We start from the raw sequence: 288,358 nt of genomic DNA on the forward strand, positions 1-288,358 counted from the left end.
TACACGCTGGTTTTGATTACTTTACAAAGCAGAACCATGGAGAGTTGGTACAAACATTACTGTAGAGGGATGCAGGCCTCAGCTGGATTCAAAATTAATTTAGGGCTCATATTCCCTGTATTCTCCCGTAACACCTGGAGATCCTTACTTTGGCTTTGTTAGCAAGGTCTGATGCAGGAGGACCTCAAAGCAGTGACAAGGTTCACCATAAAGTGCAGCCCATGTCATCCCTCATACTGCATGTGGGCACCAGCACCTTTAGCTCTCCATTATTGGGGAACATGGTGGTCACTGTTGTTAATATGTCCCTGGAAAGTACACTTCCAAACCAGACCGGCTAATTTTCAACATGCAGTTATGTGCACTCATCATTCACAACAGAAACCTTCCCTGGTAAGACTGAATGGATTGAAACCATTTGAGCTTCACAGCCACAGCATCAGGGAGAGCAGGGACCTCCAACTAGGTCTCTCCAAGCCTGGAGCAGATGCTCATTCTCCAGCCATGTTGCCTAATAGTAATATCTCTCATGGGCTGTGGTGTCCCCATAAAATCCACTCAAATTGTTTTTTTCCCATAACAGCTCATTTAATGCGATGCTAGATAATACCAGAGATGCAGCCTGAGCATTTGTCCACACTGTGCCTGCCATTGTGCCAACCATTTATCCTGAGCAGAGACAGCCTCCCTGGTTCTCCCGTTGCCCATGCAGAGTTTCCAGCACAGCAGCACAGTGGGTTTTATGGACAACAGCAAATATAAGGAACAAAACCAAGAGGAAGGGCAATGCCTGAAGCCAGCATAAAAGCTGAGCACATGGCAGGTGGGCAGCAGGATGCATTGCTATGGGATGAGCTTGTGAAAATCAGTAGTCACCAGCTAAGCAAGAGAGGGCAGGGAAGTGGTTTTACCTCTGGGACTCACTGGGAATGGTTCCCTCATTTTCTGTCACGATGGTTGTAACTGGCACTCTTATCTCCCCTTTTCCCACGAGCAAATGTTCCTTAAAACAAGACATGATTCTCTGTGGAATTACTGAAAACACAGGTGCCAGAAAATGAGAGCTTTTCATTAGCATTCAGTGTAGCCCTCATGCAAAAAACTACTTTCCTAGTTATTTTACTCCATGTAATTAGACAGCAAAGCCCCATTTAACATCTCACTACATAACAGCAACTTTTTATTTCAAAACAGATTAATGTAAGAGTCACCCAGCCATTTTAAGAGATAATAGTTGTAATTAAGGTGTTTCTCGTGATGGGTTCCTATTATGATGTGGCAGATGATTCTCTGATAGGCTTGTTGGCTGCATTAGTCACAATTGTTTTCATTAATATTGACACTATTCTCTTGCCACACAAACAGAAAAGGAGATTAACCAAAATACTGTGCTAGTTTCCTATGCTCCGAGCCTTCTTTTGGACTGATGCTCAATTCTTCTCTTTCAGTAAGAATAAAGAGCAGGTTTTGTAAGATGCACAGACAACTTCACCCATGTTATTTAAAGCAATATTGTAAGAACAGTGGGGGTGAATTATTTTATTGAAAATATGAAAATAAATCAGTAATGAAACTTATATATGTTATGACTTCTAAACATCTCATGCCATTCCAGTTTGGGTGTCAGTGATGTGAGATTGCTCAAGTGTGTCCAGACTAAGGAATGAGGTGAACATGTGTATGTGCGTTCATTATTCTGAGGAAAAAATTGCACAGGCCAAGGGAAGACCGGCACGTGAGCAATTTGGGATTGTGAGGCTGACTCAGGAAAATTGGGGGTCTCCAGTGGCAGATCTCCATGGCGATGGCTTGGGATGGCCAAGCAGCTTCTTGAGTTTCAAAATGATGGGACAAAAGAGTGTATTTCTGTACAATTATTTCCAGTGAAACCAATGAAGTTAAAGTGGATTTGAGTTAAAAACCCCTATAAATGTTTATTTTCAATGGGTAGCAGTTCTACACCACCAGCTGCAGCTGTCAGAGGCAGCTTCTCCTGAGCAAAGTTGTCACGGCAAGTCATCCAGAAAAATCTGTCAAGTGCCAAAAATGAGAAGGGCTGAGGCAAACAGGGAGCATGATCTCATACAACTCACAGCAAAAAGGGGGGCAAAGGAACAGCTTTGCTCTGAGGAAATTCACACGCTGATTTCCAGATCCAGCAGTTTGCCAATTAAACAAGCAGGGGAAGAAAACCAGCCATAAAACAACACATTTGAGAGCACTGTACATACTGACCACTATGCCTGTGGTAGCTAAATGCCTGTTGGAAATATACCTGTTAAATAAGATGAATCAGTTAAAATTGATTTCTGTAGATTTGCATACCATGAAGAAATAGGAAACTGAATGCTTCAATCCCAGTTTTCTAGAGGAAAACCGAAAATACCAAGGGAAAAAAATCTTAGCAAACATTTTCATTCACTTTCTGCATTCAAATTCTAGTTACTAAGATGCAGGCTCCTAAATAATGTGATATTCACAGAATTTTGTTGACAGAAGATGCACAGATTGAACAGCTCCAAACCTTCCTTGCATATCATCAGTATATTTACAGCACAGAAGGCATCACGGTGTGTAAATGTTTTTGGTTTTGTAGGCAAGATGTTTTCATATAATTAAGACATATTTCTGTCTAACCATTCAAACGTGAAATAGTATCTTGTGTTTTGGTACATAAAGGAATACGTACTGCACACTAGAGTACCCTTAGAGTCTGTAAAATGTATTGCTAAGCTGTGTATCTATAGCAGCTTAAAGGGATGAAATCACCAGAGCCTGAGACCAAAGGGCCTTATAAATCATTCATTACTGAAGTGAAAATAATAATTAACAAAAATAATCTCAAAGTAAAAAACATGCCTTCTCCATGGGAGGTCTCAAATGCCTACCTCCTGCCATAACATTGACTTTTAGACGCTAGAAGGTTGTAAGACCATGGCTCACTATTAATTGCCTCTCTGACCTTTGTAACATGGGCTCAAATCTTGCTGCATCTCCTGATATTTTGTTTTGTTTCTAGGGGCCTGCAGGTCACTGAGACTTTAGTCCCACTGGGATATGTTTAGGGACCATAGGGACCTATGGTCCCTCCGAACAAGACAGTGTGCATGCCTGTTTTCCTGCTATCTAGTCTCTGCTCTGGGCAAAAAGAATATCCTGATGGGAATGCAAAACTCAATCGATTTACATTACAAAACCAAACCAAAACTCCTCTTCCAAGTTCTATATATAACTTTTTAATCCACGATCCCCAAATTACTTTTTGCTAATGTTTTGTAAAATGCTCCTGTAAACTCCATTACTGAAGGCTATGCACTCATATATGTAAGACTAATGAAAGCGGTTGCATGAATTGCAGAGATGAAGACTTCAGCACAATCAGTACTAAAAAAAAAAACCAACCAAACCCAGATTTGTACAAAAGCAGCAGAATACATTGTGACACTGACGTTCCAAATTCATTCCTGCTCAGTGTCTGCTGAACAAAACTATTGGCTGTAGAAGATGTGAAAAGCATAAGGTTTCAATAAAGAGGAAGTGTTGTATAATTCTTTAAATGAGAGCTGTGATTGTACACAGTTTTTAGAAAATAATTGTCATTTTAGGTTAAAAGTTGCTGTATTTTTGGTGGATCAGGGCAGGATACTCTTGAATTTCTACTTTAATATATGAGAAAGTTCTACTGCTACCAATAGGATTAAACAGAGGTAAATCAGAATGGACCTTCCATCACTGAAAAATACAAATAGCGTAAAGATCATACATCTCTGTGGAAATATATTGTAGGGGATGGTACAGAAATTGTTCCTATGTCCAAAGTAATAGAAACAGCAACAATGATATAAAGACTTAGAGAAGAGAAAGAAACAGAAGAATACACTTACATGCTAGTAAGTCACATTCTATTTGAGGTACGATGAAACAGTGGCTAGTGATGTGCCTCACTGAATTTCTTACACATTGCTCAGGGCAGTGATAAAGCATGTCTGATCAACAGCAGTGTGTGGGATTTCTCTGTTGGCTTCCTTTCTGTTGTCCTCAGAGGCACCTGAGCATCCCTGAGTAAAGCTGCATCCCTGATGGCCTGGGGAGCTGCTGCTAAGGCCTGATCCTTGTTTTTCTGAACCACTGCAAAGCTCTGTAGTTGTGGTTGTGATTTGTGTTGCTTCCAGGGTAATAAAAAGCAATTTGGGAGTTTAAAGCCCTGGTTCTGTACTAGGGTTAAACACGCACTTAGCACTTGTTCAGGTTGTGAGATTATCATCAATGAAAATAGAAAACAAACATATCCCTAAAGTTGTGTATGTTCTTAAGCACTGTACTGAATCTTTGCCTCCATTTCTATTCATGTTGACTGAAGGTAATTTGTGATTAATTTTCATAAACCCAAATATAAAGGGAGTGTTTCATTGTACTGCCTTGTGCAAAGAACATCACCAGCAAGATGCTTGTAGTGTCAAATCGGGATCTGTCATCAGTAGGGGACAGAAATGCTGAAATGTGCAGGCTTTTTGCCAACAACCCTTCCTCCAGAGTTTCCTCTTTGGAAATGAAGAAAGGATTATTTGGGCACAATAGCGTAGGTGTGGCACTTTCTGAATATTCAGTCAAAGCCTTTTTAATATGGCAAAACATGGCATAAATGATGCTGCTGCCAGTAGGCTCCAGGATTGCACTCATGGCCTGGAAGTGATGGGAAGCTTTAAGTTCATTAAAGGTTTCAAGTATTTACTAACTCTTACATATCTAAAAACTAAGCATGTATAGAAGCTTTGCTCTCATCAGGCTTCTGTCCTTCCAGTTTTCCAGTTTATGGAAACCTTGTGTATTATTTCAAGTCAGAAGACAGGTTTCCTCCAGAAGTGATGCTACTCTGTGGCTTCATCCTGGAGGTGACATTATTTCCTGGGATGTGTGGTTTCCCCATGGGAAGGATCTACCATGTTTCATTGCCTGACAGATTAAAACCCCACACCCGATAGGCATCACGAAACCTATATGTGGCCATATGATGTATTTTACATAAAGTGGCTACTGCATATGGTCTGCCAGCCTGTGGCAGATGGCTTTCTGTACGTGACACATGAACTCCAATCTTACGGAATTTCTACAACTGCCATTTTTTATTTCTGCACAAATACACTGTAATCCACCCATTATTTTAAATGAACAAAGCACAGCATTCACCAAAATAATGACTTCACACATATAAGGCAACCGTCGGAAACACCTAGTACCTGCACTCTGCGAGCACTGACCGGATGTTAGTAAGGAGATGCTTGTCCCTAGTCTAGGGAATGGTAGGGCAGTGTTTCATAGGGACAGGAGAAGAACAGCACTCACTCTTCTGAGCAGCTGCTGTGCTTATGGGCACAAACACTGCTAACAGGACCCACAAGAAGCGGCATCGAGTGAACGCCACAAAGGGACTGGTGGAGCATGGAGGTCATCCATGCAGACCCCACTCTCCAGCTCCCCTCCTCACACAGCAGCACAGACACACTTCTATGAGGAGCAGCAGGCAAATCTCACAAGGAAAACACAACCACGAGCACAACCCTGGCTATGGGGTCATTTTCAGCCCGAGACACAAAGCCAGTTCGGATTTCTGAATTTTGCCATCCTTGTTCACGTCGCAGTGGTTGAGCAGGATCTGGCGGAACTTGTCCAGATCCACCCCGCTAATGCTGGGCTGCAGTTAAAAGATAAAGACAGTGCTGAGAGAGAAAATGGCTTTGGATTTCCTCAGTCTTGTAAAGCAGCAAGCTGTGCAGCAGCTGGAAAATCCACCTGAGGAAGGGTGATCAAATCGCCTGACCCCACATCAGCTCACACACAGTGGGGAAGCACACAGAGAATGAGGAAAGGACACCCTGCAAAACCAGAAGGCTTATAGGACTGTGCGTAACTGAGCAACATGATTTTTGTGTCTGTTAGTCAAGGCCATCTGTATCTGATCCGAATCAAACAAAAGTCTGCAGAAAGGTGTGCAATACAAATCACTGCACTCCTCTACCTGTGCTTTCATTAGGTTTCCTCTCTCAAACCTGCTACATGAGGAGTGATGTGGCATTTCTGTCAGCAGGCTGATATTTTACAGGCTAGTCAGCAACTTGAAAATACCTTTAGTGGATCATATGAATGCTAAAGACACATGTTACAGGCTACACTGTCTCTGTATGTTCTTAATGCTGTACCGCTTCCTCTGCTTCTACACACTGGGCACGGTATTCTTGATTAGAGATAAACCTCAAGTAACTTTCAAGTGTAGCCCTGTGATGAACTAATGAACCATGAGGTCATTCTGGTGAGGGCTACATCCACAGTGAAGAAAGAACTTCTGATGACTGATCCATGCCAAAACAATTTGTGATGCTAACACATACCATCTCGCCTAATTCAGAGTATGAGCTAGAATGGATCTTCCTTAAATAGCATTGCGGAGTGAAGTTGTAGTAATTCATCAGGCAGAATTTCTGTGATATGATTAAATGCTCTGCAGTGTATATGCTGAGATTGACTTTTATTTCTGCTGATGATTACAGTAAAATTTGACCCTATGGTCTCACTAGCCCCTCTATTTACATAACTTTTCCCAAACAAGCACCCTCCTCTCAGAAACATAGGATATTAATGAATAGAAAGAGCCATGAAGCTACCTGGACCAGTTCCATCATGTCTTTGACAAACCCGTCCACTTCTGGGCCTTCTAGTGCTCCTGTTTTACTCTGAAAGATGAAATAAACTCAAAACGTTCCAATGAGTCAAAACCACTACAATGTTTACTGGTCAGTAGGTTCACATAGTCACTGAAATTTATAGCATAAAGATCGTAGAATCATAGAAAGGTTTGGGTTGGAAGGCACCTTAAAGATCACCTGGTTCCACAGGCAGGGACACCTTCCACTAGACCAGGTTGCTCAAAGCCCCATCCAGCCTGGCCTTGAACACCGCCAGGGCAGGCACAGTTTCTCTCGGCGACCTGTGCCAGTGCCTCACCACTGTCACAACAAAAAATTCTTCCTAATATCTAATATTCTTTCCTTTTTCCCAAACCATCTTCTCCCCTCAAACAGGAGCAACATCTCCCATCACTTTTTGTGGCTTGCTGTTCACCACACTGAGGGAGCTGTGTAACTGTCAGAGAGGCACTGAATTGCTGGTTTCTTACAAGCAGTTTGCTGGTTATGTCTATCCTGGGTCAGACTCCCTAAATAACCCACGGGTCAATACTGGAAGGGGTTTTAATTTCAAGGTGGTGGTGATGCAGGTCCCAAACTGCCAGGGACTGCAAGTGCTAAAATCATCGCCTCCTCTATGTCTCTTGAGTCTTCTGAAGTGAAATACTGCTAATGCAGCAGCACTGGCTGTGACGATGGAGAAAGTCAGAATGGGTCCTTTGCCACCAGGTATGGTGGCATCACTTCCCTCTGTCCCCACCTTACTTCTGGCACTGAACCCCTCTGGCCCATGGACTCAGGCACAACTGCATCTCCTGAATGATCCCCACAGCACCCAGCAGGAGGAGTAAGCCTGAGCATGCTAAGTCTGTGTGATTTAAAGACTGCAATGGAATTGCCTCTGGGACTCACAACGTCATAGTGTGCAAAGATCTTCTCAAAATCTCTCCTCCTCTCTTCCGTGCTGCAAGCCTGCATGAGAAGGGCACAAGCAGATGAAAAATACATTTAGAAAAGAATCAAGTTTGGGCCCAGGTTATCTCAGCTGAGAGAAATGGGATTGATGCATCAACAAGTAGCACTACTTACATCCATTTTAAATTGAAGGAGGAAATTTTCCTGGAGAGCCAGAATCCTGAATGGAGAGATTTAAATTATGATCTTTGCACTTTATCATCTGCACACAAACTTCTAGGTCATAAAGCAAAGGGGTTTAGATTATGGGCTTTTAAAAAAGAAAATTGCCTGTAAGGTTATTTACAGAGGGCTGTTACGGGAGCACGTGCCCCCCTTCCTGCCTGATGGGGAATGGTGGGTGCCCTTTGTCTCACTACAAACGAGTTTCTTAGCACCATTGCTTCTCCCAGAGCGTTTCTGGTAGTCCTGCACAATGGAGGTTGACAGCTTTGGAAGCAAAAGCTACCAGACAGTCATTCCTTGTAACTGGACTGCTGTGCTGTATTAAAGGAAAGAGTAATTTATCACTCTCTTTTGGAGGGAGAATTGGTGGTTGTAAAAGACAAAGTACTACTGGCCTGTGCACCGAGACTGGCCAAATTCCTCTCCTTTCCCCTTCCAAAGACCCTCAGAGCACTGATAAAACCTTTTCTCTCTGGCTGCTCTGCTAACCCTGAGGTTTTCAGAGCCTGTGACACTGGGCATGCTGAGCCATGCCTGCACACAGGAGGACTGGGGCTGGGATGTGAGAAATGTGCTCACACCGGAGGGGAGCCTCAGCTGGCCTGGGGTAAGGCACCAGCAGGGAACTGCAATGAAGAGGAAAATGCAACAGCAACTCCCTTTAGATATTCTCCATTCTGCTTCTTTCTCTTAATGTGGCCAAAGGGAACTGCTATATGCACTGCAGTTATTTGTGCTGGCATGCATCATGATCCCAAGCAGAAAGTAACAGTGGCAAAACAGTACCTCTCTCCTCTCATCCACCAACCTGGTGTTCTAAAGACTGTACTTGCATGCTTGAAGTTTCCTGCAGTCACTGCACATAAATTTGCAGACAGAGGCATACTCTCTATCTGCATGCAGTGAAAATCATATAAAAACCCTCTAAGTACAGAAAAGAGACTGTGGTCCATGACTGAGTCCCCAGCCTCATTCACAAGTGTCTTCACCTTGTCTTTCCAAATCCTTTCTTACTGCCATTGGCAAGATGCTTTGTGGTGGCACTTCTATTCCTCAAACAAGAAACAAAAATCCTCTGCAATCTCTGCTGTGCACAATGATGTGAAATACACACACATCTATGACCCTGCTGAAAGGATTGCCATCCTTTTTTGAAGAAGTAGTGCCACTGACTGCTTTGTCACCTCCCGAGGAGCATTGGAGAGATAGCACAGATCATGCCAGAGCATGTCAATAATGCACAAACAGGTCCTGGCACTGCTCACTGTCACAGACTCTGGATTCTCAGACTACTGCAATGGGGACCATATGTTAGAGACCTGTGATACCTACATCAGAGTCCCTGGTTTAACTTGAAAGGAGGTAGGGCTCTAATGCATGTGTCCAGAGGGAGATCATAACCTTGCCTGGATGTGCCACTGAGAGCTGAAAACCCCCATCAATATTACTCATGCATACCTTGCCAGGTCATTCAGATCCAGTCGTCCATCTTTGTTTTTGTCAAAGATTTTCATCTAAAAATCAAGAAAACAGAGATAAAATAGGGAGGCCATGAGGAGAACACACATACAGAAAGAGTCAGTACATATTTTACTCTATCCTGTGCTCTCTCTCTGCTTGCTTGGGGTGCTTGCCCAAGCCCCAGGCAGGATGTCCTCTGCTAGCACCAAGTGCAAGGGTGGCACAGTTTTCTGAGCTGCTGGTTTTCAAATCTGTTCATTTCTGAACCCCTCACAACACTCCAGCAGTGGCACAGACCCCATTAAAGCACACTCAGCTGCAGAGACAATACTTCCCTTATTGGAACCTTAGTGAAAACTAACAGCCCCAAGAAACAAATAAAATTTATTTCGTTTGCACCCTATCTTTGACCTTAACATTTAACATAGTAGTTGACCGTGTCTATTTACAGCTAACCAGCTCCTCTCGCTGACCTCCTTCACTCAACTCTGCTGCTGCAATATCAAGACAGGATCTTTGTGATTTCAAATTGTTTGGCTTTTTTTCTGCAACAAGTATCCTGAATAAATTTTTCAGACGTATGCCATATTTTGATTGTCCATGCCAGTCAACAGAGATAAAATAAATATCTGTCTGGAAGACGTAAGCCAAGCTAATTCTTGTCCTGTGACTTCCACGTGAAAGATGAAAAACATGTAGGGAAGATGGACTAGTGTTTACTGAATTAGTTCAGGTACCACAGCTAATAAGATAGACCTAATCCTATTATCTGGAAAACTCGAGCTCATGCATGCCCACTGCATGGCAATCTTGGGCTGTGTTACTTGAGAAAAGCCCTGGAAAAATTACTGGGAGATCTTGGGAAGTTTATTAATTAAACTTTCAATTTTCAAGCATGTGTTTGATCTGATCTGCCAATTGTGTACGTACTACACAAAGAACAACAGAGGGTACCTACCCAATGTCATGAAGCATACATCATGGGAGAAGCAGATACTTGAAATCATTCTGAGATTGTTTCTAGTTTACGCTTTTACCTTTACACACCGTCTTGATACATTAAACTGGGTGTATTTTCAGTTGACACTCCTGAAAGGTGTATTTATGCTGCCAGGCTGATATGAAACATCTCAATGTGGTTAAGGATAAGGTCTGGCATGTTTAAATAGCACTCCATTTCAGTAAAAGCTTTGTTGCATCTAGTCGTGTGCTTTATAAAATGATGCATTTATTTTACTGTCAAGCTGCCCCATGTTTTAAAGCATTTGCACAAATTAATTCACTGACATTTTAATACCAGTGCACCAAGGAAGTCTTAGGTCTATTTGCTTGAATGTAGTCCATGCATTCAGAGGCAGACAGAGCATAAGTAAGAGCTGGGTTTGCAAAATAAGAGTTGTTACATCTCATGGTTTTAAGTGCAAAATTGAAACTGCCATTGGCTTTGAATACAGCAAAGGAAATATCTCTGCTTTCCCAGTCCAGTGTTATCAAGAAGGCCACTGAAACACCACAATATGACAGGCATGTGTGCTTTGAAGAGCAATGTAAGATTATAATTGTGAAATATTTTCCATGACAGAGATAAGGAAAGAAGTAAACAACTAAAATAAATAGTTCTGGGATCAGTGGACTCACTAAAGCCTGCTTTTAAATCTTCTCTGGTTCTGGTTGTCTGTGTGCAATAAAGTGCTTTATCCTCCAGCTGGAACACAGAACACAGGCTCTTGCCTGATCTCCTGTTCTCACAAATACATACACTGAGGGCATCTATAACTGACAGCTGTAACTAAAGTTGGCCAGTGAGTTCAAAAGTTATTGAGGGTGCATGAAGACAGGCATGTATTAGGGCCGTAGGCCTGCCTGTGTCTTCTTTCCTTAGGGAAGGAAGGGGAGGGGGAAACAAAGGCTTTTGCAGAGCAACAGGAGGGCCCTGTTGCCCTCAGATCAAAAAGCTCAGTGCTCTTCCTGACCAGATTGCCTGTGTAATCTAGAGAAGTCATTTAGTGCAGGATTTCTGAGAGTGTTTTGGTCCCTAAAAGACCAAGGCGTTATCTGCTGAGGCTTTCAAAAGCCTGCAGGCTCCTGAGTTCTGTTGGTTTTGATCTTCAGAAATGAAGTTTAAGCTTAAATGGGATTTTCTGCTTCCCCTGGCTTATGCCACAGCAAGTGTGATGCAAAACCAGAGGTGACAGCACCACTGTGATTAAGTCTAGAAGGGAAAAGGGAGGCAGATTTCCCTCCATTGTGTTCATCAGCTGTGTAGGTCCTCTCTTTATCCCACACAGCAAAGCAACAAGAGGAATCACACCCACCCAGAGCCAGGAGGAAGCTCTTCAGAAATGGGGTGGCTCCTACAGTGGTGGCTGGGGTTAGGAGATGTGATGGTTGCAGTGCAGTGCATCACTTGCAGTCTTTTGGAGGTCACAGCATCCTTATGGAGCCACCTGGGTGGGAGGCCATTATGAACCATTACCAGGAGAAGGGATGTACAAAGACTTCTCCTCCAGGCAACCAGTCTTCTAGGCTATACTCCACTCCTACTCTATTTCTAGAGCTTTGGGAGGTTTGCTCGGTGTGTTAATAAGCATAATAAACTTTTCTTAGGCTTTTGTCAGTACAATAAATATTTGCCTTTCCATTATTGCACCATTACTTTGGTGGTCATAAGAGACTCCATTAACACAGATAAGCTGACTTGGCCCATAAGGTGTTAAGGGGCTAAATGACCTGTGATTTCTGTGCTGTGACTTATTTCCTACATAAATACACTGGCATTGGGACTGAGCACAGACGGACAGACAGGCTTTCACAGCTAAAGAAATGACCACACTGAGCCTCTACCATTGTCCTCACAGAGGGGACAGACAGCAGCCGCAAAAGCACCAGAAATCCCTGCAATGTACAGTAAAGATAACTCACCATGCATACTTATGGGCATAGACCATCTTCAGGGAGAAGTCATCCTGTTCCCCTCTGCACTGAGAAGATGAGGAGCCCTCAGCTAGTCAGCTGCAGGCTGGCATGATTGGGGTACATAGCTCAGTCCCCAGGAGAAACTTTGCAGCTGAGCACAGCAAAACCCTGGCGTCATTGCAGCTGGGAGGATTTCTATATTGCCTTCTCTGGGGCTCATATTTCATCCTCTGCCATCTCCTTCCGCAGACTCGCAAATGCTGCAGTTCATGACCCTTGTTTGTTGAGTTATTATCACTGCACTTACATTATTGCCTCTCTAGAATTTATCTTGTGATGAGCAAAGATGGTATGCTGGCTTGGGAGGGTTTATCCTTTACGTTTTGCTCAAATATAAAAATGCTCAAACTAAAGCACTTTTTCATGCTCAGTTTGACGTTATCAACATAAGGCAATGCAAAAAGCGAATGTCAGTGTTGCATTTGTGACTGCTTCAGCAGTATATATAACTTAATTTGCTGAAGTTTGCCTCAGTAATGAGCTTGCCCTGCATGTGGCTTGTAGATGCTAGGATTACCAACCAGAAGTAGCATGCTGCTATCTGTGAAGCTATGGACTATCAGTGTTTCTATGAAAAAGCTAGTAACATATGCCAAGATACAAAAACTGAGTGAGAATTTTGTTCTTAGAGAGGAAAAAGGATGAATACTTCATTTCATCAGAAATTGTGTCTTAATTCATCAGAAATGATGTCTTAAATCTTGTTCGTATTCCAGCCTTTACAATATATGGTACATTTACAATATACAAGTACACAGCTGTATGCGTGCACATGCATGGAAGGTGTCACTCATAACAAAATATTGTCAAATGCATGTGTGAGCTGGGTATTCATGGGCTGAAACTTCACCAGGACCCAGAAGCCTAATCATACCTTGATTCTGGGGGCTGAAGGGAGGTGGGAAAGGAGTGGGAAAGGCTGGTAGTACTGCTGTTATCCTCCACATAAGGGGGAGCATAATCAGGAAACAATAAGAGAGGAAATTTTAATTTCTCCAGCTTGTTATTTCAGGAAGGCAGAATACTCTCACCGTGCTCTTAAACCCCTCCATTCTCAGCTATGCTCCTACTGTCTCCTGAAACAGGACCCCTGGTGTGTCTTCTCATGGCCTGGAGGGTCTCAGAGCAATAGAAGGCTTTGCTTCAGCCTCCAAGTACCAGCTCCGTGCTGACAGCTATTGGTTTGTGCCCATGGGAAGGCAACAAACCTACTGTTTTCAAGGATTCAGAGCTACACTCATGGAAGTGGGTGCCGATAAATAAACATCAATACACACTTAATGACTATTAATACAAACATACATATATGCAGGTACAACAACTAACAAGAACTATGCCTGCAAAGGGGCTTCCTCAGCACAGGGCTGCTACTTTAACTCCCCCATGGAGAGTCCTGAGAATTAAAATGTTTTTCTTTTGTGGCTTTCCCCGGTGGCTTTCGTGTTCCTTAAGATTTGATTTAGCAGACTCCTGGGGCTTGTGCAATGCCAATGCCTTCACTACCTGTTTTCTTTCCAGGGGTTCATTACTTGTTCATCAAATCCCTGATCTCTATCAGTGCTCTCTGAAGAGAGGATTTCAAGGTCACAAGGAAACAGAATAGCATTTTAAGAAATGGCTTCGAAGCAACCTGATAAAATGATGTTTCTTTCTGGAGACAACAAATCTCTTCCAAAAGAAATACTTTCTCTCTCTTTCCAGCTTTTTTTTTTAATGTGGTTTAAGGTCATTCATAGAAACATAAGTGACAAGTATTTAGCATAGCCTGGTTGAGATGATATCTGCTCACACCTCTCACAAGCTAAAGCTGCAAATACTCAGCACAGAATCACAAACTGCCTTTTTTCTTTCTTTATCTTTTTTTCCTTCATGCGTGGGTGAACTTCTTTAAAATCACAGTTTCTGTCTTTTCCCCTTTATCCCTGTCTCCAGAAGGCTGTACAGTCCACTCAGTGTATCAGTAGCTTCTTAGGATGTATGCAGCTGGCTGTGAATATACAGAAAAGAGGGCAGAGATCTGTAAATTTCTGTAGAGACGGATGGGCTTACAGCTTCTTGGGGCATAGCTTATTTCAAGTAATGTTATTACCAGTGGCACTTGAAAGCCCTGAGTTGGAGAGATAGGCCACCCTGAGAGACCACGTAGCCATGTGCAGCAGAAACAGGTCCTTGTCCCAAAGACCTTTTGCTCTAAACAGATAAAAGGGTGAGAGCAAAGTAATAGGGGAGAGAAATATTTCCATTCTGCAGTAAATTAATTGGTGCAGCTGGTTACTAAAGATATATCAGGAAGTCTGTGAAAGCCTCAAGAGTGGAATATAAGGGCCACTGTCCCCCTGTTTTCCCAGACAGTACTGATGGTGGCAGAGTTCCATCACAGTTCTGCATTTCAGCAGCTCCAACTCCATATGGAAAGCAGAGAGGGAAAGCGAAGAGCTTTCGTTGCCCTGGCCTTGACATCATACCTTTGCTCTTGGCTCCTTGAGTCACTTCTGCCTTTTTAATCCAGCACTGCAAATGTAAGACTGAATCTTTCCTTCCTTCTTTGTAATTTTGCCCTCCCACTTCAGGTAAGTTCCCATGCGATCACTTTGTGCAGTGTATCTGCTACTATGCAGATGGTGTCCATGGGGATACTTTGCCGTGATGTACAGAATTCATATCCTCTCTTTTACTACAGGATATCACAGGGTATGATTGCGCATGTTGTAATGTCATACCCTGCCTTAGCTCTTGGGATCAGGTGTGTTGGTAAATATCCTTGATCGCCAGTTTATAGCAAGGAATTGCAAGGGGAAAAAAAATCATCTGCCATACCCTTATTTTCTAGTAGCCATTAGCATCCCTGATTCTTTTGGCATTGCAGCTTTGCGAAGTTTTTGTCCTCATGAGCCAGATCTGCATTTTGGATCACAGATTTCCCCAGATATACAATGCATCCCTTTTCCCAGATCAAAACTTACCCTGTAACACAGGAACCAAACTGCCTCTCCAAAGATACAAAGCCAATGTATAAAAACCCATGTGAACAGAAAGCAGGCCTCCTGGCTGTCAGCCCCAGGCTGCACTGACATCTAGCTGCATTGAGGCAGCGGCAATGGCAGATCTTTCTTGGGAAATTATGGAAAAGGGAAAGGAGTTGGAGGAAATGAGCCTCCCAGTGTCTACAGGCTTGAGATTGCCTATTCCCCAGCACCTGATCACAAATAAGCCATTGGGGATGGAAACCTGAATGGAGCAGCGTAAAAGCTATTTGCTACTTGCAAACAGTACCAGAAAGTTTTTTGCTCTAGCTGTAGCTTCTGGCATCTATTGTTTCCAAGCCCTGCCAGTTGGGAAGGAATTTCTGTAGCTTGCATTCCTCTCCCTTCATTAAACTATAAATATGAAAAAAATCCACAATCTTCAATAATGTTATGGACCCTTTGCTCTAAAGGGTCTCACTTCAGGCACAGATGCATCATGCACTCATAACTCAGAATCACAAAATATGCTGGCAGCAACTTTTTTGCTTGCATACCAAGCTGGTTTTCAGGCACAAGCACAGATTTTGTGCCAAGAATCATGACAGTCTCATCTGAAACTCATTTAGAAAATTGCAATGGTAGATGCCTGCTAGTGGAACTCAAATGATACCCTTGTGAGTGACATAAGAAATGAGCTTTTTGCTTTCCTTTCCTTTTCTTGTTTTTAGATGGTTAGATGTGATAAGATGCTCTGAAATCCAGGTGACTGATGCTAAACTTACACCAAATATTATGTTGCTGATTGCAGTATAAAAGCTGTATTGTGATAAGGCAGGGGGAGAGTTGAAGCTTTCAACATCCCAGTCTTTCAGAGAAGCAGCAGGGAGCCAGCAAGGCTTGCCAGGCTTCACAGAGCAGAAGAGACAGATACCTGCATGTCTTGGGAGCAAAATGATTTGCTAGGAGGAAGGGAGGAAGCGAAGGAGCTGCAGATCTAGCTGAAGCTGAACACACCATGAAGAAGGATGCAGCTCACCTCTTTTTTGAAGGGGCATAGAGCCTGGTTTGCTTTAGCATAAAATCAAGCTCTTTTCTCATAGAAAACAGCTCAACTCACAGCAAAAATACTTGAAATGCTCTTCACAGCTGACATCTGGTGCAGTGCAAAGAAACAGCAGCCGCATGTGCAAAGTTCCCAGAGAGATCTCTTGGAGATGATACACCTTTTAAGAGGGCACTTACAGCCCTACAGATATTGACCCTGAAGGAGATTTTTAGGCAGTACTATAATCTAAGCAATATTGACGCCATCTTCTCTTACCATGGTATCAGTATATTCTTCCAGCTTCACTTCAGTTACCATCTTGTCATGCTGCAAAAAGAGATCTCGCAGGAAATCCTGTAGGAAGGAAAGAGTAAATCTGGAGTAAATTCAAGAAATAACAGTAAGAAATTAAATCCAAATTCATCAGGGTTACACGAATCTATTCCACATTCCTGACTAGTTCTGGTGTCTTCAGTTTCACATAAAGTTCACTTTTTTTTTAAATTGAAACCTAAATAAATACATTAGAAAATAATCACATTTCCCCAGAGCAGGCACACTGGAATGAATCATAATTAACTCACAAAATAAGGAGAAGATAACGTAAGCCCTGCAATATTTGCTAACTGATCTCAAATCAAAGTATCTGCCATTCAGCAAAAACTTAAGCATCCTTTTATGTCCTTGTTAGGGCACAGGCTGGAGCCACATTCTGAGATGTCAGCACAGGGTCTGTAGCCCAGGGATGGACCCCTGTGCCCAGCTGGTTCAAAGTGTTTGAGTTGAACAGGCTTCAGCCTCGATAGCATGAGCTTTAAAAAGAAATCAGTGCTCAGGAAATCTGCAGGCTCAGGAAGAGACTGAAGAAATCCCATTAATAAAACACAACAGCTTTGGCTCTGTTTAGCTGGGAGAGGCACATGTGCAACGCTAAGGTGAGTGCTGCCTCACCTTGGGTGCTTGGGGGTCTGTGAGACAAATGGGGTCATGTGATGAGGCAAGGAGAAAGCAGGACAGCAAGGGAAACAGCAGAGCATACTCCATCCCAGCAGGGTCCCTGCAGCCACGCTAGAAGGCTGGAGGGTCCCCAGTCCTTAAACTCGACGTGGACAACCTCAAAAAGCCATTTGTCAACCACACAGAAAGGCAGTAAATTGGCAAAGCCAGTGAAAAGGCTCCCACTGACATCAGTGAGCTGCAGATCAAGCCCACAGAGACTTATTAGAATAACTTACTTTGAGCTCGCCAGCTGAAATAAATCCACTGCTGTCAGCGTCGTAGCTGCGCCAGATCTGAATGGGGATAGATTGATATGACCACATAAATATTGCAGTTCATCATCTGCTTGGGTGATAGATTGTAAAGATTCAGATCAGGGCTTCCCTAATGAGCAAGCTGTGCATTATCCAATACTTAATTAATTGTAGATGACATAAAATAAACTTTCCGCACAATAGCTTTTATTCTCACTTGGATGCTGCACATGTGACATGCTGCTATCACATATTTAATACAGACACACTGTCTATAAAAGGAAGAAAAGACTAAGAAACTGCTCCGAATTTCTTACCTAATTTGTACATGCAGCTTCTTTTATTGCTCTGAGTAAAAGTCAAGGCTATACAGAACTGGCCATTGATCTGTGGAAGCCTCCTTTTTGATGTGAAATCAAAGTAACTTCAAGTAGTCTTGGAAAAAAATGTGGTGCTGGGATACTTAGGGGCAGAGACATTGGGCAAGGCTAAGGAAAACTGATGGGATTTTGCTCCTCAGTTGACCCATGTTACGCAGATTTCCACTCTACACCCTACTGGGCTAATGCTTCAGGATAAAATGGCACTTAAAACATGCCTAGTCTGCCCTCTTGGTCTGTGCTGTGCTGCAGGAGAGGAAGCTGTGGCTGTAGCTCCCAACAAGGCTGAATTCACCAGTGGGTTAGCACTACCATAAAGTTTTGTCTCTGGCAGCATTACTGATAGGTGGCTGAGACTGTTTGCAAAGTTTAATGAACTCTTTGGGTGCCCTCAGTCCACTCCAAGCTACCACATCTCTATTTTGCTGGTATAAATAATTTACAGCCTTCTCTACGTGAACAGGTCAGAACACATTTTACTTCCACAATACCCATGTATTTCCCATGTTATGTACTACAGAGACTGGCAGCATACACATTGAAGAAGCTGTTGGTGTTGCAAGGGGAAGAGGCAATGTGGAGGTACAGACCCGCATGAATTCCACACTGTTGTCCAAGGGAGTTTCCCGTCGGAAAAGCAGCAGAAAGTTCTCATCATCCGACAAGATTATCTTTGCAAGCTTGGGGAAAAAAAAACCAAAACCAAAACAAAAGCAAAAAGTAGCCAACAACAAAACTTATGAACACCCCCAAAAAACAAACCCAAATCATGAAAGTAAAGAAAAGAGAAAAACTTGGGCTGCTGCTGACCCAGCATGAGAAATATACACTGGGTACGTTGTTGCCTTGGAAATAAAACCCCATACCAAGAGACCTGGCTAATGTAGTACTTCACAACTCACGTCCTCCCCACCCAGCCTCTATCTTCCGTGTCTGCTGTAGGCCAATTTCATAGATTCATAGAGTGGTCTGGGTTGAAAGGGACCTTTAAAGTTCATATATTCCAGTTCCCCTGCAATGGGCAGGGACCTCTTCAACTACATCAGGCTGCTCAACGCCCCATCCAACCCGACCCTGAACACATCTACCACCTCTCCAGGCAACCTGCTCCACTGTTTCACCACTCCCCTCGTAAAAAATTTCTTCTTTTCATCTGGTCTGAACCTACTCTCCTGTAATACAGAATTATTGCTCCATGTCCTATCCTGACAGGCCCTTTCTGTCCTAACTCTTCAACCTTCTATAAAGGAAATCCTGGGCTGGGGCTGAGGAGGGATACCTCTTGGATTTGCAAGCGTCCATCTGCGGTGACATCGTAGGCAGACATAAATTGCTCCTTCATCCTTTGAACTTTGTCTTCTGTGATGGTGTTCTGCCATGGGGAAACAACATGCACATGAAAATTGCTGGGGGCACTAGAAGAGTCTCCTGGAGGAAATCTTGTCTCACTGGTAACCATCAGGACCATTGTATCCTTACATCCTTCTAAAAGCCCACAGACACATCACCACAGATGACCTTCTGGAAACAAGTCTTACGCGTATCTCTGTAGCAACTAAGCTTTCAGTTGGAAGACCAGTGTTTGGAGACCCCAAAATATTTCAGTGACACCTGCTTCCTTATCCAACTGTTCCCACTGTATCACTGGGATTTGGTTTTGCTTGAGTGTGTGTTCCAGCGGTTTCCATGCAACTCATTTTCAACTCATGCTTTTCACGAAGTTGCCCTTATCCTTGAGCTACATCCCTGTAGTTCATTAGATCATCAGCCCTGAAAGTTGTCAGTGGGGCTTGTTATTGCCTGTCAACTGGTTCAAGACCTGGCATGAAACCCTGTCAGTGTTTCTGGGTTAATAGCATGAAATTTCAAGCAATTCACATTCCCTTTGCATCAACCCCATAATCAATTTATACATAGTGAGGAGTTTTCAGGACTTGTCAGGCTGTACATTTTGTCAGGCATCACTGTGACAGGTAAAATACAATGCTTCAGTTTATCAGGCATGATTTCTTTCTCTTAGCAGTAACCATTAGAGTATCTGGCCTGACTAGGCTACACAAAGCACAGTTTCCCTACCCTGGGGAAAGGTTTCTGGTCAGACAAGCTTTGTGGCTGGGTTGGGAAGCTCACCTACTCAATCTTGTCCAAGCAGTTAATGAAGCCCAACATTACCCTCCTCATCTGCATTGAGCAGGCCCTGGCTCCTCTCCCAGTCCTATGGGATGTGGCCCTCTCTGGGACAATATACACTAGGATGTCACAGATGGGGTAAGCAAAAAGAAAATGAGATATCTTAGGTTTAGGTTCATTTAAGCTGAGGTGTACATTTGCACCCACTTTGTCATTACCTTTCCCCATGTGTTTAGATGTGACTGGTATTTCTCAAAAGCCTTAATTTGCTGCTAGCAATAACAGAAAAGAAAGATATCTATAAGTAGATGGGTAGGCAGATAGTATGAGTGATCATCCATGATATAATTTAATTTGCCTTCATCTCATTTCAGAGCAGACTCAGAGCACACGAGCACTTATTTGCACAAAGTCATTATGGGTTTATAGAAAACCTTTACTGTCAGTGCAGAGGATCATACACTGAAATCAGGGGAGAAAGAGTTAATTGGCTTTCATTTATCAATGTCAAGTCAAAACAACCTGAGGGAGTTCTGCTTAGAACAAGTGAAGCTCTTCAATCTCTCCACTATCTACGGTACCACAGGACTAGGATGTGTCAGACGATGGAAAGTTTGGGAATCTGGGAGTGGGAATAGGAGGATAGAGGTACCTACATGGGTCTTTGTAGGGCCGGTGGAGTGCAGCCTCTGGAGCACATCCTTGGGGTACAATGCTAAGTGCTGGCAGCTCCTAGTTAGGGGACGAAACACCCAGCAGCGATCCCACAGGGATGTGCCCGAGATGGCAATCCCCTTCCTGAAGCCCGCCATTGGTCATGAGCAGATCCCAGGGCACAGTTACAGGATACTCCATGCCCATGGTGGTGTTCAGCAAGCCCTGCAAGCCATATGGCTGGGAGCCACTGCGGACACAGCACACCACTGAACATGCACATACAGTTTTCTTTTCCCTTAGCATTATAACTGGCCATCAGGCTATTTAAGTTGCCTTCTGATGGCACTTTGATGCTTCGAGACAGCTTCCAGGAGCTAGGCAAGCCTATCAGTTGCTGACTTCAATAGGCTTGCAAAGTACTCTGAAATTATCCTGCTCTGTGCCCAGCAGGATAAGTTATTTCTGAAACCATAATCATAGTTGGTATTTGAAAAGTGTGTTGTGGAGTTCAGACTAGTCACTTGTTAGGAAAGCTTATTGCTCAGCTTCGTGTCAGCTATTAACCGCCACCTCATTGAGCATTCTGTGGAAGGAACACTGTTATCTACACAATAGGACTGCCTCCTTTTCTGTTGTTTATTTTTAACTGATTTAAACTATAGATTACATCAATTAAATGCCTGAAATAGTGACAATATTTACATAGCTCCAGCAGCTTTTAGTCCAAGGGGTTACACTACAGTGGATTTTTCATACAATCCATCTCTGTCCATAAATATAAAAACTTATTAAACACAAGTGGTAATGGATCTACTAAAACTCACCCTTTACTCTCAATAGATAAAAGATATTGCACAAACTGGCTTTCCCAAGATGCTTGTTCAAGGCAAAAATATTTGTGGAGTATGAAGTTTTACACTGAGAGCGGTACACCTTGGGTTATGACCATTAGGTTTTAAAGATGACCTTTACGTTTACCAAAAATCCCAGTCCTAGAGGATAAATGAATAAATAAACGAATCAAGTAAGCCATGCCACTTCCACTGGGGGATACAAGGGTGCCCTGGCTGCCTTGGCCACCTTGGGTTGAGGTTGATGTGGGGAGGCCAAGGTGGTAGCTTGGTCAAGAGGCCTGATCTTTTATTCTCTGCCTTTGGGCATCTACAAGTATTTTCTTGCCTCCCAGATCAGGGCAAGGCCTGTGATCATAGAATCATAGAATAGTTAGGGTGGGAAAGGACCTTAAGATCATCAAGTTCCAACCCCCCTGCCATGGGCAGGGACACCCCACACTAAACCATGTCACCCAAGGCCTCATCCAACCTGGCCTTGAACACCGCCAAGGATGGAGCATTCACAACCTCCCTGGACAACCCATTCCAGTGCCTCACCACCCTCTCAGTAAAGAATTTCTTCCTTAGATCCAATCTAAACTTCCCCTGTGATAAAGGGAGAAAGATCAGGATGAGGAGAGCAAGAAGGGGAGACTTCCAGGCAAGTGAACACAAGGACGTAATGGTATTTACATGGTCACACAGGTGCTGCGCTGAGTGCTGTGGCCACCGGCTTCCCCAGGAAGTTTGTTTTTCCTTCCTTCCCTTTAATTATTAACTCACCGTTCAACTACAGATTGCATGAGCAGGAAAGCCTAGAAACCAAACACGTTCTGCTTTCAAACATCTCATTTAAGTCCTGCTGGTCAGGACAGGTTTGCCATAAATTGATTTTTTTCTTTTCCTTCTTGCCATGATTTTTGGAAGCAAGCCACTAGATTGATAAGGGTATAAAAAGCAAGAAGAAACTAAATGCAAGTGACTATTATAGCTGTTTCTTTATCTGAAAATGCTGGCTTGAGTACATGTTTCTCCTAATGTTTCAGCCAAATTTGATAGAAGAGCAAAGCGTCCCAGAGATATCAAGTTCCTACAAGATCTATGAAAATAAATTACATCTGCCAAGAAACCTAGTTGGAAAACAAATTCAACAACTATTACCATGCCAAAAGCCACACAGTACAGAAAGGATGCCAGAAAATACCAGATGAGACATCATTAACGTACACTTTGACGTTCGAAGAACCACTTTTTTTTAGGCCAAAGATTTCTTCTTTAAATCCTGTAGCTTAAAGGAAATGAATCACATGAATGACTTCACTTCATCCATGCAGTTGTACATTGGATTGCCTGTATTAGTGTGGGATTTCACCATGCAGCTCCTGAGATGTCTCATTTGGGCCAATCTTGCTTACTTAACTGCAGTGCTATCGCTTGAGAATTTGGGCCTGCATTTTAGTTAGGATTTACTGTAATCCTGCATGCTACAATAGATGAATGCTTATCCTGTCATCCCACATTGCATTTTTAGCTCTCATCAGCACATACGTGGGAAATATTTTTTCACATAGAAGACACCACCGTACAACAAAGGCTATTACAGTCTTCCCTGTGCCAGCACGGTTTTGTAGTTAGGCTTTGGACAGGTTCTTTGTTCTGTCCTTTCCGCTAGGCTGGAAGTTTTTTGACATGCCTTTGGGCACTGAAAGCGTATCATGTCTGTTTTTTCTCATGGGCATGTTGAGTTTGCATTTAGAGACACTTCCAGGCACTTGCAGCGCCCTACCTTAATGTGCAGGAAGAGGAATAATAAGGCTATGGTAAGGCTAATCAATGCTGTCAAAAGCCACACCTAAAGAAATAACTACTGCATCAGAATCAAAGAATAGTTTGGGTTGGGAGGGACCTTAAGGATCATCTAGTTACATAGGCAGGGACACCTTCCACTGGATCAGGTTGCTCAAAGCCCCATCCAACCTGGCTTTGAACACTGCCAGGGATGGGGCAGCCACAGCTTCTCTGGGCACCCTGTGCCAGTGCCTCACCACCCTCACAGTAAAGAACTTCTTTCTAATGTCTAAATAATCAGGATCGAAACAGGGTTTAGATTTCTGAATTAGTCTGGAGGAGGGTGAAACATGAATGCTTCCTGTTAGATGTGTTGTTGCTGTTAACCTAATGGTCACAAGAGACCTAGTCTATCACCCTGGGTCTCTTGGATTCATAACATATAGGGGAAGTCTGCTTGGATGGCTTTGAGACTGGCTGATATTTTGGCCATTGAAGGATGATTTGGCAAGGATGGAGTACAAGAGCAACTGGAGGCTGCTGATCTTCTTTGGAAGTAAAAAGCAAAGGCAAATCCTTTATGACTGTTCCAGTCCTAACTATCTACGTGGCTTGGGCAGGGGGATTGGAACGAAGCTAATACCTGTATTGCCTGATCAAATTTACACATCAAAAATATTTACACGTGGTCTCTTACACACTTACAGTTAGGTGAGGGCAACCAACTTTTATCGGAGACTCTTCTGTCTAACTGTAGTATAATAGAAGCAAAGTGAAATGTCTGTCCATGAAAGCCCACAGAGCATAATGGCAATGTGCCCTCTATATCTGCCCAGACATCACTGGTTTTATGGAGACTTTCAGTAACCCAAACCCCAAATTTGTAGCCATTCATCTATAAAATGCTCCTTGTCTAATCATTATGAGAATATACACAAAGCTGCATTGAAACTACAGCAAAGAGCAAGCAAGGAAAAACTTAAATGATCTCTATACAGAAAGAAATATGTACAGCAATGTAAGAGAGAATGGCAGAGGCTGTAGTTTCTGTTCCAACAAAATTACTCCTTCAGTGGTGAAAGAAACTCTCTTTATTCACTGAATTATCTCCTTAGTATAAAAACCTCTAGAAAATGCATGGTAGCCAAAATGTGCAATGAGGAGCTTTATGAGTGAGCAGAAAAGAGCACAGGCAGCTCACAGCAGCCATGAAGCAGCAGTTGGAATCTGGAGGCTCAAATGCTTAGAGAGAAGTCAAAGGAGTAATAACAACAGCAGATGGATAATGCCAGCAGTTCAAAAAGCTCTGCTAGTGAGTGGCTGCATTATCCTCTATTCTGCCTCATATCCCCCAAACAAATCAAACTGGAGAAGCCCCTCCAGCTGATGGAGAATTTATATAAACTTCAGTGTCATAAAACACTGAAGTCTTATGGATACGTAACGCACACCTGGAAATCAAAGGCATTTTCTTAGGAACAAACCAGAACAGAACAGAATAGAACTGAACAGACTATTTTATTTGGAAGAGACCCACAGTGATTATCTAGTCCAACTGCCTGACCACTTCAGGGCTGACCAGAAGTTAAAGCATGTTGTGAAGGGTGTTTTCCAAATGCTAGAGGAGGAGAAACAGGAAGCAGCATCTGGGATTTGGATCAGTTTAATGTAGGCCTACCTTCGTTGCAAAGTTTCCCCTTCCCCCCCCAAGCCCCCCAAATCTTAATGGTTCAACAAAAGATGATGAGTTAGCCTCCCTTGCTGGGTGATATTTCAAGCTTTCTTCCTTGCTGGGCGCCGTCAGGAATTGCTGTGCCTCTCACCTTCCCGACAGGCTCCCTTTTGCATTGTTTTCCCAGCTGCTCCCATCCCCCTGGCATTTAGTGTCAGCTGGGGATGCTACAGGGAAGAAAAACAGAGCTGAAGGACTACAGTGGTCATTAAGAAAAATAACAGCTTAGAGAGTGCAGGCTGAAAAAATATAATTATGAAGCCATTCGCTATTCAAGTGAGACAACTTTAAGTGCTGATAACATTATTTATCACTTGCATGGCACTTCAGGCACGGTCACTAATTAATCCCTGTGACACATCTGGAAGTTATGCCAGTGTGTTACTGTCTCCTCCTTTTATTGTGCAAGGAAACAGAGGCATTAAGAGCCAAAAGAAGAAGGAAAGGTCAAAAGGAGCACTGAAGCACGGAGATGCTCAATGCCACCTCACTGCTTGCATCAAGGATGCTTCCCTTCTGTAGGATGGTGAACACCAGTGCAAAGGGGATCCTTTACCCCTCCCACTATAACCACAAGGCCGTACAACATAAATCATGTGAAAAAGGCAAAAGTGGCTCAATGCTGTTAAATAACATTGTACAAAAGTAGCAGAGACTTTTGTTTCCTGCAGCACTACAGGCAACCTGCACATCTAGGGGAGCGGGGCAGAGGGCTGCCCTCCAGGGACAAAGCTCCCCCTGGGTTTTCTGCCACCGAGGCAGACTGTTCTGCCTGCTGCTGATCATTTTGTCCCTACATAACCATGAGAACCAAAACCGGGCTGCTGGCAAAGGAGAAGAAAGCAACACCTCATCTTACCTGGAGTGGAGATGCTGCCAAAAAGTAGGCAAGAAAAGCAGGGGAGAAAACCAAAACTACCTATGAGCATGTTTGAGCACCCTGGCAGCTAGTGGGCACTGTTGTCCAGAATTAGCCTATTCATTCTCTTTAACATGGAGAGAGGGAGATGGTTCTTCCTTCAGTCAATTTGTGTTAAGCTTTTTCTTTTAATGGCAAAACCTAGGCAGGGGAAGCAAAGGAGATGCAAGCGACATGAGGGTGCTGGTTTAAGCTGGAGTCATCTGAGCAGTGACTCTTGGCAATCAGTGAAACTGTTCCTGATTTCTTGAAGCAGAACAGTTCATTGCTAACACACCCTTACTTTGTGCTGAATATAACAGAGTTCATGTTGATATCAGCAAGACCACAAACACTGCTGTGGCACACTGCGTTTGCAACCCACCTGGTGTGACGCTGTCTCCAAAAGCTCACGTGAGGGATGTGTAAGGGCAATTATGGGCTAGAGTGGGGCTGGAACTTTCCTCTTGACCTCTCACCATTACGAACCTGTCTGCAGTGTGAGATCCCTGGTCAAGCTTCACTTTAGCTAACACTGGAGAGCCCCACTCAGAGGTCATTTCTTCAGTGACCCACTACAGTGTTGATCTCTGTGGCCTCATTTTAAGCCTCTCCTCCAACATCTCACATTTGCTGTCACTGGGTTCATTTGAACGTGTCCTGCGCTGGTGTTTCAATACCCCAAGAGTGGCAGCTCCAAATTTCATCTTTTGTTGCTGGGTAAACAATCATGAGCTTTTCAATTTCTCTTCAAATCAGTTTTTCTGCTTTTTAATTTCTCTTCAAACCAGTTTTTCTGTGTCCTTAATGATTCTTATCACTTATCGGTGAATCTTTTCCGATTTGCTTTAAAGTCTTTTTAGGTGCCTATCTGTTCATCTAATCTTCCATTCTCTAGAAAAACATTTCTACAGAAACCGACAGTATTTCAACCCAAATTTACTTGCAAATTAAACATAAACAAGCTTGAAAAACTATTCACGCTGCTGTCTTTTTATTATAACCCCAAAGATCCAAGACTCCTAATTGGCTTGTAAATATAATTTTGATTTTACACTTGATACTCATGAATTTATGCCTATTATCAGCTACCTTTTCCCTTCTCGTTAATTACTTTTTGCTTAAAGGAATTGTTTGATCTCTGTTTTTTGGCACAGCATCCCCTTCCATTTGAAAGTTTCTTATTCCTTATTTGTTCTGATTCACTTCCTAGTTGGACATACACTGTGTAGCGAGAATATTAAGCCTGCTATCAGAATATATTCTTTACATATTTATGAAAAGCTGGCCTGAGTGCCAGGATTTCTCCTTCACCAATGGTGACAGTCAAAGGCAACGTATGACCTAGAGCTGGGGAAACCAGCTCCCGTAAATTGTTGTGCAACTTCTGATAGAACAGTGATTTTAAGAGTGAGGGAGGGGAAGAAAGGAAAGGAAACCAGGGGAGAAACCCAGAAACACTTGAGAGCCAGGTCTTGACATTACGAGCAACAGAATTTACTCCTGTTTGGCTTCTAGCCATTTGCAGCATTACAGATGCACATCTTCTTCCTAAGTACCATTTAAAATTAATGACAGCACAGTCGTTAAAGATTGACCTTGTAAAAACTATATCATATTAACAAAACTAACCAGCACCTGCTTGAATAAATCACCACTCTTGCCCTCCCATTGCCCTACCAGACAATTTGCCAGTGCTTTTCCAGTTGTTTCTATTCAAGTGCAATAAATTACTTTCTCTCCATCCTTCCAACCATCCTTTTCAGCCAATGCTGATGGCAGGCTTACCCTGACAGCAACTCTTGCACTGAGAACAACGGATCAGCTTCTCAGGTGATTGCAGTCATGGTCACACCTTGTTGCCAAGAGAAAAGCTCTTTACCTTGGGGGTTACTGTGGAAGCTAGCAACCAGGGAACAACAAGTACGAATCATCTCTCAGTCTAATGACCTTTTTGCTTGGACTTAACACACAATTACCAGGGCACAGTACTTACTTCTGGTCCCACTTTCTCCAGGAGATGATGGAAAAAGTTGTCAAGCTCCTTCCCTTCAATGTAACCATTGTCTAAATAGAAGTCAAACATATCAATGGTCAGGTGGCACTGCCTGAGGTCTGGGATCATGTTGTGGGCTGCCTGCAGAAAGGTCAGCCTCCTGCTGCTCATGGCTGGGGTCCTACTCCATTTGACCAGTTCCCATCTATCAGACACTGGGCACAGTGCTGCCAAGCTTCCCAAGGAGTTTCCTTACAGGAAACCTTTCAGGGAAAGATAAAAATCACAAGCTATGCCCACACGAGGGAAAAGCTAAAGAAACGGGGAGGTGATGAACAGGCAAAAACTTGGGAGTGGGAAGGGAGATTTTCAGCCCTGATACTGGGCATGAGGAGGAGGAGGAAGAGGGGGACGGGGTTCACATGTCGCACCCCAGCACCCGCCTGCAGCCACCCCGGCGAGGTCCCCCCCTTCCTCTCCCCGCCGGCCCCACTTGCCGTCGGCGTCGAAGCGTCGCCAGGCTCCGAGGAAGGCGGCGGCGTCGAGGCGTCCCCCCGCGCCGCTCTCCATGGTGCTGCTGCCACCGGCGCCCGCACCGAGCAGACCCCGCGCAGCCCCGCAGGCTCTGCCCGCCGCCCGCCCCGGCTTTGAGTGCGGCGGCCCCGCCTCGGAGGGAGGGAACGGCCTCCCGTCCCACCGCGCCCACGCCCGGAGCCGCTCGGATCCCTTCCACCCGCTGCGGGGCCTGTGGCGGGCACGGAGCAAGGCCCGTAAGTAAACGGGATGCGCCCCGGCACAAGTGTGGCAGGACGGACCTCGGGGTCCTCAGGATGGGGAACAGCCGCCCCGCAGCCACTGCTCTGGGGAGCCATGCACTGCTTGCAAGCAACCTTCACAGCTTCACAACTACCCGAAGGGGGCAGAGGTGCTTGAGGGAAATGTAAGACTTCAGAGGACATGTGGTGTTTAGGGGAAGAAAGCCCCAACTAAATCTTGTACCTCCTCCTCAGTTTATGAATCTCACCTTCTCATCCCTTCCAGCGATCAGGAAGGTTTCCCTCACAGGGATGAAGAGCCACGGAATGAAGACAGATGGAAATCCCAACTCTCTTCCTCCTGCAGTGCTAAGCAAAAGAAAGGAACATTGAGGTTAGAGGTCTCCGTGCTGACAGCAAATCGCTAGTATTTACGTTCCTGAAGGTCCTTCTTGGAACTGCACGTTTTGGGTGTCACTCTTATATTCACCTTTCAAGTGAAAGCTGTGATTTCAAGTACCTGGGACTGCACTCTGTCTCTTTGTGGTGCTCCCAGAATCAGTTTTAACAGCTTATTACCTCCCTTGAAGTCCCTTACAGGCAGTTTTTCCCTGGTTGCTTTTGATTTGATATATATATTTCAATTTTGTGCAAATACGGATTTCTTTAGAGGGGTTTTCAGAGCACAACAGCCTTTAAAAGCTATTTGTTTGCCCTGAGCAGGCTCCTATTTGATCCAAGGGAGAAAAAACCCAAACCAAAACCCCAAACCTGAGGAACTGAAAGTTGTGATTTACTCAGGAAACCCCAGGTCTGCAAATTACATTCTTTGAGGGACACCACAACACAACAGCTGGACATGTCCAGCTTTTCCAGCATGCAAAGGAACAGGAGATGCCATGGAGCTGATGCCTTTAAGCAGCAGTGCATGAGCAGCTTGGTACAGGGTTTCTCTGGGATTCCCTAACTGGCAGCCCAGGACAGGAAGAGATAGGAACATCCTGGTCAGGGTTTTTTGGCAAAGAGCTGCACATCAGTTTCTGGCAAGGCTTGTAATCTGGCCTTGGAAAGCATCACCATGGCTGATACCAACAAGGGTCCTTGGTAGTATGATCATGATAGCTGGTTTCTTGCTCAGAATATCCTTAACTGAGAATAAAGAAGTAGGCAGCATTTAAAAAAGTAGAGAATGCTTTTGATTAAGGACTTCTGTGGCTCCGGCTTTGCACTGTGCAGTAACACTCGAGGTAAAAGATCTCAATTCAGCGTCTCAAAAAGCTGAAAATGAAAAAGCCAATGGAATTCTTTTGCTTCAGAGCATTACGGATGTTTAAAGATGCATCTTTTGAAAACCACACCACTGCCCCAGTGTATTTTTCTTAAGTTCAGAAATGGCTTTAATGCGATAATACTTGACAGGATGATTTTCTCCATGGAGGCTTTGGGGTGGCAGATCATTAGTTCAGCTGTTTCTGTTATTGGTTTATTTCCAGATTATGGCAATTGGACATCAAGGAATAAAAAATGTCCCCCTTTTTTTTTTTTTTTTTTTAATATGAATCTGGGTGTGCAAAATAGCTTTGAAAATGTATAAAAATAGCAATTTATTCTAGAAAACCTGTTTTCCCTGTGATCTTCAAGGCTCCTGAAAAACACAACCAAAGATTTGGGATTTGGATAAGACTCACTAGGAAGCAGAAATGAACAGCTTACTCCCAGTAACTCTTACCTCCTTTCAGCTCAGGCAGTCTTGTGTTGGTGGGCATCAACCCTCACTCAGGGAGCCTCCAACCTGGCTTCTGCACCTTCCTGGGCTCCCTGAGAGGTGCTTCTCTTCCATAGCACCCCTCACCCTTCCCAAAACCCTGCCCCACACCTGCAAAGAGGAGGAAATACCCCGAATACACCCTGACTTTGGAGGCATTTGGCTCTTAATGAATGCACTTCAGTAGGCGCCTCAATGCTGGAAGCATTTGCAAGGCCATGATGCAGCCCTGCTGTGGGCTGGGGAGCCCTCCAGCTGGAGGACACCAGCAGTGCTGTATCATTTAGCTGATGCTGATGATAAATAAAAGAAAGTGCAGTTTTTCCAAAGTAAGGATCAAAATAGGGAGCGTGTGGCCGAGCCCCAGGATGGGCCAGCTCTGGAGGAAGGCATAATCAAGCAACTGTAAATGGAAAAACATGCATAAAAGTGCACATTGCTGATGTGGAAATAATAAAAAAGAGCAGCTGACAAATGCCTTGTTCTTTGGGTTGGATTCAAACACACATTTGGGTTTCCATGACCAGAATAGGGAACAAAAAAAAATCGTCTTCTGGATTTGTGGCACAGCTTTGTCCCTCACCGTGTCAGAAAGTAATTCCCAATAGATGCAAACATGGGCTTACAAATGGAAATAATTTTCCTCATCATGTGGCTATTGTTATTGCACTTCCTGGAGATGCTGAGGAAGCCACCTCTGGCCCCCATCAATGTTTCCTCCTGCACTAGATGTGTGCTTTGCAGGTAGTTTGGGTCCTGCACGGGTCCTGCAGGAATCCCAAGCCTGGATCCTCAGTGCCACCCATGCTCCTCAGTGCCTGATTTACACCGGGGCGGTGGGATGCGAGTGCCAGATGAGCTGCTGCGTGCAGCTGGGTCTGCAGAGGGAGGGGATGATGTGCTGCCACCCGGCAAGGGGTCTGTGAGCACCCCAGCGAGGGGAAACGCTGGAGGAGCAGATGAAAGACAAACAGAAGGGGAAACAAAGTGGAAATAACAGAGTCAGTGAGTTCCCTGCCATCTGCCTGCAAACCGAGTCAGAGATAAAGCTGTCTGGGCAGAAAAGGAGTAGACTTCTCTACTCCACCCTCTAATGGGTACAAGCTGCTTATTAGTGCAGACCCTACTCCCACCTTCCAAGGCAGATGCCCTCCTCCTTCCCTCTGCTCGCTTCCTCCTCCTGCCCAGCAAATCCCACATCCCTGTCCTGGGCTGGAAGGTCCATGCCTTCTGGCTCAGCTGACAGAGAGCGTGTGGGTGCAGAGGTGCATGGAGGTGCACAGACAGTTCAGGTTGTGGTACTGACGGGTGTGATGTGATGCAAGGACAGCCATCACACAGATGTTCCCATTCGCAAATTCCCACCAAGGCCAGATTTCTTCATCCTTTCCCATGCAGCCCCCCAAACTGAGAGGCATTAGTCCTCTTTCTTTGGACCGACAATGAGGATCCCTTGAGTATCAGAGTGGAGTGGCCGACACCTTCCCACTAGGATGCTGCTTGAAAGGGACTCAGGCTATCAGATGGGGCATAAGAAGAGATTTCCCAAAAAGAAAACCCAACGTTTCCCCTAGCCACATGCTGCTCAATGCCCCTCAACCAGGGGCTGCAGCCTCAGTTACAGTTCATGACTTTCATTATTTCAGTCTTTGACTAGAATTTAACGTTGTCTGAATAAAGTGGGGGCTCTATAGCCCCCATGCTGCTCTCCTGTACCTACTTGCATCTGTGATGCTGAGCAGAGATCACAGAATTAACTTTACTCCTCCGTTCAGTGAAACCAAATTGGATTTGAAGCCCCTCTCCTGCCTTCTCTGCCTGGCACCAATGTAATTAAAATCTCATTCTCTCATGCAGCTTTTCTTCTCCTCAATTCAACTGACTGAAAAAGCAGAAGAAAACAGGCTCTGAAGGGCCAGGGCTGGAGTCAGCTGGCAGAGCTCATCACGAATTGCCAGAGCAGCATCAGCACAGTGCTCCAGCATTAGCACTGTGCTCCAGCACAGTGGCATTGGAGCAAGGACTGGGCCACCAGGCTGAGAACACCCGTGACAACACCTCTGCTTTCCACACAGGCTTCTCAAACACAGGCACTTGAAACCTGCATCTAACAAAGCCCCAGGACAGCTGGTGTAGGGGTGGTCAAAGGCAGAGTGGCTTTCATGTTGGGAGGAGACTTCTCATATTGGCAGGAGCCTCTTCAGTTTGCTGCTGGATACAGCATAAGGAATAGTTTTGTGACAGCACAGCCCTTGCAAAGGTAACTCTAACAAATGCATTTCCCCCTCATCTGATGTGCAGACTCACACTTCGCTCCCCTCTTTTTGAAAACACAGGGTCACACTGTTCAGCTCCTCGGTGCTGATGAGCATCTTTGCTCTCACAGCAATTTCTCTGTGGTACTTGGCACCAGGGCAATTTGGATCCCCAGGGCAGAGGCAGCACCTCTGTGATGCAGGAGGAGTGACCATGGGCGGGATGTCTCAGGAGGGGTGACCTGGCCGCCCAGGTATGGTGACAGGGCTTGCCCCCCATGCAGGGCAAGGATGGCAGTTCCAGTTGCAGCCCAGGCAAGTGCCTCATCCCAAGGATCAGTGTGTCCCTGGCTGTGTGCTGGTGGAGAACCAACTGCTCTGTCCCAGACCCAGGGGAAAACTTAGTTGCTTGTTTTTAAGAGATTTCATTTCAGCTGGCAGAGATAGAGAAGCCTCTTTTCTCCTCCATACCTCCCACAAGAGGCAGGAGCTCTGCACTTGCTCTGCACCGGCCTCTTTTGACCTCCCTTCACCATGTGAGACCCCAGAGGCTCTGGGATGTGTCACACCCTCAAGGGATACTTGGATGTTGCCCCCTTAGGCTGCTTTATAGGGACTTGCCATCAGCTTTTACACCACTCAACCTTGTTTCACTGCCCTGCAGGCTCACCAAGGGACTTCAAGTTTGCATTTCTTCACCTCGTTCAGATGTCTATTCCCAGGTCCCTGAACACGCAAACCCTGCTGGGGAGCTCCCCATGGCACGTTAAACGTGGTTGCGTGTCCTTTGCCAGGTACCTCTGGGTTTCAGCACAGGAGCCCCTGCTGAGCTGGCAATGCTCAGCTCCCCATCTCAGAGCCCCCAAAAGACATCCCAAGAGTTGGGAAGAGGCAGGAAGGGCTGCAGGGTGATGAGGAGGAAAGCTGGGAAGGTGCCTGGCAAATCTTCCTATGCTTATATTCAGGATAAGGAGATGGAGGCTAACCCCATGCAGCACTTGTCTTGCTTAGCAGGACAGAAGTTAATGTTTATGCGACAGACTGGAGGCATTTTCATTATCCAGTGAGCAGGCTGTAACCTTTGAGAGACTCCCCGGCAATGCTGTTGGGCATCCAAGGACTAGGAGGGTTTCGGCTGGGCACCAGCTCACCAGCTGCCTGCCTGGGGCTACGGATATGGCTCACAGGGAGGAGGTGAGGGCTGACAGTGCTGGGAGGGAATGATTCAGGCAATGGGGTTTTGTCATCTCCTGTATTTGAAGGAAAGAGAAGGTCATCACCGTGTGTTTGTGTAGCAGTTTTCATCCTCCCCATTTACAGACTCCCAGGATGGGGAAAGACTGCTCTGCTTTCAGGCCTGGTCAGCAAGATTCTGGCATTAAATGATAATCTCTGGTACTCACCTGTGCTGTGTTTGTTAGAGACGCTCTGGACCACAGCTCCCGGAGAAGGAAAGGACAGTGTCGCTACCTGAAACCTCCAGCCAACTTCAGCACAAGCAGAGGATAATCTCCAGAGGTGGGATTCGGGCACAGCCCACCCAGCATTAACACCCCTGGGCACGGGGAAAGCAGCACAGTGCTCTCATGACCACAGGAAAGCAACATTTGGAACATGAGCAGAGCTTTCTTTCCTAGATAATGTATCTCAGTGGCTTTTTTCCTGTGCAACAGGAAAGAGAAGTCATCTCCACATTAATCCATTAATAAGCAGCAGCAGCAGCAGCGAGAGCTCGTGCCCAAGGCAGCTCTCAGCTAAGCGCAGTGGATCGTGCAGAGTTTTGACTAATGGGCCACATTAATTCCCAAATCATCTCAGCCCGGCTGGATGGCTGTGGTGGAAGGGAAGGATTTAAGACAATTGCTGTGCCCGTCCTTCAGAAGCAGCTATTTACTGTTGTTACTGCACACCAGGGAATACTTTAAAATGCTCAAAATCTGGGAAGCAGATTTTAACTTCCTTTAGTAGGGAGCGGTGCTCGAATGCACGGAGGGATGGAGAGGACCTCGCTGTCACCTCTAAACACGGTGAACGCAACACATAGCATCTGTCTTGCCTGAGACCAAACCATTGTGTCAGACGTAACCCCAGGTGGACCCTGTGAGCCCTTTCTGAGCGGCCAGTCCACACAGCACAGTGCTGGGGACATGCCCTCAGCTGCAAGAGGAAGGCTGGCAGCGTGCTCTGCAGCAAACCTCCTCTCCTGTGCCAACCTCTGCTCCCACGGCCACTGGCACAGCTTGAGATACTCAAAGCAGTGCCCAGTGTGGGGCTGGGAGCAAGGCAGAGCACTGGTAGTACTCAGAGATGTTATGGATGCCATGGGAGAACAAGCAGCAGCACTTCTCTTCAGCAGTACAACCAGCTGATTTTTCTGCTCAGCTTCCCAGGCACTCCAGGGATCTCTACCATCGGTATCCCACCAAAGGACCTAACTTGTGTTCTTTGCCCTCCCAAGTGCAGCGCACGGCCTGAGAAAGGCAGGGACAGGGTGCAGCGGTTGTTACTTCCCTGAAACACAGTGGGCACTTACCTGAGGCCTCTATGAGCTCAAGATACTTACATGAAAGTCACTGTTTCTTAAATGTGTGAGAGGTTGTCGTGGTTTAAGCCCAGGCCGTAAATCAGAACCACGAAGTCCACTTCCCCCCCCCCTTTCTTCCCTCCGCTCCTGGAGGGACGGGGAGGAGAATCGAAAGAATGCAACTCCCACAGGTTGAGATAAGAACAGTTTAATAACTAAGGTATAACACAAATCACTACTGCTACCACTAATAGTAATAATGATAAAGGAAATAACAAGGGAAGAGAATACAACCGCTCACCAGCCGGTACCTCACCCCCACCCTGCAGTGATCCAGCCCTTCCGGGCACTCTCCGTTCTACATCCTGGGCATGACGTGCTGTGGTATGGAATACCTCTTTGGCTAGTTTGGGTCAGGTGTCTTGTCTCTGCTTCCTCCTGGCTTCCCCTCCTCCCTGGCAAAGCATGAGACTCACAAAGTCCTTGGTCAGGGTAAACATCCTGACCAGCAACTGAAAACATCGGTTTTATCAGTATTACCCCAGGCTGAAAGTCAAAACCACAGCGCTGCACCAGCTACTAAGAAGGAGAAAAAATGACTGCTGCTGCTGAACCCAGGACAGAGGTACAACGCTGGTGCTCTGGATGCAACCTGAATTCTTTGCAATGGGGCCAACAGTGCTGGGCTCACCAGGCAGAAAGACAGTAAAGAAATGAAAACTATTGCTCCACCCCACACCCAAAACACCACACAGGCACACAAAAACCAACCCCAGGTCTCCAAGAGCTCACACCAGCACTCCTCTAAAGTCATTTCTCCACCACTCAGCCTGCCCACAAAACACTGATGGCTGGAATAAAGACTGGAAAGGCTTTCCATAACTAATGTGGAAGAACACTGGTGTCTAATGAAATCGTTACACTCCAGCAGATAACTATTACAGCACTGGAGCTTTTCGTCTTCTGAACAGCACAAATGTATTTTCTGTACAGCGTTTCAGACGTCCCTATCTGGTTTGCTGATGCCAGGCACACACTGTTGCCGTGATTTCTCACAGCGGGAGCAGTACAGTGTCTCGGGTGACTGGTAAGAAGGCCATCAAGCACAAGTAAGAGAAATGTTCAGCAGTTGGAAGTTAAGAGTCTGCTCTTCTTTTTTTTTACTTAACACCACAAACCTTGCTGTTAATTTTCTTAAGTTCACAAAGCCAACTAATCAGGCAACTGTGTTTGCATACTTACATTTCTCAGACAGTTATCTTTTCCATATCCAGTGGTAATAAAACTGCAGTTTATTTATGACTGGATTATTTTTCCTTTTTAATACAGGAGCTTAAAGCTTTCCTTTGCCGTTTGTCTTGTGTTCTCACTGATGCCCCTTAAATCAAGAATACATGTGAAAATCAAGAACTTTCTCTTAATGATTTTAGATGAGAGCAGAATTCCACAATACTACAAATACATATTCTAGTATGAGGCATCCCTGCCCATGGCAGGGGGGTTGGAACTAGATGATCTTAAGGTCCTTTCCAGCCCTAACTATTCTATGAGTCTATGAGTGCAATCCCCCTGGGTATGAACTCCCATCCTTCAGGACCTTTTTCCCACAACCTTGTAGCCTACTTTCAAGATGTTAACCTCTATGAAGTGCCTCTAAGATGTTCTGGTATAAAAGGATACTGTTTTGCCTTAGGAGCCCTTTATACTGCAGTAGGAGGAGTCGTAATAACAGGTATGTGCACAGGGATCAGACAGAATGTCATTTGACAGACAGGAAACTGAGCATTTCCACCCAAGCAAGAGGCAGGCAAATTGCTCTTGAGGGAGAGTTACCAAAATGATTTTGTTCTATCCTCCTATGGCACTGAAATAGAGAATTAGGATGGCAGGTATTTCTGGCTCACGTGAAGGCTGCTTTGCTGAAGATGCCAAGGGAGGAGATTAGCAAAGGGATCTCCTTTCACCAGTTTCACAGAGGTGATGTGGCATTTCTCCCTTTCAGCAGGAACAGGCATCTTACTAGAAGCAGAAAAAGATTATATGGGTTTTGTTCTAACTATGCTTTGTCTATCTGACACAAAAGCATCATTCAGCAAGCAGAGACTATCAGACCACAAATAGTGCTGTAAAAACACAGACGAGCATTTCAGTTGTAAAATCATTTTTTTTATTGTTACAAATATACATATGAATAAAATCCCTTCAACCTGTAATGTAAGTGGGTAGCTGTGAAATCTGCACCCCCTCCCTCAAAAGCTGAAATGTTTTTACAGATGTCAAACTATTTTTCTTGTAGAATTACACATGGAAAGGAAGCTAATATGCAGACAGAACTGAGGAAGGCCTCTAGAAAACACCAATATTAATAAAATTTCAATTGCCCTCATTCCAACCAACTATATACATTAATATACGAATGTGGAAGCATACCATGATTATACGTCATCCGAATCCTTCTCTGTTGTGCTTTTTGACGGTACACAAATGTAAGCGTTGGAGCTTTATGTACAGTACGAGAACAGGAAGAAAAAAGCTCCCTATGGGAGAATGTAAAAACCATACCCAAGCATTTAATATATATAATCTATACAAATTATTTTATTAGTGTGCTCTTTTAATATAATTACAATGTGCAATTGCATACCGCAAGAATATATTTATAGGTAAGTCACGTGCAGATTTGACACATTTACATTCAGCAGTACAACACATTACCTGCTGTACAGTGTATTAGTGTAAGACAATGTCCAGTTAATTTGCTTTGCTTTCTAAATGCCCTAATGCAGGGCACTCTTGGTAGCTGCTTCAGAGAAATTCAAGTAGAATACATGAAAGAGTCGCTGGCTTTAGCAAAGGCATGGAAAGGAATGTCTGCATCTTACAGAACAGAAATTAAGGACCAAATCAATGCCAAGTGAGTGCACTGTAAATCACGATTGGAAGATCAGGTTTTCTGCATGGAAATGTACCTGTGGTGAAAGAGCAGCTGGATAGAAGGGCTGTTGATTGCTGTACCCTGATGGTTATAAAAAGCTCTTGCACTATGAAGCACTTGTACTGATTGCTAAACAAAAATAAAATCTTTATCTGCTTCTTCTCCAGAGTCACTGGACTTGCTTCCCTGATGGCCGTCTTTACTTAAGGATCTCTGGAACTCATTAGGCTGCTGCCCAGGGCTTCTTTTCGCAGCTGTATAAAGCAGAAATAGGTCTTACTAATGATTGCAGAAGAGAGAAGACAGCAAATAATAAATAGTCATTCATGCTCACAGGACCTGCTCCTGCTCCCACTCAATTCATTTGCACTAGTGGGACTAGTGTTAGGTCTATTAATCTTCAACCCAGAAAAAGGTGACAAAGAAGAGAGAGTGAGCAAACTTTATTCCAGTGTTGGCTGGCAAGCAGGGAAACTTGAAATATGAAACTCAGTACTTCACTGTGACATGGATAAACATTACAGTTAGAAACAGCCTGGAGACATTCCTCTCATCACACTACTTCAAGTCCAGAACAGCATTCTTTTTTCCCACTGGGCTGGATCTCAGGCAATGTACTCCTGACTTCTAAGGTGGACATCCTCACTGGCCACCCCTCAGATGTGCAGCGCATTCCCAGGCAGGCCTGTCTTCCTAGCAGGACTCATCTACATATTCTGAGTCCCTTTTGACTCAGCAACCTTCATCAGGACAGACATTCACCTTGGCATCCACATTTCTTGAAGGGCTGTTACCTGCCTACTCTGTTCTGATGGGGAAAGGAAAACACCCATGGCTCTGAGCCCAACCTGCACCTCTTCCAGCTGAGACCACGGGCTCTGCACCTTGCTGCGCTTGGCAGTGGGGTAAGCAGGACATACCCACTTCCCATGATCTAAATGCAAACACCTGTTTTGTTCTCCCAGCACTCTATTATCTCTGTAAGGCCAGGGTTTTCCCCAAACCTATAGGCTTTGAAATAAATTACAAAGAAGGTTGTGGAACCTTGTTAAGATTTCTAATTGAATCAGTGATCCACAATTGCTGTGCTAACAAGAGAGTTATTACGCACATCAATGAGGGTGATCATACACAAGGACTGATAGCTTTAGAAATCTCATTCTTTCTATTAAAATGAACCTTTAAACACACTTAAATGTGTTAAATGTGACTTCACTGCAAGTCATCTCTCTTCATATCCACAAAAATAAATGTTAAAATTACAAGACCACCTTTGCTCCACCATTTCAGATAAGGATGTCTGGCTTTGGTTCACACTGATCCTTGTGCCTGTTCCCATTTGTGCACACCTTGCTTAACAAGGCATCACCAGCAGTCACAGTGGCCAAGAAGCGCCACCTCTCCTTCCCATGTACTGCTTACCTATAGCTTCACCACTGCAAGAGACAGCCTGCCTGTCACCACCGTGCAGCTCCAGCCACAGCAGGGGCAGGGAAGCAGCAGGCTGTCACTGATGCATCTCCATGACCCATTCCAAATTGTGCCAGGTTGTGTTAGGGTCTGTCAGGAATACAGAAGATGCAAAGAGGAATCCCAAGGGAACCAATGCTGCTGCGACAGCCTCAGCAGGGATGCTCCCTGTACCTATAGAGGGCCAGCACAAGTGCCCAGGCAGCGCTGCTGCATGCCAACATGCTGTGAAACAGGAGACAAAAAGCTCTGGACCATTTCTGCTTGGCACAGACATTGTCCGGTCCTGGATCTCTGCTGTGATGAAAGCAGAACAGACACATCCAGCACGTCTTGCGGAGACCCACCTCTGCACACATGGCACAATTGTTACCCAAATAGCTCTCCTGAGCCAAAAATACCTGTTTCCTTACTTGCACTACCAAAAATATAGGAGGAAATGAGAGCCAGCAGCTACGCACTTGCTGCATTCTTACCCTGGCTTTGCAAGTTGGGAAAGAGAAGAAAGGATTTTTAAAAATAGCATTTAAAGCTATTTAATAGAATTGGAGAGGATTAAGATACCTAAAAAGTCCTTAAAAAACCCCACCATTTAGGCATTTCCACCTTCCCAAACACCACTGCTTTTCAAAGAAATAGGTGCCTGGAAATTTTTGAGCCATTTTTGATATTTGTACCTCCTAATAATTACACGGCCTTCGTTTGGCTTCCATTCACTCTTCAAACAAAACCCAGAACACATCCTGCAGCAGCCATTTTAGTTTATGACCTGATAAATTAAGACAGGTAGTTTGCCCCTGAATTACCTGAAAAATGTATCATCAAGCATTGAAGTTCACATACTGCAAAGAAGGCTTCTGCCACAAGAGCTTACCCTTGCCCCAGTGAAACCATACACAGGTGACATGCATAGATCTGTGGCAGCATCTCAGCTTTTGAAAGTTACTCTATCAGAGAGAGATCTTAGAACAAACTAAAATGTAATAATTTGCTTATGACAGGGAGGAGAGATTCCAAGTCTGGGTGGGCTAAGTTTGATTCTACAGTATGAAAAGGGATGTTCATACATTTTGGGCTAAGGCTGTATAAAAGGGATGCATGATGTCTTCTTATAAATAGAAAAAACTGAGGGGTAAATGCAATTGCATGAGATGTTCAAATCCCTCATTAAAATACTTCATAAAAAAGTAATTTTGAATCATTGTTTAGACAAACCAGTTAAGAGGTAAAAAAAAAAACCCATGTAAACACACACCATTTGAGAACAGGAGCTCCTATGTTTTAAAAACACACAGATCGACCATTTTATAGCCTACTAAATGAATTCACTGTAAGTCAAAGCTGCTCCTCAGGAAGTAATGGTTTAAGCTTGCAGCACAGTGCTGGGTTTGGGTTCTTTTGGTGTTTTTTGTTTGTTTATGAAGCTGGAAATCAAAGTACTCTGTCAAAATAACCTGATTTACCCAGTTCTCAAATGGTTTTGTGAGTGATGTACTGAAACTGGCACTAACAATATTCAGGCTGAAATGTATTTTGAAATACTTCAGTGCACACATCTTCAAAAGGAAAGGTAGAGAAGCACACAAAGCATGCTTACACGTCAGCATCACTGCAATAAGCAAACACAGTTTGTAATAAGCCCTCTTCTGTAAAAGGGCTGCAAGTCCTACATGGTACTGGTCATTGATGTTGTCATGAAAGAAAAATAATAGAATCACAGAATGGTTTGGGCTGGAAGGTATCTTAAAGACCATGTAGTTCCAACTCCTCTGCCACAGACAGGGACACTTTCCACTAGACCAGGTTGCTCAAAGCTCTCTACAATCTGGACATTCACACGCATTTCTTCTCTGGAAATTTGTTCATGCCAGGTAGTCCCCATGGGAACAGAAAGATGATTAGCATCCCATGAGATTTCTACCTTTCTCATAATTCAATGACAAACCCACACCCTTCTGTGGCTTCTTTGCTATTACAATTGTTAGTGCCAGTTATCAAGCACTGTCTTGATGAAAAATGAAAACTTCTAACCAGAAGTTGGCTGTGCCTTCCTCTGCCCAAGCACATTAGCTTCCTCTTCTGCACTGGTAGAACACTGCCCCGAAGTGGTTTTCACGCTGCCAGACGGCTTGGCACAGTCAGGAACTGTATCTCTTTTTTGACAATCTCCTGTTTGCTCTAGCAGGGAAAAGGATTCATATCCCTAAGCTGTTCCATAGGCCCACATACAGAAAGTAACATAAATAATTTCATTTATCCATCCCATTTAATCAGTTGTTCAGAGTAGTAATCAATATGCTAGACGCTTGCTTAAATGTAGTCCAGATATTTATATATGTTAGTAACTGCAGCCTGATCTTACAGGTATGCTGTGTAAAGAGGTGCATTCCAAGACTGTCCTAAAGTGATTTTATAATCAAGTATCATCTAATTTGCAGCTCTCTTTTGCAGGAGATATAATTTTGCTTACTTATTAGGCAGATTTGCAGTGATTTACCAGTTGCAGAAATAAATGGAGCATGCTAGCCTGAAAGATGGCAGAAAGCAAGGACAGAGGAATGACTGAGTGAGGAAGTAGAACAGCAATAAAGGAAAACCTCAAAAAGAATTAAAAAACCTAAAAGAATTTACTCTTTCCAGACCTATAGTTGTGTAGTACCAAGTTTGCTCTTGCAGTCTGATGAAAAGCTGATGAGAAAACAAGGACTCTAGCAAATGCAGTTATCAGACAGCAGCTTAGAGAGTTTGCTGTAACAAGAGCCTTTGACTGCAACAGCTCTCAACACGATGGCACTAGTGGAGCAAGTCTGATGCCTAAGCTGCAGCCCAGTTCACCTGTCTCAACACAGGCTCTGATGTGACTAAATGCAGGAGAATAAACAGGTTCTGTTCTGTCTTGCAGCCCTCATAATGCCACAGGCACTGGAAGGCACTTCAGACACCCTGCTGTCTTTTCCAGACCTTGAGCCACAGGCCGCAGGACCATGGACCATCTGAACCCTCAGCACTTTCCAGACACAGTAGAAGTCCTTGGGTGTGTTGTGTCCTGCTAGTTTTAGGTAATTCAGTATGACTGTGGTGGTGCTGCTGGGCTACCATTAGGGCACAAGAGCAGCCCAATGACATCATATAGGTGGCTGAAGTGAGAGCCAAAACCTGCAAATACCCCACACGTGCTGACATGCAGATCACAGCCACACAGCAGCAGTTTTCAAAGCAGAGCAACACCCAGACTGTGAGGTAAGCTGTCTCATAAAGGCCATGGTAGTTTCAGGACAGAAAGGGAGAAGCTTGTCAAAATATACCTCTTGACCATCCTGCTTTGGAGATGGCTTTGCCCCTCCTCTTGTCTAGGGAGTAACCGTGGGCTCTGTGGGCAGCACAACTGCTTGGTCTCCACAACCTAGTGTTAGGTATCTGCCTTGACTCATCTGCCATGATGCCATACCATGAAAAACTGCTGGCAGAGTGTGAAAGGGCACCCCTCTGTCTCACAGCTTAAGTGATGGGAATTGCTTTGTATTCATGAGGAGAGTCCCAGGAAGGAAGAGGTGTTACCCCCAGATTTCAAATGTCATCTTTTGTGCCAGATAACACCACACTGAGCAACATTTCTGCGATGACTTCTCCATGCATCCTATGCTATGAAAGGAAGCCTTAGCAATTCTAAGAGGCCACTGTGGGCAAGGAAATGCACCAGCAAAAGCAGCAGTTCAGTGCACACATGAAAATCAGCAAAGACAAGGCAGCAGTCTACTGTTGTGTGTAAAAGGTACCAAGCCCTGCCCTGGCACATAGAGTATCATGGTCTGAGGAGGTGAATTCAGTCACATGCAACGACCCTGCAGAAAGGAAGAGTACAAACAAAGCAAGAGACTGGCTGCAAGGAACAACGTTGTGGCTGCTCCCCTGGAAATGTGCTGAACCACAGAGCTGCATTCCACATTACTGTGTGTGACCAACACGAATCAGCATCTCAATTCAGACCAAACTAAACCATAATATACACAAGAGTCCCTTAACTGCTCAGCTACATTATTAATATCAAAGGATTCATCTTTCATTTGGTTTGATCAAAGGAAGAAAATACAGAGCACCAACCCATGGGTAGAGGTGAGGAACAGATAATTAGATACACTTTCTTTCTCTTTCTTCCTCCAAATTAATAACCCTCTTCCAATCCAAGTGAAAACAAATCAATGGACATATCGAGTTCTAGTAGCTGCTGCAACAGTTATAGCAACACACCTACCTTCTTGAGAAAATGATCTGACAGAGGGGCTGCTCTGACCATCCTTTTCTTTATCAGAAGGAACTTTCTTCAGCACCGGTGGAATCAGGGCAACTTTTGGGGAACTGGGGCCGGAGGGAGACTCTGGAGCATCCTCTGTGGAGTACCATGAACAAAACGGTGAGAAGTTACATTTGCGCTGTAGCTCACAGAAATGGTGCTGTTATGAGGGGCCAAACCTCAATACAATACAAAACCAAGGAACAGCTAAAAGCTGTGTCAGAAAAAGGAGGATTCTACATTAGGAGGAATCTAGGAGGAATGTACATTATGTCAAGAGAGCATATAATGGCCCTCAGTCCAGAACCTTAATAGCCAAAACCAAGATCTCAATTTCAGCATTTTTAATGTGTACTGCTGTTGCAGCACAAATGGAAATCCAATGGGACCAACGGAATTTCCTGCAAGACATAAGTATGCAAATTGTAAGGGACAGCTGAAAATTATTTTGGATGGATTTTTGGAAATATTTATTCTATTTATATTTTCATTGTACTGAAACATAATGAACTGATCAATTTAAAAGTACTGTTTCACAGTTATAAGGCATAAAATTGAATCAGGGAAACAAGTCTCATCAACAGCCTACAGAGCTCTCTACTTCCATGAATAAATTGCCGGTACATAACATGATCACATCAGATCTGCAAAGACTTTCTAAATAGAAAAAATAGTTTGCCTTCTAGACTGTGAGGAAACATGGAACTTAAGTTCCCATCCATAGTTTAAACCATCTGGATATCTTGTTTCTCTAAAAGGCTGGATATGCATTATGTATGGTAAGTTGACTACCATCTTTACAGTCCTTACAGGAAGAGCTTTTCAGTCTTAGACACCCATCACTTGGACAGCAGGGAAGTGCAGTTACAATGGATTACTTAAACTGCTTGTATGTTTGCCTCCCAAGGAGGAAACAGTGACATATGTACACAACAGAGGGACTAAGAAGATAACATTAGTGCTGACAGAAGGAAAAAGGAACTCAGAGTATCACCTGTATCCCATATTTGTACAATGAATTAATTCAGTTGCATACTGGAAAATAATAGGAATTAATCTCACTGTGGAGGAGCCACCACAGAGGATACAATCTTTTTACTTTCAGCATAGGAAAGTGATGAACTTCCAAATGCAACTCGAGCAGAACAGATACACCAATTCTTGGACCTGCTCCATGCTTTTGATGTGTGAGGCCAGTTGCTTTGGGAAACTCGGTATCAACATACGGATGAGCTCAGCGCTTGGCAAACACAGCCATGTATTTCTGAACAAAAGCTGTAATGTACTTTATTGAGGAACCACTTTCAGTCTCTGATAATTTGTGGACCTCTGCTCTGTGTTCCTCGGCCCTCAGATGACATAGCAAGGATTTGCTACCATAGTTTGGCCACACCATTGGGAACAACAGCAGAAGCAAGAGCGTAACTAGAATTATTGCTTGGCTTCTTCATCACATCACCTGGGCGTGCTTAACCAGCAGGTTGTTACAGGTACAGGAATAGAAGTTAGACTGCAACAGAGATGGTGCTGCTTTTTCTGCCACCTGAGGAGCTGGCCTATTACAAGTAAATATTAATTACTCTGTGTTATACCCACAGTATGCTCCCTCTGCAGGAAACAGGAGCTGGCAGAAACAGATAGCTTAGGTCTTTCTGATATCTGAGATTTTGAGATAACACACTGCCTATTTTACAGATTAAGCATCACAATATAAGCCCTGCTTTCCTATTGTATTAATCTTTGTGAGCATCTTACCCAACACCTCTCACTTTTATGGCCATTTCTAAAATGACCAATAAAGCAAATATAAAGCCATCTAAAACCTGAAGGTGATTCTGTGTTTGAACAACATTCTACCCCCTGAAACACAGAGACTAAGTAATGCTCAGGTTACACATGAAGTGCAGGGAGGAGGCTGTAATATCCCTCTGCCCCCTCATCCTCACCAGAAATGACATCTTTCCAAGGTCAACAGTGAGTATGGAAAAAGTCTAGAAGTCTACAAGCTCTTACAGATGGCTATGCTCAAATTTTTCAGTCATTAGCAATTAATAAGCTGTATTTGCCATAGCTAATGTGAGAGTCAGTAACTAGCACTTAATTCCCCGCAACTGCAGTGGATGTACTTTGGGACGAGGGGGTTGTGACGCTGGCCTATTAAAGCAGCAGACAGACAAATGTATGGGAGATGTGCTGAGGTATTTCTCACTATTGGAAACCTGGAGATAATAACCAGGCAGAAAGTTAGGGCAGAACAGAAGTTAACAGTCATTCAACTGGCAGTCTTGCAGGGTTATAAAATCACAATTATTTCCAGTCAAAAAGCAATAAGAAACAAAGGCAAAACAAGTTATAAGAGTGAGAGACAGTTGTTTTGTTCAAGTTATTAAGAACAACAGGCATTTACTTGAGGATCTAGGAGAAGCCTGCCAGGAAACCCCAAGGACTTCAGTACTTAGAGCAAAGTGTTCGTGAAAATGTAGTTACTTTTGTCAGTGCTACTACATCAGAGCTTTGATGCTGAAGTAGCTTTCTGTGATCACCTCTTCCATGAAAGCGGGCCAACTCAAAACAGCTCTGCCATTGCTGCTATTGCTTCTCCTCAGGCTTTACTATTACAGATTACAGATTGAACCATTTTAGTAAGTTTATCTGAATTAGGGCAAAGGCAGGTGGAAAAGAAGGATGCAAGTCAAGAGCAAGTGACTGAAGAACCTGCCCCTCTACATTTAACTTCTGTTAAGCATGTGGCCATTGGTGTCTCCTCCACAGCCCACACAAACACCCCTTAGAAGTACCCAGCTGGGGACAGCAAACACCCAGAAGAGCTCCTCACCAGTACGAGAGGCAGAGCGTGGTTTCTGTGGCACCGTGGGTCGTGCTGCCAGGCTGGGCTTCGTTGCCTGCAGTGGGGGTTTTGGGCTGGTCGGTGTATTGGAAGAACTTCTTGCCTTTGCACCAGCTTCTGCCTTTGGTTCAGCTTTTGAATTTTTTTCGGATGATGCTGAGATGGAGTCACCTTTATTCGAGGCAAATCGGCTCTCCGGAAGGGTCTGCTGGAGTTTAGGCACTAAAATAGACAGACACATAACATAGAATCTCCTGCAACACAGAAGGCTCCGTACAGAGATCTGCTTGTGTGGAAAATACCATCCATTACCTCACAAATCACTGCTGCACTGCTGGGTGAGTAAGAGGACCCCTAACAGTTCATTCAAAATCACTGCAGAAAAAGCTTCTAAAACTCCTAGTTCTTACATGTGCTAAGCTTCATAATGATGGCATCTCCCCCTTTTTAACGTTCTTGGGGCAATGGCTGGCTGGACCTTATTCTTCCTTCACCTTTCTGAGAGCAGATGGTACAGCCTACCTGCTGAGAAAGCATGATCAGTGGAAAAGGCAGTCTTTGGCTGTTTTGTGCCTCTGTAGACAAAAGGCTGGGTATCCAAGATCAACAGAGAAATCCTGGCCCAGAAAATAAATCCCAAATGTGTGATCAGCAGGCTACATCTTTTTATTTGTTGCTTTTAGCAAGCTCTGGAGGAGGTTTTGAAACTTAGCTGAGATCAAAGTATTCACTGTATAACATTTTGATTCATCTAGTAACACTGTATATGGATTATGGTTTCCACACATTAGCAAATTTATTAACTTATTTTTTACCCCAACCAAAGGCCAAGGTATTTACAGGTAAAGCTACACTGACTTGCAGGCAATAAATCAGTCCTATCTAGCTGTGCAACTTGGTAGAAAGCCTGCTGGACTCTAAGTTGCAAACAAGCAAAATGCCTGCCCTACTTTCCTACGCTGCAGCTCTAGGAAGGTTGAAGGCTTGTATGTAGAAGGTACAATGATTATCTTGGCACTTGTATGTTAGCTTGGGACTTTAAACAATTGTCACATCTTTATTCTCAGAAGAGAATTACAACCTGAAATGCAGACTGGTAGCCTTGGTACTTGGCAAAGATGATGACTTGACCTACCTACCTGCTATTGCCATTCAGGAATCCTACTTGTTACAAAAGTGCTGAGCACAGACATTTTAAGGGCAGTGGGAGGGAAGGGAGTGTTGATACAGCTTGTTGCAAGCCAATCCCCAATACCGTCTTCCAGTTTATATAGCTGTTTTTCAGTTCAGCTGGAGTTAAACTCTGGCAAACTATAGAGAGTTGGGTGGCACATACATATTTTTGTGAGTCTTCATGCACGCAATAGACTTTCATGCTGCAAGCAAAACAGCAGGACACCTTCTCCACTTGAGGGTGTGCGTGTGCATACAAAAAAGCAGGCAACATCCAGACATGAAGCAAGGAATAAAAACCCCCATATTCTCCTTCTGCATCACCAGCTTCGGTTTTCCTGTAGCAACATCCAGCAATTCTCCATTAACTGTCTCTCTTGCCTTCCTAACCTCAGGCCTGCTAATATCATTAGAACCCAGTAAGTTAAAAATACATTAACCCAAACCAAAGACAAACTGTAGTCGCAACAGCGAAGAGCAGCCCCAGGGAGCTCTTAAGCAAGAGTTTACTTTTTTAAGGTATAAAAGAACTGACAGTTGGAGGCCAAATGGAAGGGATATGCACAGTGCAGTGAGGTGGGGGTGAAATGTGTCATATACAGAGACAAGGACCAGAGAAAAATTGGGGTCAGACACTCCCACCTATTTTAATGCCCCAAGCACAGATTTTCTGGCTCCTCTGGCTTCAGTTTGATAGTATTAGGGAGCACACACAGTACACAAGGTCCTCCTCAAAAGATAATCAGGCTTTAAAAGTGCTGATGTAGAGTTTAGCATGCTCTGAATATGCCCCATTTGGATTTTGATTCCAGCCTGTTTTTTTCAGCCTTGCTTGCAGGATACCTACCACTAGGAAATCAGACCTGGATTTCCTAGTCCAGCTTCCTCCGTTCAGTCCAGTCAATGCCGTACGCACAAACCACCAGATCTGAATCCCTTCTGAAGGCTTCGGTGGCCAGTCAGTTCCAGAAGCATGCACAGAGACCAGAATTTCATCTTGTCCTGATATGGCTGCATCGCAGGCACTGCCATGTCAGGGTCCAGCACTACATGCAGAGGGAACTGGTGCTTTAAGCACTGCAAGGCTAGACTCCACTTTGTACATAATAGAGAGTCATTTTGTGCATGTGTGCAATGTCCAGAGGCTTCCACAGCATTGCAGACAACCCTGGCTTTGGTCAAGCCAGGTAAACCCTTGAAAGAGCCAGCTGCCACTGCCTACGAGATGTCTAGTCTAGCAGCTGAAAGCTGGCATGTTCACAGACTACAATAAATCTTGCAAATTGGTCGTATTTAGGTCATCAGATAGATTGAGTTTCACTTCCTGCACAGACATTTTTGCTGATTCCTGGTTTCATCTTCAGCTTTGCTGATCCCATCACAAGTTGGCATCCTTTTGAAGGTACCTCAGGCATATGCACCAAGTACTTTCCTTCCTGTGCAATGTGGAACACGAGTAAAAGCTAAGCTGTCAACTCAGCCCTAGAGCTGCCTTCACAAGAAGTGCTGCCCAACACAGTACAAAAAAGTGAGCTTGTTTCTAATCCTTTTCACATAGTGTAAGCTCGTATTTCACTTAAGCAATTGTAGGCACACAATCTGGAGAGGGAAGTGAGATTTTTGAGGTTAGGCATTTTGCATTTTCAGAAAGAAGCTTATACCAGGACATTCAAACTGTACCTGTACCACTTCCATCCAGCCGCTCTGAGCTCATCGCGGTGTCAAAAGATTCTCTGGGAGTTGTGTCATTCCCAAGTTTCTGAAAGAGTGAGAAAATCTCTCATATTAATAATGTATCTGTAATTAATACAACTCAGTCGTTCTGTTAGGGGAAAAAAAGCTCTAATTTGGAAGCCACAATGCAGAGAAAGCAGCGATAGTAATAAATGGCAGATTCTCCTTGTTTCTATTGCAGGTCTTGGAGATCTAAGCAGGAAGAAAACTGCTACTACAGCAGTAGCAGTACTTACATATTTACAGAACAGACCTTACTTACTGAAAGGTGTTTAAAGCTACCTATCACAAGCACTGCTGAATGCTCAGCACCTCTAAAGAAAGGGGTCTTCTTGTTCATGTGCTGGTATACTGGCTAAATCTTATATTCTCAAAAGAGCTTTTCTAACATCCTGGCCTCAAAACAAAAGGTGCAAAGACTAGCTCTAGCCTAAGTGAGCTTGAAACCTGCGTGCTCACCAGAAGAAGCTTAGATAGGCAGCTGATGGGCTTGTAAAAGAACCAGCCTTCTATTAGTGTCTTACCTGCAGGAACATGATGCTTTGTACCACTGAGTGAAAACTCAGGTTTTATTAAAATTTCTTGGCTGTCATTGATATTTTGGCTAAATTCTCACCTTTCCACCTCCAGCTAAAGTAAAATGTTTCTTTGTAAAATGGTCTTGACTATGTATTTTTGAAGTGAATAGCACCCTCTTATTACTGTTTTTTCTCCCATACTTTGGTAAAAAAGCTTTTGGGAGCTGAATTTGCAACAGTTTCTTCATGCCTGTCACCAAAATACTTATTTTTCTATGTAAATATTGAAGATACATGCATAACACTTAGCTACGGTAAATTACTTACGACAGCGGTATGATAGTATAAAAACTAACTTCACTGTAACTCCTGCCTCCATTCCTAGTTCACAGTATGTTCACAGTATGTTAGAGATTGGAAGGGACCTCAAAAGATCATCTAGTCCAATCCCCCTGCCAGAGCAGGAACACCTAGATAAGGTTACATAGGAATGTGTCCAGGCAGGTTTTGAATGTCTCCAGAGAAGGAGACTCCACAACCTCCCTGGGCAGCCTGTTCCAGTGTTCCGTCACCCTCACTGAGAAGAAGTTTCTTCTCAAATTTAAGTGGAAACTCTTGTGTTCCAGTTTGCACCCATTACCCCTTGTCCTATCATTGTTTGCCACTGAGAAGAGCCTGGCTCCATCCTCATGACACTCCCCCTTTATATATTTATATACACTAATAAGGTCACCCCTCAGTCTCCTCTTCTCCAAACTATAGAGACCCAGCTCCCTCAGCCTTTCCTCATAAGGGAGATGCTCCACTCCCTTAATCATCTTAGTTGCCCTGCGAGGGTTAGTTATGAGACTACTGGGGAAATCAGACCATGTACAGAGACAAGTACAATAGCCAGTGCTGGCACCTGTTATTGGAGTACTTAAAAATCTAATTAGGATGCTACCATGTTTGGTTACCTACAATACACATTACAAACTGCTTATAGTTCCAAGACGACACTTAAAACTAGCTACAAAACTTCAGTCTGAGAAGCTGTCAGTCATGTCAGATAAATGCAGGTGAATTTATTATGTAGATAAATAACGAGCAGGCCCTACTTCTAATAGGAATTCTTGCAAGGTTGGGAAATCCTGCAAAGTTGGGTACCATCGAGAGTGAATAAACAGGTTACGAACGACAGTCTGCTTCTAGGTCTTGCTTGAGGTACTTAAAAATTCAGTCTGCAAACACTAGATGGAGCTAAAAGATAGTTTTATGCATGCCCAGAGGCATCGCTAATTTGCAAAGACTCCTCTCTACCGTTAATGCCAATTCACACATTGTATTCTAAGCAAAATAAAACAAAAAAGCATCTACCATCTTTCCATCTACTGTGCACCTGCTTGTATCTGTAACAAGACTGCGGTAGGGTACAAATGAAATCGTAAATTCCTTCTGGCTTTGTTTGCATGTAAAATAGCTCAGAATATAAGCAGCCATCTGTACCTTAAAGGAAAATACCATTTTCCATCATACTAGAATTCTGATAAATTTGAAGATGGTAGGGAAGTTGATGTCATACCCATCCTAAACAATGTAAGAGCAGTGGGATGCTGTCTTCTGTAGCTCAACCATCCAGATACTGTATGATTTTCACCTTTGTGAATATCATGAATAAAAGTACAAACCTAAATTATGCGATATTGTGATCCAGGATGAAGTCTGTGAAAAATTCTTTTGAACAGCAGTTCAATTTTGTGTGGTCTTGGCAACATTAAGAATGGATAAGTCAGTACCCTGCTGTGTACAGATTCCTATTTCAATTCTGTTCTCTTGTCACTCTTTAAATAGTAGTACAAAACCCCCTCTATTTTTATATTCCATAAATATGCTAAAACCAAAAATCTAACAAAAAAAATCTATAATACAGTTCCTTGAAAATTAAACCTGAAAGAAAAAGAAGGCAACCTTTCTGACCAGTAAAAAAGCAAAGGGTGGAAAAAACTGGGAAGAGGCAACTTTTCTTTTTGATAAATGAAACTCAAGTTTTCAATCAATGCTACAAAGCTGCTCATCAATCACAGAGCACTTTTACTCTCCCCACTTCAGAAAAAAATTACATATGCTAATATTATACCTCAGTCACATTATTCCAGATCTGACTAACTTTAGATGACAAGTGTTAAGAACTTGAAAAGCACCAAGCATACACTGTTTGCAGCTGTAAAAATATCCATAATCTGGAGTAGCATGGTAAGTTTAAAGTTACAGGCAGAGCATAACACTCCTACTTAAAATCATACAGCATTTTCCTTAAAAACTTGGTGGTTTAGAAACCAATGGGATTATTCACAGGCAATACTCAGCACCAATGAGAATGGTAGAAATTGGTCATTTCTTCAAAAAAAAGGAATCAGTTTTATGCTGAGGATCCCTTTAACAAGCCATAGACAACTGTGTTAATTTGAATCTGCTTATTACAAGACTCCAGTGTTTGCATGAATGGTTCAGACATCATGGCAAGTACTTTAAACTACAAAGAAAGACTGTTCTGCAACATATTAAAAGAAGGAAAACACAGCAAAGCTTGCAGACGAGCTCTGTCATAAGGTAACAGCTTCCAAATGACAGGGGATAAATGGTGGCGAATGGAGAGCATCCAAGTTCCCTGCATGCTGAAGAGAAAGAGAGGACTGAAAAAAGGCTGATCGTTTGGTAATTTAAGAATATGCCAACTGCAGCTGGGATGATAATGGGGAAGTTCAATGGGAAATGGTCATGAGGCAAAATAGTTCGGCCTAAAATGCTTCAGAGTAACACTAGGATATTCCACTCCACACGTTTGCAAAGTGAAGCAAGGTTCCTGCCCAGCATCAGCACTTTACAGAGGAGAAAATTAGAGGGGAGTGAAGGGAATGCAGACAGGTAATTGGGAATAAAGAGTGTATTTCCTGATGTGCCTCCACATTTGCAGCCTAGCCCTTAGCCAGCGTATTCAGGTTTAACCAACACAGCAGAGAGCAAACCTCTTGCAGAACACCATAACCCCTGGTGGAAAGCAGGACTGATGTGCCAAACCCCAGGCACCAACCCTTGTAGACCCAGTCCACCTCCCCTGAAGACACCTGGCTCTTACTCATTTTTTCAACTCAAGAGAAATCAAATTGCCTTCACCTTCTGAGCAGATGCTGCTCTCTTCTCCTGCTTGGCTTTCATTTCTGCGAGAAGTCCACTGCCCATCACCTGCACGCCATACCTCCGGCCTCCTTGTGGGCTTCCTTTGCTGTCACCCCTCTCGGCTTTTGCTGATTCATCTGTCTGTGCCTCCTCCAGCGAGTCTGGTGTCTTTAACTCCTCAGATCGCTCTGTACCACCGTTCTGCTCTGCAGGCTTTACCTCCTTCTTGTTTGTGTCCACAGCTGGACTTTTTGCAGCAACCTTGGGTGAGGAGGGCTCCTCTGCCACCATCACAGTCTGGGGACGTTCAGATTTGGAGCCTCTTGATTTGATTAAGTTAAGGAAGCCACTCTTCCTTGAGTCCCTTTTCTTCTTCTCATCGCCTGCTTCACTGGGTTCACTGCTCTCTGAACTTTTAGTTGATGGTCTCCTATTAAGACATAGACATTTTAAATAATTCTCTACACTCCCCTCCTCCCTCTCCTTTAAACAGTACCAAATTACTTCCGCTGGGCAAACCAATCTTTTGTATGATCCATACGTTGCTCTAGGCCCAGTCATTAGCCAGTGTGTCTAAATTAAAAACTGGACAATTAACATTGATCATACTGTCTTGAGGATTCTTGTCCTGGCCTTGTGCATGGTACATTGAAGAGAGGCAACTATGTCATCGGCACTGGGAACTCAGCTGTTTCCAACATCGATCAGCTCTACCCAACCTGTCTATGCACATCTGTACTGGGTTCACATGACATTATTTTGGTAGTTTGTGGGGGAGGGGATCTAAAGGAGTGACTTCTGTGAGAAGAAGCTGTTAGAAGTTTCTCCTGTGCCTGATAGAGCCAATGCCAGCATGTATGTTACGAGCAGAATATTGAAGGGAAAGCTGGGTGAATAACATGTCTGCATAAGAATACCCTAACTGGAGAGAGAGTCATCAGTGCAGCAAACCAGAGCAGCAAACAGGCATGTCCAGGGATAGGCACACAAGGACAGTGCAAGTTCATAGCAATAGCTGAAAACGAGTGGCTGGCAGGCACCCAAGGGAAGCACAGGAGGATGCAGTAGTCTGTGACCACCCTGAACCCAACCTGGCTAATCCATTTTTCAAAGCTGCCATCATTTAACCACTACACATAGTGTATCACACATGGCTTCACATGTCACTATTGATATTTATAACTCACACTGACTTTAAAACATTTGCTTTTCCTGCCACAGCTAGCTACCCACTATCACCTACCATTCCTTAATGGATGTCACATACAGCACAGAAGGGGTCATTCCAAGTTGTCTGGAAATCAGCCTCAGTTTCTCATTTATTTATGCAAGTATTTGTGTCTGTTTGTCTCTGTATGTATACACACAAACATGCAGGAATACAAGAACATCTAGATGTGTGCTTCTGTAAATACACAACCAGCTACAAAGCAACTGTATAAGCTGTATAATCCTTCTACAAAGCTGAAGGAGACATATCTTTCAGACGAATGAATTACCTAAATCCGGGATACTAAATCTTGATCAAACATGTCTTTAACGTATTTCTAAATCAGCTTAAATCTACTAAATCATCTACTATTTCAATCACCTATCAAAACACTGCCCAACAGCAGTCCTTACTAGACAGAGACACTCATGTGTACTACTAGCACTGCAGAGGAGATCCTCTCCGTAGAAAGCCCTGCTCCAGCCCTAATGAGCTCCGCTGAAGAATAAAATGAAGGCAGCTGAATTACAGAAATACACCTGAGTCAGTAACTCCCATCACACAGTATATTAAAGCAATTTATTACAAAGTAGCAGTTTTAAGGGAGGGTAATTGAATTCACAATGTATTGACTATTGAGATATTTTCTGCCTTTGACAACAGCAACACTGGATATTGGGAACAGAAGTCAAACACAACATAGAAGTGCTACGTGCCCGTCTACCAGGATGGTTTTTGCTTGTTTGGTTGTGGGTTGTTTTTTCTTATTTTCTTTTTTAAATTAAATATAAACTTTAAAAAAATAAATTTGAACTTACTTTGAATCCATTTTTGTCACTTTCTTAGTGAAAAATTCATCCACGCCTTCATCCACTCTCCCCATGAGGCCATTCTGATCACCTTCTGGAGGCATTCCAGCAGATACCTGAAGGAAGAGAACACTCTCTCTGGAATATAGTAATCTAAGCATACTTGTTTCAGAGATAATAACTGCGAGTTAAGACATCATAAAAGCTGTGTGAGCCGACCAAACCTCAGTGTGGACAATGGAATTCCCTTTCCCTTCAGTGAGGCCAGGTGATGCATTACATCAAATGTGAAGCAATCCAGAACACCAGTGACAAATTGTATACTGCAATGCATGAGACCAGGCATTGAATGCCTTGGGCTTATGAGAATAGATCAGTAGTTCAGCTAGGAAAGAAAAAAGGGAGTTAAGTCATCCTGACTGTGTGGTGACCTGAGGAGAACATATTTTCAGCAGCTAGCTGTTCCCCTGTTCAGAGAAAAAACATATGTTCCGGATTTTAGATTCAGAGATCCAGAAACAAAGTTCCAGCAGGCTAACAAAGAGCTTTTTATAGTCCATTCAGTCCAGCACTACCAGAAGCAGAGACTCTAAATACAGAATGGGGTGTTTCACTTTAGGAACTGAACACAGACATTTGCTGAGTGTCTGAAAATGGCGCACCCACTCCCCCTCTTTGTTTTCAGTGCCCACATTCCGAATGTGGGTGATAGAAGCATCTAAACCAGGCTGACTTAGTAATACCTGCTGATCACAAAGGCCCTGTGAAGATTAGCTGGTGACTCTCTAGCCTCCTGAAGATGAAACATGCTGTCTGCTGGGAGGATTTCTCATGTGGTCTGGCTCCTCTATGTGGCTTTGATGTGGAAAACTTCTAGTACCAGTAGAGAGAGTTCCTTCAATTTAAATGCTGCATAGAAACCTTTTAGGTGACTATAAAGGGCTCCACAAGACCCAACCCAGTTGTATTCTTGGTAGTACTAACAACCAGATATCCATCTGCCACAAAATAGCAGGGTTTGTAACAAAACAATTTAAATCAAGGAATCCCCTGGTTGCCACAATAACTCAGAATAATCCCAGCTTCTCTTTTCAGCTGGAATACACACTTTTTTCTACACCTCTAATAAGAAAAATGAATACTCTTAACAGCTGCAGTTAACATCAAACCGAGACTCATTAAGCCAGGACAACGGATGTGCTTTGACACATGCATGAAACTTCTTACTTTTCACTGCTGAACCTCATTAGAAATCAAGTATTTACTTTGTTATCAAACAACAGTTAATATTTTATTAATGCCTGCTGCAGCAATGTAATACTGATCTGAAAAGAGTCCTCCTGGAATGACTCCCTTGTTGCCAGTTAAACTGTGTATTTTCTATTTAAAACCAGTTTATTCTAAGAAGCACAATGACTTCTCAGACTTCCAACTCTGCTACCTTTGGGGTTTTCTGCAGAGAGCTTGTTTACCTGGAACATCTGACACTAAGCAGCAATGCATATGCTAACATCTGGGTTGGTCACACCAGTGTTGCTTGTCTCAATGCAAATATTTACCTCCTCAGTCAAAACCAGTTGACACTGAGGTTTCAACCAAAACACGTCAACCAACAGTGGCTGACGCATTTCAACAGAATGAGACACCATTTAATATTGATACTGGAGCCCTCCAGATAGTAGGAACAAACATGGAAGTATCAAAGGCAAATGTGTCTCCTGAAGGAGAAGTAATACAAGAATCCAATGATCTGCAGCAAATGAGAAGGTCTATTTCAAAACAGAAACTAGCTTATACATGAAAAGCAGCAAGTTCCTAAATATGTCCTAAAGACATACACAAATGTTGAGAGCCTAATAAGGTCCTCAAAGCAGAGGATTTTCTTATAGATATTTAATGTAATGCCCTTTAGCGATCAGCATTAATGTAAAGGACTGAGCTCTGGTTTGTATTTTACATTCCTAATGCTAAAACAAACCAGAAGAAGTTAAGTCTTCATTTGTCAATTCTATTATTTTTCTTAGCCTAAGTTTAAAGGTGAGCCTTGTCTGTTTCTTTATTAAGGAAAAAAACTGTCTTGGAAGCAGAACTAAATAAAATCAATCACAATCTCTTGCATACTTTAGAGATTCACCTCTTTGCTGTACTAAATCTTCACATGATAGAGGAACTCATGAGGTTAAGATCCCACAAAAATCTGAATGATAAACAACTGCTTCATCGTATTGCTTCAGAACTACCTGGGAGTGAGTGGTACTAATGTTCCCCCTTTCTTTAATTCCCTCTGAACACTCATTTCAGTAAAAACTGTGACAAAACTATAAATCTTTATTCTGCCCACCCATCCCATGTTAAGAGTTTTCATTTCCCCCTTTTTTTTTGTTTCCCCCTTTTTTTTTTCTCCTTACATTTTTCAGCAAAACCAGAGAAGTACAGCTCTGATCATCAGAGACCCCTTAAATCACAAAATGGAAATAACAGGAACAGCAAACAACCCTACAGATCTGCTTTAAGCATTAGAAAAGGTCAAGATTTTGCCTTGCTCATTTCAAGTGCTTTTCCTAACCACTGCTTTCTGTAGTCTCAAAGTGACAAAACCAGAAGCAAATCAATTCTGCAAACAATGCCTCATGATATTTTGTGCATTTCCTGTGAAAGCTCCAGAACAATGCCACAGTCCACTCATTACTCTGGCCTTCAAAATTGGGCTGTTTCATTTTTGGAAGCATCAAAGCAAACACCTTAAGTCTTTCAAAAAGTTGTTTAGACTTGTTATGGGGTCAGAAATAGTAAGGAATTAAATGGTCCATAAAAACAGGGACATAAAAACATAGGGACAAGTAAGTTTAAATGAAAAAAGTTTCTTTCAATTTCTGCAACTAAACAAACACCTGATTTCCTAAGTAATTCAATGTGGATGAGCATTCCCACCAGACTGCACTATCATGGGAAGTAACACTTCTCCTCTATGAGAAGTAAGCTTTTTGTTTCTGTTGAGCAAGGTATTGTATGTCCTCGTTTTGTGCCTGGTAGTGAAGCACTTGCCTTCTTCCATGCCCCCACTCCTTCCAAACCCCTGTGCATGGGATGCATTGAGTAGTTTGGAAGAGAAGCAAGTTTAGCAACTGGGAAAACACGTGTGTTCTGCAGAACTGGAACTGGAAGAAGTAAACACAGACGTGTTTTCACTACAACGTGGAGAACAGTCCATTCTTCTGCTACCTCTACCCTTTCCCATATAGCAAAAGGGAACGGAAAGTTGGCTTGAATATCCCATCTGCTTGAAGGTTTCTGCATTTCCAAGTGGTGCAAAAACCACTCTATCACCTGATATGATCTTTCCAGCATTAGGGAAATTTTCAATGGTCTTCTCTGTTGACAATCCTCAGGGAGCAGGAGAGGCCACAGACATTCATTACTAGGCAGCATAACTAAGAGAAGCAACGGCTGCCCCTTGATAAGGGTTACTTATCATATCAGCTGTGCTCTGTTGCCATGAGATAGCTCTGTAACTCCTCCAGATCTGTCCTTACATACCCTGAGGACATACCACCACAGAAATAAATCTTTATTGATGTGGTATGCCAAGGAAATGGAACTGTGGGAACTCCTCACACATATTCCTGGGTTCACACCAATGCCTTTTGTAGACACAGTGCTCTTCTGTTTTGCTTTTCTAAGGCAGGCTCCAGCATGAAAAGCAGATCTGTGACTATGTAGATTTGCTGGCCCAAACACCATCTTTAGTTAAGGAGCTGTGGGAAGCTGGGTGTCACAGAGTAGCTCCTCTGAGAGCTTACAGAAATAAGAATTCATGCCAAGTTACCACATCTTAATGCAGGCAGAAGAAAGGATTAAGACTTAACAAAACCTTGCAGTATAATTGAAAAGTCTTATGATATTTTGTGCATTTCCTGTGAAAGCTCCAACTACCTCCAGAAACTGCTTCCATGTAAAAACAAAAACAAATGGAGAAAGGATAAAACATATCCTGGTTTTAGGCTGTGTCAAACAAGACAAAAAACTTGTAATAGGGATTGCTCACTGAAAGACATGAATACCAGAAGAAAAATTAAGTAGTTGCTTATGGCTTTTAAAACTTTAACAGGGGACTTAAAAAACTTTAACTCATTACACTGCAAGACCTGACTCATGGCAAAAAGCAATCAACAGATGACATCGCCAGCAATATTTTAATGTGGACTCACTGCTGCTTGGCTCGGCTGTTGCTTTTTATTCCTTTTGGGCCTTAATTTTGTAAAGTGTTCTAGTTTTCTCCCTTCTTCTGAGGGTAACTCTGAAATGAATCCGGAAGTCCGTTTGTCCGGCCTGCTGGAAGGAAATGGTGGGTCTTCTATATGGATAGGTACTTCTTCCAGTGCTTTATCTAGGTCAAACTCCATTTCTAAGAGAAATCAAAAATTTCTAATTAGATTTAGCATGCTATTTAAAACAAAAGACAATGCCATTCCTCCCTTTTATGGTAAATAGTTATAAACACATTTAAAGAACTCATGTTTGTGAGCAGACAGAGCACTGTGAGCAAGTATTTGCTACCAAGTACACTAGCAGAGTCACAAACCAAAGCAATCAGTGTGGGCCTCAAATGCAATTCAGAGAGAGGGAGAGTCACCTGTGCTTTTCAGTCAAGAGCTACCCAGAAGGATCTCAGGTAAGCAAGGAAGGAAAAAGGTTTTAAGAAATTCTCACTTACCAAAAGCTCTGGACACTGGACGGAGCATTCTACTGTGGATGCTTTTCCTTTTTGATTTAGGAGTCATCTATCAACATAAAACAAAACAGAAATTAACTCTAGCAGACAGAAGAAGTGACAAAACACCTTTTCTTTTTTATCCAACAAATCAGTTCTTCAAGCATGCATGTAATTTCAAGATCAGGTTAGGTTTAACACCAGGGGGGAATGTTTTTTTTTCCCCTCCCCTTCTCCAACATGCAGAACTTTTTTCTAAATTACCATTTTGTTCAACTCATTTTGAACAGAATCAGGGAGATAAGTTTATTCTTCCCATTAAAACCACAGGCTGTACACAGGATGGTTATTTGACTTGTCCAAGCATTAACTCATTGATTCCCAACTGTAAAATGAGGGAACTATTAAAACCTCACCTCTGCATTTGAGATCATGAGGCACAGAAAACTGAATTACTTTGTCCAGTACCGCACAGTTAATAACAGTAGCAGAGTCAGTTTCCTCCTTGTTCTGGCTTTTAATTTTTGATACAAAATACACTTCCTCAGTTCATTTGTTAGTGACAAGTGATTAAAATTCAGCTGTGGACACCACACAACTCACTAAACTTTTCTAGCAAAATGCAGTCTTGGATCACACAGAACTTCTTCAAAAAGCAAAAAATACTGTGTCAGTGTTAGCAATATCTCTAGCAAACACATGACTTCCCTGGACTTTAGATATGCTGAGAATAGGTGGAAAGTTACCTCAACACATAGCCAATGCAGTTTTATGTGCTATTATTCTTCTTATGTTCACATTCCCAGAAGAAAAGAAGTATTTTGCCTTAATAGCACAAATACCCAAGACTTAAGACCTGAGTTTGTTAGTTTTGGGAAAAAAATTGCCCTTATTTTCTTGCCTGCACTCTTCTGAAGGTTTGCATGGCAAGAAAGACAGGTTTGCTACATGTGTCACCAATTCCAAACCTCCTAACCTCAGCAGTGTAAGGCTTCCAACCAAAAAGTTGATTTCAGGGTTTCTAAAGAGTTATTTTAAAATGACTCAGCTCTGCAAAGATGGGCTCCTTTTGTGGTACATGCTGGCTTTAGTGACAATGGATATACTTGCTAGACTGAAAGCCTCGTGGCTTCAAACCTGGACTGTCTGTCAGGAAGCTGTTATAGCTCAAAACTCATTAACAGAATTGTTAATTAAGTTTAGTAGTATCAATTGTATATAAGCCAGAAAAGATATAGTTGGCATTGACATTTCAGACAAACCATGAACTGTTAAGATAAACATTTGTTAGTTTTCATGTATGGAAAGTTCAGTGTGCACAGACTTACATGTACTGAATTCATATTCCCATCCAAAGTAGTCAGGAGGATTATTATGCCACTATTCACATGCTCAGGATTATGACAGATTTTCATAGCAGGAAAGTTATTACCCATCTTCTGAAGACCAGAAAAGGACTTGAAGACTAGAGAGTGAATAGTGATAACATTGTCTGCACAACAGAGCTCTGTTTTTATTGCCATGCATACCGCTTGGGTAAAAAGAGACAGGTTTCCACTTCCACATTTGACAAGCATCAGCAAACAATACAATTTCAAGACCAACCAGGAAACAGCTTGCCACCTGAGCTGACTTACCCTGAAACTAATGAGCAAGGAAAGTGTTACTGGTTAGACATTACTTTCAGGGTTACCAATAAATTAAATGCAGTGGATCGGATGGCAAGTGGCTGGAGAGGTGCTGAACTTTTTCAGCCAAAATTGCAGTGGGTTGTGCAACCGATAGGCAGCTGGACAACATCTGACCTGCACACCTCAACAGCTGCCAATCTATCACTCAAACCTGAAACAACCACAGGCATCCGCACCTCGTGTAAGGAAATGTTGAAGCCGTTCAGTGTTTGGGGAACAGCGATTAGGAGTCACCATCAGTAGTCCCTGGTTTTATTTCCAGCCACAGCCCATTTCTCTTGTTAATGTTTACTTGCATGCATTTTGGTCTGCTGGCCACTTTTTTGGGTGGTGCAACTGAAGATTACATCTAGTAGGATAATGAAGCAACTCATGCGCTAGAGAAGGTCAGAAAGTAGGGCAGAAAACAAGGCTGATGGGAGGCCTCAAATCACTCAGTAACGTCACAGCCAGTATTCAGAGTGCTTCTGGATGAAGACAGACAAGCTGAGAGCTGCATCAGCCCAAGGCAGCAATGCAAAACAACACAGGGCAAATTCTGAGGTTCCTGTGTAGGGATTTAAGCACTCCAAGACACCCCTAAACAGCCAGGAACACAATGATTTCATCTTCCTTCCCAAACAAGAAAATGCCCCTAGATGACCCTGCAAAGCTTGTGCTGATGCCCGTAAGCTGGTTGTTGGACCATTGCTGTAACTTACTGTCAGCTTGGCATGATCCATCAGCAGCTTGGTTGCTGGGGATAAAGGCAGAAGGATAGAGATGCCTCCCACTTGCTTTAACAGCACAAATAACAGCTATGCATACACTTTTACTTGAAAAACTTCTGTTTTCTAGCCTGTTTAGAAAGTGCACAGATGAAAGGCTTCTTGCCAAGTGAACTTTGTAGATCACACACAGAGCAAAATGGGTCAAAGCATTAATTTAAATAGGCCAGTGTGCTCTTTTTACAAAATATTAGGCTTAATCTCAGCTTAATATTTCCGCACAGTATGCTACAGCAGCACAGCACGTCATTACTAGAGGGGATAACTGAACTCTTAGGAAGAGATCCCTACTTCTCCCTAGCCTTAGACTCATTTCCCACAGTTCATGGAAGCAGTTCAGGTTTGGCAGATGCACACCTTCTGCCTTCCCACCACCTCCGGCCACACAAGTACAATGTGTCTCTCCTGCCTTATATTTCACTCATGGCCTTTACTGTTAGTATCAACCTCCCCCTCCTTCACTTCTTCCACATCTTTCATGGGCTTTCCATTTTAGCATAACACCTTCTGAACTTCTTCCTTGCACTTCTGTGAGCATACTGTAGGCTGCCTGGCAGAACAGATAAAGAGATTAACTGCATCTCTGAGTCTTGGGAGGCGCTCTTTGAAGTCTGTGCCACTGAGATCTCTGTAGGTGGCTTCACAAAGGAACCCTTCTGCAGGAGATGGGAGCCAGAGGATCTCCATCATGCTCCCAAATAACGGCTTACTTAGAGTTAGACACTCTCACATGTCCCATCCAACTTTAAACTCCCAGGATCTCTCGCCATGATCGGTGTCTCAGGTTCCTCTCTGCTGACTCCCTTACTCACAAAACTATCTGGGCTCTCTTGAGGTTTTTCTTTTAAATTATATTATCAACTGTGGAAGAACACTAGTATCTTGGGAATTAAAAACAACAAATAAAACCACTCTTGAGTGCTAGAAAGCAATGTGCTTTTAGCAGCAAGTTCTCCGATACTCTACGTTCTCTTATTATACTGATGATTGAAATTACTCTCGGTGCTAAGGGATATGATCATTTCCACGTTTTTCTCCTCCTCATCCAAAGTAATTTATATTCAATTCTATTAGATACAGGGATGCTCTGGGACCCTCCTGTCACTTCCCTTTCAAAAGATTTCAAGCAAGCTAATGCTCAGTTTTCCCCTCCATCTTGAAATTCAGCTCCCTTCAACTCTCCTTCCTGCAGAAACACTAACGGCTAAGGGCGACAGCACCAAAAGGTGAGAACAGGAGTCAAAAGCTCAAAGCGATTCAACTAGACAAAGAAAACACAATTGACCAAACTGAGATAACCCCTGACATCTCTTCCAAACTAATGCCAAAAAAGCCATAGTTTATGCCGATTTTAAGCCATTCTTTCATTAAGCTGGATGATGCTTATCAACAGATTTTCTTTCTGAGCAGCAATATTTGTGCTTATGTATCCAACATCAGCACTCTGCTTTGGTTTGGTCTTAAAGCCAAGGGATGCTTTAAATTCAGATGGTACGCTAGGCTGAACCTTTTTGTAAAATCCAGTCTCATCCCTGAACTGCTGCCTATTTCATTTGTAGGTGCAGATGGATGGCACTACAGTCTCCCAGGAGATTTACAAGGCAGTACAGAGGCAAATGGAGCACAAAAACGTAAACCAGTAGGCCAGAAACAGCAGAGCTAAAAAAATACTTACACTTGTACAGCAGAGAGTCTCCATGCAGCAAAAAAGAAAGGAAAAAGAATATGAATGGGGAAGACAAAGCAATAGCAGTTCTCAGGAAAGGAGGCAAAACCAGAGTCACCAAAATAAAGAAAATCGAAGCCGAAACACTTAGAAGTCTTAGCAGGAAAGGTGACATGCAAGAATGAGGCAAAAATCCTTGCATTTGGAAGGCTACACACTTCATTTTTTCATGTTTTACCTATACTGGGACAAATTCAGGTTTTCAGATGCTTGTTTCCAATACATGGCACTCACCGATGGTGCCAACCTGCCACCTACTGTCTCAGTGCACTGTGTTCTTTATTTTCCTGGCATCAGGAGTGAGAAACAACTTGAAATTCTGTTATTTCCTAGTCTGAAGAAAGCTTCTGATTTAAAAATCTGCAGGTTTTTATGGAAAGCAGGAAAGGGGAAAACAAAACAAAGCTTCTCTCGAAACAATAAAAAGGGATGCAAGTGTGTTCTCTTGAGGTTTACATAAACTTAATCCAAAGCAACAGTATTTCTCTTTCTTATAGGGAGGCTTAGAGGTGCACGCTTTCAGGCACTTTTGGCATATTATACGAAAGTTAGTCCATCAATAGAGCACTACCTTTCCTCTCCTCTTTCAAAAATTAAAAGAAAAGGAAGCAGCACAGCCATCATATGAAAGGAAACAATGCCACATCCCATCTCTTGTGTGGCACATAACCAGTCATGCCCTTCCTTAACTTCGAGTAATAAAACCCAATTATTATAAATGCGGTTTTGTCTTCCAAGTTGAATGGGAACTACTGCTGTAACAACACTGCTGGTATTAGCAGTGTGCTTGTGGCAGAAGTCAACAGCCACAGTGTGGATTAAACTTCAAAGCAAGGAAGTGCTGCATTTTCAAATGGATATTGCACTGGCATTTAATTATCAGCAGAGAAAACAGACTGTGCATAACATGACATGAAGTTCAGAATGTAATTGTTGAGGGGATATTAAGGTCTGTTTTTCAATGCTTTGACATTTTCAACAATAATGATCCACTCGTCCCAGTTCATACACCTAAGGTTAACTGTAGCTAACATTTTTAAGATATGATGGGCTATCTTTGAATAGCAAGAACAGTGTTCTTGCACACAGCTCCACTTCCTCTATTTTCCTACTGTCCTCAGGGGTTTGGTTTGATTGTTTTTTGTTTGTTTGGGGTATTTTTTGTTTGTTTTTTTAATTTTATTTTCTTTTACCTTCAGAAACTTTGGTTTTACGCAGCTGTTCTCAGCTAACAACCATTCAGGCAAACCTCCTCATTACTATCATTTTTGTATGCTGTCCACACACACATACACTCTTAGGCCGATTCCCTGCCAGAACTCATGTTCTCTCTTCTCTTGCCTGTCTTCTGTACTATCATTCACTAGGGCTGCCCTGAGGTTGCTGGAGAGACTGCAGAATCCACTGAGAAACATCTTAAAAATAAGTTTCCAGCACATTTCAAAAATAATCTGCACCATGGTTTCTCTCTCAGAGAGCATCCCATGTGTTCTGTGTATTTAATTCAGGGGTAGGAAAAGTACTTACATTATACAAGCAGCTGGAAAGGTGATTAGGACCAAAGCGCAAAGTGATACATATGTAACAGGAAGCAATCCCAGGATCTGGGGGGAGTTTACAGTCTATGGTCCTGATCCATTGAGGGCTTATAGATACTCCTACTTTCTACACTTCAGTGATCTCACCTAAGTGAGTGTGACTATGAGTTGATTAAACCTTAAAAGGTGCTAAACAGCTTGTGGGCGGGGGTAAGGAGGGAGAAGGAGGAGAGGGAGGCACACAGCAGGCAACAGGTTAGACAAAGAAGCACCATCAAGCAAAGCAAAGCCTAAGGGACTTGCCTGAAGTCACCAAGGAATCTGGCTGCTCTGCAGATGCCAGTCTTCAGATCCTTGAGGTACCACAGACCACGAGGCCACCCAACCCTTTCCTTCACTTGCACTAAGCATAACTGCAAAATAAAGTGGTCTGCCTCCCAGTGTACACAGGCCCTTGCTAAAGACAAAACACCAATCCACAACCAGAAATCCCAATCAAATTCACCCGAGCAGAATCAAATCAGGGAATCATAGCAATGTGCCGATGTGCAAAACGGGAATGAGCTGTCAGAAAAAAATATTTGGAAGGATTCTTCCAGGACATTTTAAACCAGTGCTAAATTGTTTCAGCTATATACGTTTTATGGGGTAAGAAAGAGGAATAAGAAAACATGGCATTTTATCACAAGTGCTGCTGTTTTGTTTTGCTGTAAGGAGTCCTGACTTGTAAAACTGCCATGACACCATTTCAGTCAGTCAAACTTCTTCTAGTCTCCTAACTACCTTTGACAGATGTTACACATCTGTTGTCTCATTAAAATAAATAATAATAAAATTATTAATAATAAATCAACTTCAGGTATTCTTTATAAATCAGAGCAGTAAATTGACCAACCTTGCCTTTTTGCATATTAATCTTTGGACACACAGGTGTCTCATCATCTGTATAGAAACCCTCAGAAACAAGATAGCTGCTATTGCTTACTTCAACTGCTGAAGATTTTATAATGTGATTTCCAGGCTAAAACCCCCAACATGGCTTGCAGAAATTTACCTATGTACTTCCCACTAGCAGCGGTGGTAACCTGAATCACCATCCGTAGAGTCCCCCTCAAGTGCCACTGTCCTTGGAAAGTTAAATGCAATGCTAAAATCCATGACAGCTAATGGAGTATTTTACAGGGGACAGGAGAGCAAAGCCACTGATACCCTTTAGAAGTGAAGGCTGAGCTGCAACAGACTGCTATGTGTTGATGCAGCTGTCCTGAATGTAGCAGGTATGCATTTTTGCAGCAGTGGAGGATCTGCTCCTGACCTTCTATTTCAGAGTTCTGTCCTCTGTATGGAAATAGTATATATAGATACTGTAAATAAATATGGCACACCAATAATCCATACTTGAATTTAAGGGGTATGCTTGTTTATTTCCTTCTCTTTCCTCAAGAGAATGAGCTGTGGTTCAGAATTAATTCAATTAGTCTCATCTAAAGCAGCCTGACCTTTAGAATACTTTGTACAGCAACATTTTCTGAGAGAAAAGGAGTAGCACTGCAGTAAAATAAGCTCAACAGATTTGCCCTTAAGCTCATTTCATTTTACTAGCCAAGAAACCTTCGCTTTTCTGCTTGCTGAGATGTGGCTCATATAATCTGCAATATTTCACCAAGTATTACAATATATTATTTTATTAAATAATTCTGCTCTTGCATCTTTCAAGTCATGTAAAATTCCTGTTAATAAATATCCCTGCATATAAATATTCCTGCATATAAATATCCAAAGCTTTTATTATGAAGAGTAAAAAATTAGATGCATGAATTAAACTGAGCAGTTCCTAAAACTATTAAACTGAATAATTTATTTCATGTTCTGAATTAGTATCCTGCAAGGAAGTCTGCCTGCAACTACCACATGCAAGAGAAAAAGCAATTCTCCATATCATCAGTTCTGTTTTCTACTTGCTCATGAAGAGGCTAGCAGCATCTTCTACAAGCAGCTGGGCTTTAAGATGAGCAAAAAAGGATGCTTCCAACTAATTTATTTTAGTTAAAAACTAAGTGTAGACTAAGTGTAAACTAGCTGCAGGTCAGGTGGCACAAACTATCTCTTTAAGCCACCACAACCTTCTTGCTTGTGGTTGTTCACTACCTTCAGCTGGCAAATGCTGGTGCAAAAAATTACTTTGTTCATGAGTCAAACTTCCATATAGTAAGAAGAAAATGTTCTTAAACTCAGAAAATACAGAGGGGTGCACAACTGTCTCAGATATTCTTTGGCAATTCTTTAAAGACGGCCACCATATGTATCTGGTACCCCAGGGCAATAACATCATTAAAGCAAGTTTGAGGCAAGGTAGTCATGAATGAAAGTGTTCAGTCACATGGGATAGGGCTTTAAGCAATCTGATTTAGTGAAAGATGTCCCTGCCCAAAGCAGGGGGTAAACCAGATGATCTTTAAAGGTCCCTTTCAACTTAAACCCTTCTATGATTTTATGAATGGGGACTGTGGTATCTGCCTGCCCTAGAGCTTCCCAGGACTGAGAACCAACTGCATGTCTGCTTCCTTCCAACAACCAGGAGTGAACAGCTACCAGAAGGATAAGTAGAAATCCAGCAAAGAAAAAAAAATTAGTCATCTTCCCACCATCATTAGACTTTTTGGGGGCAGATGATGGATCGCTTGCACTGAAGCAGTGACATTTCAAAGGAGAAATGCTACAGGGAGATGCATCACAGTCAGTCAGATACAGTTTACCCTGGATGGAGAAAACCCAGTACTTGAGCTGCTGCTCTTCTGTTCTTTTCTCATTTAAGTTTATTTCAGCCATCTTTCCAGCATGCACAGCAAATCTTTATACCCATAAGACTTTGTGAACATCAAAAAAACCCCAACCTGCAACCTTCTGAACTTTAAGTCCTGTCAGGAACTACTATATCAAGATATTTCCCTATTAAAACCAGAAAATATCTTGATAGGCAGCAAGAAAATATTCTAAGACCCTGCATGGAAAACAGAAATACCTGAGTAGAGTATTTAAGTTTCGTCTCTAAAACAACCTAATAGAAGAGGTTAATCATAATTACTCAAGAGAGGATAGCAAAAGTCAAAGGTTGGTCTATGGAGTGCCAGCACCTAAGTGTGATACATGATTTAAATAATGCTGCTTGGCCAGACAGGCATGAGGCAGCACATGAGTCTAGAAAGGACAGCAACATCATGAAAGAAAAGGACGATGCCTACTCTGCAAAGCAGGATTGCTTGCCCACAAGTGTGTAATCAAGTGCTGGCTGGTAACAAGGCACTGGATTCTGCCATTTCTCAGAGGGTATGGACACAAACTTCCCCTGGGGCATCTAAATACCATGGTATTGGTCATCAGATCTCACCCCTGGTATAAGATTTACAAGATGAAAAAGAGGTTCTGATCAGCCTTGACTGAAACTACCTTGACACTTCAATCACTCTGTCTATCTTGCTTATTCCTTTTCTTTTTCTTCAACATGTGCTCATTGAAGATTTTTTTTCACTAGTTCAAGGGCTTTTGGTTTCAGATCAGTACTCCAATCCTGTCACTACTGACCTCAAAAATTCACAGTAATTTGATCTTTACTCACATGAAGTAAGATCTTACTGCAGAGATACACCCACCACTTTGCAATGAGTCTTCAGCTGACCTGAATACATAGAAGAATCTATCTACCTCTAACCTGAGAGAGATGTTTTGAGAGGAACCTTGATAGATTTGTGAATCGGATTGGGTGATGTAGTTGTCAGTGATAGCAGGGATAAGATTTGATGACTCAGAAGCTGTCTTCTACATTTTTGGCACTATGTATTCTTAATTTTATGTATTTACTTAGAATTCCTATTCAAGTAGCCCAGCTCATCCTAACCTCTTTTTCCTTGACAAAACATAGCAAAATTTAATGGTAATCTTCATCCACTTGCCCTAACACAGACTTCCACTCCCCTCTTCCTATGAACACTATGCTTTATCCCTGAAATATGAGGTATTGATTTTGCAGAGCAAAAAATTACAAGCCTCCTATTCTTCTGGGTGAACTGAGAACCATAAAGTGCACTTAGTGCACAAGACAGACTCGTGCATGTGCTATTTTCAGCAGGCTCTCCACATTTCAGAGTAAACAAGACCCCCCCATACAGTACAGATAAGTAACTTGTGCCAAATTATTCATTTGAGACACTGCAAGAACCAAAAAGCAGTATAAAGGACCATGCAACCTACATAGAAAACTCCTCAAGCACTTGAGATAGTAAACTTGCCAGACATTAATTGAATCAAGAAGCATTATAGCTTCAGACAGATGTGTGTTACAGAAACAGCACTATTTCAGGTTATTCTCCTGCTGTTTGTGGTTGTCCTCCTGTCAAAGATTACAGAGTCTAGATCTTGGAACAGCTCCTCCAAAGGAGCTCTTGCTAATTTGACGTGGGAATTTGTGAGTAGGTCCTTACAAACAGAGGCTGTTGAAAGACGAATTCTGTATCCATTTCTTCTGAACATCAACTGACTCCACAGCTCTGTTGGCAAAGGGGATGACAAAATGCCCCCTGATCCAGACTGTGTAAAGGGTCTTTGTCCTCAAAACCTGCTAGCTTTACCTGAAGTAGGTAAGTGATCATTGCTGCTGGCTTTGTGGATGAGTGCTGACTGGCAGTGAACCAGGTAGGGATAGTCACCTCTCTCATCTGGGTGTCCAGCTACAGCCTGCAACAGCTTGCTGGTGTCTGATGGGGTGACTCTACCTGCAGCCTAGGTATTCAAATACTTACTAACAGTGGTGAATGGTGGGACTGAGCAGTCAGGGCTCGCACTAACTGTACACTGCATAGCTACATGTTCAAGACCTTTCTGTTCACCACAGACAAACATCATAGTAGTAAACTCCCTCTTAAAACCACTGCAGGGAAGTTAAACTAGCAAGATCAGTGTTTCAGTGAGTGCTTTGTAACTGAGCTCTCCTTTCAGTGTGGCTTTTTCATAACATGTGAAATAAAATGATAGAAAATCAGTAAGGCAACTACTGCCACACAGAATGTAACTACTTTAGTCTAGCTATAGATATTGCTGACTGAGAAAACTGAATGGTGCTCTATGTATACTGACTCATGGATGGTGACAAATGCTGTGTAGGGGTGGTTGCAGCAATGGAAGCAGAGCAACTGGCTGTGCAGAGGTAAACCCATCTGGACTACTGCATTGTGGCAAGAGTGCAGAACGTGGTGGTGAAGGTATGCCATGTAGATGCTCATGTACATTTTAGAGGGATGGCCCATTGACTAAGATATCTGTGTAGATATCAAGACAGGAAACATGGTTGTGATTAATTGGAAGGTATTGGAAAGTGTAGGATCTGGGCATGACATTGATGGTATAGAATAAGGGATGGATATTATCCTGGTTTTGGCTGGGATAGAATTAATTTTCTTCTTAGTAGCTGGTACAGTGCTCGGCTACAGTGGTTTGGATTTAGGATGAGAATAATGTTGATAACACACTGACATTTCAGTTGTTGCTGAGCAGCGCTTACACCAAGTCAAGGACTTTTCTGCTCTTCATACCACCTCACCAGCGAGTGGGCTGGGGATCACAAGAAGCTAGGAGGGGATACAGCCAGGACAGCTGACCCCAACTGACCAAAGAGATATTCCACACCATACAGCGTTGTGCTGAACAATAAAACTGGGGGGAGCTGGCTGGGGGATGGCAACCCACTTCTCAGGGACTGGCTGGGCATTGGTCAGCGGGTAGTGAGCAACTGCATTGTGCATCACATGTCTTATACATTCTTCTATCATTATTTCCCCTTCCTTTTCTATCCTATTAAACTGTCTCCCTCTCAACCCAGAGTTCTACCTTTTTTTGTGATTCTCTCCCCCATCTGATTGTGGGGGATCAAGAGAATGGCAGCGTGCTCCTGATACAGAAATGCCACCATGCAAACAGAATACTCAGCAGCTGTATTTCACAATTCTTGCTCTAACCTAAGCAGAAAACAGTCTCCTATTTTACACTACTTTTTTTTCTTAAGATAGCATGTAGTGCTTAAGGTAGCATGTAGTGCTTTAAGTAGAAGCAGTTTATTACAGTCTTTCCTTCATATTGTGCAAATAATGTACCCTAGATTTTCAGAGACAGCTTTGAACTCTAAGAAATCTCAGTTGGTTTAAGCAAAACATACTATATATCAATTATCCATCACCTCCTTACACTCAGAGACCAAGACAAAGACATTGAAAGCCAGATTTCTCTTAAAGTGTTTCAGCTGGGAATATGTAACCCTCATAAACCTGAAAGCAACTGCACTTTGTAGTCTATACATGTAACAGGCATTGAACACACACAGATAAGGACCTCCAAGGGCAGTGAGGATGCTGCAAAACTATATACAGGAATCCAGGAATAGATAGGTAACATATATTCACAATTAAAATTGCTATAATACTGATGGTGAGGCTAACATATAAACACACAACTTACAAATAAACAAGGTATTTGCAGGTTAGGCAAAACTGTCACACTGGCTCTCTTTATCTCTTACTTTTCTCAGCTGTAGCTCTGCATGCATAGGGAAGGGCTTAGGGAGCACACTGGCACTGTGCTGTGCCCCTCCTGGTGATACTTTCATGAACTGCCCTGGTTTGGGGTGAGTCAGAAATATTACTGGGCTCCCACTGAAGTACATTTGTTCATATGCCTGCGATGGAGCCTTTTCAGAAGCCAAGAATACTCTTGCATACCATAATGCCAATTCCTAGCTTCCCACAGGGCGCTGTATTTACTACACATCAAAGGCCCATTTCTGCTAATGCATACAAGAGAGAAACTCAAGTGTCACAATCAATTTAATCCAGCATTCACCCGGGCTGCTGCCTTTGCCTTCATCCCTGCCTGCTTGTTCTTGCCGCTCAGGATTTGTTTTGTGAACTCAACCAGGGGACTAGTCTGGCTGTAAACTAACCTGGGAAAGAAATCCTCCACAAAAAGCTTAATTTTCAGCTGAACCAATTCCCACACTCAGTTAACAGTGAGGCTGTGACAACACCAGTACAGGTGTGAGGGTATAGGCAAGAAAGAGTGAACTGTGTACAGGGGAGAGTGGAAATGCTCTTTTCAGCAAGAACAATGATTTTTGCTGGATTAAGCCAGTCACAGAGCTAGATCTTTATTTATAGCACAAGAGAACATAGTGAATCCAACAGGAACTAGGGTTTTACTGCAGTAGGTGTTTAGTCTTTCATCCAACAAGCTGACTATCTGTGCCTGAGACAATTCTCCTGCAGCTAAATAGCAACAAGAATCAGATGTGGAAGCACTTCAGGGCATACCAGAGAATATCTGCTTTATTTTCACTTCCTAGAGTATCAGCGCACATGTAAATGAGTGTGTACCATGATTTTCTCCTTCCTCCAGTGAAAACAACTGAAGGGGTTTCTGTTGTTTTAATTCTATTTTGTTTTGAATGAGGGAGTGGGGAGAGAAAGCTTTCAGGTGGTACTTTATGAGTTTTATTTAAAATATAAAATAAATTCAATTCTGGTGTGGTGAGGGAAATGTCTCCCTTTTCACTGAGGTTCACACACTCCTTGTCTTTCAGAACCCATGGGTTCTTAAGTTTTCACCTCAGTACTGGACTAATCTGCTAAATCTTTGACAATGGCTAGTTAGAACATACGCAGGAAAAAAACATACACCACCAATCTACAAGCGTTCTGCTGCTTCTGCAAATTTTCTTCTCCACTGTACAAGTGAAATCTGTTGTTCAATAAAGACTAAAACATTAATATATTGCTCATAGCCTATTAAAAAAAAAAACACCACCAAACAAAACTAACTACTTTCCTGCACTGAAGTGAACCATTTCTATGGCTAAAATTAGAAATAGATGAGAAATGGCCAAGATTCAGCATTCATCACAGGCAGGCATTTTCTACTAGCTACAAGCATTTTTGCAAACACATAATTTACCATCCAAGCATTTCAATCTGACACTGAAAGGCCTTAAAGAAGATTTATACGCAGACTGGTGTATTACAACCTACAATTCCTTTATGTGTTTCAAACAATTTCCTACCATACCTCTTCATAATGCAAATAACTTCTGCTTTGCTCTAAAAATGATACTTGCGGCAGCTGTATGCTTGTTCCTACCTACAGTGATGAAATTATACTGCTGAAATGGATATTTGAAAGATGATGAGTACATGGATTTCTAGTAAAAACCTATTTATCTTAGAACTTTCATTTAAATAGCGACTCTACTCTTGTGATCTCCTGTTAGCACTCTGAAAGCCAAACAAACATTCCAACAGCTAATTAAAAAAAAAAAAAAGCCTTAGAACATAATTGTTAAACACAGTCTAACAAAGATGCTCCATTACCTTTCGGTGGGAAATTGAGCACTATTTAATATCTCTCTCTTACTCGTGCAAAGAACTAACGGCTGTGACAGGATAAAGTACAACTTTACACAAAATTAAATCAATTAGTATCTACCTAATCAATTACACATACCAAGATACATGATAGTCAGTCTCAGTAAAAAAGATGCTTTATTCAAAGTTAGTTTTAAAATGTATGTATTAATTTAAAATTTGTCACACTTGCCATAAAAAATTTAGAGAAACCATTCTATTTGATGAAGTTAATTCACGATTGAGTCTAAGCTCTGAAAATCAGGACATGACTCTTCAATCTGAGAACAGTACGTAATCTTCTGCATAAAGATTTTTCTTTCAATCTTACTTGCACACAACTTTCATCTAATGACTTATTACCATCAATGAAGCCCTAATTAAACGTAGCCAACTAAGCTGTAGATTAGGGAAGCATCAATGTGTTGTACGGCAGCTCAGGGAGGTGTCAACTCTCGGGTTCATAATGTTCCAGCTATTGTGTCCTACACTGGACCACTCAATTGCTCCCAACGTTCTTCAGAGCTCATTTAACAGACTAGCAAATTCTGGTATGACTGACAAACCTTTCATATTATGGGCTCTTAGGCCACCGTTAAAGGCTGGATGAGAATCATATCTGTAGTTAAAGCTAATAAGCTTTAACTGCACACTTGGTGTGTAGTTAAGTCCTAATTCCCACAACAAAAAAAATACTAGAAATAACATTTTAAAGTCTCTTTTTTTTTTTCACGGCTGCATTTAATGGGCCCATTTATGATAGTTCATTCTGTTTCATCTGTGTTGTTTATACATATCACACTATGAAGTGGATGGATGGCAACTCTCTACTCTGACTCGGAAATCCTCCAAGCCACAGCTACTCTGCACCCAGCTTCAGAATAGGTGGGCAAGCTGTGGAACGCATAAATGCCTGTTTGTTTGCTCTATCACCAGCACCAGATTCAGATCCCCGTGTTGCCAGTCCAAGTTTTATAAACAAACCTTTCTGCCTTCCCCTTTCAATCTGCGTATAAGACCAAATAGCTCATAAGCATTTTATTACAAATACATCTACCTCATTCATAGTCATTCACCTAGCTATAATGCTGTATAATCTACCTGTACCCACAGAATCAAAACTGAACTGGGATCCATTTTTCCCCACATTGTTCAAATACACCTTCAAGGGAGGTTGGTAAATAACAACATGCTGTCGTATACCTTGCCTCAGCTAGAACACTAGTCCTTGATCACTTGCTGAAGAAAACAAGAACGAAGAGAACCAGCTTGCTGAAGATAATGGGTTTGAAAAATGAATCCAATTTTGCAAATGGAAAAAAAATAGCTACTCCAAAATGATGGTCCAAGCTCAGTGCCTCTCCTGTAAGACAAAAATCTCTTCTTCCCCAGACAACTTGACAACTAGCTGGAGCAAATCGATAGCCAAGGTTTAGAATAGGCAAGTTTTTCCTGGCATCCTAGCAACCTGATCAGCCCCATCCCACGTTCCATATTTTTTTGGCAGTTAAGAGATAGATTCCCAAACACGCACACCACCAAGGTTTCATGTTTGAGGTTTGCAGAAAAGAACAGTCAGCCAGGTGCATCATCTACTCACAAGACTAAGATTTGTTTTATCATCACACTTTGTAATGCTTAGGAATTTCCAAAGGCCAAACAAGGCAGTGTTCTGGACTAAAGCCATTTTGGAAGTGGGATCTACATAGCTGTATCTCATCTAAGATTAAAAATAATTATAGTTCATAAAACCATATGCTTCTCTTTCTAGTAAAATCTTTCAGCAACATATCTGTTTCCTGCACTAAGCAGCTCACAGAGCATTCATTGATGCCCCTTTCAGAAGGATCCTTATTTCCATGCAAATATCTGTATGACACTTACATCTGCCACAAATCCTCTTAATTTTTCCAAGACAGTATCTGAAATCCATAGGATTTTCCCATAGCAAAAATACGTCACTTGGAAAATGCTGTCTTTGAATTTCTAACTCCACCCTAAAGACACATGAAATCCATTCTTAAGATGCTTTTAGTTGCAAAAAACTCAGAGAACACTAGCTCAGTAAAAATCCCTGGATTACTCTGCCTCTTGGGGCTATCCATATATTTTTTTACAACAGCAACCAATATCACTTTCAGCCAGGATGCAAAAAGCAGCTCTTAAAAATGGATCACAGTTCTTAATGAATGGATTCTTTAGCACTAAGATTACTGCCTTGTATTTATTTTATGCTTCATTCTCTTCAGAAATTATATACTGATGAGAATCTGTGTCACAAAGGTATTTGAATCTCTGCGCAAGATGAGGGTGAAAGAACTGAATGAAGACAGATATAAACCTTTCTGAAGATAAGCACCGTTAGCATCTAATGCATCTTTTACAGAGTGTAAGCATCACCACATTTCCATTATTTTAATATAACCAAAGTGAAAGATAACAGCACAGAGATAGGATCCTTTCATATATCCATGGTGACACAAGATAAAGACATTCTCAAAGAATTATTATTCTTAACAGACTGCAAAAATAATTTCAAGGGGGAGAGTGGGGTGTCAAAGTGAGCAGTTAGCTTATTTTTCTATAAATGAAGCCAGCATGTAAAAACAAACTTAGAGGTGCAGGGTTCAGATGCCACACATTTTACTGGGAAGTCTCTCTCCTATATGACTTAAGGCTAAAAATGACTACTGAACACTGGCTACAGAACGCTTCTGGAACTTCATAGTACCAGTGATGAGCCTGATGATGCCATCAGCAATACACACCTCAAAGTGATTTGTGATGTTCGGACAAATACTTCGCCAAATCAAATCTTGGTGAAGAAGGAGATTTGGAAGGGAGAGAGAACGATATTTAATCTGGTATTTCCAATGAACGTGTGCTTTTGTTTTATACGGTTACGCAAGAACAAAAGATAGCTGCTGCAGAAAGGAGCAGCCCTGCTGTTTCTTCTCTCGAGCTGTACTTGTCTGACTTTACAGTAAGTCTACTCAGGGAATTGAATCAATAAAGCTTCTACAAAAAGAGATAACCCATTTTTATGCCAGTTTAGCTTCCTGGGAGAGGTAAGAAGGCAGAAGAGAAAGCCCATCCCTTGCAGCAGACACCAGCTATTACACTGACTAATTTGTAATAGAGACGTGCCTCCTGAAGTTCCTGTCTGCAGTAGAGTTCCTCAACAGAGTGAGCTGGGTGGAGGAGGATTTGAGGTTGGAAACAGTTAGAAACTCATTAATTTGTAATTCTGTGGATTTACATCTCAAAGAATCATTATATGGCACAGAGTAATCTTTCTAATAAAAGTTTTTTAAATTTTTAAGAATGTTATAAGATACTTCAGTGATTTATGTTCAGCATATTTACTGAATCTCACACTCTTAAATCTATTACTTTTGAAAAGCTTGCCTTCCAGGACCACTTGCAGCCCAGTCTCAAGGTTTTAAGACTTCTTCCATACATACAAAAGCCACTTTTAAAGAAGCCAACTTCTGTTCAAGGCTGGTATTATAACCTCCAGGCAGAAGCATTTTTTGTCATGGCTCAGAGAAATCCACGTCAAGCAGAATGAAGACATGGATTCGCGTTGTCAAAGGACAGCATGGTCCAATTTATTCCTGCAACTGAAACCTCTATGAAACTGTGGCCAGTGAGAGAGGTTTTAGTGTATTAAGCTTGATTGCAGCAATGTAGACAAGGGAAAGGCCCTTGAATAGGTATCAGAAAAGGAGAAATGAAGGGAAAAGCTTTTCCTTTGCTGAACAGCAACATGCAACTCAATGTTCACAAGCTAACATTTATTTTTTCTATAAGCCAATTCCTAACTTCAGTTTCCTGATATCATGAAATTGCCAAATAACATGTTGAAAAGCATTTTTTTCCAATATTTGCATGCTTAACTGAATGGGCAGAGGAATGTGTCTTACCATACAGGTGTCCAGGTCCTCCAAACGTTCTATCTCTGTTAATTCTTCAACTGTGATGACAGAGCGTTTAGTTGGTTTTTCTTCAGCTAACTCAATTTCCAGTGATTCCTGCTGTGGAAGTGGTTTGCCACGTCTGGTCAAATGGTCAGCCTGAAGGCAAGGATAAAGACAGGAGCACATCAATCAAGCTATTAAAAAAGGCAAACCAAACCCAACCAGAAAGCTTACAGAACTTGAGTATTCACAGATCCTAAAAGGCCAATTACAAAAGCAAAGCTCAGTTGTGTGTGTGAACCTTCACACAGGGTTCGTTTTGGTTTCTGTTTTTTTTTGGATGGAACCCCTTCCATCACGCATTCTAAGAGGGAAGGGGGAACATTTTACTAGGAAAACGAAAAAGATCAGATAAAAAGACCTCCCACTTTTGACTTATAATAGTATTATGGGACATCCTCAGCATTTATTCTGTCTTTATTACAAAGAAAACAAAGGCCTGGAAGAGAAGCTTTGTCCAGGACAATTTTGTCTGTTTGTTTGTTGAGGGTTTTTTTTATTTGTGGTTTGTTTTGTTGTGGGTTTGTTGTTTTTTTTTTTTTTTTTTAATTAAATAACACAAAGACCGGTACAATTTCAGCAAATACAATTTTCATAATTGTTAGGTGGCCAAACTGTTCTCATCTGCTATTCAAAACACAGGAGAGCTTTGTTAAATACCTCACTTCTGTTTCCCTGAAGAGTTAGGTGAGGGCTACCATAAAAAAGCAAAAAAAAAGTTTACTGATAGATCTAAGGGATAAGTTTTTTTTTTTTTTTTTTTAAGTATCAGAGAGGAAATACTCTAACAATAATGAAATCCATTCTTAGAGCTGCATAGCAAGAACTGTTACTAAGAGCACAGAGAATGCTATATAAACCACGTCAGGAAAATGATGAACTATTTCCTAGTTCTGTTGCTAACAAAAGAAAACATTAAATAACATCAGTTAAAAGCAAGTATTTGAAGATCAGCTGGCCCAAATCAGTTGATCACAGAAACTTTCAGAGGCAGCTAGGGAGAGCTGTAGTCCACTGCTTAACACTAGCACAACTCTGGACAACCAGTGGATTGCAGTTTGTTAACCAGCAAAAAGAGTAAACAGATGACCTGAGACAATTATAGCTCACTTAGACTAATGTCTACTCTACAGGAAAAACAACTGGAGAGCTCTTATGGATTTATCTTTAATCACAATAAAAGGGCTCAAATAATAATTAATGCTAATCATCATCATTAGCAAACTCGGGTACTGCTGAATATGGTTTACTTTTCAAATTCACATCAAACACTGCTGTGCCAATGCAACATACACAGATAATTGTACGTGGCTGAAGTATTAGTATATGACACTTCACTTTCAGGAGCTGGCACAGAACTCCATCAGTGCATTTACTCTTTCTTGCATTAAGAACTAGCTGCCAGCTCTCACAGCTGTCAGTTGAAGATTAACACTGACAATTTAGATAGGAGTTCCTCTACCAGCATCTTTTGAGAATCCTACTCTTCAGTGTTTTCAATAGTACTATACTATCTGAAATAATCTGCAGCTAACAGAAACACAGGACAGTTAAACAGTGAAGAGGACATGTTACTAACGCAGGCCAAAATGGATCACAAAGTAAATCAACTCAAATAAAACATACAGACAATCATTCCTTAGGAACTAAGAGCACTGGCAACTAGCTATGGACACAATCCTGAAAAGCAGCAAGTGTCAAGCATCCAGTAAACCATTACTGGGAGGGAGCAAACCCTAGTTTTGAAAATGAGGTACCACTGAAACACTGACAAAAGGAAGGCACTCTTACCTTCTTGGCTATGTAAATATGAAGAGTAAAGAGTATCAGGAGAAAAAAGAGTTTCATTTCTATATATAGTGTTGGTTAAAATATTGGAATAGTCTGTCTGGTTCTGGGACCATAGCTTTAAAAGAGGCTTTTACACAGCTGGAGAAAGTGCAGTGGATTCTTACTGAAGTGACTCAAAGTCTGGAGAAAATGACTTACTGTGCAAGAGTCGGGGCATGACCACATTGTGCAATAACACTGGACAGAGACAGCCCACTGCTCATGCCAGCTGAGCCTGCTCCAGGACTAACTGCAGCTCATTAACGTGGCCACTCAGAGAGCAGGCTGCTGCTGCTGCATAGCTCCTGAGACCAGAGGTGGTATCTTTACACAATGCTGCTCTGTATCACGAAGACACACCCGCAAATAACCCAGTCCTTTAATTTTTTTAATTTTTAAGAGGGGGGAGGGGAGAAAGAGTGATTTGTTTTCTGTGTATGAGGATTTCCACAGAGAAGAAATAAAGAGAAATATATATGGTTCCCTTATGCTGTGGTGAAAAGCATCTGAAAAAATCCACGACTGCAAGCTGAAGCCAGACAAGTTTCAATTAGAAATGAAGAGCAATTTCAACCAGGAGGATGACCACCATTACCACCCGATGGCTTCTTTAAAAAAAAACACTGGATATTCCTTACAAAGGCCCTTTAATGTAATTTACTTACATTAGAAGTAGAAATGTTTTTCTGTAGGTACACAGCTGTTTATTTCTTCCTACTTTTGGTGAAGCAACCACCTTTATAATAAACAATTGTGCCTTCAGACTGCTAAGCACCTTCAAATAACAAAACAGTGTTTCCTTTGCTATGTTTCTACTCTTTTCTCTTCCAACTTTATACCTATTTTTCTGAGGTAGCCTCAAGAAGTACTTGTTCAGAGAACACAATCTCAGCAGTCCCTTCTCTAAAGAATGAAATTTTACCTCTCATTTCATGAGCAACCAACTCTTATCATCTCACCAGGACAAGTACTGGCACTGTGTGTAACTAATGACTCAATGATGCATCCTGATGGCATTTCTAGTTTTAGATCTGACAATAGTGCAAAAGATAATAGGACAAATATATAATGCAGCCTTTCCCAAGGCTATATGTTCCTTAAAGCAAGGAGGCAAGAGCCCCACAATCATATTTCAAATTATGTCAGTGATGCCAATGAAAATAAGACCAATTTCAAAATAGAGCTGTGCTGGGGGAAACTGAACAAGTTATAAATGTCAATGGCATTGTTAAAATACCCAGCATATTCAGCTATCAACCATGCAAATACTCACCAGTTTGTGATGGCAATGGGAAAGTGCATCCAGGATTTCATCTACCACTCGGTCAGACAGGAAAGAAGCCACTGTTAGCTTTACTTCACTGTGTGAGGATTAAAATGAGACAGAGAAAATTTTAATTCACGCAGGAGAATTTTGTCTCTATTACATGTTCAACAGTGCGATGATTACCCACAGGGCTGTCACTTTATTTGAAGTAAAACATTACAGGGTGTCAGGATACATGACTGCAGGTTTCAGAAATAAACTCACGAATCACATAATAAACAGAAGAGCCTCTGTACCATATTTAACCTGCTTCTCACATTTTTCTAAAAGCTGAAACGAAAACATCTGGGTAAGAGAGCTGAATTAAAACCACATGTGAAACGCAGTACAGAACACTCCAGCTCCGGAGTCAGAGAAACATGAACCTCAGGTGAATGGGATTAGAACAGTGCTGCCTGTTTAACACTACTACAATCCAGCCATTTTCTCAATTTCTTTTTGTGTTTGTCTGCCAGTTGAACGACAACTGTACAATGCTGCTTCTCCAGTCTTTACCATCATAACTGGCTTCCTCTTTTTGCTCTAGGTAACCACTTTGTCTCAAGATCTTAATGTCTGCCATTCTCATTACATAGATGTATGTGGAACACCCACACACCCCATAACTGAATTGAGGTTTCACCGGTAACCTCCTATCAGGGAAATGTGTACCTTGAATTGTTTCCTTGGAGTCCCATCTTTGGCCACAGTACAAAAGGCTCAGGCTGTGAAGGGCAGCTGATCTGCAGCTGACAAGCACGTATGCCTGAAGGTCCATCACTCCTGCCTCTACAGTGCCAAGGGCAACTGTTTCAACTGACACTTACCAGTAAGTAACATTATTTTGCTTTAAGGTTTTTATGTGTAGACTGAGTTACACTGGATTAACAAAGCTATTTCTATCTGGAGCTAGCACTATTGCTGCACAAAGCCCAGGGAAAAAGATAATGAACTCCTTGGAAAAGCAATGCAATTCATAGGGAGGTAGAATGGTGGCTAAGCCATGACAGAAAGAGAACAAGAGTGAAGGGATTTCCCTTCAGTTACTTACATAATAATTTCAAATAATATAAGGCAGGAAGGGTGACAGTGTGGCACCCACTGATAGTTGCAGCTTCTATAGGTGGAACCGGAACTATTACTCTCTCGGGGTCAAGACTTCTTTGGTAGGACTGAAGTGAAGATAAGTCACTCCCTGAAGAATTTTAAACACTCTGAAGGCATAGCTAAAGTTCTTAACACCTTTTCCTGCCAACTTTGCTGCACTCTGCAAAAGTAATTTCTAAGTCTTACTGTTTTCCTTCTTCTGCAAAGGTATCAGCATCACAATGCAAAATGACACGCTTTTCCACCAAGCAGAAAGGATTCCTAAGACAAATGATAGCAACTGCAAAGGTTCAAGTACAGGTCAACCACCTTATACTGCATTAAACTGATATCTGCTTAATATGAAGAAAAGATGCAGCAGAAGGTCAGGTAAAAGACTTTCTTTTCCTTTTTAAAGAGCAAACTAAGAGTTGTTTGGGTAACTGTTTCTGCTCCAGGTTTGTGGTTTGAATATCCAAGTTTCCATTTTTTAAGTATGTCTAACTGATGTGCACAACTCCCACACAAAGTTTTAAAGTGATTGCTACAGCTACAGGACAAGGCTAAGTGCAGCAACAGACAAAGCACTGTTAACATAAAAAGCAAGTAAGTGCAATTTTCATCTATTCCAGTAGTTCAGTATTACCTGAGAACATAAATAGGTTAAAAAAAATACATCAGTCATGAATATATTATTTGTGTACCATAAGCCCAAACTCTTACTAAATAAAACAGAAGCACATGCATTAATGATCAAGTCAACATCCCTGGAGATTCCAAATATTTGAATGTCTTGAACTAAGTTCACCAGACCTGTTGACAATTTCCTGCTCTTTGAATGCCTTAATATAGTTTCTTGTGAGCCACCAAAGCATTCAAAAAATCTTCTACTACACACACACATACACGCAACTCAAGATCCAAATTCTATAATTAATTTTGTTCAGTTATTCTTTTAAAGTACCTAATTTTATTGAGGATATCAATTCCAGACTGCTCCAAGAGGACATTTTTCACAAAAGTGCGCGGGATGGAAATCTTCTCAGTGCTAGCCTCAATCAGGTCTTCACGGATGCGAGCTTTCTTCATTACATTTGGGCAAAGGTTTTCTGCCGCATCCACCATAGACTCAAGGAGCGTCTACAACACAGTAAGCAAAAGCTAACATCAGCTATTGAGGTATTCATCAGCTGGAAGATCACAGCATTATTCTGGTGCGTAGGACTAGGACACTTTTCAGACTTGTAATTTTTACAAATTCTCTTCCTAATTTCCAATCCATTTTACAAAATAAAGACAAGAAAGAACAACATACTTGTTTTGAAAAAGACCGACAAATGTACTTGTTTGCCTTTTTAAATATGAAACATTTACATATCTGTGTGTTTGCCAGAATCTCCCTTGTACACCCACCACTGCTGCCTGTGCATGCTGTACAAGCAGTAGATGCTCTGCTGCAGCTGCCTTTGGTCTAAGCTGTGCCCTGAATTGGCAATTTTCATTGACCCACCAATTTGTAAGAGCCATGAGTATATGAAGGAGACTCATAAGAACTTGCCATGCTGTACAGAGCTGGAATATACTAGCCAAGTATTAAGAAGTAGGTACAAGTATGATTTGAGTGGGCATACAAACCTTTCATATATGGATCTCATTTATATACCTGGAAGTCCACCGTGAACCTTAGGTGCAGTCAACAACTTCTCTTCTTTTTTAATGATTGATCAAAATCACAAACCAGGACATTCCATATACAAATCCATACACACTCCAGAAACAGGACTGGGTAACTCCCAACCTCTTCAATTTTCTTCATCTTAAAATAAGGTCTCCCCTGCCAATGGTATAAAGCTAACTTCTTCCTTCTTAGACTTCCTCTTAGAAAAATCTTCCATATATACTGCAATGCTATGATGTTATGCTATGAAGACCCTTTCAGTCCCGTTAGATTTATCTCCTATCTGTGTCTGTGAGAAAAGGTAATCCTAGTTTAAATCCTGTTTTATCTGGTTTCTTTTCCAAATCCCAGCTCTGACTAGAAGGCTATAGAGCCCTCACTACAGGCACAGGTGAGGGCTCAGTCCCTCACAATCGCCCATGTATGAATCTGTGCCACAAAAAGTGCGGGAAAGCTCTAATGTACACACATAGGGATCAGGATGAGACACAGAAACACTACTAGTGCCCTATGTCACTGAAACATCTTTCCTTTAATTGCTTTCAGTTTCGGATCTAAAAAGCTTAGGCAGGACCACAGAAAGTATGATGCAACCATCTGGCCACTTGGAAAACTAAATTTTAAATTCATACTGATTTACCCACACGCTGACATATACCTGTGTACAGTAAAACAGATTCACACTAAGCAGTATTTTCTGGTAAGACTAGCAATTGTTCAAATTCTCTCCTACATCCGTCTCACTTCATCTCCAGTCCCAGAAACTCAGCAAATCTATTTTAAGGTATATTTGGAGGTTGTTTGACCATCAATTAATTTTCCATCAAATAACTTATTTCAGAGATTGCAAGAGGTCAAGGCTCATCAGCATAGGATTTGAAAACAAACTCTCCACGTCCATGCCCAGCATGAAGTGCTACTTAGAAGAGATCAGTAAGCAGATGGTTCTCTCTGGCAGCTGGTCCCTTTGCATGCTGAAGCTGTCATCCTGCTGCACTCCAGTGACCGTGGGGTCTCCTCAGGCTACAGTGCTTCCAAAGTGGCAGAGACCACCTTGGTTCATGACAATAAAGACACCATCCTTGGTTCATGCAAGACTCATTTCCCCCATCTCTGAATCCTCTACATAAGTGGGACAAGCAGCATCTATTAGAAGACATCAGATTTTTCAACATATGCCATGTTGCATGCAGCTTTTGAGCCATTTTTTTAAATTCAAAGGAAGGTGGAAAGAAGAGAGGAACAGGACAGAGCCCACTTTACTGAAATGGGCCAAGTCATCTCCAGTAAGACTGAAGGTTGATAACCAAACAGAAAAGGTATTTACAAATGAAAAAAGGAACAAAATCATAGTTTCATTGAAATGGTATCCTAGGTAAGCCTATCTCTAACTTGGGTGCTTTTAAATTGTGCAAAAATATCAAACTGTACCCCACAAAAACTCTACAGATTTCCTTTTTCTTCTCAATCTCACTCCATGGGTCAGTGACTTCAGGCTGAACTCCATCTTACCAGGACAGTTTTCTACTTGCGTAGCCCTAACTGGCAACTTTCATATGCAGATACTGAGGTAAGAAATAAAACTACCATTACTGCACAATAATCTTAATGATTCAAAGCAGCAGTCTGTACCTTTTAATTGACTAAGTGTAGATCTACAAGGACAACACACACAGCAGCATGAGCTAGCCACAGAGTATAGGAAAGTCTGATCTTTACAACATTTGATTTACAAGTATAAGGGACAACTGCCATTAATAGCTAATAAGGAGCTTGTTTCTGGGTTCCCAAATTCTCTGCACTTTAAGGACTCGTCCTGCACTCCCTCCTTCAATCCCCAAGCAGATTCTGGTGTCATAACACTAATAAAAGAGCCTTTCAAATCCCTGCAGCATTTTCCATTTGGAAGATGACGAACTTCAATGGCAGACAAAACTGAGCCAGGCAAACTACTAATGAGAACTTCTGACACATCCATGTTTTCCCATATGTCCATGTATTCACTGGTGCAACTGTGCATTCTACCTGGAAAAACCACATTCAGCCTCCCAACAGCTACCAATGGATCATAGTCATAAAAGTTACAAAGACAAAATACTGCATGAAGGTGTCAGTAGTAGGAGGAAAGACTAAAGACCTTACTTGAAAATTTCAACAGGAACATGATCTTCTCTTGCCTAAGCACCATTTGTCTTGCGTATGATTTTCCCTTGGGCCTTTTTAACTGAATAAAGCATCTCTGGGTTCTGTGTGTCCACAGTGACACCAGCAGGAGAAAAGAAATGCAATGGCCTTGCTATAATCTCTTCTTTGACCAACTCAACTCACTTTAAGATGTTACTTTTCCTTATTCTAACTTCTTCCTCCCCCCGTCCTTTCTTTGAGGTTAAAAGGAAAAAAACAAAAGAAAAAAAATCTCTTACTTGTCTGAAAAGCATTCACTGACTTTACTCAATTTCCAAACAAACACTTCTATCTAAAATCAGGCTCTGGTTGCTATGGAAGCTAAAAATCAAAACTCCACTTACAGCACCTAGGATATTTCCCCCCAATAATTACAAAAAGAACTGTACTTATGTGAACTCTCTTATCTATCTTCACAAGCAATAAACTGCACATAATGTTTTAAAATTGACCTAAAAGACTGGGAACAAAAATCCTAATCCATGTTCAACATTTTCTCTCCCATGCCAAGAATGGCACCATAGAATCTAAAGGAAAACCTTTCAGCCTTGAGTGTAAAATTAGTAAGAATGAGTGTTACAATATACAAAGAGCATTACGACTTCATAGTTTCTTGTGAGGCACTTAAACTTTAACGCTACACAAATCAGAAGTAAATGTAAAAGTTAGAATGGTTGAGCTAAAGTGTCTTGCTGTAAACGTGTGAAAGTGTAAATGGAAGACCCATTAACTCAATCTTACGCCAGGAACTATAAATAACATTCCAAATGCTGAAGAGGCTTTCCTCCCTGCCTCCCCCTTCTCCAAGACTCTCCAAAATGCACAGGACTTATATAAGTGTATGAGCCCTGCACAAACGGCTGACATGACTATTCCCATCCCAGTAATATCCTAGAAGCTCTACTGAGAACAATCTGGTGGAGAAATCGCTTTCATGTCTGCAGAAATTAAAGAAAGTGATAAGGAAACTTCACCTCATTTCATATAATGGGAAATGGGAAAATACTAGAAATTCAGCACGATGTTCCTCCTCATTAACTTTTTAATTTCCAAAAAGTAATTAGTAATATGGTATTATTATTGCTCATTATATTCCCACCGACTGAAACGTTTTCATGTTGTTTCAACTGAAAGTTCAACCTTCACTTTCCGATCCTTTGATAAATTTTAATAAAGAGTAACACAAGAAAGATAGCTTAATCATAAATTTAAGTTGATCTGAATTGCCTCAGAACCATATTCTTAAATTCATCAGCTTCCATACAGATCCCAACGGTTGCTAAAGTTTCCCCACCTTGACTTCTTCCTGGACTAATACCTTTGCATGTGCTGTATGGATATCTATTTCGTGTTTATCATACAATAAGATCTAACATAATTGAAGGTAGAATATTCTGAACAAGAGTTGGCTGAACTCGGGTGAGAATATTTACAGATCAATGATGTCTGTTTCCAGAACTGTTGTCTGACAGGCAACTTGTGAAAAGATTTCCTGTAAAGCTGCCTGTAGCAATTCTTGGGGCACTCTCAATACATAAAAGTTATCCAAACCAAAGAGGTAAAGTGGAAATTCTGCACCAGGTTCAAAATAGTCACTTGGAAAAGAATTCTGCAATGGCATCTACAGAAAAGCAGCTTTCACTCCAGTGAGATACCTTAACTAGTGAGTACTTTTATGCAGGGCATGAGACTTTTTAGGGTGATTGAGAGATGCCTTTATTAAGGGTCTAAGGAGCAACTGGTAATTCTTCCCCTTCTACAAGACAAAATAACATGATAGCAAACAGTTTTTGCTCCTACTGCCCTTTGCAAACACTAAAGCAATTTTTTTCATTCCAAACAGGCAAATACCCAGATAATAAGTCCCAAAGTTATAAGGAGCTAATAATGAAAAGATAGCTTATGTACAAATACACTGAGAAGTTAATTAAACAAACAAGTGTGGCACATTTGCATTTAGCAACAGAAAACCTCAGATTTAGTTATTCCTGCATGTAAGAGATGGTAACACATCTGTCCACAGACCTTAAGTTGTTCATCCACAACCCTTGTGACTTCTCCAGCCATGGATTCAAGTGTCTCTTGGATTGGATTGGAGAGTGAACCATTCGCTCCTGCCCAAGAAGCTCCACCGAGGTGATACAGATTTGGTAGGAGCTGTAAGACAGAAAGAATATCTTTGGAAAGTAGGCTCATTGCTACCTGTCTTCAAGCCTGGACAAATAGGAAATCTCTCTGCTAAATCAAAGCCTTTATCAATTAGAATTATTTTGTCACTTTCAATACCACCTGTAAGTGATCATGTGAAGAAAACATACTTTTCTGACAGATTGTTATTTCAACTCCCCAAAAAGAGAAAAGCTGCAACCACACACTGAACTGCTCTCAGTATTACCAGTATGCGACAAAAGGCTTACTGTTTTGGAGTTCTTAGCATCCCGCATAAGCCGTTCTGCAGATTTGACATCTTCCTGTACAGCATCCACACCACAGTTTCTTAAAGAGTTGAGATGATCTTGCACTTTAACACATATTCTGTCAATCATCTACTTGAACAAAAGACACAGAAAAGATAAAATGTCAAAATATTGGTCAAATGCAAATTGAATTCAGTCCAGGTAGAAAATCAATAGTAACACGATGAGATTTGTAGAGACAATATAATAATCTGGAAACACATGATCGGAGCTTAGAGGTATATCAATGTCACCAAAGAAAAGCATTGTATCTCACAAAGACACACCTAAGCACTGGAAAAATAAATAAAACTTTAATATTAAAGAAAACCCACAGAAATGCTTTCTTGTTTCTCCCTCTACCTCCCACTTACCTCCACGATAATTGCAAATAACCAACAAGTTACCCATTTCAAGTGTTGTTCTGTTTTTTTGAGCAAGTTTAATGCTAAAAATGTTGCCAATTCTAACACTTAGCTCTGAAGGCCTCTGAATTGTTAAGAATTTCAGACAGTAAAAGAAAGCCCTGTCAAAAAAGCCAAGAGATTTTTCCTGCCTAAGCAAAAGGCAACTGCACAGGCTTATGGGCCATTCTTTCAAATGTAAATATTCCTTGTTGTAAGGAAATTACAACTACCAAAGTAGAAGTTTCCATCAGACCTTTTGCAGTAGCATAAATTTGAACTTAAATCTGTAACTGCAATAGAATTCATTCAACATGCTGAAAATACAGGACAGTGTATTTGTACCCTTACATGACAAACCAATACGAATGCCTGACATACAGTCAGTTTTGATTAAGATATATGAGGCAAGGAGACATAATAGTTAAAAGTCTTCATCAGCCCATGGAGCATTCATTAGAACTGGCTATTTGACACTTTGAAGCAACATCTGAGCGCACGTGTCATCATCATGAAAAGTCGGGAGTTCTAGCACATGATATCATTAGCAACAAGAACTGAAATAATTTCACAGCATGCTCCTTTTCTGCTCCACATGACTCTCCCTCTTCAAAGGGTTTTGGATGGGGTTTATTTGTATAAGTACAAAAAGCTAATTAATTATTAGACAGTGGAAAGTCCCATTGGGACATCTGGACTGAGAAAAAAAAGAAAACACAACCCCCCCAACACTCTGGGAATAGTCATGCAATTCCACCATCCTAACTAAAAAAATCTTTTCCAGCTCTCTATTAAAACTGGTTTTGAAATCCATCCTCACTGTACACAATTTAATTTAGAAATGAGTAATTTTACTTTTAAAGTAACAATAAACTACAATTACTGAAACTTGATGCATGTGTGGTTGTTGGAGAAAAGCACAACTAAAACCACTAAACTATGAGAAGATCTAAACTTAATTCAGATGAACTTGGGAAAAATAGGTGGCTTTGGAACAGATAAATTACTAAAACAAAATAAAGTGATACTGTTCTTCCAGTTTTTAGTACCAGCATGTCTCCATATACCATTTTCTCTGTTGAGAGGTTAAAGTATAATTTCAGGTTCTAGTAATAAAATTCTGCCCCATTAAATTTTAATAACACAGGTAAAAGGAAGCCACTTTGAATTAAGATTCACAAAAAAAACCCCATAAATGCAGAGAACAAAGAAATTTTATTGACTCAGCTGAAAAGCAAAACAGATATTCCTCTCTTGCTTGCTGGAGTGTCCCATTTGCATGGCAACACAACTGGTGCAAACAAACATGGAAGTAAATCTAAAACAAAGGCAGTGATAAGTTTTATTTTCCGTAAACCACCTTTCTTCAGTGGTGTACTGGAGCTGAAAACAGCCCTGACAGGTACTGACAAGAAATGCACTAGAACAGAGAGAATGGTAAGCTACCAGAGAAAACACTTGTAGATCTCTCAAGAGAAAGGACAAAGAAAGAAAACAACATGCGGCATTTAGGAAACCTGGTAGTGGCTGACAGAACACAGAAGCTTCCCAGATTCAAGCAATATTTTTGGCTGTGTTAGACAGGAAGGCTTTTCAGCTGTCTGGAGTATAAGAAGCACAGAAAACTTCCACTTTCCTTTGCTCCCTTTCTCTGAGTAGACCTTCCCATGATACCCGCAGTTCTGAATGTGCAAGGTAGACAATGACTTACTCTCTAAGGCTATTTAGTCTGCTGGCACTTAAGGGCATGTTTACACGGTTACTCAGTGCTACACAGAGACACTAGAACTGACTCAGACTCCAAAATTGGCACAGCATTATGATGATGCTTGTCACACTGATGAGAGCCTGCTGAAAAGTCAAGACTCCTCAGCACGAATGAACTAAACTGTTCCTGCTTCCAACAGTAGCTCATCCAGAAATAGCTTGGGTCTTTCTCTACACATTGCTACTATACTCAATGTCTCCCTCTAACAAAAGCTTTTCTTTTCCTTCAACAAAATATTATCATTAATAATGATTATTTCTTGGGAAACTAAGCTTCACCCTCAAGCCATATCTAGCTTTAAGCTACTCTGACAGAATGAGAGAGGACTTTGCCTCCAGGCTGATTTTAGACACTGAGAAGTACCAGTAAGGAACAAGTTCTCACCTGCTGAGTGGTACTAGTGACAATGCCTTGCTGCAGCCGGTATGCTTGCTCTTGCAGGTACTTTCTGGTCTCGTGATTACGAAGCAAGTAGTTTTCTATCTAAAAAACAAAGCCAGATTAGGAAAACGATTCAATTTTCCACATTGTAATCTGCTTTCATTTTTGCTGCCATCTGAAAAATGAGGAATGACAGGAAAAACTGCCTGAGTACGTTTTGTTATCTGCAAACTTTATGTGTCTCAGTGCTTAATAATTACATTGGCAAATATTAATTCACTCATGGACTAGTGAAACATCATTAAACACTGTGCTTTTACCAGTTTTTTCTGAATTAGTCTTCTATTTTGAACAATTTCGTAAGTTATGCTGACAAAGGAGTCGATCCAGGTTTGAGAAATATTAGAAGAGACTCTATCCATAAAGTGTTGTTGTAAAGACCATGATGACACAAGATAGTAGATTCATTTCTTTTAGATGCATTTGGCCCGCTGCAAAGACACAGATATAAATAGCAGTATGGTCTGGAGAGAAGATAAAATATCTGAAAGTGCCTACCTGCTACAGGAGCCACAGTTCAAACGTTACTTAAGGCCAAGCAGTACTTATATGCTTTTAAAAGACAAGTGATTCCTACTCACAGCTACTGGTCACAGCCTACCACAGCTGTCACCAGTAGTAAACCTACCTTCAGCCAGCGTAATGGCACATAGAGTTAACACCCTAACCTGGCTCCATCAAACTTGGTCAAGTAAAAAACCCCTACTAGCAAACATTTAAGGTTCATCAAAGGTGATGGATCTGGTCTGAAAAGAAGAGAGGGGAAAATGATGGGTGGAGAGGCCACAGGTTGTGAGGCAAAGACTAATAGGGGTGGTCACCTCTAAATCTGCACCAGCAGCAAGAATTGGAAGAGTCTGACCATGCCCGGCAGTAACGCAGTTTACCCAGTTTGGCCACACTAAGTGTGCTGCAGAGATACTGGAGCTCAAGGAGTTTGCTACCATGCCCATCTGGTGCTGGACCAGGGCCAGGAGCACTCTCATTGTACTCAAGCTGTGGTGTGCTGAAGCTTATAGGCCCTCCTGAGACGTTAGTCAGTTGAGGTGCCCCCACACTGGGCATGACAGCTCAGTTTGTGCAGGCAGGCATTTCTGCGTGCATGGAATTAGCTGTGCTCACAGCACTGCTCCTGGGACCTTTTCTTTGGAAAGACCTTCCTTGTGTTGCATAAAGAAAGCCTGCATCACACAGGTTAAAACAAACTCAGGGCCTAACAGTTTAAGCAACTTTGACATGAATAAAACAAAATGCTCTTTTATACGTAATGCCTAATTAACGTGAATTTAAATCCCCATGGCCAGAAGCTTCATATTTTTGTCAGAGATGTATCTATCATTCTAGATATGAACCTACCTACAATTATATTAAATGAGATGTAAGAAATACATCCATCCCCCACAATTCTTTTTTTTTTTTAAAGCAGAATTTAATCATTTTATGCATCAAAGAAAAAGGCACTAACTACCAGCACTTTTCCCTGTGAGAATCACTTTACTGAAAATCTCTTTACTAATAAGGATCATAGACATTTGCTTTTTAACCACAGTTATCTGTAAGAACTATTTATCAGGTTTTTATGACCTTATCCTGGCTGAAGGAAAACTGCTCATTAAAGAGATGTGAACTGTATGCTTTCTGACTGAGCAGGAGGCTCATTTGGAGCTTGCAAGATTTACTATATAGAACTCCCAGCTGTGTTTTAATAACTCATGCAAGTGGAACAGCTACATATACTGTCAACACCTCCTCATCCAAAAGAACATGTTGGTGCAATTGTTTATTTAGGGCAACATACTGCATAGATTTTATATGTACAAAATAAAACACAGGCAATAAACATTTTCATTCTCCCCCCAAATTAAAGAACATCCTTTGTCTTATACAGCACTGACTGCACTTTTTATGACAAAATGAAAACCACATACCAATAATTTTATGCACATGGAAAGATACACAAGCACATATGTAACAAACATGCCAGTTTCTAATTCTCCCTTTCATAGTTAGGCATACAGCAATACAAGGTCTAGTTTGTACTTATGACTTTTTGATACTACACCATTACATTCCATCAGCTTTCACTCCAACCACTCTGTAGAATAAAAAGCCTTACATACTCTTGCAGCACTTGATTACCACATATATGTCCACACAAATCAAACAATCAATGAACCTAGCCTAGAAGTTTTACTCATGCAAGCCTGAAATCACAGCCACTTAACATTATTACTGTATTTTTAGTGGTTTTATTTCTGTAAAGTTGGATGTATATGCAATACCTTTTGCAGTGCCTCTTCTGTTTTCTCAGGGTTTGTTTTGAGTGCTTGGGAAGCATCATTCATTGGTATAGGCATGAATCTCAAAGTATAATTCCTAAAGAAATATAAAAGATTTTTTAAATAGTAAAAGTTAACCTAATTAATGTGCCTCTTTATGAAGAATGAACAAGAACGGAGAAATAAGATGCATCTAGCTTGTCCATGGAAGGTACTAAGAATGTATTTTTCACATTTGTAAGTGGACTAACTGGAGGCATGCATGCTCCTTTTTGCTCCTACTTCTTTGCCACTAGATAGAGGTGGAGATTTTGAAAAGCAAAAAAATGCAGTCAACTGACCAATGCCCAGTGGCTGTCAATTAAAACGCCAAGCTGTCCTCTGTACCTTTGTGCACAAGGTTGAATTACTTTTTCCTATTTCAAAACAGAACAGGCAGTGTCAGTGCCTGCTGGGAATTCTATCAGATCTAAGCCTAAATGGAAATATTCAGTAACAGACAGATAGTGACTAAGAAACTGAGTTTTGAAAATTTACTATTTAATAACTTCTTATGTTTACAAGGATTTGAAGACACTTGCTGAATTTTTAATAAAAGCTGACAAAACATGCATAGCATCTCTACAGCACTTTATGCAAACAATTGCTCCCTGCATTTTACTTATTGCTTGCAAAATATTTTCATAGCTTTGTCCATCTGCTGCGATATGAGAATAAAGACAAGGTTTTGGTCTTGGGTGAAAATTGCATTTAACCTGAGAACATAAATTGGCTAGCATGACACAGTTAAACCTAAAATGTTACACGCAGTGTTGTGCCCACACACCTGCAGATTTGAAAAAGTGAAAACAAAACAGCAGGAAATTCTTAAAACCTGGAAAGGAATTTTTAATTCCTATTTTCAATAGCCTTAATTTCCTCCAAACATCTCTTCCTCCTCCAGCTGTCTGCGAACGTCCCACCGTCTGCTCCCATTCCATACAGAAATACACAAATATGGTTGGAAACCTGTATTTTTGAGCACTTTAAAGTTGACAATTTCAACTGAGTCAACTCCATTGACTTCAATGGACCCATCCTCACTAAACACGCAAAATCCAACAGCAGACACCTTAGCTACTGTGAAACTCCAAGGTTCTTTCAATTCTTTTCCCACCAGTTGCTTAGCTACATGAAACACCACCCTCTGAAGGGCAGCAGTGTTTTGAAGTGCCAGACACACCAATGTCTCATATATACGACCTAACATTTTACCTTAAATTATAATTAAAAACTTCTATATTTCTTCCCTAATGTTAATGTGAGGGTGGTGAGGCACTAGCACACGTTGCCCAGAGAAGTTGTCCATCCCTGGAAGGCTGGACGAGGCTTTCAGCAACCTGGTCTAGTGGAAGGTGTCCCTGCCTGTGGCAGGTGTGCTGGAACTGGATGATCTTTAAGGTCTCATTCAACCCAAACCGTCCTGTGATTACAGAATGTATATATAGCTGTCAGTGCTAGGCAGTTGCTCACATGGAGTCAGCAAGGTCCCTGTCCTTTCACACTGGTCAACTGCCTACTGCATCACAGCCAGAAAAAATAACTTTTCTTTCTTGTTGTCTTGTCCTTCGAGAGAATTGTGCAAACAATGCAGACCCTGTTATGTGTCCTCATGTAATACTAAACAGCAAATAACTGGCTGCCCACCAGCATGGGGAAAATTTTTAAATGCCAAAGATACCAAGCTCAGACAGTAATTACAGAACATGCTGATTACCTGCTACCTGCCAGGTGGTGTATTTATTTAGCTAAACAGAGAGGTAGAATTCCAAGGAATTCTGCAGTTGTTTGACATTTAACATAACTCATTCATTGAAATCTGTAATTGTCAGCTCTCGTGCTAGTAATTATATGCTAAATTCCATTCAGTCAAAGGCTTAGTGCACCATCCCTCACACAGACACACAGAAGAGTGGGGAAAAGAAAGGCAAAGAGATTTCATGGACACACAGCCACAGGGGCCAGATTTTAGAAGACCACTATCTAAGTAAGGCTCTGTACTTGCTTTCCTTCCAGACAGACAGCATGGTATTGGAACGCTACTTTATTTTTGTCTAAGAATTAACCAGCTCTTAGGGGCAAAAAAAAAAAAAAAAAAAAATCAAGACTTTAACTCTTGCTTTTCAACTTTGATCATCAGAGCAATATTTATCTTCATGCTTCATTTTTCTCTGTTTCCTTTGAAGTCTAAAATACTCCTCCATTCTTCTTTCTATTAGCACTCCACTTGTCTCTTGTAACCGAGTGTATTTCTCTACCAACTAGAAAATCCAGTGATTTCATAATGAATAATACTGTCAGCAACATAACTATATTTAAAGGATGTCAAATTTCAGAGGGTGCTAAGAGACTGGAAAGGATGTCTCAAACCCATCCCATCTCTCCCTCTACATACAGCATGTGTGACAACAGTCCTACATTTGGTCACGTTATTTCCCTTGTAGGAGCTTCTGCCCCTGATGATGATTTTGCTACCTCTTTGTTTTTCTTTTTAATGGGAATAAGATCATCTGTTTTGCAGGCTTGTGCATGTGAATTTCATGTTACTGCTAAGGGAAAAATTTGTGGCCCTTCTAACAAACCCCAGCATTTACCATGACATTTTCGAACCTGAGCTATTTATTCAATCAGTCCATACCGAAAAAGTATCATTTAGAAATCAATGTGGGGCAACGCTGGACACTTTGATGACAAAGTGGGCTCTAGGCTGCAAAGAACACAAGCACATTCTTATTTTCATATTAAAATTACAGAGATACAAGTCCCTGTTTAACGGCCAGGCTGAATAGGATGCCCACTATTCTCACATGCTCTCCTGAACTGAACCCTGAACTCTACAGAAGATCCTCTCAGCATCTCACATCAGCTGGCTGGGACACCCTTGGGGCAACTCTGCCAACAGTCATGCTCCTGGAATTCCCTTGCAGCAATACAACTATAAACAGATGAAAAAAAGCTGGAAGGAGGGGAAAAACCAATCTTTAGATTACTTCAGCCTGTTTTAAAGTCTGTTACTATCCCTCCCAATTCTCCTCAGCCTCCCCATAATACTACGAAAGCCTAGCTTGCTTCTTTTTAGTGGTTTAGTATATGATTATCTTTCTAAAGAACAAAATGAAAAGACCACACACAACATGTATACCCCTAAGCATTTTCAGTATATTTTGACCCATTTTGAGCAACAATTCTTTCCTACAGAGTACTGATGGTTTCATGGTTTTTTTAGGCAACGTATAGTGGAACATGGTCTCAATATGTTTTTGAGATGGATTGTTTGAAGGCTAATAGTTTTCAGTCAGTATTGACAGCTCCTCTCCTGCAGGTTTAAACCTTTGCTGCTTGTGGCTTAGTTTGTAATATTACCAATGGTTTTAATAATTTTAAAGTGTTAGAGGAGACATAAAATGACCACAGCTTCCGAGGTAAATAAATCAGATGTCACCTCAGCAAAGCAGAGTGCCACACAGTTATCTGCAGCATTTCTTTTTTTTGTTTTGCTTAGATGATTTGCTTTTGTCTTAGAATTCCCCCTCCTTTCTATTTACTTATCCAAGCACTTCAAAACAGAAAACTTGATGCTCCCCAGAAAATAGGCATATTTTCTTTTCTACCCCGTCTTATAAATACACATTCTATTGCCCTCTAAAAGAGAAATGTCTGCAAGCTGAAAAGTAACCTTTGCAAATTATTATTCAATACTATCAACGGAATCACTCCAAGATGATTTGCTTAATTATACATCATTTATATAATTTTCCCCATCAGTGCAACTGAATTCATTTTGAAAACAAGTATATAAACTACAACAGTTTCATAAAACAAGTAACTTTATAAGCTCTAGCCTCACGACCCCTCCAAGGGTTAAGATACTCCCCTAAATAGTTACACTGTTTTGAAAGACATTTTATCTAGTAACTAGCAATTGTACCTTACCTTCACCTTCTGCAGACACCCTTTGTTCCTGAGGGATTTAACAATGTGACACAACTGCAACTGCTGCTTAATTTAAATCTGTAATTTTTCCCTCTTAAAAAAAAGTAGTAACAATGTATAAAGAAATGTGATGGAGATGGAGATAGATGGAAGTCGTTTAGCATCTATCACTGGTAATGGCTGCAACTATAAGTAAGCTCAGGGAAGCAAAATGACCTAAACTACAGTGATTACAATGAAAAATAGCAGTTCGTGAGATCACAATTAGTTTCAACTTGCTGGAGGAAAGGAAAAAATAAAAGCCAGCCCAAAAGGCATGCTTCAGTAATTTTCTGTTATTACATACAGCTTCATTCACTGACTAGAACAGAATTTCTACATGCTAGCCACACAAAAGAATAAAGAAAACGGAAAATATTCTCAAATTCAGAATTTTAATGCTAACAGTAGAACTCAATGGCCTTAATGTTGATAGCAGAGTACGGATTAAAGAGCTTTAGAGCCTTTTCCCATCCTTTTGAAGGATGTGAAGTCATACATTTCCCTTTAGATTGAGCATCCTGATGCTTAAAATTGAGAGCGCTCAGCATCTTCAGATCATACTGACTGTGGTGAGAACTGCAGCTGCTCAGATCATTCAGGATCTAAATCTTTGGCTTCTTCATCAGTCATTCAGTTGCTTGAGAACTTACTTTTCCAGTGCCACAGCTATGTCCTGGAAGCCCTGTGCAGTGATGTTATTCTTGTCCCATATCACAGTTCTGAGAGGTGGGGGTGAAGAAAAAAGGAAAAAAAAAGGGTTCAACAAAAAGCACTGAATAAATCTATACTGAAACTTTGCATATTGAAATAACCCACTGCTGTATGTTAAAAGTTGTATAGTGGAAGGCAACATTTTAAAAACCTGCCTTTAGTTATACATAAAACCTTGAAATGTCAGAAGTTCGGGACAAAGATACTACAAAATTCAGTCTCTCTTTTTCTAAAGGAGACTCTGTACTGTATTTTCTACCACCAGCATAAAATTGTAACTTTCCTAAAATACAGTTAATAGAAGGATTTGGAGATAAAATGCCAGCTTTTTCCAGGAACAGAATCAAAAATAAAGTTCAAATGTTTGCTTTTGCAAACTGAAAACTAAGAAAATTGCAGCAAGTGATCAGTCCCTGTTCTATATAGGCTATATGGCTAGTTATAGAAAAACATATTTAAAGAATTCATACTGAGTGGCAGTCAAAATTTGCAGGCTATTGTATATTCAATCCTGTACTAGCTCATCACACAGTTCCTATGATTCTGCATGCAACATAACTAGCTGCCAGTATAAGCCACTATGTTAGGTGCAAAAATTGTAGCTCTTCTGAATACCCAACAGTGACATGAGTGATCAAGCCACCCTCCCTCCCTCAATTTAGGCCACTCAAGCAGACTGCCTGGCAATTTGTGAACACATGTTCAAAGTTCTCATTAGTAGTCAGAAGAGACAGTCAAGCAGATAAATCTTGCCTGTGCAAGAGCACTAGTTGTAGCTGTGATTAAAAAACAGAGGCACCACCCCCACCCCCCCCAGATTTGTGGCAAAAAAGAGAAAAGATAGATGGCAAGGTTTCACAGGTATTGACACCCTTCTGCTGTTGCAGAATTATCCTTTTGTTTTTTAAATGGAAAGATGGAGATCAGAAAGAGAGGAACACCCACTCTGCAAAGACCAGACATACTTCAGGTCAAATCTTGACTATTTTGGTCACTGAGAAGTGTGTTTATATTTCTACCCGGACGTGATGTTATAACATTTTAAGCAGAGCCAGTTATGACTGCATTATACAGTTTGTAATCACACCACAGACTGTGGTGACATTATGTCAACTGTGACATTCAGTGTACTGTGAAACATTTCAGTCTCCCATCTTGAAAGCTGTCAAGGTTTTATTTCATCAGGCACAGTGGTCATTTCAGGTTAATACATTCAATAAGTCTAAGTCACCTCTCCAGTGCTTTCTTGACATTTCAATATTTAGTTTGGGCACAGGAACACAAAGACCAGAATCCCTGCTTCTGAACAAAATAACCAGGACTGTTCTAGGGAATTTCTTATCCTACAGGGAACACATGCTTGGAGACCAAGCATAAAGTGGTCTCTTCACACAGACAATACACTAAGGAAGGTTCATCTGCACAGTCTGACAAGAGGAGGAGTGAGGATTAGCTTTACAGATAATGGTGACATATTTAGAGGTCCCCATCCAGATTCATACTGATTGAAGGTTTTACATGCTGGATAGGAAAAAAGTGATACTCTCAAGCCATCAGTGCCAGACATGTGCTAAAAAGCAGTGAAGTTGTCAGGTGGATGAAATTGCAGAGAAGAGATGCCAAGGTCCATCAGCACTGTAGTAGGGAAGGGAAAGGAGGGACCATGCTTCTAGCTCTCCTAAGAAACTGATACTCTGGAAGACAAAGAATGATTTAGCTTAGTTGCCCATCAAATATTAAATTTTCTCTGCTGGGAAGGCCTCCAGTAGAAAAGATTGAGCAGAACAGAAGAGAATGGCTAAGCATTGGAACAGGGTTTCCAGAAACTCTGTGGAGTACTTGGAGATCCTCAAAACCTGTCTGGACAAGACCCTGAGCAACCCCTTGTAGCTTTAAAGTCAGCCCTCCTTTGAGAAGGACATTGGATTACCCAACATTCAGAGCTCTATTAACAAAGATGCCTGGATTTTTTTTATGATTCTAGGAAATTCAGAGTCCTATTATTCCAACAAGAGGTCTTTCATTTAAATTTAGAGAATGCAATTTTCTCCAGTTTCAGTTATGGAAATGTTTTTGCAAAGACAATCTGCTTCTCCTGGCTTTGTTATTTTGTTGAAGAAAAAAGGATGAGAATCTTTCCAAATGGAGACACTATAAAAGTGGCTATACACAGAAGGGTTCTGAGGAGAAACAGCTTAAGAAAAAGTCATCAACTTCAGTATTATTAAGCTATTCTATCTTTTACTGCAAATACATTTCCCTTACCTGAGTTTGGTGTTTATCTGTAAGGCTTTTGCCAGCATCTTTGCTCCCATGTCTCCCATGGCATTTCCACTAATATCCACTTTTGTAAGAGAAGTATTGCTCCCCAAGGCATTAATAATGATGGTGACCTCAGTCTTCAGCTTGGAATCTGCGAGGGACAATGACTGCAGAGGCTGTGGAGCACAGAAAGGGCACTGAGAACAGCAACTGATAACGCACTCATTTCTCAGATATCAACCAAAAGTTACAAGTTCCCCAAACTCTTGGAGACAGCAATAACCATCCAAGAGTTATTTCTGTGTCTGCTGCAGATCCTACAACATGTGATAAATTGGGAGTCAACAACTTACAGCTGAGGTGTCAAACACATATACACACATAGAATAAGTTGCAACACCCTGTGCTGACAGTGCCTTCAATTTCCTGTGTTCTATTAAGTAAAGAATACTGCATGAACCCAAAAAGAGGCAACAACCAGCTTTGCAAGACAATCTCTATTGTCCAGTAGGTTTTACTTAACCAGCTTGCTTCCATGTCAGTGACAAATAAAAATGTCTAGCACTTCCCTCCTCTCCCTCAGACTGAGAGATTTATCCAAGGGCAAATTAGGAGCTGAGACATTGCTGAAACAAAACCAATTCCTTTAAACTGTTTTATTATTATTTAACAGGTGAAGTTCCCGACGACTGGAAAAAGGGAAATATAACCCCCATTTTTAAGAAGGGGAAAATGGAAAAATGGATGACCCGGGGAATTACAGACCAGTCAGTCTCACCTCTGTGCCTGGCAAAATCATGGAGCACATTCTCCTGGAAGGCATGATAAGGCACATGAAAAACAAGGAGGTGGTTGGTGACAGCCAGCATGGCTTCACTAAGGGGAAATCCTGCCTGACCAATTCGGTGGCCTTCTATGATGGGGCTACGGAACTGATGGACAGGGGCAGAGCAGTTGACGTCATCTACCTGGACTTGTGCAAAGTGTTTGACACTGTTCCACATGACATCCTTGTCTCTAAATTGGAGAGACATCAATTTGATGGGTGGACCACTCGGTGGACAAAGAACTGGCTGGATGGCCGCACGCAAAGAGTTGTGGTCAATGGCTCGATGTCCGGCTGGAGACCGGTAACGAGTGGTGTCCCTCAGGGATCGGTGTTGGGACCGGTCTTGTTCAACATCTTTGTCAGTGACATGGACAGTGGGATTGAGTGCGCCCTCAGCAAGTTTGCCGATGACACCAAGCTGTGTGGTTCGGTTGATACGCCGGAGGGAAGGGATGCCATCCAGAGGGACCTCGACACGCTTGTGAGGTGGGCTGATGCCAACCTCATGAAGTTTAACCATGCCAAGCGCAAGGTCCTACACCTGGGTTGGAGCAATCCCAGGCACAGCTACAGGTTGGGCAGAGAAGAGATTCAGAGCAGCCCTGCAGAGAAGGACTTGGGGGTGTTGGTCGATGAAAAAATGAACATGAGCCAGCTTCAGTGTGCGCTCGCAGCCCAGAAAGCCAACCGTATCCTGGGCTGCATCAACAGGAGTGTGACCAGCAGGTCAAAGGAGGTGATCCTGCCCCTCTACTCTGCTCTTGTGAGACCTCACTTGGAGTATTGTGTGCAGTTCTGGTGTCCTCAACATAAAAAGGACATGGAACTGTTGGAAGAAGTCCAGAGGAGGGCCACGAGGATGATCAGGGGACTGGAGCACCTCCCGTATGGAGACAGGCTGAGGAAGTTGGGGCTGTTCAGCCTGGAGAAGAGAAGGCTGAGTGGAGAACTCATAGCAGCCTTCCAGTATCTGAAGTAGGCCTACAAGGATGCTGGGGAGGGACTCTTCATTAGGGACTGTAGTGACAGGACAAGGGGTAACGGGTTCAAACTTAAACAGGGGAAGTTTAGATTGGATATAAGGAAGAAATTCTTTACTGTGAGGGTGGTGAGGCACTGGAACGGGTTGCCCAGGGAGGTTGTGAATGCTCCATCCTTGGCGGTGTTCAAGGCCAGGCTGGATGAGGCCTTGGGTGGCATGGTTTAGTGTGAGGTGTCGCCGCCCATGGCAGGGGGGTTGGAACTAGATGATCTCAAGGTCCTTTCCAACCCTAACTATTCTATGATTCTATGATTCTATGAACTCCAGAAGCGATTGTGTTTATCTGTTCCTTCAACTAAGGGCATGGGCATTTGGGAAGAAAGAGACGGAAAGCTGTGGCAGGTCTGAAATTAAAAACAGTAAGAAAGCATCTATTTAAATGTGTAAGTCAATGAATATTACTCGCAGTGGTGTTCTGACACCTCTGGCTGCAGTATCTTCAGGTAACTTTATACGTACATACATACATACATACAGATAGATAGATAGATAAACACACACACACTATGTTATGCTGAAACTACTTTATTGGGCTCTAGCAAGGCAAACTCTAAGCCTTAAGAAGACCTTTTTTTAAAAATGTCTGTATTCTCTCAGTGTCCCAACACTCGACAGCAGGAGTTCAAGAACTACAGTTTAAACATCACCATGCCTTGCAGATGTATTACAGCTGCTAAGGAGTAGAGGAGTTTGCTGTCACTATACACCCACTTAGGCATGCACTGGAGGACGAATTTTAGAAGTTAAAATGTCCAAATTACATGTCCAAATGTCCAAACTAAAACGTCCAAACTGCCAGAACGGGAAAATCAGTATCAGGATGAACCCACATTAGGTGCATAAAGCTTAGATTAATATAAATAAATAACAGAACTGTGCACACCTTCTGGAGTCCAAGATGTTTGCATGGTACCTTTTATACAACGGGACCCCAGCCTCCAGACATGACTGGATTACAGTGATAACTAAAAAGCTTGCAACAATAGGAAATACACTTATAAATGAGGAAATGCATAAGAATTTGGAGGCACAGCAGGTTTATAATTAAAAAGGCTAACAGTAACACAAGCCACATGCTGGTTTTATTTTAAATGGAAGTTATTAAATTACTATGTTAATGACCTTAATCTGTCTATGTTTCCCCATTTTATTACATTATGTACCCTAAAGAATATTAGCATCATGTTAGAATGGCACTTAGAGCTCTTGGCACAAGTTTGAGGAGACCTCCTGTGACAGATTTCACAGAAAAGCAGCACCACTCCGAAAGAAATCGCCAATAAGCTTATGAAAGTCAAGGTTTTTCTGCTTCTTATGTGCCACTTCAGAAAGGTGCATTTGAGTAACTTAGCTGGAGGTGCTCCCTCCCACATGCCAATTTGTCTAAACCTCGTATGTCCTCGCAGCAGAGGATTTTTCACCTCTCACATTCAAATACTCTGAAAAAACAATACATTATTGAAAACACTTCTGCAGTGTGCTCTGCAAGGGTTACGCCTATATATCATTACTACCACATAGAAAACATGCATACAGCCCAGTAAAGTACCTGATATATTAGCAGTGTCTTTGAAGGAGATGAACTGCTATTTTTCTCGCACAGCTACCCTTATCATTTACTCAGTGAACAACGAACAAAAAGCTCTGGACTCATTTGGTGCCCTGACTGCAAACTACAATCAGAACTTAACTCGGTATAATTAAACATACAGGCTAAATAGTCATTACATCCATTATCTGACCATTACATTAAAAAACCCAACAACAAAAAAGCCATGAAAACCAAATCCCGCAAAATAGGGGCAATACTCTATATATCCTACAAATACTAACTCCTTGTAACAACTTAGTAGCTTAAGATGGATATTTAGAAGAAAAAAAAAAAAAAAAGAAAAAGAAGTCTGACAAGCACTTCAGTGTCCCTGCTGCAGAAAACAAGATACTTTGCCAATACAGTGAAGATGCCTTAACGCCATCTTCTCATGGAAGAGGAATTTGTAAAGAATAGAATTAGAAATTGTATGATTGTATCCCATTGATTTTGTCATATTCGTGCTGGAAAACATTTAAGAATTAAATCAAGCTAAATTTGTTCTCCTAAAAAAAAAAAAAATTCTGCAAAAAACATTAACTAAAACCTAAAAATACTCAGCACTGTAGTAATTCTTTGCACCTATGCAGGAGTAACTGCCACTCTGAGTAATGACACTTGGCATTGTAACATCAATTTTTGCAACAGGAAATGGTACAGTAAGAATACATTATTATTGCCTGCACAGTATAGCATCTACATAAATAGAAAGAATCTGAAAAGAAACCCCCCAAATAAATCTAAGTATTACATTCTTGTTTATATTAAACACCCGGTAAATTTTGCTGTGTCAGTTACTACTACTGCTTTCAAATTGTGTAGAATTGTATTTGTGTCTAACTCTATTTTTAGAGTCATAACTGAGCTACTGATTGTTTAAATCATTTTACTCATGACTCACATTAACACAGCAACAGATCTATTTAAAGCTTGTATAAATACATGAAGAAGCATTTGGCAGATGACTGTTTCAGATTAAAGCCTCTTGCTTCAGCTCTCCATGAAGACAATGCACAGTCCCTAAACTGTACTAGCTTGCAGGCAATACTGATAAAGCAGTATGCTCTGAGCATCATCATACCCTGCTCTTCCCAGTTCGATCTTCATTTTAATGTTCTGTGGCAGTAAATACAGTAATGGTATAGCAACATGTAATGGTATAACAAGGACCACCCCATTTAACACTCAAATCCAACTCAAAATACCTAGAAATGTAAAATAATATTTTAAGCATCAAGGTACAGTGAGGACAATCCTACACAGCTATCTGCAACACATGGTTTCCCACAGCACTACAGCTCATCCGCAACTCTGCAGCTGCTAGGAGATGCTTCAGACTGATTTTAGCAACTGATGAGACAGAAAGAAACAAGATTCCTTCACCGAAGAGGATTAACAGGAGAAAAGAACATGGGGAGAGAAGAGACAGAGTAATACTGACAGGTTCATACACTGTATCTCAGAGGTTAATGCATAACATATAGGAGAGACAGTTATTAAGTACCTAAATAAAGTAACTTTTTTGTGGATTATTTCATGGTAACACTGTTTGAAAGCACGATGAGACTCCAGAGCGCCTGAGCTGCTAGCTCAGGAAAGACAGAGTGAGTAAGAATTACAGGAGCACGTCTGACCACCAGATTGTGGAAAAGGCAGAAAGTGGAGCAATGGCTGATATCACCCATGAGCTGAAAAGAAAAGGAGCACAAGAAGTTGAAGCTGATGATGCAAGGGATGAAGAGCTGTGAGAATGATACATCCAAAAATTTAGCAGCTACTTTTTCTTTGACCTGGGAGCTTCCAAAGCAGAAGCCAAGAAAGATAAACAGAAGGTTGTAACACTTAATAGAGACAATAGGGTGAAAGTTGGAATTTTTATCCTTACGAACAAATAATATGAACAGGATAGTCATACAAAAAGGAAAAAAAAACCAAAACAAGAGAAGGTTTGCATACTGAACGGACATGGAGTGTGTTAAAGAGGTGTTTTAGGCTATGGCCTGAGTGGGAAGAAATGTTCACCTGCAACAGAGCAAAGGGATGAAGGAAACTGAGAAAAAACATACTAAATTACGTTTGCTTATGAGTAATCTGTTTTGATATAACAGTCTTCAGGATAGCTGTGAAAGATTAAACATGAGATATAGGGCAGGAGACAAATGTTCAAACAGAAGAAGCAGGTGCTATCTGATTAAATTATACCCTTCAGCATGCTATCAACAAGAAAAGGAGAGAAGGGGAAATCAGCCTTGCAGCATTCCCTTTATAAACAAATTTATTTAGTTTGGCACAAGAATTAATACAGAGATCTACTGATACTTCTTAACACAATCCATCTGACTTGAGTAAACAAGGACTTACAGCTTTCATTACAGGTGCTAACTCCATTAGAATCAGCTCTGGTATTCACACACAGCACTTCACTGCATTACACTGACAACCAATGATTTAAAGTCATGAGGCAGGCAAAGAATCAAGAAGAAACAGTACCACTAATCCCAACTAAGAGGACACAGAGAGAAGAGAGAGAGTTTAACAAATCATTTCAAATACTACCAAGCATTAAGAAAGGATGAACACAGAACATGGAATCCAATACCTCTTCCTTGCATGGAAGGAGATATTGGAAACCCTGGTAAAAAAATGCTCCTCTGAGTTGCAGGGTACAGATACAGATGAGAAGAGAAAATAAGAAAGCAGTTAGTGTGGAGACCATGAACTTGTAGGTGAGACAATAAGGACAACAGGAATAGCAGGTGTTTATAGACAACTGAATTCTGCAGTCAGCTATGTCTGGAGTATGAGGAAAGCAGGGCTTGCTTGCTACTTGCACAGGAAATGAAGGAGAAAGAAAGGACTACAAATAGATGAATAAAGATTGACAAGCATGAGAGCAACAGAGCATCTTAAGATTCCCTTCTAACCAAAACTAGGATGCCAAGTAAGGTAAGAACACAAACCCAACCACAAAAGTCTTTCAGAATCAAGAAAGAAGGTGGAAATGAAGAAAGTGGGCAAGGACCCAGCAAGGCACTCTGACAGGGTTTTATGAAATTGTTCCTGTGATTAATGTACTAGAAGTAAAGAACAGCACAGTGAACAGGTTTTCTGCATTTTTTGAAGGAGAAAGGAGTTCTGGGAGATCACTGCAGTAACTCTGCATTTTGTCAAGCAAAAAAATGCTGATACCCAAGAACAGCTATTAGGAAATAGTGCATTCTATTAATTAAAAGTATGGCCACCCAGAGAACACTACCACTGAAATCCATCAGGGCACAAAAGTTTTGAACACTTGTGCCTGCAGGGCTGTATAACTTAAACCTCAAGCAACTAGGTCACATACATCCAACTATTTAGAATGACTGTTTTTCAACAAGCATAGATCCTAAGACTCATTCACTAAGAAACATTCACCTACATGCTACACATAATCCAAATTACTATTTGAAAAAAAAAAAAAAAAAGCCCAAATAACTAAAATGTTGGACACATTCGTGCAGGATCATGATCAAGTCTTATGCAGCAAATTAACACAGTGAAAAAAAATTAACAGAAATAGGTTGTGAGAGTACAAATACACATGATGATAGTAGGTAGAAAGATACTCACTGAGTCCTCGTCTTGAATCATCTGAACTAAATTATCAAGTACTGGAGTGAGATTTCTGAGGAAATAAAAGTTAGGGTGACAATGAAAGCAGCAGCTTCTCCTCATCCATTCTCTGGTTATTTAAAAGAAAGAAAAGCCTTACTTGGATTTCATGTTGTTAAAATTTTTGCCTAACGCCAAGTGCCTTATCGATCGGTTTTTACTAAGCCAGACTACAAGGGTTGAGAGGTCAGATTCTAGGCCTGTAAAGAATCAGATAAGATTAAGAATTAAAACACATTTTCACAAGAAAGACCCAGGCCGGGTCTTTACTAATGCTATATTAATTCAAGTAACTATATCAATGGACTAATTTCTCAGAGCTCTAGAAAAATTTCCATTTTTCTGTTTTTAAGTCTTTTTCTCTTTTTTTCCCCCTCTGCTTTTCTATGAGAATAAATGCTTTCTCTAAAACAAGCCCTTTAAAACTTCATCCTAATCAGCCATTGAAGGCACCTCTCAGAAACTCATCAGAGAAACATAGCCCCTTGTCTGTAGTCAACCACCCAAGGGCAGTTCCTTGCATTGTCAGGCGGAGTTTAAAGTTCCTTTGAGAATTCTGATACCACACTAATCACTATTTAATCTTAGCAGAGCTGTGTACCAACAAGGTCTCAAAGCCCTCAAGAACAAAAAAGCCAACAATAACAGGCTATGAACAAAATGACCTGAAAAACAAGCCAAATTTTATTCTACTCCTAAGTAAGAAAAATAACATGCTGTAGTACTGTATTCCCAAACTAGTGGTGCATTTGAAGAGTCTACTAATTAGATTACAGTGACCTAGGATCCAGATCCACAGGATAATTTAGGTATTTAATATCTCTATTTATAATAATAAACCTGTTTACATAATTGGGCTGAGTCAGCAGCACCCAAAACTTTCTACTTGCCAGGCCATCCCATCTTTTTTGGGCATTCATCTGTACTGGAAATCTGTTTCTGAAATACTTCAGCATTTGGCTGTTAGAGAGGCAAACACAGCAGGTGAATTCTTCCAGTTCATTTACACTTTAAGTCTGCAAGATGAGAAGTCAGCTGCTATTCCCAGCTAGGAAGCACAGAGCCCAAAATGTAGGAATAGTTCAAGGCTCCAAAGACTCCAACAGGTTTTCTCTGACCTTAAGCTGCTTGACTGTTTGCTCCAAACTTCCCTCCCTCATTTCAGTGTCATGGCTTCATTCTCTACCTGGCCTTTCCCAGTCTTTAACTATGCTTTCAATTCTCATTTAGCTTCTCATCCACTTGTACTTAAACCCACTTCCTCCTAGATCTACTATCACGCTTGCTGCCATCAATTTCTTTTGCTGTGTTACATTATCTCAAACAACAAACTTCCAAGTACAGTTAGTCTATTAACATTTCTTATACATTTTATAGCAATGGGAGTTCTTGGTCTGAGACGTTTCCATAACCAATATGGTCAATAATCGTAAAGCAAGAATGACCATCCTTGATTACACTGTGAGCTGAAAGAAAAAGAGTTTCTCAGATTCTTGACTTGCATGATCCTCCATTCCTTTCTGTGTACTTACCATTGTCTGAAATATCTAGGCTCGTGATATTGTGTATTTCTGCTATGCATCCTTCCAAGACTTGTGCACCTCCAGATCTTAACTAGAGACAAAACATCATCCATTTTTTCAAACTAGTTACGGTTTCAAGATCACACAGAAAACAGCAGGAGGAGCTTTGTGGATACAGAAAGCACTACTAGCAGCAAAAGCAACAGCAACACAAGAAGTTATAGACATAAAAATGACAGCCTATGCACACATTCCTACTATTTTCATCCTTTAAACTCAGTATACGCATATAAATGAGAAAAAGGACTCTCATTTCTCTTAAAACTATTGTTCAACAGTTAACATTGGTAAAAGATGTAAATGTTGGAAACACAATGAATCCTTTAGCATTTGTGCTAGGCAGTGACTGCAGGATTTTGGTGCTGGTTCTCTACATGAAAAGGCCAGGATATTTCCAATGCCCAGTGAGAAAAAAATAAATGGAGCCCAGCCTACAAGCATGCGACACTGTCACTCTTGGATCCCACTACATTCAAATCTTACAGCGAGCATCCTCTTTCAGCTCTCAGGACAATGCTAGGGTGCCCCAATCAAAGATGAGTAGGAAATAATAAAAAATAAAAATAAATTAAACAAAAAACACCAAACAACAACAAAGGTAATGAAATACAGGCAATGAAATAGTTACGTTTCCCAAAGAAAATTGCTTTTTTTTCCACTGAAAATTTAAATAATCCAACTGCAAAATGGCCACAAAAGACCATAAACAAGAAAATCAGTAATTTTCATTATTCTTAATTTTAAAACATAAAAAAGAAAGACAGCAATGATAACAAAAATGCCTAGCTGGAAAGTATTGTTTATGATATAATTAATCTGAAATATTACATGAATAGAAAAGAAATATCAGGATTTAATGAAAAAAACCCAATTAAATGGCCTAGGGGAAAACATCAACATTAAGACTCACAGTTGTGAAAATTACACACTTATTTACTAATGCTACTGAATTAATGCAATGTGGTGGGCTTTTTTTCCCCTCAAAGAAGCAAATGCATTTTCTTATTTCCTGCAGCTACGCAAACTACTTAAAGAGCACTTCACTTTACGAACATCTCCCAGAAAAAAATTTAATCAAAAGAGTGGAAAAATTCGACTAAAATCTGCTTTCACATTTTCTGTTTTCTCTTTCATTGCTTAAAAAAAAAAAATAAAAAAAAATCTGAAAGCTTTATCAAACAGCCTTTTCACCTCCTGTGCATAAAAAATTAGTGATATTTTACTTAGATGACTTATTGAGCTAAGTGTCCTGAGTCAATCTGCTGATATTTCTGCAAATAGACTCTTTTATCCATGCTATAACTAAGGAAGCATATATGCCTTCTAGAAGTATTTTTCAGTAAATACACAATTTGGCACTTCCTATAAAGTCTGAGATATGTGACTGGTTAACAAGCAGCTCAATAACTTGCCCTGAGCATTTAAAGAACAACGGTGGTCAAAGACAACATCTAAATCATAAGTCACATCTGGAAGTGTAAGAGATACAGAATGTAAGGCACCTTTCCTCTTCAGCATAAAACAAAGCCTACCTATCCTTCACCCTATCCTCTCAAGAAGTGGTCAGACTAAAGTCTGTATTTGGGGCAGAAGTGGTGCAATTTTAACTCAACTTATTTTTCTGAGAGCATTTGTAGCATTTGCTGTATACCAAAACCATTCAGCTTTGCTCTGTACTGCTCTCTTAGTGTGGTGCACCAGAAAACAACCATTTTAAAACACAGAATGTCAAAGCTATTATTGCAGGATCTATGGAACTGGTAAATTATATATATGTGCATGTGTAGATACATATATATATACACACACCAGTTTGCATTGGTTGTTGCTACTATGCTTAGTGCCACGCACTTAAATTATACTCACAATAGAATCCAAATGCTTATGCTTTATATACTTTGAGGGTTGAAGTGGACAATTTTTCAGGAGCAGCTTTCAATCTTGTACTGATAACTCTATTCAAAAAACTTAAATACACAAGTATTTCATAGGTGCATATGGCGATATTTGTTTGATCTGAGGGCAATGATAATTTGATTTTTAGGATCAAAATTTACTGCAACTGTATTAAAGTGTGTGTATGTGTATATATATACACATACACACAGAGATAAATTGAATGGCTATTTATCAACATGGACTGTGATACTGAAAAAAAAAGAAAAACCCTCTGCAACATCTCCTATATGACATTCTTCTGAGACTACGAATACAAGCTCTTATTCAGAGAAAATGAAGAACCACCCTTCAACAATTCTAAATGCCAAGCGTGTTCAAAGCTTTGAGGTACCAATATAGGAAGGGCAAACAAAGCTGCTTACTGATTTAACAATTAAGGTAAAGCATGGAAGGTACTTACACAGTGACCAAGCTAGGGAAAGCAGAAGGGAAGAGAGTGCAATACATCAGTGCTGAGCAGGTAGAAATAAAAATGTAATTTTCATAGTAAAAATAATTAAAACCAAACAAATAAGCAATATAAAATGATTAAGCTTAGAGTTAATATATCAGAAAATTATGGGAGCAAATGAAAAGTGGTGGGAGAGGGAAGGAACATAGATTTATCCTTCCATAATTAAGTACAAGCTTGCCCGATGTAGGAAAGAGGAGAGCAAAGCTGAAGCATCAGCTCTCTAGCCTCCTAACAGCATGTGTTTGCAGGAGCCAGGTGCAGTGCAGGTCAGAGCTTCCCACAGCTTTGTTTCTGGGTGCAGATTACCCTGCCCAGCTCACAGAGGGCCAGGAAGAGGTGGAACAGGACCCTGCAGTGCTGGGCTCACTGAGAGTACTCCCAGCTCCCAGCACATCAAGACTCCTGATGGTGGAAGCATAACTTCTTTCCAAAGCACATGAGAATGGATAAAGCTCAAGGATGTAAAAAAATATGAAGGGAAGGATCTAAGGAAGTGCTGTCAGTTTGGACAGACCAGCTATGGGAACGCAACACCATGAGCTGGGCACAGTTCCTTCCTTTCTGTCATCAGAGACAGACATGATCATATGCGCTTTGATGTCCAGTAAAGCTAATCGCCCCTCAAAGGACTCCTGCACATCCCACCCTGGAGGTTACATAATGAAAGAATAATGGTTTTACTCCTGTCAGCCCTTGATAATTTACATGTTAATTTATACCCTCATTATTTACATTTGTGTTTTATTGATTCAGTCTTTTAAGGTTATGATTATAGGATTTTATTTTTGTTACTTAATTACTCCTCCCTTTTCCTTCTTCTCTCTGAAAGAAAAATTATCATCCCTCTGATCTCTCCACTCAGAAGTCAGAAGCAAGTGTACTTGACCTGAAAGCTTTTCTACTTGGAATTTACATGTAGTGCTCTTCAAAGTAATACAATTCTTAAAAAAGTATAAAGTATCAAAACAAGCTATGAAATGCATTCACAATGACTTGTTTTTTCTTCATAAGGAACTCTGTGCACATTCCAAAAGCAATCCACTACAAACCTAAGGCAAGGATTACTGCACCACAACATGTTCATCAAACTACATGTTTTCTACTTACAGGGAAAACACTGTATTTGAAAGGCACCTCCAGAACAGTTAATACTCAGGTGATGGACTTGGAAAGATCTGCCTAATAAGTGAGAGGCTTTCTTTGCAGCTTAAAAAGGAAAAGTTGGCTGCTCAGCCAGGGGGCCTGAGACTAAGCTGGTTCATGTTGGTTTTGGCAAAAATCCACACAGTTCTCTACGTAACTTTGCCTCACTGACTCCCCAGGGTCATGGCTGATCTTTTGTCTTAAGCTGCAGCCCCACAAGCATCGTCCTGCAAAAGTATGGACAATCCTGAGAAATAAAGTGCACAGCAAAGCACAGTGAAGCAAGAGGAAACAAGATAAAGTAAATCAAGTTGCAACAATTGTTTTTCGTTATTCTTCAAATATTTAAAGCCATTTGCACAGTGCCTCTTGTGTTAATGGAATATTTCAATCAACTTTTACCAAAGCTCCCTATTCGCCTGAATTGATTAATTGATTAGAAAAGCAGAGGTTCTCTCAGGGTTAAAAACCAAACCCGCAAAAGATGAAGCATGTCTCTGGTTTTGAAGGAAAACAAGCGTACCACAGACATGGCTTCAGGGCTTCCTGTGAGCCATTCAAATTTGGCCACATTGGAAAGTCCTGCAGCAGGGTCCTGTGTCATCACAGCACCAAGAGCAGAAGCCGCCAAGTAGCAAACAGCACACTGGCTCAGTATCTAGAGCAGCTACACCGCAAGAAGGGTTTTGCCAATCTGGTGCTGCGGGTGCTTTGAACCTCTGGGCTCATTATTTAGGATGCTGTAACACAGAGCAGCTGATTTTTACCATAACTGGTTCTCTGAGTTCTGCCTTCCCCACAACTTTTGACTGCAGAGGATTTCATTCTAATTCCACATTATTCCATCTTTTGAACACATCCTGATAAATATTCCTTACCTCACAGCTACTGAGATCTAAAGACACTTCCTTCAGATTGTGATTGCAAGCCAGGCCTAACAAAAGCGCTCTGAAAAAGATCAATTTTAGAACCATTTAAAAGAAAAAAAGAAAAGCAGCTTTACATCATCATCCAAGAGGTCACAGGTTAATATAACTATAATGCAAAGAACCATTTTAAGACAAAATCACAATAGCTGACCAATTAAATGACAATGGCAGCACAAATCTGCCATACTTTGAACATTCCAGCAGCTTCACAAACTGCGGGGATGCAAGGCTAATAAGGAAACTGTACAGCTAATGCTGCATCAACATTTAATAACATTCATCAGAGATGAGTTTGCTTCAACATTTGCTATCAAAGAGCATCAAGTGATTACAAAAGGAGCGTTCCATTGTACAACCACACTAGCCCTCTGATTTTACAAAAATTAAGGGGAAGATGGCATTTTTAATATATGCAAGATGCTGTGCAGACTGCCATTTCATCCAGGCACAGTGCCTGTAACACTCAAACACTGGATCGTATTCAAGTATCACACAATTCTCTCACTTCCGCAACCCAATAAATATTTACAGATTTCAGAATGATACACCCAGACAATGATATCCTTTGTCTTTAGGCATAATGGCAGACAAGTGTAGCAACAACTGATCATGATTTTCATGAATCCACCCTTAAAGCCTTACAGAAGCTTATTTCCACATATAAAAGTTAGTGTTAATATCACATTTGTATTAACGCTGTCAAATCAGAAAGACCAACAGTATGTGTCTTAGAAGGAGCAAACACAATCTGCGTACACCTAGTATCTTTAGAATAGATGCTGCTTTGAATTAATAATTGAACAAAAGAAACAGAAGGACTTCTTTCCCAAACTTCATTTCAGCCAGAACCAATCTAACAGAATCCAAACTATCGATGCATGGAATAAAAAACAATCCACTTCGCTGAGCCATTCGTCTACACGCTTGCTATGCAAGTAGTGTGTAAAAGCCACATTTAAAATGTTTGTGCCCCAAGAAGATTTTTCACTTAAACCTATTTATATCTGCCCTGCAGGTATGAATATTAATCAGACCTTCACTGTTAACAAAGGCAAGTATCTTGTGTTTATTTACTTCTTAAGCTACCAACGTGCAGACTTTGAAACAGACGTGAAAGCTCTGCAACAGCTTTTACAAATTTTTAGCTGATTTTTATATAATACAAATATTTATTTTTAATAACAATATTTTATATAATACAAATTTAGCTGATCCTGGCTTGTATTTCCTTCCCAAACATGTTTTCATTCAAAGTTAGTCTGGCTGATGATAACTTTGCAGAGAGCTTCCTAAACATTTTGAGGTAACATAAAAAATATACTGCAATCATAAAAAAAAAGGCAGATTAAAAGAGAGACCCAGCGCTGCTTCAAATGTACTCTCTTCACAGGAAGAGGGCTATTTTAAATTCCTAACCTCCTCTTTCCTACAAACTCATCCTAAGAAAATCTCATGATTTCTCAACCCTTTGTCATGAAAAATCACCAGCATTCAAAGGCACTGAAGGCAGACATAATTACACTTAGCCACTATGTTTAAATTGCACAAAGCAATAAATACATGGAAAGGTCTTGTCAACTGTGCTAGATGCAGAATCCAAAAATTGGCCTTGTAATTAGCATTTGCATGAGAAGCATATCAGAAACTTGCCTTGTTATAGCACTGACAGTAACTTTCGGCAATGTCTGTAAATGAACTAGAACATCAAAATACACTTAAACAAGGAAAAAAGTAGAAATTGCTTCACTCAGTTAAAAAAAAGGTGGGGAAAAAAAAAAGAGCAAGCTGTGATGGAACATTAACTATATTAACTATGTGCAAGAACCAGAAGCACCCTTTTCCCATCCACTATGTGGCTTCCTCACAGTACAGCTTTATTAGCAAATCTCCTCCCTGAAAGGCTTGACTTATATTAACAGGATCATCACTATACAAGTAAGTTTGTCTCCTTTGCTGACTGCACTGATTAACCAGTATTTTTAAACTCATAATAGCATATGCAATTAAACATGCCACAACTGTTGATCTAAAGGAAGTTGGTAAGAAAGGAGTCAACTAACAATCAGGTGAATTTGGAAATCAGGGACAGGTATCTGCATTTTATCTGTTTCTTTTCTGTAGGCAGGTTTGATCTTGAATCACGAATGTAACTCAGTGACCTCTGGTTCACAGACATAAAACCAGAAACTTCTTTGTGACAGGACAGTTCCAAGGGCCAATGTTGTCTAAAGAATTTTGACATGCACTGATGAAAGATAGCAGAGAAGAACTATCATCATACACTATGTCATTTTTATTTTTCTTTCTAGGAGATCATCTCTCATGTGCTATTACAATCTTGGCAATGACAAATAAGTCTGTCTGAAAAAAGGTGTTTCCATTTTCTTGTCTTCAACAAATCCTACAATCTTGATTGTTCTGTAGAAGTTTTGTAATTTTTTACAGTTAAGACCAAAAGGCTAAACAGCTACCCCAGGATATAGCACATCATCAGTCGTTTTAACATCAGATTAACTTCCACAGGATGCTTTTGAAGTGTATTAGTCAAGCCACACAGGGTGTGAGAAGGAAAGCAAGATACACTGTCGATCACAATTCTCTCTGCTGTTGTGAAATATACTCAGCTCAGACTGAAGAAAAAACTCAGGTTAGAGAAAGCACATCAAGGAAACTAACAGAAAATATTAAGAGCTCTGACCTATCTCCTAGGCAGACGGGAACACTGCCATCATAACAAAACAAAAGCAGCCCATGACAGAATGCCAGCCAGCTGAGAGTGGCATGGACACTGCAACCCTCTGTGTCCAGCTGGACTTTGGACACTCCTCACACCCCAGGAGATACTCAACATGCCAAGAAGAAGAGCTAAATATAAACCTTAGTGTTTGGGGCTTCTCACCTTTCCTAATCTGCATAGATATAGTCAGTATCTCACAGCATTCTTTTTCTCCTGTAGCACTGGTAAGACTGTCTTGCTTATATTGTGTATATTCTCCATTCTTCTGCTTCATTAAACATAGCTCCCTGCTGCCCTTCACCACAGAATCAATAGGCCTAAAATAATCAGATTCAACCAACATGTTTCTCAATAATCACCTTCTGTTTGAAAAGACTTCTGTTTGAAGTACCACACCTTCCTAATCCTAGTAAAGCAAGACAGCAACCAAGAGCATCAAACAGATCAGTGAAAGGTCAGAGGTAAAGTGATAGGCTCCTGCAGCTGAATATTGATTTCAATCCAGTCCATCTTACTTAAGCATCATATTGTACTATCCTCTCCAATGTCAAACTGCATTAAATTAAAATATTCCAAAACAATGTACACTACTCTTTTCTGTGTGGCACTTGCCACTTTTCTCTCCCTTAGCTTCCCCCAGATTGTATCAACAACTTTTCATCCAGTGCTTCCTAACTGTTCTTTATATCCTGCATCTCTAATTTTGCCATCAACAACCTTGCTGAGCTACTGCCCACTTCCCTTCCCTGTTCTCTCTTAGGAGGCAGACTCTCAACCATGCAAATATACATACATACACAAATATATCTGTATCTGTGTCCAGATTAGTATTTTGGAGGTGTATTCCCTGAAATGATTAATGAACATGTCTAGATGTCTACTATGAATAGAATTACGAATGTTTTAATGCCTATTAGTTAGCAAGCTGACACAGTGGAAAGAGCTTTCTTTAATTTAGCCCAATAAACACAAAGATTCTGTCAGACTCATTGAATGACATATCTAGATTAGACCTATCTATCTAGACCTACCTTGACTTTAAAACATACCTTTGCATTTCATGTCTAGAAAGTTCAACCCAGTTCAAAACTGCACATGTCCCAGGAAGGGTGACACAGTGCTTCACAATTTCCCTTAGCCTGCATGAGGCTGTAAGAAGACTTTCTCTCAAGTACCCAACCCACATCACCAGAACATTCTAGCTACAGCATGCATGACATACAGCAAAGAGACGCATTGCACTTAGCACTCCTAGAAGCTGCTGCCGTTGTCTCTCCCTGAAAAAAGGAGGGCAGAGCTCTGTGCAATAGGTCTCTCCTCCCAAGCACTGCAACAGTTTCAATTTCCTAATGGCTGTTGCAATACTGCAGCCTCAAAGGAACGGCACTTGTGCAAGTACATAATCCCATTTTCCATGAAGCAAACAGTTCTGTTTGTAAGCCACAAAGTAAGAAATATATCACAAAAAAAATGTTGATGGAAGCTAAACTGCTGTGACATTCCCACAGAATGAAATATGATTAATACTCTCAACTGTGAGATGGAAACAACATTTTCTGAATGCATCATCATTATGAAACTCAGGCAATGTATCAATAATGTACAATGGAAGAAAAAAAAGGCAAAATCCTCTCCCTTTCACTTTTAATATAATGCACTCACATAAGAACAATGAAAACTAGGTTTTAAGCAACAGGAGAAAATGAAATTCTTACTTTAGAGGCTCAGGAGGGAGTTTAGTTCCCGAAAGATTAATCTGCATCAAAGCAAGTGAGCTACTGAAAAACTGTTTGAAGGAGGGAGGGACTTCTTTTCCTTTTCTGTAAGTAAACAAATTCATTAAGACATAGCATCTAGACACTCATTCCAATAAACAGTGAATGCAGACCGCCAGAATTATAATGATCTTTTACGTGTTTAATTTGCTCTACCTTAAACAGCTCTGTAATCAGGGGCTCTCAATTAGCTTAGAATTATAATGTCATCAAAATGTTGATTCAACAAACAAACCTTAGCATTGCATTGCTGCACTAGAAGACCTAGCTTCTGTTTGATGAACTACAAATAAAAAATGATCATTTAGGTCTGGTTAATAGTGGAAATACTTGTATCTTATGAGCAGAAGATCGAGCAGGACATGACAAAGACCCTGAAATTGCCTGTTCACCACAAGAAATGATTATTCAGTGCTGGTGTAGCTTACCCCCAATTACGTATCATTGCTGATACAGACCCAAGACACTGATTTGAAGAAAATGGAAGCTAATGTTGTTAATTTCCTACAATGCAAGTACTCTAAAGTCAGTGTTAAGTCTCAAAGACTTTCAAAGGGACTTCCTCCCAGAAGAGGACAAAAAAGGAAAAATGCATTTGTAACCATCATCAAATCCTGAAAAACACAAACTTCAAAAAAAAAACCAACCCAAATTCAAAGAGGAATCAACTCAGTCAGACTTCAAAGCCTGATGTTAATGCCTCTTAGAGACAAAAGATACATACAGACTTTCCACTGCATCAATATTACAAAAAACATATTAGGCAAGGTAATGCTGACGAAGAGCAGGAAGGGAAAGAAAGTATTTTGCTTGGAAAAAATAATACCTATTTCATAGAGCGCTAGGACTTCTAAGACTTTTATAAAGTCCTAGGTTTCTTCTTAGAAAGAAAAGTGCAAGATGAGAGCAAGAAATGATAAAACAAAATATTGCAGGAGTTGAGAGTAAGATATTTAAACTGTACCTGTGAGAAAAGAGAGTTCTAGAGAGGCTAAGGACAGCTAGATGCTGAAGACATCCCCGAAGGAGGGCTCCACACACCTGGTTTAAAACAAAGAAGGCTGATTTTGCTTCATATTAACTGAAAAAGTGCCTGGGGATAGAAGGTGGGGAGTGTTTCCTTGGTATTTGAATCTCCAAGAAAAAATGTCTTTACCATATCTAGCGCACACTCCGTGTTGGATAAATCCAGATGAACAAGGGCATTTGGCTGGGCCAAAAAATTGTACAGGCTCTGTAATTAATAGACGAAAAAAAAAAAATCCATGTTAATTTTGATATGATGACACCAATTACTGGATCCCTACTTCTCATTAGGTTTTAAGCTTTTATTATAAAATTAGGCTACAAGAGTTGTCTCTGAAACTTCTTTTCACCTAATCAGCAAAACACATTTTACTTTTGAAGGCTATTATTTTTTAAAATAACAGGGGAAATATTGGTGCTCAGACTACATTTATCAAACATTGCTCTTACTTCAGAAGTCTTGAGTTACCTTGCAATTCACTTTCGCAGCGAATGATAATTAATTCAGTTAGAAATACCTTGCAATGTCACTCAGATTGCTATTATACTTCAGAAAGGCTAACTGGTTTGTAAGTTTAAGCCAGCCCCTTGAAGCATGAAGGAAGCAACTAATTTGCATCTGAAGCCCATGGTTATTTCTTAGTATCAGCAGTGCATTAAAGGTTTAAGGGAGAATACAGTACAGGTAATAAGATGTTAATATAATGGTTTCAGTACTGCATAAGGTATGTCAAGTAAATGTTAGTGTATTTAAAACTTCTTACTATAGCTTTATTTTGGGCTTTTTTCAGTTTCAGAGAACAACACAGAAAGATAAAAGTATGACCCAATTCACAGAAGCGAGAAATGCTCAACTCCACATGAAAACCAGCCAAACAGAGCACGTTCAACGTTTCTAAAATAGATCCATCTTTCTAAAAACTAGGTCATTTAGCCCCTATACCTACAGTGCAACAAAGGTCCTTGCTTTAAAAATCCCTGTGCTTTGCTAGGGTTTATTTTAACTGCTAAATAACAGGATTTCCTTACTTCAGTTGGAAAACTGTTCCACAGATTAAGAGATCTCAGTATTAAAAATCCTTTCCTTTGAACCATATCTCTCTCTCAAAGAGGCTAAGAAAAGCCTCACTTTTCGTATTTATGTCCCTTAGAATACTGTAGGTAGATATCAGGTTTCTTTAAGCATTGCCTATCAAAATTGTAACTTTTACTTTACTTTTTAGTTTTACATTATTTGCTAAGCTAGTCTCTCAAAGAGTATTCACTGTGTGTCTTTACATACATTTAACTATTTGTTTGCTACCTTTTAAATCCTCTTGTCCCACTGAAGTTCTCATGTCTTAAAAGACTAATTCTTTGAATATACTGATGAATCTGAAACCTGTAAGATTTGTGAAAAAGTGAGTCATGTCTGAGTACACTTTAAATGGTAAGATTGGGTGACTAGTGTTGCATATTTTAGATGCTCAATACTTAAAGAATTCAAAGCCTGACCCACACACACAGCTTCTGATGTGAGAGAGAAATATGGATGTAACAGTCAAAAAGTGAATACATACAAATTGAGAACTAAGTGGATTCTGTTATGGAGAAAATAGAGCAGCACCTCTATGGCAACTGACAAACTGAACAAAGGAATTAAGAAAATAGTTACATTCTTCAAAGAATCATAAGCTTCAACAGCAAGTGTCAAGCGGGTGCACAGATTTATTTATACAAACAAAAACATTGAAAACAGGAAATTATTTCAAAGTCCAAAGAAATAATTTGTTTCCAACCTTCCAATGAAAATTTTTTAATACATTTATCACTAAAAAGAAGATGAGCTTTTTTTTTCTTTGCTCGCTTTCAAACAGAACCTGGGGAGCATGGTACATCCACTGAAACAAGTGACACACTTGCAGCTTCCTCATTTATCAGAGAAGCCAAGGATTAAAAACATGAACTACAATTAGGTGGATTTGTTTAGCTGCGTGGGACAATTGAATTCTCTGACTCTATAGTGAGGAGTAGAGATCAAAATGTTATTTTCTATCCCTACTAGAACTGTACTGACATTAAGGCAAAAAAGGAGCTAAACTAAATGGCTATGCCTTTCTCTTAACAATTAAAACATCCATTTACTAACTTCCAAATGAGAAGAACATGCTTACTGAGAGATCATCACCACGGAGCGCGTTCCCTGAGAGATCAAGATAGACAAGCGTGCTTGCAATCAGCGAGTTGGCACTCAGTGACTGGGAAAGGCTGTTCACCCCTGCCAAAAAAGAAAAGCCTGTCAGTACTCAACTTAGTTGCCCAGACCCTGCAAGTGCAGTTTCAGTGAACACAGGCACACATAAATGTTTAATGACCTCCTGTTACCATCAGTGTACTGCAGCAGGGGAATACAGATCACCAGGCAGATATGAGACTCTTCCCTGCTACAACATGTGCAGCTTTGAATGGACGCTGCTCCACCAGCTGCCCTGATGAAGCCACAGTGTGTTACAGGTCCCAGATCCAGAGAAGAAACCTTTTTGCCAAGCCTACAGTGGCTTTAACAATGTGATCCCATTTTGAAACAGATTTTTAAAACAGAGTTTACTCCCTAATGTTCAGTGTCTTCCTGCAAACAATACTATGTAGATAAAAGTAGCTGTTGCAGTAGATGAAAGTATCTGTGAAAGACATTAACAATTCTAATTGCGAAAACTTCAAAAGCAACTGACAAGACCTAGAAATTGAAATATTTCAGCTAATGTATTTGCCTGTAATTTCAGAAAAACAGTTAATTAAAATATCAAGAGATGCATAAAGACTCTCAGCTGCTGATCAAAACAAATACATGTTTCTTACATTAAAATTAAAAGCTCACATTGAGAACAAACCTGAGAAGCATTCTTTCTCTGAAATTCTTCAGCTTTTCGACATACAAGTTAGGACGCGGCTATTTCTAACTCCTTCAAATCTAGCTTACGTAATGTCCCGTTAACAATTCAGAATGTCCTATCAAGAATCAATTATGGGAATTCAGGAGCAATGTCTGAGTCTGGGGGAGAAGAAGAGCTATCAAACAATCCATAACGTTGCTGCTTGTTTCATGTTCAAAAAGGGCCAACTGCTCAAAATCAGGCACATCAGTGAAGGTAAACAAGGTGAATGAAGGATTTTTTTAATTAGCCTTTGGCTTGGGCTCAGAAAAGCAAGCCCTATCTGCGAATGAGTATACTAGAATTTTCCATTTAACCACAATCTTCAAATCAATAAATTTCTGTTTGAACTTCACCTCCCTCATGCTATACTCTAACAGTAATCTCACTTTCATTTGCAGACAATCTTTTATGCTCTTTCACTGCTCTCAGGAGGCTCAAAGTGTTAACAGCCCTCAGAAACTTTGAGATACAATATTTGAAGAAAGATCAGGTGGGAAGTTACCACCTGAACTTCACTTCTCAACCTTAGAGACTTATCTCAAAGAGAAAGTTCTCTTAACCTTCAAAACATTGAAAAGTAGTGAGGGATTGTACAGAATTTCTGAAACTGCAAAGCTCAAAATAAAAAAACAATAAAATATATTAAAAGGGAAAAAGGAAAGTCTGAGGAAAAAAATTAATCCATGCACCTTGGAGTCTACTGAATCCAATATCCAAGGTCTCCTTCAGACTTTCCCCATAGGAAGTATTACAAATTCAAAACAGCCTCACAAGTTAAAACCAATTCAGTGCTGTCTTCTTAAGTTAAAGGAAAACTGGCTAAGATAGACAGTTTTGCAGACAAACGAAGAAGTGAAGCTGAGTTTTTTCAGGAGAAGGTGGTTATGGAGAATAGGGAATAAGAATTCCAATTGTAAGACATTGCATATACTTTTCTAAGGAATACTTAGGAGCTGCCATGGGATAATATTCAAGGTGACGTTATTCTCTGGAGAATAGACAGTTATTGCAATGTAGTCTGGTCTAGGATTCACATGAGGTATTAGACATATTGGGAAATATTTTCAGCTTTTGTTTCAAGATTGTCTTTTAAAAGTCTGTTAAAAACCTTCCAAATTCTTTTCATAATCTCAGAATTCATTTTTTACTGACAAGAGTTTTGTGGATAAACTTCACCAAGCTGGCAATTTACAAAGACAGAAGTGTAGCTAGAGTGTTCTTTGACTCAACAATCTCAAGGCACTTGCTAAAATCATTCAGATCACATGAAGAACAGGATGAATGAACACAGCAGAACTGCATGACTTTCTGTCAAATTCATGAATATCTAACGTCGAGAGTACATGTAAGGTTAGCCAAGATTTTTAATCAACTGCTTGTCACTAAAAATGAAGTTAACAGTGGAGAAAACCAATCCCAGAGTTTAATAGTCTTTTTAATGGCAATCATGATTGCACAGTTTCTGTTTATAGTTTACCATTTACTTCAGCATAACAAGAGCTACAAACACTCATTAAAAAAACCCCACCAAAAAACCTCTCTCTCCCAGGTCAGCCCTTAAAGCTTAGGTGAACAGAGAATGTGCACTTCACAGAGCACTAACTGAAAGGATAAAAGAGCATGGCTACTATCTGTTACCAACTAATGTCCTTCATAGACCTTAATTCATATTTTCCAGGTCATCAACATCTGCAAAAAAGCTGCAACAATGTCAGTGCACTTTTTTCTATTTTTAACACTCACGTTCTATACAGGAGACCCTGGGTTTACGCAGCCTGCTTGAGAGGTGGCTGCATCTATTATTTGTGAAACAGCAACGCAAAAAATTGTGAAAGCTTCTGACTTGTGTTTCAGGACTGTTACTGCTTTTAAAATATACATTGCAATTACGGTATCAAGTCAGAAATTTGCAAGTTACAAAACAAAGAAATCTTTACTCAGAAACAAACCACTTAGCAGCCACTGTCACAACACATGGTTTCATCAAATAATTGCATGCAAAACATTTGGAAAACTCCCTACACATTTCTGCTTTCAGACATCTTTTTGAAGCATATATGAAACATACCATTTACGCCAAGTCTAAATTCAATCTTTCTTGAACAATACAGGTTCAACCCAAAGCTTGCAGAAGGGAGTAAGAAGGGGACATAGAACTCAGCCCACAGTTCAGCAACCCAGGACTGCAAAAAAAGCATCAGTGCAGTTGGGAATACTGTAAATCATTTACAGATTCAATTACTTTATAATCTGGTAACATGAGGTATTATTACATTGGAAGCCTGAAACCTTTAGAACAGAATGAAGAAGCACACTTATAAAAAATACCTTTAGGTGACAAGGAGGTTTTAGATAAATTTAAATGCTTCAGTCCCTTTGGAAGTTTGGCGAACTGGATGCTCAAAGATGACACACCTGTTGGGGGAGCAAGGAGAAATGGACATTTTTAGGTCAACTGTGATTTCAGGTTTTCACAGTAATCACACCAGGGCAAATGGCACTGGTGGAACTACAGAACTGCACTCATTGGGGGTGGAAAGAAGCAAAATGACCCTGTATTTTACGACCATAAATCTTTGAAATGATTGATGCAGTCAAGATAAGTTCTTTGCTAAACACTGAACAGATAGGAAATTTTGCTGTTAATGACCAGTGAGTAACCTTAATTAATTTAATGACTATATAATACACACGTACTTTGGAAAAGGAGTCAAAGGGCAGATACTACATATGTCAAGCAGTCAGCACTTAGAAAATCTGGAAGCTTTTTATGATTTAGCAAAAAAAACCCTCAACATAAAAAACCCAACAACAAAATAAAATCTAACAACAGTACTTTGCACAAAACTTCAAACCTTATTATCTTTCAAAATGAAGGGCTGTCAAGGCAAGAGAGACACCCACATTAGCCAACACCACCCTCTTTTTCTAAGGTAAACCCTGAGAACCTGAAATGTCCATTGAACCATAATGGCCACTTAATTCCCCTACAATAGCCTGCAGGTTACCAGCCAGGACACAGGCTTGAAAACGCGTGTGATCGCAAGCAGTAAAAACCCATTGAGATGCAGACACAGACTGGGCTACCTTGGTACAAATCCAACAAAAGAAAAAAAAAACCACAGCCCAACACTTTTCACCAAAGCCATTTCTCATAGTATCCAAGTTCCACACTCCATAAATTTAATTCTTCCATTTAAGCAGAAGATTGAAATTTGATTAAGAGGGCACCTCCTAAATAACAATGGAACTAAGCTTGAAATATTCATTAGAGGAATAAATCAATACAGAAACTCCAGGCTTAACCTGAGGTGTGAAATACAGTTCTCTACAGCAACTCGGACAGAAAAGAGAAGCGAGAAAGAGGGTAAAGATTCAATACACAGTAAATGCAAAAGCTGGTACCCTCTTCCACATATGCAGACATGAAACAGTCCACTAGTATATCATACACATATGTTTACTCTGCTTACATCATTTTTTAACTATCATTGATAATGAAAGAGTACCGTGCAGATATTTTTGAGGGGGATGGTGGTGTTTAATGCTCTCTGTAAAAACATGCCGTGTATGCTGGTGATAGGTACAACATCCATGCAGCTCAAGATAACATACTGTATTTTATTTATATTGCCAAAATATGAGACCCATGAATGTGTTGGCATCATTTACTGAAAAGCACAATGGTAACCAGATGTCTTCAGCAACTTTAAGCAAGAACAAATCAAGTCATATTAACAGATTTTCTTTCATAGCTCTACTATTAAAATAAAATCTGTTTAGTTCCTCACAAAATAGAAGGCTCAATCTATGTTAAAGTGGTCTCAGAGTTTATAATCTGTTGTGGACTGTCCACATTTCTTAAGATGAATTAGTCACAATGTATGCTTTCAAAATCAATGTAGAGTTATGCTGGCAAAAGAGGAGAAAAAGGAGTACAATCAGGATCACTAACAATATTTTTTGTTGTGAAGGCTTCTGAGTAAGACATGCAGCAAATAATTTTACCTCTCCATCTTAGTATTCTTATTTAGCTAACAATTTGCATACCACTTACCACTCCAGCCAAACAGAACAATTTTAACATCTTACCAGCACTGGGGGTTAAGGATCCACCCAGTTCTAAGATGCAGGAATCAGGCGCATAAAAGAAGTACTTTTGGTCACTCAGGCCCCTTAAGCCACTCATTTTTGCTACCCTCATAATACAGATGAGACCTTTAATGCCAGAAGTAGAGTTAACTGCATCAGGGTGCACACAGTTCTGAATATGAGTATTTCTAGGCTTCAGAATGTTTGTTTTGCATTAGTTTTAACAAAATATGAGATTAAATTCTGATCCTAGTAGAGCCAAAAGCAGAACTCCCATTGCTTTAGCATGGCTAAATTTTAAAGCCAAGACTGATAAACTTTCCAAGTGTCAGTCTCACAAATATTGACAGTACCATAAAGGGAAGCCAAACACATATTAAGAGACTAGTCCCAGTGTAAATCACTTCATATAAACACTGCTTTGTATCTGAACTGAAGCCAGATCTTATGCCTTATGCATTTCCCATGTTATTGGAATACTGACAGTTGCATTAATGTAATAATATAAAGTCTTTACTTATATGCACTCAATAATATACAATACCTTAGGGTGGTTTTTTGTTCAAACAAGGCACAAAGATATATTTTTCTCCATAATTCACACAACTGTGTTATTTCCCTTATAACTGAAAATAATACAGTAGAACTTCCAGTTCCTGCAGGTGATTTTTCAAGAGAGATTTTAGGAAATACTAATGTTTACATGAATCTCCATTATGCCAGCTTTTACTTATGAAATGCTTGCTCCCCTTCAAATCCAATAAAGTCCTGGGCTGCATCAAAAGGAGCATGACCAGCAGGTCGAAGGAGGTGATCCTGCCCCTCTACTCTGCTCTCGTGAGACCTCACTTGGAGTATTGTGTGCAGTTCTGGTGTCCTCAACATAAAAAGGACATGGAACTGTTGGAACAAGTCCAGAGGAGGGCCACGAGGATGATCAGGGGACTGGAGCACCTCCCATATGAAGATAGGCTGAGAAAGTTGGGGCTGTTCAGCCTGGAGAAGAGAAGGCTGAGTGGAGAACTCATAGCAGTCTTCCCATATCTGAAGGGGGCCTATAAGGATGCTGGGGAGGGACTATTCATCAGGGACTGTAGTGATAGGACAAGGGGTAACGGGTTCAAACTTAAACAGGGGAAGTTTAGATTGGATCTAAGGAAGAAATTCTTTACCGTGAGGGTGGTGAGGCACTGGAACAGGTTGCCCAGGGAGGTTGTGAATGCTCCATCCTTGGCGGTGTTCAAGGCCAGGCTGGATGAGGCCTTGGGTGACATGGTTTAGTGTGAGGTGTCCCTGCCCATGGCAGGGGGGTTGGAACTAGATGATCTTAAGGTCCTTTCCAACCCTAACTATTCTATGATTCTATGATAATATCAGATCACAGGACACATAAATCTTTCTTAAACTGAAAAGATGAAATATTTGCACGTCGCAATTATAGTTAATTTCTTTTTAAGTACTCATATAATTTACCTAATTCCCCAGAGAAAAGGTCAAATCTTAATTGCATATGCGATGAGAGACTGAGATAATGAAAAAAACCCCACACTACTAATTTCTCCAAGTTGTATTTGCTGCACTTCATTGTACGTATGTCGTATGTTGATACTACAGAACAGTTTGAATCTATTGAATCTATAAGTTTGCTGCAAAGTAAGTACCCACACTGATATGTTTAAAAAAAAAATCCTCTGCACTATACAATGTCTGTCAAATGTTTGGTTATTTGTTTTGCTTTCAGGATAAAGATGAGTTCCTTCTAGAAAAACCTTTCCAATAACACAATCTAAATTCTGCTTTTGAAGAGGTGCACCAACAACATAACAGCCTTTTTTCATTTTACAACAGAAATTCTTGTACAATGCATTTAGGCCTACGGCACACTGTAATAATGATGTTCGTCAGCAAACCATTTGCTTTCATGGAGTACAGATTCTTAAGGAGGACAAGAGGTAATCAGCAGGCAAGCGGTGATCAGAAGAGTTAAAGCAAACCATGTGAACAACTGTAAATAAAAGACTACTCTGAATAGGTAAAAAGAAAACAGCTAAAAATATTTTCATACTTGTTTCCAGTTCAAGAAGAAAAGAGATACAAAAGAGGAAAGGAAAAAAAAATCCCTTTCCATCTTTTCTTGCTGGTTCAGTGAGGAAAAAAGGAGAGACACACAACCCTGTGTTGACAACATTCTGAGTTACTCAGGTTGCAATCAAAATGAGCAGGTTTTCTATTTTGACTCATGACAGCAAAATGACTGGAAAATTTCCTCAAACCAAATAAATGAAGAAAAGGTTCACTGTATAAAATTTTTGCCTTCTGGCCCAACAGGAGCACAAGAAAGTCTGATCCCAGAACACTGTGTCCCTGGAATGCATTAAGTGAAGCAAATGGGAGTCTCACATGGGCAGCGCTGAAGAGTCAACTCCAGACTGAAAGAATGTAACCTTGTGCCTCTTGGGTGAAAAGAGAGTAGACAAGGGAGGCGAATGATTTGATTTCAGTAGGTATCATGCCTAGTGGTGCCCCATCTGAGAAGAGCTGTGCTGTTCACCTTGATTTTATATCTTGTGGAGTCAATGGCACTTTGCTCCATGAGCACACCAGCTACACCAGTATTACTGAGCACCACAAACTGCCAACACAGTGTGCAACTCAAAGCTGAAAAAAGGAATAGTTTTAATACTGAAAATAAATATGGAATCATGGCTGAAATAAAAAAAAAAAAAAAAAAAAAACACAAAACCATTAGGAAAATATAATTCAAGCAACAAGGTTGCCTCATGCTTTATCTTTCAGCTGATTACATTGCCTTTTAAAATGCACACCACTTTAATCCTAAATAGTTACTGTGTTTTATCTTCCTTTAAAAGAAAACTCTCTGAAAATGTAATGAAATCTAATGAAATCCATGGTTGGCTTAAGACATTTAAATATTTCTCAACAAGCTAATGGATATGTATAAACCAAAGAAGAACAGTGATTCTCAGTCATTTGTGAACAACAGATATTTACAATAGCATTACACACAGAACAATAACCTATTATCCAAGCAAAGCTGAATAGAGCAGCAGTAATCCTCCTATTACATTTGTAGAAAGAGGAAAAAAGAAAGGTTACAGTTACAATACCTCTATCTTCAAGTGGATTGCTAGCAAGGTTGATCGTATGGAGTCCTGAGTTGGGATTATGGGCTAGGGCACTGGCTAGTTTCTGTGCAAAATCTCTGCAAGAAAATAGAGAAAGAATCTTGTTATCTCCTCTATCAACAGCACATTCAGAGGCATAAAAGCATCAAGGGATTACTAGCCAGAAGTGGCCTATCCTACTGCAGAGCAGTAACTGATTCTTCACAGTTCTAAACAATGCTTATCTGGCTAATTTGTTATCTTTCAAAGTGTGTTGTATTATTTATTTATTCAGTGACCTAAGAGACTGAGGGCACTCAATCAAAGCTCAATCTGCTTTTGATAGAGATCTGAAGATATGAAATAGGAATTACACAGAAAAACTGAAAACTCCTGCACATCTTTCATCTCCTCGATGCAGTGACTCACGCATGAGTGAGATACATACATCAACTTGCACACTACCTGCTTTCACTTACAAGCCAACTCCCTCACTTGCAGCAGCTCTCTATCAGGTCACCCAGGCAGGCTTTGCAACATCTCCAGAAGGTCAACAGACCAGGAGTATTTATGACCTTGTAAAACAGCAGGAGTAGCTCTCTCAAAGAACAGCAGCACACAGATGAATTGGTTATTTGCTTGCTTCTTTTTACGGTGAGAGGCATCCAAGTATATAACCGGCCAACCACAGCCCTAGTAATGGGTCCCGGGAGACTATGGTATGTCAGTTCTATATGTTCACAACAGCCACACCAGGTAGCACAAATAGCTTTGAATTAACTTGAACTAACTATGGTAGGCAGCTGTAGTAACATGACCTATATCTGCTCAAAATCCACTTGAGAGGCAAGGGAACACTGCCTTGTCTGAGAGTGTTTTGCTGCAGCTGGACTACCCCTATCCACAGCACTAAGTTCAAGGCTAGTTTGTGTTTTCTTACACAACCACACTGTCAGACTCTGGTGGAGACGTGTTCCTTGCATTTAGTCAGAAGGCTGTTGGCTGTTAGGAGCTCCAAGACAAATCTTCAAACCTGTCCTTGTTACCTACAGAGAAGCTTTCATGTATTAAAGGACTAGCTTTACTGTGGTTTTTCATTAAAATGAGACTATATTTCCAATGTTCTTGCTTCACCTAAATTAGACATGGCAGAAGAAATCAAAAATATGCCTTGAGCTTTCTTCTCTCTGCCTTAAAGTGCATTATCTTACCTCCTGTAGCCTAGTAGGGGAGAGCTACTGGCTACGTTGCTAGGAGAGTAATAATTCAACACCACCCTCTTTCCTCAGGACAGATCCTGCCTACCATAAAATTAGTAGATTAGTCTGGGTGCTGAGAACTGCAATGGAGGTAGCATTCTCTTCCAGTATCTGGGAAAGAGCAGAGACTGGACAGCAATAGCCTAAATAACTTTCAGTTATCTGTTGTTGCAAGATGCACTTGTGTACAGAGATGTTCCAGGCAAGTTTAATTTCCCTTTGAAACCCCATGTCCTTAAACAGACTCCTGGGGCTAGAACAGGTTCCAGTGCTGCAAACGCATGACGGTCTGCCTTTAGGAAAAGTGTATTCTTTTCCTAAAATATAAGCAGCATGTGAATACAAACACTCGACAAAAAGAAATTCTGGGCTTGAATCTCTGCTACCTCACAGGCCTCAGGGTGTCCTGCTTTGCTACCAGCTGCTGCCACAGAAGACTGCGTATCTCCCGTAGGTTCTCGGATACACGTGCCAACACTCTGTGGATACCCTACAGCATTTCAAATGGCACTAGATGCCTGTGCTTAGGCAACTGAACTAAGCTCCATATGTCCAGCCAGGAAAAATGAGGTTTTGAGTTAAAAAAAAAAAAAAAAAACAAAAAAAAAAAAAACCACCCAAAAATCCTGCTCTTCATGAGAAGTTTCCACCTCTTCCTTTGTCCCTAACAGATTCTTGTCATTACAGTATCCTGCCTACACCTCCAGACTTGTTTACAAACTGTTCCAGTTTCTGCCAACAATATAAGCAGAAAGACCCAGAACGTTTTGGACAACTGAGGTGGAATTCACTCTGTATGCATTGCACAGCCATGCTTGCCTAGACTAAGGACATTCAGGCTTGGAGATGAAGTTCAAAACAGACTCAATTAAACTGTACTTATGGCAGGTAAGGATATTTCACCAGGCATAAGAACACCACAGACTCATAAATCTCAGAAAAATAAAAGTAGTTCTCAAAATCTGTCTAGATAATATCCCTGTAATGCAAAAAAAGAGGACGTGTGGAAGGAACTAACACTGTTAGGTCTAAGGACATTCCGAGCCCATCCAGCAGGGGAAGATGAGATACAATATCACTGTCAAAGGCTTTCTGGGTACCAGCAGCAGGCACCTCTGCTTTTTTCCTCTCTGTTGGAGTTGGCCACTCCCTTTAGAACAGGGATGCAGAGAACAGTGCAGAAGGTGGTAGAGACATCCTGCCTGCCAGCTTTCAGAGAGTATGTTAAGCACAGCAAAGAGATCATTTTCACCAGCTTCTGCAAACAGGCCTTTGCAGATTGAAGAGTCTGTCTTGCAGTTTCATGGAAATCAATATTGATTATCACATATTGTCCCATCCCTATAAAACACCTCAGGGATGTAACTCTCAGGCTCATCTGTTCTAGTCATCCTGAATGATTTTCCTTTCCCTGAAAGAGTTATCATCTACCTCAGTTAACATACTTAACCAAAACATTAGTGTTTGCTACATACATTAAAGCCATCCAACATAATCTCAACTGCACCCTTTACATCTGATAAAGAAACAGCAATGGAGTCAGAATTTTCAAGAACATCTAAACTGTCACAAATTTTATCAGACAGGAGGGTTCCTTTGACAATTTCCCCCTACCGCAAGTCCACACTTCCCTAGTCCTGCATCCTTACAACTGCTACCGCACAATAGTTTTCTGTCTCATCAGCTGGGAGGATGACAAGTGTTTATGAGGCCATGGCCCAAACCAAATCACAGAAATGAGAGGCTGGAGGTAGGAGAGAATGGAATCATCTGAAACTGACTCTACTGCAGGAAGAAATATGCTCTTGCATCTGCTCAGGTTATTTCTCAAAACATTCTCTGGGTAGCTCTTTCTTAACCCTGGTTTGGCATTCTGTCACAGCTCATTAAAAATGACTGGTCTGTAAACTGTGCAAAGGAAGATGCCCAGTAACAACAGTTTTTCCTCTTAGCAAGCAGATATGATAAATGCCAAAACTGACAAATACATCCTTGACAAAAACAGGCAGACAATGCTGATCAGAGCAGATACACACCAAGGCAAAATGCCAAACACTGTGCATGTAGACAGAGACACAAAAACCAAAGTCACAGGTTGATTATCTGTCAAGTCCTGTTGAAACTGAAACCAGTTAATCCAACTCTGACAAATTAAGGTAGGCAATGTGTAAAGGTAGTCAATGTATATTTTAATATTAATGATTATCACTCAATTTCATGGCACGTACTGCAAGAAAAACAGGATTAAAATTAGGTAGGTTTGAATGACAGCTATTAAAGGCAGTGCTCTAGTGATCAGAAAGCTTGGGTGTAATTCCAAACTTGACCTCAAGTTTCTTGTGTTATTTAGGCAATTTTCTGTTAAAGGTATTTTAATGCAAAAACCCATCTTAAAAAGGAAAAGAAGATTGAAACAGTAGAAGAGGAGACAATGTAAAGCACACCAAATATTTTCCCTGCACTTGTTTTCCTTCCTCACTTGTAATTCAGTATACGTTCTGCTTTGCCCATCTTTCTTCTGCTTTTTTAACATAAAAAATCAATTAGTGCTACAGTTTTTCTTGTGTACATGGTCTTGGAGGATACTCTCAACACTAAACCAGGATAAAAATACTTCCAGCTGGGCTAGTCTGTAACTTGAAATTTGCTTCTATTTCATGTGAAGGGAAAAAAAAGCAAGCACCTAGTAACTACAACTTGCTGTTATTTAAAACACATGCAAGGTTTAAATTCTATGGCTTACTTATATGTATCTTTCTTTTAAGGCCCTGGCAAAACATTAAAACTTATTTATATACTTTCTTGCTTCTTTAAAAAACTTGCTCATGTAGAAGTCCTGTTACATTTGAGCAGACTGCAATCCAGGGTAAGGTAAGAACAGCTCTCTTGGTAACAAAACAATTTGTTGCAAGATGCAATAATGCACTTTCTTAACACTGTTTTAAATGATAAATGATAAAAAGGTGTTCCTACTTCTCCTGGCAACCTTATTTGGAGAGGAACAGTGTGAGTTGATTGAGGGTTAATGCTCTTATCCAATCCATTTTGCTCCGCTTAACTCAACTCTCCAGGCAGAATCTTAAAAAACATCAGTTTAAGGGGATTTCTCAGACATAGGAACCTCTGGAAAACCTGATAAAAAGCTTTGTGACTACAGGCTTCTCAGAACAAGGTAGACATCAAGCACAAGCTTTTTTAATGCTTATTCTAGCTAACACACATCACACATCCCTTTTACTGGGAGTAAGCAGCAACTAATGCAACATTTCAAAGGAATTACTTACGTTCTAAGCCCGGCATTCTCTAATACCAGTTCTTCCAATCGATTGGACCTACTCACCACTCGCAGTATCTGCTCACAGACATCAGTGGACTGCCACAGAAAAGACAGAACAGCGTTAAAGAACACAAACATGGAACAGGCGGCTATTGAGTTATAAGCTGTACATCATAGTGGGATCCAGGACATGGCCATCATCTTACACTACATAAATAGTAAGCAAATATGCCAGAAACATCCAAAAGAGAGTCAGGTAGCAACAGAGGACTTCTGTAAAAGACTCAGAGAAGCAAGAAGCAGACTAAAAGCAAGGCATTTACGAATCAGGCCACCTAAACATAGGGGCAAGACTTTTTTAATGATAGCAAAAAAACCAAGCCTTGTGATTCAGAAAAAAGCACTCAATTCTTAAAGAAATCTTGTTCATATACATGATAATTCTACAGAAAAAAGTGGCGACTAGTGCAAAGAATAATAAAGCCTAACCAGGAATGATAACTAAACACAGTCCTCTCCCCAAAAAACTTCAAAAGCAAAAGCAGTGTAGCTGCAGGTCCTCCAAAGACTGCTATGGACTACTGCTTAAGGGCCAGTGTATTTCAGTTTGAATTCTCCCAGCCTACAGAGGAGTAAATTCTCATGATCTTACTGTTGTTGGATTCTAGAATTTGCATGGACATTTGCAAGAACCATTAACCAAACACAATAACAAAACTGTTAGCTGTGCTCATTCAAACAGATAAAACTTTAATGATCCAAAAGCCATACAGTGAATTCTACACCTCAGTATCTTTAATTATAATGATTTATTTCACTTCTGGATTTGACTGTTTTTTCCCACAGCACACATCAGCCAACATAAATATGATGTCCAAAGCTGAATTACAGTCATGATCATGAAGTGCTGAAACTATTCTGTCATCTGCCTTTAAAAACAACAACGTGAAAATCATACTTGGGACATCTATGTCTCTAATGAGTTGAATTTTCTAGTTTGGTGGTTTTGGTAATTTGGGGTTTTTTTTGGTTTGGGTCTTTTTTAATTGTTGTTGCTTGGGTTTGTTTGGTTTGGGCTTTTTTTATACTTCTAAGCTAATTGAATCTCCTAAAAAGAAAAAAAATCCCTGCTCTCCCACACACATAAAATCTTATTTGTCTTTTACACAGTAAAGGTGACAATTTTTTCCTGAAGACTGTCCACTTACTCATCTTCCCAATTCTATCTTTGACTTCCATAGTTTAACAATTCAGCATATTATCACAATGCTTCTAGAGCAGTGTGATTGCTAGTGGAAAGTTTCATGCATGTACTATAAAAACATTATACTATAAAAAGATGGGTGTCATCTATCAAACACAACGTCAGAGCAGGACTCATGAAACACAATGCATTAAATAGCCTCTAGATACGTCTGACCTTATATTGACTCTCAGCACTGTTCCGATAGCACAGATTTACTGTCCAACAATTCATGTTTTCCTGTTGGTTTTGACTGAAACTGGAATGTGTGGGAGATCTTTTTTTAAAGGAACTGATGCATTTTCAAGATTGACAAAGTTATTTGTTTTCCACAGAAAAGTTGCTAAGAATGCAAAAAGACTTTCCCTCAAAAGTATCTCAGACAGATGTGGTCAGTTCTTGTTCTAAGCAAACTACACTAGCCACTCTTCTAACTAACCAAACTGTCTCATTTTATTGAAGCAGAACTGATTAATTGCCTCATACTTTTTAACAATGCCGATTTTAACAGTGAGCTACAATATTAAAAATAACCCGTTTCATTCTGTGCGTAACTTTGAGTAAGATGTCCTAGCAAGAAAGTTTATTGCTTTCTTCTGCCAAGAATCACATAAGCTAGTTTCTGCTGAATTTCCATGGAAAATGATAGCTTAGGAATGCAATAAGAGCACTTTCAGATCAATAAAACTGCATCAATTTAAACATGAAACTCAACCTCCATTATTAAGGAGAAAAGCTTCTGGATGCAAGTGTGAAAGCAACTTCTCAAACCACTGAGCTTACCTGTGACTATAAACTTGCAAGTTTAGAAGAAATAGTGTATTTTGAAATATTTAAAATGTCAAATAATTACTGAGTTTCTTGGCCTTTTCTTCAGTTGTCCAACTTGTTTAGATTTTCTTTCAGAAAGAAAACTGATGTGGAAGAATGTCAATGTCACATATCACTACATACTTGTTACTACACAGTGTTAGCTTCAGACAATGGGGAGAAAAAAATCACCAGGTTGCAATGAAAATTACGAGGAAAACCTTGCTTTCCATGCAAAGAAAAAAAACCCAGAATCCTGACACTTTATTTCCATCTCCAAAAAGTAGCAGATGTTTTGTTGCTTTGAAGGCAGTTTCCTATTTAGTCACCCAATACTGTTTGGGGAAGCTAGCAACACCTAATGAAGTAGTTGTATGGGCTACTGTTACTGCCCAAGGAGGTTTTCAAACTTTATTCACTTGAAGTTTTGACAAGACCTGCCTCTCAACAGTGTTTCTATAGTATGAATTAACTATCTAACCATTTATATTTTCCTGCTATGATTAAGGGAGAAAACAAAACTTCAAGAGATTACCCAGTTTACCTGCCTAAAAAAGTTCACTTTGAAAAATGCAACAGCATCCTCTAAAACACAGCATAGCTTGGTAGGAGCAAGTATACTGTTTCAATTTGTTACTTACTAATTTCAGATCCTTGGAGGACAGCTTTGTAAACCACTGATTGTATTCCAGAGCAGCAACTATAGGTATTAAGTCTCTAGAAAAAGAAAAACACTTTTACACACATTTCAGATAACTGTCTTTGCTCATTTGAAACAATCTCTTAAGTGTTCTTCCGTATCTAATTCCCCATGCTTTTGCAATGCAAAGTACCATCCCCATTACAGAAAGCTCAGCATTTTAAAAATCAAGCATCACCAGCAGCTGTGTGTCTTTTTGGTATTTTAATACAAATTTTTGACTGTCCAACTGACATCCATTCTAGCATGAATTTTTAAATCAGGAATTTGTCTGGGCTGCCATTCCTACTCATAGCATTACTTTTTCTTCAGCCTGTGACATATTTTAGCTTCTTAATCACCTCTAATTATAATTTAGCATGACGCTAAAAAGCTTTTTGGCAGTCTGATGATTTAATACAATCCCATGACTAAATGCTTCTAGAGAACACCTCCTTGTCTCATTACTATAGTTAAATTCCCCCAGGAAGCAGGAGACCTGCAAAGGGATAATGCGACTTTCAGCTCTCCTTAATTGTAAAAGGGATTTCACAAATGAAATTCTAAATTATTCCCGTTTTCTTCATTCCAAGCCTCTTAATGCGATCTGCTCTCCCTCTGTTAAGTTTCTGCAATAACAGACGTTGACAAATGTCATATCTGTACACTACCCCCCAGCTGAATCATTCATCAGGCACTAGCACACCATTTAGCAGCACAGCACTTGGATCATTTTGATGCAATATTAAATACATATATACACCTACACTGGGACTTAACAGCTACTTAGAAAGCCCTTGTCTTTATAATGAAACAAAGAGCTGTAATATACATGAACTTATCAGACCAGCAAACAGTGTCAATCCAAGCCTGAGTTTTTACAGGGAGAAATTTAAAAGTATTGGCTTTTATAAGCCAGTCCTACGCCCCCCTCCCCGCCAGCTTCTCATTCAGGATATAGGCAAGGCAGGCAGAGATCTGCAGTAAACATGCAGCATCCTTCTTCCATCTTCTTTTCCTTCTTCCTCTCCTTCAATTTTTCTCTACAAACCCTCAGACACTTCAGGGTGGCTGTTAAACATGTAGGAAAGCCAGGAGACAAGGCAACATCATATGGACAAGCCTTCAGCAGGCTATATTGGGAAATGCGGTTGCTAGATTTGGAAGTGCAAGCCCATCACTAAGGTAACGGTACGAAGGTGCAGCATTTTGCAGCAAGACTGTAGCCCACCGACTGCGAAGCTCATGCAAATAGACTGTTTTCGCACTCCTGCAGAGGAACTAGTGTGCGGTGCCCTTCAAGGATTAAGACTGTTTCCCATCCTGTTCACAGCACACATCAAGTGTCATGGTGAATTCATTTCCACTGGCACAGCAGAGTCTTAGCAGCTTCATGAAGTGTATAGATTTATTTCTGTCCACCATGTTGGTTTTGTTCCTACACACATACACTTCATTTCCATGTAAAGCAGTTACTGACTAGTGAAATGTCAGGAGGGAAAAATAACAACCACAGAAGCATTTTCCCAGCATTTTCCTTGGGCAGATAGGAAACTTGCTATGGAGTACAGAATGTCCACACACAGAGGTTTGTCTTCCTTTGCCTTCCGCTGGCACGAGCAGTAAGAAGATCATGAATTAGCACCTTTGATGTCACTCTTGCCAGTGCCCTTGGCTTGAAAGTGGAATGAACATAAGGTGTAAGGCTTTCAGGTGTAATTTTGGTTTATCCACACAGTGGTAACCAGCCAGCCACAGCTAGCAGTAAATGCTGCAGGGCAAACATTGGACAGGCTGATGGTACCACTTTCACACTGGTGGAGCAGAGCTGTTAATGCTGTGGACCACCAACCCCAAAAGAGGCAAAAGGCACCACCAGCTGTATTTCAGGCATCAGCAGCAGTCTAGTTCCTCCAAAGGAACAGAAGGACATGGATAGGGGAACACTGGCTCCAATGTTTACACTATCAGGGAGCTGATAAGCCAGCTAGGAGGGCTGTCAAGAGCTCAGTAACTTCTAGGCAGGAGAGTGGCTGCAGGCACAACTTGCCTGAAGTGTTCCTTTCTCCTCTCTTCTCCCCAGGCCTGGGAGGGAAATGCTAAAGGGCAGGGGGTTCTCAGGCTTAGTTGGAAAACCATCATGCTTTCAGGAAGTTAAAGAAACATCACTGCCGCAGGACAGGAATATTTTAAAACAAATCAACGCAGCTGATTTGCAAATTCTCATTTTTAAATAGTTTAGTCTTCTGCAGTATTCAAGGCTTGTCTGTTCAAACACTAGACAAGCACAGATACTGGCACCCTTCAGCAACACCAACTGCTAGCTTCCCCCCGTTGCCTCCTTCCCCACATGCCTGAAGATAGAGAAACCCCTGACCATTTCTGCAAAAGCCTTACTGTCTAGAAACTCTGCTTTATCAGACTCTACCATCTGATACGTAGTTTAGTTTTTTTTCCCATTTTGTTCAATTTTCTGAAGGTGCTTCTGGCCAGTGAGTATTCATTAGGAATTTACCTCTGCTTCTCTTCCTTCGAGCTTGTCTAACTTCAGTGCACTTCTTATTGAGTTTTCAAAATTATATTCTGCTTTATTCACTTTGTTAAATTCTAGATGCAGTGTTAATAATGATCTTAATTTTTTGCAACACAGTATGAAAGAACACTAACAACCATTTCCAAAAGCAGGGCCTTCTCATAACTTCACTCACTGAGTTGCTTATATTCATTAGTTTGTTTACTAAATTACCATCCAGAATAAAGAAAAATTTACAAAATGTAAATCTGTGCCATCTTAAACTGAGAACAGATTCTCTTCTTCTGGAATGCAGAAAATCTCTCCAAGCTCCCACAACATTCAAGCTTATCTAATGCCTTCATGTTTTTTCAGTATCTCTGTCCCCCTGTGTATTTAAAATGGCAAGAAAGTTAAAACACTGCAAAGAAGCCTAACCAATCACGCTTTTCTGACAATCTTTTTGAATGTCCAAGTATGCTAAAACATATGCTACACAGATGAAAATCATGCCACTGAGTTAAGTAAGCCCTGTTCACTCTGAGCCTTTTTTCCTGTTTGTTAAACAGTTATATGGTTCGTAGCATGATATAACTTCACATAAAACCTCTGAAGTCATGTTCCCATGTGGCAATCCATGCTATGCACTCAGTCAGATGCTCTGGGAACTTAAATTCATCTATAATCCACGACATCTTATGCTGACCTCTAACAGAAATGCCTTACTAGGAAAACCACAAATAGTTTATTTTTGCAATGCACAGCCTGGTGCACCCATCCTATTTCGCTTCAGAGCTACTACGCAACATGAAATAGTTACAGCAATGCCCAAAATTATGTGGACAACAGTCTCTCAAAATGCAACTGATGATGGTGTATTGTTAATTTATAGCACTCTTACTTTCTAAATGTATCACAAAACACTCGCATACATTCTTGAATTGACTGGGATCTCATATCCTAATTTGTACATGAATAACGTAAGACTTTGTCTTCCTGAAATATCTATTTTTCTTGAAGTTTTAATCCAAAACATTTTCCTCAGTTCAGTCCTCAACATGTAGAAACTCTCATCACAGGACAGATTCCATGGCATGTAAACAGCTCCAAAATTGTTATGAATCTTTGCACTTAACACAATCGTGAGACATTTAATAAAGATTTTTGTTAACCACGCCAATATATTTCCTCAGAGATGTCAATTATGTCAAGTATACTTCAATGAAAAGCTTTTGTGAAGCAACAAGCCCATTATTCTGCTTTCCAAAAGCCAGCTCATTTGAACCAGCTGAGATATTCTAAATATTAAAACAGTTCTTCTATCTACTCTTTCATAATAAGTAGCGGTTTTCACTACCCATAAATTGTTCAATCATTTTAATTTCTATTAAACCTGGGTATCTGTAAGCCACCTTCTGAAGAATGCCCCATGGTGTTCTCAGCACTTCCACTTTGCAGTATGTTTAAAGCATTCTTATGTTGTCTCGTATTTGCTTGTGCTGAATAGTACTCCTTCTCTTACCTTCTCTCAGCAAGGCTTAACAAACAGTTTTTGACTGTATCTGTCATGCACTAGTTGCAGCCCTTGTCTTGTCTGAGTTACCGCTGAATTAGTCAACATGGGAACTGCTTAGTAACTTTGGCATGGGATTCGGTGCAGACTGTGAAAACCCATCACAGAAGCTGCATAAAGTATTTGAGTGGGGTTTTTTTGTGAGTTTACAGACCAGATAACTTAAAGTTGCAAAGAATGCTGTGGAAAACACTCCTACTTACCTTCCTCCAAGTTCAGCCTTCCTGTTATAATATTTTAACATTGTACTTTTGACGGATTCTTAATTCCTCCACTGGACTTTCCCAAAGAAACAAGTGCTTTCTCTGTCTTATTTACAATTTCTTGCATTTGTCACTTTCCTTGTATAATGACGCATTTTAGTTAAGACTCCCTCCCATTTCCTCCTACCTAAATATCTTCAGATTCAACTTTCTTAGAATCCAATTGCCTCAGCCAGCTAAATTCAGTAAACTAAATACACCACTTAGCTATATCTCCACATTTCACAGTAAAATTACCCTCAATTAGGCCCTTTCTGGAAGCACACATTTTTGATAGCATCTATTGTAAGTGAAGAAACTACTGGCTGAGATTCAGTTGAGCAACTCAAACCTTCCACTGACTTGCTGACAAAAATAATTCTCTTTACTGTGTACACCATGAGAAAAAGATTCTGCCTAAGTAAAGACTGCATAATTTTCTTTTTTGCTTTGCCCACCAGATGTAGTTATATGTTTTCTCTGATGAATTTGAGCTCCTGCATCCGCCATCACAGGAAAAGTATCTATCTGCTAACTTCTTGGAGTGCTTCCAAGAGCAAAATATATTTCTTTTCTCAGGATCCTCAATGAAATGTGGTCTCCATGGGCTTTTGTGCAAAACCAGCAGCTTTGTGCTGAAAAGCAAAAATGCTACAGACAGTCACATCAGAGATCTACAAATTCAAGTAGCAGCTACGGGACCATCCCACTTTTGCAAGGGCAGGCAAACGCTATTGGGAGGGAGAATGAGGAAAGTTTGCAAAATATTACCATGATTACTGCACATTGCTTACCTGTGATCAAGGTGGCTGAAGTCTTGCAAATTCAGCTCTCTGGTATCTTGTGTCAGATAAATTGTATCAACATCCTGTTAAAAATATATAACCGAACACATCTTTACAGAACTGTTGGTTTGGGGTTTTTTTTTCAAGTTCTATGATTTACCTGTTCTTTCATCTTTTGTACAATTAGCTGAAAAGAGCTCCAGAACAAGACAGGTACTTACCCACTGTACTTCTTCTCTGTAGGGAAACCCAAGCCAGTCACAAACGCAGGCATACATCTGGGAAAAGCCCCCTAAAAACAACCCAAGAGAGTAGTTAACATAATAGTAACAGCAGCAAACAAACAAACATCTAAAAGGATACTTCAATACTTAAAGACTCAGTCTTTAAAAACTCACTCTTTTTTTCTCTCAGAACAGTGTCCATTGTCCTGCTGAAAGAAACTGAGACTATCCTATCTTTGCCCCGAAGGTTGCATGAAAGCTTAATATAGTGCCTTCACCTACCAATCAGAAGTCTGCTCCATCCTAATTACACCTTAAAACTAATTACACCTTTACAAGCTTCTGCCAGAAATAGAATTAAACTTCCTGACTTTTCAATTCCAGCCTTTTTATATTTGAGCCTTTAAATTCATACCACAAGGTCCAAGCTCTGCCACTGTCTGACTGTCCCACAGGGCCTGGAGATTAGCCAGTCTTTCTGAAGGCTCCATAGTTACTTTCTTGAGAATCCTCCTAGATACGAAGGGAGGGGGGGGGGGGGAAAAAACACATTAATGACTTTGAAAGTATTTTTAAACTCATAAATCTTCTTTACTTCAAGCATGATTTTAAATGAGTGTATGGGAAGAATTAGCAACTTTAATACAACTCAATTCTCTACCTAAAAGCCACACACATTGTGATGCAGTCCAACAGGAGTAACGTTTATTTGTCTCTTCTTTCTTTCCAGTGATTAACCCTGTGACTACTGGATCAACTAAATACTTTTTCATGACAGGATCACTGAAGCTAAGGACATTTATGGCCCTCATCTAACACGCACTATAGGGCAAATAGACATAGAGCACGCCCAGTAGCTACGTGGCCTATAGGCTGCACTCTAGATACTCAGCTCTGATCTTTCTAATTGGATAATGTTCTTCTTCCCCAAGACAGAAATATAATCCCTCCTGCCTTATAAAAACTGAATTATCTGTTCTTCTATATGACAAGACTGCCTCATAAACTGCAGAATTCCATAAAACAGGGTGAAGGGAAGAATTAATAAGAGATATTAATGGGAAAATCCTCCATTCCCCTTCTTGCCTGTTCTGATCTTGCATCATCTGCACAACTCTCAGTGTCTTCATTTTGGAAAGTTGTGCCATCTGACAGGAAAGCAAGAACTTTGATTTCTTTTCTGGGAAGCAAGCACTCCATACAGCTACCCCAAAATACTCTACCCATGTTCTCAAGAAAGGTAAGAGAAAACATGCATATTGCTCAAACACACACAGTCTTGCAACCCTCTTTGCTCTACTTTTTACCTGTATTTCTTGCATCATTACTGAGGTTTTATGGCAAACCTGCTCACAAATATTTACTTGTATGCAATGTTTTTTGAAGGTAGAGCTCAATCTCCATTAGGGCAGTTAATAATACTGCCACAGAAGAACACTGGAAGTCAAAACCAGAAACTGCCAGCCAGAGATTGTGAACTTATTTCCTACTCCACCTACAGGAAAGGTGAATAATAAAGACATGCACCCAAAATAAAAAAATTTAGCTTGACCATTCACATCTAATGTCTGTTACAAAAGTTCACTTATAAAAATCAGCACGTCCAGGAAAACTCTGCTGCACAGTCCATTTTCTCTCATACTGTTGTAAACTAGAAGCTCAAGAAAGTAACAGTAGAACTGCATGATCTGGTAGGCAGTGATGAAGATAAGGCAAGGACAGACAAAAGAAAGAAAATGAAGCAGAGAAAAAGTACTGAAAATTGCTGCAAGGTACAAAATTCAGAGGCACAGATACAAAAGAAAACCAGAGGCAAGAGCACTGCAGAAAGAAGCAGAACAAAGAAATGATAGAAAAGGAGTCATATGATCCAAGGAGCCAGCTGAACCATGGAAAGTATGGAACAAGACTGCCCAGGGCTCAGTTCTGAAGAACAAGTCTCCCAATCATGTGCATCATTTCACAGACACTGAAAGTAAACAGAACTTTTCCCTCCTCTCCCAACTCAGATTTTACTTCAGGGGGGAACCCACACAAAACCCAAAAGAAGTAAATTACAGCAAAGCCCCAGAACCTAAGCTATACCTGAGGCTGGAGAGGCAACAAGGTAAAATGAAAACTCAAGACACCAAACACCTGCATCCCCCTCTTCAAAGCAAAGGCTCTTGTGACACATAGCCTCCCAGTGCTCTGCACTGCCTCCTGGTTTTGCCATACACCTGGACAAAAGCTCAGCACTTGTCTCCAGGTGTTTCTCATATCCTCAGTGCATTTCTGAGGTCAGGGTGGGGAGACCAATGAACAAAAAGTGGTAGCTTGTCACTGCTGCTGCACAATCTGTTCCCACTAGAGGTGCCCTAAAAGACACTTACACTGGTGAGAGTCCAGGGAATATCTTCCTGAGGCAGGTCCCGATGTGCGCCAGCACCTCGTTCACATCTTCTGAGGACGCCATCTTCATGGAGATGCTGCATTTCTCAGTTTCCATAATCAACTACAAATAAGAGGGCATGAAGGCAAGAACTGGGTATCATGTAACTCGTGTCCATTTAAAACAGAGAGCATTCTGAATGCCAGCTAAATGATCTGTGTGCTGGTAGGAACCTGTTACTCTTTAAGACATGACACAGCAATGCTCCAGGTAAAGTTTCTGAAAGTTCTTCTTGAATGTACAATGTACTCAAACTTTGTTTTTCCTAACAGTACCCTGCTTCCCATGGGAAGTAAATCTTCAAAGGACCTTGACCTCAGCTGGCACTTGGAAAACCAAAAGCTTTTCACATCCTTGTCCTCTTTTGAAACACATCCCAGAACACCAGGAGAAGCAAGTGCAGCCTGACAGGAAACTATTGAACAAGCAGGGCCCGCTTCCTCCAGCAAAAAGTAGAAGTCTTTAATGGCTGTGATCCTCTGGAAAAGCACTAATGTTTGATCTAAGCAGTTTAAGAAAATGTTACGGTAATATATTGTCTTGGTTTGGATGAAGCAGTAACTCAGCCAACATTGGTGACGGAACACTGGAACAGGCTGCCCAGGGAGGTTGTGGAGTCTCCTTCTCTGGAGACATTCAAAACCCGCCTGGACACATGCCTGTGTGACCTTATCTAGGTGTTCCTGCTCTGGCAGGTGGATTGGACTAGATGATCTTTTGAGGTCCCTTCCAATCTCTAACATACTGTGATAACTGTCCCGCTGTCTGGGGAATAGCTGCTTCAGTGAAGGGGAAAAGTAAAGCCTTTTGCAACTCATCTCCATCTCCATTATATATGCAACATTCAGAATTAAATCAGATTACAGTATGACTGACACATCGGGTCTGCTGCACCACAGGAAGCAATGTAATGTTTGTCTTCTCCAATGTGACTATTTAGCACATATTTAGTCTTTTAGATATGGAGCTGTGAACTCACAGTAAGAAGCTAACATTAGGAACAAACAAGAAATATAGATAGACAGTACAAGAGGGCACAATATGCTATAGAAGATGGGGTTTTATTGAAACTGGTTCCCAGGATCATCACGAAGATAATCCTTGAAGAGGCTGCATTACCCCAAAAGCACACCAAGAATCTTCACACCTTTTCCCACCAATTCAACTCCTTTCTGAACCTGTTGCTATCGCTCCTTGAAGATGAGTGGGCAAGTTACTACTGGTTTTCATTGTCACCAAATATTAACACATTTCCCTGTATCACTCTTTCCATTTGTTCCCTATTCTTATAGAGGGAAGCGTTTCATGGCTTTCTGCAAAATGCCTAGCACAAGACTACATTCTTCAGGTATCATGGATATATCACACTGTTTGCAGGAAAACTGCAGCAGTATGATTTGCCCCGCAAGCATTAGTCTAGGATTCTGCCTGCCTTCAGCTGTAAGCTTACACATTTAAAACACAAATAAATGTAAACATGCGAAACCTTAAAAAATATTTTAGGAAAATGGTATGTAAGTGAGGCTGCTGAAAATCCCTTGTAAACCCTGCTACAACAGTGACTGCCTATGCCTCCAGGAATAATTAGCATTAGCTACCATGGCATTTTAGTACCTTAAATAAAGCAAGCTACAGAAACATATATAGAATTTACTAAATGTCTATAATAGTAAATACCCAGACCTTTTCTTCTGTAAGGAAAGCTCCAAAAGCCAGGCTAGAAAGATGACATGCTAAACACAATAAGAGCTTTTCAGAGTTCAAATAGTGGCAGACGCTCCTATTTTTAAAAAGCTTTTTAAAAGCCAAACACACATGAAACACATTAAGACTTTTGATACAATTGAACTGTCAAATATTGCCAATATGTTCATCTTATGAATTAAAAATGTGTTGAAGGCATTCTTCTTTTCAGCACCTTCTCTTTGACATTCACTTTTTTTGGCACACAACTTGCTGTCAAATATATTTTGTGTGGTATACAGTAATGGCACCGCGAGTAGTTGGAAGGGAACCATTTCTGCCTGCAATGTAAATAGTAGCTTCAGTAGCTTTTGACTTCACTGTAAAGGTATACACCACAGAAGCCATTCAAGTTTGGGTGGCGATGACTGTGTACCAGCTGCCATTGTTTCATCATCTCTGAGAAACATATTCATTTATGAGACAAATGAAAACTGGCACCATATTGAACTAGGAGGAAATAAGATATTTCTTATCGTCATCCCATCTGCACAACACATTCCTAAAACTGACTTTTTAAATTTTTACCGTTACTGTTAAGACTTTAAAGCAGTATGAATTTAAGAATGCAAAAATACAGTTACTCACTGGATAGGGAGACCTGCATGTTAGAGCATTACCTCCTTTAGTGGAACAGATTTAGCAACGAGTGAACAAGTATCTTATCTAGAATACACTCACCTGACCTGGTTTACTGGAAGTTACTCCTTGGATTTCCAAGTAGCTGAAAGTTAGTTCCAACTGTAGTTAAAAAAGAAAATGCCACATTAGTGCAAACATCACATTATTTTAAAGGGCACTTATGCTTTTCAACAAAATTAAAAATCCTTAAGCAAGGCTACTGCTACTTAATATCAATTTCTAGAACTGACACTAAGTATTTGTTAATGTCTCATGTAATTTTTCTCTAAAAGAACACATGTTTGTTACAAGTTCAAATGGTTATTAGAGGTTATAGGCATACAACCTTTTACTGCAAGTGCTTGTTAAGCACATGAGCTTCTAATAAAATTTATGACAAAATTTTACTATAAAAAACAGTTTATACAATACCCTGCTGACGTGTATGTACCCTTGTAACTAAATAAGCACTAATTACAATACTTACAGCATCACAATTACTCCTTCATTAGTTATACTGATCATAGATGTGAAAAATAGAATCATAGAATAGTTTGGGTTGGAAGGGACCTTCAAAGGCCATCTAGTCCAACCCCCCTGCAATAAGCAGGGATACCTTAAACTAGATTAGATTGCCCAGAACCACATCGAGCCTGGCCTTGAATGTCTCCATGGATGGTGCATCCACCACCACTATGGGCAATCTGTACCAGTATTTTACCACCCTCATTGTAAAAAATTTTTCCCTTGCATCCAGCTGGAATCTTCCCTGGTTTAGTTTAAAACCATTACCCTATGTCCTCTTACAACACACCTTGCTGAAAAGTCTAACCCCAAAAAAGAAGAAAAAGCTTCAGCAAAAGAAGCTGAAGGGACATGGATGCACAATTTTTAATATGTACATATAGAAATAAAAATACCATACATAAATAGATACAGGCAGACAGATGCTCGAGACTGCTTCAGTAGAGGAAATAATACGTTAGCTTTGCCTGAGTGGCTTATCTGGATGACAGTCAGGGCAGGCAGGGAAGAAGGGTGAACAAATTGAATCCAAATGGAAACTCCGAAGAAGACAGGAAAGTCTTCTTCTCCAAGGACAAATCTAGGGTTACAGGGAGTGTGCTAAGATATGAATTCACAACTACGTAGACAAACAACTTAATAGCTGAGATATGCACAAAGAAACAAACCCCTTGGAGTGAATCATAACTACAGGGCAAGACATTATTATGGACATTTCCTTTTATTTATTATTAAAACCATTGTAACTGAGCAGTCTGTCTGAGCTGCACTAAGTTTCCTGGCCTTTATCTTATCCTAGGTTCACAGCCAGGGTGCTCCCAGGCTAACATCGTATTATTCTATCTCAGTACTTGTGGCAATCTTTAAAAGATGATCCCAAACGACTCCTAAGGTGCTCAGAACCCAGGCGCAGTTCAAGACTCCCCATTCACAAAGGCTGCAACAGCACATCTGAAAGTTGGGAACAGAAGTACCAGTTTCCAACCATAAGAACCAGCTAAAAGTTTTCCAGAAAGCAGCAATATAGTAGGGAGAGCTCCTAAATGCCAAGGTCTAACTGGCAAATCTATAAGCAGTCACAGTGTTATCACAGGATGAAGCTGCCCCAAAAAATCCAATTAAAATCGTTATGATATAGAATGCACTGAAATTTTGGGGGGTGTGGTGGGGAGATGGGTGGTTAATGAATCTGAGGAGCTTTTTTTAGGCACTTAGCTACATTATACACTCACAGCTGCAGAGATTGAGGATGTTGTTGCTGTCTATTTGTTCTTGGTTGACTACTTTCTTAACCCTTTTCCCTCCAGTTGCCCTCATGACAGCACCAGAAAATATAAGCACCCTTCAGGCATTTCTGTGCCAAGATCAGCTTCCACCAAAGACCTAACTTAGTGACCAAACTCTACCCTGAATTTCTTGAGGTCTTTGCATGCTTCATTTCCCTTATTCTGCTGCAGGGGCAGCATCCACAGCAAAAAGGCAGCTTCAGACCACAGGGGTGTCACTGCAGTTGCTTATGGAGTGAGTGTGCACAGGGAACAGAGGCAGGGGAGGCAGAGCCATTACAAGCATCTTCCCAGTGCCCACACCAAAGTCTTGCATTTTTCCAAGGGTAAGACATTTACTCCTCTTCAGTGCCTTATTTCTAAGCTAAGACTGGCAATCTTTTGTGATGAGAGGACACGGCCCCATGCAGTTTGTTCAGGCCAGAAAGAAAAGGAAAAAATACATAACAGCTCCTGTTGTTGGCTACTGAAGTAAGATAGATGACACGTACAGAAGTAGAAAGCTTTTCTCGAGTGCCAGTCAGATTAAACAAACATGAGACTATCTAACATTTGTTTACCCAAATCACAATGAAATTTTAAGGGAAGAGTTTCTGTGATTGAAATCTTTCCTATTTTGCAAATTATTCACCTATCAGATTGAAAGATCTGCTTTTGCTAATGCACTGTGCATGTGCAAGCATATATATATGTACACACAATCAGAATACTCTTCTATGCCTAACAAAAGCATACACAGATCCAAACTCAAGAATTCAATCTGCAAAAATCTTCTTGACTAGAATTAACAAATACCAGGAAACATGGCAACATTTCTATAGTTCACCTTTGCTTCATTTTTCTACTTAAAAACATGGATTTATGGACCTTGCGTTGCAGAAAAATTACAGAACACATTTTAAATATCATCTGCCTCAAACTATGAAATTATTTTTACAAGGTTATAAAAAGCATAATGTCATTTAGTACCTAAAATCATATAATTTTTTTTTAATCCTCTTAAAAGGCTATGAGTGCCTCTCTTCTAGGGACCCTTCCGTTACCAAGACAGCTAACTTCACAGTTTCCAATTTTTTTTCAATCAAAACTTCATGAAAGCTGGCACCAGGAATATGTTCACAAACCTGAAATACACTCCCACAAATATTTCACACACTTATCTGTTGGCTTGGTGACATCCAGCATACACTGCTGCTGCAACTATGTTTAAAATAGGCTGCAGCAAGAATTAGCAAGCTTTAAGTACTGTACTTCCTTTCCTAGCAACCCATCTAAATCAGTGGAAATGACTGATTGGACCCGAGTGTAAAGTTAGGAAGTGGCCATTTTAATATCCTTGCTCCAAGGAAAATCATATGAGTTGATATTATAGTTAATCAACTTTATACCTTTTAACTTTGATCCTTGTTTAGTAAATGCATCTCAATAGCATTGTTTAAAGAAAAGTGAAGCTTGGAATTAGATGTAGTATTAACAGCCACTCAGAACTGGCCATCTCTCAGCATATTCAATTTTGTGAGAAGTCCTTGGAGGAATGAAGTGTCTTTGCTGCATGTTCTGAGTTGTCTTGCTAGTAGCTACTGCCTGCATTGAAAGTTCTTGGGCTCAGAAAGCTTCTGAGCAGCGTCTGAAAATCCTACGGACGTTAGAAAATTCAGTGAGTTTCACTAACCCTGCTAGGGAAGAAATGAATTTTCAAACATTCTAATAATTGTTTAGATATACAAAGTTTAATTTTGAACATACATTCTGAGCAGGCACTTTCTACTAATCGCCTTTCTTTTATATGTTAGCACTAAAGTCACTTTTGTTTGTACAGGGTACATATTCTTGATTTCCATGAAAACAGAAATGAGATTTTCAACTACGTAAATCCATTTAATGAAAGGAGTTTTGAGAGGAGTCTGTAATGCTAAACTAGAAGTACAGCTATTCCTTAGTACTCCAAGTCCCAGCCTTCAAAAGCTTTTTGATGTATTACAATAGCTTTGCTATTATTTAACAGGATTATCATCACCACCTGTCCATCATCCTGCCATTGCACTTACGTCCGAGCTGTTCACCAACTGGCTCTTTGGTTCCATGCAACCAGTCACCAAACCCTGTCTTAAAACAACCTGGCTGAAAACTGAAGTGATCCAAAAGCCAACTGACAGCCAACTGGAGACATCTGTGCTACAGGGTCAGGGTGATCAAGTGAGGGAAATAAATCTCAGCAGAAATTCAATCTGGAGTCATCCTACCTGTCTGTTTGCATCTTCAAATTATAGGTAAGGTTAGCCATATTTATCAGTGACCATACCTGAAAATCTGGTATTAGTCATTCCATTTATCAATTCTGTTTTGGTTTTTTTTTTTTTAATAAAGCATATATTTTTGTATTTCTATAAAGTGTATACACACACACACCCCCATGCACACACATGTAAAACACGACAAGATAGAACATGTACCAAATTCCCACTCATTGATTCAAAGCTGGACAAGAAATGTTCTTTCATATCAGTCATTTTCATTCATGTGGAAATTACCTTTCTCTGCTACAACAATCATTACAAATTGTCACAGGAATAGAAAAAGTAATTCACTGCCACTGGCAAGGCAGGTTGGCAAGATGCTTTTCAAAATGAACCACAGAAATCATCAGAAAACAGCAGAATCTAATAAAAATCAACACCATTTCTGTCTCTAAATCAAATATATTCCTTTTTGATACTACAAGCTCTGGAGGGAATAACACCATCAGTTTGTTTGCACATAAACCATTCCACTACAAAGATCATCAGGTTCACCTCACAATTCTTCAAGTTGGTGTTTCCAACATAATTCTTCACTTACCTGCATTTCTAGAAGTTAAAATTCCTCTGAAACAGTGTGTGCATACATATATATTGACAAATGCATTTAAGATGGACACTAACAGAAGCACCATTCTAACTCAACACTGTGCAACATACCATTTCTCTTTTTTTTCTTAAACAGGTGAACAAGTATAACTAAAATATTCTAAGTTTATGCAACTTACATTTGTATCTAAAAAAATTAGAATATTTATAGAAACACGGTAACTTTACCTTGGTGGGAATCCGAGATGTTAAAAGAAACGCCCGACATGATGCCAACACCTATTGAAAAAAACCAAACAAAAGAACAGAATTTGTAAGAAGTATTTCCAGGAAAATCCTGAAACCAGAAAGAAAAGGCCTCTAGCAGAGTGAGTGTTGATCCCCTTTGCTGTCATACACTGAGGGAAAGAAAACTGGGCTCAGATCCAGCAGAGCACAGTGAAGAGACTGCTGCAATCTGATCGGCTATCAGCTAGTTAGGACAGCAATGAACTGCAAAATTTGTTTAATCAAGCTCTCAAGAACATTTTATAGAAACCTTAATGACATTTAAAAATGAAGCAAGGATAAAAAGTGCTACCAGGAAAACATGAGGTACTTAAATATAACAAAAATATGCAAGATAAACACGATATTGTTAGTAATACAGAGATCATAAACAAACCTTTTCTGTTGGACATACTCGGTGCATTTCTAGAGCAACAATACAAAGATTTCTCACTAACACCATCTGAATTTCTTCTCCAGAAAAGCAGTGAAGAAACACAATGGAATCAGTGAGACCAGTGACTCTGGGAGAAAACACAATGAAACAAATATTCTGGAAGTTATCGCCAATCAAAATACAATGACACACGAAAGTACCACTCCACGCTCCTGTGGCACATCCCACTCACAGATTTACAAAGGGATGACTCGTTCTGCAAAACTCCAGTATTACTTTTGATTGACCTGCCTGCAGAACTAGCTACTATTGGCTACATCTTTTTCCAGACAGAAAAAAGAAGCAAAATTAATTTGAACATATGGGTCTAAGTCCCACAGCATGTACAGAGCTCTTCCACACAGCTGGGACCTCCTGAACCAAGTTCTGCTTGGTAAGTATCCAAGGTAAGTATTTGCTTCTGGTCAGCACAAGTGAAGTGGTGCAGAAGTGAGATAGTCAGGGGAAAGGACACCTTTTGCAGAGCTGCTTGCCGTATTCACCTTCTGTGTAGTGACCTACAATACTAGAGAGATCAGTGTTTGTGTGTACGTTACCACACTGGGCCAGCTGGTTACAGGAGTATCATGTCACAGTCCTGTTATAAGACATTTGCCTGCATATATGGGTTCAAGTCGCTTTATAAGCCCTGACAGGGTCCCTTTACCATGATTACAGTACACATAAGCAGTCCAAATAACTAAATACAAACCAGGTAACCAGAGGGCTTTAACATTATTATGTTGGGAAAGGATGTTCCAATGGAGCACGTCAGTGTATATTCTTCGGAGAGATGTACCAGTGCTCCTAAAGCGATCTTGCTGAAACCAACATAGCTGAACTACCCACTTACCTTAAGAAAACACATTTACATACAAAGGACTGCTGTAAAATGACACTCCCCACTTAGCCGGTAAAGAAACTACTCTTGAGCAATAAGATGGTACAAAATGCCTGAGCCCTGTAACCCAGTAACACTGAGGTTTCTACCGTTTTCACAGTTGAGACCGTCACAAACGAGCAAGGGTTTGATTTGCACCTAAGTTCAACTGAAGGTCAACTATTACTGCAAAATTAATGTCCCATTTTAACAGCAGCAAGACTGTATTATTTATTTGTTTTATTTTTTACATTGGCAGAATTCGCCAAGAGAAAGGTTGGCATTTATCACAATTTTAGCTGCTAAAATCCATGAGCATGCATTGCGCCCTTTGACAGGACCAGCTTTAATTTACTGCTCTCTGATTATTTCTTTAAAATCTATTTAAATTTTTTATGTGACATCTGCATTTTAACATGCCTGCGTTTGTTCACGTCTAAGAACACAGTAGCCTCTACCTCAAATCAACTTGAGACTTGTTGGATAAGCTGGGAAACATGAACAATTTCCAGTGACCTCCTCTTTCTCGATAAGGCTGTGGTGCATAAACAAATAATGGCTATCAAGGTACCAGCTCACCCATGTCTCTGTCAATAGGTCGTTAGCACTTGCAAGGACAACGGAATAGATATTATAGCCGACTTAAACAGATCACTCAATTCCTTCCCATGTGAAATATGATGCTGGCGCCAAAGGCACACAGCACAGGAGGTGTTTTCACACTCAGAATTCAAGTCCTCTCTTTAAACACTGAGCTATTTTTGTGAAGGAAACTCTAGGTCCCCGTGCATTTCTCTGACATGAATAACGAGTATGTGCTTAATTGCACAATTGTCTAGGGCTTTCAGAAGTATCCTGGAGTGATGGGTTTTATGAATAGGTAGATACTAGATTTCCTGGAGATTTTAATCTCTTCATACAGAGACACTAGAAAGCAAAAGTAGCCACCAGCTACTCTCTAGCAGTTGTCAGGCTAGAAGAGAAGATTCTGCTACCATTATATTTGCTCTGCTCTTGGGGAACCTTGAGTATACAGCAGGAGCACCATGGTCAAAGTCCCTTTGAAAACCGTAGACACAGAGGTGCAGATCCCTATTCCAGGACAACTCTGAACAAAGCTCTCCCTAGCTTACAACCATCAGGAATGAGCTGAGCACAGTGTCTAACACACCATGTCTTCTGATAAGAAAATGATAATTTGTTCAGCTCAAGTTGCAGCCCCATTTCATAACCATCTTGTTTGGCCACAAGTAGTATTCCATCATTAATAAAGTCAAAAGATCCCATAAAAAGATAAACAAGTGCAGGGTAATGAAAGAGACTCAGGAGTGGGTTCATTCTTTAACACGCCTGTAAGCCAAAAGGTTTGCAAGTGACTGATGTGAAGGCAGCGAGCACATTTGAGCCAGTTTTATACATAACCTGGCTGCTGCTCCATGGTAGGCACAATGAAAGAGAATTATATTTAGTTTACAAGAGCTTTACTATCTCTTCCTACTCTGCCTTTTTTCAAGCACAAAACAGGATTATCATCTGAATGTTAAATGACTCCTACTCACACACAGATACCCAAGTTGACGATTTCTTTACATTTTTATCAATCCAAATTCCGTAACGCTCCCTACACTGCTCACAGTGCACATGAAACAAGTTAATATTTGGAAATTAATTTGGAAACATTCACCAGAAACATACCCTGCAAATTATTTCTCCAGAGACTCGTGGCCTACAAGGTCATCTTCTATTTCTTCTATTTACCAGAATAAGTAATTTGTTTCAGAAAATAAAATTAATTTGAACACAGATCCTCAGTGAATATAGCAACAAAACATAAACATAGATGCATTTCGTGATTTATTCTCAAATCCTAGCCTTAATACCCATTAACTGTAAGTTAAATTGACATGGTTAACGCAGCCACCCTACCTGGCAGTCATTCTGAGGAAGATCATTAGAGCAACACAGCTCTGTGCTAATTGCATCTGTTTTGCCAGACAGACCACAGCAACTCAAGACACCTTATCTATATTTAAAGTGGTTTCAAATTCACAAGCAAATTAAAAACATATTTTAAAAGTTACTACTACCTTTTTTTAAACTGCCCAGGAATAGAGACCTCTGGAAAACACAGTGACCATACATGGCTTCATGATCAAACATAAACCAAAATGAAACCACCTCAGCACTTCGTGGGCCAAGGAAAACTGTGTGATGCTCGCTCCACTAACAAGCACAGATATTTTGAAACTTCCTTCTACTGTTTTTGTTGCTGGAACTGATTGACACAGATATTAAAAAATACCTTAGTACTCTTTTGATCAACTGTTGCAGTTTTACTTCTTAAAATACACTCTCTGATCTCTTCCTTCCACCATAGCTTCTTTTCCCCCCAGCATTTGCAATTTTGTCAGTCTCAAAACTGCTTTGGTCTTTTCCATTACAATTTACTTAAGGAAAGAAGCATTTGTGAAGTGTTTTCTTATTTAGATATCCATCATATTGAGAATTCCTTGAAGCCCAGAATATATGCCTTTCTTTATATACCACTTAGTTATACCATCCCTATTTTTATCATTATTCATTACCATTATTATACCAAATATAATATAATTTTTTTTAAGTTTCACCCCTTTACTAGATGCCTTTCCATTACTACTACTGATTCGATATCTAATGTACACGTAATAATGTGAGGTAAAGCAGCAGCACTAATAGTTTTTGTTTTGTTAAAATAGGGATGAATCAATACCTGTTAGAGCATCCGGTCTCCCTCAGTTCCTATAGGATCGACTGTTCATCTACCACGTTGCATGTCTGATGTTGTAAATGCTCCATCCTGAAGCAACTGGAGTTCGATTAGATAAAAGGCCCCTTTCAGCACCATGTTAGAGATATCAGAGCTGGTTTCAAGCAAGGCGGTCTCTGTTAAAAGCACTGAGCTTCCCTACACAAAGAGGGCAGATGACATCCTAGAGGTCTTTTCAGAGGGCTAATTAGCTCAGGCACAACATGAACATGTATGCTGCTTCTGAAATGGTGGTTATCGCTTGGAATATGGAGAGTTTCTTTGCAAAGCGCTAACACCAGCGAAGGAGCCCAGTTCAGCCCCAACCGAAGAGCATGCAGCACCACCTCCTTCACCCACAGCCGTCTCAGGCATCCAAAACTGAATTTGACTTTGAGCATTTGCTCTTGGCTACTTTTAAGATGCCACCTATGATAAAATAATTGACAAAGCTTACTCACTCCTGTTCAAACGATTACTTATTTACCTACCAATACTACAGCAGTCTTTTGTAGCTGGGGAAGATGCTCTGGGAAACGGTTAATGCAATTCAGCTCCTGGCATTCACACACAAAAACCAGAATTCTCTGTCCCTGAACTGACAGCCAAGTTGAACACATTCCCAGGCTTGCCCAAGTCGATGGTGCCTGTGTGGCCAGCCAAAGACCGATGCAAAACACACCCCGGAGAAGATCCTCAGCAGCAAGCGAAGCCGTTGTTCTCTCTGCATCAACTCTGAGATCGTTACTTGCAGTGCAAGTAACAACCTCAGCCATTCCCATGAAGAACTGCTCTGCTGCATGTTTCTCTGTGATCACTCCTGAAGTCAATCACAGCTTCCGCAACAAGGTCCCCTTGCTGGAGCCATGGACAGAAAGCCTGCTCTCCACCCTCCCATGGGCACACTGCGCAGAGCACAGGTTTTCATTTCACTGGTCCTTACTGCTGTCATACCGCACTAAAAACTCAAGGCTGATCTGTTATGGGCCGCCAATTTCTGTATTTTCTGGATGTAAAGGATGGTATGGGGGAACAGCTCCTAGTTGCAATGGGATTTTACAACAAAGTAGGGTCAGATACTGGAACTGCTGGCAACAAATCTGCTGTGTTTAAAGAGAAGAGCTTACCGAACAGGACAGGGGACACCACAAGATGGCACAACGGAGTGCTTAGTTCAAATTTCCCTTTCAGTCTAAGTAAGAAAGCGTCCTTTTAACAGAAGCTTACTTAGCTACTGGAGAACTGCTCCAATATGCAGAGCAGTTTCTACTTCAAGGTCCTCCCTGATAAGTTAAGGAAAAAAATATTTTCATTTTAAAAAGGACAAAAAACAAGGCATGGACAAGCCAAGAAATCTGCCTAAAGCAAAAGGGCAAAATGAAGTAGCCAAGCCTTAAAGAGAAGCTTAGAGTAAACAGCTCCTAATTTTGGAGTACAGCAGAAAACAACATAGTTTGGAGGTTTATCAGCAAACTAAACCAAAATCTCCTGCTTAAGCTAAATTTGTTTGTCAGCTCCTCCAACAGCTGCAACAACACTACCACTATCACCTTCAGGAAGGATACTAGCTCTGCAAACTGTAATGGATGCATGACTCGAATTGTGCTTCTTTAACACCTGGAGCACAAATTACTAGAAACACTTGTTACAGCCCTATCTGCAATGTGCAAATGACCCAGCTATTCCAGTAAAGGTGGGATTTCAGAAGATGCTGAGACAGAGGGTCACCTTTGGCTGGACACTATCAATGGCAGCAACAGGGGCCATGGACAGCTCAACTGCCAGCCCATCACCTGAAGTAGGCTGTGATGTGGTCACCAGTCGTGCAGACTGAACTCCCCTGATTCACAGAATTTACACTCAAGAACTGCGTATCACATCCTATCGTTTCCATTAACTGCAGAGCTGCTTGCAGAGGGGCAGCCAGATGTGCACAGGGTTTCCTTATTCTTCCAACCAGTTAGTCACAGAACAGATTTTCACTGCATTGTGCGAGATGTCCAACATAGAACACTTAAGCCAAGACAACACCCTGCAGACTGCAAAACTTCCTTGCTGATCCTCTTCCCACCACACAATTCCCAGCAACAAAACACCGCAGTGCTGTAAAGCACTAAGTATCAGAAGACCTAACTACCATATTACTTAAGCCTGCTCTTGGTCATGAAAGTAGGAAACAGAGCAGCTGCATTTCACGGATACAAAGTGTTCTGTGTGGCAATGGACCCAGCACATTGACCCCAGACGGGGTAAAGAAGGGGAGCGGAAGGGGTGCCGGCTCAACCATGTACATTCATTTGTAACTCATCAATGGACATATAACCCCAAAGGAGTTTTTCCTTCTCTGTACCTACATTAAACATAAATAGGTCACTAGTACATTAGTGCTAATACACCTTTATTTCAGATTTTTTCCCACTTTCATTCCCCTCTGTATACAACCATTACACAGATTCACTGCCTCAATTCAGGTTACGATGTGCCACAGCAAGATACCTTCCCCACATACCAGCCTTTTATGATGCCCTAGCCCCCTGATACTCAAATAATAGTTTTAAAGCCTTCTCTTGACTTGTAATTCAAAAGGCCCTGGGCTCTAGCCTTTTCTGTGCAATATTTTTTTTATGCTCTTGCATTACTTCTCTCCATCATAAAAACAGAACATACAGGCACTCTTTAGAAAAGCTCTCCCACAATCCATCCCTGATGTGAGTAACAAGAAACATCTGTATACCTTCCCTCTTCCTACACAGAGCCTCTTTCCTTAGGTTTACGGACAGTAGGTAAGACTGAAAGCATTTTGGTGTGCTGCATATGACGCTGTTTCTATGCAGAAGCAGCTGTAAATAGATTTTGCTATTGCAGTGCTTTTATTCTTATCGTCTTTAATTTCATCACTTAGAAATGCCGGATTAAACACTGTTCCTTGGTGACGGGGTTGCTCTCTTTGTATGTATGTCACACACAACCATCATGCAGAATTTTAAAGACCAGGAAACAAAACAAAAACTTCAGGGACAGAGGAAAGGCCATTTGTCCATCATGCAAGTGTTTTATACAAAACTCTTCTATAACCATTTGTATTTGCTTTCAGTTATCAACAATTAAATGCAGATTCAATTAATAAAGTGCAATGCACTCAGCTCCACTTAATACTAAAATAAAATACATAAACATAGTAAACCAATTCTGCTCTGAAAGCAATGCCACAAACCACAGTCTCCATAATATTGACCTTGGACAGCCCCAACAGCTCTAAGGGCCAGAGAAAGATGTTGGCCTAATAAGTCTCAAGAATTAAGTCCTTTTTGTCCTCTCCGTGGCATAAACACATTCAAACACAAAACCAAATTGATGGGTATAGAGTTATGAAAACCTTCAGAGCAAGGCAACTCCTTCCCAAAGAAACCACTGCTACAGGAGCAAGACAAAACCCTCTTCCCCATTAGGTCCAGAGAGGATTACTCAAGATCTGCTCCTCTACATCACTCCAGGAGCCTCACTGCAGTCCTCAGGTGCACTCCTAATTCCTCTTCCTTCTTTTGCTTCCCAACAGAACCCTTTTTCCATCTCTATCATCTGCAAAATACATAGTACCCACTAGAATTAACATGACTGTGACAGCCACTCCATCTTTAATCACCTGAGATATGCTGCAGGTCTTCATCTGTTTGTATTTTGACATCTTAAGACTATCAGTCTTTCAAGACAGGAATGGTGCTTAAGTGCTGCAACCAGCCACTGCCATACTCCCAGCCCACAAATTTGGATTTTTTTGTTATACTGTTTCACATTTCATAAGATTATCTCTTTTGCAGCTATTTTATTATTATTGTACCACACTTCTCCTCTGGTAAAGAAATCCTTTCTTTCAGAGCTCTGAAACACCTTTCCAAAATAGGAAGGAGAACAAACTGATCACCCCTCTCCCTGCACAAGAAGGCAGGACTGGAAGAGATCTCCCTTTCACTGCCCTCTGCCATCTCTGCATGCAATGGCACTTCTACAGCCAGGGCAGCTAAATAACCAAGGCATGAACAATGTCCTCACCCCCAACACACAGGTGCATGACGCTGGATGGATTTCTTTCTTATGAAATTCTGCACCAGATGATAAATCTCAAAGTCCCTCCCACTCTATCTAGCAAGCAGGAAACCCAGAGGCCAAGATAGCTTCGGGCATTGACACAGTTGATTGCATCTGGCTTCCCCTCAGACAGAAATTCAGGAATTGCCACATTCCAGGAAAGCAATTTTGCCTCCAACATCCTGCAGAAAAAAACAAACCACTTGCAGTTTCACCCCACTCCCAACATGCGCACAGTACTGTCTGCCTAAGGAGGACAAGCTGCTCAGCAAAAACCACTAAGTAACCCCGATGGAGGATTATTACTGTTTGTGCTGGGTTTTAAAAGTCATATGATGTCAATTATCTAATGCTGTTCATTATTAAAAATGAATATGCTCCAGTCCAATATTAGAGCTATTTTAATACTTTCTGGTTTTGTAAAGATTCTTATTTAAACATATCACACTAATATTGCCTGCATTTTACGTGTACAGCTTTCTTATATAGTATATTAAAATGACAAAATATATGTGATAATGAAATATCCCTATTTATCTGAGAACATCAATCTCTAACAGCCAAATGGAAACTAAACTTCCCAAAATGCCAGAAACCATGCTAAAAAAAAAAAAAAAAACCCCCCCAAAAAAAAAACACACCAAAAACCCAAACCAAAACCAGAAATTACAATGCACTTAATGCAAAATAACAAATAATTCTGCTCTTCAAACTTAGGAGCTAAGCATAACAACTGTTACACTTGTTACACAACACTCAGTGAAGAGTCAGCTCCCAGTTGTAAAGAAGACTCCAGTGGCTTGTAAACTACCTTTGCCTCTGAAAAACTGGGAAAAAACCAGCCAGATTCCCCCAAAAGCCTTCACGAGATTCTGATGCAAAGGTCTTCCAAGTCAAATTGTTTCTCAGAACAATTTTGTGGGCGAATTTTTGTGTTGTAAGAACTGAGCTACATGCTTGATGTTGTTTAATCGTTGTTCATTTCAGAACACAGACGTCTCAGAGAAGAGAGCTTCTAAAACGTTACTACTGCAAACCTGAACAAATGACTCAGCTCGCCAGTGCAAGCTACAAAAGTAAACTAGATCTTCTGGGCTTTATCATTTTACCTAGAACTATGACTTATGAACTCCTCGGTTTGTCTTAATTTTTGCTATGGAGGTACAGTGTGCCAAAAAGGAAAGCAAACCTGAGAACATCCTTTGCTTTGTTCAGATGGTAGGTTTGCAGGCAACTCTCTGCCTTGTTCTTCAGCCAGCCAAGCCATTGGTTCCTCTCAGCCTTCCCCCTACTCATTCTGGAACTGCTTAAGCTCTTCTGCTGACCACACCAACCTGCTCTCTAGAGTTTTTTGCTGGGAGCTCATGGAGCAGCATGAGGAGCAGCAGTGCTGGCCAGCCTGAAAAGCTGGAGCAGCCTCTCAGAGCTGGCAGCACAATGCCCCAACCTCAGGAGCCTACAGACCTGCCTCCCACAAGCCAGGCTTCAATCTCCAGCTATCAGCTTAATCACACCCTAAAAATCATCCTGGGTAGACAGAACACAGATTCAAAAACTGTAATTGAGTGTTTTATTTTTAAAGGAATTTCTAACAGAGGAAAAGCTGGTATAGGGCCCCAAATAAGAAGAAAAGGTGAGCACCCACCTAGCTCAGCAGCAAAGTTTGCACTGTGGTGAGACTACCTTCCCCATCAGCCTAAGCCCCACATGCCACCAGCATTGAACCACCAGATGAGCCCAGCACAGTCAAAGCCAGCTTCTATCTCAACAAACCTAGCTCAACTTAGCAGCAATGTAGCCCAGCCACCATCAGCAGCAGAGGCACAGGAATATGGTGCTCTAGGTGAGCTAAGTGCATAACAACTTCTCCATCTCATGGGCAGGTCTTTCAGGATGAACTGAGCTCCACACTACTGTAAGTTACCCTGGTTTCACGGAAATTTAAGGCTTCCTTGAATACAAGAAGTCAGAAGGTATCCTGACTTTAATACAGACACATTTTAGAGCACTTCCTTTCTCCCAGGCTCCTGTTTTCCCAGGCTCCACTATGCTCTTGCCATCAACACAGCTCCACTAATGATGAAAACAGAGAGAAAAATCAATAGAGACAAAACTTTAAGCAGCAGGATGCCTTTAAGCACAGTACCCCCTGGCCTATTATCTCTTCCTATTCAACAGCATGGCTGAAAACCCACTCGCTTTCCTACCACTGGAGAAATATTGCTTTTGATAAAGCTGGGAAACCTTCAGCTGAAATTCAGTGGTAATAAACAAACAAATAAATAAATAAACAAAATTTTTCATGTTCTATCTTTTCAATGCTTTACCTTTTCGGCTCTGACACAAGGTGTTTACAAACACAATTTTTGTCTTTATTATGGTCTTAAGGTAGGCAGTTCCTATGAAAAACAAAACCCTAAAGGCCTTCATACTACTACAGAGTGATCCTTAAACACAACATTAAACTCACCATGTTATCATCACAGCTTCAAAACCAATGTGAGACAAAACTCATGCTAAAATCATCCTGAACAATCTCAAAGAAGTATTGCTGTTTTGCTGTTATTTCTTTTTTAAGCTGTGGTTTCTTTGATTCATAATGTTGGTGAATGGGGTTTTTTACTACAAAACCAAACCGGAAATGTTGGTAACTATATTTCACAATAATGTACAAGTGCTTATCATTTAAAAAACTACTACAAATGTTGAGTTTCCAGGTTGGACCCCACACAGTTGCTACTATTGCCTTTCCTTGTCACCTGTTAGCTTCAGATGGAATTGTAATACCTAGTTTAGGTAGTGCAAGTCCTCACAAGTGAAGTTTTAATTTGGTTAAAGGACAATCAAGCTAAGTTTAGTTTGTAAGAGAAAGGCTTACAATTGCAATTGTAAGTTTATGCTAGTTTTAAAGTATGGCATTAACAGACACACACCAGTTCAGCTAAATTTGTTTCTATTGTCGTTATCATCCCTAGCCTAATTAAGTTCAAAATAACATTGATTGACTATTGCTGGAGTTATACATCATCCATCAACTACTTAAATGCACCTGGATTCAGCCAATTTTGGTGGTCTTCTCTCTCCAGTTGGAAAGGAAAATAACCCGTCAATTGTATTGCCTAAATGGCTGATCAATGTATATCATCACAATTTTTCAGCACACTTCTTGTTTACCATCATTTCTCGAGATCTTTTGTTGCTTAAAGTTCTAAATATGTTTTCTTTTGTTGAGAGTTGATACTTCCATCAACACAGAAGTTTTGTATAAGTAAAATTAGAACTTTGGAGAGGGAAGGGGAAATCACAGTAAAGTTTCTGAATTTCATGGATAAGCTCCCCAAAACACCATAAATGAATGATCACTGTCTTCTTAGCAGGTTTGCGGAAAATTGCACCAGACAGAACATCAGATACATTGAAGATATGAACTCTGCCCACACACAAACATTCGTATTATTGGACTATTAACTTTATTATTCAGATGAGAGCATTAATGTCAGTAAAGCACAGTCATCAGAACCTCCCACTACAACTGACACACTAAAACAACACCCCCCCCAGCCTTATTTTATCTTCCATTTCTTCTATGTCAGTGTCCTGTGATCACTCAATCTGCCTACGCTACCGGCATTTCTCACACAGCAAGTGCACCAAGAAATGAGGACAAGGAGAAGAAAGCATCCACATCAACGTGCCTGGGGAGGAATTATGACTTTTTAAATTCAGGTGCATTGCAGAACTCTCACCAATTCTGAAAGGGACACTTCCCCCTTGGTCATAAATAAGATCAGAAATTAAGGTATTCTCTGTCCTCAGGTATAGATTTCTCCTAAAGGAGCAGTCAAGAGAGATGGGAACAATAAGATGCTCTGTTGATATCTACTCCATGCTAAGTAAAAGCTCCAGGAGACATTATTTTTTGCTCAAGCTTAAAAAAGCAAGGGCACTCACTACCCAATGTATTTAACTGGCTTTCCACCTCAAACGATCACATTATCATGATCATACAGTACATTTTAATGAGGCTGCTCCCAGCCTAGAAGCTATTACCATACAGACATGTGATTAGCACCCTAACTTAAAAATGCATGTGACAGAAGCAAGTAGGTATAACTCTTTAATAAAAAGATGCAAAATACCAGTGTTTTAAATCCACAGTATCAGCACAGGACCTGTAACTTCAGCTGCTCAATCTGACCCCTCAGAGCAGTTTCAGTAGCTGAGTGTCTGTTGTGGTTCCTAATAAAAAGACTGAAGAATTTTGCTTTAAAACGTCCAACAGTGGAAGAGGGCAGTTTCACTTTCCCTGGAGCCACACAGAAATCTGCAAGAACTTTCAAAGTACATCACTGACCCACTCATGGCACAAACCAATTAATTCTACGGAGTTTCTGAATCCCGGTAAATTAGCTAGGAAAACACAAGCTTCCCCTCCTCTTCAAGATTTACAGTTTATGATCTGACCCTGGTTGTAATGATCATGTCACTGCAAACACACGCTGAATGAATCACAGCTGTCTGGAAACACCGGTACTCAGTAATGCTCCCTTCAAAGGGGTCAAAGCCTGTAGACCACAGGCTTCTAGTTCCATTTCCATTCTTTACCACATTTTTGCTTCCAGAAGGCTGCATTACCAGTCCAAAGACTACAACATCCCAAACAAACCTTCATTGGTAAGAACAGTGATTTTTATTTATACTATCTGAGGTTGCTACTTATTGACAATATGCAGATACTGAAGAAGAATTTGGAAGAAGAAAATTATGTTAAAGCTGACCAACCTCTTCAATTGTGGCTCTAGAAGATCTATTATACATAGAAAACATTAAGATTGCACTTACACACAGCAAGTCAAATGCATTTGGCTTCTCTGCTGCCTACAAATGATAGCTTCTCTCCTCACGCTTGGCAAGCCAACATGCTTGATGTACTCGATGTGCCCTGACATGCCATTCATGCAAGCTGTGTCTGGCTACTGAGTTCATGTATACCTAGAGTAGCTGTGGCCATGATTCCCAGGTGTTCAGCATCTTTTTCAGAGCCATTGTTTGTTCTGGGACACCACAGGCCTGGAAATCCAGAAGAAATGCACCATACCTTCAACATTTTACTCAGTTTGGGTTTCCCTCAAGTGGAAACAGGTAACATGATCAGAGAAACCCAAATGTACATGAGTTGCAAAGACCAAGGATGGGGTTCACAAAACGGTTAATCTGTGCAAGTCAAGCTCTCCTTGTTTAAAAGCTGTGAACACCTGACACTTACTAGGGACTGAGTTCTTTCCCAAAGACAAGTTTACCCTGGGCTAAATTTGTCACTTTTCATATGCCTACATTTCAATCCCAGTGCACTCAATTCTAATGTTACCAAATGCACAGCCTGCCCTTTTGTCTGCAGCTGCTTCAGTGTTGCACCATGTTTCTGCCCGGAGGTTCACGCCTCTGCTCCCATGCCCACAGCTTGAGCAGCTCATAATTGGCAGATCTGGGACACTAAATAACTCTAACAGAAAAGCCAGGAAGCTTCTGAAACCAACAAGACAAAAGAATGTCTCAGCCAAGGATGCGTGCGCGTGTAATGCATGAAAAACAGTGACAACATAAAACTGTACGAAAATGTTTCTTTCCGGGTCACTTTTACACCATGAGACATGTTTTGCTTCTCCAAATCCACTCTGATGTTATAAACATACCCCTTTTTCAGCAGCAAATGTATAGGTGGCTGCAGAACCACATTTTAAACAAAACAGTGCTGTTTTATTCCAGATTATTAGTTCAGAATACCATCCCTTGCAATGCACACTCAAACTTCGCACTGCTTTTGTAATGGAGCACTGATTCGAGTATTATTTTTTGTTTCACTGTAACAAACAAATACAGAGAGACTACAAATACAAGGTAACCAACAATTTTAAAGGAACAACAAAACCATATTGTTTTCTTTTGTATTTGATTTGGTAATTACTAAAGAAGAGAAATATTTTGGAACAACAAATGAGGCTCTCCAGAAACTATGAAGGAAAGGAGAAGGCTTAAAAGCTAATGTCTCTTAAAAAAAAAAACCAAACAAAAAAGACAGTTAATGATGCCTCACCCAGAGATAGCATCCTCTACCTTACTCAGAACTGGTACGTTTTTAGTATAGCTTCAGAAGTCAATTCTGTTATCAAAATACAGTCAGCAAATCTATGACACACACAAAAATGAAAAGTCTGGAGTTGAGCAGTCATCTGCATCTTACCCTAGTTATTAAGGAAAGATGACGGAGGGTGTCGGGGGAAGGCGGCAACAGTTGCACACAATTGGGGATACTGAAGAAAAAGACATGAAGCTTTACAACAGTCACACAAGCACATGGTGCCTTTTTTTCTAACCACATAGTCATGCAGGCAAATTTGAAGTTGATCCACCAGCACTAGAAGCAGGACCCACCTCCTCTTTCTTCCTTGTTTATGTGTATGAACTGCTCTCTTCCAAGATCCGGCCTCATCCACTAAAACATTGATGAGCAACAGGAAATCTAGATCACTCAAACCAAGGTGAAAAATCCCTCAGTTAAAAAGGGATTCAGACCCTGTAATAATACATAAAACCACTTGCAGTGCCAGGAGCCCTGCACGAGCCTCGGCACTCCATGTTCTAGGTCACACTCAGAGAAAACAGGAAAGAAGGTGAGGGAAATCAGTTAGAAGTGCAAAGCCTCCATGCACGTGCCAAAATGTGGTCTTAGGATGCAGCTGCATACTACAACTAATCCAGCATAACCACAGGGTTATCCCCGAGCGGCTGAGCCTGATTTTCCCTCAGTTCCATCACTGTGCATGGCATTTGCAACACCACACAGCTGCTCAGGTCGCTCATCCAGGCACGCAGCTAACATGTACATGCACATCAAATCAGTTCTCCAGCACCCCACGCAGTCGTGCATGGCCATGGCCATGCCACCAACCCAGCCAGGGGTGTTATTATTGTAGGAAAGAGCAGCAGCAGAAGGGCAATGTAATTAAACATCTAAACAGGCCAGTGATGCAGCACAGCTGGATGATTTTGAGTCATTTTGTGATTTAGGTATACAAACTGAGCCCTGGCAGACTTCCGCTTTAGTAATTACCACTTGGCAGTTCACCCCCAAGCATCCTACCCAGACACAGATGCCTCATTTGGAGATACCTCTGCTGATAAACCTGGCAAAGCTGCACCAGGTTCCATGGGCACAAGCATGGTGGAGGTCCCTGAAGGCAAAACAGATGCTGGAAGCTGGAAAGGCAGATCACTGAGGCACCAAGTAGCACAGTAACAAGCCCACACACGAGGGTTCATGTTTTTGTTTAACCACTACACTAGAACAATCAGTGCCATTTGGATAGATTAACCTTAAATAAATAAATAAAAAACCCTCACTGCTTTCTACAGTAGATGAAAGATGGCAATGCTGCATGAATTTACACCCTACGTTTCAGAAGCACCAGATTGAAATCCATGTCTCCTGACAAGTGTGCTAGTATGTGGCATTCCTTCTTTAATAGCTAGCACCTCCTCATCCTCATTTGTCAGGGATCTGTTCAGAGTACTCACAGCCTGAGCTCTGAATTTCAGTTCAAGAGTTAACTTGCACACAGGAGTGAGCACTTATCCAGCCAGTTCTTGCCCACTCTCGGGAAAAAGGAAGCGACTCAGACATGTTGCATAACTGCTCATCGGCACACTCAAAGAGCTTGACCAGTACTTGGAAAGCTAGTATCACTGCTCCAAATAGGTGCAAAAATGCACAGTGAAAAACCCATTAACAGGATAGATGAGACATTCAACTCCTTTCACTGCGAGGGCTTCTACACAGTTCAGAATAATTCAATGCAGGGTCCAAAGAAAATGCCAAATGTGCATTGAGATGCTAACTCACAGAATTAGAAAGCAAACTCAGGAAAACTGAAGCAAAGAAATGAGTCTACTGTAAAATCAGGCACCAGTCTGGACAAGTTAACTTGCTAGCATGCTTTGCTCGTATTCTCTAACGTACATACAGCATGTAATTTCGGTCAAGTTAGCTGTAATCCTGACACTACTGCTATCCACAGATATACAAGTGGGTTTCAGAAGAGCCCTTCAGTTTCTATTTAGCTATCACATCAGCCAAGATAAGCACATTCATACTAAAGGTGGTTTTCTAAAAGGTTCATGCTATTTAGAAAAAGAAAATAAACCGTAATAGGAAAAAACCCCGAAACAAACCCCTTATGCTTGACTATGCCCACACAGAGTTCGTTTTGCTTGCACATTAAAAAGCAGAGGTCATCTACATAGTAGCCCCCGCAGCACCACGGAAGACGTGTCTGCCTAGAGGAAAAGAGAAAAAACCTCTACTAATACAAGGAGAAGTATAGACTAGCTCTTCAGCTGGTGAAACAGAAAGGGAAAAACATGAAAACACAAGACCTGACAGTACTCTTTCTTCTAAAGTAATCAGCAATTAGAGAACTAAATAACAGGAGAGGGGAGGGGAAGAGGGTGTCCTCACAGAAATACATAAATACATGCATAGAGTGGAGTGATAAAATACACAGAAAGGATACGTGGGCATTTTTTTCCACAGGGCTTCTTTGATACTAAAGGAACAGAAAACATTATCATGATTTTCTTCTAAAATTCTTCACAATACTGAAGGTAGCAATCCATTTGTCAAATATGCTTAGCAACCCCTTGCAGAGTACTAAAATAAATTTGTAGCAAATGTTCTTTTCAGTGGAAGATAACATGCTTGGCAGCATAAAATCTTAAACAGTATGTTACAGAGCATCTTAGGTTAGTCACAGCATTTAACACTGCTGTAGCTATATTTACGTTTGCTTTCCAATGAGAACATGACAACATACAGCATCTGTCCCAGAACTGTAAGCAGGAATAAAGTTTCATTTTATAAAAGCGTTTTCCCTTTCAAGGTCCCAAATAAAGCAGAGACAGCCAAACAAATAACTGACTCCCATCCTCACAAAAATACCCCAATAAATAACAACTTAAACCCAGACATTTTAACACACACCATTCTCCAAGGTCTCTTTTTTATACGTTCACAAAGCACCATTTACGATTTGAATAAAACCAGCAAAGGTGGCTGCAGTGTCACTGTTTGGAGTCTGCACATTTGGGCTGCACTCCAGTCCTTGCCAGCGCTCCCCTCTGAGCTCCCAAGTTTATGGCTGGGTCCTTGCCTGCTTCCGCTCAGACTCGCTCCCAACCCGTGGTGCCCACAGACTCCCATCTCCTGTCCCAGGACCCCATAGCCCAAGCCTCCTCCCTCCTGGAAGGCTGTGGCTATACTGAGTGGCTAAGCAGCCTTCTTCAACCAATACTGAATCTTATCAGTAGAAAAACAAAAAGCACTAGAGGAATATGGGTTTGAAACAACAAATACATACCTCAAAGTCTGCTTTTACCTGACTATCCAACTCCTGCGTTGGATACCCAGGAGAAACCCTACCTCCTTCACTCTCTCTTAACAGCTTTTCTAAACAAGGACGTGAACTCTGTCAGAAAGGATTTTTTTAACTGTTCATAACCCTTTGGCTCACTGTTCCATACTACCGCCAGACAAAACATGTTTTGTAATCTGGCTGGAGCTCAGAGTAGACTTTCAACAGCTAAAAGCTCAGGAATTATCTATTAACCACCCCTGAGACACCTCCAGAAAGTGTTTTATTTCAGGCTGTTGTTTTGCTACCTGCTTTTTCCTGCCTGTTGTTATTACAGCACATTCACAGGGTAACACCTCAATAGGTAACTGAATGGCACAATACAAGGTAAGCAAACCTCCCTGCCGAATGAATAGGGCATTTTCTGACTTAATTACACAGCAGCTGTCCATCAACACATGCATTAAGACCCAACTCCAGCCTGTGATCGTGAGAAAGCAGCCTTGTGTAAATACACCAGAAATACACAAATACCCTACAAATACCCCTGTGACCTGAACAAACTGTAGATACATAATACAAATGGTAATATACCCAATGAAGAGCAAAGATGGAAAACTGCACAGTTTTCATGACTGGTTTATGAAATAAGCCATAGCTCAAGGCAACAGCCTCTACCAAATGGGGTAAGACTGCATTATCAGCTTATTTTAACAACCTAGATTTTTCCCCAAGAGAGATAAATAACAATATACTAGCTGTGTTACCTAGGATGCTAAGCATACATGAAAGGAACAAGATACAATTATATTACTACTCATTCCCATAAAGGAATTAGAAATTCAGTAGTGAACATCCACCCAGGTAAATTAAATAGTTAAAGAAGAGCTTCAGGAATTAATCCTATTCTGCTCTCTAGGCAGCTGTCAGACTGCAATGATGAGCAATTTATCTTCCATCTACAACACCGTCAGCAGACAAGCAGAGTCACTGGGGAAGTCAGCTGCAGTCCACACTCTCCACAGTATCAAATCCACGCCTCTGAGGAAGAACACACCAGGGAACTTACTCATCTGCCCAGCTGCCCTACGAACCGTGAAGTACTTGCACTCCAGAGGCCAGGCAGCTTCAATCCTTCTGCTTGTTCAATGCCTGCTGCCCTCAGAAAGAGGAGCTACCTGCTCTCCGTCCCCTGCAAGGGAGAAGTTACAAAGACATGACAGCTATCAGCTATGCTTTTCCACCCCTGACTTGGAATCAGCTGTGCGAATCCCCACACCTTTGCATCTAGATGCTACCAAACTCAGAGAAACCCCATGCGCAGCTGACATGCCCTACTCACCTCTGGTCTTGAGTGTAGCACAGAGAGGCAGTCACACGTGCGCAGCCAGAATACCTATCCCAGAACATAAAACTTCCTCCAGTAGAGGAAGAAACAACTTCAGACCTGCAGACGGGCAAAGTAGCTTGAAACAGTCTGCTGCCAACCACGTACAGGCACGCACCTGGAACAGCAGGCAAGAACAATGCTTCCCTCCCATATCCACAGCTACTGCACTAGACTAAGTGCTGACACTCTCTTCTTAACTGCCAGGCTAATAGCTTTTTATATTTTAAAAACATCTGTAATTTCATGACACTGTTCTCAGATTAGCTCACAGTAAAGGCAACACACTTTAGTTTTACTTAAATGCAACAAGAAGACCTCACAGACACCAACTGATGGCACAGAGGCTGAGCTAGTCTGACAGAGAGGCAAACACACCACAAGGCTGCACAACAGAGCACTGTCAATGCGGCTGAGGAGTCAACTGGAAGCAACAGCAGCCTGCATGTTTTGTAAATCCTGATACGTGCGCAACAGGAGACCATGGTGAATCAGTCCAGGAATTACCACCGCATTGCACAATCCCAAACCTCATCTCTAACGAAACTGGAACCATCAGTGTTCTTATCTGTCTACAACCAGTACCAAACTGTGGAAACTCACAGTTCTTTGTCACCAGTGACTTCAGAGGAGGTCAAACACACCAGCAGAATAAACCTTATGAACCACTTGCCCATCTTTTCTGAGCACAGCTACAACACCAGACCAAAGTCCCTCACCACAAGTAACTAACGGCGCATGAATTTCAGATGCTGTCCAGATCACTGTTTCCAATTTACCTTTAGAAGTACCACGGACATGTTTTTCAGCCATGACTCACTGCTCAAAACATAAAAGAAATTGCTTTGTACCCTGAGGAACAACAAAACACTTGTAGTTAGTGGCCATGAGTCACAGCTATTTGAAGTTTTGTCTGAATGGAGGCATCTGCTCAGACCGAAAACTTCAGGAATGGGCTTGTTTCACAGCTGTTTGCCTTGGGTCATGTAAGTATTAACTTCCCAATTTTCATCAGCAACAATTACATTTGCTAAGCAAGATATTAAAGCATGTCCATGAACTATAAAATGTAATCAACAAAGGTTTGCCTCGTAACTTTCTGACACTGCGCATTACAGAACACAAAACTTATCTCAAAAAACTTGAGAAGTTCTAGAAAAACTCACTCCTCAATGGGACAGCAATAAAATTTCCTTCCTACAAAGACAGCACCATTATTCCAGGCAGCACCAGCTCTCCATTTGGATGTGCTTCCAATGGTCTTGCATTAAATACACGTCAACTTTTCACACATTCAGTTTTGGTGAACTGTCAGGATTTGTCTCTTACTTCTACAGGAAAACTTTAAAACAGCATCGGAGATTTGCTATGCCAAACAGGATCAGGGGTGTCACTGAAAAACAACAAAAGCAAACCCCAGAAATGAAAAACAAAGTAGTAACTTACTTCTGGACACGGTATTTGCCTTTGTTTAGACTCTTAGACAATATCAGAAGTACTGCTGCTCATCATTATTGCCTCTTACGAAAAAAAACCCACAATGCTGAAAATCCATTGACTGTGGGTGTTTCCATTTAAAGTAATCCCTACAGTCATTTCTCTCCACAAATATAACTTGTCATAAAGGTGGAACCATTAACAAACAGGTACTGACTGCTAAGAACTTGCCTGTGATTTTACACAGCCCCTTTTTCTTCTAAACCTGACTCTGACAGTGCTTTTCCCCACTCTGGGAAACCCCTTTTAATGGAAATGTCACACTGATACAGCATGGGACTGTATTACAGATACCAGCATTTCTCTTCCCTGCTCTGCTCTGAAGAGGCAACTTCAGTTATCGACACAGCATACAGGTGGAGGAGTTGAATCCATTTCCTTATGGACCTAAGCAGCAAGCAGGAGAACAAGGAGAAAGACGAGAGAAAACAGAAAGACTGAAGATAAATAACTGTACCGCATGCTGCAGGAGGGAAGGAAGACAGGAAAAAAAGAAAGAGCACAAATTATCCTGAGCAACATTAAAAAAGAGCCACCTACCAAACAAAATGCAAACGTTAATTGAAGTTTGCTCTGTAACTCACAGAGCATCGCTGCAGATTGTAAGCCAAACCCATCTTTCAGAGATGTGTCACTAGCTGGTTTATGGTGCTCAGACTGCTCACAAAGCAGTTCTAGCTCTGTGTAGCCAAGTACCAGCATTTCTCATTTCTAGATTTACACGCTGCTGCTTTCCAATCCTTATCTTCAGTCAGTGAGCCCCACTGGCCATCCTCCAGCAATCCCATAGCCACCAGGAACCTGGCTCACCACGGAGTTTATTTTATTATGGACATATTTCACTTAAGAGGAAAAACAAGTTAGTCCCGGCATGTGGAAAAAGTAGCAGCTGCAGGTACAAAGCTGAACAAAACCAGCCTACAATGCACTGCACAACAATTCTCTACCTCATGCTAAAACAAGCAGGGCAGACGTAACGAACCCTGTGAAAGCAACTGATTATTTTTGTGAAAATCCAACTGCAATAGCGCAACCAGATTGAGCTGTCTAGTCAGGCAAAAGTCAGCTTTCTGCCATGCTTTTCACAAGAGACAATTACACGTGAACATGTGTGGTTTTATGCAATGCTCATACACACACCATTACTTGTGAACATGGTTCCTTGAGAGTAGGGCACAGAACCTCCTTATTCATATCCTCCACACAAGCCACAGTGTCTGCTCAATGCTTCTTTTCTGGCTCCCATCAATGACTTCAACATAACCTATTTTGTTTTTCAACCTGCCAGCTCAATCATGTAACATACCAGGGCACTGAGCTTCCTAAACTGCTTGAGAGACCTGGGGAATCACTGCACAAAGGTCTCGTGTAACAGCAACAGCCTGTTCTGTCTCAGAGCACTTGGAGAACAAAGCAGCAACTCACTTCAAGTACACTCCAAAGGCAGCTCTCCAACATATACTCCTTTTTTGTCATTTTGATTTGGATTAAAATGCACTTTTATGTCTTTTGAATACAGTACTTTGAGTTCTAACAAGCAGGATCAAAATGATACCCTGTAAGATGTCCTTTATGCTACCTTACCAATGTGAAACGGTAAAACGTAAGAATCTTCATATTTTCATAACCAGGTGAAAACAAGCACCGAGCTCATACTGCAGACCTACCACGAAGTTAGCACTTGTACAAGCCTCACTGTTCATCATTTGTAGTCTAGTCTCATCTTCCCAGGCTGGGTGTTTGTCATAGAAAAGTAAAAGAAATATCACTGTGGATTTTCTCACTCACAACAAGGAAATCTCTGATGACTGTGTGTGCCTTTAGCACAGCTCTTGCTTTCTAGAAAATAAGGCACACTAAGGAAGCTGAATAAAGCCTTCCCAGATGCTTCCCCGTGAGGAGACATCTTTTTCCACAGAACAGAACACCACCTCTCTCAGCAGGAAAGACTGCCCAAGCAGCTGAGTGCTTCTTTCTGTACTACACATGCAGGGCCTGACAATGAGCTGCTACTGCTGTACAAAAGCATGCACAAGCCACACTCTTCTCACAAATGCCTGAAACCCAGCAGTGCCAAGGTGATTTACAAACAAGAAAACTAGACACCTGGCTCCACAAAAGTCTGGATATTGTCATCACAAAAAGCAGGACCTACTGTAAATATGCTAATGATGCTAGCCAGTTCATAATGAACAGGGCAGAGTGGTACAAAACACCTTAGGCATCCTGAAAATGAAGCTGTAGTTGGGGGGGTGTACCATCACAAAAAGTAGCACCTACTACAAACATTAACAACCTTAACTGTTTTGCAATGAATACAGCATCGCTTTGTAGGGGATCTTGGCCATCCTTGGTATGGAATGCTGTCCAGGTATGCCAGTGTTCAGAAGGAGGTGAAATCCAGGAGCATTCACCTAACCTGAGTTCTGCCAGAACAGCCTAGGAATCACATGCATCACACTTGCTGCCAGTTCCAACCACTAGCAGGCTGGAAAGGGATAGCAGTGAACAGCTGAGGAAGAAAGAGAAGGAAGACTGAGCCATAGAACTTCTTGGCTAGGGTTTGCAGACAGAACTGCATCCTGGACTACAGCCCCCTGTAGAACATGGGTGGCATCTGCTCTGGAGCATTTCAGACTGGTCACACAAGTATGCAGGCGTCTGTCTCTGCAGAAAAATTCCTACAGCAGGAACATACCATGAAGAGACACAGTATGTCATTCTGCAGCTCTTGCGCAGACATGTTTTTAATGAAGGTATCTATCATCCTAAAAAAAGAACGTGGAAATAGCAACATCTGAAAATGAGGTGTGAAAACAACCCAACACGTGCAACTTTAATGAAAAGATATTAATTCTACAGCTAGGCTGTAAGTCCTAGAAAAAGAAAATACAAATCATATTTTGCTTTTATACTCATACAGTAAAAACACTTGGATAACTATAGTTCAGGTAAGCAAGTTTCCCCTATAAATCTAAGGCAGAAAGTAGGTTACACTCGAGGCACAGAATATCATGGCCTCTCCTCTACGTATTCTTTTTGCACTTCCCCTTTTCCATTTAACATCATCTCTACTTTGCATAGCTGGCGGAAAGGAAGGGAAGGGGAGTAAAAACAAACAACTCACAACACAAATCTGCTCTCCCTCATCTTTAAGAATACTTTTATGTAAATAAAAATTACTATATCAAACTTTTTAGTGAATTAAGCACACAGAATTAAACACTCAGAATCAACCATAACTTTTTCAAAGGTGTATTTTAAGCTCATTGAGATCGGAACACACCACTGACAGCTATCTCTGCAGTGCATACTTCAAATGACATAGAAAGAAAGATTGTCTTTATGTGTCACAGGATACACAGATTTGCCACTTGTGATATTCACTGGGATGAAGGGCAAGGGGGTTTCTGATGCCCAGGCACCATCCTTTCAACTTGACATGCTTGGTCACACATAAGTCTCTTCAGGTGCCTTCAGTATGAAAAGCTGGAAAGATACCAGATACACATCCTTACTTCTTCTAACCACTTTAAATTTAGCATCTCAGTGAAGTTGCTATTCCCTCCTTCTCCAAGATAAAGGCAGCACTGAAAAGGAACACACGAAAACCAACCAATCTGGCCCACAAAACATGAGCTACATTCACAAGACAAAAATAGAAAGCTTTCATCTTTCATTATCAGACACTCTAGTGCACAGCACAGGAAGTTAAAGCTTGAGGCAACAGTAGATTTCAAATACTCTTTAAAATGTGAGCAAGGTTTTCCTTTTCTGCTCTGTGAAAGGCTAAAAGAAGTCGGCTTGGCAATGACAAAAAACATTAAGAGTCTAACAAGCCTTTCCAACAGCAATCCAGACAGAAGGGTCTATGGCCAACCAGTTGCTTAAGCAACAGCATCATCCCCACTGCATAAATCCTCCTGTTCAGGAGGACAACCCTTCTGAACCCTCACTTCTGCTGATTCTAAAACTCTGCATTTTAAAACTTTAAATTCTAAAATTGTAGAATTTTTAAGATTCAGTCCTAGCTCTCAGAAGAATTCACAGGAGGAAAACACCACTGCTAGGGAGTTGATGTTTCATGAGCTTCAGAAATCATACTTACTCAAAGCCTTCCAACCTCCCTCTGTAAACAGCAGCCTGAATGCAACAGGGTTTGTATCTGCTCCCTCGGGCTTGGGGAGGGCAGCTGGACAGCAAGGAGTGACTGGACAAAAGGAGACATGCACTGACTGTACTTCCCCTCTGTCAGGGTGTGTCAAGTTCTTCCAGAAGTCCCCTCAGCCTCCATTTTTACAGTCTCAGCCACGGACGATATGGCCATCTGCTGAGCTTCAACTGTTTAAAACGTTCTTATTTTAAGAGAAGTCGTCAGTGAAAGAACCATCACCCAAAGTCATAACGCTTGCCCAAATACACTTCTTCTGTGGTGGCTTTATCTTTTTATCTGTTCTTGTCCACTCTGTAGTTCCCCAGTGAAACCAGAGATGAGCTAGCTGAGCTAGTGAGCTAGTACTCACTAGCTGAGGAAATGCTGTTTATGAATCTCAATGGACTTTAACACACCATGAACTAGAAACTACACAAGCCATTTAAACCCACCAAGGTGAGTCAGTCTGCGTCTTTCCATCATTCACATCTAACCCACTCCTAGCTTTACTACACACATTGGGAAAGCATCTTTTGGGGTCTATTATCTTTTGGGAAATACCGTATTCCAAGACTCAGAAGTGTGGTTTTGCCTCTGTTTTGCAAAATCCTGAGAGGTAGTGGAGAAATTGCTTCTTTTTTACTGACAGAGTTCAGCACAACAGCTGCACAAGCACAACCTTCCTCCTGGGCAAAGGACGAGGTGCCTGGAAAGGTTGTCTGTTTAGGGGTACCTCACTGAATGACGGGTGAGGAATTACTGCTGCTCCCACTCGGTGCGAACAAGCACATAGAGCAGTGTAGATGAAGAGCAGGAGGAATACTCCACTGGGGTGAAAAAATAAATTGAGACATAGCTGTAGATTTTCCATGGCATTGCTATCCTTACTTTTAAACAATAAAATGAAAATTTCACTTAGGCATCCCACAACATTTGTGCAGAGCATCCCCCATCAGCATGCCCTACAGGCAACTTTCAACAGTCTTGAAATGGAATTAACTTTGTTTTACAGGCTAGGAAATTCAAGATGCCTATGAGGCAGAGAGCATGAAAACAGCAGCAAAACACAAAGAGCTTAATCCACTCCAAACTAGAAAAACCTCAGTAATTGCCATCTGCGAATTCTTACAGAACTGGCAAATGCAATTGCAGGGCTAGGTGCAAGGACTTTCATAAAACTATTAAGTAGAGGGTGTTATATGACCTGAAAACACTACAGAAATGCAGTAACTAGATTTAAAAATGAGTTAAAAAAAAGGCAGAGGAAGTGGCAAACAAAAACCAGTCATCCAGGCAACTACTGCTCATAAAAATCACCTCGGTAGAAACATATGGCATTGGAACACATTGTAAAGGGAAGCATAATTAAAGAAACAGGCTGAAGGAAAACAGAATAAAACACAACATCAGTTTGCCAGCACCAAAAAGAAAAACCCCATCAGACCAACGTGACATTCTTACTCCCCACTGACTGGCCTTTCCAACTGCTAGCTGCCTGTCTCCTCTACAAACAGCCAGAGGAAGTCCAGTGGAACTTCGGCAGTTAAATTCTTGTGCAATCCTACTAGACACCTGGGACTCTGCAGGTCTGGAGGTGCAGCTAGCCCCAGCTTGACACAGGTAGATGCAGCAGTGCATTCAGTTCTCACAGACCACCTCCAGAATCTACAGAATTCATGTCAGATACATATAAAAAGCAAACTTCTATATCCCAATTCAGTTATGTAAGTGTTCCCACTAATGCACCTCGTTGGGAAGATGGAGAAAGGTAGATGTAACAATGGGAAAAAGCTGTAATACAAGCCACGAAAAAATGGCTAGCAAAAAAAACACCCACCCACAAGCAACAGATCCAGAACAGCATGGTATAGAAGGGACACAGAATTAGCTGCCAAGTATGATGTGAGCAGTAATAGAAGATAACCGACAACAAAAAAAGCCAACAACAGTTGCTCAACTTAGACAAAAAGAATCAAAATACCCTTAAAATGAGTCAGTCAACCTGATTTTATTTCTTCCCGTAAGATGCAGTAACATGAACAATAATATTCCCAAACTGGAAGTTTTTGTTTACTTTCTATAAACACTAAACCCAGAACTCTACCTTGAAATAATGTGTACTTTAAAATTAATTAATAAACACTTCTAGATTCCTCTGCTGCAGACAAAACTGCTGCCAAGAAACTGTAACATTTCCAAATTAATACCTACAAATCCAAAATAGCTCACATTCACTAATCGAGGAAGTAAAAAGGCAGGGTGGTAAAGAAAGGGAAAATCATGCTCATCTAGGAAGTACAAGTAGATTTCTCTTTCTTATTAGTCCTGCTAAAGAAATACTACTGTGCATTCCCAAACAACACAAAATTGTCAGATATAAATGCTTCTGAATACACAGAAATACTACAAAATTAGCCATAAAACTAGGTACATCCTGCACTTCCCTCCATCCTGCTGCAATAATTGTAGTCTAGGCTTTAAACCATTTTCAAGTGCATTTGGGATATCACAGAGAAAGCTCTCTTTTCCATAGTCTATGATTTGCAGCGTACCCCCAAAAACACAAGAGGACACAGGAAACTTGCTTGCTATTCCTCAAACTACTATCCACACCATAAGAGGCTTATGGTCTTCTTCATTACTTTATTTACCCCAATATCCTTCATCTACTGAATAACAGGGAACAAGCTACTAAATGACTGTAGTGTCTAACAGATTGGAGCCTGATGGAGACACAAGAGACTTCAGTCCGTGTAGGACTTCACCAGTAAATCCAAGCAAGTCCCCTTACTTCAGAGTAACTTCTTACAACCTTTCCTTACTTAGTCTATTTTTAAGCTTTTGAAAGGGACAGTGCCTTAGGCAATACATAGTGATGTCTAAATGGCATGAACAGCAGCACATCAAATAGCCTCAGGAAGCAGCCCAGCTACAGCACTATGAAGCCACTATTCACTGCTATAATCTCTTTCTTTCTGTACCTTTCTGTACTATACAACTTCTAGTATCCAAGCTAGCATGGTCTAGGCTTGCCCAAGAAAGCTTAGCCATTACACTGAATACCATGAATCTTTTTGATCTCTAGACCCCATTACAATTAAAAAACAACAGAAGAACAGATTATACCGAAAAAAATCTTTGTTTACTCAGACCAGGACAGAAAAGAGCTCATCAAATGTCCTGCTTACTTTTATCTATAAGGAAATAGCCAGGCAGAGAACGTGTGCTCTTCTTGTTCCACCCAGCAACTCCAACTTCTGCCTCAGTTAATGACTTTTGCTCACTTGCTTGCAGGGACCCGTGGCAGCAGCCACAAGTCCTCCTCAAGACCAAGACACAGAACAGGGCAAACACAAGGGGCAGTCTCCATTAAACCAGACACTTCCTGCAGACACAGCACCCTCAGTGTGCCAGTGTTAACACATGTCAGAGATCATATTGGCATGGAAGAAAGATTAAAAAGCTGGTTGGATGTGTTTATTTCTTTAATTTTTCTTTTCCTTATTTCAATTTCAGATTTTTAAGTACATTCCAAACATGTACCCGTCTTGAAATCCTTATTCAGGGGACATACAACTCATAGCAGAACATGAAAATACACCATGCATATAAAATCTGATTAAAAAGCAAACCCACTTATTTCATATTGCTTAATATCCCATGGTTTTGGCTGATACCTTGTTCAGCTGAAATACCAGGACATGTTGGAGAAATGTTGTTTCTGCTGAAGGCTCAAATCACATCCTCTGCTCTCGTGAGACCTCACTTGGAGTATTGTGTGCAGTTCTGGTGTCCTCAACATAAAAAGGACATGGAACTGTTGGAACAAGTCCAGAGGAGGGCCACGAGGATGATCAGGGGACTGGAGCACCTCCCGTATAGAGACAGGCTGAGAAAGTTGGGGTTGTTCAGCCTGGAGAAGAGAAGGCTGCGTGGAGAACTCATAGCAGTCTTCCCATATCTGAAGCCTACAAGGATGCTGGGGAGGGACTATTCATCAGGGACTGTAGTGATAGGACAAGGGGTAACGGGTTCAAACTTAAACAGGGGAAGTTTAGATTGGATCTAAGGAAGAAATTCTTTACTGTGAGGGTGGTGAGGCACTGGAATGGGTTGCCCAGGGAGGTTGTGAATGCTCCATCCTTGGCGGTGTTCAAGGCCAGGTTGGATGAGGCCTTGGGTGACATGGTTTAGTGTGAGGTGTCCCTGCCCATGGCAGGGGGATTGGAACTAGATGATCTTAAGGTCCTTTCCAACCCTAACTATTCTATGATTCTATGATTTCACAAATGGCATCATATTCCTTAACATTTTTATCCTGAAGAACATTCAAGTCGCACTCAGGATCAGAGCCACACTGAGATAAAACTGAGAAAAAGCATATTTAAATATCATCTATCCCCAGTGATCTTGCAAGAAGACATGCAACATATGGCAGATGAAAGAAACAAAAAAGGGGGAAGGGGCAGGAGGGAGAAAGAGACAGGCTGTTAAATATACTTCAAATAAGTACTTTACCCAAAAGAAAAAAGGGGGAAAAAAAGGAAAAAACAAACAAAAAAAAAAACCCAAACCCACACACCAAAGCACTTTCTGATGAGCTCAGCATTTCATGGAAACATGTAGAGGCATACAGGCATTTTAAACTAAAATGACATTGACATTTCTATGTCAGTTGTTTTGCCCCCTATTTCTTTATTCACTAGAGTACACATGTGCTTTAGTTCTATTTAGTACCTGAAACTAATAATTCCTTTTTTAAAAAATAAAAAGTTTCACACCATTATTGAAATCCAACATTTCAATGCCCCTCCTAATAGTATTTCAGAATTCTCATCTTAAGAATACTTCCCAAAATACAGGGGTGTGTGTTTCAGCTTCAGATAAGAAAACATTAATTTCCTGGTGCAATGCTAGAATTTCCAGAAGTATGAATAAACCGCAATACTATCATAAGCCAATGGCTCGTACTGCAACTTAGTGACCTTTTAGAGGTAACTGAGAATCTCCATGAGCTCACTGCAGGCAGAATTGTGAGGGGATATTAAACTACCTTTCATCATTTTACTGTCAATCTCATACTACCACATTTTTTTTGCAAATCTCACATCCCGTTGTCAATACCGAGGTAATATCAGAGCCCATTTTATTCTACAAAATCTCCTGAATGTGGACCTTAGGCTTCCAAATAAAATCTTGGATATGCTTCCAAAGTCCACTCTAAAAACTACAAAATGAGAACACAAATAAAACCAAGCCACTGCTTTAAGAACAACCACAAACATCACAAACTTTTCAACTTAAAACCCAGAAAAAGGTCAAGAGGAAAAACAGGCTTCAGAAGGTCCTGCTGTACAGGTTTGAAATATTTACTTTTCTTTGGTGAGCCAAAAGCAGGCTGCTAGCACAGCTCCATCTGCTCTGCCAAGGGGCATGCTCAAAAAAGAAGTCAAAATGTGTCACTTTGCTAACATCCTCTACCCTGACTTCATTGTAACAGCCTTTGGGAAGCTATTTCAGAGCGTGGTATAGTACAGAAACACCCAAGCACTACTGAACCCCCCAAGCAGTATACAACAGGATTTAGTGCAGGTCATGGAAGTTGCCTACTGGCAGGCTGCAGAACCCATGCCAGGCGACTTAAGCCAGCTTCTCAAGGAGCAATTTGATCCACAGATAAGTCCTCCCTATCATGGTTCAGGTTGGAAACAACTTGGCTGAGTCTTGATACAACCCAGAGCTCACTGCATCATCCTTCAGCCTTGGTGTATGCAAAACATGGAAGGGGAGGGTGGATGAGTCCAGTTGGTGGGGAAGCAGCAGGGAGGCTCCATGAAGTGAAAGCAAGGGCAGACAAGTAAGCACGGCCATGGAGAGCCTTCACACCTACCTGAGGCAGTGACTGGGATCAACACCTGGTCTGACCTGTATTGCTTCCAGCATGACCCTGCCTACCAACGCTGACAAGTCACAAGCCGTCTGTGGGGCTAGGAACCAAAACCAGACTCTTCTGATCTACTGCTTACCTGTCACCAGGTATCTGTGGGAGAAGGAAGCTGTTAAAATGAACACGGCAGTGGCCTCCAACAAATTACCCCATGTAAACTGTAAACCACGTGCAGGTACCCAAGGAAGCAAAGCACACAGGCGACGAGGCTACAGCAGCAGGGTTGCTGTATAAGTGCAGGCCATGGGAGAAGCAAAGCCTGCTTGAGGCTCCTGCCTTTGCTCAGCTGAGCACTCCACCGCAACCACAGGACAAGCAAGGAGCCACCATGTCCTGACAGCAGAGTACCCTTGGGGCACCCCTGCCTCCCACTCTGCCCCAGTGCAGCGGGCAGGGCTTTATTTACGTGTTTCTTGGCTGAAGGTATCTTAGATTTCCAGAGAGCTCACGATAAAACACCTCTCAGCAAATCAGCCTTCAGCAGTTCTGGTGGCAGGCTGGCGGCCAGGCCCTGCTCACAGAGTAACACCATCATCCCTGGTTGCCTCCACTCCAAAAATGATGGGGCACAAACTCCAGATGTCCTCCTTTCACCCTCCTGCGCATCCCAAGGAGCTGCTGCCAGGAACCGCTATGCCCTCAAGGGAAGCCTGACAACTGAGTGCACACCTGGGCATCACAGGGCCCTCTTCAAGCAACACATGTCATTCACCCAGAGAGAAATTACCTCCCAGGCGGGAAAACTGAAGATGCGGGTGTCAACAGTGTATGTGAGCAAGCAGCAGAAGTCACTCCCGAACACTGTATCACTTTTTTGGCCTTCTCACTGCCTGTTTGATAGGTCTTTTCAGATGTGTGCAATGACCAGGCCACTCTCCATCATCTTTACCAAGTCTTGGGAAACGGGAGAGGTGCCTGAGGACTGGAGGAAAGCAAATGTCACTCCAGTCTTCAAAAAGGGCAAGAAGGAGGACCCGGGTAACTATAGACCGGTCAGCCTCACCTCCATCCCTGGGAAAGTGATGGAACACCTTATCCTTGATGCCATCTTAAGGCATGTCAAGGATAAGAGGGTTATGAGGGGCAGTCAACATGGCTTTACCAAGGGGAAGTCATGCTTGACCAACCTCCTAGCCTTTTATGAGGAAATAACATTGTGGATGGATGATGGCAGAGCGGTGGATGTGGTCTACCTTGACTTCTGCAAAGCATTTGACACAGTCTCCCACAGCATCCTCATAGCTAAATTGAGGAAGTGTGGCCTGGATGATCAGGTAGTGAGGTGGACTGCAAACTGGCTGAAGGAGAGAAGCCAGAGAGTTGTAGTCTATGGGGCGGAGTCTAGTTGGAGGCCTGTATCTAGTGGAGTGCCTCAAGGGTCAGTACTGGGACCAGTATTATTTAATATATTCATCAATGATTTAGATGAGGGAATTGAGTGTACTGTCAGCAAGTTTGCTGATGACACTAAGCTGGGAGGAGTGGCTGACACGCCAGAAGGCTGTGCTGCCATCCAGCGAGACCTGGACAGGCTGGAGAGTTGGGCAGGGAGAAACTTGATGAAATATAACAAGGGAAAGTGCAGAGTCCTGCATCTGGGCAGGAACAACCCCAGGTTCCAGTATAGGTTGGGGAACGACCTGTTAGAGAGCAGTGTAGGGGAGAGGGACCTGGGGGTCCTAGTAGATGGCAGGATGACAATGAGCCAACACTGTGCCCTTGTGGCCAAGAAGGCCAATGGCATCCTGGGGTGTATTAGAAGGGGGGTGGTCAGTAGGTCGAGAGAGGTCCTCCTTCCCCTCTACTCTGCCCTGGTGAGACCGCATCTGGAATATTGTGTCCAGTTCTGGGCCCCTCAGTTCAAGAAGGACAGGGACCTGCTGGAGAGAGTCCAGCGCAGGGCGACAAAGATGATTAAGGGAGTGGAGCATCTCCCTTATGAGGAAAGGCTGAGGGAGCTGGGTCTCTATAGTTTGGAGAAGAGGAGACTGCGGGGGGACCTTATTAGTGTATATAAATATATAAAGGGGGAGTGTCATGAGGATGGAGCCAGGCTCTTCTCAGTGGCAAACAATGATAGGACAAGGGGTAATGGGTATAAACTGGAACACAAGAGGTTCCACTTAAACTTGAGAAGAAACTTCTTCTCAGTGAGGGTGACAGAACACTGGAACAGGCTGCCCAGGGAGGTTGTGGAGTCTCCTTCTCTGGAGACATTCAAAACCCGCCTGGACACATTCCTGTGTAACCTTATCTAGGTGTTCCTGCTCTGGCAGGGGGATTGGACTAGATGATCTTTTGAGGTCCCTTCCAATCTCTAACATACTGTGATACTGTGATACTGTGATACCACTGAGAACCCACGTGTCTGGGTGCCCACCCTCCCTTTGTTGTTTGTCTACATCTCACCTCGGTGCTCGTTCAGAAAGCTGTTACACTAAGCCTAAAAACAAGCAAATTATACAGTAGATAAAATGCCAAGCTTCTCTTGCACTGCCAGCTCCAGCTGAAAAAAAATTGATGAAGTCTGCATGCATATAATCACAATAATTAGACACTTGTAACCAGCTGAGTATCAGCGTGCGTGCTGGAATTAAAATAGCACACTTTGGAAAACGTAAGAGGGCAGGATCTTTGCAGTCCTATCCCGACAAGGGGAAGGGAATGTTTTTTGCCTGATTCAGCTCTATCTCAAAGAAAGCCCTATAGTGTTGACTTTACCATCTATCACTCACTAAAGAGCTGTTGTACATCAGCACTCTTTGTCATAAACACTTTATTAACTTAAGGAATTTAAAACTTGGCTGTGGGCAGGCAGGCCTGCATTTGGGTAATTTAATAATGCTGCATAGTTTGGGTTTCTTTTTTTAAAATTTGACTCTTCTGCTAGCATTAACAATTCCTTCTTTCTCAGCACACTGTTTTTTCCATTTCATGTTGTGCAGCGACCCACTAAGAAAGCCACTTCTCAAAGTCTTTATGAGTTTAAATAAGGATGAAAAGCCTTTTAGTTGGTTAGTGGTTTTGTTTAAAAGTTGTCATAATTAATACATCAACAAATGCATAAATCCAGCACTGAATCAATCTTCAATATTAGCTTATGTCACATGAATTAATCCCTTCAAAATCAGCCTGCTCATCCTGGAGACACTATTACTAATTTCAACATCATAGAACCATAGAATCATAGAATAGTCAGGGTTGGAAAGGACCTTAAGATCATCAAGTTCCAACCCCCCTGCCATGGGCAGGGACACCTCACACTGAACCATGTCATCCAAGGCTCTGTCCAACCTGGCCTTGAACACCACCAGGGATGGAGCATTCACAGCCTCCCTGGACAACCCATTCCAGTGCCTCACCACCAAAGTAATCCCCAATCAAGGATTCGACAAAGTTCAAAACTGTCGACTTACACTCCTCCCCCTTTCACAATCTCCATGTTTTATTGTACTTTAAAACTGTCTCTCTGAATCTTCCCTTCTCCCTGTTAGAACAATGAATTTACAACTTCAAAAATACTGCTTACTTTCCAGAAAGAAAAATAGTAGAGAAAAATTTCTTATATTTAGGACAAAGCAGCCGCTAATTTTCTCTGGACAAATCAGCCAATGTTTCCTGCAAGAAGAATTAGGAATAAAGTTAAGAGCATTATCTATGCATGGGTTTTTTTAATACAAAACAATTGCTTTTTCACTTTTTGGTTTTGTACATTATTTTTTCCATCTCACATTGAACTTACAACTTGCTAAATCCATAGACTACAGATTTGATTAATTTTACACAACTATAGCGAGCCCATTTCTCCATTCACTGAGATTCTGCAAGATGACTGTTTGAAACTATTTCTTTCCTACTGAATTCCATAACAGTGAATCAGTAACCAAGCACAGAACAACCAGAATGAGACTGGGGGGGGAGGTAATTTTATTTTGGAACTGTTTATTTCAAGATTTCTTACTTCACTGGGTAAACATATTACAAATTGTTGTGAGAAATAAATTTCCAGGAAGCAGACTGAATAAATGCAGCATTTCTGTCATGTGAGTACTACTGGGTTTAAAACTAATAAGATACGATTAGAATTGCTGTAGTTGTTCTTGCTCTACTGTAATCAATTCAGCTACGTACTTAGTGTTACAAGAAACAAAAAACTACCATGAGAGTAAGAGAATCATGACCCTTTTTTAGAACTTATGTAATTAGTACCTTGTTTGATGAAGCAAATGGAAATTATTACTCATGGCAGATATTATTCATTTTATTCTCTCATGCTTTTTCTCCATGCTTCCATAAACTTCAGCATTGCTAGGACAGAGATAGAACTTAAAAGCTGTTCACCTTTTATTAGATCACTTTGTGGTATGTTTGGGCTGTGACAGAATGGCTTCCTGCAAGCATTTACCATTTAAGCTTCTTACCAGTTTTATCCTAAGTTCTTTAAATAAAACTTTTCCCAAAGACAAAGTTAACATCCAAAATTTTATCTTGGAAAGTTCCTGATACAGACTTCATTTAGATACCCTTTTCCATTCTTGTACAGTCATTCACTTCATCTTTTATTACACTGATTGCTGCAGTCAAGAAATATTGAAGAGGCAGGTTGTAAGACTCTCTCCTGTCATGTAGAAAGAGTACTTTCATGCACAGGGTTGAGAATTCAATCTGAAATACTCAAAATACAATAGCAGACATTAATCTTTGTTAAGGATTATTTAATAAAGCCTGCAGGTTTTCTCCTTGCGGAAAAACTAGCAGAACAGAAAAGAATTCCCCAGTTAAGAAATTGGACAATACTGAAATCATATCCAGTACCTTAGGCACTTGCAAGCAGAAAGACCTACAACTTTTCTTGTCAGAATTCACATAACACTCCAGAAGGCTTGGTCACCTGAAAAGACAGGTGCAGAAGACATCTGTGCAAGAGATCTTTGCCAACTCACTAAGAGATAAAAGCAACTGGTTTTGAATGTGAAGAGGTTAATAAAACAGCTGTTAACAGCTTTCATCCTTGGTCAACTAAGATTTAGGTGAACGTGGCCATGTACCTCATGAATGGTTGCTCTTCTGAAGGATGTAAGACCCAGTGCTGCTCAGCACACGTCACAGCCAGGATAAAGCTATTACCACTACCTTTCCAGCCCTTCAGCACTTTTCCAGCAAGCTGTCATTCCTGCTGTGTGCATCTAAGACTGTAGCGCCCATCAAGGTTTCTGACAGCAGAGCACAACTGTCCTTCTTCATGCAGCTTGTTTACACAATGAGATATTAACACATTGGGGAAAAAAGTGCAAAGCCAACAGCTACACACACGCAGCAGACAAGAAGAACTTCACGCTATTGAAGCGGCTATGTGACACACAGTCATTCAGGGTCCAGTAAAGTTCCACCAGGCCTAATGTTGCAGACATCCAGCAAATGGGATAAGGATGAATGCCACAGATGCTGTAAGTCTGTGAACAGCTTCAGTGCCCCTATGTTAACTGCTCCAGGCAGAAACAGTCAAAAGAAACTATTTGAGTACAAACATTCATCAGTACACCCCAGGCTGGGACAGTTCTTTCCTTTCTGAGAGTTTATTTTCCAGACTTGCAAGAAGGCATCTAGAGCTGTCTGACCCCTGCTAGACTGTAATGCTAACAGGCAAAGTCCTCTGGAGTTCATCTCTTTAGAAGTTATCTGGGGAAAACCACAGGATGCCACTTTTCTCTGGGATTATGCTGTGCCTCAAAACCAGTTTCTCTGAGACAAAGTAGCTTTGTGCAAATTCACAACTCTGAAAACCACCCATTTCCTCTCATACAGAGCCAGAAAGAAAACCTCTGGTTATATACTGGTTTTCATCACCATCAAAACCACAAAGGAGAGGGAAACATACTTTAGCAGACTTAAGGTGGTATTTCATGTTTCCTAGTGTCAAGCAATCCATGAAGAGCCCCACTACAGTATCACCCGGCGCACCCTTCCTGTCCAAGCAGAAGTAATTAAACAGGGAAGTCCAAATGGCTTGTATCACTTCAGAGAACAAATGGTTTCTTTCTAACCTTCTTTCCCACCCAGGATAAAGTTTGCTCAATGACAAAACATCAATTATTAACTAAGACTCAAGAATGGTAATGTTCAGATAATAACAACTGCACAGAAACCAAACATAACTTACAAAGACATCAAGAATAAACCTAAAACGATACAGCACAACCAAGTCTCTCATCACATAAATTCTTTCAACTATAGTTAAAAAACCAAATAATAACAAAAAAAAACCCCACAACAACTCAAAATTCTTTAGCTTCTGACCAAGAAGTCCCTTAACACATAACCCTGTGCTGAAGTATAGATACTAGTGAACAGCTGGATTTTGGCATGTGCTTACTTACTCTGCTGAAATATTGCCCAGATAACTTCTAAAATTTTTATACTGTATTACAGAAACAAGTGTGTGACATAAAAAACATGTACTTCATTAGACACCCAGGCTTCCTATGTTTAGGCCTAAAAAAGATATCTCTGCCTATTTAAGAAACATTAGTGTACATTTAACTTGCTGCTGATTTACAAGGTCTGCAAGTTATTAGCATCCCATGAGGTCACATACTTTTACTCAAAGGTTTGAGGAAAAGAAACAAGAAGGGATATGGTAGCACAGTGTAAATCATGTAAACTTGTTCAGGAAGTTCCTCTTATAGTGGTACAGAAAACAGTCAAAAACAACCTTCAAAGAAATGGAAGAGGTTAACTAAAGACCATTGCTGGCAATAGCAGGCACCAGGCATGAAAAACAAAGAAATACCTTAAAGGTCCAGTCTAATTTTCTATTCAGCTAGTTCACCTTGTTTTAAGGCTTTCCTAAATCATTCTTCAATACTACCGCTCACTTAAAAACTAAATGAAAAGATAACCTAAGCCATATGGGAAATCATGCCATCAGTCAGTGAAATAACACTTCAATGTCACCATTCTCAAGAAAAGGCCACAAACCCTTGGCAGAAACGCAATGGTTTAGGTTTGAATGCTGAGCCTGAAAAAGCAGGACCCCTACCTCAAAAAGGCACTTCAGGAGCAGCAAAACAAGTTTAAGAATTGCTGATTTCATGAATGGTTTCTATTTAAATAAACTACCATTTCAATAAACTCCCAGTGTATTTAGTAACATATTTTCTGATTATTTTTAACCTGCCAGCCAGCATGGTTAATTCATAAGCTCTAACAGCTTGCCACTTAGTGTACAAAATTATAACATGAGAAAAAAAGCAAGGTGATTTCCATCCCAGAACTGTCCAGGCAGGGAGTTTATGCACTTCTTGCTGCCCACCACTTTCTTTCTGAAGAAGCTTCTTACCCAATCGTCCTCTCTTTCGTTGCATCCCCAAGGGTTTCCTCCTGGTTCTACTCCTCCTTCTAAGACCTGTGTTATAAACCTCCAAACTAGAAGACTATGGCCTCTCCAAAAAATATGTCCATACAAAGTCAAGAAGTTCACCCGAGGTGAACTGAGTGGCAAGAAAAAAGACACACCACCCAAACTTGAACAAATAAAGATCAATCACAGCTTACTCTGTGGGATTCAACAGGCAGCCTTACTACAGGTACAGCCATCCCTGCTGTCTAGATGCACTTAAAAGGGCTGGGTTTACTCTCTGGATTCAAATGTGAGTTATTTGCCCTTATTCTTACAGTGAGCAACCTGGTAGGAACTGGAAGTTGGGAAGAAGTTTACAGTGCAATGAACTTAACTTAAAGCCTATTTGGCATGTTTCTTGCAGCACTCTTGCCACTTGGTTTTTAAAATGAAAGATCTAAACAGTATGGCACATGTAACAGTTAAGAAAACCTTACTTTAAGAGTCTGTGATAGCTGTACAGGAACATGCAAATCATGTTTGTTCCAAAACAAACTGTTGTAATTGTATATCATAGCACTTCACAGCTGCTCCCTATTTTCCTTAGCTTTATACTATGTATTCTGTACAAGGAGATAGAGAGATATATATATATATACACACACACACCAAACAGCTCTTCAGGCATACAGCAGGATTTAGTCTTTCTTATCCTATGTCTGCATCCCTTTCTCTCTTCTGAAAACAACATGAAAATGGGGTCCCAGAGTAGAAGGCCCATGTCCTTGTTCCATTGCCTCCCCATTGCAATACCCATGAGCTGTAGCAACAAGAAATCTGCTGTTCCCACATCCAGTGCTTTCCCACCACCCCTCCATCTCTTCCCTGCCAGGCTGAAAACGCCCTACTTGTTTCACTCTTCTCTTGTGCTGCTTTCAAAAAGCAGACACTGGGTGCTACTGTAGATAGTATAAAAAACAATAACAGGAAGAGGGAGAGAAAAAAAAGGAGGAATTTTTCTAAGCACTGAAGTTTTTCCAACTGAATTCAAGCACGTAAACACAGCTCTCCTAAAACAGACACCAAAACCCTCTCTCTAAAATAAATACTACTATAGAAAGGGAAAAGAGCAGGAAGGAACAAATAATTCAGAAAATGCTCATAATTATACAACACCTACCCAAAGAAGTCCCTGTTCAGTAACTTGAACGAAGCAGAAATTTATAAAACCTGCTGGACAGCCAACGTATCACCTTCCCTCCTCCACAGAGATCACTAATTATTAATTCATTAATTCAACTAAGCCCACAAGTCCACCAGCAGAACCCCAAATTAATTCAAAAATCAAGCATACCACTGCTGATGCATCTGCTTTAGGCAAGACTGCTGGAGGGCAGCACAAGCCTGGGATCTGCTGCAGATTGACACCTATCAACTGTGTGGCTTGGACAACTTTGCATAGAAACCTCTAGTGCAGATTAAACATGTTTAGCTTAGCTACATCATTACAACCATATTTAAAAAGAAGAGAGAAGAAGGAAGAACTCCCAGAATTATTGTGGATTCTATTCCCTTTTTTTAATTACTAAGCATTATAATCATCAAATCATCTAGGTTGGAAAAGACCCGTAAGATCATCAAGTCCAACCATTAACCTAACACTGCAAAGTCCACCACTAAACCAAGTCCCCAAGTGCCACATCTACATATACCTCCAGGGATGGTGACTCCACCACTTCCCTGGACAGCCTGTTCCTATGCTTGACAACCCTTTGAGTTGAGAAATTTTTCCTAATATCCAATCTAAACCTCTCCTGGTGCAGCTTGAGGCCACTTCCTCTTATCCAATTGCTTGTTACATGGGAGAAGAGACCAACCCTATCTCACCACAAACTCCTTTCAGGTAGTTGTAGAGAGCCATAAGGTCCTCCCTAAGCCTTCTCTTCTCCAGACTAAACACCCCCAGCTCCCTCAGCCATTCCTCATCAGACTTGTGCTCCAGGTCATTTACCAGCTCCATTGCCCTTCCTTGGACCCGCTCCAGCACCTCAGTGTCTCTCTTGTAGTGAGGGGCCCAGAACTGAATACAATACTCGAGGTGCAGCCTCACCAGTGCCAAATACAGAGGGACAATAAAGGCTGTTCACCAAGGAAGGCTGGATGATGACCAGCTCACTAGGTTTAAGAGGACCCTTGTTCTTTGCTGTAGAAGAAAAGTGACTTGCTATTTGCAAAATATTCTTTCTTTGCAATGAAGTCAAAAGGATCACCTAATGTTTATGAGGAGTTTCCCACACAATGGAAATTAATAGGAAGGTTATACCTTAATCCCAAAGAGCAGGAGAAAAAGAAATACCTAGTATAGTCAACTACAAAAGGAAGAAAGGGCTCCAGGGCAGCCACAGAACAGGAATGAATGCTATTTCACAACCAAAGGATAGGATTTATTTAACACAGATGGACCTCAACCACTGCACAAGCCTGACACCTCCTAGAAAACTACCCTGTTAAGAAAAGCTTTGGAAAGATTCAGAAAACAAACATCAAAAATCACTTTTTTTCAACAAAATGGCACTTACTCAGTTCATTTCACAGGAAGAAACCCAACAAAACCACCAAAACACAAACAACAACAAAAAACACCCAAGCCACAAACCCATAACCAAAAACCCCCAGTATTTAATGTAGCATTACTTGCTGACCCCCAAATATATAAATCAACATTTTATAGGACAGTTTCAAAGTCACTGAGTAGCTGATGAACTTAGAATAATGTCTTCTTTTTATCTGACAGATCATTTCATCACAGTGGTTTTTACTGCCAACATGTCCGGTTTATTTGCGTTTTATCAAATTAATGTGAATCCTAATTTGAATTCTAAGAAATTATTTAACTGTGGTTTACAGGAACTATTTCTTTACCGCAATTAAAACTTTAAATCTTTTACATTACACTAATGCTTTATGAAGTTTGCTAATCTCATTCCATGTCCACTGTAAGGCATAAAATCACTGAAACTCGTTGAGAAAAGCTTCCAATTGTGAAGAAGATACTAAAGTGATATTTAAAAGACTTTCTAGTACTGGCTAATTATGTAGCAGCAACTATGAAAAGGTCAGTAAAGCACGTAAGTCCAAACACAAGATTTAAGATAACTTTTAAATGATGAGTTGCATAGCTGTCTTTCCCATACAGCTTAAATTATTTCAGTGAAGTACTTCTACGTTTGGCTTTTCTAAGCAATGCTGAGTACCACTGGACATATTGTATACAAACTAGAGGAGGCTGGGTCTCAAAACTAGCAACTTGATATCAGATTTATGAATGAACTGTTCAAGAAAAGAAAAAGCAGATGATGAATGGCAGTAACTGTGTCTAGTAAACTTCATGAAAAGGAACATTCACAGCAAACAAGCAAAAATTTGTTTCCCTGCTATTCCCAGCCTTCAGCATGTGCCATCACATATTACAGACCCCAGAGAATTTGCTGGAGATATAATGGGTAATAAGGGTTTAGGGTTTATTACACTGTCCATCCTCACAAGGTTTATTTTACACTTCTGGAAAACATGAATGGAGGAGGCACCAAGTGAATTTCAAATCCCTTTGTTACAGGAATGTTTATCTTGGGTTTGCTCAGAGAGGTATTCAAAGACTTTGCTGAAGCCAATAAAACACCTAATTGCCACCTCAGAGGCCAGACTTCCCTCACTGAGCTGCATGAGGGTATTTGGATGATGCACGAGAGCTTGGCTAAACAGAAAGGCAAATGCATTTAAGCTGGGTTAAAATCTCTAGCTCCCAGACAGCAGGGAAGGAAAGGCAAGGGATAAAGTAGCATCAAGTCCAACAGGCCTGCATGTTGCCTCTGATCCAGAGTGACAGCAAAAGCCAGTGCCTGCACCCTGCTCCTCCCAGTTGGTTCCAATGCACTTCTGCAGTGGAGTGGACTTTCAGCCGCCCAAGTTTGCTGAAATGCTGCTGCCATATACACAAGACTTGAGCTCAAACAGCAAGCGCGGTATAAACTCATGAGCCAATTTCTCCATGTCAGCTGGAGTACATGGGCTCAGTTTTTCTCTCCTTTGTCCTTCTTAGCCCAGGCTCCTGGAGCTAGCCCCCCAGGCTGCACTCATTTCTTCCAGCCAACCTTTAGACTTTCAGGGATAGAGGAAGCAAGATTGAGGCACCAGGCTCCTTACTGTAAGAATAGAACTGGGAAGACTTACCCAAACTATGTTTCAGCTTGTATTAAGCATGTGCAGCTATTATGTCCTATAACCATTCTTCCTGACTTTTGAGATGTTCCCTCTCAGATCCTTGCTTTCTGTAGCAATACCTCACCTCCCCTTTCACCTTGTCTGAGGCGTTACTGCCACAAAAGCAACTCCGTTATTTTAAGAGGTAGGTTCTGTTTTGTCGCACAAGTCAAATATTAATGCAAGGAACAAGGAACATTGCTGCTGCAGCTCAGCACAGCACAAATTCTTCCCCAAATTTGTGACATTAAAACTGTCTCATTTGTATAACAAGCACTGTTTAATATTGGTGTACGTACTACTCTGTTCAAAAGCACCCACACTGTAGTACAACATACAAGTTTGCACAGCACCCTCTCAGTGCCCAAAAAAAGAGAATTAAAAATAAGTCACTGGTGTAAGCTTTCTGTTCCATTGCTTTATTCCAGCTTCAAAACAGGAGCTTAAAGTTTCAGTGAGCAATACTACAGTCACATAATCCACCAAAGCCCTGGATCCCTTGATATTGCCCCTACTCCTGTAGAACAGCCTTGTGTGCCCTGGAGCAAATCTTCAAACCCTTTAGTGAATGGGCATGCAAAGACTGTGCCTATCTAATCCAGAAGGTGTTATGTTCTCAGAAAAGAGGGAAGGTGACCCATTTCCAGACCCTCCAGAGAAGCAGCAGCACCCTGCGCAGGCTGAAGCACTTCAGGCAGGAGGCGCTTTGTAAAATTCTCATGTGTCCTGTTCCTGGACAGCACTTGGCTGCCTTAAAGTAAGTTGCATGCACTTTTTAATTTTGGCTATGCATTCATGGCATTTGTTTTCTTTACAGATGCCTCGTTTTGCACAGCTAAGGAAAATACTTATGCATGTTAGCTTTCCTCTCTTGGAAATACTCTAGATTAGCTAAACAGTTACTGGGGTATTGTGGTTACCAGTACAGTACTAGTCATGTCAGGAAATATGATCTAACTGCTCAGTTATGCTTTCCAGACACTAAAGCACAGTATACCAGCATCTAAAAACCAAAACATTTGTGTACAACATCGTTATATAGCTATTTCTTGTTGTATGTGGAGGAGAGGGTAGGAGGGGATTAAGTCACTGTGTTTTCTCCAAATACCTCAGAACCATTTGAAACATGTCCATAAAAGTAATTTCTCTTCTGTACAGATGTAAAACTCTCCAGTGTTGTAGCTTCTCAAATCATCTCACAGATCTATGAACGGTTTTCTAAGCTCTCCACCCCTATCACCCCAAGCACTCAGGCAGGATGTTAACCAAGCACCTTGGTTTTCAAAGAATGACCTTGTCATTACCCTGTCTCACAGTACAGTCACATCAGAGTTCTGTAAAACCACAGTTACCAAGAGCTTTCCAAACTAATTAACTACTCAAACGTCATCTACAGTTTGGGCCATAAGTGCAGGCTTTATTTTGATACAGCACACACACAAAGACCACGTGCACACATAGTTCCACTGACCTCAATATATTATTAGGCAGGCAGGTATGCACACGTTTGGGTCCCAAATACATAAAATTGTGCTTTTTCATGGACATGCAATCTCCTCTGAAAACACACTTCTCACAACAGCTCACCACCACAGTGGAGGATAACAACTACTAGCGAGCCTGAGAAGTCGGGATGGTAGCGAACAGCCAGAGTGTGACAGCAGAAGCTCCACTTGTATCGGCAGCAAGCACCCACATTCATTTGGTTCAAACAAATCATGTTTGCTGTGTTCATCTTTACCTGTCTCCCTGCAAGGCTGAAAAAGCCAGCCCTGCCATAGGACATGACTAAGTCCCCATTCTCTTTCAAGAGCTTTGACAATTCAAGCATGCTCTAAATACTTTATGCCACAGATAGCTATTGCTCACAAGCAATCGGTTCTTCCTATTGCTTTTGAGTCAACATCATTTCTGCTCAAGTCTTCTAAGCATTTATTATAATTCAGACTCTCAGCTGAATAAATACAAGCTGATTACGTTAATGATGAGAAACTGCTGTGCTCCTTGGGAAGCCTTTCCACAAAGAGTTCATGCAGGGTTATGAGGTGAGTTTTGGCTGAGCATAGAGTACTGGAGAACGCAGGAGGCCCACAGTGAGCAGCCCAACTCAGGCACAAATTGGCCAGTGTTGCCCCTTGAGGCAATCAGGGACCAGCAACCCAGATCCTGGCAACAGAGAATGGTTGAGCGATCTCCTCAGCACTAGTGCAGTGGTGTTGAGGGGACTCTTCACCAACACTCAGCTTGCAAAGTTGACAGAGGTAACACTGGCTGTCAGGACCCCAGAGTGCCTTGGTCTGGCAAGCCACACTCATCAGATTCATGGAACCAGGAGAGCCTTCAGTCAGCCCATCTCAGACACCGGTTGCTACTATACACACTTTCTTTCCTGACACCTACCAGTACCAACCTCATTCAGCAACAATAGCCAGTGCCGACAAGCTGTTAAGATACCAGTTTCTGTGCCTGCAATACTTACCACTAAACAATATTCTGCCAGAGGAAAACAGATGGGAAATATCTTTACAAAAAATCAGGTAAAATACTCTTCATTTTATGGATCCAGGTCAGGAGCCCCAGATATGAGAGATTAAGACATTAGTCAAAAATATGGAACTGTTTCAGACTTCCTCCTTTGTAACTCCAAACAAAGCACTTAAGTCTATGCCGCAAGTCTCATCTCAGTGATGGACACTCATACTTCCTCATCTCACAATGGTTTATCCTGTCCTAAGACACAATCCATGTTTTCCTGTCCTATCTTCTACTGCTGAGCAAGCCTTGATGCCTGAATTCTCCGTTGCCAGCACATTCCTGGGCAAGTCACTCAACCTTCCAGTCTTTGTTTACCTCCCAACAATACAGTGCACTGATTTGATAAAGTAGCAGCAGCCGTATCATTGCCTGGGTGAGATTTCCCCACAAAATGGGGCAGGAAAACCACCTATCATGCAAAGCCAGGAAGGGGGAGGTCACACTAGATAGCACCATTAAAACCAACTTAGGGATGAAACTATGAAGTTCATAAACACATGGCCTTTACTTTACAAATTTATTCTCCAATGACTATAGCATCTTGGAACTAGCATAATCCTATCACTTTAGTAATGCTGTATTAATGTTACACAAAAAATGGTTTGTTCTGTTACTGACAAAATGAAACAAAAATTAACTGCTCAGTGTGAGCCACATATTAAATGTAAAGCCAGAAGTAATTATAAAATAAATACAAGTTTATTTTCACCAATTTTTACATGCATTCCACAGAAACATCTAGCAGTGAGGCACCTGCAAAGATACAAAATGAAAAGCCATGCAAATATGCATTCTTTTTTTAGAGGAAAATAGTGTCTACTGATGAACAGGAGTAACAAATAACTGATATTCACTTCGAAGTTAATTAAGAATGGTGGAATCCCTCCCTAAAATAAGCTTTTTCTAAGAGCACTATGAACATACATATTCCAAAGAGATGGAAAACAAGGAGTTAACTGCCAAGCAACGAGTATACTAACTTGGCTTAACATCCTAATGAGTGAAAGGTAGAAAATCAAGAGCAAATCCAGCAACACGATAAAGCATAAACAGAGATATGCTTTCAGCTCAGTTACCTGACAGTGAATACATTATTGCTGTCCCCCTTAACTGACACCAACCAGGGGGCAAAATTTGTCTCCTTAACAAATACATGTTGGTTCCTCATCATTATGAAACTATTATTTGTTTCTTTGCTGTGAAGTTACAATCGCAGAATTGACGTTCCTCTGGAATAATGACACCAGCTAAGAAAGCAACAGGTCAGTTTTAAACAATAGCAGATGAAAAAACAAAACAAAACAAAACAAAACAGAAAATTGGAAAGTTCGTGTTCCTTCTCGATCTGAACGTCCTGTTCTGGCTGCCTGGTGTTAAGCACCGGCATGTGTCACTTCCTGGTCATTCCCCTGCTGCTGCAATGTGGGCAGCATTTCTGCACCCCGCTGCACGGAAAGCTGGAACAAAACGGGAGCAGATAGGATTAGGGGATTATTCCCTCTTACTCCTATGTGTTTGCATACATGTAACCATTTGGTACCTGATGCCGGCTGGTCTCTGGGACCCAAACTCACAGGTATTTACACAGCCCACTCAAACTTCCGAACAAACATCTTTATCCAGAAGTTTTATAGCAGCGATACACTGCCAAAAACACTCACACACACCAAATGCAAGGCAGCAAGCCCACAAAATTCAAGGAACAATCTTACAAGTGAAGATTTACATGAAACAATCCCATTTTGTGGTGTGGCAATCATGTGCAAGCCTCCGATATTCAGCATCAGTGCTGGCCTTGATATTAAGTGAAAACCCACATGATTCCTGAATAGTATAGCTTAGCCTTATAAATAATTATCAAGATACAAAGCTGCCCTTGTAACATAACACTTCTTTTGCAAGCCTGTGGTAAACAAAGCCTTAAAATCTTTATTATTTGACTGCAATAAACTGAGAAATGTGCTATTAAAAGCAAGAAATACACAACTAAAGGTCTGTCAGGAAGCTGGCCAGTTAACAGATATTCATATGAATTAGGAAAGGGAAAGTCTTAGGAACCAGTGGCAACTGCATCATATTCCTGTTGGAGAGTGTCATCCAACCTTTCTTCAGTTGGATAAACATATATCTCAATGGCTAAAATAAATAAATAAATAAATAAAAATTAAAGTTAAACTGTGTTTCTTCTCCCTGTGCAGATAAAACAGCTGTGGGCACAGACTGCAAAACTCTGTTTTGCCTGTTCCTATACAAGACATAGATCGCCTTCCTAGAACACTGACGTCCCTCACTGGGAGCCAATGAGAGGATTCCTGAGTGTCTGCCAACACCCTGTCCTTTGGATAACTGCAATCCTCCTTACTATTTTCAATGGTGCCTATAAAGCAGTAACTCACTGCCATCACCTCGCTATCACAGAGAACCTCTTCCACCTTCTAAAAGCATTTTTGCCTTGTTGTTACCTTTTATTAGTCTTTTTTCCCCATCTGTATTAAGTTTTCTACTCGAGATGCATGCACTGTTTCAAAACCTACTTGTAAGTAATTAAATGTGGAAAGAAAAAGTAATTAGAAGTATCACTCTCAAAAAGCTGCAAGCCCTTCAGTTTCAGACAGCCTTTATCAGATGTAAATGACAGCTACCACACCTGAAGAAAAACAAGCATCTCAGCTGCAAAACAAGATAACATTTCTCCATCACGTCCACTGTTGCAACTCAGCATGATGCTTTCCTGGGTAAAGCCTGGGAAAGGAGTGGAACGCTGCAGCACCCTCCATGAGTCACCCATAATACAGCTACAAAGGTCAGATTTTGGGATACAGCACACCATATCATTACACTGCTTGATGGGTCATCATTAGGTCAGTTTCCTCGGCTTACCCAGGGCAGGAAGCATCACCAGCTTTCTACAGCCAGAGAGAATCTGCCTCTGCTGATTTCATCAGCCATGAAATAATAACTAATGCTTCATGTGATGCAGTTTGAGGCTGGAGATGCATGATATGCTTAGCAGTAAGGATAAAAATACGTAATTACATGTAAGCACAAGTTCCAAGGAGAAAAAAAAGTTCCTCTTGGGATGCTTTAACAGCTTAATCTTATTTCCTAGAAAACATAATGCTATGAATACTAAGCAAGGGCCTATCTGGCTAGAATTTTTTTTTTTCATTATATATCCACTGAGCCAGTCAATGCAATTGACTTTTTTTTTTAACTGTTAAAAATAGAACAAAAAAGAAAGAACAACAGGAGGAGAGGGGATAAACAATATTTAATCTGTTGGGAAGATACTTCATATATTCTACAGTGTTTGGAGACTAGTATTTCAATTCTTAAGACAATAAACACGGAAAGGGGACACTGGAGTAGCCTATTTCTCTTCAGTTCTGAAATTCCCACACTTCTGCCATTGGAGGTTAATGAACATCCTTCCCCCACCCCTGCAGTGGCATTCCTCTCCAGTGTGGTCATCCAGCAATATACCAACAAGTGACTGTTTTGTCAACTCTGAGTGCAACGAGTGCCAAAACCAAACACCTATGATCCCTCACAAGCTCTTCTACAAAGGACCTATACTGTAGAATGAATTTGGAAGAGTAGAAACCTCCTGGAAGTAACACAGAGTGATATGACAAGACATGCTTCCAGGAGGACTTAACACAGCTGCACCAGGCACTTTTCAGAAATGGAGAATAGTGCTTACCAGTGCAGCCAATTTAAATTACACTGATAGTTTTTTAGTCCAACAGTTATAAATGGAGTCTTCATTATCCATGCAAACATAATACTGCCATGTCTGGGTTCCGGCCAAAACTGAAGCAATAAAACTAATGAACTGTCAAGGCAAAACTTTCCAAGGAAAGTTTAAAGCCCCTGCACTTGACACCATAAGAAATTTTTTTTTACACTTATTCCTCACATTTACTGCATACTGAAATTCCAAAACTCGTGTAGTGGTATGGAGCTCCCTTTTCTATTCCCTCCCAAACAAGCTCACCCCTTCCAAATCATGTTCTTCAGATTCATGGCAGCAGAGGATATTCATATTGCTTAGCTGCAGCCAGGTAACTAAATATCTGAATTCAGAGGTAAATGGTAATCAACAGAGAGATATAGCAGTCGCCACAAAGAAGTTCAGAAGAGAGCTTAATCTCGATTTTCCCAATCACTGTCTGCAGGAGCCCCCACACTGATAACAAAGGGAGCCTCACCAAATCAGAGTTGAATGCCTTTATCTATCCCTCCTGCTCTAATCTTCTATTACAAGCACATTTCTTTTCTTTCCTGATGTTTTTATATCACAATTAGGTGAGTATTTGCACAAAGATGAACATGATTTCTAAAATATCTCAGAAGTCAAAGACACAATAAACAAGAAACTGGCAATAAAAATTGGTGGTTTGCAAGATTTGATTCCACTGGATCGGCTACAAAAACACCACTACAAACATCCTTTCATGACACTTCCCTGCAAAATTCCATAGCAAAATAATTCAGAAAGTGCTATTTCCCAAAAGAAAAAAAATATATATCCCCTTTTCATTTCATTGATCCTCAAAAAGAACACAAATTAATTTAATTTCTTCTCTATTTTTCCAGTAGTTACCAGCTATCAAGCAGGTTTTCAAAGGTATTCATATTCAGCGCCTTATAAAAACAGCCATGAAACTAGCTGGATTTTTACAAGGTGTAGCCAGGTTAGGTCCCCAGAATGTCCTTTACTTCGAAAGTCTCAAAATTCTACCCCTATATTCAAAAATCATTAAAGCAGCAAAAAGCACGTGGAATTGTTATCAAAGTCCTATCCACATAGGTTGCCACACCTAGTTAGTATCTCTGCTTAGCTAGTAGCCCTTTGTTTCCTACAGGAAACATTTCTACAGAAAAGAAAATTATCCTCTTTGTGCGCTCCACTAGGCTATACAGTAAATTTAATAAATCTATTTCTTGAAAATAATATCTCAATAAATTAGAGAAGTAGGATTTAACCAGCACTCAGAGAGATATGGTGACAAACAAGAAAACACTTTAAGGTCTTCCCATGAGGTGAATATTGACAAATTAATGGAAGATGGGGCATTAAACGATGTCTATTATTCATTCCCATCTATGTCTTTTTGAGAACACAGATGCATTCTCTTCCTGACAGTTTTCTTCCTTTGAGATATTCCAGATTTAAAACAAAATGGGAGATGTGTACTACATTTTAACTCAGGTTTAAAACCAGCACCTTTCTATACAACTTTGAAAGATAAAATTTTCCATCACAAATAGAAGGTGGCCACTAATTTTAGTGGGACTACATAGAGCCATACACTAGAACAAATATTCCATGCCACTTGCGGAATAAGATATGTTAAAATAAAACCCACTGTCTCCCACCCACCTGTCCTGTTAGGACTACATTAACATATAACAGGAACACAAAGACCAGACTAGAAATTGTCATACCTGACATACTCACAGAGGCAGGTACACTCGTAGTCACACTGAAGCGACATACCTCAGGGCTCATTCCTATGGAGTAAATTACCTCAGGTGTGTTTACACTTCATACTTGGAGGATGAAGAAAGTTTGTCATTATTTCAGTTTGGAACTGGCTACAATTTCTACTCAACTGCATCAAGCACCACTTGCAGCTTGCATCTGTTCTAAAAAGCACCAGACAAACAAGAAATACTGAGAAAGGAGAAAAATGCTTTTTTTTCTTACAGTAGGAATGGCATCTGAAGATCAAATCACCCTAGGCAGCTTGAAGAGAGGGAGTATAGAGCCCATTACAAACCTACCCTTGGAAAGTCATTCTCCAAATGAAAGGCAGGCAAACAAGCAACAGTGCCTCCATTGGACTGCAGTTCTCTTAGTAGGGCAGAGGCCAGGCAGAAGCAAGCAAGAACCCTTCACACAAACTGCTGCATGCTCTTTTTTCTGCAAGGATTTAGGGGGGTTTGATACCTGCCAATTCTAATCCAAATCCTCTGGAAAGTGAGATGAAGTAGAGGAACATCATTTGCTGAGATGTCGCATTTAAAATATAAGTACAATTGCTGAGAAAGAAAAAGACATCTGCCACTAGGATATAAAATAAAACAAAACAAAAAGTCTTAGCAGCTTATTAATACAGTGATATTTTTTTCTATGACAGGGTTATATATATAAGAAAACTTTTGCAAGCTGCTTATTAGTACTTCCATAGGAAAAGACACCTATTTGAAGCACTCAAAAGAGAATCAATAGGTTACGTATGTGGCACCCTTGCAGATCAAATTTATCCAACAGAAAGAAGCATCTTTGTTCAGATGCCTCCCACATTCTGCATGCAGAACCCTAGACACCATGTTCTCTCCATTTCCTCCCTATCACCCTGATCACCCCAAGCACCCTGGCACCGTGAACATTCACAACAGCCTGGCTCACTTACATTGTCTTGGGAAACACAGTCTAGCGCGAGGTATCCCTGCCCATGGCAGTGGGGTTGGAACTGGATAATTTTAAGGTCCTTTCCAACCCTAACCATTTTATGATTCTTTGATTCCACTTGTTGCAGTTGTATCTGCCAACCACCGTGGACAACAGCAAAGCTCAAGGCCCATTTTCTGGTGTTGATGAAACATAAGGAAGAATTGTTGCATACAAGAAAATGCTCTGTATTCCAGACAGAATGAGTTTTTGCACAAAAACTACTACTACTACTTTTTAGTAGCTAGCCATTAAACTGCCCTCTTTTTTATATCCCAAGCTAAACACCACAAACATGTACCATATATCACCAAAAACACATCACATTTCATTATTATTTCCACTCAAGCAGCACCTACAAACCCTTTTAGAACTAAGAGTTCACCGTCTTACTTGAACACAGACATCAACCCCCCCAAGGCTTTCAACAGTTAAGACCAGACATTATAGTGCAACAAACAGCAGGAGAAGGGAGGGAAGGAAGAGAGAAATAAATGCACATGTTTACATAGCGTTAACTGCATGGAGAACCTAGAAAAATAATTAAGAGTTCTTGGGGGAAGGGAGAAAGACTAGGAGCTCCATGAAATAAGGCATTCAGTGGCTATATTATATTTACAATGGATTATTACCCTTCCCGGGATATTGTGCTTAAGCAAGCGTTCTGTGAATACAAAATAGGATCCCATGGTTAATACAATAAAGTAGTTCACAGCTGGACTTTCAGAAACTGCCAAGATAATATTAAATCAGTGATGCAAGTCACCAGTTCAGAGGCTGCATTTTGAGAGTCTTGTTACAGTGCTGGTAACATGCAACTCCTGCGTGAGGAGAGGAAGACTCCCTGAACTGACTTCACTGCTCCTGTGAGACAGTCTCCACAACTGTTGCTGACTAGTTCAACAGGCTTTTGGTGATGGATTAGACAACACTTTATTCTGTTCATCTCTGATTTAAGAGCATGTGCCTCAGCTCTTCTAAGTTATTTAGTTTTATTTAAAGCAATTCTGATCTTGGGCTCCTTGGAAAAAATTGTCCTCAGAAACAAAGGGAAACTTCTGGTATTATGATTAGAGCAAAGGCATTGAAAGACACTTGATGAGAGGCACTGGTCTCAAAGAGAAAGGCACACCTCCTTCCTCCAGCACCTGGTGGGACACCAGCTGTGCCTGAACCACAGAATGGATGCCCACCCTGGCCACAGGAAAGGGACTGCCAAAGCACTGGCTGCATTTCCCACACATACCAGGGCAGGATGGTATCAAAGGCCTCCATGGAGATGATGAAGGAAAGCCTTCTCAGCTGCAACCCAGGCAAATTGTTCTTGATCAAATTCCACAGTTACTCAGTTGTTGCTCTACAACATCCCCTGTTTAAGTTTTATTACCACTACCACTACAGTCCCTAATGAAGAGTCCCTCCCAAGCATCCTTACAGGTCCCCTTCAGATACTGGAAGACTGCTAGGAGGTCTCCACGCAGCCTTCTCTTCTCCAGGCTGAACAGCCCCAACTTTCTCAGCCTGTCTTCATAAAGGAGATGCTCCAGCCCCCAGATCATCCTCATGACCTCCTCTGGGCTTGCTCTAGTAGCTCGATGTCCCTTTTATGTTGGGGACACCAGAACATATTCCAGTCTTGTTCGCCTCTAAGCGATAGAGAGAGGAAAGCAGTGCTGGACACTTAGAAGATCACAAGGAGGTAGAAAGAGTGTCTAGCAGACTCCACAAAACATCTGCTAAATGCTTTGCCACAGCCCACAGCTGACGTTCCCATACACCATTACATGCTTCAGCAGAAGACCAGAAGCCACAAATCATAGCATGCCACTGCACGAGAAATGGACAGATCAACAGCATGACCAAGTGCCACACATTTGTGGAAACCCATCACAGTGAAAAAAACCCTGCACAACAGTGGGATACACCTGTCAGGCAAAGGGATGGTCATTCTGCAAGGCAGCACCCAGCCACTCTTCCATTTCTCAAACATGAAAGCAAAGTGCAGAGAAGCAAAGTGAAAAATCATTCCTGAGCTATCTAAAAGACAGGCATTTAACTTACGTTGAAATCTAGGTGCCCCCTTTGGTCCCCCTCTACTCAAAGAGGGTGATTCACCCCACCTGCTTCAGAGTTGTTCTCTGATGATTTAACTAGCTCAAATAACAAACCCTTTGGTTTTTGCCAGTTAAACATGCAGCAGGTTCTATCTTGCCTCGTGACTAGCAAAGAATTGAGCTATGGTCTCTTAAATAAGATGGACACGTAAGGTTAAGACACCGTCACAAGAAGCTGGATGCAGAGCATGGCCCTTCCTCAGCAGCACATCTCAGTAGCAGGGCAGTAGACGTGGCAAGCTAACCACCGCAAAAAGCAGGAGGTTACACAGGACTTCTCACAGAGCAAGAGCATGGACACACACAACCACCAGCTGTAGCAAATATGCCAGACATCTGAATTCCAGCAATCAGGCAATTGTTTGTGTAACCCACAGTGGACATTTTTAACCTGTGTAGTTATGCCCTCTTCCATACTCCAAATACTTCTAAAAGGTACATTTTTAAAGCAGCCCATTCAGGAAACAGCTGTTCAAGACCCCTATATAAAAGGAAGAAGAGAAACACAGGTCCATCTTTAAAACTTCATTTACAGTTGGAATTTTAGCCAGCACCAAGCTGTCAATGGAGCTGCTGACGGGATGCAATTAACTCAGGCTACAGCCCTCCTCCCTTTCCATCCCAAATAAAATTTATATCAGACCAAACCACTCCTGCTTAAAGCTAAGCTAATCAGTGTGGAAATCTGAGTTCAGCATAAACTTCAGCACACCTACTCTTAAGGCTAACTGCTGATGTCTGTGAACCAAAACAACTCTGCAGCTGCGGCTAAGGTCTAGATTTATGTATTTGTATGCTTTCAAACACTCCTTGGAAGTATACACTTCCTGAGTTGCTAGTTTCAATCATTTTAATCACAGTAATCCTGACCGCTATCATTGCACATGCTCTGCAGTGTTTTACCACACTGGGGAGGCAGGAATGACACCAAGAAACAACCAGCCAAACCCAATTAAATTTCTTGCCTTTCCAAGTTACTTCCACATCCCTTTGCCATGGCCTGGTCCTGATAAGCACTGCGGGACTCCCCCGCATGGACTCACATTTCCATTCTCTTTAGCAGACAATGCAAACACAGGGGTCTTGTTGAGACAGGTGTCTATGAAGCAATGCTGAGCAATTGTTTTACTTGGCTCTGCAGTCTCTGATCTCCTAGTTTAAAAATGTCTCGTTCCCTACAACCTCATTCTTAATTGCAAATTGCACAACAGTTTATTTGTTCATTCTTCATACACACAGAAAAGTCTCTGCCAAAACAAGTTCTCCTAAAAAAAGCAGCTGGGTTAACTGAGGCAGACTGCAAGATCTTTGAGAAACGAGGCTCATTAAGTACTTAACACTAGCACAGTGTAAGCTGTTCATTCAAAACTCAGAGCACAGATTTCCATTACTGACTGAAATAAAAGATCCAAGAGACAGGAAAGGGGAGGGAGGAAATACATTTGAATGTTTCCATCTGCTTTTTCCTCCTTGGCGCCATGAAGCCCACTAACTACAGCTCGCAAGAGCTATTCCACTGCACTTTGATTTGACACCTGCCTGGTTTCTATCTACACTAACAGGTAAATCTGCCCTGCAGCACCCTGAGCCTGCTCAGCTTACTCACTGTCAATTTCCTCATCACAGCAGCTCAGGAAAACACAGCAGACCACAGGAACGGGCAGCTGCTCTCTAGCTGGAAAGCCTTTCCCCCTGCTCTTCTCCAGCCTTCAAGGAAATACGAAAACCCACCATGAAGAGCTTGGTGTCTCACCTATGGCTAACACAACAAATAAGAAAGGAAAATCCAGGGTAGAGAGAGAGTTCAAAGTTATTGTTACGGCTTTTATTCTTTCAAAACATTCATAGGTTGTTGCTGCTCTCTCTCTCACCAGGGGTAGGCAGATTACAAAGAAATCAACATGGTGTTTTTTTAAACATGGGTAAGAGAAAAGCCACAAAAGCCAAGCACCAACAGCTTCAACATGAGGTCGCTCCTTCATAAAGATGCTCATTTCCCTGGACATCTTTACCTCCATAAAGCATCCTACAAATTATAAACTGAAGTGAAACACCTTGCTTGAAGGGACAGGGCATTCAGAAAATGAGAAGCAGAAAGAGAATAGTTATTCTCAGAAAAAAAAAAAAACCCGTAACTGTTGCATCAAGTTTTTAAGGGATCAATGGACTTCTCTAGAGAGGAAAAACAAACCAAGTGAAGTGGCTTCTTCACTGAGAAGATAAAACTGTCACAAAGCCCAGAGAAGTTTGTTTAATCACTCCTGTAGCTCAGTCGAAAAATCCTGACAACGTATGACTTCTCAAAGTTCGTAGAAATCAACTTTCCAAATGCATTTTTAAACACTCAAGACCTTTTAAATGGAAACTAGTTAACTTCTAGAGAAAGGATTACACTACATGTTCCTCTGTACAAGGGAAGAGTTTCCAAACTGAGTCAAACTTTAATCCTTCCCAGCATTTGACAAATCCTAAATAAACAATCTTTTCTTACAAGATCATGAAGATTCAAGGTCAGTCAGTTTATTCAGTACACACAGAGATATCGGAGAAGTACAAAGAAACTAAACATTTGAAGATGATTCGTCATGGCCCTTCTAAAGGCCATCTTGGCCATGTAAATATTGTATTTCTTTCTACTGAATTACACAAATCAAGTTGGCAATTTCTACCCTAGACCTTCTGCATTTTAGGAATCAATGCCAAACCAAACTGGGCCTAAGTTAGAAAACCTCCAGTTTCTCTAGCAATTTAAGTAGCTCATGTCCACTACTTAACTACAAATGAGCAATAACTCTTCTTTAAAAGCTGTGGCATTGCCTTCAAGCTAGTTTCTTGGTGAAGATACCCCTCTTCCAGCCTGATCAGTCAAAACTAGATAAATACCGAGGGACAATACCCAAATCCTAACGCAGCCTCCTAAAGTCTGCTTCAAATCTGTAGACCTTTCCAACTCAAACTAGACGCTAATGTCATCAGTCACCGTCTTCAAGATTTTTCCTTGTAAGGATGTGACACAGATCCCACCAGACTCATGTCCCACTTTACCCACTCAGCAGCATCTTTCCACATTAACAACAACAGCTGCACTTGCATATATTCAAGGTCATTTGAAAAATTAGCAGACCTGTAATACTATAAATATTTTTCCCTGTCCTTGCATACTGTGTATTTATTAAAATCTGTTAAATGCTTGTGTTGCCTCACAATATATTTTCTCCCCTACATGCCAACAATAACTATGCCTGCATGGTGTTTCACTTCAGGGAAGAGCTTTACATCTCAGTTACAGGTGATATTCCCTAGAGTCAGACTCAGCGACAACTCCCTTCTGCTTTGTTTTCCTTTTAATAAGAAATATATTCCAATATACTTAGTTCACTATAATGTGCAAGAAAGTTATACAGATCTTATGAAAAATACTAGTAGTTTGAAAACAGAGGAATAGCCTACATTACAGTTTAAAAAAAGAATCTCTCCTACACTAGATTGTTATTTATTTGTCCAAGCCAGTGGCCATATCTGCCTCAGACTTCTCAGGAAATCACAGCTCATCATATGGCTCAAGGACAGTAAGTTGCCCTGCAAAGACAGCACTTGTCCAGGAGACCTTACCACATGGAATTCACTGGGGAAGCACAAACTGGGAAGCACCAAAACTCCCCTGCAATCACACCGCCAGAGCACAGAGATGATATTGGAAGAAAAATATTTAAAACTAAAAAAAAGTTAGTTTGTCAAGCCCAACAGCATTTTTGCTTGATATGTGTTTCCCCAGCTGCAAAGTGGAGCCTTTCCAAAGGAGTCTGCCTTCTCATGAAAACAGACAGCTGCTGAAAGCTCCCAGTATCATTTATGACTCCAGGATTCAGATCTTATCCTTCTGTCATTAAACCATCCCCCTCACTGCAGGCAAATAATTACCTCTGGAGTCTGGTGGAGTTTAAAAAAAAAACAACCCAACAAAACCAACAAAATACTCTTGGTTTGGGGGGGTGGGGAAAGATCTATTCACCCTCAGCGTGAATGGGTACAAGGTGATTTATGTGATGGCTTCAGTGAGTTGACAACTCGCTTAATTATTGGACGCTGCTGGCTAGAGCTAAAGTTTTATACATCTGATCCTAAGTATTTAATGCTATTAAATATTCATACTTAGCATTCACTCAGTTATCAATATACTGCTCAGAGCTTATGCTCAGGAATTCTTATCACCAGTAAATCCAAAGAAATGAGTGTGACAGCAGATACGACTGCCAATATGACCTGAGGTAACAGATTTTCCTTCTGGCTTTCTGTTGCTAGAAACTGCCATTATAAATGCTCATGTGGCAGGCCCCACTTTCTAATTCTTCACCCATAAACACAACAGCTAAAACATAGTGCAGTTCAGAGTTAACACCATTCTTGTGTACTCTGATACAGTGTTATGTGGTCAGCCATCAGAAGCACAAAACTAAAAAAACTAAAAGTTTTATTTTCAAGTTTGGATTTGCGCACAATCATTCCCCCCCAGAAAAAGGAAGAAAGAAGAAAAGCACTAGAAACCTCAGTAAAGAGAGCAAGGATAAGCAAACAACCACACACGGCTCTCAGCAAGCACCAACAGCCACAGGCTAGCATTCTCACACAAGGACTCACCAAGTGCTTCAATAAGTGTTTGAGAAACACATCTGATTGTAAAAGCACTCACAGAAATGATAGCAGGGCTTGACCCCCATGAGTCTTCACAGGAGACACAAATTAATATTCACACCAGAAACGCTTCCAACATCCATAAGTCTGGGTGTGGAAAAATCATTTGAACAAATATCCAATAAGCCAGACTCAAGCCTCTGAACAGTGAGCTGTGCACAGCTGTCTGAGATTTACAAGGAATGGTGTTAATTCCACCTCAAAAACAAATACCATGGCATTTTTGTAAATGCATAAACAGACAGAGGAGGTAAAGGTACATATTTATACAATTATTTATTCATTGCAGATGGCACACTTGGTTCCAGTTAGTGCTCCCACAACTTCCATGCATTCTGCAGCACTAAAACAAGCAGAGAAGCTCTATTCTAAGCCTTGGAAATGAAGTATTTCAGCAAACACAGTGTTACTGAAGAGCTTGTACCTGATAATTACAGCTATGCCATGGAACAGCATTCCTTAGTAGAAAGAGGTAGTGGTACACTTGGGGCTAAACCAGTACTGACTGCATGTAGACCCGTGTCTAGCAAGGGTCAGGGTCCTCAGCTGCACACTTGCCCTGGAATCCAGTACCTCTCCTCTGAGGAGATACTATGACCCAGAAGGAATTACCCTGCCATTTAAGCTGGGGAGGGGGGACCTACCAGTCAGAAGAAACTGGTTTCTGATGCCCAGCTTGGCTTACAGCATTTTGAGGTGGCACATTGCCTGCCATGCTCATGGCCTACCTACACTTATTTCACCTTATTTTCACTTATTTGACCTTGGGAACAGATGTATCGTTGGCCAGGTAAGAGTGAAGCTATGGAACAGCTAAGATAATCACAGATGAGACCAGATAAAACCCACAAATCTGAGGCATGGAAAGCCTCAACTCCTTGGACTGCTTTACTAATCATAGAATCACAGAATAGTAAAGGTTGGAAAGGACCTTAAGATCATCTAGTTCCAACCCCCCTGCCATGAGCAGGGACACCCCACACTAAACCATGCCACCCAAGGCCTCATCCAACCTGGCCTATAAAAACAACTTGGCTATAAAAACATTTAGTATGTAGACTGATGAAGTTCCCCAAAGGCACTCGAGCTCCATTGCTTTCTTTTCAGCCTCTGTTTGCCCAATTAGAGAAACATTAGATGACCCCTACTCTGAGGAAAAAAATACACCTTTCTTTCCAGGCCTTCTGCTGCATGAAGGAGGACAGGGTTCACAGCTGCAGTCTGTCAAGTACAGAAAGCAAGAAGGAAGCTCACTCAGTCTGAGTAATTCCTCTGGCCTTGATCTCACCCTTCCTGACCCTTCTTTGAAATATTCTTCAGAGAGCCTCCCCTCTTCTTCTTTGTTCTTTTCTAGGTGAAGAGTCAGCTCTTCCACTGTTAGCTATCTTGACAGCAAAACTGCTGTCCCAGGTCACTGGTGGTGGTACATCCAACAGCATGAGAAGTCCTGAGGCTACCTCTCTTGACCCAAGAGGTTAAATCTTACAGAAAAAGAATCTTACAGTCCCAAACTGGTTATTTTTCAAAGCAAACAAATAAATACACACAGGTGAAGACTGAGCTAAAATCTACCATGGCTGTATTTTCTGAATCAGAACCAAAAGCCTGTATTTGAAAAGATAACTTCTTCTCAAACCAAGTGGTTAACTTTGTTCTTCTCCCTTTAGAGAAAAAGTTGATGTTCTGGATTAGTATCAGGCATGTTTATAACTCCCAAATACTGGAATGCTCAGCTAAGAAAGGATAAGTAAAATATAATGTAATAAAAACTAGTCAGAACATGCTTAATAATAATTGAAAGACAAGCCAGTGCATACACAAGATAGAGCTTAGGAAGAAAACCCAACACCTTGATTTGTTTGTTGCTCTCAAATCATCATAAACTTAAAAAAAAAAAAAACCTTTAACACTGGATGTCTAAGCTGAGTTACTTTAAAATTAAAACTTGAGAAAGCTTGAACCCTTGCACCTCATGTCAGAAAAGCATACCTTTCAGTTTTATGCTCTGCGCATGTCATTCATGAGGACTGCATACCAGCTACATTAATACAGAAGTACGGAATGTTCATATATATGATATGAACATCCATTTTTAGGTAGACCTAATATATTATTAGACCTCTATAGGAATTTTCAAATACATGAGATATTCTTGTTTCTGTTTTCAGTAGAAATCTGGAAAAATCTAGTACTTTAATTTTACCCAACTACACAGCTTAGAGACCAGGATGGAGAGGATCCACCATCCTGTTAAGCAGTCTAGCTTGAAGAGCACTTCAGTACAGAATAGAAATGCATAGTATTTGCATTTAAAAAAAAAATTAATAACCCTTCTAGACTCTCAGTGGAGGTTCTTGGGTTCAGCCACAGTGAAAGGGATTTTATAGCACTTGTCAAGCAGAAAGTACGCATTTAATAATGAATAAACAAAGCAGATAAAGGCACAAGAAATCAGCAGCACAGAAGGTGAACCAGGCTATGGTATTTCACAGCAAGTGTCGACAGAGGAGTGTGCCCAGGCTGAAACAAATGGGCACTGCAGAATCTGCAGATGCACTCGCTGTCTGGGGAAAAAAACACACATTTAGCAACTGAAGATCATCTTGATGCAAGAGGCAGCATGCTGGGCTCATAATATTTGATTTTACTGCCTCTTCTTTCAGTTACTCTACTGACCTTAAAATAAGAGTATAACATAATAATCTCTGAAATGTATATTATCTACATGTAATATATTAGGCAATATATATGAAACTGGCTCTTTCAGTTACAGACCCATCTCAAGCATCAGTGTGTGCAACATTATATGCACTGGTATAGATTCATGGGAGGGGTGACGATTAAACACACGTAAAAGCTCAACGTTCATTTTATGCATGAACTCTGCCTACAGGAATGGAAGAACATCAATATCCCCATTACAAACGCTTGAAAGCAACCCTACCATACAGTTGTACAGTGATAACTGCAAACCACTATGAATTTTTACCTCCATGTAATGCTAAAATCAGTTCAGGACAGATTTCCCATTACAGGGGAATTAAAAAAAGAGAGGGAGAAAAGGAGTATTTTTCTTACAGTAGCAGCTTAATGCTACTGCCAGAGGCTACTGTAACCCAGATACTAAATTTCCTCATGTCAATGCAGTCACAATGCCCTGAGCATTAACCTAATGCTTAGTCTGACTGGCCTGGCTCCACCATGCACCAACAGATCCACTAATCCTCAGGCTTTGCAAGAAACTGTGAACAAGGCAATCCAATCCTCTCTTCATCCTGCAAACGTGGGGTCCAAAAGCCACCTGGGAATGATCTATACTTAGACCATGAGGGATTACAGCTAGGAAACCAAAATCAGGTTTTGGTCACATCTTAAGTAGGTACCATTCAACATAACTGAACAGATGGGTTATTCAGAAATCCTAAAAATATAACAGATATGTGTTAAATGGATTTCTACCACCCAAGTTTAAATGATGTGGCAAGAAAAATTCCACCTGACCATGTGTGGTTTTTGTTTGTTCTCTTAGACAATGCCATCAGATTATCCAAAGGTCAATTAAGAAAACCTCTCTGCCCCCTGAGGGAGTGTCATCTGATATCCATGCACATAAAGTCGATTACCCAACTTTGTGTCCTTCAAAACACTAGGTGGTAAGAACCATGATGTACGAACAATTCTGATGGCTTCCCCAAAGACGCGTCTGGGCCCTACATATTTACAGATCCTCTCAACATATTTTATTACATTAAGTCTTAATTCACTGGACCCCAAGCCTAACATATAGCTTGAAACAGTACTGTGGGAAAGCAGAGAACATCCATGCAGTGCAGCAGGTCTCTCATGTATTTTAAAACACTTCTGCAGTCCTCTTGTCAATTTGCTTCAATTACCATAAACGTATTCCTACAGAAATAAAACCTATGCGATTTGTGATACTGCAGCAACTTTTTTTCAAGGGGTAACTGCAATGGCATAAATAAATAAATGGATGAAAATAACACCTTTTGCCAAAGGGTCTCAAATTAAAGCCCAGTGAGATTGGTACAGTATTTATAACAAAGCCCTCTGTCTGGACCATAGAAAATACACTTCAAGAGAACACAAAAACACAAGAACTAAGGCAGCTTGCTTAATTCCTGCCAGGCTTCCAACAGAGAGTCTCATGTCTCTGCCAGCTCTTCCTCTTTATGTTCCAGGAAAAGCTGCTATTACCACTTTAGAAACAGTGACACAGGGAGGTGGAGAAAGTTCTGCCAGGCTGTATATTCCCTTTTGCATAAGCTGAGGTTTTTTAGGAGTATTATCAATAAAACCAAAAAATTAGCAGGTGAAGATGACTTGAGAAAACATTTCTGAGGCTAGGACCTCGCAGAATGAATACAGCAAAATGAACGCAGTAGGAGCACGCAGTCCCTGCAATATAACCCCTCTACTCTTGTTCATTGGTGCAACAAAAGCAGCAGTACAGTGAGTGAAACCCTCCCTCATATCATTTTCTGATGTCGAGCAGCACCATGAAAATTCATGCATCTGGCAAGAGAGAAGTCTAACATTACAGAAGAAACTTTGCAAGCAGAGACACCTCCCCTTCCAGCGCAGTGCAGCCTCTTCCAGTTCCCTGGACCTCTGGCACACAAACAAGGTTGCACAAGGAATGGCCACAATGCCACACTGACCTTTATGTGCACAGGCTACTCCACAGCGCAGCTTTCTTTGCAGCACATCTGGAGGTACAAGCATGATAGCATCCCTCCTCTCACTAGGATCTAAGCTACCCTGACACTACACTACACTTATTCAGAGGCAGATAGTATTACCACCAGGCAGCTCTGGCTCCTGAGAAGGCAGCACCTCAGAAGGCAGAGGAAAGGAGGTTCGTAGTACTCTGTGTCACTAACCCCTTCTGTGCAAACTTTATGCTGCTCCTGGCTGAAAGGACAGGCACCATCAGCATCATACGAATTGCATCCTAGACAGCAGTGGAGGGCTGGAGTAGTTAAAGAGGTGAAAGAGCAGGCTGAAAAGCTGACTTGCCAGTGTTCCTTCAACTAACATACGTCCTTAAGACCAGCCTTGATACCAAGCAATTGTCTGCAATATTCTCTTCATAATGAGAGTCAACCGACACTCCAAAAAGGAAAAAGAAAAAGCCAACATAAGGAATACTCTAAAATAGAAGAATAATGTATTTTGGGCTGACTTAACCACTCAGGCTGAACAAAGACCTACTAAAATTGCATGAAGGCTACATTGTGATAAATTAATACCATACAAAAACCTGCAGGATTTTAATTTCACACAATTTCACGCACATACAAACAACAGCAGATCCATCTAATAGTGTTACAGGAAATACTTTAAAAGGATAGCATTACACTGGAAACATCACATGAAACTAACCCTTCTTTGGGTTTTGCGTATTTTGCTGAATGTTTTCAAAATATTTAAAGGGGAAAAATATATTTCCAATGCTTACAATAAGCATTTACTAAGTTTAAGAAATCTCTGCCAGCTGACAAAGGTCATCCTTTAATAATGAGAGGGCAAAAAGACATTGTGTTTTCAGTGTTGGCATCAATCCTGCAACTCCCTAAAATCTTTTGAATTTGAATATGCAACTCTTAAGAGTTGAGACCTCCACTTTACCATTTTCAGCAGGTATTCAGCACAGGCAAGAAAACAAAACCAGTATACAACTGAAACAAACATACGTCCCTGCTGCATTAAGCCACTCCTGAAGACTTCTCTTAGCATTTGGCTAAAGATTGAACATACACTCTTCTCTAGACAACCAGCTTTTCCAAGCTTTCACTGACATACCTACATAGAAGCCTAAGAAAGTCAGCCTTCAGCTCCTCCTGCAGTCTGCCTACGTGGTATAGCTAAGCAAGAAAAGGGTAAAAAAGTGGGTTTGAAATAATTTGTGAAGGAAGTAGTACAGATTACATAAGATACAGTTAAATTTATTGAAAATTGACAAAATTGTGAAGTCTCTTAGAAGATGTCTTCCCAAAGCAAAGAGAAAGCTATAAAAATAGGGGAACACAGCATTGTATTCACAGACAAAACCTTTTAAAGCTATTTTACAGTCTTTTAGACTGCTCTGGCACATCAGGTAATTGCATTTAAATTGCCATGTTATACTACAGTTCTTTACTTGGTTTGTTTTCACTTTTTCCTCTTTCTTCAGCCCAACATCTCACCTACCTAAAGACCAATACAGCTGAGTTTTGTCCATCCTAATGGCTTGCTTCCCTTCAGGACAAGCAGCACTTGCACAGCATTCTGTTGAGATGCTAGAAGTTGTTTTGGGCTTTGTTTGGTTTTAACCAAAGAAAGCAGCTTTGAGCAAGGTAGAAAGAACCTAAATTTATAGATTATACTAACAGATTACACTAACAGCTCCATAATACCCAGCATGAACCAAACTGCTTCCATCACACAAATAACAGCTCTAGCACAGATTTTTATGAAATTTGAGAACAAGGCAGCAAAGAACTTGGCTAGCAGGACCAAAGTCATGTACAGAATAAGTTTATAGCAGCCATCCACATATTTTAGCATAGCAGCATTATGCTCTGTCCATCATCCCCATATTTGCATGGATACTGAGGTCTTTGGAGATATCTGTATTATCTCTTTAAAGAGAAGAAACAAGTCAGGCAATACACCACTGGGAAAATGAGGACACCAGTGTGAGAAGGGGTAGGCTAAAAAGCAAACACAAATCCTGATGGTTATCTACACATGAAAAGTTTCCTGGGACTTGCTGAAGCAGCGAAGATGGAAGGACAGCAAAGAGGGAGACAGAAAGGTAGGAAAAGGGGCATAAAGATACCCATAGTGTATGCCTCAGCTGCACACAGCATACAAAAATATGCTTCACAAAAAATATATGCATTTCTGCATCTTCTTGAGATGAGAGAACAGAAAGCCCAAAGCCCACTGCGCTTTTCTGACACTTGCAAGGTACAAACGTGAACAGTAACATAGTTAAGAAAACTGCTTGTTATATTTAGAATACATTTCTCATCTTACACTATTATTAATAATTTAAAAGTTACTTATTTTGGATTTGGGATATGAATAAACTTACCAAGACGGCAGAAATTATTACCCATCAGTATCTAAGAAAGCTAGTATTTCTTCAAATATTTACTGGCAACATGGTAAACACCAGAAGAGAATATCATCAGCTAAAGTGGGCTGCACTAAAAATCCAGACATCTGTACTGACCTACCTTCACTGCTCCCAACCTGAGGCTGCCGGAGACCTACACTGGAGTTGAAGCTCACATGCAGGGCTGTAAGACAGTATCATCCTTAAGCACCAGGCCCAAGTGTTTTCAGGGGCTCCTCTCTTAACAAGGTTTCCCCTTTATCCATAGTTTTGTGTGAAAAGTTTCAGTCTGGCTAATGGCCTTGAGGGCAGAGAGGCAGAAGCCTTTTCGTTCTAAGGCTTACCCTGAACAAACACAGAAATGCCCTGTCTCCCAACTCAGGTCAGGGTCAACAGCCATTCACTTCCCCTAATCAGATCTGAGTAAAAACTGTTCTGCAGCAGCTCTTTCACCTTCTTTTTTAGCTCCCATGCCCCAAGAATAAGTAGGTATCTGTAACTTAGCTCCTCAAAATTCCATGAAGCTCTACAAAGGCAGTGGTTTATCAAAGTTTTAGGTGGAGGATTGCTCCACCTAAGGTTTAAGGTTTAATCACCGACCTGGGGATGCGACATGTACCTGAAGTGCTTATTCCATAAACACATGCCTCTGGCAAGCATCTTCCAAGCACTCAGGAGCACAAAAGGGAAATAGCTTGCCCCAAGTGACCTCAGCCTCCTAAGCACTGACTGTTAGAGTTCTCACAGACACCACAACCACGTCGCTGCCCACTTCACAGGCAGCACACTGATAACTGCTATTTAAACTGTGGAAAGGGGAAAAAAATTGTATCTAGTTATCAACCTACCTAAAAGCACAGAAAAAACACCACTTGAAAAAGCAATGCAGGACAGAAATCCTAACAGAAAAACAGATCCAGATTCTCCCCTTCCACTTTCCATCCCCACATGCACACTTGCTGAAGCTCATCCTGCTGTCACACAGGCCTTCCACTGTGCATGGAGATACAAACACCATTCATCAGCTAAGGGAATAAGCTGCAACATGTCCAGTACCCAGAAGTCCAGCCACAAGTTTAGGGGGCTTTTTTCTTGTTTTTGTTTTTAAATAAAGGTTACTTTGCAAAGAAGATCCAGAAACACAACCTGTCCAAGAGAGAGCTGCTCCTTGCTTGCTCATGGTTTCTATCCTGTGGGCACCTTTGCAATAGCCTCAGAGGACACATGGACCTTTCAAGTTGTATTTGTTCAGAGGGGCAAGCGCTGTCAGGATTCATTTGCGAAGCCCCCTGAAGAGTAACAGTAATATAACAATGAGCAAATATTGTTTGGCTGAGAAGGGGAGAAGCCTTCCCCTTTGCTAAAACTCCACCTACCCGTTGCTTCCCCTAGAGCTGCTGCCCTGGTTCTTACGGGGCCAGGCAACCACCTCTCCCACACTCCCCACCAGCAATGTGAATTCTTGTTCAAACTTTGTACCAACCGGCAGAAACTTGTTTTGCTTTGCTAACATTAACATCACATCCTGCAGCTATTTGGACTTTATTCTGCAACCTCTACTCGCCAAGCCAGGGTAGCTCTTCCCTCACCCAGCAGGGCAAGTAATTTGGTTAGGTCTGTTTCAGAAGCACTGGGTTATCAGACTCTGGCTCTCATAATTAAATTTTCATCATAATAGTTTATCATCTTAAATAATCAAATTAGGGAAGCCATCATTAACAAAAAGCTGTCACTTATGAATTGCCACAGAGTGCATGTTCTGGAAACAGGGAGAGATGAGACAAGAACAAGGGCAGGAATCAGCTTGGGGACCATCATTCTAACTCAGGTTAGGGACTCTGGTAGCAGTATGAAGCACAGTTAGCAGCAGTTATAGTTAAAGAGCAATTTTACATACTGGCCCTGTAATTATTTTACACAGAATTAAATTACCACCATCTTGAGAAAAAAAATGAAGCAGAATTGTAAGTGATCCAAAGTAACTATTTTAATAATCAGACAAATCAGTGACGTTCACCAATTTTCCACCACAACAATGGTTGGAGACAAGGGGCTCTGAGCAACAGGAAGCATTTTTCACAGTATGCAGGCACTAACTTTTGAATTAGCAGCCCTTGTGGCCTCTTAAGCTTACAGTGTGCTCCTCCACAGCACTTACATGAAGTGAAACACACTCCCTGTGCAAAAAAAAAAAGCTTTTCTTCGAATAAGTATCTTCAAGCAGACAAAACAAGCCATACAAGGAAAAAAAAATAAAAAAAGGAAAAGAAGAAAGCCACCAGTAAATAGGGACAAGGTTTTTGCATTTATACTGGTCTACCAAAGAACACATATTCTGTTCCTTGGGTAAAAAAAAAAACAAAAACAAAAAGCCATCAATAGAGAAGAGTGACTGAGACAAGAAGTTGACCCTAATGCTCATCTTCTATTTTTTATTTCAAGCTTTTGGGAAATTAGATGTAATAGTCTTCTGCCACTTTTATGCACAGTTTTCAACGTAAATCCTTGCTTAGGAAAGCTCCATTTCACAGATAAAAGTGGCAAGAGGCAGGCCGTCTACAAACAAAAGTACATTAGCAAACCACTTTGGTACCAGTATATATTCAGCCAAAGAAGTAGACAGAGTGTGACATTTTAAAAATAAAAATTAAAGAAGAAAAAAAAAAAAAAACCCATAGAAAAAACCAACCCACACACAACTGGTTTTTAACTGATCCCATGAACAATTCAAAGCCACAGTGGATTCCTGCCTTCCACCACTCCTTTTCCCCTGTGAGCTGTGAATGAGAAACCAGAAGTGGCTAACAGCAAGATAATATTTACACTTTCTCCTTCCAGAACACTGCTAAGGACAGATGCACCCACAGGTTTTTGTGCACATGCAAAGTACTGAAGACAGAACAAGGGCAGGCACCAAAAGAGAAGACACCTTTTCTTACCTTTCCCTCCATATACCAGTTGCCCAAAATTAAAGGAGAGCAAGCAGCTGCCCTTCTGCTGTAATGGTTATACTACCCTCCCAAAGTGTGCAAAGAATACACTATGTTCTTTGACACACAAGGAAATCTTCTATGCTCCAAGGAAGTGTAAAAGCAAACATGTAACTCCAATCAGAGCTGCCCTTAAAAGGACACGAAAGTGCCAGGATTGCAGAAAAATGTACATTTTGCCAGGGTAGCCAGAGAAAGAAGACTGTTGCTGTTTGGTCAAAGGCCAATTTCATTAAGCAAGTAGATTAGATCTTACCCTTAATGCAGACAAACCTGAGGGTAAGAAGCCTCAGAATTTATATCCCAAAAAGTGTGTCAACACCGATTTAAACACAAAACAATTTTCTATCTGCAATTGATGCTTTGATTGTCGGTAATAAGGGAAAAGAAAAACTGGAAGTAAGAACTAGAAAGAAAAAATGAGGGGGGGAAAAATAATTCCCAACCCCACCAACCCAAAGAGGAGGAAAACATTCCTCTCAACTTGGTTAACTCCATTGAATGCCAGTTTCTCCTCACAGAAGTGGAAACATGTCAACAAAAAGGAATTAAACATCTGCATGCACTATCACAGCATCAGAATGTTAGATCTGTAAATCTTTCCACCAGTAAAAAGTAACCTTACAGATCAATGCACAACATAAACATAGATTTCAGTCAAACTTGCACATGAATGAGTATTTTTTTAAACAGGTCCTATTTTGGGACCATATACAACTGCATGGCTGGATTAATAAATTCTCTTTCCAGCAGCACTCATTATTTCAGTTTTCTGTAGTAACCTTATTTGCTACAGTTCAATTGTTTTCCAAGAGGCACCTTGTAAATGTATTAAACTACATTTTCACATATAAGTACTTTTTGATTACTCTACCTCACTTCATTTAGACTTCCTGACATGAGGGATGTACCAACACCTACTTCCTTTCATCTTCATAAACTCACACTTAAGATATATGTCATAACAGTCAACCTTCTGGGCAGGGAAGAGGAAACACCATTATTTTAAAAGAATGTCCATATTTAACACATTATCACACACCAGCTGTCATGATATAATGTGCAAGATTGCACACATTTTACGTAAAACTAACCTTGGACAATCCTGTGAGCTTCATGCTTTTAGTGGTTTAATATACAAGTACATATTTTTTAAGGCAAGACACTTGCACCTAGAAGAATTCATCTATTTGAAAAGAATATCATGGATAGATCATGACAGAAGATGAGCAACAGGAAACAAGCACCAAAGCTTTTAATCCCAAAATAGTTTTGGCAATGCAAAATATTATTTCTGCCTCCACCTGGAGACTGCCACCCTTATAGCTGAACAGGCACTGCAGCTCACACAGGCTTTTCTCAGCTGCTTCAGTGCAGGCAGCCAGGTTGTTCAGACAGCATTCAGAAGCCACATGGACAGTGCAAAATTGCTCCTTTAAAAATGAATGCAGATAGATCTTTTTAAATAGAATTTCAGTCTTTGTAAGTGAGTCTTTAGAAGCAGAACATGAAATCTCACACCATGTGCACAGAACAAATATAAACCTGTTTGACAGGAGTTGACTAAAAATTTTGGTTTAAAAGCCCATGGAAACATATGTCCCAAAGAAAGTGACAGGGACATAGAGATTACTCCCAGGGAAGCCACCTGCGAAAGCAACTGTCCGGGTTCCAGAAGCACCATTGTGGTATTTTAACAAAGAGAAGAAAGTAAAAGACCGGGGGCAGCAGCTTAACAGAGAATCCTCAAGGGGATTTCCTAGTAAAGTGCTGTTGGTCACTACATCACATCACACTACTTCATGCCCTTAAGGTTAGGAATACATTACAAAAAAAACCAATCACAACAAAAACACACACAAACAACTCAAGAACATAGTGAAAAACCAGACCAGCCATATAGAGAGCATGGTCTCTTGCAACATTTCCTTGTCCTTAATGTCTAAAATAAAATTATTTTGGAAAGGAAAACTAATCTCAAAGGCAATTAGTCTAGAAGTATTCTCTTTCATTAACAGGAAAGAAACAAAAAGGAAGAGGAATCCTGAATTCTGGTCATGAGCCACTCCTGAAAACATCAGTCTTTCGTAAGGAGTTGGTCAGATGTATTTAACATCTTGCTTTTGTCTTACAATTTTACCTCTCACTGCTACCAATTACAATAAATCTGATAGAAAGAAACCACAGTGGGAAATACTCAGCAAAATGCTGAGTATTTGTACAGACTGTACAAAAGGCTGAGTATTGTACATATACCTTGGCTATTTTGAGGGTGAAAAAGCAGCACCGCAAACACTGAAACCAAGAAACTTAGTTTCCCAGTGGGGTTTGTCTGAAGGCGAGGCTTGAAGCCTTTGGTTTAAAAAAAACCCAAGACAAAACACTGAAATCTTTCTCACGGACAGGACATTCTGACTGATCCGTTATCATGCTAAAAGCTGGAGCCCTTATGAGAGGGAGTAGGTGTTAAGTTTCTCTTCTTTTTCTGCCTGCCTTTCCCCAGCCCCCCAGAAAGCAACTCTTATCATTACGACTGAGACCTCTACATACCCATCAGCTTAAGCTGAAACTAGAGAGAAGGTCAGAGTTAGTGTGAGAAAGGAACACAGCAGCCACTCTGCATGATGCCTTAAGCCTTGACCTGGTAAGAAAACAGCTTTAAACAAAACAATCCCAGGAAACCAAAGCAATTCTTGACTGACTACAAAACAGTGATATCTTTATCTATTTTAACCCAGTAAGACTATTGTTTTGAGAACTACATTGAAGCCCAACGCAGTAGTACTCTGCCTCTGGCTTGAGGGTCACACGGAGCCAGTTAGGGCAGCCTGCCCCAGGGCCCTGCCTCAGTTTGGCTGTCTGCACCTGATATGGCACAGGTATGTGACCAAAAAGCTGGGAGAAGCCTTGACCAGGGCTCCCCATATTGCTCTGGAGTTCCAGCGCTCAGTCCCAGCCTGAGCAATGCCTGTGCTTGGTCATTTTCCTGGCTGAGCCTGCCCCACAAACCCAACTGCCTGGCTTGACCTCAACTCTAAAGCTGCCCCCAGCCACCACCCCTGGTCCTGCTGCCTGCCTTGCTGGTGCGTGGTGGTACTGTCAGCACCTCTTGCCCATGGGGCAGCAATTCCTCATCAGTGTGTCACCTGAAAGGTTCCTCACCCTACCTAACAGCAGCTTTGCTCTGCTAAAGTATCAAGATGACTTGGATAGAGCTGGAGTTTGACTCTAATGGTGTGAGGACTGACCTGCCCATTTAAGCTGGTTATTGCCTTTTCAGGGTTGGGTACCAGCTTGCTGCCTGACCACCCAAGACCTGGTACCAACAGACCAGAGGCAGCTAAGCAGCTCACTGTGTTTAACGGTTTGCATCATTATGACTAACTGAATAACTAAGTAACTGCAGATTGAGAATACTAAGGCAGCAAACTCATTGTGCAGACTGAAAAGGTCTGGTTTACATCAAAACTTCTAGTCATAATTTCCAAACTTTGGCACTAAAAGCTGAGATCCCAAAGCACCTTAAGGCAAGCATGGACTTTATCCACCAATTTCACCAGTTCAACATTAGGACTTTATTTCAAGCAACAGCAGGGGTTTTCCACTGTTTCATCTTTACTCTCAGATTCCAATTTCTATCTTAACTATCAGAGGAATTTCCTATAGCAGAGTGACTTAAGTAGATGGTTATATCCATATTCTAGTACTCTGCACCTTGAATACACTACGAACAACAGGACTAGGGGTCAAGTGATTTCCTAGGTACCTGCCAAGTGCAGTCGCTTTTAAATAATCTTCCTTTCTCAAATTGGTACTGATTTTGCTCAAATTTCCTAGAAATGAAGAATGAGAGACCATTTAATTAAAAGCACAGATCTGGGTACTAGGGCTCAGTGCCAGCCTCTGCGATCAACCTCCTCTAAAACCTTGAACAATTTCACCACGGCTCTGGAGTTAGCTAGCCTGACAGCAACTGGTATTTTCTCCTTATTAAGCGCGGGACCCAATGCATGCTACCTAATCTGCTTGTAAACTCCCAACTACTAATAAAATTTAAACCAAAATCTCAAAACAATTCATTGCTACACATGCACTCAAGAGACCATGCTCAAAAGACTAACATCTCAAAACTAAGCTCTCAGGAGTCAAGGAGTGCTGGCATGAACGCTGCCCATGCAATCACATTTGATCCCTCTGCTGTATACACTTAAGGATATAGTCCTTAATTACTGAATTGCTTTTGCTGCCAACACTTCATTCAGCATTCCGTTTGACATGCTTACCCAAGGCACAGCAATTCAAGTATGCAGTTTTACCTGCCCTGGTCAGAATGCAACCATATGCATTATTTACTGAATATTGTGAAGCCTCAGCTTGGAGTACAAAAATTCTTCATTTTGTCAGTAGCTTTCCTGTGGCATTTAGAATTAAGCATCTGCATATCTCTGAAGCAAGGTTTGTTTTCAGCGTCATTCTGGAGCAGAGGAGGGTCCATCTTCTCTACTTCACAGGTCAAAAATGAGTTTGTAGACACAGCAAGGCCAAAAATTCTCCACTAATTTATGGCAACTTAAGGTGTCGCTGGTGTCATTTTTTTTCAGAACACTCTGCATTTCAGAGAACTCTGAATCCCCAGAAAGAACCACAGCCTCCACTGGCCTCTGCCACAGCAGACAGCACTCAGCACTTCTGCAACAAAAAAACCCAGAAACAAAAACCAAACCCAAAACCACATAAAGATACACATGCAGTTAAAGAAACACTGTAATAAAGATGCCATAACAGTTTGTGCATCTTCACGCAGGGCAGTTTTCTTCTGTGGTAGAAGAAAACACAAAATCCAACTCAAGCAGTCAATTTCTCTAACCATGAAAACTTCCGCCCCACCTGCCCAGTATAAATCCCCCGCATTTTTGCATCATGGAACCATTTGTTCTTCTAGACAACATCCCCTTCAGCAATTCATCCCCTTGAAAGACTTATCCTCTGCACTGAAGACAGCATGCACGCACACACACAAGAAGCGCTCACTAACTTGTGAACACCTTAAAGAGGTGTTTCTCTTTCAGTACCTCTTCAGTTATAAAAGGTTAAAGTCTCCCACCTGAGAGCTTCGGAGATTAAAGAGGGAAAAAACATCTGAGTCATCACATCTAGGCCAAGTAGTACACCCCTCAGAAAATTCACTGGCAATTCGAATCTCAACATTCTTTTGGTCCCATCAGATCAGAACAGTATTGCAGTATTTCCACAATATATTTCACTACTGATAAGAATAACGATTCTGAATAAAACAAAAAGTCAATCAAGTGCTACCACTTCAGTGAAACTGTCCCCCTTCCCTATAAACATGGCTTTTAAATAAATTGAAACAATCCATCAGCATTTACATAGTCAACCTATTTCTACTACAAGAACTGTAAATCCAGGAGCCACACATAACATAGGTAGGTATTATGCAGAAAATACTTCAAATTCCTCAAGTAGATGCTCTTGATGAAAAGTAGACTATTACCTACAGTCTTATTGCCCAAGAATAAGCAACATGTACTTTATGAAAACAATTCAGAACTGATTAATAAGTTACAGATTTTAAAGACAAAACAGAGTATCTGCATAGGGCATGTACCCAAAATTTGTAACAACAGTTTTGGCAACAAAACTTTCAAATCTGCAATACATTTTTACAGACACAAAGCACTAAAGCTCAAATATCTTGCAAAATATTATAGCAGCACTGTACTTATTTGTGTTTGTTACCCTAGTTCTCCTGAGAAAGATGTAGCAAAAGAACACAGAAATAAAGTTCCATCTCTTTTTGCATATCCAAGTATTCAAGATAAGCATACCAGCTCATTACCACAGCTTGCTTCTTATCAAGAGGCCAGCAAAACTATTCTTGAGAAAACAGGAAAGCATACTTAAGAGAGATTAATTTGACACTTTCCTCCACTACCGTTTCAGGAATGACAACGGAGGATCCCACACATTAAGCATTTCTTTTAACATGCAGATGTGTGACTTAACAGAGAATACTAAAAAGTACAAATAGTCATTTGAGTTCAAAAAGCACATAGTTTTACTGTTCACCACATAACAGCTTCAGAAGATTCTCAAAAGATAAATAATTCCACATGCCTCATTTCGCATTTCTCATCCACTCAAAATTCCTACAGATGTAAACAAGAAACCTAACCAGCAAAGGCAGCAAATTATTTTAGAAAAGGTTCTAATAATAGCTTGCTTTAGCATCATCCACAACCCAATACCCTAAACTCTGAAGAATAACTCAGTGATGAACATGTGTGCTCATGTACATGCCTTCACATCAACTTGCTGTGCAGGCTAGTGAGAAAGTATGAAAGTAACTTACGTTTACGTACTTAACATGTATCTTATGGCACACACAAAGTTCAAAGAAGCCTTTCAGAAGAGAATTAATGCCTTCTGAAAAGATACTGGCTTTTCCTTCACATATATAATCAGAGTCATTCTGTCGTACTTACCAATACCTTGTTATCCACCTTGTCTCCCTTGGTTTCCAGCTTTACTTTTTTCTTGACCGAAATTTTGATTTTCCTCCCAATAACATCCCTGACACTTTCTGAAATAAAAGAAAATACCTTAATTAAACACCTTCAGTGTCAACATGAGAATGAAAAAAAAAGACACCTCTTTCGAGTTTTCAGGAAGACGCAGAGCTACATTGTTCAACATAGCTCAACAACATGTTCTTGATTGCTTGCAATCATGGAAGTCTCATGCACATTCAGCAGTACTGAACACAACCTAACACAAGTACAACTTTTTTTAAGTGTGTCATCTACACAATAAGTTAGGTCTAATATGATAGGATTATCAATGTCATATGCCAGGATTCTAAACATAGTTTGATACTTCTTTCCAGCACTACTTAGACATAAAAGCATTCCCAAGACAAGCCCCAGCACTGCTTAGCCCTACTCAGGGAAAAGACAACAGATTCCTCACTTGCTATTATTTGTACCTGAAAAGCTTGCTAAAACAAATTAACTTCTTGCATTGCAAAAATTTTAGCCTGTTGCTGGTATCAGGGAGGCTACATGGGTCAGGCAAAGGAAAAGCAAGTGTTCACACATTTTCCATTCTGTGCATTTAAGTTGCAAAGCAAACCAAGCAGACTTCCAGATACTAACACCTGACAGCTCTGCAGAGGATGCTATGGAGGGCAACACCGGTCTCAGTCCAAGTGCTAATGACAGTGTAGCCCCCTCATGGTGCCAACACCAAAGTTACATTACTTGCCATAATGCTTCAATATACACATGTATACACCATTCTGCCAAGTACCAAATGAACGAGCCTTTCTCTAAAAGTTTGCACCCTGGCCTGAAGGGAACTTCTAACACAGAGAACAGTGTCAGAAAGCTTATACAACTACTGACACTGATGTAATTGGGAGATAAACAGAGAAGTTCATCTAGAAGAGCCAATTTGGCACCTTCCTTAAGTTTCTCTCCCCAGCCCCCACAGAAAAGGAATGAGAAATAAACCTTTTAAACACATTAACCTATTTCCAGCACTACAACTGGCATCTGCCAAAGGCAACTCTCCACCCTCCCCAAACACACACACTTTGCCCTTGTGCATGCTAAAGTTTAAAGGCTAAAATTGAAGATAATGGGCTATTCCTAAGGCTCTTAATTATAGTGCTCTGTATAGCACTTCTCTGCACCATTTTCATCTGGTAGTCAGAATACATTACAGCAAACAATACACCATTTATTAAGTCTGGACATTTAGCCCAGGCCACAACATTCTGCCTGCAGGGCATAAGGGTGTGCAGGTCAGACATGCACTTGGTCAAGCGCCCCTTCACCAGAAAAAGCTCCTTCTGTGGAATCGGCATGATTTCCCCTGGAATTTTAATTTTCCTATCAGGAAACAAAAGCTCCTCCGTAGCAGCTTTTTGCCCAGTGAGAAGCCTGCCCCAAGCCATGGCAGCCCCGTGGCAGACAGCCAGCTCCCCGGGCAACTGCTTGGTCATGAGCCAGGCAGTCAGTTCCCTGAGCAGCCAGGTAACCAAAGCCCAGGGAAAAGTCCAGCCTGATGGGAACTATTTTCTGAGTCTTCCTCTCCCATGAGTAATGCCCAGTTCCGGATTCTCTGCTTCTGCTGAGGAACCCAGAAGCAAGCTGACCACTCAGTCGTTTTCAAGTCCTACCTCCTCACAGAAAGAAAGATAATGGTGCTCTCTGTGCTTCTTTACCTCTGCCTTTCAGTTTCTCCTCTCCCACAAACAACTCCAAATGCGTGCATCTAACAAGGCACTTCCTCCTGAAGAGCCAATGTGGGGAGAACCTCTTCTTCCCTTTGCTGTCCCACACAGCAGCAGTGGGAGCGACCCCAAGCCCTCAGCTCCAGGCCTCTTATTTCAACAAGCCACAGAAGGGAGAGAAAGGGCCTGGGACACAAAATTTGAGAAAGCATCAGGATGTCAGCTCTCTCCAAATCTCTATCTGCCAGAAAGGGCTCAAAAAACTTCTTCAAAGAGTTAAGGTACAGATTTCATAGATATTCTCCATGTGACTGAGGCCACTTCCTTACACATTGGGTGGCAAGTGGACTTGCAAAGTTATTTTTCAGATTCGGAGATGGAAACATTTTAAAGCACTCATCTGTTTCTAATGCTGGAGACTTCATACATCCACACCTCGGAGGAGTTGGATCCAGGTAAGCCAACAGTAAGACCAGACTTTTTTTGAAGACTATGACCTACGAGACCTGACAAAGGTCACATGGGAAGAAACAGAAAGAAAACCACAGCTCAAACACTTCCACCCCCAGTTTAATCTACTCCTACTCCCAGTTTAATCTCCATGCTCCGATCACTAAGTGTTAAGGCACATCCTTTCATCCTGTTCTCAAAACAAGGTTACTACAAGAAGACTTTTAAAAGGTTAAATTTTAACATGCAGACACTAAAATACTGCTAGAAATTAAACCAATCTATATTAACAGACCCACACATCACAAAAGAGCCCTTGAAAAAGCAAGTCGGGTGCAGAGAACCAGGACTGGGGGGTAATTCTTAAACAAAGCCAACAGAGGAGGAGATGTGTGAAGATGCTCACCTTGCTCTACACCTCACCTACAACACTAGGGCACAGCACTGATCCACAGTGAGTAACAAGTACCATGGATTAGCACCTCAAACATGCCTGGCCATTTTTAAAAAGAAACATTTTTTTTTTTTTATCACAGCTACTCCCAGCAGCCTTCCCAGCTCATCACTTCTTAGTGGTAAGCTACAGACTAAAGCAAACCACATGGATTGCACACTAAAAGCACTGCAAAATAGAGCTATTTTGCCTATACAGAAAAAAAATCCTGTGACAGCTGCAACCATCCATCAGATTTCTAGCAACATTTTCTAAATGCTAAAATCAGTTGCCACATAGCCCTGACTGATGAAACTGAAGGAAATGCAACACTGTAAGTGAACTAGGTAAGGTTTGAAAGTCTGTATTCAATACAATATGCACCTTACTGTCTCACAAATTTCTGTTCCCATCTGTCATTAAGGCAACACTTTAAGTTATTCTAACGTTGGTGATATCCTTAGATCATCAAGCAAAACTGCAAACCAAAGGAAGTTTGGCCTCAGTGAGGTGGCTGAAGACCAGGCATAGAGCATCAGACTTGTTCCCTCCATATGACACCGGTTGCCAACATACAGCATTAATGATCCACTTGTCGGAAGCTCCCCAGCAGCGATGACAGCATTTCCAAGGTCCTTACCATCACCTATGATGCGCTCACCGTGCAACGGGGGGGTTGCGTGCATGTGGCCATAAAACTTTAATTACAAATACCCTCACTCCCTCGTACATACACTGGAAAAAGAGTCTTAACGAGAAGCCCCGAGGCGAAATAAGGCGCAGCGGCCAGAGGTACAGCTCGCAGCCTCAACCCGTGCCCTCAGGCCGAGGCGCCCGGAGGACTGGCCCCGGCGGGGCTGCTGTCCCGGGGCGGGAGACTCGGCGGGCCGGGGCAGCTTCCCCGAGCCTCCGCCAGCCACTGCAGACCCCGTAGCCCCGCCGGCAGAGCCCTCCGGCGGGCGGCCGCAGGGCCGGGGCCGCCTGTCACCCACCTCTCGCCGCGGGGGAGCCCCGCGCCGGCAGAAGCGGGCTCAACGGGCACGGCCCCTGCCCGCTCCCCGCCGCCCCGCTTCCCGCCGCGGGCCCGCAGTCCCCCGCCTGCCCGCCCGCTCCCCACACGCAGTGGCAGCTGAGGGGCCAAGCGCCGGCGGCGCGGCCCCGCCGCCCCCCACCGGCTCCTCGGAGTACCCCCACGGCTCCCCAGCCATAACGCCGCGGAGCTCGCCCCGGGCTCCACGGCCACCGGGTCCCCCCACCGGCAGTGCTGCAGCCGAGGGTCGCGCACGGTGGCCCCCAAACTTGCCCTCCATCCCCCTTCTCCCGAGCCCCTGCATCCCCCTCCCCGCCGCCATGGCCCGTGCCTTACCGATCAACTCTTTGGGGACGTCGGAGCTCTCCTCGGCCATGGCGGCGCTGCCCGGCGCCCGGGGGTGCCCGGTGGCGGGGCTGCTTCAGCGGCGCGCAGCCCTCCGCCAGGCGAGGCGGGCATCAACCGGCGGGCGGGGGAGGGGGCGGCCGTGCGGTGCCTCTGTGGTGCGGGTGTGCGCGGAACGCGGCGGACGGAGGGAGGGAAAGAGAGGAGGGAAGGGGCTTCTCTCGCCCCGAGGAGCCGGCTCCCTCCGCGCTACATGACGCCCCCGGCTGCCGGCGAGGCCAGGAGAGGCATTTCCAGCGGAGGAACAGCCCGCACGTAGAGCGCAATGCCTGCTCCCTCCTTCCCCCTCACACGGCCAGCACCTCCACACCGTCCGGCTCCCCCCGCCCGGCACCGGCGGCTGAGGCGCGGGCGGGAGGAGGCGGTGGCTGCCCCCGCCCCGGGAGGGCTGGCGCCCGAGCCCCGGCCCAGCCTCCTCACCTCGCGAGAGCCGCTGGGAGCCGCCCGCCCGCCCGCGCCCACCGAGCACCCGGCGGTAGAGGAGGAGGAGCGGGAGGCGGCGGCCCGGAGCATCGCCCTCAGGAAGCCATCGCGCCCGCCCCGCCGCGGAGAGGGGGGAACAGGAGGAGGAGGGCGGCAGCGGGCTGGGAAATCGAGTGCTGCGAAGCCGGCCCCTCCTTCGCCTGATCAGCCCCCGGCGCTGCGGCGGGCCCAGAGGGTGGCGGCGGGGGCCATCTGCCGGCGGCTGCTAGCGGCGCGGCTCGAGTGGCCCGGCCCCTCAGCCGCAGGCCACGGCCGTCAGCGCGGTGTGTGGTGGCGGCACGGGCCCTCTTCAGCTTCCGCGCTGCCTTTCGCAGGTGCACCTCCAGGGCTTTACACCGCGGGAATTCGCTGGATTCATGCCATTAAAAGGGTGCGTGGTACGAAGGGGAGGTTGTTGTCGTCAAGTCAGTCCTCACGGCCTGAGGAAGCGATTGCTCAGGCTGGATCACTTCAAGCCCTGAAGAGGGTAACCTTTGATCCAGAACGCATCTGCTTCTGCCTCCCTCCTCCCCGCCTTATCTCCATAGGGACGGCAGCGACCTGTTCTGAGATAACACCCTCGCTGGAGATCGCTTAGGAAACTCCTTGTGCAGGGAGAGTCAAGTCTCTGAGCTTGGGCTAGGATGAAGAGAACCGATCATGCCTTCTTTCCCAGGACCAAAGACAAATCCACAGATTTGCAGTGTTCTGCTTGTTGCACTTTGCTGCTGAGAATATTGTTGTGCCTTAAAACCACATTAGAGAAACACTGCACGCGAGGTACCTAATTGCACCTCTAAAAACGAGGGCAGAAAGAAGCTTATTGGATGAGAGCGAGGGAAGAGGCTCGGCAGCTCTAGAAATCCTTTGCCTTGCTTCTGGCAGCTATGCCTGGTTTCGATGGAAGGATCATTTTCACTGCAGCAGGATTGTGATTGGCCGCCCTCCATCCTAAAGGGGTGGATTCCTGCATAAACCTCCTATTTCAAGCATTCTAAAAGTGAGTGACAGATATGGGAGATCCGAGTCATTTATGCCTAATTAAGGAATCTGAAATGCATTCAGTGAGAGCAGGGACATTAACCCAAGAAGAGTTATTTTGCTGTTATGGTACTATACAGCAGCACTCTATATCTCAGGGACTACTGCACATGCTGGTCTTAGGAAGAAACATAACTAGCAGTTTGAAATCAGTATGAGTTGTCAAACAATTTTATGATGATTCCCTGTGGCACCAACCAGATCTCAAAATAATGTCAGAGATGATTTTACCAATACAGATACAATCACTACAGAAATGGCTACAATTTGCTCTCCAGTTTGTTGCTTGCATGCAACAAATAAGGACATCCTTTAAAGAAAATAAACAAAAAGTGAACATACTAGTAAAAGAATATAGTAAAGAAGCTGCGTGCTTTTAATAAATAACAATGTCAATCAAATCTTGCCTGGGTATGTATATATATAGAGAGAATGCACTGTATTCCTTGTCAATTGACAGTCCTCAGCTCTCTTTTCCTCACTGTGTCTGAATCCTTTTCCGATGTATGCAGAATACCTGCTGACCTCTTCCTTCCCTTGATGCCAATCTTTCCTCACAGCTCAACAGAAAACTGTGTTTCTTGGTTGCTGTATACGCACTAGCTTAATTCTGCCAAGGAGCATGAGCATCTTTCAGCAGGGAACAAAAAAAGAATCAAGAAGTTCATACCTTTCCTGCTACCCAACAGGGAAAAATCAGATCATTAAGTCTGCATAAGAAAGGCCATGTTATTTCATGCAGTTATTTCCATTTGAGTCTAATGCCTGTGTTCAGCTGAAACTTCCATGAAGGTATTTTCTCTTCAATCACCATTCACTTGCACTGCAAAAAATGTACATTTATGGATCTATGACTGACATGCTTCTATACATGAAGCATGACAGTTTCTCATTCTGCAGTAAACCACCACCTCTTTTCTGTCTGAAACAGTATTTGAAGCATGGACCTTGCTTCCTTGGCTGTGACCAGACACCCACAGGCTTCTCAGCGTGCATCAGCTCCAAAAATGATGTGTTCCTTCCAGGCCTGCCTGCCTGCATCATTCTGCTGGGATACTGCTAGCACCTCCTCCCTCCCAGATCTCTACCACATGAGCTAGCCAGGACAGCCAGTACAGACAGTCCAGGATGTGTAAAGGAACTAAAAAAAGGAATAATGGCAGCAAGCAGGGCTTTTTTGTTTTGGGTTTTTGTCACCAGCACTATAGACTAATGAAGTAGCAGTGCCAAGGCTACTGTATAATCCCTGCTTCGGTGCCTGGGAGACTGGACCTGGTTCAAGGAAGGGGAGGTACAGACTAAACTCAGGTGGATTAGTGCTCCCAAGGCCAGGTTCAATCAGCAAACTGCATGGTTTCCCATTCTTTGTTCCCTGGACAGGAGGCAGAACATGCTTGGCCAGGCAGGCTGCTGCTTCCTGCTCCTCCAACTGCAGTCGTGCCTGTGGATTGGAGCTATCACGTCAGTCAAGCCTGGGAAAAAAAGGGGGTTTCCAGTCCCAGGAATCCACCTCCCAGCACAGAGAAGACTGGGCCTCCTTCCCAGGGATCCCAAACATCAAATCCCAGAGCCTTCTGAACAACAGAGCCTCTCCTCCACACTTTAAAGGCAAAGGAGCGCTACAGAATTTGCTGGCTTTGTAACGAGATACAATTTTTGTCCTCTCCTGTTGACCCTTACTCTCCCCTAGTCAGTTCAGCAGGGGTACAGCAAGGACACTTGGGAAAAGTTCAGCCCGCTACGTCAAGCCGTCCATGCTCACTCACTGCTGTTTACTACTTTACATGTTGTGCCGGGGTGAGAAATTGTGATACTATGTTGTAACCTGAATAGGTGAAGTGGATCAGAAAGGGGATTTTTGTCATTTCGGTGATTGAATTGTCTTTTATCCCTGCTTGCCCACCAACAGATGTGACCAATTTAGACTGGGATGACTGGGTTTCCTGCCTGACCTCAGTGGCATTCCTGTAACTGTCAGGTGCAGCTCATGCCCTGCGCTGCTCCTGAGCAGTCCATACTGTGTTAGCAGGGCCTCCTAACCTCACATTACCTACATTCCTACAAATGATCACCACTTCAGTGCCCTAGCTAGGTTTATGCTCAAGTAGTAGTGCAGCATTGCGCATCACACGTGCAGCAGGCCTGTGGAGAATGAAAAGATGCTACATGTTCTTCTACCAGAGCAGAAGTCATTTTTAAAGTTATTCAAAGGGGAACTGATTTGCCTGACACAGGAATAGAATCTGTGTGGTTTCATTGGTGATATTTTTTCTCTCAAGGCAGCTCAAGTTGTTGTAGTTTCTGGCATGACAGAAATGCTGATGAGAGTAGTGGGCTGGATTGTGTGTTAAATGGCTGCAGGGAATGTTGCAGCATCCACAGCTTATATTTAACTGACAGTAGCAGAGCAGGGGGGAACTAGAAGCTTCAGAAGACATGGATCAGGAAGGCATTTGTGACAGAAAGTGATGGGGCAGGGGGGATGTCCTCAAAACTGCAGCCTCATGCCTCACATTAGCCATTAATTACATGAAGTAACTTTTAAGGAACTTGTGACTCCACTTCTCAGAGGTCTGTATTATCATGGCACCTCACACCCTGTATTTACAAGGCCAGGTTGGACGGAGTCTTGGGTGACATGGTTTAGTGTGTGGTGTCCCTGCCCATTGCAGGGGGCCTGGAACTAGTTGATCTTACAGTCCTTTCCAACCCTAACTGTTCTATGATTCTATGACTCTATGACATATGGTGTAACATATTCCTGTTTTGCAGCCAGTCTGTTGCACTTGCCCTTCTTCTTAGCGTAAATCCTCTCTCCTCCTGCAGATAAGGCAGGTGTCAATAAGAGTTGGTGCCAAACCATTCACACTGTGGTAAGGTAGGGTATTCATACTCTCAACTGCTGTGCATCCTCCCTGCCACTTAGATTATGGCTTTAGCACTGAAGAATCTCAGTCTTTTTTCCTGGGAAGCAATAGTATGATATCAATGTTATGATGTGGTCAATTGCATGACCCTGCTCCTGCTGAAGCCAGTGGAAAGATTTCAGTTGCCAACAGCAGGTGTCAGACCAACATTCAAGTCAGACCCTGGAGTCATCCTGCTGCAGAACAGCATCCTGGTGGGAGGAACAACATGATCCAGTCTGATTTGCAAAGCTGCCTTGAAGCATGCAGCAAAAGCTGAGAACATCTCATAAAAGACAGCTCTAGAGATAAATCACCCAGCCTTGCCAGTCATGTTTCTAAGAACAAATTCAAAGGGATGAATTCTTCCCCAGCTATGCCTTTGCTGCCCCATAGATACTGTTTACTGCCCGAGTTGAATGCAGAATGGGGTCGCTCTGTCTCACATCCCACAGTGCTAGCCAGTCAAGCGTATCCACGAGCAGTATCGTTTAAGAAAGTGTTTGTTTTCAATCACTGCAATTATTACAAGCATTTTATAAACCAAGAGGCAGCTAATATACCACTCTATGGAAGTATGTGAAGCACAATTAAGATACATACTTCCAATGATGCCTGAGCTCAGAAGTTCATGAAGTCTGCCCATCTATGCCAACTTTATTTCCACTCAGCCTAAAAATAATTTATAGCACTTGGAGTTTGGGGCTCTATCCAGCTTTTTGTGTTTGGTTTTGTTTTGGGTTTTTTTGGAGGGTTTATTTGGGGTTTTGGTGGGGGTTTTTTTATAATTTTTACCCAATTAGTATCTTTGTGTTCATTGTCTATGTGTGGTGATACCATTAAATGTGGTATTTAGACCCCTCATTGATCACATCTGTTCAGAAACCGGTAGATGTTCCAGGAGTTAGGGATGCTTCGACATGAAGCATTAATTATAAAAAGAGCAGAAAACAAGTAGGTAGCTAATTGCACAATAATAAATATGTCTTATATTGCTGAATGACTGGATGCCAGCTTTGGAATTCACCAGCTGAGACAAAATTGATAGGGAAGAATGTGTGTCCTCCGTCAATTGCTAGTTTGGCAAAAGAAATGACACACTTGTAAGTAGTCTCCTGTTGTTATCTGTGACTGAGTCTTTTCAGACCATCTACTCTGGGTTGCCATATGCACTTAGGATTATTTCAGTACCCTGCACACACACACAAAAGTATTTTGTCTTGATTTTAAATAGAGTGAATATAAATGCAGCAGCAAAGATGCATATTTTGATAAGGCATACATTGACAATAGTGTTAAGAAGATAATTACAAAGAGCAGCTGACCTGTCTTAATAAGGGAAATCTATTCAGGATGATTCAGGTTACTCTACTGTATTTGAAGGAGGAAAGGGATAAAACAGGCTCACTAGAGATAAGCCTTGGGGTGGCACACCAATGTTTGACAGATGGTGTGCTAGCGAGGTCTGCCACACATAGTCAGGGATGGAGATCTATGTGGCAGCAAAGTCACAAGGGTTATGGATGTGTTAGAAACTACGGAAGCACCTGAGAATTGTTACATAGGAATGAGGAGTTCTCCCCCCGGAAAGTGGCAGGATCCATAGCCCAACTGCGGTGCATCTACACCAGTGCATGCAGCATGGGCAAGGTAGCTGGTCATCTTCAACCACTGTGGATCCAGCAGTGACCCGAGGGTCTGTAGTGATCATCTTCGGTGTTTGGTGTCCCCCAGGGTCAGTAGTTGTCATTGGAGGTGGGTGGCCATGATGCCAGTTTAATGTGAGGATCTGAAACAGTGCAGCTTCTTCACAGCTTGGGGTCTCCAGGTATCCATGTGTGGAGAACGGTTTTGTTTTCAAAGGAATTCCTGCTTTCAACTTCTTCACAGCTTGAAGTCTCCATGTATCCCAATCTGTCAACTTCCAGTACTACCTTAACAGAAGCAAAGGCTCTGCATGTTGATAGAAATGTATTGTTATAGGTAAAATAATTATCTTCACAAGCTGTCAGAAGGTTCTCCACAAGCTCTTCCAGAGTTTCATCTTTTATTGTTCTGATCTTGCCTGTTTCATACTGGCTGACAGTATGTTCTGGAGGTAACCGATCTTCTTCAACCACCATGGATACAGCAGCGTCCTAAGGGTCTGTAGTGGTGAGTGTCCCCCAGGGTCTGTAGTCCTCATGGGAGGTGAGTGGCCACAAGGGCAATTACCTTTTTCCCCTTTTGTTATGTGTTGGGTGGCGTACCTCTGTTGTTAATGTCAGGTGCTTCACATTCCTGGTGGATGACCTGTATCCAGGTTGCTGCTCTTGCAGCCAGCTCTTCAGCTGCACATGTCTGTCAGCAATCCTTGAGATAATGGACAGCAATTCCTCACACCAACCCTTGAGATAATGTAATCTTATCTGAGCTCCTCCCACTCATCTCTCAGGCAGTGGACAGTGGAATCCTATTTCAGCTCCTCACGCCTATCTTCGAGATAGTGGACCTCAGCTTCTCATACCAATATTTGAGACAGTGGATGGTGGAGTCTGATTTCAGTTCAGTCTCTTACAGGGGGGACCGTGTCGCTCTCTATAGCTACCTGAAAGGAGGTCGTAGTGAGGTGGGCATTGGTCCCTTCTCCCAAGTAACGAAGTGATAGCGCAAGAGGGAATGGCCTCAGGTAGCACCCAAGGAGGTTTAGATTGAGTATTAGGAAAAAATACTTGACTGAAAGTGTTGCAGATTATCTTAAGTTTACTGAATCTTTATATTTTTCTGTTTGTGAAACAGTTGCCTATAGGAACATCTTGATTTGAGAACCTTTATGTTAGCATGATTTGCTGTGTTACTTGAAATCTGACGTTATGTTGCTTGAAATCCCTGTTCTCTGTAACATGTTAGCCCTAGTCCTTACTCTCTAGACCATAACCAGAGCACGTAGGGTCTGTTGTATATAGGATGAGTTATTTGACAACCTGGAAACGTAGAAATCTAGCCAGCCAACTTGGCAACAAAACTTACTTTTAAGGTGCCCTGAAGTAAACTGCCTTCGTTATAATACTAGAAAACACACCCACAGATCGAGAAGACCCTTGCCCAGGTGAAGGCCCTTCCTCTATGCAAGCATAGTAACAGAAGAGAATGACACAGCAGATATTATAATTGTATGCAAATCACTAACCAATCGTTGTAACTGGGAGAGTACTACCTTGTAATTTTTGTGTATAAATGTAAGGATGAAATCAACATGGGGTGTGCTTGATTTGTGGAAGTTCCACCTGGCACCCAGTGCTGCAATAAAGAAGTGCCTGCTTCTTAATGCTACATTGGTATTAAGGAGTTTTATTTTCCCAATTTTCAGTGACAAAAGGGTTGTCAAGCCTTGGAACAGGCTGCCCAGGGAAGTACCTGAAGGTATTCAGTGTGCAGATGAGGTGCTTAGGGGCATGGTTTAGTGGGGGACTTGTCAGTTTTGGGTTAACAGTTGGACTCAATGATCTTACAGGTCTTTTCCAACCTAAATAATGCTATGATTCTATGATTATTATATCATCTATTTCTATATTCCTCTTTCTTCATTTATTTTTAGCAGGCATATTTACATAAAACCAGGATCATTGTTGCTTAAGAGTTCATCTGCTTCTGCTCCTTAGTGTTCACATGAAATTAGCATATCCCATCACATTCAGCTAGACATTGTTACAACTTTTATGACTTCAGATGTGGAACTAGCAAGCAAAAGCAGACAATTCCTAGACACACAGCCTAACTGGCATCCTGTTTTTCTCTGTTCTGTACCAGGCATTACTAGCAACATGCTGAATACACTTAGCAAGATACTGAGTAGAAATGCAACATTCTAAAGCATTTAAAAACAGGTATGAGTGTTGCCAGTCTTCAGCTCACCTTTTACTAAATCAAGCTACACTATTTTTAGGGTCTGTGAAATCACATTTCTCCTCTACTAGAGACTTTCACCATGTCAAATATCTCAGCAGCCCTCTTTTTCTTACCATTGATTCGAACTTAATCAAACAACATGCCCTGATTGGGTTTCTGTTAGTTCCATGACATTAACTATCCCTTGGAATTGAGGTGGTAAAATAGGCTCCATGGACATTATTTGAGCTGTCTGAGGTAACTGAAGAAGAAAGATTTTCTTTGTTGCAGTGAAGCAGATGAAATGAACCTGTATAAAAATAAATTTGGAGTAGTTCTTACCTATATTTCAAATATAAAATGATTATCTCTTTACTTTTTAAAAGCCTGAGCTTCTCTCTCGGCCTTTACTGTTCTTACTTCTTTCCCTGCAGAAGGTACTAACAGCCCTTCTATCAATACCAATACCTTTCATTCAACCTAACAACCTCTACTGAAAAAAAATGTGTTATTTATATCTCAAAAAGCTTTCATAGAAGCAGCACATTCTGGAGAGGTCATTGACCATTTGGTGTGTCAACAAGAGCCTTTAAGAGGATGTGCTAAGCCTAAACAGGGAGACACATAACCCTCCAGCTCACAATGTGATAGCCCGAGAAACAGGGAAGAGAGGGTAAACAGTATAGAGGAAAAGTTGTCTTGGACTTTACTGCCTTGGGACCAGAAGAAGTTGAATATATAGTGACTGAAGAGAAGACTGGCAGCAATTACAGGTGATTTTTAAATGCTAAAAAGCTTTCTAGCTACACTGAGGTACCAACCTTTTGAATTTCAGCCACCTTTAGGAAAAGGGGGGGATGTGGCTAGAACATGCAGAGGTCTCCTTCACAGAGAATATCTGAACTCTGATGTGGGCTATGACAGTAATATTTTGTATGGTACTTCTGCTCCCTCTGCACAGGCTTTTTCCTGTGGAGAAGCCAGTGTCTCCAGACAACTTATGAAAGTTTTATGAATAATATATAAAGGAGTTAGCAAGCAGGGAAAGCAATGTGAGCAAAGAGCAGGAACATCCTAGCTGCATGTCCCTAATATAAAACAGCATCAGATGTGATATTGCAATGTAATAGGAATTTACTGGCAAAATGAGATTGCCATTTCCTGGGCTGGCCGTAACAGGATGTTAACATGAGAGTTGAGTAACACAGCAAAGCTGAGGTCACACCAGTTGTTCTGGATGCATATAAGTCAACAGTGATTTGGAGAAAATTATAAAAAAAAAAAAAATGCTGCTTTTTGGGTTCAAGTCATCATTTTCCAGATCTGAAAAAAAATTATAATCCTGTGCAATTGGATTATCACCAACACACACAACCTCCTTTCATCATACATATCACACAAAGCTGAGTAGCTTTGCCCCCATGTATGGCCATCTACTCAATCTTACTGAAAAATAGTATCTTTATTTATTAATTCCAAGCCCTGCTTCTAATTCCTAAGCTGGCTGGTATTTGGGAGCAAATGGCACCACTGAACTAAAGGTAGTGGGAGGTTCTGGTTTGCTGAAGAGGCAAGAAACTGTTCTTGGCATTTACAGTGGCCCTCAGGGTACTGCAAGGAAGCCCAACAACAACCAACCAGCCTCGCTTTGCACTCCAGTTAGGTGTTCTGCTCCCCAGCAAAGGAGAAGTAAAATTCACATCAGTAGCTTTAAAAAGGCAGGAGAAATACTGCCACACCACTTGTGTGAAGAGAAAGGCTGTGTTTCTGTGAGTAAATTGAATGGCTCAATGATGTTGCTGGGTGCTGAGCATAGTGAGCATGGGGTGGCTTGTGTCTATGCTAATGACTTCCTTAGCCTTCAAAGGGTACAGAAGCACCTTAGTCACTGTGCAGTGATGGAGAGTTGTTTGCTAGGTGGCACTTGGCAGGCTTAAACCAGAGAATGGCTATTTAGTGCAGACGTTTGCTTTCCAGGGGCTGAGTATGGTTCCTGGCACAGATTATTTGTGTGTATAGACTTAGACTAAGCACACTCTGTCTCTCCTCCCTGCATGGTGAAGGGTGCTCAGAGGACTTCTCCAATACCATGAAATCATTGGCTGTTTTGCTGCAGAAGCAATGACCTCAAGCCAACAGTGCCAAAGGAGCACTTTGAGAACAGCAGAAGGAAAAACACTTGTAAAATTCCTGAGATAAACCACAAATATGAGGAGGTCACAGAAGGAAAGCCTGCACAGTTCCATGGCACGCCATCAGCAAAAACAGCCTAAGATGTTTCTGCTCACGCCATTGCCACATTTCATAGTCATTTGACTGGGCGTACTGGTTTTGGCTGGGAGAGTTCATTTTCTTTGCAGCAGCCCTATGGTGCTGTGTTTTGAGGTTTAATGAAAACCAGATTGATAAAGAGATGGGGATGTGTTAGCTGTTGTGAGCAGTGCTTACACAGTGTCAAGACCTTCCCTGCTTCTCCTGCTGCCCCACCAGCAAGTGGGCTGGGGGTGGGCAAGAGGTTTGGAGGGGACAGACCTGGGGCAGCTGACCCCGGCAGCCAAAGGGATATCCCATACCATACAATGTTATGTTTAGCAATGAAAGCTGTGCTGGGGGAGGAGTTTGCCAGGGCTGCTGCTAGCATTGGACGTTGGTTGGCTGGTGCAGAGCAGTTGTGGGTTTTGCATCCCTTGTTTCTTTTTATTTCCTTTTTTTACTTATTAAACTGTCTTTATCTCAACCCACAGGTTTTCTCACTTTTGCTCCTCCTATTCCTTCCCCCATCCTATGGAGGGTGGGAGCAAGTGGCTGCGTGGGGCTGAGCTGCCTGCTGGCCTTAACCCACAACACCAGGCAGTTACAACTCTTTGCAGGGCCATACTGTAAGCCAAATGGGAAGACCCAAGTGGAAAACAAGTCAGTGTATCATGATGTTGAGGTCACAATCAGATGCTTCAGAAAAGTCACAGCTGATCTTTTAACTTGCTGTGAATGCTTTAGACTACTCTTCCATTTTTCTTATCTCAGATCACCACTGAAAAGATCAGACACTTACTGAATGTATTTGTTATTAGAAAAGAATTACTTGCATACTTCTCCAGAAAATAATCAGTGATCTGCAAAGCACAAGTTTATGAATAACTATTTGCAGTTTCTAATCTCCAGTTCATGTTTTGATCTCAGTTACAGATGCCTCACAGCCAGGGGAGCAGAAACAAGACCACCTTATTTAGGCCAGCACATAAAGATGGCGAATAGGGAACTGTATGGCTGGCTGTAACATTCACAATTTGCAAGCTATGCTTTTCAGTCAGTGATATAGGTCAAATGGTGTTATTTCTGTTCCCCCTCTGGATGATTTGCATAATAAACTAGCATAACAAGAACAGCATATTTCACAATCAGCCTGAAGTTTGCTTTTAGCATATGAGCGTCTGTTCTCATCAAGTTCAAGTGCTCAAATGGTCTCTGAAAACAATTACAAAACGCTTACTGCCCCGGTGGACTCAGAATCTACTCACAAATTTGATTGGAGATTTTTGGAAGCATTTTCCCCAGTTGTCAACCTTGGTTGCGATTTTCTGTAACATAATTTCTCAGAGCACAAATACATCAGTTTATTATGATTATGTGCAATAAGACAAAGCAGGGTCAGAGATGAGTTTGTGTTTAATTTTTTCATCTTCATTTCAACAGAAAGGATCCAGCAGCATTTAGCAATCTTCAGTCTGCCCCTAAGTGGTTAATTTACTACTCAGAACAAGGTTTTATTACCCTTTCTTCCTCCCCTGCCTCACTGCACATGTGCTCGTCTCTTTTTTTCCCTGCAACTTGATGCTTTTGGTTCCTTTCACTGTGTATTATCTGCTGCTGGCAGTAATCTCAGCTCTTCAACTGACAGCAAAATTATGAGGTGCTCAGTACAAGATGACAATTTTCTTTCCCTCATTCTAATTCATTTGCGCCGCCATCAAGGAATCAGCATCATCTCTTCAATGCGTTAACAGCTCTCTGCTGTTAGAAAGCATTAGCTCCCCATTCTTCGGCAAGAGGTCAGAAACGGTTTTTGTTTTGCAACAACCCATTACATTTTGAGCTTTGGAAAATTCCATCTCTCTGTGATGTCAAATACCTAGGCTGTTGTCTTGGTTGGCTGGCAGAGAGAAGATAAGATTTGCTGTGGTGAGATAGCAAGTGACACAGGCAGCCAAGAGTCTTTCCTAGAGAGGACCATGGTCTCTCACCGGCCTTACCTTGCTGATTACTTGGTTTTTGGATTTGGCTTTGGTTTTTTTTTTGCCTGTGCTTAAGAAAGACTCTTTGTTTCAGTGTGCACACAAAGGCTTCTGGAATCATTTTATTGGCTTTAATATAGTGATAGCTAAATGTTACTGTAGGCTTTTTTGAACTGCAAAAGGATATGGTTTTACACATTACCAGCCAAATCTATGTAAAATCCTAGCAAAGACAAGACCTACCTAACCTGCTGCAAATAGTAAAGGTCACCTCTGTAACTTCCACAAGGTGTTCATGCTGACTTGGTATGCCATCATGTGGGGAGTAAAAGATGATAACATACTACATATCAGCACTGTTTCTCTATACATGGCATAGCTTTATTCAGTTTTCTGTACAGATGAGCTTATCTGGGTAGACAAATGAGTTCCCTTATCCCCAGGTAGCTTCATAACAGGAAACCTTGGTCAGTGTTAACACATGCTCATTTACATTCAGTGTAACAGAAGCCTAAAATCTTTGTCAGACAACTTGCATTAAATTGTTCAATGAGCACAGTTGTGTTTCTGATGGGTGTACAGGCACACTACAAATATGACCTTAAATATGCCTGGCAGCAGACAGAGGGATCTGTAGAGGGTGAAGGGCTGTACTGGCCCTATCAAGGTCCCCAGGCGCTGGAGCAGAGCCTGGCTGACCAGCTCAATTTGAGGCAGCATGAAGCTGGCAGTGTCGCTCCTTGTGCTGCAAGCAGACAGATGGTCCTGGGTTTTTCATATCTCTCTTTCAACTACAGCACATTTAGACAGGAAGGGTAAAACTTGCAATAACTCAAAACCAAAATGTGGAGAATGAGAAGCAGAAACAACTTCATTAAAAATACCCCAACCAGCAAGTACGCAGTACAATATGCATACTGTAATATTTGCAGATAAGGCAGAGATGGTGGAGCAAACTGTGGTTTGGGGTGAAAATAGAAGTTGAAGAGCTAATTCAGCATTCACCTCAGCAAAGTCAGAGCTCTGGCACAGAAACTAGTAGGACTGCTAGGCACTGCAGCAGAGATAGCAGGACACCCAAAGGACAGGGTTTGGAGAAGCGAAACCCATTCGTCTGAGGAAGAGATGGACATCAGGAAAAAACCCACAATACTTGGAAAATGCTGAGGAGATCCAGCTTTCTTCTACTCCAGCTGCGAAGAGAGCAGCCACAATTGCCATCATGGCTTCATGCCACCACAGGGAGCATTGTGGGGCTCCCGGAGAGGGGTACTGGCACCTCCTCCCCTTGGCTGAGCAGGAACAGGCTGACACAAACCAGGCTGCCTGCCCCTTTCCAAAAGCAGTGTGTAGGCATGTTTCCCAGCAAGCTAGGAGCTCCATGAACCTTTAGTTTATTGCTGCTGCCCTGGGAGTAGCTGTATCTATTTCCAGGTTTACATCAGATGGTATCTGAAATTGATGTTCTTTAATAAGCAGCAAAATGTGTGTTGTCAGCATCTCAGGGTGAACACAGATACAATTAGACCTTCGGCAGAGCGTATTTATGCTGTACCTGTGCCTAGGAGTGCTCTTCATGTTTTGTCCCATGGCTTTCCTGGATTGTTTATTTATTTAGCCATGACTCAACAAAAAGAGGGGAAAAACTGCTGCAAACACAAAGACTTCACTCCTCCTCACTCCTCCCAGTTGCACACACCCAATCGACTCATTTCCTTTCCTCAGCAAAGGAATTAGGGCCCTGCGATGCCTTATTTCCAAAACAAGGATATTCAGCCATGAAACCATCGCCTCTGTGTCAGGGAAAATGTGCCAGATGTCCTCACTGCGCACAGAAAGGGGGCCAGCCCAGACACGGACACAGAACATACACCAGTGAGTTTGGTGAAATGCAATACATGGCAATGTATTTAACGCAACACACGCCAAAGCACAAGTGCAATGTGTGCCAGAACTGCTGAACTGTGGAGGCAGCAGGAGAGATTCATCCCTCCAAGCATGGATGTTGTGGCCAGATAGGGGTGCAGGGGGTGGAAGCTGGCCAGTGAAGTCTCCAGTTCCCTGTGACATTTACACAGAGCAACCCTACCTGAAGCAGCTCCCTGCCTCACCAGACTTAGGATCCTCTCTGCTTATTTCCAACAGCATTAAATTATCATTTGCTTCTCATTTCTTTGGAAGACCCACCTAGTTGTCCTAATTCTTGCTGAAATGCTGCTCTGCTCTCCTCTCCTCAGAGACCATTCACAGAGCTTGCAATGTTTACTGTCTAATGATGACTTCCCCATGAAATAGGCTTGGTTTGAAACAGTGTTTTCTTGAGCTGCCAACTCCGTCAAGTCTCCAGCAGTTAAGCTGGCTTTCTTCCATCTTAAGCATCCTCACTAGCAATCAAGGGTCCTGCTGACAAGCTTCAGACTCCAACTGTGCCTGTGTGACCGTGTGGCCATCAGTTGACGCTATCAGTGACATCTTGCTGGATCTGGTAGCTCTGGTACAGTCACATGAGGAACTCATTGCAATGAAGCTGGCAGAGCTGGTGGCTGTATATACTGGAGAGGGTTGCTGAGAGTCATGAGAAGAGCTAAGGACTGACTGACTAAGGTGAGGAGAACCCTACCTGGGTAAAAGCACACCATCATTAGTCAATTTTCAGAGAGTGGATGCACTAGAAGACTATTTTGCTGTGGACTAGAGAGAAGGAGTTTTCTCCACTTTCCAATTTTTTCCAAACATGGAAAAAAATCCTAAAGAGACACAAAAAATGCCTCCTCCCCCTTCCTATTATGCCACCATGGAGCATAAATTCATGCATATTCACACACGATCTTGCTCACAGAGAAAAAAATACAGCAGCACTGAAAGAGGCAGTTCAGAATACCACTAAATTACACGTGCCATGTAAATTGTGTTTTTCCTCTTCTGCAAATCAGCGCTATTCTTTCCTTCCAGCACTCGGTGTGAGTACTTGAATGCAGAACTGCCACTTGGAGCAAAGAAAGTTCACCCGGGGAACCCAGAGGGGATTCAATGTCTATTAGCTGCTTTAAAAATATCTTTGCTGTATTTCAGCTGGATTATTAGTACTGTGTTAGGATTTCTGAAGGCAAAAATGCTGCTTATGCAGCACCAGTTGGCAAGAGGTTGTTTCATTATTAAAGCACTGTTGAAAAATCTGGCTATTTATGAGACATCGATATGGTGTCAAGATTTTTGTGAGCCTGGCTCTCCCTTTTCTTTTTTTCTCACTTTTTTTTTTCTTCTGTCACTTGTTATTCAGAAGTGTTAAGTGTTTCTGGATGAGTCTCTAGAGCTTTGTCTTTTTTGCTGATCGTTTTCACATCTTCGTTAAATAGAAACATGTTGAGAAGAGTACAGCTTTTTAACATATCTCATTAAAACTGAAATATTGCAGAAAAGTATCTCGGCACCATATCGATGTCTCATAAATGGCCAGATTTTTCAACAGTGCTTTCAAGTAAAACAACTTCTTGCCAACTGGTGCTGTATAAGCAGCATTTTTGCCTTCAGAAATCCTAACAGTACTAATAGTCCAGCTGAAATGCAGCAAAGATATTTTTACTGCAGCTAATAGACATTGAATCCCCTCTGGGCTCCCCAGGTGAACTTCGATTGCTCCAAGTGGCAGTTCTGCATTCAAGTACTCACACTGAGTGCTGGAGGGAAAGAATAGTGCTGATTTGCAGAAACCTGTATGTGATTTCCTTACAAGCTGAAAGGAGAAGACTTTGCAGTTGAGATTTACGCTCACCCTTTGCATTTACTGGCTTTTCATCTTCTATTTCCATAACTGCCATTGCTCCTGGAAGAGAAGCAAACTTTGCTGTAGCTCTGCTTGAGAATAATACGCCAGCCATTAGTTCTTGTGAGTAAGGATTGACACCTTGTGGCCAGAAAGTGCTAAAGAAAAAAATCCTATTGCGTTTCGAATCGTTCAGCCATTCCCTATGAGACAAAGTTTCCTTTAACTGTCATTTATTTAGCTCTTTAAAGAGCCACAGAAATAGAAGCATAAGTGTGGTTTTGTGATCTTTTGCTTAAGTTTTTCTGTGGCGAAGAATGATTGAACTTCCTGTCTGCCAGGGAGAGAAAATGCCTTTGGAGGCTTTGCTCCTCTAGCAGCAGTAGGGGTTTTCTGCTCCAGCTAGACCATGCCCTAGGGAGAAGATAGCTCAAGGATCATCTCACTGGGAGACTTCACTCCCAGTCCTTTTCCTGAATTTGAGGAATAATATTTCTCCACTGGAAACGTTTGAAAGACCTAGGCAAGAACAAGTAGCAGAGTCTTGAAGCGGACATTGCCAGGACTGTTAGCCATGGGTCCCCAGCCCCTCATCAGCCCATTTCAGGACAGACCTCAGCCTAGGGAGCAAAAGAAATGTGTGAGAGCCACCATAAGGTGGGGACAGGATGACTTCTGGCTACTTCAGGATGTTGTTTCTGCTTCTGCCATAAAACTTACATACAAACGTTGAGACTCTCTTAAAATCTCTGGTTTCTTAATTGTTGAATTAGCAAAAACAGGATTTTGAAAATCTATTTAGCTCAAGGAAGTAGAAGTGCAATGGGCTTGAAACAGCCCTCACTCCAACCCAGAATTTCCTCTTATGTGGAGATGTATTTGTATTGTTTAAATTACACTAACTCCTAGGAACTCAGTGTGCTCGGGTTTGTAGTAACAAAATACTCAAAGGGTAGTTAGGCAATGCCTCATCTCCTCAGTGTCTATGTAGTGCACAAGAAGTGTCAGCTAGACAAAACAGATTAAAGCTGGAGATGTGAGCTGGGAAGACGAGACTGTAGAGAGGAAAAAACAGACATTCCTGCTCATCCACGAATTTAGAATCATAGAATCATAGAATAGTAAAGGTTGGAAAGGACCTTAAGATCATCTAGTTCCAACCCCCCTGCCATGGGCAGGGACACCCCACACTAAACCATGCCACCCAGGGCCTCATCCAACCTGGTCTTCAACACCGCCAAGGATGGAGCATTCACAACCTCCCTGGGCAACCCATTCCAGTGCCTCACCACCCTCTCAGTAAAGAATTTCTTCCTTATATCCAATCTAAACTTCCTCTGTTTAAGTTTGAACCCGTTACCCCTTGTCCTGTCACTACAGTCCCTGATGAAGAGTCCATCCCCAGCATCCTTGTAGGCCCCCTTCAGATACTGGAAGGCTGCTATGAGGTCTCCACGCAGCCTTCTCTTCTCCAGGCTGAACAGCCCCAACTTCCTCAGCCTGTCTCCATACGGGAGGTGCTCCAGTCCCCTGATCATCCTCGTGGCCCTCCTCTGGACTTGTTCCAACAGTTCCATGTCCTTTTTATGTTGAGGACACCAGAACTGCACACAATACTCCAAGTGACATTTCATGATAGCAGAGCAGAGGAATCACCTCCTTCGACCTGCTGGTCACACTCCTTTTGATGCAGCCCAGGACACAGTTGGCTTTCTGGGCTGCGAGCGCACACTGAAGCCGGCTCATGTTCATTTTTTCATCGACCAACACCCCCAAGTCCTTCTCTGCAGGGCTGCTCTGAATCTCTTCTCTGCCAACCTGTAGCTGTGCCTGGGATTGCTCCGACCCAGGTGTAGGACCTTGCACTTGGCATGGTTAAACTTCATCAGGTTGGCATCAGCCCACCTCACAAGTGTGTCGAGGTCCCTCTGGATGGCATCCCTTCCCTCCGGCGTATCAACCGAACCACACAGCTTGGTGTCATCGGCAAACTTGCTGAGGGCGCACTCAATCCCACTGTCCGTGTCACCGACAAAGATGTTGAACAAGACCGGTCCCAACACCAATCCCTGAGGGACACCACTCGTTACTGGTCTCCAGCCGGACATTGAGCCATTGACCACAACTCTTTGCGTGCGGCCATCCAGCCAGTTCTTTATCCACCGAGTGGTCCATCCATCAAATTGATGTCTCTCCAATTTAGAGACAAGGATGTCGTGTGGGACAGTGTCAAACACTTTGCACAAGTCCAGGTAGATGACGTCAACTGCTCTGCCCCTGTCCATCAGTTCCGTAGCCCCATCATAGAAGGCCACCAAATTGGTCAGGCAGGATTTCCCCTTAGTGAAGCCATGCTGGCTGTCACCAACCACCTCCTTGTTTTTCATGTGCCTTAGCATGCCTTCCAGGAGAATGTGCTCCATGATTTTGCCAGGCACAGAGGTGAGACTGACTGGTCTGTAATTCCCCGGGTCATCCATTTTCCCCTTCTTGAAAATGGGGGTTATATTTCCCTTTTTCCAGTCATCGGGAACTTCACCTGACTGCCATGATTTTTCAAATATTATGGCCAGTGGCTTAGCAACTTCATTCACCAGCTCCTTCAGGACCCGCGGATGGATTTCATCAGGTCCCATGGACTTGTGTACGTTTAGGTTTTTAAGATGGTCTCGAACCAGATCCTCTCCTACAGTGGGCCTAGGGTCTTCATTCTCACAGTCCCTGCATCCACCTTCCAAGACTTGGGTGTTGAGGTCAGAGACTTTGCCAGTGAAGACTGAGGCAAAGAAGTCATTAAGAACCTCAGCCTTCTCCAAATCCTGGGTAGCCAGTTCTCCTGAAAGCTTCTGGAGGGGGCCTACATTGTCCCTAATCTGTCTTTTATTCGCTATGTACATACAGAATCCCTTCCTGTTATCCTTAACATCCCTAGCCAAGTTCAATTCTAACTGGGCCTTAGCTTTCCTCACCTGGTCCCTAGCTTCCCGGACAACATCCCTGTATTCTTCCCAGGTTGCCTGTCCTTACTTCCACCTTTTAGAAGCCTCTTTTTTCCTTTGAATTTTCCTCAGCAGCTCCTTATCCATCCAAGGAGGTCTCCTGGCCCTCCTGCTGCACTTCCTTCTAGTTGGGATGCAACACTCCTGAGCTTGGAGCAGGTGATCCTTGAATAACAACCAAGAGTCTTGGGCCCCCCTGCCCTCTAGGGCTGTATCCCATGGAACCTTACTAAGCAGGTTCCTGAAGAGGCCAAAATCTGCTCTCTTGAAGTCCAGGGCAGTGAGCTTGCTGCATGCTCTTCTCACTGTCCTGATGATCTCGAATTCGACCATTTAGGTCATATCAGATGAGAATTATTTGTATATCAGCATGGCAAAGGTGAATTTTGAGCAGTGATGCCAGAGAGGGGATGTTTGACTTCTTCAGATTTTAACTGAAAGATTTTCCCATGAAAAAGGCATAATGAGGAAGAAAATGCAAAGCATCTTCCTGTTCTTGGGAAGTTCATTCGGCTAGTTCAGAGACTGGCAGTGAAAGTGTTACCTGACTCCAGGTCAGTCTGTTTTACTTGTATGGAGTGCACAACTTCTCCCAAAGAACAACAGTCATCTGTTAAAGATGCCCAGGAAAAAGAATCCCTGACTTCTTCATGGGTAACCATTATAATGATGCAAACGATCATTTACCCACAGTGACAATGTCAAAGATACTGTACAAAAAAATACGTCAGAATGATACCGATTTCCCAGCTCTGTTGCTATAAGCACTATACGATGACTTGTGTGTGAACCTTTATGAATTTAAGAGCTGAAAGACTCATCCAAACCTCTTTCTTAAGAGAAGGGCAATGCCTCTTCTGGACTTCCCAGTTTGGGAGAATTTGCTTCATCTGAACATTTAGCTTGTGCAGGCGCCCTCCTGGATAGCATGTGTCCTCTCAAGATACACCAACTGTGTTTCAGGTTGGTAGCAGTAACAACTCTATTTGCAGGTCTTGTGTGCATTACCTCTATTTTTACTCTGCTAGGTGATGACAGCTCTTTCTCCAAACACCTCAACACGTCAACCAAACCAGTTCTCCTGGCTGGAGTTAACTCTGCTCAGAAGCTGTTTAACATTTGGAGCCTCTGATAAAGGCTGATCCCAGCACTAGACTATTCAGCTGCAATGAACTGGATGTTTCCAGCGCCGTGTGAGATGGGTCATGCTTTCACATACACTGAATCTCATGTCAATGTAAAGTTGTGGTGCTTGCATGCACAATTGTATCTCTATCGATCTATCCAGAGGGTGTCAGATGGATTGATTCAGCACTAAACTAGCTCGCAACAGCAGGAGGTACTCAAGGCTGTGTTACCGTGCCCCATAGGAGAGGTGTCACATGTAGTTATGCTCTAAAAGGAGGACAAAGGATGAGACACCTCTTGATGACGAGCCCAGGGAAATTATACTGTCGTGGGGTTTGGGTACAATTTTGGTTATGGCCAAACATGAAGGAAGAGGAGCCCTAGCATTTCAGAATATGGGTCTAGGACAGGAGCCAGGAATTGTTAATTTTCAGGATTGAAAATCTGAGGCCCTGTCTTTATACTATGTAGGCAGAGGACATTAGCACTATTTTCTTAGCTTAATCCTTGGAAACCTTTCAAAGTGCAGCTGGAGAGGACCCTGGGAAATCTCATTTGATTCTGAAGTTAACCCTGACTCGAGCATGGAGTTGGACCAGGTGACCTCCAGAAGCCCCTTCCAATCTCAGTTTTTCTATCATTCTCTGAACTAGGGTTATCCCAGCAAGCTGGGTAACATGTCAAACCAAGCCACAGATCAGAAAGCTTTCAATAAAACCATGATCAGTCTTTGCTTTGAAGAGAAGCTCAGGCATAACTCGCAGCCAATTTATGTCGTGATATACCACTCTACTGGAGACACATAATGCCCCCTTTTGCAATTTTATAACAAATATCTGGGGTGTAATTTTCAAGTTTCAGCTTCTGAAGCCTGGAAATTTCAGAATTAATTCAGGGGAAGATGAATGTGCCTATGAGATTGAGGCAAACTAGGTTTGAAACATGACTTTGCAGACTTAATTTTTTGTATTTTCTGGATGACCACTGACGTGCCTTCACAGCAGTGCACCGAGTTAAAGTCTTTGATTCTCTGGAATAGTCCCTGCAATAAGCCTAAAAGATTACTTTCATACAGTCATTTGTTTTGGAGGTAGGGAGAAACAATGCCCAGAACTGTTTCGTCAAGCATGCTTTTCTGAGGCAGTCAGTGAATAAAAGCATCTGAGTCATGAGCAAGAGGAAGGGAAATTTTGTGTCAGACTATAGAGTAATTTGAACCTATTTCTCTCCTACCAGATCTCTTGTGCAACCTCAGTTTGAAAGCACAATACTTTAGAATACAGGTTTACACATTTCTTTGGTTTTGAGTCATGCTATTGGTATCTTTTTTAGCTTTACAAAGTCAGAAATCGTGACTACGCAGGGAGTCCATATAATATTAGCTGAAATAGCTGTGGATGCTTTGTTCACATCCATTCCAAGACGTGAGCTGCACCTTCTGATGGGATCCTTAAAAGAGATTATTTTTCTTAAGGGGTAGTGGGAGGTATAGGATAACTTACCTTTAGAAATCTTATTAGTAGTCTAAGTGCTATGTCTTTCTGGTTTAAGGCAACCAGGTATGTTATAATTATATGGGACATCCTACCATCCCTTATTTTTGGGATATTATTTAAAATTATTGAAGCATAGTAATAATCACTTTCATATAAATGTGACATCCTAAGAAATAAATTTACTTACGGGAAGTCAATTGTGAAGACTGAAAATAAAATACCAACAGGGTGGGTGTGAGCTTCCTTTGTGATATGAGAGTATACACCACGGTGCTTGCAAAAGCATAACTATACAAAAGAAGGACATAGAGTTCTGGCCCATATTGTGAAGCTCTTGGAGTACCGTGTTTGGTACTGGACTCACATTTGTCAAAAAGAATTCAAACAGAAAGATGCAGAATAACAAAAATATAGTCAGGGCTATGGAAAATATCAATGTGTTAACAATCAACATGTATTAAAACAGAGCAAGAAGAGAAGAAATATTCCGGAGAATACCAAGTAAAGCTAAGCCCAGGAAATATGAGATTAAATTAATAGAAGAGATGATTAAGAGGGTGTCCTGGGTTCAGCAGCAGCAGTCATTTTTTCTTCTTCTTAGTAGCTGTTGCAGCGCTGTGGTTTTGACTTTCGGCCTGGGAATGGAGCTGATAACACCGATGTTTAGACTGACCAAGGACTTTGTGAGTCTCATGCTCTGCCAGGGAGGAGGAGAAGCCGGGAGGAAGCAGGGACAGGACACCTGACCCAAACTGGCCAAAGAGGTATTCCATACCACAGCACGTCATGCCCAGGATGTAGAACTGAGAGTGCCCGGAAGGGCTGGATCGCTGCGGGGTGGGGGCAAGGTACCGGTTGGTGAGCGGTTGTATTCTTTTCCTTGTTATTTCCTTTATCATTATTACTATTAATGGTAGCAGTAGTGATTTGTGTTATACCTTAGTTATTAAACTGTTCTTATCTCAACCCGTGGGAGTTGCATTCTTTCGATTCTCCTCCCCGTCCCTCCAGGAGCAGAGGGAAGAAAGGTGGGGGGGGAAGTAGACTGCGTGGTTCTGATTTACAGCCTGGGCTTAAACCACGACAGAGGGCTATCAGAAATGGTACTTTAAATGAGTTAGTAAGGGACAGGCTTCAAAGGAAAAGACAGAAGGCAGCTCAGTAAGTTTAGGAATGGATACCACTTACAAAGCATACTCATTCTTGATTAAGAGGCCTTTAGGGTGAAACCTAGTTATCTAATGAAAATGTAAGTACAGCATCATTGTAATAAAGTGCTACAAAGATTATGAGCAGTCACAGATCTTCTGTGTACTTTTTCATGTTTTGCATGGGTGCACCTTTTCAAGGAGGAAGACTACAGTTAAGTTATGCTGAGAGCTTCCATATGAGCTCCACTTTCACAGCAGCTCCCATTTAAGGCATCCTCCTTTACAGAGACACAATCCTTTCCACCCTGAGTTTTTCCATCTGAAATGGTTTAGCAGTTGGTTTAGCTCTCACGCCTGTGGAAGCCTGAATAGCCTAGAAGCCTGGCTTAATGAGCTGGCTTTCCTGTACATGGTAGCTGTCTGCAAGTGAAAACAAGGAAGTTCAGGAAAAGATTAAGGAAACAACAGAATTGTGCCTTGAGTACAATATGTATTTATTGACCCATAAGTGGTGCAGCTGTATTTTCAATGTTTGATTAGAAAATGCTAAGATAAATATTTTAAGAGGTATGTCTGCTATCTCTCCTGCTGTTATTCATGGCCAGCACTCTATTTTGAAAGCTTTTTTGTCAGAGGTGAGTTTCCTGCAGTGTTTCTGACTCAAATCTACGTATATGAGTGGGAAGCACTTTGTTATTTCTAAATGCTTGAGGCTTTGTGGCAGGTCCTGTAGTGTAGTTGACCGTAGAACAAGAATGCTAACATAGTTACCTAAAACCCCCTTCTGCCTGTACAGTGGCATGACAAGTTTATTGGTAACATAATCCAAATGCTTGCCAATCTCTGACAATCTATTTTTCTAAAAATATTTAGTATTTTTACAATCGTGTATTTAGTAAATGCATGCTCATCCAGGTGAGATTTCTGGAATGATTAATCTAATTAATTTTAGGAGAAATTGTCCACAGACCAGCAAGTAAAATGCAAGTTAAAAAATTAATTAAGATCACATAATGAAGTTTAAATAATTAAAATATTGGGTCCCCAAACACAAAATGTATGCATAGTCCCTTTGTCGTCCTTTTTAAAGAATATATGACATTTTCACCATGTTTTAAATGAAGAAGCCTGTCACCCCATCTTCCCGATTTTACCTTTCCACTGAATAAAGAGTTGCAAGAGGCAGCCCATTTAACAACAAAAATAGTTGAAAGCTTATTTTCCACATATTTTTTAAAACACAGAGCGAGGTCATGGCCCCACTGAAATGTGCAGCTGGAGGAGAGCATGAGGGGGAGGTAGGAACTGCAGCTGGAAGCAACTTCTCCAGTGTCACACCCTGGCCAAGGCTGCTTTGGCCTCAGAGCAACACATTCATCTAAGATCACATGTAGAAAAGAGTGCCATTCTGATCACCCTTGTCCCTACAAGAAGCTCTCTAAGTGGTACCTGCTCTGATAGCAGCCTGCACAATACACTTGGTGCTGGTATTGTGGGGAAATAATCTGTTGATGCCACAGTCATTTAAGATCCCCAATCCCAGGCTTGTCACATCAATATGCCACTCTTTATAGGTTTAAAGCCACTGTTTCACCAGCTGGCAGAGCAATTCACAGTGTTAGACCAATCTGGCATTCATCTACCCAAGACAGATGGAAACAGGTAGCTTTACAGCTAAAATAAGGTACGTTTTCCACTTTTAAGCACTTCAGGAATGTCCTTGATTGGGGACACATATCCATTAGTACTGATTTGACTTTTGATAAAGAAGTTGATTGCTCCTGATTTCAGGGATTTGGAAAGCCAAAAGTAAAGCACTTCTTCATTAGTACACCTGGTGGGTAAGGGCCTGCAGCCTGTGTTTCAATATCCCTCACCATAGCTCAGCCACGACGCGGAAAGCACCTATAGACAGAGAGCAAACTCCAGGTAGCTTTTGCTTTTGAACATCTGAGCAACTATAATTATTTTAGCAGGAAATTACATATTTAAAGACAGAAAGTAACATCAGATCTGACATGCTGGGTAACACAGGCCATCCCATCCCAACCTTCTTGTAATGAGCCAACTAGTGCAGGATAGGGTGGCTCAGCTCTAAATTAGAGCTTAATATGAAGGCATGAAGACTGACTGTATTGACTAGCTATTAATTTCTTGGGCAAAATCCAAGATCAAATATTTGCATTTAAAAATAAACTGGACAATTTTCTGTTTAGGGGAATGATGAATTGAAAGTTAGGAGGAACTGGTCAGTAGGTGGCACAAGAACAGCACAGGACTGCACTGCACCTTGAGAGCTGAGCTACCGGGGTTGTATCCTGAGCCATCAATACTGACTTGGTTTACACACACACACACACACAGTATTTATGAACCCTGTTACCCAGTGATTTAACTGACTGAATCATTGCACCGAAGCACACAGAGTGAATGGCTTACGTGGAAGTTCTTAGTTACTCCATCGCTGAGTGCACTGTATCCTGACATCCACTAACACCGCATTTTATCAACCGCTTTCAAGCATTAAATAAGATTGAATTCCACTATACATCAAAATAGACATCTGACATGCTGAGATATAATGCTCTGACATTTAGCAGGCTTGTGGTTTGCTAACTCAAAAAACTGTAGCTGATACTACAATCAGAGTGTCTCAAAGAGTTTAAGAGAATTGGGGGAACACGGCCCCACAGCAGATCCCTCTGCTGATGGAAAAGGTGCATTAACTGTGTTTGTTTATCAATCAGTTAGGTAAAAAACTAGTAGGACCACATGTCAGGGCTCGAGGCACCAATTTGTAGCCATCATGATCTGCAAGAGGTCTGTCTTTCTTGAGGAATAGTAGCAACCATTAGAAACCCACATTGCACTGGGGCGTCAGTGACAGGCATCAGATTGAGGGGTTATATTTAACCTTGGAAACCCTACAATGACTGAAGGCTGTTGCCTTTGCTGGCTGTTGCCAAGGTTTTTCTTGCTGACTGGAGTTACAGGAGCAACATAACTGAGTGTGAACTGCATCAGTGGTTCCTTTTTCTACTGTGCAAATGCATGTCTCTTCCACTCCACCAAGATGTTAAAGTAAAATGCAGAGACACAAGTACTGGGTGCCCTGCCTTGTGACTCTGACATGTCATCATTCATTTACAGAAAATGAGTTGGAGGAAAATTGGAGGGCGGTTGGTGTTGAAAATGACGTGCATAATGAAGCTCTTCTGAATGTCTCCTTTGCACTTTGGTGAGAGATGACTGCATGCAAATCACCCAGAATGTTATAAAGAATATCATACTGAAATAGAAAGAATCAGCTGTAAAAATGATGTCTTCTGCCTCCTCTGAAGTAAAAATATATCTATATATATACCTTATTCTAAGCTTAGGTGTATTTGTGTTAAAAAAAAAAAAAACCCAAACCAAAAACTGAGGAAAACAAACATCAAATACTGAAGAAAACAAGCTATCATCAGCACAAATATACTTGTCACCATAATGTATTTTCCTTAAACAAGCCACATTGAATGTTACATAGCCAGTCTCTTACATTGCTCTTATTTATTTGTCTGTACAATTCTAAAAAGACAATTATAAGCAGTCTTTAAGCATAAATTACACCAAAGCCATCATACCTTTCTCTTTCAGATCTAATTTCTATTTCCAGCCCACACATACCTGCTGTTATATCTCATTTATTACTTTATGTGCATCAAAGTCATTGCAAGTAACTGATGACACTGAGATCACTGCTGTGCTGAATTCTAATCAAAAAGTGGCTCTTCACCACTTAAAGTCCCCTCAACTTGTATTTCCTTATTTCACATGTAAAATAAGGCAGGCAGATTAATTCTGAGATATAATTTATCAAATACGGGAAATAAGCTGGGATTGCCAAGGCAGCTGGAGACCGGACATGGCGACCAAGGAATTCCTTCTAGTCTGGTACAGCAATGGTTTCAGCAGACTCAAAGCATCACATAATGAGTGCTTCTTGGTAGGAACAGAAGGAGGTGATGGTGCCCATTGAAAAAACATAAGCATGTTGGTGCAGAGAATAACCTGAGTCATCTCCCTGCGATGCCAGCAGTGTTGTCCACCACAGTATGTGGCTAATTCACCCTGATGAGCCTCAAAATGAAGTTATTGCGCAATGACTCAAGGCTCAAAGCAAATCCTTCATGTTTTTCAGAGTGTTTCTGCACAACCGTTACTTTCATTCCTGATCAGATCCAAATAATCTGACACGACTGTTTTCTGACAAAATATAATGGGGTTCTATGGGATTTAATTTCTTCCCTTGACAGTGATTTGCAGTTTTGGTTTTAAATTTCCAGGCTGTTTGGGTTGTCATACTGAATCCGCTGTGAATTCCCAGTGTCAGTGATCTACGCATAAGCTTTAACACAAACTTCAGGGTAAATATCACCGAGTTTTTCGTATTTCCAGTAGGCATTCAAACTACTATTTTTATTCCAGACGAGGACGAATCCAATGAACCTTAAAATGAAGCTCAAATGAATCTGCTGGGTTTTATCCATCACTACGGATGAGAACGCAAGATTTACCTGCCTACATCAGACACAAATGTCCATGATGATGGCCCTTTGGATGACCCTACTATGAGATTCAGACAGCAAGGAAACCTGAAACGCTGCCAGCCACTGCTCTCCGGTTACATTGGTGCATGTGGCAGGGCACGCTGCCCTCCCATCCAGCCTTCAGTGGTCTCACAGCAGGACCTGCTGTAGGGAAAGGCCCATGGCAAGGGGCTGGAACTAGGTGATCTCTAATGTTCCCTTCCAACCCAAACTGTTCTATGAGTCTATGATTCAGGGGCCCTGCCAAAGAGGACATTGCCTATAATGGTTCATGTACTCCAGACTCGTTTCTTAGCTTTGCTCTCACCTGATAAAGGGTGTTTTGGGGGAGTGTGTGTGGAGAGTAACCTTTTTCTTGTGATCTAAGGAACATTTAAAGTAAAAACCCATAAATCTGTTTGCTGAGGCAAAGCTTGTAGGTATGGGATCAGGGGCCTAAACTGTCAACTCATTGGTGGAGAGACCATTTTGTCACATTACAAAACAAGTGCACTGGACATCAGTGACAGGGTTATGAGCGGCACTCTGGGGATTGCTGTAACATCAAAAGTGAGTTTAGAATGTGAGAGAGACATATGACCACCCCTACCAGTGCAGCACTGACATGGACATGCTAAAGCTTTATTGTGCTCAAACACTCTCAGCACCCTGTTTTCCGCACACTGCAGCAGCGGGGCTGAGGTTTCATAGACTGTGGTTCTGTGACCGGAGGGCACATGGGTTTCTGCAGTGCATCCCGATATCCTTGCATCCTTCTCACTCTGGGGCCCACACCATGCTCAGCACCGGTAGACCTGAAGATGGATGAACTTCAGACAGTACCACAGAGGATGACAAACGCCCGTTTCCCCGACAGGCACTTTCCCCCACCCCAAGAGCACTGCACTCTCCCGTGTCCCCCTGAGCTGCTCTCCCCAGGGATGGATGCCATGGCTTCCCCACGTCGCAGGAGCTCACGTACACTCCAGGCGCAGAGAATCAGGATGAAATTACGCGCCGTCTCCCTCATGCATAAAACATGGCATGGCGACAGCGGGACGGCAGGGCCTCGGCAGCTGCCCGCCGCATCCTCCCGGCGGCCCGCGGCTTGGCCCGGGGCTGCCGCAGGCTTGTCTGGCGGAGAGCAGGCCGTCCCTGGTGGCCCCGGGGACGGGCAGCCCCTCGGGCCATGGACCTGTCCTCGTGCCTGCACTGGGTGCGGACGCGGCTGTGGCGATGTGGGCCCCGGCGGCGGTTCTGCAGTAAGTGTGGCGTCTCATCCCTCGCGACACCGTCCCCCTTTTCCACTCCTGTGCCCTTGCCCTCTGTGGCTTGCACCAATCCCACAACGCGCCAGCACGCAGCGGGTCCCCCATGGCCCACCCAGGGCTCTTCGCTGCTTGAGGGCATGGCGGAAGGGCAGGGACACAGCCATGGCTGTCTGTCCTCTACAGCCCTGAGGTGGGAGCTGATGGGAGCTGCAAAGACCTGTGGATGGTGGGACATGTATGGGAAAGGCTGGTTTGAAATCAGGGTCCCTTGCTAACATGGCTAAGCAATCTGCACACTTCTAAGAGTGTTTTAAGAGGGGGTGGTTTGTGTGTTGGAAGAGGAGTATGGAAAAATGCAGGATGGTACTTGCCCCTCTTTCTTTGACCAGCTGAACTATTCGAAAGTAGTTTGATTGGAAGGAACATAACCAGATCAGTGGCTTGTGAAATGTCACAGTGCAGACCATGTCCTGAGCCTTCCTGCTTCTTTAGCTGGTAGAAACCATGTACATCACTGACCTAATGCATAGCCTTGCTGCAAGTTGCTGCAATATGTTATTCACCATTTCACCATGGTTTAACTGGAGGTAGTTTGCTTGCCTTCCCTGACAGACCTTATATACTACAGCGGGTGCTGCTGTGTGGAAACCCAGCCACTTCTAGCTGTTTTTTCAGTCTGCCTTTCAGCTGGCACCTTGGAGAGAAACGCTGCCGGTGGTTCTGCAGAGACCCAGCAAGGGTAATGCATCTATGACAAACTGAGGAAACAGAGGGGATTTCTTTGGTTCAGACAACTGTAGCGTCTAATCACTCCTGAGGAGGTTCAGTGCAGTGGCTCGGGAGGATGGGCTGGGCTGGCTGACAAACTGAAGCATGTCTCTACTATCAAGCAGCTGATATATTGTAAAAGGGATCTTGGAATGAGAATGCTATTCAGAGTGCATTGCAAAAGGATAAATATGATAAAAGGAGCATGCTCTCTGTCAACACCTCTGCCTCAAGCTCAGGTCATTTCACTATTCTGGTTTATCCATGGAGACACCAAGGTCTGTTTGAATTTTTGTGAGTCTGGTGCTGCGGCATAGACATGAAGCTCTCACAGTTACCTTCTTAAATATAGTTTTGTCACAAATTCAACTCCAGTTTGCCTTTCAGATTCAAAATACTACTGGTAGATGTCAGAAAGACTGATTTTCCTAGTTGTTGGTTGACTGTGCCCAGCTGCTCATTGGTTTTCAATGCTTGCAGCTTTGCGATTATTTTGTTGTGCCACAGCTTTATGATCGATTTTCTGGTTGTCAATGAACTATTAAAAAAGAAGCAGTTTTGTTTCCTGTCTACTTTGGGTTACATTTACTTTTTCCATTTGAAGCTCCCTGCTCTTCACAAATACGTATTTGGCAGATAGTTTGTGAATGTATATGGAAAATTCTTCCCACAACATTCACTTTAAGCATTAATTATCCTATGAATACATATGCTCCTTCCTTGGACTGTCCCCTGAGTTAATAAGAACTACTGCCAAATGCATGCAGCACCACTTAGCTCAAGCCATAAGAATGGGAAATTCGAGAACAGCAGATACTCTGAATAATTGAAGGAGGTTTCTTTGGTTGACAATGGTGCTATCTTTGTACAGCTCTCAGAGCTCCTCTTTTTATCTGGCATTTGGCTTAGGGAAACATTGCAGGACTGAACAGAAAGAAAAAGAGAGAGAAAGATGTTTTTATTTTTATTTCTTAATAAGTCTGAAAAATGCTAATAATTTAGAAGGGTATTTGTTGGATTTGTTACTAGAAATAACTTCTGGTGCCTTTAATTAGATTGCTTTAGTCGGCATCAGTGAAGGAGCACAGCTTCCTGTGATCTGTACTGAGGCCAGTCATGAAGTCCTGCTCCTTGCAAGATGCTCATGTCCAGGCTCAGCTTGTCCTCCCTGGCTGCCTTCTGCTAAGGCATTGCAGCAAAACTGCAGTAAAACAGCAGATGTGCTACTCTTCTGTTTAGAAATCTACAGTTTAGAATGAAATGAGTATAATAATCTGGTAAGGAAGCTACTGCTGGCTGGTTTCTGAGGTCCCTGTGAGCACAGGCTGTCACTGTACCTTCTTATTAAAGCAGTCATTCAAAGAAACAGCCGGAGGACTCCGCAGACCTTCTGTGCCTGCCCTTATGGCCCTGTTTTACAGCTGGGTCCCTGAAGGAAGCTCTCTGCAGGCACGTGGGCTCATGGCAAAAACGCTGCCTTGAACAAAGGCACATTTTCAAATGGAGAGCAACACTTCCCTCACTGGATGCGGCTGTCCCTCCAGCCCAGGGAAAGCAACTGCAGCTTGTGCCAGACAATCCCTCTGAGAGGCTTTTGACATTCACAAAACTGACTCTTTGTTTTCACCTCACGGTGATGACTGCTTCCAATACTGTGGGAGACACTGGACAGAGGTACTACTGTAAAAATGATACTGGAACTAAGGAAACCTGCTTTCCTGCTGGATGCTCCTGGGTCCATGCAGATACAGAATGATTCAAAGCTCTTCTGAAGTGGGCATTCACAGCATCTCCCTCTCCCTGGCATCTCTGTGATCTCACACAGTTTAAACTGCTTTTACTTTCACAGCCCTTGGCCCAGCCACTTATGGTTCGTGAACCTTGTAGGAACTTGGGGTCTGCAAGACTGCTGCTTGACTGCTAGATTTGCTTGAAGCTGGCCAGTGGGTTAAAAAATACTGATGGTCAGAGTGTCATCACATGTATGTTTCTGTAGGAAAGTAGGCTAAAAAGTCCTGCTCACTCCAGGGTTGGAAGCAGATTTCGAGTCATGTTAGTAATAACTTCATGGAGCAAGTCTTAAAACTGTGCTGGGAAGAGTCTGAAAAACAGCTGTTCTCTGCTACTCCCCAAAATGTACTTGGCTTCTGGCCACCAACACATATTAAAGCCCTACGGATCTGTGGGGAGGCGGTTGCCTGAAATTCAGCAGATGGGGTTTGCACAAAAAACCTAAGACTTCACAAGAAGAAAAAGGTTTCTGTGTCCCTCATGGAGGATGGCATTGGAAAATTCTGCTGGCTATGTGGCTGAGGAGAGTTTCAGATGGTTTTCCATGGCTTGCTATGCTAGCCCGGTGCTCAGAGGGTGCAAGGCTCTAGATCTAGGGTGGTCTCTGCAGCTGCTCATCTGTGCTGGACCCATCCATACCCCTTCCTGTATCACTCTAACCATTCAGTCGAAGAGAAGAGGTGGGGAAGCTGCATCAGAAACATGAAGTGACTTGTTTAGAGCCATAATCCCAGCGGGGGCTGGGAGGCAAGGCACAGGCATGCCCACCCACAGGCTCTTCCCATGAGCACCAGCCACCAGCAGCACCATGCTGGTCCAGATCTGGATCCAGCATTTGGCACCACTGCCTGTCATCACCACCAACCTATCCTGGAGCATTGCGAAGTGTTAGCGGTCCATCCATAGCATCTACCCACCAAGGATGGACCTAGAAAGCTGTATCCTTCTGGTGCTAATGTAGCTTTCACAACCTGTAACCTTTAGAGCAAGTAATCAGTGGCAAGCTTTGACCAAATCTCATGAAGTATACATCGTTAGGAACTATTTCTCCTCACCAGCAAGGCCTACTAGAGTAGTGCTGTGAACAGCCCCTTATTATTTCTGCTTCAAACTGACTGTGCAATTTCGACAGGAAAATGTCTGCTATGCATTTCAATTCGTTTCCAAGTGAAAAAGAAATAAATCAATTGCCACCAAAAATCAGAGCAAAGTAAGAATCCAGGAACAAAAATGTCATCCAAAAAAAAAAAAAAAGTCAAAACCACAGTTTGTACATGAACTGCACAGCCTCACACAATAGCAAAACCTACCTTATTTCATGGTATGCGTAATTGGTTCATAGAGGAAAACATAATTATACAAGTCACTGTCGTTAAAGAAAACAGTACGGAAATATTTTTCATATTTGTAAGTGGAAATATTCTATAATCTAACAGGTGAGCCTGGCTTTAAACTAGTCTTGGCCATCAATTGGCAATTAAAAAAAGAGTGTGATGTTTGTCCTGCTCATTCTCGGTACTTACGTAGCTTTAAATGGTGTTTTTGTTTCGGGAATGGAGGAGGAGATTGCTTTCCTGCAGAGGAGTAGACAGACCGTATGCAATATTGGGTACAAGAGCTATATTTTGCCTTTTACTTCAGGGAAATGTTCTTTGGAAAACATATTGTAATGTACCTGGAGGCATGGCTCCTCATGCAGCACTGTGAATACTTGCGTGGGCAAAATGCCTTTCTACTCAGAGGGGTCTATTCAAGACCGATGCAGATTGATGGATTTCAAAACTGTTTAAGGCATGGCTCTTTGTCTTCCCAGACCTTTGACGTGATGAAAGAATATACAAGTATGACTAATGTTCACCCATTGCTGTGCAAAACCTCTTCCCACAGAGCCTTTGTTAGTGCTGTGCCTGTGGAATGCTTAGACTCGATCCTTCAGTGACTGGAAAATCATAATGTGTTTGTAGGTACATTTTGAATACCAATTAAAATACTGAGAATTTCACATCAGTAAGTCCTTGAAAATCACCTCAGGAGCATTTGCATGGTTCATTTTGGTTTTCTTAGTATCACACCCCAACCATTCATTTTAAGGTGCATTTCGGAGAAGTTGGAACTGCTTTGTCATTACTCATTACAACCGGGGAACCTGACAGCTTAATGGTGAGGCTGCAGCACAGGCCTCTCAGGGCAGTTAGCAGTGAAAAGGTGGTAGGTACATTTACATAACATATAATAATTCACCAATATTACGAATTTCTAGGAAACAGGTGATAATTGCAATTGCCTATGCAAGACAAAAACTTTCATAACTTAAACCAGTAGCAATAGTTATTTTGCTTCTGGTTTTCCCCCTCTATTGGAGGGCTATGCTCTGCTTTATAATTATAGACTTAGCATATAAACCCTCCTCCATTTCATCCTTCTGGATACAGCAAAACTTTAGCAGTTCTCAGCTGAGTTATCAGCAAATCTGACTAACTCTCATGCAGAGTGATAGTGGTCTCACACTCAACATCAGTTACCAAGTATTGTGCTGATGCAATAGCTTTTGTTGGAATGGCAGGGACAGCACTACTGTTCCTCACTTTCATACAACACGAGCTGACAGACATCCTGTGAAGTCTTGGCAAAGATGCCTTGGCCTTAGGAGACAACTGCTGCATGAAAGGAAAGAGTTGAGCCACTAAACTTCTCCCAACACCTGTAGGACTTAGAAGGTTCAGCTGGGCATGAAACGACACTTGCTGAATACATGGGGCAGTGCAAGAAAATAACTCTGTCCAACAGCCAAACGTTTCCCTTTTTTTTTGCATTAAAGTTGTTATGTTCATACAGTGAGGACTTCACTGTTCTGCTGAACATTTGGAAACCCCACAAGCCCTACATCTTCAGAGCAAGCTACATTACCTAATGCCTTGTGCTAAATAGCTTTGGTAACTGCTTACATAAAATCCAAAGGAATTAAATCCCTGGGCCTAGGGACAATGTTGCATAAATCCCACTTTGAGGAGATGCATGAGCCTTGCACTACGCAGAGGAGATGGGCTCTGCCCCTCGGCATCTTCTCACAAGCAGAGAGTGCAGCACAGCCTCTGTTTTGGAGCTTAACATGCTCAGCTCCTCCTCTGAAGACAAAGGAAATGGAGTAATATAGATGTTTTGTATTGCTGTATCACTGACTTGCTGAATTACTCTGCTGGCTATCCTCAGTTTCTCCCTTCTCCTCCCTGAGAACAGTACAGGCTTAAGGTAGTCCCAAAATTTCTGGATGGATAAAATTAGTCAAGATAAATCCCACTTGTAGTAATCTTCTAAAGAGGGTTTCAACCCTATTTTTTTCTTTCAAAATAGGTAAGGATTTAGCAGTCAGCTGTAAAAAATTATCAGCTGGTCCAAAGCTGATCATTTAAATAGAGTGGTTACAGTATCTACAGCATAGGCACTAGTGAACCTGTGCCGAATTCAGTGGCTGCTTTACTTAAGCTTTTTAGCTCTGTTAATCCTGTCGATCTGAGTGAAGAGTGACGTGTTGGAAAACTGAGCTGGAAGGCAAAGAGAAAGTGATGAAAAGAAACAACAGATTATGCCTGAGTGGAGGACATCAGGGCTAAAAAAATGCAAAGGACACGTAATAGCCTTAAAAGCATTACTGCAGTCACCAGGCATGGAGTGGTCACCACACTGAGCATCTGGTTTGAGAAGTCCAGATAAAAGCATGTAACTTTCATTTTAAAAGTTGAGAAAGAACCAAACTTAGGTGTTGTCAGATTAAGACTTAAACGCAAGCAGGATGAATATGTCATTGAGGTGACACTATAGCGTGATGTTTATGATGACATGGTTTTTAATCCCTTGCAGATTACGATCCTGTGCCATAGGCAGCAGTTGCTTTTGTCAAAGCTTCCAAGTGCTGGTGGCAGCTTTCCATCAGTCACCACATCTTGAAGTCCTCTTTGCAAGTCACCTTCAAAAGCCAGTGTGGGCTGTAGTCTCCCACGGCTCAGCTCTAGTAGCTCTGCAAGTGATGGGTGTTTCTCTTGAGGAAAAACTGAATTACAGAAGTCTTCGTAAAGCATCTGTATTAAATAATGGAATGCAGATACTTTGTAAGTGATGGACAGCTCTAGGGAATATCAGTATGCATCACACAAATTCTGGGAGGAATACAGACCTCCAGTGAAATATTACCATTGTGCTACTAAAATTGAAAAAACCCTTCTACTTAGAATTGCCATTTTTTTGAAGTGAGCTCTTCACTTCTAATTTTCATATTGGTTATTCTCCAACATACTCAGCAAAAGATGCTTTAATGTTTATGACAAACAAAACTCTCCACTTTCAAAAATGTTACACTGCTTACTCTGATGCAGAAGTCAGGTTGCTGGGGTAAATTCTCTGGATGCAAACTAGCATATTTAAAAACAGCTAAGAAATTAAGGTCAAATTTTCAATCTTGTTTTTAACATCCAGACTTTAGACCACTAAGACAAAACTGAAAAAAGATGAACATGTTCAAAGTATTAAGGAACCTGTGTGCGGTAAAATAATAGCAATAAGCTTGTCGCCAAGTTTGTAAAACTGCTTAGCAGGGGTAACCATTATATATTTTTCATAAGATGAACAGCCTTACAGTCCTTTCGAACAACCACACTTCAGTAAAACTAGGCCCTTTTACTTAATATAAAATCTGAAATAAAACTTGAACCTTATACTAAAAACAATGTCTGTTGATTCACTAAATCTTAGCACAGTAGTGGCTAGACCCACAGTTATGGAGGAGAGCTCTGCAATGCAGAAGTATCTCCATTTCCCACTCCTGATCATCCACATGGTGCGAGAAAATCAGCATCTCCCAGCAGGAGAAAACACAGCCAGGGACCTGAGAGCCCAGACAGGTCAGAGGAATCATCTGATGAAAAATATGGAAGATAAAATAGCTCCCACAACCAGCTTTACCCTACTTAATCCTTTCTATTTAAAACTTGTGCTGAAGGGAGTTCAGGATCTGAGAAGGTTTAGTTTTAGTGACGGGTGGGCTGCTGCATAATTGAATCGTTTCTTGTTTGGAGCAGCAGTACAAAGCTAGGATCCTGCACTGAGTTCCTAAAGTCTAACCCAAAAATGTCAAATCCCTTTGAATCTGGAAAAAAGCCTTCTACAAAGAATGTAAACAGAGCAATTCAGTTTGCCTGTAATTGCTTCTATTTCCTTTGCTTTCCTAGTGCAAGAGTGCTGGATAAATCCAGTATGGCTTAAAACTTAAGTAATCAATATTTTACCTACACATGCATGTGGGGTCTTTTTAATACACCCAGATGCTCATTAGAAACACCAAAGTATTTCAGCAAGTTTTTCAGCAAGAATGGAGAAACTGCCACATCTTTTAGATGCTGAGATGAGTAATAGCTGCTGCTATCTCTGTAATGAGTATTGGCATTATATTAGAAACCCACTCTATCTTTGTAATGAAATCTCTGTAACGAAAATTGGTATTATATTATCTCTGCTATCTCTGTAATGAAAATTGGCATTATATTAGAAACCCACTCCTTTTTAACCACATGAGGTAAGCCCACAGCCCTTGAGTGATCTAGTTACTGATAATTAACTCTCTGCTTGTAGTGGTAAGCTTGGTTAAGCCATTTCATGACAAATGGGTTGGAACTAGGTGTTTTTAAGATCCTTTCCAACCCAAACCATTCTATGATTCTATTTCTGATTGTCTTGTGTACAATTTCGTGAGCGTGTCTCACTGCTAACTGGGACTAATCTGGGAGCTGGACTCAGGCACATACTTTTGTGGTGATTCTTTTGCACCTGTAATGGGAAGAAAAAATAAATTATTGCAGCCCAAGAAGGCAGAGATGCTGAATAGTGAGAGATGTGCTGCCATGGCCCTAGCAGGAGGGACCTAAATGGGGATTGTACAAAAATGCTGTTTCTGTACAATACACAGGTGGGTTATAGTGCTAATCAGACAGCCCAGCAAGAAACCAGAGTAGGCATCTTTGCTGCAGTCTATTTGCTACATGAAAATGATGGGAAAACTTTGCTTTAAAGAATTTGGGTGCTATTGTCGTATTACCATTTGTATTCAAATTGGTCCATTCAACTACTGATCAACAGAGTCTCTGAAAAGGTCAGAGGGAGGTCTGGTAGACTAAGATCAATCATTTCCACAGTGCTACCCTGCTGAATTAATCAATTAAAAGTGTTTTTGAGGATCTTTTGTGCCACTTCCAACTCTTGTGTATTGCTAGACTATATATTCAAAGAGTCATGAATTAGCTTTTGTGGAGGATGTGCTTTTATTCTAAAGGAAAACCTTATTTAGTTGGTTGCAGGTAATCAGTCTTGTCTGATGAGTGCTTCCCTGAGCAAATGGTCAAAGATGTGTCTATATGAAGGCTCTAGGCGAAGAAAATCCATACCAACAGAATTACAGATTATATTTTAGCATACAAAGAAGATTTGAAAAAAACAAAAGAAACTGAAGAATGTGAGATCACTTAAAGATGATTCTTTGGCTAATTTTGTTGGTGGAATCACCATCCCTGGAAGTGTTCAAAAACCATGTAGATGAAGCCCTTACTTGTTAGTGGTAGTCTTGGCAGTCCTGGGCTAATGTTTGGACTTGATGATCTTAAAGGCCTTTTCCAACTTAGTTGTTTCTATGATTCTAAGAATAGGTACTGCGGTGATCTTTCTCTGCACCTTTGTGTGACATTGTGTCCACAAATCAATTGTGCACCATAAATCAAAAGCTACACAATTCTTCTCTCTCCTACACACATTGAATTAAGCCCTGTAAAAGTATCAGTAAAACATTATCTCTTCTGGAACTATGACTGGAGGACATAATCTTATTTTTCTGGCACAGAGAAATATGTGCATTACTTTCGTGCTATGACACAATTATTTTGGTATTGCTTTAATTAGCAACCATAATTGCCAATTAAAATGAAAACAAGGTACTTTGTGTCTCAGGCATTGTCATTAAAGGTAATTTACTTAAAAATAAAACCCAAACAAACCCAAATGGTAGCAACAACAGATTTCATGTCTCTTCGGAGCTCAAGTAGTCTTCCAGTGTGGGCTTGGTGTGTACATCTGACAGTAACGTGAGGTAGGTGGACATGCTGACAGCAGTCACTGTGTGTGCTGGGGGACTGGCAGGGTGCTGTGATGGGTGCACCTGCAAGAGCAGGTGCTTTTGGGGGGGTGCTGAAACCCCACAGGAATGGAATAGGAGAGCTGCCCTCTGCACAGCCCCAAAGACCCCCTCTTCTGAAATTGCTCTCTGCTCTTTAAAATAGCCCATCCTCCGGCATACGCACCCACGGAAGGCTTTTGCTCTGATTTATTGTCAGAAGCCTAAACCCCTCTTGCTGTGGTGGCAGATGGGATCTGGGGGACATTTGTTCCTTGAAGGCAAAAGTGTGCATCCAACTTATGATTTCATTTGTGTGGTAACCTTACAATGTGGCTGGGGCAGAGATGCTGAGTTATTTATGTCAGATCTCTCTAATCAAGTTCTCCATAGAAAGTGCCAGAAATAAGGGACCATTTTTTGTCTCAGTTATTTCACGAAGATTGTTCACATTAAAACAAATTTTGTCTGAAGAGGCAAATATCCAATTGGAAGCAGGATAAGGCTGAATAAATGCAAATAAATTGTGTGCCTGGTAAATTTATATGTGCTGCTATATGCACTTGCATTACTAACACAATATAGAGCAAGTCCAGTGGTCACAGCTCTTTGGTGGCACATTTTTGATACAGTACTTTATCAGAGGATTGAATGGTTAATGCCCCCTGTCCTGTGAGATAAACATGCCTCCTTTTCCTTCCAGACCTCGCAGTTCTGTAACTGCTCATTTTCCCCAGGAAGGGGTGCAGAGCAAATGCCTGCAGCCTGTCCTGCCCACCCTGCAGCCGTGCAACCCCCTATATAGGGCCAAGTCTCCTCTTCCAGTTTCTGGGACTGAGTACCACTGATGGACTTGCAATCAGTTCATCAAAAATGCATCACGGAGTCCTAAAATCTTCCAAGGGAAGGTTTCCCTCTAGATCTCCTGAATAGAAGAAAGTGCTCTGTGAGCTTCAGCATGATATATCTGATGCTCAGCTGCCCCCAAATAGCACAGAACTAGGTATAATTTGTCAGGCATTTATGTCCGTGAATGTGAAACAACCGAAACCAAACCACCCTGTAAAGCTGAGGAAGAGCGGTACAATTCTGCCATCCTTGGTTTAGATGAGATCATAAAGGGATTAAAGACTAAAACATCCTGCTCTGTCTGCCAAAGGTTAAGCTTTCTGTGACCTCCTTTAGTAACAATCACAGTAGTCCGCTTTGAGAGAGCCTGTGCATCCAGCCCACCAACAGGAGAGCCAGATCTCTCAGGTGAAGTCAAGCCCTGCTAATCCTGTCTGCAATCTGTTATTGCCAAGGTCTGCTGTCTGTTTGGTGTATCTATCTCTTGTGAGGCTACATGAAGTAAGAAACTAAAAGGAAAAAGCCCCTCTCAGAACTTACATAGACTCTTCTTTCAGCTGAAGGCCTCTAAGATAACAAAAGTGTGGTTCCACTTTCATTACAGACTCCAAACTCATATCCACTTCTTCATAGATGGTATGCCTTCCTGCCCACTAATTCAAAGGGACAAGTTTGTCTCTGTGATGCTCTTCCCAAGCCATTACTTCAAGTCTGGAGAAACAGATTTGGAGAAATCAAGAGGACAAGCCATCTGCAGCTTTACCAAAAATGGGCCTCTGAACTACTCCACCCAGGCATAGTACTACTCAAGCTCCCTTCACCCAAGGGCATCACTCTGATTCTGCAGAGAAACAAGTCCTGCCATATTTGCTTCACATTTCCTTGCTACAGGAAATGCAGCTTACTATCACCACAAAAGGATTTCCTCGTAGCATTTGTTCAACATTTCTTTAATAAACATCATAATGTGACTGCTTTCTGCTCCTAAGCATTATGTGGCTTCATTTAGCTGGAAACATTAGTTCAATCATCAACTGAAGCTGAAAAAGCCAAGCTGGGAAACTTGAGTTATTCGAACCAGTGCTTCTGCACTGTTGTTCATTTTGTGCCTCCTTGTTACTGTGGTCAAGCTCTGGCATAACCTTGTGGAATCTGACTTTGGTCTCATTACCTTCAGTTTAGAAATCATTAGCATGATTTCATGCTAATTAACCACAGTAGTTAATTAACCACACAAGTTTTAAATGGCCTAAAAAATCTACCCTGAATTTGGAGAAGGCTGAGGTTCTTAATGACTTCTTTGCCTCAGTCTTCACTGGCAAATGCTCTGACCACACCACCCAAGTCTTGGAAGGCAGACGCAGGGACTGTGAGAATGAAGACCCTAGGCCCACTGTAGGAGAGGATCTGCCGATGACACCAAGCTGTGTGGTTTTGTTGATATGCTGGAGGGAAGGGATGCCATCTAGAGGGACCTCGACACGCTTGTGAGGTGGGCTGATGCCAACCCGATGAAGTTTAACCATGCCAAGTGCAAGGTCCTACACCTGGGTTGGAGCAATCCCAGGCACAGCTACAGGTTAGGCAAAGAAGAGATTCAGAGCAGCCCTGCAGAGAAGGACTTGGGGGTGTTGGTCGATGAGAAAATGAACATGAGCCAGCTTCAGTGTGCGCTCGCAGCCCAGAAAGCCAACCGTATCCTGGGCTGTATCAAGAGGAACGTGACCAACAAGTCAAGGGAGGTGATCCTGCCCCTCTACTCTGCTCTTGTGAGACCTCACTTGGAGTATTGTGTGCAGTTCTGGTGTCCTCAACATAAAAAGGACATGGAACTGTTGGAAGAAGTCCAGAGGAGGGCCACGAGGATGATCAGGGGACTGGAGCACCTCCCGTATGAAGATAGGCTGAGAAAGTTGGGGCTGTTCAGCCTGGAGAAGAGAAGGCTGCGTGGAGACCTCATAGCTGGGGAGGGACTCTTCATTAAGGACTGTAGTGATAGGACAAGGGGTAAAGGGTTAAAACTTAAACAGGGGAAGTTTAGACTGGATATAAGGAAGAAATTCTTTACTGAGAGGGTGGTGAGGCACTGGAATGGGTTGCCCAGGGAGGTTGTGAATGCTCCATCCTTGGCGGTGTTGAAGACCAGGTTGGATGAGGCCCTGGGTGGTATGGTTTAGTGTGAGGTGTCCCTGCCCATGGCAGGGGGGTTGGAACTAGATGATCTCAAGGTCCTTTCCAACCCTAACTATTCTATGATTCTATGATTCTGAACACCTCCTTTTCCTGTCTTTTTCTTTTTGTTACTAACTTGTCACTGTTATTCTTTTGTTAGATATCGAGAGATGCTGTAAATAGATATTGGTAGAATAATTAATTCTTTAGCTTGTTTGAGTGACGCTAAGTACTGGTGACACTCATTAACACCACCTACATTTCCCTTTACAGATGGGGCTGCCAGCTCCTGCAGGCATTGTCTGCAGGTATTTACAGCTATCTTCTAGAAGCACTGCAAGTATTTTGGACACCTTACTAATGAAAGCCCAGAGTTCCAAGAGTATTTAGGTGTGGCCAGTGTCCCTGATAAATGTAAATTCTGAACAATAAGGTTACACAGCTGCTTCTGTCTGTGCCAAACCACATGCTGGTCCATATGTTGGGAGTACCACAAGCCCACCCGAGAGGCCTAGGTGCTCAGGCCACCTCTTTGTAGGTTAGATTTTCCTGACTGAGCTCTATGTAAGGTCTCACGGTGGGAGCAGATAAGTGCTGGTGTCAATAGCAGGGTGCATGGGACCACCGCAAGGCCCACATAAACGGTTTTTTGCTGTGAAGAGTGTCCTCCTGCTGCCAGGGGACACCAGGCTGTTGCATTGAAAATGGTCTCAGGTCTGAGAGGTGCCAAGATATTTGGAGCCTCCCTGGAAGTAAAAGTGAAACTCCATGAGGGAGGTGCTTACTGGTGAAAATTTTGATGCCTGTGACCTTTGAGGTTCTTCAGCTAGTCTGAGTCTCAATGCCACCAAAGTTGCACTGTGGGTGCAAACATGCTTTGTTCTTTTTTTTAGGGGGTTGAGTTGGGTTTCTTTAGCCCATCCATTACATACACATATACAGGACCACACAAGAAAGCAGGTGAAATACCAGTTTCACTGAGATCTTTGTGATAGGTTTCCACTGTGCTTCACTCACTGCCTTTTTATGTGTCTAAACTTAAGTTTGTAACAACTCTTGTACTTCTGGAAAATACTGCCCTTTCTCTTTGCTCCCTCTGCAACATCATTAGCATTGCAACAGTACTCATGAGGGATTCAGGATTGGTAAAATTAACTTTGGAGCCTCTTTCTCTTAGCAGAGAATATAAAGATAGTGTAACTGGTAAGCAGTGAATTTTCCAGTGATCTACTACAAGTAGATTAGCTATTGCTAAAAGACAGTTTTAAGATGTCAATATTTAGTTTGGATTGGAAGGCATCCTGCTGGAATATCATTTATATGTGAGCAGTTTTACTGTTAACTGCTGACGTTTGATATTTAGCAATAGGAATACTTAGGGAGGAGAACCTGGAAAAGCTATGAAGCTGCAGTACATTACTGGAGTCTGTGGGAGAACCGGATGCCAGATACGAAGTACTAACTTTGTCAATATGTCTAATTATATAAACTGTATAATGGAGGGGTCAGGAATATAACCCTGTTCTTCTGAATTTCAGCATCTTCCAAGTCTGTTCTCTCACTGTGAAGTAGTTGCTCTGTCTGAAATAAGACTACTCACAGGAGATAAAGACAAATGCTCACTCACTGTTTTCCAGATTAAAACTGTTAAGAGCTAGCAATGATGCTAAACAACATGTTCAAATTCCTCTGATATTTGTGAGAGAAAGTAAGAAATTAATAGTTGCAGTGAGACAAGACTGAAGTGGACCTTCTCTTGCTTGACCTACACCTACGGTATGTCATGACATGCAGCAAGAAAGTCTCTGCAGGATGGAAGAAGAGCTCAGATGCAGAGTGCTGATATTGCAGTGTTGGAAAGAATAACACACCACCTTCCTTCTGTGCCCTGGGCTGACACATGGCCTTTGAGACGCTTCTCTGGTTTAGGTGATGGGGTGGGCCCTCGTGAAAGAGAAACTGATAGTGCTACTTAACGCCCAGCAGCCTTGTTTCAAGAACAAGCCAGCCCACAGAGCAAGAACAGTTCCTGCTACAGCTGCGTGTTAAAGCTCAGCCTCAAATGTCCTCAACCCCAACACTGTCAGAAGTGGATCATTAAAACCGAGCTGCCCCCTCCGAACTTGAAGAGGCCACTGCATGTCACTGTCTGAGAACCTAGAACCAGTGAAAAGTGTGTGCTAGGTTCATGGGATTGAGCAGGAATGAAAAGTATCGGGAACCTATATAAAAGCAAGGGAGGAAAGCCTGTTTAGACTAGTTAGATACCAAAGAACCATCACTGACTACAACAGTCTTGAGAAGTTTTCCTTCTTGGCTACAACTGGGTTTCTGTAAACACAGATTGTTGTTTGATGGGTTCAAGGTGGAAAACAGTGTTAAAGGAAGAAGCAAATGTCTTCTCTAAGCACTGACTTCTATGCCTATGTATTTTTAAGCAATTGGAATATTCCTCCTCCTGCTCTTTTTTCCCTCTTTTTTTTCCTTTTTCTTTAAAGAGGGTGTTGCCAATGGGTGTGCTATGGCAGCAGCATCCAGCAGTATGTTACTTGATTCCTTCCTAATCAAAATATTATGGAGCTGTTATTGCATACCCCTGCTGTAATTTTGGAAATGTAATCCCCAGCATTTGAGGGATCACACTCCTCCCTGCCATGTAAACTTCCTAAGCAAATTCTCTGCCAAGATTTCAAGTGTTCCAATTTCAAGTTGTTTTGATCTTATCTCTGTTGTGTTTCCTTAGTGTATTTTATCGTTAGAGATTCTTTATCACAGTCAAAAATTACATGCAATTATACTCAGGCTCTGCAAACACAGGCCACGCACTCCAGAGCTCCCATATTTAATGAAGATGGAGCAAAAAGTTACTTGTGCTGCAGTTTGAGGAGACGCACAGACTCTTTCTAGCTTCAGTTTGAACTGCAGGAATTTGGCTCACCCAACTTCAACAGACTACATATTACTCATCTCAGTGACCCCTCTAACTTCAGCTAGTTTGGATTATAAATCTTATTAAAGATTACCATAATTTTCTAGTCTGAAAGCTGCAAGGCACTGCCAATAGAACTATGCTGACATTGATATAAAAATGAAGATTTGAGTTGTGATTATGTCCCTAAGTGATACTATACACAAGTAGGGAATAAATCATAGAATCATAGAATGGTTTGGGTTGGAAGGAACCTTAAAGATCATCCAGTTCCAATCCCCTGCCATGGGCAGGGACACTTTTCACTAGGCCAGGTTGACCAAAGCCCCATCCAGCCTGGTCTTGAACTTTGCCAAGGCATCCACAGCTTCTCTGGGCAACCTGTTCCAGTGCCTCACCACCCTCACAGTGAAGAATTTCATGTTCCCTCCCAGTTCCTAAATCCTCCTTTAGAGGCAGAGTGTCCTGAGGGAATTCCGCCAGCAGCTGCTTTCTGGCAGTTGTTGAAATGCCTGCCATGCATAGCAAGGGTGTTGATGGTTTGAGCTCCCTTCACAGGAACTCGCCCATCAGACCTCAGCTGCTTCCCTTGGTGCCTCCCAACCACATGGCTTGGAAACACCATCAGCAGCTCTGGCACAGCTGCGCTGCCTTTGTTCCTCACACACAGATTAATTCAGAGTTGGAGAACAGCATTATAACACCCCGAATCTTGACACTGATCCTGGGGCTGTTCCTCCTTCATGGGAGAGAACTTCATGTACTTTCAGAGGATTTCATATTTGATGAGTACTTTTTTTTCTTAAACCTTTCCTGACCTACCTGCTGTTCTGACATCTTTCTTCAACATCCAGGCTTTTACAGCCTGGTGCTCCTGCAGCAGCACAGAGGTAGGAGGCACATTCATCCTGCTGAGACTCGGGCAGTGTAACCCAGGGATTCATTTACACTCATACATGCAGAGACCTGTTTTCACAATCCGTGTTAGATTCAGGGAATGACTTGCTTGATAGGAAGCATACCTTCTAGTAAAGATGTTTAGAAACATCTATAGCATATCTAGGGTCAATGAAACACTTCACACACCAAAATTATGTACTATGCACAAAGTGCATTTGTGTAGATGTGTTGAGGTAGATGGAGGCAGAGACTATAAGCAAGAAACCTCTGGAAAACTGGCTTTAGGAGAAGAGCTTTGGCACCTCTCACCATCCCATGGAGCCATCAGGAATGTGAGGTGCTAAGGTCCCAGACAAAAGCACACACTAAAAGCAGAGGGCTTAATTTATCCACCTCAGAGCATTTGATCTTGCTGCTCCAGAGCCCTGATGACACATGGACATGGCAAGGTGAGCACTGCATGCTCAGGAGGTCATTGAAGAAGAGGCTAAAGGAAATATTCATACCTAGTAGGACATCAGTAGCTCCACTATACCACATACCAGTAAGGAATAAGTATTCACAACTCCCACAAAAACAGGGCATCACACCCTTGTAAAGTAAGCAGCAGCAGCAATTTCCACACAGTCACTGAGTTCTGCCTCTTATTGTCATCCAGAAATGGCTTTTAAAAAGTTTTAACAAATGTTTTACATCAGCCACGATCTTGATAATGCACAGAAAAAGACTGTGTCAAAACCTCCCTGTGATGCTGAAAAGGCAGGCAAAACATTCCTTTAGGAGAGTTTTTCTCCCCTGGGGGCTGCTGGGGTTGCTGGACCATGCTCCTCAATCTCGGATGAGCATTCCCTTGTTTACACCCTGTCCTCCCTGGGATTTCAAACCTTGTGCAAAAGAGCATTCTCCTGCTGGGACAGTCATGCAAATAAACAACTCACTGCTATTTTATGACTTCCCTTGATTTTTCTCAGTGAGACATTTCTAAGCTGCAATTACTGAAAGCAATACTACATAGCATCATCAGTTTGCACTGTCAGTTGCCGTGCTATAGCACTTGCAGCTGGGCACTGCACATTCCTGAATATGGGCTGATTTAGATGCGAATCTCTCTGCCTTCCATTTTCTTTATTACTGGTTTTAATAAGCCTTTACTTACGTAAAGTATTTCCTTTGCTTATGAAAACTACCAGTGACAGATCATGTGTGATGCGATTCCCCACCACAAGTAACACGTTTTGCTATGTACAAAAAGACTTTTCCTACCAAGAACTGTGCCTCCCAGCAGCTTGTATCCCTGTTACACCCCATGTACAGTGTGATAGCTAATGCTCTCTAGCACAAGTGACCAGCAGCAAGCAGAGCTGAACTGATGCCAAGCACAAGGGCTGCAGCAACACTTTAGGCATCTGAAACGTCCTCTCCTGGCAGCAACAAGTATCAGGTGTAGTTTGGTTTCCTCATGCAAACCCAGCTGTGAGGTCAGAGCGGAACAACATAGAAAGAGCCTCTGGCAGGGCATGGAAATGTGCTGGGGACAGGGAGAGGTGCTTGTGGGGTGCCAGGCAGCACCAATCTTGGGGTCCAGGAGCATCCCTGCCTTGATTTCAGCAAGGGCTCTGATTGTGCATGGCAGGCATGCTTGCTGCCCACCAAGTTGGGGTTCCAGAGCCAGGCACCCTGCAGCGAGCCTGGCCAACCAACTCATCACATCCGCCTCTTGACACATGCCTAACTGTCTCTGCTCCACAGCTCATTACTATTGTAAAGTTGAGGGTATGATACAAAACCACAGCACTCCTTTCACTTCAGAAAGGGGATGTTAGACTTAAAACCATAACTCTTTTTTCGCACATGAATATTTCTGTTTCCTGGATCAACCTTTGCTCTTGTGTCATCCCTTTGACAAGTGACTGACAACAAGGAATTCAGGGGAAAGGCTTGAGATTATTGTGAATAAAGGCTTACTAAATATCTTGCTCAAGAAAAGTAAGCAGAAAACCCCTTACTTGATTCCTTCCTAATCAAAATACTATGGAGCTGTTATTGCATACCCCTGCTGTAATTTTGGAAATGTAATCCCCAGCATTTGAGGGATCACACTCCTCCCTGCCATGTAAACTTCCTAAGCAAATTCTCTGCCAAGATTTCAAGTGTTCCAATTTCATCACCTAAGATTTTCTTTAAAATGTACATAAATTCAATATATTTGCTCAAAGGTAAACGTTGCACTAATGTTTGGTGTTAAACTGCAGCAGGACATAGCTGGGTTAAACTTTAGGCAGTTGGCAGCCTTTTTTAAGGGTGGATACCATGAAGCAGTGGGACAGGCTGCTGGGAAAGGCTCAGATCCCCATTACCTGAGGTCTTAGGGAACAGTTTAGTGAATCTGCCTAGAGTGGTCTTGCCTTGGGCAGAGAATTAACTTCTGCAGGTCTCTTCCAGCCCTATTTTAATTTTCTACACTTCTGCATTTTAACTCTATACCTCTGTCCTTAACTGATGTCCCCGGTCAGTGCTGAGTGTCAGTCACAAGCAGCTCCTGGCCTGGCACTGGGAGGGGAGGTGGGTGCCCTGAGGAGAATGGGGGACCCTTGAAGGGGGCTCCCAGGCACTCGCCTGCTCAAATGATGATGGTGATAGGGGCAGGAACACCATCTTCTACTGGGGAGATGTGAGTGCTCCACACCACACATCGCAGGCTGAGACCACACCCCAGCCAGCACCAAGCAGTGTCCTCACCGCCTGGCTGGGCTGCTTTGATAATCAGGAATTTGTTGTGCCAAAAATGAGCACAAACACCAAAACTTTCTCCTTTTAAGTTATTCCATGAATAAGATGGTCAGTGGCACTTTATTTTCCTTGGCTGCCAAAAATCTGCTGATGAGGAAAAGAGCTGAGGGTTTATTTCGTGATGAGAGGGCACACAATGTAGAACACACACTGGGATTTGGATAAGGCGACTGAGCACATGCTGCAATAATCTGCAATTATTTTATTGTGTCACCTTTTGTTGCATTTTTCTTGCTTTTTAAGACTGACTATCAGGAGGAGTGAAGTGTTTTCAGTAAGGCACAGGACTTGTCAGGCAGTGACCCCCTGGCAATTGTGCTACCATGGTCAGGTTCTGTCCTGAAAGGACAATTCCAAAGTAGCATCAGCAATGAATCATTCTCTTCCATTCGCTGCCACATATTTACCTGATGACTGTGGATTAACATTTTCCTGGTCTGTGCCTGCATTTTATCAACTCTCCAGTGTTCATGAGAGAGTGTTTACTGGTGAAATGGGCCCTACCAACTCCACACATGACCACAGTTTTCAGATCAAGTGGAAACTGATGGGCATTTCTGCCTCAACTAGAAGTTACTTAACTTCACTCAGATGGTTATTCAAGATACAAAATGTCCTGTCAGAAAGTTACTTAGGGATCTTCTCCAAGAAAGAGATTTTCAACTTCAGGTTAACTTTAGCTTTCATTTAGGGTTTCAGCATCTCTTTCTGTCAGGAACTGGCCTTCTGATGTCTCCTACCTAGCTAGGAGACCTCAGAGCCTGAGTCTCAGCTGGGCCAGGGGTTTTATATTAGCGGATGCTATGTGACTAACTCTCCAAAATCCTTCTTTCCCTGTCCCTTTTTTAGTTCCTCCTTTCCTTCATGGGAAAAATCTCACACAGATGTACTCACAGTTTAGCTGGGGTACCCATGGGTCTTTCCTACTCAACTTCTGTAGTTCTATAACCCCATCACTTCTCAACAGCGGTGCTTCCAGCCCACAGCCAGATTCAGAGATTGCACAGCCAATACAAGCTGGTGTTTGGCTAATGAGAATGCACTAGTGTAAAAAGCTGCACTCAACGATTTTCCTCTGCTGGGGCACTTCCCTTGCACAGAAGCCTGACAGAGCTATCTGCAGAGCCCACAGCCTGCATCCAAGTGCCATCACTCATAGGGCATTATAGCCAAGGTGTTAGCACTGCTCTGCCAAACTCCCAACTATAAGAGCTGAGCACAGTGATTTCATGGGATTTGCATTTGCTCTCCAGCGTAGTGGATTTGTATTAGTTACTTGACTTCTAAAAAGAAAAGTTATGTCTTCTATGCCTAGATACGTATACTAACTGTAGATCAAAAATATATACAGCTCTGTATTCTCTGACCTTGGGCATTTTCAGGGTTCTTTTCTTGCTCTTGTTTGTTGGCTTTTTTGTTGGCATCCTTTTAAAGTGAGGCAATAGAAAATTTGTCCTTACAGCTCAATTCCTGCCACAGAAGTAGAAAAACAACTCCTACTGTTTGATAGCAGAGAAGGGAATTTGTACCAGTAAAGACGTGCTCAGAAGGCTATAACAATGAATTTTTATTTCTCATGTAGTTTGAAATCTCAGTTCTTTTAATAGGGCTAATCCTCAGGCTTCATTTCTCAATTACTCTGGGGAGATTCAAGATACACATATCCCAAGTCTTTGGATCCTTCCTCCTCACTTCCCACTGTATCAAAAGCCATAATGGGAAAAGCTGTTTCTCCACCTACCTTCAGCCTGTTGTCAACCACAAGGCTGTTTCGTACCCAGCAGGTGTGGATGCTGTAGTTGGGGATGTGATGCTGTGGCTTTCCACAAACTACTCAGGAAGCATCTGAGATGCCTTCATGCTTTCCCAGCCCTCATCAGCCTTGCCTGCTCCTTACCATCGCGGGTTGTGAGGCTTCACACAGTGGCCGTCTCAACTGTGATCACTGCTGGATTGTCCTTAGGAATGTCACTGGGACTCTGAAAACCTCCTGCCAAGGGATTTGTTTGCTGGCTGCATTCTGCACAGCATCTGCAAGCACCATGATGGGCTCAGGATGAAAGCTGAGGGTGGGAGACCCCAGCTGCTTTCTCACCCTCAGAAAAGCCCAGGAGGCTAGCCCAAAACCAAAATGCTGACAACTGTGTGCATGGTGCATTACTGCTGGTGGGATATACTGTTTACTCGAGCCTCAGTTTCAGTCTGCAGTGCTTCATCTCTGATGGCTCCTTAGCCTGTCCATGCCTTGGGAGCAGAGGAGAGCTCCTACCCCCAGCAGCAGCATTGATTTTTGGTGAATCAGACTACCAAAAGCAGGTCTTTCTGTGCAGCTTGGGAAGCCTAGCTTGCAGGCTCCCCAGCCTCCAGAAGACAACTGAATAAGAACACTATACTCCCGAATCTTCCCATACCAGCGCTTTCCCCAGCACTAAGATGCTCAGAAAAGTAGCTGAGCAAGTAATATTCTAAGAAACAAAGTAGAACAATTCATTAAAGGGAACATGATGAATACAAACAGAAGTGAAACCATGCAAACAAAGCAGAGGAAAGATCTAGGCAAAAACAACTACTGCTAAGTCCTTGGTGCTTGGAGTACTGCAGGCGACAGCCTGGCAGTGGGAGCTGAGCAGAGGGAGAGCCAGGGCTGAGTGCAGCAGGGGTGAGCAATCGATTGAGGCACTCTGGGCATTTTTTAGCTGTGATTCCAGCATTATATCCACTGCTGGAATGTGCCCTGGGACACTGGTACGTAACACCTCCGCTGTCTCTGAGGGCCACTGTGATTAGCTACCGAATCACCATGAATGCATCAGCCTCCTGGAGGACTGTCTTCTGCCTAAGAAAGTTACCATCTCTTATCTCTTTGGGTCATGCTTATGTTCCTCCCATCTCTGGGAGATGGCTTTGAGCTACTGTACAGGTCCTGGTGGTGCTCTGAGCATCACCATCTTTTTCATTCTCTATTCCACATCCAGACAGAGCTCTCAGTACTGGCTGTGCAGGTACCTAGATCCTCCTTGCTGAGAAATACCAGTCCTACTCTTATGTGTCTGTCCCCCTGAATGCCACCTGCATGCTCACCTTCAGTAAGGGCTGGATGTTTTTTCAAGTGGCTGGGGTTTGTGGGGTTTTGTTTTGGGGTCTTTTGTGCTAAGGAAAAGGTGAAACTGTAGAACTATAAAGAAACCAAAAAGATGTGTCTTCACTTACCCCCTTTAAATCTGCATGAAACCTTTGACTATCTCACCTGGTTGTTAAGGTCTGTACTTCTGTCACAGACAGAAACAAACCCCTGAATGACAGCACCCCTGAAACAGGCGACTTTGAACTCTACATTGCTTGTACTCAAATGTAGTGTCTCATAGCATCACAGAATGGTGGGGACTGGAAGGCACCACGGGGTGTCATCTAGTCCAACCTCCCTGCTCAAGCAGGGTCACCTGGAGCACATTGCTCAGGATTGTGTCCAGGCAGCTCTTGAGTATCACCAGGGAAGGAGACTCCACAGACTCTCTGGGCGATTACTTCAATGCCCAGTGACCCTCACAGTAAAGAAGTTCTTCTTCATGTTCAGGTGGAACTTCCTGTGCTTTAGTTTATACCCATTGTCTCTCTTCCTATCACCTAGAACCACTGAGAAGAGTCTGGCCTCATCCCCTTGGCACCCTCCGTTCAGACACTTGATCACATTGATCAGATCTCCCCTGAGTCTTGTATTCTTCAGGCTGAATAGGCCTGGCTTCCTCAGCCTTCCCTTGCATGAGAGATGCTCCAGACTCTTTATCATTATAGTAGCCCTTTGCTGGACTTACTCCATGTCTCCCTTGTACTGGGGAGCCTAAAACTGGGCACAGTACTCCAGGTGGGGCCTCGCCGGAATAGAACAGAAAGGGAGGATCACTTCCTTTGACCTCCTGGCAGTGCTTTTCCTAGTGCAGCCCAAGATACCATTGGCCCTCTTGGCACATTGCTGCTGGCTGCTGGACAACTTCTTGTCCACCAGAACCCCCGGGTAACTCCACAGAGCTACCTTTCAGCAAGGTAGCCTGTACTGGTGCATGGGGTTATTCCTCCACAGAAATAACCTGCACTTACCTTTGTTTAACTTTAGAAGGTTCTTATCTGCCCATCTCTCCAGCCTGTCTATATCCTTCTGAGTGACAGAACAGCACTCTGGGCTATCAGCCACTCCTGCCACTTTTGTATCATCAGCAAACTTGCTGAGGAGGTACTTGATCTTTTCAATTCACTGATGAATAAGCTAAACAACACTGGACTCAGTACTGACTTTCAGGGACACTGCTAGTTACAGGTCTCCAAACAGATTCTGTGCCACTGACCACATCGCTCCAAGCCCTGACATTCACCCAGTTCTCAATCCACCTCACCTGTCCAGGCCACACTTTCTGAACTTGCCTATGAGGATGTTATGAGTGTCTTCCAACATTTCATTTGGATATGGGCAGTAGATAGTAGGCAAGAGAACAAACCCAGGTCTTTAAGGTAAGGCTTAGATTAAATCTTTCATTTTATACTCTGTGCAGATTTTATCTCCTAAATACTTGATGTTATCCCTTAACTGTCTACTTCCTGGCTCTGTGTTTTGCAAGCGATGAGAACAGATCTAGTCTAGCAACTGTGTATCTCCTGAACAGATCACACTGTGCTTGTGCTGGCAGTCACTGCTTCCTTGATGGAGGAAATGAAAGAAATCAAGTTTTTCACCGTCTCAGTGATAAGAGAAATTCACTACCTTCATTGCCTAAGCAAGTAGAGAGTTTCTTTTTAATCACATAGTACTAGAAACAAATGAGTTTACCTCCAGATCTCCTACCAAGGATTCATAACACCTCCTACATTCATCACATAGAATAATGAATAAGTAATGTATGAAAAATGCCTCTAGCTATAAGTGGCATCCTTATTACAGGAACACATAGCATTTCAGACTGGGGAACTCTGAGGAAATTCACTGAAATGAGTTCTGGAATAGCAGCCATGAAAATTCATGGAAGGCTGGCACGAAATAGAGATGGCTTTTTCCCACCAGAAACATCACTGAGCTATAACCAATGTGGAAAAAAACTATTATAACTATCACAGAAACAGCACAAGTAAGAGCCAGCCAGTGCTGTGAGAGCACCTTGTGTGCCACCTCACTCCTGGTGCTGCTGGTGGGTTAGCTGGGCGATGGGTACAAATTCACCCCGTGCCTGCAGCCACTTCAGTCCTCACTACATGTCAGTAACCTGGCTGCTGGCCATCAGTCACGCAGTAGTTAGACCTTTATTACTGCATTTTAATCACAGTATTCTCAGCAAAGGAGAACCTCCTTGTCTGTGATTTCCACACCCTCTGGATTAACTGGGGAAGTGATGCCAACCTCACGTGAAATCTTCCTGGCTTTCACCTCAACACTGGCACCTGGAGCTGGTGTGCCTGGCTTTTAGTGGTATTTTACCAATTAGGTTGTGGCCTGGGGGCTACACAGCTCTTCAGCTTTCTTTTGTCTCTCACAGACCCTTAGATACCAAGTGAGTCTGCCCCTTGAACATACTGCTGATGGCTGGAGTCTGGTGGGGCTGAGCTGAGGAAGGGTGGTGTAAGGAGATGCTGCCCTGTGGGCAACCTACTGCCTTGGTGGGTTTTGCTAGGGGATGGTAACAGAGTGGAAGCATTATAAAACCCAGCCACAAAAGAAAACTACATTAATGCACTGCATAGTGTTAGTAATTTATCTGCTGTTGGGTTTTGAGCAGTAAGATTAATAAAGATGATAAATGAAGAATAAAATTTAGTATAGGTGGTCTGCAAGTCATGCAGTGAGAATCCTATACACCTTTGTATGCAGAAAACTACTCACAGTAACTAGCTTTGTAGCAGTTTTCTTGTTCACGAAGGTTTTGTGTGTCTTTAGCAAATCTCCCCTCTTTTATTGCTTCATCTCTTAAACCAGCTGTACCATATAGGCATTTTCCTGACACAAGAACAGCTGCTTCACTGCCATCTGTCACCCAAGGTGCTTGTGGAAAGCACAGGTAGAGCTATCTGTGTTATTTATCCCAAAACTGAGTCCTTCATGATCTCTATTTGTATTTTGGTAATTCATCAAAGGAATTATTTAGCTGTTCACAATGCATGCAAAGTACCAACAATATAATGCATCAATTCTTTCGGCCTTAATACAGTATAAATAGTATATTTCCCAGCTACCAGTTGGCTGTATATGAGAAGGGAACAACACCACAAATGAGCAAACAGCACACTGCTGGTGGAAACAAGTGGGATGATGCTCTGGATTGCTGCAATGGAATTGCACTTTGGAAGATCATTTCTGATTACAAAATAAGAGGAAAGGACTGAAAGGGATATGCTGCTATGTGGACGCTCTACTTCCATTACTGAGAAACAGCACAGAAAATTGCATTTCCTCCTGAATGGAGTAAGGATGTGTCGTGGTTTAAGCCAGTCTGCGAGTCAACCACACAGTTTCTACTCCTCCCGCCCTGAGGGATGGGGAGGAGAATTGAAAGAATGTTAACTCCCACTGGTTGAGATAAAAACAGTCCAGTAACTAAGGTATAACACAAATCACTGCTGCTACCACCAATAATAATAGTGATAAGGGAAATAACAAGGGAAGAGAATACGATACCACCCGCTGAAAAACGAGCCCGACCAAGCAGAGAGTGCCCTTCTGGGTAACTCCCAGTTACATCCTGGGCATGACGTGCTATGGTATGGAATACCTCTTTGGCTAGTTTGGGTCAGGTGTCCTGTCCCTGCTTCCTCCCAGCTTCCCCTCCTCCCTGGCAGAGCATGAGGCTCACAAAGTCCTTGGTTAGAGTAAACATTCTGACCAGCAACTGAAAACATCGGCTTTATCAGTACTGTCCCCAGGCCGAAAGTCAAAACCACAGCGCTGCACCAGCTACTAAGAAGGAGAAAAAATGACTGCTACTGCTGAACTCAGGACAGGATCTCACTGTGTGAGGATCAGACCATATTGTCTGAGCGTCTTTCACAAAAGACTTTAGATTGAATTTTCTCAGCTTTTCCCTTACAGACTGTGAGACTCCAAAAGGATTTTTATGTCATTCTGGTTGGAATAAAATCTTCTCCCTACTGAAAATTAATTATTGAATGTTCTGCTGTTTGATAATGTATTTATGTGCTCTTGGGAGCCTCTCTCTTTAAGAGCACAGAAAACACAATTTTAAACACAGTTACATGACAAGAGAAGTGCCCAGATCTGCTTTGTGATGCCTTTCCTGCAAGTAGTCCAGGAGGCAATGCTATCCACAGACAGCACTTACAAGCTGGTTACGAGGCCTTCTGAGCATTGGCTATGAAACAGAAGATAACCCTGATGTTCAGGATGGGCTCCTACTCTTATGCAAAGCACTTTGCTCAAAGGGCTTTCCTCAAATCCAGGTTAAGTGAGCACTGCGCAAGCCGACAGGGAGCTGTGTTCCATTTTCTGTTGAGGCCATGGCTGGGCTCATGCCCGAGGCAAGGGCACCCTTCCAGGGGTATGCCAGGAAGTGTGACTGGCATCTGCCATAGCTCCCTTCTTCTATTTTCCCATCCCTAAAGGGACAAGTGTGTGCAGTGGAGTGTTTTGGTGACCCGTTTGCTTCTGGCTTGTAAGGGGTTTTTTTAATGAACCTAATTATACTGCTGCATGTGTGTTAGGAAAGGCCAGCTAACAAAGAGCAGTTTGGGTTGGCTGCTGGGTCAAGGAAGCTTACCAGCTCTTGCAGTAGTCCTCTCCACCAGCATGGATCAGTCACTGAGGAGCATGTGTCTCTGTTTCAAATGGGTTTGCTCTGCTCATTAAGCTGTGGAGCAAGCCATGGAGGGGTGAGAGCTCATCTACAGCCAGGTCTGAAAGGTGGAGGCCATCTTTTGCAGCCCAGTGTTGCTCTGCCTTCCCTATTCTCAGAAAAGAGGGCTTGAGCAAGCAAGGGTTCCTCACCCCTGCTTGCTCAAGCTCGCTAGGGTCAGGCAGAGTCATTTGGCTGTGGCTGAGGGTGAGAATGAGATGAAGGAACTGGAGAGCATGTGCTAAAAGCTCAGTGTATTGCTGTTCTGGAAGCTCCTGAGAGAAAGAATAGCAATTAAGAAATGAAACCCACGAACTCATAAGGCTGGGTCAGACCTTCCGGTGCTGTTGTGCCGTTAACATATTTTGTGATCCTCCTACACTAAGCTAACTTTCTTCTTAATCTTGACCAGAAAAGTCACCTTCAGGTTTGGTGATTCATTCCACAAGTTATTGCATCTTCTCAAATGCAAACTACTCTAAAAGCCTAATCACAGGCTTATTGCCTGCCTCAAAAGTTTAGTTTTGGCCTTGAAAATGAAAACAGCCTTCCTTATTCAGGCACACTTACAGAGCTAGGCCTGCAAGCCCATTGGTGATGGATTGTTAACCTAACTGCTAAAGTAAGTGGAGACTAGAGGGAATTTCATTAGAACCTTCAAGACAAGACCTTTTTCCTTGTTTTAATCGATCACGAGTCTCCAGACTCAGTGCAGGGACAAGTAGGCACTCTGGGAAGAACTGTTTGGTTGAGTTGGCGTTAAGCAGTGTCCCAGCCTTGTGGAGCACAGAGAGAAGAGAAAGAACAAGGCTGTCAGTCCGACAAGGCACTCGGAGGGCAAATGTCAATAAACGTGAAGAAATTAAAATATCTTTATAGAGATATCTCTAGAGATTTCGGTTTCCCTTGTGTGAGGAGGCTCACAGGCGTTTCCTTCCCAACTCAATCTTCCCTGCTGCCCCTAGTGAAATCCTCCCCATATGGTGATGCCTCACATTGTCTACTCCATTCATCATCTGCAGGTTGGAGCAGCGAACTTGTTGGGTGGAAATAACATTTCTTGGGTGCTACGAGAAAAAAAAAAATCATCATTTGCTCTTATGAAGGAAAACACAGCACAAGCAAAGGCTTTGGATTCACCCTTTATTCAAGATATATCAGCTCATGAGCATATCCAGGTTTGGTTCACGGCCAGCTACATAGGCCTGGCCGTGTTTCAGTTGGGGGGGCTTTGCCTGCTCACCCTGCACAGAGGAGATGTGCAGTGCTGGAGGAGATCACCCCACATTTCCCACAGCAGCCTCCCGGTTCACAAACAGCTTTGCAGTCATGCTGGCTACACCTGGAAACCTAACATAAATTTGTCTGGCTAGCATCCTTCTTTAGCCTCTTCTAAGTCTGAAGTTTACCAGAAAACTTGCCAGCAAGATTCAGAGACCAGACTGAGATTAATTTAAAATTTGGCCGACAAAAGAAGGCTCAGACAGAGCCAGCGCTGCACTGAATATGTCATCAGCTGCCTTTCTTCTCTATTCTGCTCCAAAAGACAGTCTCTCTACTTCAAACGGGCAGCCTTCATTTTCCATCTTTCTCAGATGTTTTTAAGCAACCTAGTTTCACTGGAGAGCAGTCCATGGGGGCTGGGGCTTTCTTACTTTGGAAATGCGAGACCTTCTGGGCATTGACTGCCAGCAGAGTGCCAGTCACCAAAAGTAGGAGGTTTTGGACAGTTACCAAAGCTGCTGCGGAGGCAATTCTCCACAGGGAGGAGAAAAGTTCAGAAATTGCTCTCAGCCAGCTTGGTGTAC

At 41.8% G+C, this 288,358-nt stretch overlaps 2 protein-coding genes across 4 annotated transcripts; both read right to left on the reverse strand.

Moving 5' to 3' along the window:
* Positions 1-5,563: 5,563 nt before the first annotated feature.
* On the reverse strand, positions 5,564-28,505 carry SCGN (secretagogin, EF-hand calcium binding protein; the record flags this gene model as incomplete). The annotated part of the gene is made up of 11 exons (XM_080610484.1): positions 5,564-5,692; positions 6,660-6,728; positions 7,593-7,652; positions 7,770-7,815; positions 9,279-9,334; positions 16,545-16,622; positions 17,504-17,560; positions 18,492-18,581; positions 19,181-19,273; positions 27,936-28,006; positions 28,433-28,505. 11 exons carry the CDS (start codon positions 28,503-28,505, stop codon positions 5,564-5,566), a joined length of 822 nt encoding a protein of 273 aa, XP_080466610.1.
* An 8,956-nt stretch (positions 28,506-37,461) lies between these two features.
* On the reverse strand, positions 37,462-230,808 carry CARMIL1 (capping protein regulator and myosin 1 linker 1). Of its 3 annotated transcripts, XM_080639491.1 has the most exons (38): positions 230,420-230,808; positions 226,420-226,517; positions 151,784-151,834; positions 146,959-147,018; positions 144,476-144,597; positions 142,519-142,616; positions 142,101-142,171; positions 141,889-141,962; positions 136,730-136,805; positions 134,043-134,131; positions 129,503-129,597; positions 124,611-124,697; positions 121,521-121,624; positions 119,498-119,575; positions 119,306-119,382; positions 118,282-118,386; positions 113,779-113,848; positions 109,294-109,375; positions 107,862-107,961; positions 107,720-107,774; positions 100,652-100,824; positions 98,326-98,394; positions 93,665-93,758; positions 91,326-91,424; positions 88,731-88,859; positions 88,339-88,470; positions 83,416-83,591; positions 81,333-81,420; positions 78,176-78,325; positions 60,093-60,159; positions 59,587-59,783; positions 55,388-55,494; positions 53,357-53,789; positions 49,632-49,710; positions 46,767-47,000; positions 43,892-44,026; positions 41,671-41,817; positions 37,462-38,423 (listed from the first exon to the last, which is right to left on the reverse strand). In XM_080639491.1, the coding sequence occupies exons 1-38, from the start codon at positions 230,457-230,459 to the stop codon at positions 38,299-38,301; spliced, it is 4,266 nt and encodes a 1,421-aa protein (XP_080495617.1). In that variant the 5' UTR covers positions 230,460-230,808; the 3' UTR covers positions 37,462-38,298. The 3 variants fall into 3 exon arrangements, with proteins under 3 accessions (XP_080495617.1, XP_080495618.1, XP_080495616.1); XM_080639492.1 differs by lacking the exon at positions 41,671-41,817; XM_080639490.1 differs by lacking the exons at positions 118,282-118,386; positions 142,519-142,616; positions 144,476-144,597; ... (2 more) ...; positions 226,420-226,517; positions 230,420-230,808 and having other exon boundaries at positions 142,101-142,166.
* Between the last annotated feature and the right edge of the window lie 57,550 nt (positions 230,809-288,358).

This window comes from Psittacula echo (genome assembly GCF_963264785.1).
Source record: "Psittacula echo genome assembly, chromosome: 2".
NCBI classification, from domain to species: Eukaryota; Metazoa; Chordata; class Aves; order Psittaciformes; family Psittacidae; genus Psittacula; species Psittacula echo.

What these genes read in the sequence shown, in the direction of transcription:
- CARMIL1 (XM_080639491.1), bottom strand. Translation starts at nt 230,459, where the DNA reads ATGGCCGAGGAGAGCTCCGACGTCCCCAAAGAGTTGATCG. An exon ending in AGAACTCTCTTTTCTCACAG is followed by an intron (nt 118,387 to 119,305) that starts GTACAGTTTAAA and finishes GTTTACTTACAG; the next exon opens with AAAAGGAAAAGAAGTCCCTC. An exon ending in GAAGGCACAGCCAACTTCTG is followed by an intron (nt 38,424 to 41,670) that starts GTTAGAAGTTTT and finishes TGCTTTATACAG; the next exon opens with CTGCGAAAAGAAGCCCTGGG.